Source organism: Oncorhynchus masou, chromosome 5, assembly GCF_036934945.1.
Source record: "Oncorhynchus masou masou isolate Uvic2021 chromosome 5, UVic_Omas_1.1, whole genome shotgun sequence".
Lineage (NCBI taxonomy): Eukaryota > Metazoa > Chordata > Actinopteri > Salmoniformes > Salmonidae > Oncorhynchus > Oncorhynchus masou.
In genome coordinates, this window is record NC_088216.1 from 62,870,876 (window position 1) to 63,154,423 (window position 283,548).

The following is a 283,548-nucleotide window of genomic DNA, read 5'->3' on the forward strand; positions in this document are numbered from 1 at the left end:
ATCCCAAATCTGTGTGCAACCAACCCACAGCCTATCAAGTCGACATCCACTCTCTTCTGTAAACTGGCAAGATTATTCACTCAACAGGATCTCCCTCCTTTCATCCTGCAAACTACAGGCCAATCCGGTCGCTGACAGCCCAGTGATAGGATACAGATGGAAATGAAATGGTGGAGTGGAGGGGTTCTGTTTGTCAGAAACAGCAGGGCTGGCTGACTGGTTGGCTGGCTGGCTGACTGGCTGGCTGGCTGACTGGCTGGCTGGCTGGCTGGCTGACTGACTGGCTGCAGCGTCTGAATCCTCGCAGTACTGTACAATGCTGGGAAATGTACAGCCGGCTTGGCTTCTGATAAACTACTGCTCATCACTCAAAACAATGTACACCACACAGCTGCACGTGGCACACACTGTAACACAACTCATTACCTAAACATCCATATAGGCCTACTGTGACCATAAAAGTATCACTCCCACTCCTATACTGTACACCTCACTACACCACATCTCATGGAATGGTGGGGACAGTGAGGGGACAAACACACAAACAAACACAGACACACTCTAACACACACATTATTTTTTGTTGTTGTATTGTTTGTATTATTATATAAAACAAAATGTTTGTATTGTTTGTATATCGTAGTATTTTAAATGTCATGTTTTGTGTTTCTTTGTGGAACCCAGGGAGAATAGCTGCTGCCTCTGCAAAAGCTAATGGGGATATAATAAACAAATAAACACCTCACAGTTTTAAGACAAATAATTGTATAGTTATACATGGGAGCCACTAAAGCAGTACACTCAGGGCTCTAAAGTGCCACCATTTTGATCACATATGCTCCTTAATATTTTGCTGTGCGACCTGGAATTGTTTTATGGGAGCACAAGTGTGTCTTTAAAAACAATCACCCAGATAATTATTAATCTACCTTCCCAATGAAAACTAGTTTGAAAATGTGAACATATATGTTGAAATTGAAATAATTTCTGAACGATACACCATCCTGCCTTGTTAACAACATGAACAAGCGACACAGATGAGGCCTACTGTTCGAGTTGAGAAAGGCACTCCTCCCTCACCTCTTTTGCCTGTTCACATCATGGGCCATAGACCAGTGCACCGTGGTTCATTTTAATCAAACTCCCTCAGCTCTCTTGCACGTCATCATCACACACGTTCTAAAGGACAGTGTACTGTTTTCTATGTAATGCATCTCAATAGAAAAATAGTGCTTTTACATCATGTAGAAACCTAATATTCCACAAATCACATTTTAATTTCAATGACAGGTATTTGTAGAAATATTTTTGCTTTTTCTAATAAACAAATGTATTTACATGGTTCTGTATTACTTTCTAGGGCACATCATGTGCTTCAGAAGTAGCTAGAATTCATATAGGCAATACTGTATCTCAGTGGAAGTTAAAACATCTTATTTTCTGGTGCTCCTACATTTTATGTTGTGCTCCTAACTTTTAAAAATTGTGCTTCAGTAGCACCAGTGCTACCAATTTAACATGTTTATTTAGAGCCCTAAATACACTACATTTTGAAGTGAAAAGTGAAATAGCAGAGATGGAAAACGCAAAAGGGCCAGTTGAGCTTTGATTGACCATAGAATTAGAACACATTTTGAAACCCTCTGTATGTCCTATCTATAGCAACAATCTATGTATTGGTTTTCGTTGAGCACTCCGTATTGTAACATGTTTTCTTATCTGTGTAGTTATCCGTTTTATCAGGAAAGACCTTATTGAGCCATATGAGGAATATCTTCCTTCCATTTATAGTCATTATTATTCCAGTGCCCATCAGATTGCACCATTGGTGAAGCAATCACATTGACCATCACTGAATAATCCCAAAATGATTTAGGTCTATTCGCAAGTTCTCTCCTCCCTCTTATCAGCAAACAGAGTGTTTTTCTCTTTTCTTAGGGGTCGAATGAAAGGCCCCATCTCTTTTCTTGTGAATCAAGGCGGAGGAGAGGCCTGGTCCTGGACTGATTCATGTCCGCACACTGGCAGGATGTTATGCCTGGATAATTGATTGTGGGAGCAGCATGGCCACCGTTGGATCTCGATGGTGCTGCCGAAATGTCACTTTACTGATGTTACAGCGGTGCAGATATTAAAGGCACTGCTCTCAAAGGCTTCCATCCCAGCCTCATCCTCTCCCACTGTGTCTGGGAAGACAGCGCTCTTCTGTTTGTCAGGGTTTCATTTCAGACAGGCACATCTCGCATGCCCAGCCTTATCTGCACAGGACAGCGCACCCCCTTCAAGAAGAGGCATTGAACATTTCCAATCATAGGAATATATCACCTTTCTCTTTTAAGTGGAAATCAAAAGTATGTGAATAGAAAGAGAAAAGCGGACATAATTAAGATACCACTGTATCTGTCCATAGGTAGTTTATATCCAAATGCCAGGAAAATGACAGTCCAAGCTGAAAGTGTCCATTCCAACAACAATAACAACAGCATTCACTTCAGGAAAATATCTTCATGCTAGTTTTGAGAAGTTGTTGAGGGAAAATTGTTTGGAAATGTTTTAGACATTGAAGTCACATTTACTATAAAAAGTGTGGGAATAAATGTGAGGAATCCGGTTAATTTGAGCTGGAGTTAGTGGATAGAATAGCAAAAGCATACCAGGGACAGGTAAACTATGTTAATCTACAAGGTTTATACTGGTAAAAAGAGGATAAACCTGCATGCCTCTTCGCTTGCACAAAGCCCCTGGTTGAGGCCAATTATTTACAAATACAAAGAAAGTAAGAAACAATATTTTACCTCCAAATTTCAGCCCTTATCAATAATAGAACCAGCCATGTCACTGGGCACAGACGTCAGTTCAACATCTCGTTTTAATTTACATTTGGTCGAGTTGTCAACTAATGTGAATTCAACGTTAAATCAACAAAACATTTCAAATCATTGGATTTAGTTGAACATTTGGGTGAAAAAAAGACAACATTCCATTACGTTGATAACTTTTTCAAATCAAATTAGTTTTTTATTTTATGAAATGACGTGGAAACAACGTTGATTCAACCAGTTTTTGCCCAATGGGATGCTACTCAATGAGGTAATAGAGTTATCTCCTAAAGTATTGGGACAGTGGCACATTATTTGTTGTATTGGCTCTGTACTCCAGGACTTTGAATTGTGATTAAATGGCAGACTATCATCTTTAATTTGAGGGTATTTTCATCCAGGTGAACCGTGTAAAATGTGCAGAACTTTTTGAACATAGTCCCAACATTTTTGGAGACCAAAAGTATCAGGAAAAATTTACTTATATGTGTTTTAAAGTAGTACAAAGTTCAGTATTTGGTCCCATATTCCTAGTACGCAATGATCACATCAAGCTTGTGACTCTACAAACTTGTTGGATGCATTTGCTGTTTGTTTTGGTTGTGTTTCAGATTATTTTGTGCCCAATACAAATGAATGGTAAATAATGCATTGTGTCTGTTATGTACTTGAGTGAAGACCCAAAAGCGGTTTTAACAGAAAACAGAGTTCTTTAATGAAAAACAGGAATGGCATAAATCCTCTTCCAACGTTGACAATGGAACAAAAAGAACGTAGTATAGTGCAGGATGCACCTGCCAGGCAGACTCCGACAGGATAGGACAAGGTGGAAGCAAACGAGACGACAGCTTGCTTCTGGCATCAAAAACACAAACAAGAATCAGACCCTGAAAGTAGCAGGAACAGAGAGAGAAATAGAGACCTAATCAGAGGGGGAAGAGAGAACAGGTGTGAAAGAGTGAATGAGCTAGTTAGGGGAGATGTAGAACAGCTGAAGAATGAGAGACAGAGAAGGTAACCTAAAAAGACCAGCAGAGAGACAGAGTGAAGAGAAAGGACAGGAACAGACATAACAAGACATGACAGTACCCCCCCCCACTCACCGAGCGCCTCCTGGCGCACTCGAGGAGGAAACCTGGCGGCAACGGAGGAAATCATCGATCAGCGAACGGTCCAGCACGTCCCGAGAGGGAACCCAACTCCTCTCCTCAGGACCGTACCCCTCCCAATCCACTAGGTACTGATGACCACGGCCCCGAGGGCGCATGTCCAAAATCTTACGAACCCTGTAGATGGGTGCGCCCTCGACAAGGATGGGGGGAGGGACGAGCGGGGGCGCGAAGAACGGGCTTAACACAGGAGACATGGAAGACCGGGTGAACGCGACGAAGATAGCGCGGAGAAGAAGTCGCACTGCGACAGGATTAATGACCTGGGAAATACGGAACGGACCAATGAACCGCGGGGCCAACTTGCGAGAAGCTGTCTTAAGGGGAAGGTTCTGAGTGGAGAGCCATACTCTCTGACCGCAACAATATCTAGGACTCTTGGTCCTACGCTTATTAGCGGCCCTCACAGTCTGCGCCCTATTACGGCAAAGTGCCGACCTGACCCCCTTCCAGGTGCGCTCGCAACGCTGGACAAAAGCCTGAGCGGAGGGGACGCAGGACTCGGCGAGCTGAGATGAGAACAGCGGAGGCTGGTACCCGAGGCTACTCTGAAAAGGAGATAGACCGGTAGCAGACGAGGGAAGCGAGTTGTGGGCGTACTCTGCCCAGGGGAGCTGTTCTGACCAAGACGCAGGGTTACGAAAAGAAAGACTGCGTAAAATGCGACCAACAGTCTGATTGGCCCGTTCGGCTTGACCGTTAGACTGGGGATGAAAGCCGGACGAGAGACTGACGGAAGCCCCAATCAAACGGCAAAACTCCTCCAAAATTGAGACGTGAACTGCGGGCCTCTGTCGGAAACGACGTCAGACGGAAGGCCATGAATTCGGAAAACATTCTCGATAATGATCTGAGCCGTCTCCTTAGCAGAAGGGAGCTTAGCGAGAGGAATGAAATGAGCCGCCTTAGAGAATCTATCGACAACCGTAAGAATAACTGTCTTCCCCGCTGATGAAGGCAGTCCGGTGATGAAATCTAAAGCGATGTGAGACCACGGTCGAGAGGGAATGGGAAGCGGTCTGAGACGGCCGGCAGGAGGAGAGTTCCCAGATTTAGTCTGCGCGCAGACCGAACAAGCGGCGACAAATCGACGCGCGTCACGTTCCCGAGTGGGCCACCAGAAACGCTGGCGAATGGAAGCGAGCGTACCCCGAACGCCGGGGTGGCCGGCTAACTTGGCAGAGTGGGCCCACTGAAGAACGGCCGGACGAGTAGGAACGGGAACGAACAGAAGGTTCCTAGGACAAGCTCGCGGCGACGGAGTGTGAGCGAGTGCTTGCTTTACCTGCCTCTCAATTCCCCAGACAGTCAACCCGACAACACGCCCTTCAGGGAGAATCCCCTCGGGGTCGGTGGAGACCTCAGAAGAACTGAAGAGACGAGATAAAGCATCAGGCTTGGTGTTTTTTGAGCCCGGACGATAAGAAATAACAAACTCGAAACGAGCGAAAAACAGAGCCCAACGAGCCTGACGCGCATTAAGTCGTTTGGCTGAACGGATGTACTCAAGGTTCCTATGGTCAGTCCAAACGACAAAAGGAACGGTCGCCCTCCAACCACTGTCGCCATTCGCCTAGGGCTAAGCGGATGGCGAGCAGTTCGCGATTACCAACATCATAGTTACGTTCTGACGGCGATAAGCGATGAGAGAAAAACGCGCAAGGATGGACCTTGCCGTCAGAGAGAGAGCGCTGAGAAAGAATGGCTCCCACGCCCACCTCTGACGCGTCAACCTCAACAACAAACTGACTAGAGATGTCAGGTGTAACAAGAATAGGTGCGGATGTAAAACGATTCTTAAGAAGATCAAAAGCTCCCTGGGCGGAAACGGACCACTTAAAGCACGTCTTAACAGAAGTAAGGGCTGTGAGGGGAGCTGCCACCTGACCGAAATTACGGATGAAACGACGATAGAAATTAGCGAAGCCCAGAAAGCGCTGCAGCTCGACGCGTGACTTAGGAACGGGCCAATCAATGACAGCCTGGACCTTAGCGGGATCCATCTTAATGCCCTCAGCGGAAATAACGGAACCGAGAAAAGGGACAGAGGCGGCATGAAAAGTGCACTTCTCAGCCTTCACATAAAGACAGTTCTCCAAAAGGCGCTGGAGGACGCGTCGCACGTGCTGAACATGAATCGAGAGAGACGGTGAAAAAATCAGGATATCGTCCATGTAAACGAAAACAAAAATGTTCAGCATGTCTCTCAGGACGTCGTTAACTAGTGCCTGAAAGACAGCTGGAGCGTTAACGAGGCCGAAAGGAAGAACCCGGTATTCAAAGTGCCCTAACGGAGTGTTAAACGCCGTCTTCCACTCGTCCCCTCCCTGATGCGCACGAGATGGTAGGCGTTACGAAGGTCCAATTTGGTGAAAAACCTGGCTCCCTGCAGGATCTCGAAGGCTGAAGACATAAGAGGAAGCGGATAACGATTCTTAACTGTTATGTCATTCAGCCCTCGATAATCCACGCATGGGCGCAGGGACCCGTCCTTCTTCTGAACAAAAAAAAACCCCGCTCCGGCGGGAGAGGAGGAGGAGACTATGGTACCGGCGTCGAGCGAAACCGACAAATAATCCTCGAGAGCCTTACGTTCGGGAGCCGACAGAGAGTATAATCTACCCCGGGGGAGTAGTTCCCGGAAGGAGATCAATACTACAGTCATACGACCGGTGTGGAGGGAGAGAAGTGGCCTTGGAACGACTGAACACCGTGCGCAGATCGTGATACTCCTCCGGCACCCCTGTCAAATCGCCAGGCTCCTCCTGTGAAGAAGAGACAGAGGAAACAGGAGGGATAGCAGACATTAAACAGGTCACATGACAAGAAACATTCCAGGATAGGATAGTATTACTAGACCAATTAATAGAAGGGTTATGGCGCACTAGCCAGGGATGACCCAAAACAACAGGTGTAAAAGGTGAACGAAAAATTAAAAAAGAAATGGTTTCGCTATGATTACCAGAGACAGTGAGGGTTAAAGGCAGCGTCTCACGCTGAATCTTGGGGAGAGAACTACCATCTAAAGCGAACAAGGCCGTGGGCTCCCTAACTGTCTGAGAGGAATGTCATGTTCCCGAGCCCAGGTCTCGTCCATAAAACAGCCCTCCGCCCCAGAGTCTATCAAGGCACTGCAGGAAGCAGATGAACCGGGCCAGCGGAGATGGACCGGAAAGGTAGTGCGTGATCCAGAAGGAGAGGCCTGAGTAGTTGCGCTCACCAGTAGCCCTCCCCTTACTGATGAGCTCTGGCTTTTACTGGACATGAGGTGACAAAATGACCAGTGGAGCCGCAGTAGAGACAGAGGCGATTGGTGATTCTCCGTTCCTTCTCCTTGGCCGAGATGCGGATACCCCCAGCTGCATAGGCTCAGCATCCGAGCCGGCGGAGGAGGGTGGCAGTGATGCGGCAGGTGGCAGTGATGTGGAGAGGGAGCAACGGAGAACGCGAGCTCCTTTCCACGAGCTCGGCGACGAAGATCAAACCGTCGCTCTATGCGAATAGCGAGGGCTATTAAGGAGTCCAGACTGGAAGGAACCTCCCGGGAGAGGATCTCATCCTTAACCTCGACGAGGAGACCCTCCAGAAAACGAGCGAGCAAAGCCGGCTCGTTCCAGTCACTAGAGGCAGCGAGAGTGCGAAACTCAATAGAATAATCCGTTATGGATCGATTCCCCTGACATAGGGAAGACAGGGCCCTGGAAGCCTCCTCCCCAAAAACAGAACGGTCAAAAACCCGTATCATCTCCTCCTTAAAGTCCTGAAACTGGTTAATACACTCAGCCCTCGCCTCCCAGATTGCCGTGCCCCACTCACGCGCCCGTCCGGTAAGGAGAGAAATGACGTAGGCGATGCGGGCTGCGCTCCTGGAGTAAGTGTTGGGCTGGAGAGAGAACACCACATCACACTGAGTGAGGAATGAGCGGCACTCAGTGGGCTCCCCAGAGTAACAGGGCGGGTTGTTGATCCTGGGCTCCGGAGACTCGGAAACCCTGGAAGTGGGCGGTGGATCGAGGTGGAGTTGGTGAACCTGTCTTGTGAGGTCGGAGACTTGGACGGCCAGGGTCTCAACGGCATGTCGAGCAGCAGACAATTCCTCCTCGTGTCTGCCTAGCATCGCTCCCTGGATCTCGACGGCGGAGTGAAAAGGGTCCGGAGCCGCTGGGTCCATTCTTGGTCTGATTCTTCTGTTATGTACTTGAGTGAAGACCCAAAAGCGGTTTTAACAGAAAACAGAGTTCTTTAATGAAAAACAGGAATGGCATAAATCCTCTTCCAACATTGACAATGGAACAAAAAGAACGTAGTATAGTGCAGGATGCACCTGCCAGGCAGACTCCGACAGGATAGGACAAGGTGGAAGCAAACGAGACGACAGCTTGCTTCTGGCATCAAAAACACAAACAAGAATCAGACCCTGAAAGTAGCAGGAACAGAGAGAGAAATAGAGACCTAATCAGAGGGGGAAGAGAGAACAGGTGTGAAAGAGTGAATGAGCTAGTTAGGGGAGATGTAGAACAGCTGAAGAATGAGAGACAGAGAAGGTAACCTAAAAAGACCAGCAGAGAGAGACAGAGTGAAGAGAAAGGACAGGAACAGACATAACAAGACATGACAGTGTCATTTTGGAGTTACATTTATTGTAAATAATTATGGAATTTGTTTCTAAACACTTCTACATTCATGTGGATGCTACCATGATTACGAATAGTCCTGAATGAACTGTGAGTAATGATGAGTCGGAGAGGGGTATGATATTTGTGCCTCTGTAACTTTCTCAATTATCATTACTCACTATTTCATTCAGGATTATTCGTAATTTCTAAACGATTCACCCGATGGATGAAAATACCCTCCAATGAAAGCTGACAGTCTGCACTTTAATCTCACAGTCATTGTATTATGTATTATTTCAAATCCAAAGTGCTGGAGTACAGAGCCAAAACAAACAAAAACTGTGTCATTGTCCCAATACTTTTGGAGTTCCCTGTAAATGATCATACAATCTTTAGTGTAGTTCTTTATGCTCTGTGGATCTGATAAGAAATAAGGAGTGGGAGTGAATTGAGGCCTCTGTTTCTCTGCCTTACCAATATATTTCAATCAACATTTAGAAGCATCGGCTTTCCATATAATCAAGTGTGAATGAACATGTAAGCTTAGCCAAGTATTAACAGAATTTGGCCTTTCCTCCACACACAGTGGGCCTTGCTGGCGTGTGAATCCACACTAGCGTGACTAAGGTAAAAGGCAAAAAGCTTGAGGAGGGGAAAGGACCTGAAACAGACAGGCGGGAGAGACCATAATGGGGTTTTGTATTGAAGAAGGGAGAACATTGATAGTCACCATATGTCTGTAGTGCATAGACTGGGGGTCTACAGTAAATTACATTACCCAACCCACAACGTGAGCCAACCAAGAGATGTGCGTAACGTGGTCTGAGATAGCTATCGTGTGAAAAGTGGGCCGCTGTGTGTGAGAGCCATGCCCTGATCGGTCATGCTGTGTTTTTGGGGAGTGACAGAGGGAGCAGCAGCTGCATGGTTCACCTGTCCAGTCCTGTACACGGCTCTCCATCAACACTGGCTCTTCCCTTTTCATAGGCCGGCAGCTTCCCTTGTGTACAATCAAAGGAATCTCACATGTAACACTTATCTAATGTGACAACATTTACAAGATCCCAGTCCCACTGTTCTGCAGACATGTAAAACGATAGGGTTTTACATTTGTTTAAGTCCACAGTGATTTAAGAATGATACGCATAAACATAGGCCCCATGACCTCCAGTCACCAGGTCACCAGCAAACAGCTATGTACTTCAACTATATGTAAAGCCTAATACAGACATTTTTAAACTGCACATTAATTCAAACATGCTTTCTCATTGCACAGGAAGAATGTTGTCAGAAAACCTGGAAACTCAGTACATTTACTTGGTTGAGGGTAGATACTCACAGTACTTAAGCCACTTAAGACTACTGTCACTCTGTGCTTATCTAATGTGAATATTATGAATGCAGCCACTCAGAGTCTATCAGCAAGCCACAGAGCACCCTGTGAGAGAGGAGAGAGAGCGGACCAGAGGGAAGCACAGGCAGGGGAGACCTCAGCAGAGCAGAGCAGGGTCGGGGAGCAGCCCGTGGGCATGGCCTCTCTCTCTGTCACCACTTCGTTAGGCACGAAACACTAATCCTGCTTGTGTCTTTATTACCCTCTCTGTGGAGGAGCTAGGGGGTGGCTGGGGGGGGTACCGCTGCAGGGACCAGTCATCAGCATTAGTGTTTGAAGATAGGCCATGCTGCATGGCATTAGGGGATCTAATGGAGGCAGAGAGAGAGATATAGACACTAACAGAAAGAGAGACTGCATACAAAATGGGATAGAAAGAGAGGGGGAGGTTGGGAGACAGGCAGTGTCACTTGTACCCCCCTCAAAATAGTTTGGGAGGGGGCATAGTCTGAGGGCAGGGAGATTACTGCAACCATAAATGGCTCTAGGGCAATTGTGTGTTTGAGTCGTTACACACACTCTAATCAAAACAGCACATTCATGAGCTGCTGCTTCAATTTGCAACATTGTCTCTGTTGGATGTAAACAACATGTTCTCAACTGGATTTACATGGATATCTTTGAGCACATGAAAACTTGGAAAATAAGTTATGTGAGTGGTACAATTTTATTCTGTTTGACTTGATGATAAGTATTATGTTGTTTCTAACTTTTGTTAGACCAAGGGAGTGAAATTAGTTTCTTTTATGGTATCCATTGGACTGCACAGACAATATGGAAGTTCGGAAATCTAAGTTCCCTGAAATCGAGGTTCCTTGTTGAAAGTTGAAGTTACTGAGCTGGCGCCACCTTGTGTCTGTTGAATGGCCATCTGCTAATCCAGGTGTTTAACATTCACTCACTGTCACCTTGTTCCCCAGATCCCTCCACACACAGGCCTCCAGCTGTCACCTGAGCACTTGGTAGCATAAGGTAATATCATCGAGATGCAATCAAGATTATATGCTTGCCACTCATCGCCTGCTCTTGGAGGCTCACAATGCGTGAAAAAGACACAAGATAAAGCTTATGCACAGATCGGCAGATAAAATGTCACTAAATATTCATCCCATATTCAACTGTAGTGGTACAGGCTCTACCTGAGTGGGAGGAAAAACCCAACCAAGAGTAGTTACCATAGAGTAGTGGATGTATGATTTGAATCACACCACCACACTATGACTGAAATGTAGCAATTCAATGTATTTTCAAAACTCTCCTCAAATGTTTTAATCTCTCCCCATAGAGCCAATTTGACTGTGACCATATTGAGTAGTGGCACCTCTTTCCTGAGTTTCTGAAGCAGGGTTTGCTGCTGTGTATCTTAACCCAACAGGGCCTTTGCATGTACATTCATGTCGCAAAAACGAGTTTATTTCCATGTTTACACCGTTTCATATTCAGAGCAATGGTAACAGGATTACTTTGTGACAAACGGTAATTGGTGGAATTCCCTCATTTCAGTCAGTGGATTTTTTTTTTTCTTTCTGAAAATGATTCTGTAGTGTAGAATCCCCAGTGGTTGGATTCCAGAAGCCCTTCAGGTTTATGAGTAGACCTCTGTGGTGTGCCAGATAAAGCAGAGCAGAGGAAAGGCCTGGCATGGCCTGGCATGCAGGAGGCAGAACTCGCTGGGGAAAATAATAAGCTAGAGTTCACTGATCAACACTCAGTCTCCTGCTCCTCTAACAGACGGCATGAAGATATCATCTGTGGCCCAATGAGCAGAACACCAGAGAGAGAAATCTCAACAACAACAAGCAAATAAATATGATATATACACGGAACAAAAATATAAATGCTACATGTAAAGTGTTGGTCCTACGTTTCATGATCTGAAAAAAAATATCTCCGAAATGTTCCATATGCATAAAAAGCTTATTTATCTCAAAATTTGTGTACAAATTTGTTTACATCCCTGTTAGTGAGCATTTCTCTTTGGCCAAGACAATCCATCTACCTGACAGGTGTGGCATATCGTCTGAGACCAGCCACCCGGACAACGGATGAAACTGTGAGTTTGCACAACCGAAGAATTTCTGCACAAACGGTCAGAAACCGTCTCAGGGAAGTTCATCTGTGTGCTCGTTGTCCTCACCAGGGTCTTGACCTGACTGCAGTTTGGCTTCGTAACCGACTTCAGTGGGCAAATGCTCATCTTTGTTGGTCACTAGCATGCTGAAGAGATGGCAGACAACATGTATGGCGTCATTTGGGTGAGCAGTTTGCTGATGTCAACTTTGTGAACAGAGTGCCCCATGGTGGAGGATGGGTTATGGTATGGGCAGGCATAAGCTATGGACAATGAACACAATTGCATTTTATAGATGGTCATTTTAATGCACAGAGTTACGAGATCCTGAGGCCCATTGTTGTGACATTCATCCACTGCCATCACCTCATGATTCAGCATGATAATGCACAGCCCCATTTTGCAAGGATCTGTATGCAATTCCTGGAAGCTGAAAATGGCCCAGGGCCTGCATACTCACCAGACGTCACCCATTGAGTATGTTTAGAATTCTCTGGATCGACAGGTACGACAGCGTGTTCCAGTTTCTGCCAATATCCAGCAACTTCGCACAGCCATTGAAGAGGAGTGGGACAACATTCCACAGGCCACAATCAACAGCCTGATGAACTCTATGCGAAGGAGACGTGTCTCATTGCAAGTGGCAAATGGTCACACCAGACACTGACTGGTTTTCTGATCCACACCCCTACCTTTTTTAAAGGTATCTGTGACCAACATATGCATATCTGTATTCCCAGTCATGTGAAATCAATAGATTAGGGGCTAATGCATTTATTTTGGTTGACTGATTTCCTTCTATGAACTGTAACTCAGTAAAATCTTTGAAATTGTTGCATGTTGCATTTAGATTTTTGTTTAGTGTACAGTCGTGGCCAAAAGTTTTGAGAATAACACAAATATAAATTTTCACAAAGTCTGCCTCAGTTTGTATGATGGCAATTTGCATATACTCCAGAATGCTATGAAGAGTGATCAGATGAATTGCAATTAATTGCAAAGTCCCTCTTTGCCATGCAAATGAACGGAATCCCCCCAAAACATTTCCACTGCATAACAGCCCTGTCACAAAAGGACATCATGTCAGTGATTCTCTTATTAACACAGGTGTGAGTGTTGACGAGGACAAGGCTGGAGATCACTCTGTCAAGCTGATTGAGTTCGAGTAACAGACTGGAAGCTTCAAAAAAGGGTGGTGCTTGGAATCATTGTTCTTCCTCTGTCAGCCATGGTTACCTGCAAGGAAACACGTGCCATCATCATTGCTTTGCACAAAAAGGGCTTCACAGGCAAGGATAATGCTGTCAGTAAGATTGAACCTAAATCAACCATTTATCGGATCATCAAGAACTTCAAGGAGAGCGGTTCAATTGTTGTGAAGAAGGCTTCGGGACGCCCAAGAAAGTCCAGCAAGCACCAGGACCGTATCCTACAGTTGATTCAGCTGCGGGATCGGGGCACCACCAGTACAGAGCTTGCTGAGGAACGGCAGCAGGCAGGTGTGAGTGCATCTGCATGCACAATGAGGCAAAGACTTTTGGAGGATGGCCTGGTGTCAAGAAGGGCAGAAAAGAAGCCACTTCTCTCCAGGAAAAACATCAGGGACAGACTGATATTCTGCAAAAAGTACAGGGATTGTACTGCTGAGGACTGGGGTAAAGTCAGTTTCCCTGATGAATCCCCTTTCCGATTGTTTGGGGCATCCGGAAAAAAGCTTGTCTGGAGAAGACAAGGTGAGCGCTACCATCAGTCCTGTGTCATGCCAACAGTAAAGCATCATGAGACCATTCATGTGTGGGGTTGCTTCTCAGCCAAGGGAGTGGGCTCACTCACAATTTTGCCTAAGAACACAGCCATGAATAAAGAATGGTACCAACACATCCTCCGAGAGCAACTTCTCCCAACCATCCAGGAACAGTTTTGTGACAAACAATGCCTTTTCCAGCATGATGGAGCACCTTGCCATAAGGCAAAAGTGATAACTAAGTGGCTCGGGGAACAAAACATTGATATTTTGGGTCCATGGCCAGGAAACTCCCTAGACCTTAATCCCATTGAGAACTTGTCTTCCATCCTCAAGAGGCGGGTGGACAAACAAAAACCCACAAATTCTGATAAACTCCAAGCATTGATTATGCAAGAATGGGCTGCCATCAGTCAGGATGTGGCCCAGAAGTTAATTGACAGTATGCCAGGGCAGATTGCAGAGGTCTTGAAAAAGAAGGGTCAACCCTGCAAATATTGACTCTTTGCATCAACTTCATGTAATTGTCAATAAAAGCCTTTGACACTTATGAAATGCTTGTAATTATACTTCAGTATTCCATAGTAACATCTGACAAAAATATCTAGAGACACTGAAGCAGCAAACTTTGTGAAAATTAATATTTGTGTCATTCTCAAAACTTTTGGCCACGACTGTATATACACTACCGTTCAAAAGTTTGGCGTCACTTAGAAATGAAAGAAAATAACATGTTTTGTCCAATGAAATAACGTAAATTTCATCAGAAATACAGTGTAGACATTGTTAATGTAAGTGACTCTTGTAGCTGGAAGCAGATGATTTTTAATGGAATATCTACATAGGCATACAGAAGCCCATTATCAGCAACCATCACTCCTGTGTTCCAATGGCACGTTCTTTAGACTAATTGAGTATCTGGAGTATCAGCATTTGTGGGTTTGAATTCAGGCTCAAAATGGCTAGAAACAAAGACATTTCTTCTGAAATTCATCAGTCTATTCTTGTTCTGAGAAATGAAGGCTATTCCATGCGAGAAATTGGCAAGTAACTGAAGATCTGGTACAACGCTGTTTACTACTCCCTTCACAGAACAGCGCAAACTGGCGCTAACCAGAATAGAAAGAAGAGTGGGAAGCCCCGGTGCACAACTGAGCAAGAGGACAAGTACATTAGAGTGTCTAGTTTGAGAAACAGACTCCTCACTTCCTCATCTGGCAGCTTCATTAAATAGTACTCGCAAAACACCAGTCTCAACGTCAACAGTGAAGAGATTGACCCCCGGAATGCTGGCCTTCTTATATTTGGCAAAATATCTCTCTATTAAACAACAAAGGATTACTTCATAAAGTTATAAAATTCAGGAAAGATGTGTCTGCTCTGCAATATTTGAGTAGTTGTGGCCTTGCACAGATGGCTCAGAGACTGAATTTGCATTGTCAGTGTATCAGCCTAATCCACTTTCTTACCAGGTTACCTGGTTTGCAAATCACTAACAGGCGTTTCCTGAGTTTGATCATAAACATACCATGAGCTCCTTCTGTAAAGAAATGAGTAAATGGATAAATAAATCCATGTTTTAGGCAAATGAGCTGGTGTACCACTGTGGGTCTGGCTCTGTTGATCCCAGCTGCATTTGTCGGTAATCACCGGTGCCTTTTGGATTGGCTCAAAGGCACGCAACAAAAAAAATCAGCCAGCACCCCCTACACTTTGCCTAATCTGCTGTTTCACTGGGATCTTGTTCTTCGCACAAATGTGAAAGTGAATCTCTGCGGCAGAATACACAGTTGCACATTAAACTGGGAAGAGTGTCGGCACACTAAAACCCCAGACATTAAATCTGGGATTTACACTGGAATATAATTCCCTGAGGTGCCTTAAGAGATGTCTTCTTCAATTGAGAGGGATTTGATGCAGAAGTTCTTAGACAGAGCTTCAAGTTTTTAGTTACCTTCATTTCCTCATTTCAGAAAATCTTGAGAAAATCACATATTAGTTTGAACTAGTTTTCTTTCAGATCTTTTAACCACTGTATAATAAACATTAGAGTTTTAAATAATGTATTGAATAATATAAACCTCAATCGTATTTATGTTTGGGCAAACAAATGCTCGAAATCGAAGGCTTGTTTTATAAACACCTATATTTACAGTAGTTTTATTGACAATTTATGGGTGAATGCCTCCCCCTGGTGGATGTACTTGAACCTACCAGTGCAGATATGTTGCATTTTAAAGTGAATTATGTTGCATCATATCTAAATGAAAATGTATTATCGTACACTCCGCATAATAAATTACGTAGGACTACAAATATGCTACGGTGTAGAGAAATGGTGTAATAAATTATGTGATATTCTTTGATAAATTCATCCAAGCGTATTGTTTGTCACCTCAGCGAATCCGTAGCTGTAACTTACGTGTATGAGTGTTCCTGCCAAGATAAAAGTCCTCTCACAAACAGTTGCTTTCCTGTTGCTGACAGTCACACACCCACTCTCTCAAGAATGGCAGGGAAAAAGGCATTAGTAATCCTCTCTGAAGGTGCAGAAGAGATGGAAACAGTTATACCTGTGGACGTAATGCGTAGAGCTGGGGTTAGTAAACTTATCAAGTTAGCTAAAAGGGTTGCGCACACTAAACACATATAGTTAAGTTGAGATTGTGCTAACGTTAGCTGACTGGCTCAATTTAGCTTGCTAAAAGCTGCATTTGAGTTAGCTAGTATTTTAGCAGATATTTAATTTACCTAGCCACAGTCAAGTTGAAGCTGCAGTCCAAATTCGACACACATACAGATATCCTTTTTTGTTGCACTAAGTAGCTAACGTTACCTACCTTGATAGAACACAGCTATAACAAGTCTAGCAAGCTAACTTTATGCTGTACTACTTAACTATTATCTACCTTCGCTGGCCAAATATAACAGACATGATGAACAACGGCAGTTGTATCCATGGTTAGTTCGCTAATGTGTTGTCATTGTGTTAGCTAGCTAGCTAGTGTGTTGGCACATTCAAAACATGTAAGGTGAGTAAAAGGCCACTGCAAATGTGAACGGTGACTGCACTGTAACTACTGTAGGATAGGAAAAGTCCCATACTCCTTTGATTATTGGGAATTTATGGTTAAGGGGCAATGTCTGCTGATGGTCATTGAAGTAGTTGTGCTTTTGTTTGTGCCCACATCCTGCAGATTGCTGTGATGTTGGCAGGGTTGACGGGCAAAGAGCCTGTGCAGTGCAGCAGAGATGTCTACCTTGTTCCTGATGCCAGCCTGGAGGATGCACGCAAGCAGGTCAGGTCCTGCCTCCAGACCCTGCAATCATATTAGTCTACACAGCATGCTGTTCTCTGACTGCATAACGTTTCCAATGCATTCTGAATCAAATGTTTTCCTACTTTAAAACGTTATTCATTGATTTAATGTACAAGGTTGATGCATCGGAAATTGGTACTATAAATGTGTTATCCGTGACCTTGTATCTTTTGATGCAGGGTCCGTATGATGTGGTTTTTCTGCCAGGGGGAGCTCTCGGTGCCCAGCACCTGTCAGAGGTAGGGATGCCGTTAATGTTTGGCATTCATTGCAAAAACTTTTAGCTGCAGATTAATCTCGCCTGTGTGTCCCTGGCATTGGCAATATGATGTTGCAGGTAGATACTGTAACATTTGTCTCTTGTTCATGTTTTGGTTGAAAAACAAATATATTTTTATGAACTATTTTTCCTACAGTTTAAATATAATTTAATTGGTATGCTCTTGAGATATTCTTGTTTATAAAAACAAGCAAATATACAGTGACTATATGATGCATAATTAATGTTATGGTTTTAGCCCTTACAACTACAAGCTCTGAAAGTTGTTTCACAATAACTTTAAATTGATTTTCAGTCTTGCTGGAAACATTGACTCCTCTATTGCACTCAATATTTATCAGACTGTCCATTTACTGAAAAGTCAGTGTTATAACACACATTCTGTATGAGAGTGTAGAGTTACTCAACTCTCTGTGTGGCTTCCATGTTCTCTTATAGTCGCCTGCTGTGAAAGAGGTGTTGAAGGACCAGGAGGACAGGAAAGGGCTGATCGCTGCCATCTGTGCAGGTACTGTTCCTTATGCGAGAATGTACAAATCCACCTCTAGATTATGGCTCACACACTCCAGGATGTATCTGTGCCAATGACCACAGCTGGGGCAAGATTGCTTAGAATTAATCTTGAGTTAAATATGTAACCAGTTATTTCTGTCAGACAGGGAGTGTAGTATAAGGCTGTCACCTTTCCATTATTAGTAAGCAGGAAATCAATACACGATGAGATTATGATAGAACGAGATATTAGTGCCACTGACGAAGCCCACTACCTCTGAGATTTTCTGCCTGCCTGTGCTGATGAAGGGCACTGAAAGGATGTTGTCAGAGCAGAGTAAAAGGGCATCCTAGAAAACATCTGTTCCCACAGGAATATATAATGAACCTGCCAAATGGATGACCAGCAGCAGTGTCACATTGTGCTCTGCTTAAGTGAAAATAATGCTTTCTATTTCTAGTGTGAAAAGTGCTTGACTCAATTACTCCATGTATAGCAGGTAATGTCATAGACCCTCGGGTCTCCCATTTCATACTCCGCTTTCTAAAAGTGGAAAGACTATAAGTGGAAAGACTATAAGACTATAAGTTTGTGCATAATAATCTTCGTCATCTGAGAGAGGGATGCACTGCCTCCTGCTGTACCAGCCCTGTCCAGGCACTCTCTCTGGAGACGGCCGTTTGTCCAGCCTGGAGTCCTCAGGACGGAGCGGAGGCAGGCATGTAACGGGAGGAGCTGGGCTCTACTTAACTGGCAGGCACCTGCTCTGCCTGCCAGAGAGGAGTCTAATCTTTATACTGCATGGGAAGGCAGCCAAGGACCATGATCAATAGCTTTCTATTTATTAAGTCGGAGGATGAGCTTACTGCAGTGCTAGGACATTTCCAATGTTACTGCAGCAGACACAAACTCCATTATTTTTAGTCTCTGTTTTCTCCCTTCCTCTAAATATGGTGTGCAGAGGTGGATTGAAACCGTATACGCTATGTGGTTAATTTTAGATCCTATTTTATGGTAGTGTGATGTCTATTAATGAGTCTGGCTTTTAGTTGGGATGTCACCTCAATGTAACATGCAAACAAAAGTTAAGGTGTATTGATTGTGACACCTCTGGGTTTTTGAGAAGGAATAATTTGACACCTTTTGTTGTCCAGTGAGTGCCATGTCTGTTTTGAACAGTTTGAATTGAATACAGAGAAGGATATTGGTGTAACTCCTGTTCCCTCCTCACCTCAGGTCCCACGGCGCTCCTGGCACACGGTATTGCCTACGGCAGCACAGTCACCACCCACCCTGGTGCCAAGGACAAAATGATGACTGGTGGTAAAGCTACACAAACTACCTGGCTGCCACAGGGCTAAGGTTCAGGTTAGGGTTGCAAAGGGCCAGAACCTTTCTGGGAAATTTCTCGAAAATTTTCCATGGGTAGTTAAGCCTAGGAATTTGGAAATTTGCTTAAATTCATAAAAAAAGTTATCTTATAACAGTGAACCTTGTGTATCGCACAAAAAAGGCAATTCTAGATCTTGTGGCATATTTTGGTGAAACTATCCTCCGTCACATGTGCAGTGCACTCTTCCGTCACATGTGCAGTGCACTCTTCCGTCACATGTGCAGTGCACTCTTCCGTCACATGTGCAGTGCACTCTTCCGTCACATGTGCAGTGCACTCTTCCGTCACATGTGCAGTGCACTCTTCCGTCACATGTGCAGTGCACACTAATGAGATGCTTTTGAGCCCAAACAACTACACTGCCTTAGCCAAGGACTACATGCTTTCTGGTAAGTTTTGATCACAATACTAGATGGGGTGAAAATATTTTATGACATTATTTTTTGTTAACTAGTAAATAGTAGACTACAGCAACGTGTGTTTAAATCCTTTCTAACTTGTTAACAATTCCTGCTAGTTAGTTTTTGCTACAATGTGGGTTTTAGCTTGCAATTCATAAACATTTATCTTACAAAGGAGCTGTTTAATCTAACTGCTTAACTATTTATCTGTACATGGAATTGTATTTGTTTTTTTTACAAAAAAAAATCTCAATCTTTACAGGAAAGTTCCACGGGCACTATCTGTGTGGAGACATTTCACTGCAGCTAATGGAGAAGGAAAATCTGTGTACATTTTGCAAATACTGTGCCAAATCATATGTGAATGCAACAAAGATGCAGAATCATCTGGCAAAGTGCATAAAGTTCCCTCCGCGCTCACAACAAGCAAACTCTGACAAAAGTCCCTTTACTTCTCGTCGAGGTGAAAATGATGAATCAGACACCTTATCGACAGCAACGACTCATGGTCCTCCTGGAATCAGATTATTATTATTTTTTTACACAATGGAGGAACGTTGTGAGATGAATGCTGATGAATGTCTTGCTCGACCAGTATGTCACCCCTCAACCAGTATTCTACAAGCGCACAGACACAAGGGACAACATTCTCTACATTGCAGATGAGCTGAAGGCAGTCATCAATGACCTTGGACCACAGAAGGTATTAACACTGGTGACAGACAATGCAGCGAGCATGAAGGCTGCTTGGTCTAAAGTGGGGAGTCCTACCCTCACATCACACCCATTGGCTGTGCTGCTCATGCATTGAATCTGCTCCTCAAGGATATGGCACTGAAAACAATGGATGCACTCTACAAGAGCCAAGGAAATGGTTAGGTATGTGAAGGGTCATTAAGTTGTAGCAACAATCTACATCACCAAGCAAAGTGAGAAGAATAAGAGCACCACTGAAGCTGCCCAGCAACACCCGTTGGGGTGTTGATGTCATCATGTTTGACTACTGCAGGGGAAGGAGTCTCTCCAATAAATGGCCACATCAGTCTACCGATATGGACAGCCCCATCAAGAGGATCCTCCTGGATGATGTATTTTGGGAGAGAGTGGTAAGCCCGAAACTCCTGAAACCTATAGCAGTAGCCATTGCATGGATTGAGGGAGACATTGCCATCCTGCCTGATGTTCAGACTCTGCTTGCAGATATAAGAGAAGAAATCCATACTGCCCTGCCCACTTCACTGTTGCTCCAAACAGAGGAAACTGCAGTTCTGAAATGCATCAAAAGCGTGAAAAGTTCTGCCTGAAAGCCCATACACGCTGCAGCATACATGTTGGACCCCATGTGTGCTGGCAAGAGCATCCTGTCTGGTGCAATGATCAACAAGGCATATGGTGTCATCACTACTGTGTCTCGCCACTGACCTGGATGAGGGCAAGGTTCTTGGCAGTCTGACGAAGTACACTTCCAAGCCATGGCTTTGGGATGGAGATGCTTTATGTCAGTCGTGCCAGCGTATCATCATCCACCTGGTGGATCTGAGGCTCTTTCCCCTGTTGCCTCCATCATCCTCCAAATACCACCAACATCCGCTGCCTCAGAGCACAACTGGTCCTTGTTTGGGAACTCACACATCAAAGCATGCAACAGGCTGACCAATACAAGGGTTGAAAAATTGGTGGCCATCTGGGCAAATCTGAAGCTTTTTGAGCTTGACAACAAATCAAATCAAATGTATTTATATAGCCCTTCGTACATCAGCTGATATCTCAAAGTGTTCATTCATAAATTACCAGCATGGTCGAATAATAATAAGGCAGAACAGTTGAAACTGGAGCAGCAGCACGGCCAGGTGGACTGGGGACAGCAAGGAGTCATCATGTCAGGTAGTCCTGGGGCATGGTCCTAGGGCTCAGGTCCTCCGAGAGAGAGAAGGAGAGAATTAGAGAACGCACACTTAGATTCACACAGGACACCGAATTGGACAGGAGAAGTACTCCAGATATAACAAACTGACCCCAGCCCCCCGACACATAAACTACTGCAGCATAAATACTGGAGTCTGAGACAGGAGGGGTCAGGAGACACTGTGGCCCCATCCGAGGACACCCACGGACAGGGCCAAACAGGAAGGATATAACCCCACCCACTTTTCCAAAGCACAGCCCCCCACACCACTAGAGGGATATCTTCAACCACCAACTTACCATCCTGAGACAAAGCTGAGTATAGCCCGCAAAGATCTCCGCCATGGCACAACCCAAGGGGGGGCGCCAACCCAGACAGGATGACCACATCAGTGAATCAACCCACTCAGGTGACGCACCCCTTCCAGGGACGGCATGAGAGAGCCCCAGTAAGCCAGTGACTCAGCCCCTGTAATAGGGTTAGAGGCAGAGAATCCCAGTGGAAAGAGGGGAACCGGCCAGGCAGAGACAGCAAGGGCGGTTTGTTGCTCCAGAGCCTTTCCGTTCACCTTCCCACTCCTGGGCCAGACTACACTCAATCATATGACCCACTGAAGAGATGAGTCTTCAGTAAAGACTTAAAGGTTGAGACCGAGTTTGCGTCTCTGACATGGGTAGGCAGACCGTTCCATAAAAATGGAGCTCTATAGGAGAAAGCCCTGCCTCCAGCTGTTTGCTTAGAAATTCTAGGGACAATTAGGAGGCCTGCGTCTTGTGACCGTAGCGTACGTGTAGGTATGTACGGCAGGACCAAATCAGAGAGATAGGTAGGAGCAAGCCCATGTAATGCTTTGTAGGTTAGCAGTAAAACCTTGAAATCAGCCCTTGCTTTGACAGGAAGCCAGTGTAGGGAGGCAAGCACTGGAGTAATATGATCAAATATTTTGGTTCTAGTCAGGATTCTAGCAGCCGTATTTAGCACTAACTACATTTACATTTACATTTAAGTCATTTGGCAGACGCTCTTATCCACTGAAGTTTATTTAGTGCTTTATCCGGGTAGCCGGAAAGTAGAGCATTGCAGTAGTCTAACCTAGAAGTGACAAAAGCATGGATTAATTTTTCTGCATAATTTTTGGACAGAAAGTTTCTGATTTTTGCAATGATACGTAGATGGAAAAAAGCTGTCCTTGAAATGGTTTTGATATGTTCTTCAAAAGAGAGATCAGGGTCCAGAGTAACGCCGAGGTCCTTCAGTTTTATTTGAGACGACTGTACAACCATTAAGATTAATTGTCAGATTCAACAGAAGATCTCTTTGTTTCTTGGGACCTAGAACAAGCATCTATGTTTTGTCCGAGTTTAAAAGTAGAAAGTTTGCAGCCATCCACTTATGTCTGAAACGCATGCTTCTAGCAAGGGCAATTTTGGGGCTTCACCATGTTTCATTGAAATGTACAGCTGTGTGTCATCCGCATAGCAGTGAAAGTTAACATTATGTTTTCGAATAACATCCCCAAGAGGTAAAATATATAGTGAAAACAATAGTGGTCCTAAAACGGAACCTTGAGGAACACCGAAATTTACAGTTGATTTGTCAGAGGACAAACCATTCACAGAGACAAACTAATATCTTTCCGACAGATAAGATCTAAACCAGGCCAGAACTTGTCTGTGTAGACCAATTTGGGTTTCCAATCTCTCCAAAAGAATGTGGTGATCGATGGTATCAAAAGCAGCACTAAGGTCGAGGACAGATGCAGAGCCTCGGTCCGATGCCATTAAAATGTAATTTGCCACCTTCACAAGTGCCGTCTCAGTGCTATGATGGGGTCTAAAACCAGACTGAAGCATTTCGTATACATTGTTTGTCTTCAGGAAGGCAGTGAGTTGCTGCGCAACAGCCTTTTCTAAGATTTTTGAGAGGGATGGAAGATTCGATATAGGCCGATTTTTAGTTTTTTAAAATATTTTCTGGGTCAAGGTTTGGCTTTTTCAAGAGGCTTTATTACTGCCACTTTTAGTGAGTTTGGTACACATCCGGTGGATAGAGAGCCGTTTATTATGTTCAACATAGGAGGGCCAAGCACAGGAAGCAGCTCTTTCAGTAGTTTAGTTGGAATAGGGTCCAGTATGCAGCTTGAAGGTTTAGAGGCCATGATTATTTTCATCATTGTGTCAAGAGATATAGTACTAAACCACTTGAGCGTCTCTCTTGATCCTAGGTCCTGGCAGAGTTGTGCAGACTCAGAACAACTGAGCTTTGAAGGAATACGCAGATTTAAAGAGGAGTCTGTAATTTGCTTTCTAATAATCATAATTTTTTCCTCAAAGAAGTTCATGAATTTATCACTGCTAAAGTGAAAGTCATCCTCTCTTGGGGAATGCTGCTTTTTAGTTAGCTTTGCGACAGTATCAAAAAGGAATTTCGGATTGTTCTTATTTTCCTCAATTAAGTTAGAAAAATAGGATGATCGAGCAGCAGTAAGGGCTCTTCGGTACTGCACGGTACTGTCTTTCCAAGCTCGACATCTAGGGTATTGCGCAAGGTTAAATTGAGTTCCTCAGTTAGGTGGTTAACTGATTTTTGTCCTCTGGCGTCATTGGGTAGACAGAGGGAATCTGGAAGGACATCAAGGAATCTTTGTGTTGTCTGTGAATTTATAGCACGACTTTTGATGTTCCTTGGTTGGGGTCTGAGCAGATTATTTGTTGCAATTGCGAACGTAATAAAATGGTGGTCCGATAGTCCAGGATTATGAGGAAAAACATTAAGATCCACAACATTTATTCCATGGGACAAAACTAGGTCCAGCGTATGACTGTGACAGTGAGTGGGTCCAGAGACATGTTGGACAAAACCCACTGAGTCGATGATGGCTCCGAAAGCCTTTTGGAGTGGGTCTGTGGACTTTTCCATGTGAATATTAAAGTCACCGAAGATTAGTCACCCGGGATGCACGGGGGATATGGTCACTAGTGTAGCCAGGAGGTGAGGCCTCATTTAACACAGTAAATTCATCAGGCTTAAGCCATGTTTCAGTCAGGCCAATCACATCAAGATTATGATCAGTGATTAGTTCATTGACTATAATTGCCTTTGAAGTAAGGGATCTAACATTAAGTAGCCCTATTTTGAGATGTGAGGTATCATGATCTCTTTCAATAATGACAGGAATGGAGGTGGTCTTTATCCTAGTGAGATTGTTAAGGGGAACACCGCCATGTTTAGTTTTGCCCAACCTAGGTCGAGGCACAGACACGGTCTCAATGGTGATAGCTGAGCTGACTACACTGACTGTGCTAGTGGCAGACTCCACTATGCTGGCAGGCTGGCTAACAGCCTGCTGCCTGGCCTGCACCCTATTTCATTGTGGAGCTAGAGGAGTTAGAGCCCTGTCTATGTTGGTAGATAAGATGAGAGCACCCCTCCAGCTTGGATGGAGTCCGTCACTTCTCAGCAGGTCAGGCTTGGTCCTGTTTGTGGGTGAGTCCCAGAAAGAGGGCCAATTATCTACAAATTCTAACTTTTGGGAGGGGCAGAAAACAGTTTTCAACCAGCGATTTTGTTGTGAGACTCTGCTGTAGAGCTTATCACTCCCCCTAACTGGGAGGGGGCCAGAGACAATTACTCGATGCCGACACATCTTTCTAGCTGATTTACACGCAGAAGCTATGTTGCGCTTGGTGATCTCTGACTGTTTCATCCTAACACCGTTGGTGCCGACGTGGATAACAATATCTCTATACTCTCTACACTCGCCAGTTTTAGCTTTAGCCAGCACCATCTTCAGATTGGCCTTAACGTCGGTAGCCCTGACCCCCGGTAAACAGTGTATGATTGCTGGATGATTCGTTTTAAGTCTAATACTGCGGGTAATGGAGTCACCAATGACTAGAGTTTTCAATTTGTCAGAGCTAATGGTGGGAAGCTTCGGAGTCTCAGACCCCGTAACGGGAGGAGTAGAGACCAGAGAAGGCTCGGCCTCTGACTCCGACTCGCTGCTTAATGGGGAAAACCGGTTGAAAGTTTCTGCCGGCTGAATGAGCGACACCGGTTGAGCGTTCCTACAGCATTTCCTTACAGAAACCGTGAGAAAGTTGTCCGGCTGCGGGGACTGTGCCAGGGGATTTATACTACTATCTGTACTTACTGGTGGCACAGACACTGTTTCATCCTTTCCTACACTGAAATTACCCTTGCCTAACGATTGCGTCTGAAGCTGGGCTTGTAGCACAGCTATCCTCGCCGTAAGGCAAGTACAGCGACTGCAATTAGAAGGCATCATGTTAATGTTACTACTTAGCTTCGGCTGTTGGAGGTCCTGACGAATCGTGTCCAGATAAAGCGTCCGGAGTGAAAAAGTTGGGGGGAAAAAAATAAATATATATAACAGTAATTAAAAAGTAAAAACCGTAAAGTTGTCAGGTAGCAAAATAGGTTGGCAACAAAACGCACAGCACAGCAACTCGAAAACAAGTCTGCAAGTTGTGACAAGCCATCAAGGTTCGAAAGTGACCGTGAAGATGAGGCCTCAGATTCTGATGTTCAAGAGGTGGACATTGAGGTCCAGGGAGAATAGATTGAAACCTCAGAGGAAGACAACCAAAGCTTTAGTTTCTAGATTATCATTATACAGATGTATGTTGAAAACATATTTGGGAGATGCGATAGATCATTGGGGATCATTCAATATTCCCTTTTTTGTTCTGTGAAATCATCCCATGTGAAGAGTCAACTCATTTAAAGTTAAATTTAACTAAAATGGTTTTCTTCTTTTATGTTGGAAATAATTAATTTGCAATTGTCTACTTAGAAACAAACCTTTTACCTTATGTCTCCATATGATATTGTAAATATATCCAATTGCAAAAAACATCTACATTTAAATGGTATTAATATTAAATTGCGTATATTTCTACAAAGTTTCCACCTCTGAATATTCCATAACATGTGCAACCCTAGTTCAGGTTGATTAATCTCTGCACTCTATAGCTAGTTGATAGCCACTGTGGTACTTGTTTGTTAGTTGGATGTTACACAAAATACATGCACATGTAGGAAATCTTCCTGTATGATGACTCAGCAGGCTGTGTGGCAGGAAATGCAGCACAATGAGCAGATCCCAAGTACTACTGAACAGTGGTGACAAATGATTGTGGTCCTTTGTGTCCAGCAGAGGGTGCTGTAACAAGTTTCTTACTTTATGATAGTCATCAATACAAGGTCATTATGCACCAGCATTTGATCCAATTCAATCAGTAAACACTAACATAAATAATTCAAAGAAAGACTGCATATACACGAGAGCTGCATATATAAATGCAAGAAGGTTAAACCAATGAATAACTTGATTTGAACAAGTGGTACTAAATAATCCCCATTTGCAGAGTATTACACAATGGTGTTTCTCTCTCTTCACCACTGTTCCTCTCCACTCCCTAGGCCACTACAAGTATTCTGAGGCTCGAGTCCAGAAGGATGGCCATCTCATTACCAGCCGCGGGCCAGGAACCAGCTTTGAGTTTGCCCTGGCCATTGTAGAGGAGCTCATGGGGGCTGAAGTTGCTGCTACTGTCAAAGCACCCCTGGTTCTGAAAGACTGAGTGGTGTTGAGCCTTTCAAACTAAACCCTAAGTACTCTGCACTGTTCATCATGGTACAAATGCCAATTATTGTGAACAAAGAATCATTATTTTCAGGATAATGTGCAATAGTAAGAATATGCATTTTTATTATTCTCTTCTATCCTTCCCTGGGACATGTTGCCCCTGCACTTTAAGCATCAGTGATTTGGGATTGTTAATGCTTTTGTATAGGAAAATCACCAATGTTAAATTGTATTGATTTAAATATCAAATATATTGCTGTCTTTACTGTCCAAAAGCACTGATGTAGCTTCATCATTAAAGTCAACTGAGCCCCCTTCAGACTCTCGGTACAGTGACGGTATGTGTATATTTATAACAATGACACTGGAGGTAATATGAGAGTATGCATTCAACACGAGTCAGAAATAACAAGAGCAGTAGTTACTGCCCTACGCTTTCGTTAGAATTTTCATCAAGCCATCAACAATGTAGCCGCAGCATGAAATCAAAGTTATATTTGTGTTTCATCACACAAATAAATGGCTACCGATCAGGTTATGGCTGAATAATCTTACTGAATCGACAGTGCTGCAGGCTAAACAACAGATTTGAGAGCTTCACATATGATTTGACTGATTGCAGTAAAATGGATTACGAAAACACAGGGCGTGGGAAGCCTAGCTGCTAAATTGATTGACAACGAGTATAGCCAATGAAAAGCTTTGCATGGTGGTGTCGTGTAAATAGCCAATGAAAGCATTGCCCCAAATAAACCGGAGTGGGTCTGCAGCAGCGCATGGTGAGTGTCAACGCGGTAAAAACAAAGGGCTGGTGGTTCAGCTTGATGAGCAGAGGATTTTTGACAAAATACAAAGGTAAACGCACTACTGTATACGGTACCAAATCACGTTGTCGCTGTGCAATGTCACGAATGTGGTAATGTAGTATTGTTCACTCAGCCATTTGAACTAGCTAACCTAAAGAATACAAGTTCTCAAGCAAATTAGTGGGTTAGTTAGCTCGCCAGCCAGCCAACTCGATGCTGGATAAACTAGTAGTTGTCTACAATGTAATATTGTATTAATTAACAGTAATTTAACATTGTAAATTGGTATACAAAACATTACTTGTGCTTTGACTCAGGGTGTTTCGCTCGTCAGCTACAGTACAGTGACGTTATGTGCCACCACGACACACTTTCCAAAAAATAACAGTGCACGAGAGACCTGCATAAGGTTACACAACATCTCTGTTAATGGATGCCTTTTTGATTTTGGGTCCGTATGGTAATCGCAGTCAACTAGTGATTGATTCTTCAAAGCAAACGTGACCGCTCATGAAGCAGAGCCTTGTATGCCGTTATGTGTTGTCTTGAGTCGGAACCAAGTCTTCAGATTCACTTTGTAGAATCAATTTTTTTTTTCACCGAGATAATATTAGTTTTATATTGGATATTCGGTTTTCCCTCGTCGATAGTTATTAAATTAAGTATGCCATGACTGAATAATGTATATTCTGAACCGGGAATGGATGGAGAGCCACACACCTTAAAACAAAATCATAGGCATTAATATGGAATAGGTCCCCCTTCTACAACAGCCTCCACTAATAGAATGGCTGTCCACTCGATGTTGGAACATTGCCATGTGGCTGAATGGAAGCAAGTCCCCAAGAATTTGTGAGGTCGGGCACTGCTTTATTTTATTTATATATTTAACTAGGCAAGTCAGTTAAGACATTCTTATTTACAATGATGGCCAAACCCGGACGATGCTGGGCCAATGGTGTGCCGACCTATGGGACTCACAATCAGGGTCGGATGTGATACAGCTGATGTTGGGCGATTTAGGCCTGACTCGCAGTTGCCGTACCAATTCATCCCAAATGTGTTCAATTGAGTTAAGTTCAGGGCTCTGTGCAGGCCAGTCAAGTTCTTCCACACCGATCTCAACAAACCATTTCTGTATGGACCTCGCTTTGTGCACGGGGGCATTGTCATGCTGAAACAGGAAAGGGCTTCCCACAAACTGTTGCCACAAAGTTGGAAGCACAGAATTGTCTAGAATGTCATTGCATGAATTAGCGTTAGGATTTCCCTATACTGAAACTAATGGGCCTAGCACGAACCATGAAAAACGTCCACAGACCATTATCCACCAAACTTTACATTTGGCACTATGCATTGGGACAGTTAGCGTTCTCCTGGCATCCGTCAAACCTAGATCCAGTAGGCTGTCTTTGTAAATAAGAATTTGTTCTTAACTGACTTAGTTAAATAAAGGTTAAATGTAAAAAAAAAAATTGGTAAATTGTGATTCATCACTCCAGAGAACGCTTTTCCAATTGCAGTGAGCTTTACACCACTCCAGCATACGCTTGGCATTGCGCGTGGTGGTCTTAGGTTTGTGTGTGGCTGTTCGACCATGTGCTGACGTTGCTTCCAGTGGCAGTTTGGAGTGTTGCAACTGACGGACTATTTCTACGTGCTTCAGCTCTCGCCGGTCCCATTCTGTGAGCTTGTTTGGCCTACCACTCCGCAGCTGAGCTGTTGTTTCTCCTATATGTTTCCACTTCACAATAACAGAACTTACAGTTGACCTGAAAAGCTCTAGCAGGGCAGAAACTTGAGGAACTAACTTGTTGGAAAGGTGCCACCCTATGATGGCGCCACATTGAATGTCACTGAGCTCTTCAGTAAGGCTATTCTACTGCGAATGTTTGTCTATGGAGATTACATGGCTTTGTACTTGATTTTATACACATATCAGCGAAAGGTGTGGCAGAAGTAGCTGAATCCACCAATTTGAAGAGGTGTCCACATTTGTGTATAATGTATAGAGGTCGACCGATTTCAAGCCTTTTTGGACACCGATTATGGCCGATTACTTTGCAATCCACAAGGAAACTGCGTTGCAGGCTGACCCTGTTACGTGATTGCAGCGTCAAAAGGACCTTGTGGCTGCAAGGAGCTAAGATAAGTTACTAGCTAGCATTAAACTTTGTATAATTTTTTTTTTTTACAATCACTAGTTAACTACACATGGTTGATATTACTAGGTTAACGAGCTTTTCCTGCGTTGCATTTAACCAATGCAGTGCCTTTTAATTTATCATTGAATCACAGCCTACTTCAACTTTGCAAATGGGTGATTTAACAAAAAAAGCACAATGTTTGCCTAAACATCAATGCCTTTCTTCAATGCCTTTCTTAATATGGGGCGGCAGTGTAGCCTAGTGGTTAGAGCGGTTGGACTAGTAACCGGAAGGTTGAGAGTTCAAACCCCAGCGCTGACAAGGTACAAAATCTGTCGTTCTGCCCCTGAACAGGCAGTTAACCCACTGTTCCCAGGCCGTCATTGAAAATAAGAATTTATTCTTAACTGACTTGCCTGGTTAAATAAAGGTAAAAAAATATATAAAAAAAATATCAATACATACAGACATATTTTTTTAAACCTGCATATTTAGTTAAAAGAAATGCATGTTAGAAGGCAATATTAACTAGGGAAATTATCACTTCTCTTGAGTTCAGTGCAAGCAGAGTCAGGGTATTTGCAACAGTTTGGGCCGCCTGGCTCGTTGCAAACTGGGAACCAATTTGCCAGAATTTTACATAATTATGACATTGAAGGTTGTGCAATGTAACAGCACTATTTAGATTTAGGGTTGCCACCCATTTGCTAAAATGCGGAATGGTTCTCTATTTCACTGAAAGAATACACGTCTTGTTTTTGAAATGATAGTTTCTGGATTTGACCATATTAATGACGTAAGGCTTGTGTTTCTGTGTGTTTATTATAATTAAGTCTATGATTTCATAGAGCAGTCTGACTGAGCGGTGGTAGGCAGCAGCAGGCTCATAAGCATTAATTCAAACAGCCCTTTCCTGCATTTGCAAGCAGCTCTTAGCAATGCTTGAAGCACAGCGCTGTTTATGACTTCAAGCCTATCAACACCCGAGATTAGGCTGACAATACTATAGTGCCTATAAAAACATACAATAGTCAAAGGTATATGAAGTACAAATGGTATAGAGAGAAATAGTCGTCGCATCATTATTCCAATAAAAACTACAACCTAAAACTTAACGGGGAATATTGAACCACCAGCTTTCATATGTTCTCATGTTCTGAGCAAGGAATTTAAACGTTGCATGGCACATATTGCACTTTTACTTCTCCAACACGGTTATTTAAACCAAATTGAACATGTTGCATTATTTATTTGAGACTAAATAGTTTTTATTCATGCATTATATTAAGTTAGAGTAAGTGTTCATTCAGTATTGTTATAGTTAAAAATCATAATTGGTCGACCTCTAAATTTCCAGTCAAACGTTTGGACACCTACACACCTTCCAAGGTTTATTTTTACTATTTTCTACATTGTAAAATAATAGTGAAGACATCAAAACTACAAACTAACACATGGAATCATGTAGTAACCAAAAAAAAATCAAATATATAATTGAGATTCTTCAATGTAGCCACCCGTTGCCTTGATGATAGCTTTGCACACTTTTGGCATTCTCTCTAACGGCTTCATCAGGTAGTCAGCTGGGATGGTTTCAGTTAACAGGTGTGCCTTGTTAAAAGTTCATTTGTAGAATGTATGTAGTTCTTAATGCCTTTGAGCCTATCAGTTGTGTTGTGACAAGGTATGGGTGGTATACAGAAGAGAGCCCTATTTGGTAAAAGACCAAGTCCATATTATGGCAAGAACAGTTAAAATAAGCAAAGACAAACAACAGTCCAACATTACTTTAAGACATGAAGGTTAGTTCTTTAAATTTTCCAGATTGACTTTCAAAGTTTCTCTAAGTGCAGTTGCAAAAACCATCAAGCTCTAATGAAACTGACTCTCATGAGGACCACCACAGGAAAGGAAGACCCAGTGTTCATTAGTTAACTGCACCTCAGATTGCATCCCAAATAAATGCTTCAGAGTTCAAGTAACAGACACATTTCAACTGTTCAGAATGAATCAGGCCTTCGCGGTTGATTTGCTGCAAAGAAACCACTACTAAAGGATACCAGTAATAAGAGACTTGCTTGGGCCAAGAAACACATGCAATGGACATTAGACCGGTGGACATCTGTCCTCTTGGTCTGATTATTCCAAATCTGAGTTGTTTTGTTCCAACTGCTGTCTTTGCAAGACGCCGAGTAGGTGAACGGATGATCTCTGCGTGTGGTTCCCACTGTGAACCATCGACAAGGAGTTCTGTTGTAACCAGCATGGCTACAACAACATTCTGCAGCATTACGCCATCTCATCTGGTTTGCACTTAGTGGGACTATCATTTGTTTTCCCACAGGACAATGACTCAAAAAAACACCTTCAGCCTATGTTAGGGCTATTTGACCAAGAAGGAGGGTGATGGCGTTCTGCATCAGATGACCTAGTTGCCACAATCAGCCGACCTCAACCCAATTGAGATGGCTTGGGATGTGTTGGACTGCAGAGTGAAGGAAAAGCAGCCAACAAGTGCTCAGCATATGCGGGAACTCCAAGACTGGAAAAGCATTTCAGGTGAAGCTGGTTGAGAGAATCCAGAGTGTGCAAAGGTTGTCTACTTTGAAAAATCTAACATTTATTGTGATTTAACCCTTTTGGTTACCACATGATTCCAAATGTTATTTCATAGTTTTGATGTCTTCTATTATTCTACAATGTAGAAAATAAAGAAAAAACAGTGTGTGTGAAACATCCCTTTTTCAGGACTGTCTTTCAAAGATAATTTGTAAAAATCCAAAGAACTATACATGTCTTCATTGTAAAGGGTTTAAACACTGTTTCCCATGCTTGTTCAGTGAACCACAAACAATTCATGAACATGCACCTGTGGAACGGTCGTTAAGAAACTAACAGCTTACAGACGGTAGGCAATTAAGGTCACAGTTATGAAAACTTAGGACACTAAAGAGGCCTTTCTACTGACTCTGTAAAACACCAGAAGAAAGATGCCCAGGGTTCCTGCTCATCTGCGTGAACGTGCCTTAGGCATGCTGCAAGAAGGCATGAGAACTGCAGACGTTGCCAGGGCAATAAATTGCAATGTCCGTACTGTGAGATGCCTAAGACAACGCGACGGACATCTGATTGTCCTCGCAGTGACAGACCACGTGTAACACCTGCACAGGATTGGTACATGAGGAACATTACACCAGGACAGGTACAGGATGGCAACAACTGCCCGAGTTACACCAGGAACGCACAATCCCTCCATCAGTGCTCACACTGTCCGCGAGAGGCTGGAATGAGGGCTTGTAAGGAATGAGTGTTACACCGAGGCCTGTACTCCATCATGGTCTTGGGCGGTGTGTCACAGCATCAACGGACTGAGCTTGTCACTGCAGGCAATCTCAACGCTGTGGGTTACAGGGAAGACATCATCCTCCCTCATGTGGTACCCTTCCTGCAGGCTCATCCTGACATGACCCTCCAGCATAACAATGCCACCATGCACAGAACGAGCAGTATAGCTGATTTCTGCAAGACAGGAATGTCAGTGTTCTGCTTGCGACGAGCCCGGATCTCACGCCTGCTTTCTGTGGTGGGGCAAGCCAGCGGAAAATACAGTGACTGGCTCCATGTTCTGTCACTCATGGGGACACTACGTCACCGCCAAGTTTAAGGGTAGATATCTAAAATTCTAGCCCCTTGGGTGCTGCCATAGTTACATTAGAAGTGCCCATCCAAGAAGGGCTCAAGGTCATTGACCACAGATAAAATTACCTCAAATCACATTATACCTACAGTAGCTTTGATTTAACATCATACTTTCTAAATCTTAGCTAGCAGTAATCATACACACAAACTGTTGCGCGTGGAAAAACACAGCAGCATTGCGGTTCTTGACACACTCAAATTGGTGCGCCAGGCACCTACTACCATACCCCGTTCACAGGCACTTAAATATTTTGTTTTGCCAATTCACCCTCTGAATGGCACACATACACACTCCATGTTTCAATTGTATTAAGGTTTAAACATCCAGACCTGGTCAGTCTGTCATGGTAAGAGCTGGTGTTCCTGTTTTGTGCACTCAGTGTACATCTATACTATAGCATTACAAAATCATATTGTGTGCTATAAGCCTATACATAAATGCATAAGATGCTGTATGTTATTCAAGCTTAGCCTACTGTCGTATTCATGTCACGCAGTCATCCTCTTTGATAGCTTATTTCTGTCATGTTAACATTTAGCGCTGTACAGTAGAGCAATGGAGGCCTGTATGCCTTCCCTTTTCTGGATGGGTTGTTGGGGGCCAGGGTGAAGTCACACTGACTCATTGGTTAAATGATGCAATTATAGAAGTCCTCTATTTTAAGTAAAGCTACATGAACATTGTGTGCAGGCTAACTCAAATGATCTGCCAAGGTAATATTAGCATAACAGCTAAACTGGGAATTGATCAGACTTACAAGTGATGAAATTATTGGAGCAGACCCTAGGTCATCCTCCAGATTCTGATGGGCAAAACCATTTTCCCTCCCTTCTCTTGTCTGACAGGTCTTGAGTCATATCTCCTTGGTGTTTCAGCCTTGTTAGAACAGCCAAATACTGCACAGAAATTGACTGGCAATGGCTCAACTAGTTTTAGGCATTTTTATCATGCAGCTTGGGTTAATCACTGTGTCAAATTGATGCAGTGGTCTTCCAACATATCCGCCAGGAGGTGTCGTACGTCAACTGGCAACCCTCTGTTTGTCAATACAGATATAAGAGCCGATTGGTTCCAGGTGAAGACTGTCTTCGTACAAAATTGCAACTGTCACTGGGTAGTGAGTGAGCGGTTAAAATGAATCGGTGGGTTTATTTATATACAGTTGAAGTCAGAAGTTTACATACACCTTAGCCAAATGCATTTAAACTCAGCTTTTCACAATTCCTGACATTTAATCTGAGTAAAAATTCCCTGAATTAGGTCTGTTAGGATCACTGATTATTCTGACATTTCACATTCTTAAAATAAAGTGTAGAGAATTATTTCTTTCTTTCATCACATTCCCAGTAGGTCAGACGTTTACATGCACTCCATTAGTGTTTGGTAGCATTGCCTTTAAATTGTTTAACTTAGCTCAAATGTTTTGGGTAGCCTTCCACAAGCTTCTCACAATAAGTTGGGTGCATTTTGGCCCACTCCTCTTGACAGAGCTGGTGTAACTGAGTCAGGTTTGTAGACCTCCTTGCTTTTTCAGATCTCCCCACAAATTTTCTATAGGATTGAGGTCAGGGCTTTGTGATGGCCACTCCAATACCTTGACTTTGTTGTCCTTAAGCCATTTTTCCACAACTTTGGAAGTGTGCTTGGGGTCATTGTCCATTTGGAAGACCCATTTGCAACCAAGCTTTAACTTCCTGACTGATGTCTTGAGATGTAGCTTCAAAATAGATGGCATCATGTGGATATATTGAAGTGCACTAAGCCCTCCTGCAGCAAAGCACCCCCACAACATGATGCTGCCACCCCCTTGCTTCACGGTTGGGATGGTGTTCTTCGGCTTGCGAGCCTCCCCCTTTTCCCTCCAAACACAACGATGGTCATTATGGCCAAACAGTTCTATTTTTGATTCATCAGACCAGAGGATATTTCTCCAAAAAGTACAATCTTTGTCCCCATGTGTAGTTGCAAACCGTAGTCTGGATTTTTTTATGGCTGTTTTGGAGCAGTGGCTGCTTCCTTGCTGAGCGGCCTTTCAGCTTATGTCTATGTAGGACTCGTTTTGCTGTGGTTATAGATGCTTTTGTACCTGTTTCCTCCAGCATCTTCACAAAGTCCTTTGCTGTAGTCCTGGGATTGATTTACACTTTTCGCACCTAAGTACGTTCATCTCTAGGGGACAACGTGTCTCCTTCCTGAGTGGTATGACTGCTGCGTGGTCCCATGGTGTTTATACTTGCGTACTACTGTTTGTACAGATGAACATGGTACCTTCAGGCATTTGGAAATTGCTCCCAAGGATGAAGCAGACTTGTGGAGGTCTACAATTGTTTTTTTTTCTGAGGTCTTGGCTGATTTTCTTTTTTTTTCCCATGATGTCAAGCGAAGAGGCACTGAGTTTGAAGGAGGCCTTGAAATACATCCACAGGTACAACTGCAATTGAATCAAATGTTGTATGTAAATTAGCCTATCAGAAGCTTCTGAAGCCATGACATAATTTTCTGAAATGTTCCAAGCTTTTTAAAAGCACAGCCAACTTCGTGTATGTAAACTACTGACACACTGGAATTGTGATACAGTGAATTGATCTCTGTAAACAATTGTTGGAAGAATGACTTGTCATGCACAAAGTATATGTCCTAACTGACTTGCCAAAACTATAGTTTAAAACCTCTTATGGCTGCGATCCCTGTACAGGGATCAACATCAGGGGAAATTTCAGAGTGACTAAAACTAAAAATACAACATCGACACATTCAACATTCTTGACAATGCAAGAGTCTTACATCCTTAAAAATATTAGTCTTGGTAATCAAACTACGTTTTCCGATTTAAAATAGCTATTACAGAGAACAAATACCATGCTTTTGTTTGAGAAGAGCAATCAACAACAAACATTTTCCGCCATGACAGTTTTTACACATTCACATCTGACAGTAAAATTATGACTTACATTCTGATATCTTGCTCTTATCTCTTCCTGAGGGTGCCAGTGATCAAATAAAGTGATGTGTTCTTGATAAAATCCATTTTTATAGCCTAAATTGAAACATTTTGTTCACCATTTGTGCCGTGAATTCAATCTCTATAGATATTTTTTTTACGGAGCATTCGACGCAATTACACACCGTAAACAATCGTTTATATCGTCATGGTTGTTTTCAGTGCATTACTCTGGATGTTTGCAACAGCCAAACGTCATTTTCTTTTTGCGGGGAGTATTGACCGACGTGAACTGATTTGAAGACAACGAGCAATTACTTCCTTGCGCACCAATAATTTTAGCAAAGCTTCATTGATTGACTATTTCTGCCCAATGACCACAGTTCGTCTTGAAATCTAGCTGGGTATATAGCCAATGAGCTGAGGTAAACGCCAGTATGTAATGGTTTTGGGTTGGACCACCATTCCTTGTTTATAAATGCACGCGTAAGGAAATCCATTCTCGCCTTGACTATCAGAGGACTTGCTGTGACTCTTGTTACGCGCAGCAGTATTTCGGAAAGTTGTATTTTCAACGATTTCATTGAAGATATCATGGCGAATAAATCAGGAAAAGCGAAGTCAGTCTAAAGTGATGAAAGTGAGACAGATTTTTTTTGTTTGAGGAATCTTTGTGTTATGATTCAAACAGGAACAGCGGAGCTGTTTCTGCAAGGACAGGGTAAGTGCTAATGCCGTTTTATGAAGTGTGTGTGTATATATGTATATTGCAATGAAGTGTGTGTGTGTTGGTTTGTTTAAGTATTTTATATATATATATATTCCATGTCAGATATACACTGCTCAAAAAAATAAAGGGAACACTTAAACAACACAATGTAACTCCAAGTCAATCACACTTCTGCGAAATCAAAATGTCCACTTAGGAAGCAACACTGATTGACAATAAATTTCACATGCTGTTGTGCAAATGGAATAGACAACAGGTGGAAATTATAGGCAATTAGCAAGACACCCCCAATAAAGGAGTGTTTCTGCAGGTGATGACAACAGACCACTTCTCAGTTCCTATGCTTCCTGGCTGATGTTTTGGTCACTTTTGAATGCTGGCGGTGCTCTCACTCTAGTGGTAGCATGAGACGGAGTCTACAACCCACACAAGTGGCTCAGGTAGTGCAGCTCATCCAGGATGGCACATCAATGCGAGATGTGGCAAGAAGGTTTGCTGTGTCTGTAAGCGTAGTGTCCAGAGAATGAAGGCGCTACCAGGAGACAGACCAGTACATCAGGAGATGTGGAGGAGGCCGTAGAAGGGCAACAACCCAGCAGCAGGACCGCTACCTCCGCCTTTGTGCAAGGAGGAGCAGGAGGAGCACTGCCAGAGCCCTGCAAAATGACCTCCAGCAGGCCACAAATGTGCATGTGTCTGCTCAAACGGTCAGAAACAGTCTACAAGGGCCCGACGTCCACAGGTGGGGGTTGTGCTTACAGCCCGACACCGTGCAGGATGTTTGGCATTTGCCAGAGAACATCAAGATTGGCAAATTTGCCACTGGCGCCCTGTGCTCTTCACAGATGAAAGCAGGTTCACACTGAGCACATGTGACAGGCTGGAGACGCCGTGGAGAACATTCTGCTGCCTGCAACATCCTCCAGCATGACTGGTTTGGTGGTGGGTCAGTCATGGTGTGGGGCCGCACAGCCCTCCATGTGCTCGCCTGAGGTAGCCTGACTGCCATTAGGTACCGAGATGAGATCCTCAGACCCCTTGTGAGAACATATGCTGGTGTGGTTGGCCCTGGGTTCCTCCCTAATGCTAGACCTCATGTGGCTGGAGTGTGTCAGCAGTTCCTGCAAGAGGAAGGCATTAATGCTATGGACTGGCCCGCCCGTTCCCCAGACCTGAATCCAATTGAGCACATCTGGCACATCGTGTCTTGCTCCATCCACTAACGCCACGTTGCACCACACTATCCAGGATTTGGCAGATGCTTTAGTCCAGGTCTGGGAGGAGATCCCTCAGGAGACCATCCGCCACCTCATCAGGAGCATGCCCAGGCGTTGTAGGGAGGTCATACAGGCACGTGGAGGCCACACACACTACTGAGCCTCATTTTGACTTGTTTTAAGGACATTACATCAAAGTTGGATCAGCCTGTAGTGTGGTTTTCCACTTTAATTTTGAGTGTGACTCCAAATCCAGACCTCCATGGGTTGATAAATTATCAATGGAAATCAAATTTTTGTGTGATTTCTTTTTGTTTTGTTGTCAGCACATTCAACTATGTAAATAAAAAAGTATTTAATACGAATATTTCATTCATTCAGATCTAGGATGTTATTTTAGTGTTCCCTTTATTTATTTTTTGAGCAGTGGGTGTATATATATTTTCAATTTTTTTTATTCAAATGGAATGGAGTAGAACAGAAAACACACATGGCCGCTGCTGCGCCTGCTGCGCCTGCTACTCCTCTCCATTTCCATATGAAATAGCCATTGGGTGCTGTTCAGGGGAGGGCAGGCCCACAACAATGGCCGGAGTTGAATGGAACAACACTTCATCTGAATGACTGTTCCCTCTGCTCTATACAATACATATGTTTATTTTATGTGATGATAAAAGCTCATACAATACATTTTTTTTAAATGTTTTCTTTCACAGTGATAGTGACTGACTGGGAGCCCCCGGTGCCAAGCTGCCCACTCTACCTCCAGTGGTGTTCATTAAAATTATCTCCAGCATCCTATCTGACTGTGTGGCTATTCTAGTACATGTGAAAGATGATGCTACAACAATAAAAAAACAGAAAACGAATGTTCTTTCTCTTTTCTAACACCAGATCTACTGTTATATTCAATTAACATTTCCACAAACTTCAAGAATGTTTCCATTCAAATGATACCAAGAATATGCATATCCTTGCCTCTGAGGCTGAGCTACAGGCAGTTAGATTAGGGTATTCTTCAGATGGAAATTGTGAACAATGGATGCAGCCATAAGGTTAATTAAGGATGCTGCTTTTTGTTAAAAATCGCGCAACATTTCAACGTCCTGCTTGTCATGCCAGGAATATAGTATATGCATATGATTAGTATGTGTGGATAGAAAACACAAGTTTCTAAAACTGGTTAAATGACGTCTGTGACTATAACAGAACGTGTGTCGGAGTCAAAATCTCAAGGAAACCTGTTCATTTTCGAAGAAAAAAATATCAATCCTCCAGTCTCTGTGTTGTCTATGGCAAGGTAAAATAAATAGCGACCGGTTTACAGTTCCTACAGCTTCCACACAATGTCGCCAGTGTTGTGAATTGTATTGAAGTTAATCCTTGGTCAGATGAGTAATAGGCACATTCTGTCGTCGAGTACACAGCAGGAAGTTATGAAAGGAAGAAAATGGACGACGATTTCCAAACTTGCAGCTATTGAATACAGATCGCCCCGTGATCAATTTGATCGCTTATTAACGTTTACTAATACCTAAAGTTGGATTACAAAAGTAGTTTGAAGTGTTTTGTCAAAGTTTATAGGCAACTTTTGTAATTTAAAAAAAGTGACGTTGCGTTTTGAAACAGTGTTTTTCCTGGATTTGACTGTGTTCATAAATGGACATTTTGGGCATACATGGACCGATTTTAATCGAAAAAAAGACCCAATTGTGATGTTTATGGGACATATAGGAGTGCCAACAAAGAAGCTCGTCAAAGGTAATGAATGTTTTATTTTATTTCTGCGTTTTGTGTAGCGCCGGCTACGATATTTTTTTTGTTTACGTCCCCTTCGTGTGTTTCTGGGGGCTGCATGCTATCAGATAATAGCTTCTCATGCTTTCGCCGAAAAGCATTTTACAAATCTGACATGTTGGCTAGATTCACAACGAGTGTAGCTTTAATTGAGTACCCGGCATGTGTGTTTTAATGAAAGTTTGAGTTGTATGGAGCACTATTAGTTGGCGCTCTGGAATTTTGCTGATTTTCATCCCTGTACAGGGACAGCAGCCATAAAAGAGATTTGTGGAGTGGTTGAAAAATAAGTTTTAATGACTCCAGCCCTTCCAACTTCAACTGTGTGTGTGTGTATATGTGCCCAGTTGGTAGTGAGGAGGGCAAACACTTAAATGCCTGTCACGGACAGGAGCACAGATGGTGCCCAGATCTCCCTTATGTCATTGCATGGCTCCGATCCAGAGGAGATCATCCTAATACAATTTAGACACCCACTCTGGGCATACAGCACATACGCCTGGGAACTGTGATCATGCTAATAATGAAAAAGGGTTCGAAGAAGCCCAAGCTGCATTCTCCTATCCAGCGGTCCTTCAACTTCCAATGGAGAGACATGGCATTTATGCCCCCTAGTCTTCTGTCGGTGGGACCCTGCAGGGACATGCGACAAGGGTTGATACGAGGTGGTTCAGCTGGCACAGAAGCTGGAGAAATGTTACCCCTAGCTCGATACCGCCACACAGCTCCCCTGGGACTGCTGCGCAGAACAAGGAAATATCAGTCCACTGAGAGAAACGCGCAATTTAACTTCACTACACTTTCTAGAGCAGCGGTCACCAACCGGTCGATCTCCAAAGCATGCCTAGTCGATCAACAAATATTTCTGCAAAAAACCCAATGATAAAGCTTTATTTTTTTTAGTGGTAGGTGCACCCAATTTCAGGTGCCCTGCACGCGGGGTAGGCAAACTGTTGCCATTTTTAACCATTTCATGTGGCTGAAGGCACAAACTCTGCCTCCTCGGCGGGCTCGGAGAGCATATCAAGTGCACTATTATGCCTTCCACTGGCCAATTGGATCGCTCAGATTAGAGGTCGACCGATTTTATGATTTTCAACACCGATATTATTGGAGGACCTAAAAAAGATGATACCAATTTAATTGGCTGATATTTATTTTATTTTTTATATATAATGACCATTACACCAATACTGAATGAACACCTTTATAATAACATAACATAATACATCAATAAAATCAATTTAGTCTCAAATAAATAATGTTCATTTTGGTTTAAATAATGCAAAAACAAAGTGTTGGAGAAGGAAGTAAAAGTGCAATGTGTACTATGTAAAAAAGCTAACGTTTCAGTTCCTTGCTCAGAACATGAGAACATATGAAATCTGGTGTTTCGTTTTAACATGAGTCTTCAATATTCCCAGGTAAGTTTTGGGTTGTAGTTATTATAGGACTATTTCTCTCTATACCATTTGTATTTCATATACCTTTGACTAATGGAAATTCTTATAGGAACTATAGTATTGCCAGCCTAATCTCGGGAGTTGATAGGCTAGTCATAAACAGCACAATGCTTGAAGCACAGCGAAGTGCTGCTGGCAAATGTAGGAGTGCTGTTTGAATGAATGCTATCAAATCATAGACTTAATTATAATATAACACAGATATACGAGCCTTACGTAGTTAATATGGTCAAAACCGGAAACACTCATTTAGAAAACAAAACGTTTATTCTTTCAATGAAATACGGAACCATTCCGTATTTTATCTAACAGGTGGCATCCCTGAGTCTAAATATTGCTGTTACATTGCACAACCTTCAATGTTATGTCCATAATTATGTACAATTCTGGCAAATTAATTACGGTCTTTGTTAGGAATAAATGGTCTTCACACAGTTCGAACCGAGCCAGGCAGCCCAAACTGCTGCATATACCCTGACTCTGCTTGCACAGAACGCAAGAAGTGACACAATTTCCCTAGTTAAAAAAAATTAATTTTAGCAGGCAATATTAACTAAATATGCAGGTTTAAAAATGTGTATTGATTTTAGGAAAGGCATTCATGTTTATAGTTAGGTACACACATTGTGCAACGACAGGGATTTTTTTTCGCGAATGCGCTTGTTAAATCATCACCTATTTGGCGAAGTAGGCTATGATTTGATGATAAATTAACAGGCATCGATTATATGCAACGCAGGACAAGCTGGATAAACTAGTAATCTCATCAACCATGTGTAGTTAACTAGTGATTATGTGAAGATTGATTGTGTTTTATAAAGACAAGTTTAATTCTAGCTAGCTACTTACCTTGGCTCCTTGCAGCACTCGCATAACAGGTGGTCAGCCTGCCACGCAGTCTCCTCGGGGAGTGCAATGTAATCGGCCATAATCGGTGTCCATAAATGCTGATTACCGATTGCTATGAAAACTTGAAATCGGCCCTAATTAATTGGCCATTCCGATTTAATCGGTCAACCTCAAGCTCAGATTACCATGTCTGCAGTAACGTAGCAGGTATAATGGAAAGCTACAGCAAAGTTGATACTGTAAGGTTTTAAAACTGATGAGAGACTTTCAACGAATACAACAAAGCACTTCTGTTTGAGTGAGTTCATGTTTAGTGCTGAGTAAGAACTTGTCAATACTTTGTATTATACAATTTTATAAGCCATAAATGCACGTTCCTATTTCTACTCAGAGCTAGAACAAGCACTGCAGCCTTAATGAATGAGAAGGAAAGTGTATGGATAGGCTTGAGTTGGTTTTATTAGCGGCTTGGGTATTAATATCTAGGAATATTTCACTTTCTCTGTTCATAGGAGTAAGAACTTTAATTTATGCATGACGCAGAAGTAATGCGGTGCGACTCGAGTTTTGTCATCAGTGTCCTTTTTTAATCCGTGGAGGAAAGGGAGAGCAGAGGGATGTTCAGTCTGCTGCTCTCTCCCACACCTGAGACTGACCATCAGATGCAGGCACCATCAGCCCAGGAAAATAAAAAGCTAATGATTTTAATGTATGCTCACTCAGCTGTGCTTCACAAGCAATACAACGGATCTTTTAGCGGTGCGATCATATAGCCTACATAAAAAATAAATTACAAAAATGAACAATCCATTGGCAGAGCAATTCAAGCAAATCCAATATGCAGTGATAATGTATTGGGCCAATAGGTTACTTCACAAACCTCATTGCTATAGTACTGTTTTTAATTGGTTAATGTTTCATAGACTTATTTTTTTAAGTCATGTAAAGAAAAATATCTGAGTGGTAGATCTCGGCTTGATCTTGACTCAAAGAGTTTTCCCTGTTAACACTATCAACGTTTCCCTTTACTCTGGCAATTGTGTTTGAATCAACGCAATATTAGACAATTTCAATGCGACATACTGAAACAAAACCAACTATGCAAGAGATTGTGTTGTAGGCAGAACGCATAGGAGTAGAATTCTATTGCATTGACAGACACACTACTCCACCCATATTCTACACAGACTGGTGCAGCATAACCAATCAGAGCTGCAGTAGGCCTATATACAAATGGATCATTGTCATATGGATCTGTGCCATTTACTTTGAACTGGACTGTTACAGCATGAGCAATAGTGAGTAGATGCACTTGTTTTGAGATCAAAGCCAGAGCTAAATTTAACCATGTGTGCACATTTTGTTCATATCCTTTGCTAGTTAAGTTATTAGCCCAGTTATAGATAGTTTGTAGTCAGCAATAAGGGAGTGATTACAAAAGTGTACATTTCTAGACCTGAAAATCAAGTCAGGTAAGAGCTTTTTATGTCTTAAAAGCCCAGTCTTTTATTTTGAGAAGGGCTTAAATAAACTAAGTAGCCAATAGGGAGAGGGTAGCATAATTTGTAATAATGGTATGGGAAGTGGTTTCTTGCATCAAACACAACACCTCCTTGTCTGAAGGACAAGTGGATAAACAGGGTTATGTCAAGCCCTGTAGGTTCCCCCCCCCAAAAAAAACGTATTATGGAATGTAGGCCTACATTTAACACCAAATATTGTGTTACTGTAGGCTGAATGATGGAACAGATATATCCATGTTAAAATGTTATGGGATGCATTTTCTCCATTGTTGTTGATGGTAGGCCACCCTGGTAGGCCTACATTATGATCAAATAACCACAGAAGCCTACTTGGCCACTGTCAAAACTGTAACTTAAAGTGGGTACAGCCTCAGTGATCACAGTAAACGTGTGCTGGAAGTTGCACAGAATTTTCACATTGTTCAAGTTTGTGCTCAGCAGACCTGTAATTTGCTCAGTGCTGAAAACAATGAGGGAAAATTGGGGACTGTGCTTTAGCTCGCAGAAAGAGTCCAAGGACAGTGGTGCACGACACTGAAGCCACAGTAAAAAAAATAATAATAACACCGGAGAGGTGCAGTGAAATGTTGTTTTACAGGTTCAGCCATAGTAGTACGGTGCCCCAGGATCAAATTAGGGTGAAGTGCCTTGCTCAAGGGCTCATCAACAGATTTTTACATTGTCGGCTCAGGTATTGGAACCAGCGACCTTTTGGCAACTGGCACAATGCTCTAACCCCTAGGCTAGCTGCCGCCCTCCGGGAATCTGGGCTACACACAAACTGAGGCGTACTCGAACAAAATCAACAAACTGAGCTGAACACCATAGACCCACAAACATACACAGAGGAATAAGAGGAAGAGCAAAGCAATTGAGACGTGTTGCCAAGTTCCAAATGTAGGCTAACTGCCCTGCTGATATTAATTTTGAATGTCTTGTTTTGCTACTGTTGGAACTTGGACTGCTATAGAGCGTCATTGGCCAAGGCTTTCCTATAGCCCAGATAATGTTTTGTAAACAACTATGTCGTCCAGGCACCATGAATACGTTTGATCAGATTTGCCCCAACTGGAATCAACACAAAGGTACAGTTCACTACAGTGTGAACTGTACAATTTATTGAGTGACTCATTAGGCCTAGGTTGAAATATGAGTTTATCAAAGTTTATTGGTCGCGTACACAGACTTGCAGACGTTAGTGTAGTGAAGTGCTTGTGTTTATAGCTCCAACAGTGCGGTAATAATAACTAGCAATATAAAACGATAGGCACATAATCCAAAAAGGAAAAATGTAAGAAATATCAGAACGAGCACGTTTGAATCCGGAGATCGTCTGAGACCAGCCATAATAAAGCCCTTTTGTCTGGAAACTCATTCTGATTGGCTGGGCCTGGCTCCCCACCTGCCCTGTTATGTGAAATCCATCGATTAGGGCTGAATTTATTTCAATTGACTGATTTCCTTCATATGAACTGCAACTCAGTAAAGTTGTTAATTGTTGCGTTTTTATATTTCTAAATTCCATTAGGCCCTAATCTATGGATTTCACATGACTGGCTGGACCTGGCTGCCCAATCGGAATGAGTTTTTCCCCACAAGGGCTTTTATTACAGACAGAAATTCTCTGGTTTCAGACGATCCTGCAGGTGAAGAAGCGGGATGTGGAGGTCCTGGAAGGGTAGGGTTACAAGTGGTCTGCAGCTGTGAGGCCGGTTAGACGTATTGCCAAATTCTCTAAAATGACGTTTGAGGCTGCTTATGGTAGAGAAATTAACATTCCATTTTCTGGCAACCGCTCTGGTGGACATTTCTGCAGTCAGCATGCCAATTGCACGCTCCCTCAACTTGAGACATTTGTGGAATTGTGTTTGACAAAACTGCACATTTTAGTGGCCTTTAATTGTCCCCTGCACAAAGTGCACCTGTGTAATGATCATGCTGTTTAATCAGCTCCTTGATATGCCACACCTGTCATGTGGATGTATTATCTTGGCAAAGGAGAAATGTTCAGTAATGGGGACGTAAACATGTTTGTGCGTAAAATTTGAGAATATTTTTATGCTTATGGAAAAATTCTGGAATCTTTTATTGTGACACCTTACATGTTGCATTTGTATATTTTTTTGTTAAGTGTAAAATATACAGTTAATTCGGAAAGTATTCAGACCCCATGACTTTTTCCACATTTTGTTACTTTACAGCCTTATTCTAAAATGGATTAAATAAATGTTTTTCCTCATCAATCTACACCCAATACCCATAATGATAAAGTGAAAACAGGTTTTTAGAAATTTGTCTAAATGTATAAAAAATGTACAACTCCTTTTAAGTATTTAGACCCTTTGCGATGAGACTTGAAATTGAGCTTGGGTGCATCCTGTGTCCGTTAATCATCCTTGATGTTTCTACAACTTGATTTGGAGTCCACCTGTGGTAAATTCAATTGATTAGACGTGATTTGTGAAGGCACAACCTGTCTATATAAAAAGGACCCTCAGATAGATAACCGTGCATGTCAGAGCAAAAACCATGCCATGAGGTTGAAGAAATTGTCCATAGAGCTCCGAAACAGGATTGTATTGGCACAGATCTGTGGAAGGTACCAAAACATTTCTGCAGCGTTTGAAAGTCCCCAAGAAAGTCACAAGCCTCCATCATTCTTAAATGGAAGAAGTTTGGAACCACTAAGACTCTTCCTGGAGCTGGCCGCCTGGCCAAACTGAGCAATCGTGGAAGGGCCTTAACTTCTTGAAACTCCCCATCCCGGATCCGGGATCGTGACTAAGCCTCAGGCTCATTAGCATAACGCAACGTTAACGATTTCTGAAAATCGCAAATAAAATTAAAATGCGTTTGCTCTCAAGCTTAGCCTTTTCTTAACAACACTGTCATCTCAGATTTTCAAAATATGCTTTTGAACCATAGAAATTGACTAATTTGTGTAAGAGTATGCAAAGCTAGCAATGCATTTTGTGTAGCATGTAGCACGCAACATTTTCACAAAAGCCAGATAACCAAATAAATAAAATCATTTACCTTTGAAGAGCTTCTGATGTTTTCAATGAGGAGACTCCCAGCCACATACCAGATGCGCAGTGTTTCCTGAAAGCGTCTGTGTGTAGGAGAAATCGTTCCGTTTTCTACATTGCGCCTGGCTACCGAAACGAACCGAAAATGCAGTCACCTACAACGTGAAACTTTTTCCGTTGTAGGTGTCCGTTTTTCCGTTGTTTGGAATCAATCCTCAAGGTGTTTTTTCACATCTCTTCATTGACATGCAGTTCGTGGAAGCTTGCTTCCCTCTCTGTGTCCCATGGAAAAATACTGGCAGGTGACTTTTGCGCACCAATTTCGGCGCAGGACACCGGGCGGACACGTGGTAAATGTGGTCTCTTATGGTCAATCTTCCAATGATCTGCCTACAAATACGTCACAATGCTGCAGACACCTTGGGGAAACGACAGAAAGGGCAGACTCATTCCTCTTGCGTTCACAGCCATATAAGGAGATCATGACAAACAGAGCCTCAAAAATCCTTGTCATTTCCTGGATGCCATCTCATCTTGGTTTTGCCTGAAGCTCACGTTAAAGGGCACGCACAGAGAAGATATTTGTATTTCTGGACACGTCAGAGTGTTTTCTTTCGAACAGTAGCAATTATATGCATAGTCGAGCATCTTTTTGTGACAAAATATCTTGTTTAAAACGGGAACGTTTTTCATCCAAAAATGAAATAGCGCCACCATAGATGTAAGAGGTTAATCAGGGAGGTGACCAAGAACTCTATGGTCAATGACAGAGCTCCCGAGGTCCTCTGTGGAGATAGTTGTCCTTCTGGAAGGTTAACTATCCCATCTCCGCAGGACTCCACCAATCAGGCCTTTATGGTAATGGCCAGATAAAAACACTCCTTAGTAAAAAGCACATGACAGCCCGAGTTTAACAAAAAGCACCTAAAGAAACAAGATGATCTAGTCTGATGAAACCAAGATGTAACTATTTTGTCTGAATGCCAAGCCTCACGTCTGGATGAAACTTGGCACCATCCCTACGGTGGATCATAATGGTGGCAGCGTCATGGGGTGGGGTTGTTTTTCAGCTGCATGGACTGGGAGACTTGTCAGGATCGAGGGAAAGATGACCGAAGTACAGAGCCTTCATGAACACCACAGTCTGAGGTCCTGAGTAGGTTACGGTTCACCTTCCAACAGGACAACGACCCTAAGCACACAGCCAAGACAATGCAGGAGTGGCTTAGGGACAAGTCTCTCTGAACTTTGTTGACTGGCCCAGCCAGAGCCCGGACTTGAACCCGATCTAACATCTCTGGAGAAACCTGAAAATAGCTGTGCAGCGATGCTCCCCATCCAACCTGAGAAGAATGGGAGAAACTCCCCAAAAACAGGGGTGTCAAGCTTGTAGCGTCATACCCAAGAAGACTCGATGCTGTAATCGCTGCCAAAGGTGCTTCAACAAATTACTGAATACTTATGTAAATGTGATATTTAAGTTTGAAAAAAAAATATTTAAAAAAATTCTTAACACCTTTTTTGCATTGTCATTATGGGGTATTGTTTGTAGACTGAGAAACTCAATATTAGGAAGGTGTTCTTAATGTTTGGTATACTCTGAATATACACTGAGGGTAGAAAACATGAACACCTGCTCCGAAAAATGAATACCTAGTCCGATGAATTCCTGTTGCGTTTAGCTGATGGCATAGTCAGGATTTGGTGTAACAGCATGAGTCCATGGACCTATCCTACCTGTGGAACATTTCCGACTTGTAGAATCCATGCCCCAAATAATCCAGGCCGTTCTGAAGGCAAAGGAGGGTCCTACACAGTACTAGATGGGTGTACCCAATGAACAGTTGTGTTTTGTGTGTGTATATACACTACATTACCAAAAGTATGAGGACACCTGCTTGTCAAACATCTCATTCCAAAATCATGGGCAATAATATGAAGTTGGTCCCCCCCCCCCGTTTTGCTGCTATAACAGCCTCCACTTTTCCCGGAAGGCTTTCCACCAAATTGTCAGACACAATGGCAGGTGGCGGGACACAATACAGATAGCCCGGTTAGCCAATGTGCGGGAGCACTGGTTGGTCGGGCCAATTGAGGTAGTATGTATATGAATGTATAGTTATAGTGACTATGCATATACAGTGGGGCAAAAACTATTTAGTCAGCCACCAATTGTGCAAGTTCTCCCACTTAAAAAGATGAGAGGCCTGTAATTTTCATCACATGTACACTTCATGAGAAAAGAAATTCCAGAAAATCACATTGTAGGATTTTTCATGAATTTTTCATGAACAAGCAAGATTTCTGGCTCACCAAATCTCACCAAAACATATCTGACCCACCAAATCTCAGGCTTTCCCAGGATTTAACTTAAAAACCAAGGATCCTCAGGACAGGATGGGATGGGTGTAGTAGATATTTAGTCAGCCACCAATTGTGCAAGTTCTCCCACTTAAAAAGATGAGAGGCCTGTAATTTTCATCATAGGTACACTTCAACTATGACAGACAAAAATCCAGAAAATCACATTGTAGGATTTTTTATGAATTTATTTGCAAATTATGGTGGAAAATTAAGTATTTTGTCACCTACAAACAAGCAAGATTTCTGGCTCTCAACGACCTGTAACTTCTTCTTTAAGAGGCTCCTCTGTCCTCCACTCGTTACCGATATTAATGGCACCTGTTTGAACTTGTTATCAGTATAAAAGACACGTGTCCACAACCTCAAACAGTCACACTCCAAACTCCACTATGGCCAAGACCAAAGAGCTGTCAAAGGACACCAGAAACAAAATTGTAGACCTGTACCAGGCTGGGAAGACTGAATCTGCAATAGGTAAGCAGCTTGGTTTGAAGAAATCAACTGTGGGAGCAATTATTAGGAAATGGAAGACGTACAAGACCACTGATAATCTCCCTCGATCTGGTGCTCCACACAAGATCTCACCCCGTGGGGTCAAAATGATCACAAGAACGGTGAGCAAAAATCCCAGAACTACACGGGGGGACCTAGTGAATGACCTGCAGAGAGCTGGGACCAAAGTAACAAAGCCTACCATCAGTAACACACTACGCCGCCATGGACTCAAATCCTGCAGTGCCAGACGTGTCCCCCTGCTTAAGCCAGTACATGTCCAGGCCCGTCTGAAGTTTGCTAGAGAGCATTTGGATGATCCAGAAGAAGATTGGGAGAATGTCATATGGTCAGATGAAACCAATATAGAACTTTTTGGTAAAAACTCAACTCGTCGTGTTTGGAGGACAAAGAATGCTGAGTTGCATCCAAAGAACACTATACCTACTGTGAAGCATGGGGGTGGAAACATCATGCTTTGGGGCTGTTTTTCTGCAAAGGGACCAGGACAACTGACCCGTGTAAAGGAAAGAATGAATGGGGCCATGTATCGTGAGATTTTGAGTGAAAACCTCCTTCCATCAGCAAGGGCATTGAAGATGAAACATGGCTGGGTCTTTGATCATGACAATGAACCCCAAACACACTGTCCAGGCAACGAAGAAGTGGCTTCGTAAGAAGCATTTCAAGATCCTGGAGTGGCCTTGCCAGTCTCCAGATCTCAACCCCATAGAAAATCTTTGGAGGGAGTTGAAAGTCTGTGTTGCCCAGCAACAGCCCCAAAACATCACTGCTCTAGAGGAGATCTGCATGGAGGAATGGGCCAAAATACCAGCAACAGTGTGTGAAAACCTTGTGAAGACTTACAGAAAACGTTTGACCTCTGCCATTGCCAACAAAGAGTATATAACAAAGTATTGAGAAACTTTTGTTATTGACCAAATACTTATTTTCCACCATAATTTGCAAATACATTAAAAATCCTACAATGTGATTTTCTGGATTCTTTTTCTTCTCATTTTGTCTGTCATAGTTGAAGTGTACCTATGATGAAAATTACAGGCCTCTCATCTTTTTAAGTGGGAGAATTTGCACAATTGGTGGCTGACTAAATACTTTTTTGCCCCACTGTATGATAAGCAGAGAGTAGCAGCAGTGTAAGAGGGGTTGGGGGGGTACACAATGCAAATAGTCTGGGTAGCCATTTGATTACCTACATTTACATTTAAGTCATTTAGCAGACACTCTTATCCAGAGCGACTTACAAATTGGTGAATTCACCTTCTGACATCCAGTGGAACAGCCACTTTACAATAGTGCATCTAAATCATTTAAGGGGGGGTGAGAAGGATTACTTTATCCTATCCTAGGTATTCCTTGAAGAGGTGGGGTTTCAGGTGTCTCCGGAAGGTGGTGATTGACTCCGCTGTCCTGGCGTCGTGAGGGAGTTTGTTCCACCATTGGGGGGCCAGAGCAGCGAACAGTTTTGACTGGGCTGAGCGGGAACTGTACTTCCTCAGTGGTAGGGAGGCGAGCAGGCCAGAGGTGGATGAACGCAGTGCCCTTGTTTGGGTGTAGGGCCTGATCAGAGCCTGGAGGTACTGGGGTGCCGTTCCCCTCACAGCTCCGTAGGCAAGCACCATGGTCTTGTAGCGGATGCGAGCTTCAACTGGAAGCCAGTGGAGAGAGCGGAGGAGTGGGGTGACGTGAGAGAACTTGGGAAGGTTGAACACCAGACGGGCTGCGGCGTTCTGGATGAGTTGTAGGGGTTTAATGGCACAGGCAGGGAGCCCAGCCAACAGCGAGTTGCAGTAATCCAGACGGGAGATGACAAGTGCCTGGATTAGGACCTGCGCCGCTTCCTGTGTGAGGCAGGGTCGTACTCTGCGGATGTTGTAGAGCATGAACCTACAGGAACGGGCCACCGCCTTGATGTTAGTTGAGAACGACAGGGTGTTGTCCAGGATCACGCCAAGGTTCTTAGCGCTCTGGGAGGAGGACACAATGGAGTTGTCAACCGTGATGGCGAGATCATGGAACGGGCAGTCCTTCCCCGGGAGGAGGAGCAGCTCCGTCTTGTCGAGGTTCAGCTTGAGGTGGTGATCCGTCATCCACACTGATATGTCTGCCAGACATGCAGAGATGCGATTCGCCACCTGGTCATCAGAAGGGGGAAAGGAGAAGATTAATTGTGTGTCGTCTGCATAGCAATGATAGGAGAGACTGTGAGGTGATGACAGAGCCAAGTGACTTGGTGTATAGCGAGAATAGGAGAGGGCCTAGAACAGAGCCCTGGGGGACCCCAGTGGTGAGAGCGCGTGGCAAGGAGACAGATTCTCGCCACGCCACCTGGTAGGAGCGACCTGTCAGGTAGGACGCAATCCAAGCGTGGGCCGCGCCGGAGATGCCCAACTCGGAGAGGGTGGAGAGGAGGATCTGATGGTTCACAGTATCGAAGGCAGCCGATAGGTCTAGAAGGATGAGAGCAGAGGAGAGAGAGTTAGCTTTAGCAGTGCGGAGCGCCTCCGTGATACAGAGAAGAGCAGTCTCAGTTGAATGACTAGTCTTGAAACCTGACTGATTTGGATCAAGAAGGTCATTCTGAGAGAGATAGCGGGAGAGCTGGCCAAGGACGGCACGTTCAAGAGTTTTGGAGAGAAAAGAAAGAAGGGATACTGGTCTGTAGTTGTTGACATCGGAGGGATCGAGTGTAGGTTTTTTCAGAAGGGGTGCAACTCTCGCTCTCTTGAAGAATGAAGGGACGTAGCCAGCGGTCAGGGATGAGTTGATGAGCGAGGTGAGGGAGAAGGTCTCCGGAAATGGTCTGGAGAAGAGAGGGGATAGGGTCAAGCGGGCAGGTTGTTGGGCGGCCGGCCGTCACAAGAAGCGAGATTTCATCTGGAGAGAGAGGGGAGAAAGAGGTCAGAGCACAGGGTAGGGCAGTGTGAGCAGAACCAGCGGTGTCGTTTGACTTAGCAAACGAGGATCGGATGTCGTCGACCTTCTTTTCAAAATGGTTGACGAAGTCATCTGCAGAGAGGGAGGAGGGGGGGGAGTAGGATTCAGGAGGGAGGAGAAGGTGGCAAAGAGCTTCCTAGGGTTAGAGGCAGATGCTTGGAATTTAGAGTGGAAGAAAGTGGCTTTAGCAGCAGAGACAGAGGAGGAAAATGTAGAGAGGAGGGAGTGAAAGGATGCCAGGTCCGCAGGGAGGCGAGTTTTCCTGCCCAGAGCACTGTTCTGTGAGCTCGCAATGAGTCGTCGAGCCACGGAGCGGGAGGGGAGGACCGAGCCGGCCTGGAGGATAGGGGACATAGAGAGTCAAAGGATGCAGAAAGGGAAGAGAGGAGGGTTGAGGAGGCAGAATCAGGAGATAGGTTGGAGAAGGTATGAGCAGAGGGAAGAGATGATAGGATGGAAGAGGAGAGAGTAGCGGGGGAGAGAGAGCGAAGGTTGGGACGGCGCGATACCATCCGAGTAGGGGCAGTGTGGGAAGTGTTGGATGAGAGCGAGAGTGAAAAGGATACAAGGTAGTGGTCGGAGACTTGGAGGGGAGTCTAGTAAAGATGAGGTCGAGCGTATTGCCTGCCTTGTGAGTAGGGGGGGAAGGTGAGAGGGTGAGGTCAAAAGAGGAGAGGAGTGGAAAGAAGGAGGCAGAGAGGAATGAGTCAAAGGTAGACGAGGGGAGGTTAAAGTCGCCCAGGACTGTGAGAGGTGAGCCGTCCTCAGGAAAGGAGCTTATCAAGGCATCAAGCTCATTGATGAACTCTCCGAGGGAACCTGGAGGGCGATAAATGATAAGGATGTTAAGCTTGAAAGGGCTGGTAACTGTGACAGCATGGAATTCAAAGGAGGCGATAGACAGATGGGTAAGGGGAGAAAGAGAGAATGACCACTTGGGAGAGATGAGGATCCCGGTGCCACCACCCCGCTGACCAGAAGCTCTCGGGGTGTGCGAGAACACGTGGGCGGACGAAGAGAGAGCAGTAGGAGTAGCAGTGTTATCTGTGGTGATCCATGTTTCCGTCAGTGCCAAGAAGTCGAGGGACTGGAGGGAGGCATAGGCTGAGATGAAGTCTGCCTTGTTGGCCGCAGATCGGCAGTTCCAGAGGCTACCGCAGACCTGGAACTCCACTTGGGTCGTGCGCGCTGGGACCACCAGATTAGGGTGGCCGCGGCCACGCGGTGTGGAGCGTTTGTATGGTCTGTGCAGAGAGGAGAGAACAGGGATAGATAGACACATAGTTGACAGGCTACAGAAGAGGCTACGCTAATGCAAAGGAGATTGGAATGACAAGTGGACTACACGTCTCGAATGTTCAGAAAGTTAAGCTTACGTAGCAAGAATCTATTGACTAAAATGATTGAAATGATACAGTACTTCTGGAGTAGGCTAGCTGGCAGTGGCTGCGTTGTTGACTTTGTAGGCTAGCTGGCAGTGGCTGCGTTGTTGACGCTACACTAATCAAGTCGTTCCGTCGAGTGTAATAGTTTCTACAGTGCTGCTATTCGGGGGCTAGTTGGCTAGCTGGCTAGCTAGCAGTGTTGATTACGTTACGTTACAAGAACGACAATAGCTGGCTAGCTAACCTAGAAAATCGCTCTAGACTACACAATTGTCTTAGATACAAAGACAGCTATGTAGCTAGCTAGCTACGATCAAACAAATCAAGCCGTTGTACTGTAATGAAGTGAAATGAAAATGTGATACTACCTGTGGAGCGAAGCAGAATGTTGACCGGGTTGTTGAAGTTCTATTCAGTAGACGTTGGCTAGCTGTTGGCTAGCTAGCAGTATCTCCTACGTTAAGGACGACAAATGGCTGGCTAGCTAACCTCGGTAAATTAAGATAATCACTCTAAGTCTACACACTCTAAACTACACAATTATCTTGGATACGAAGACAGCAAAGACAACTATGTAGCTAGCTAACACTACACTAATCGAGTCGTTCAGTTGAGTGTAATAGTTTCTACAGTGCTAGTAGACGGTGGGCGTTAGCTAGCTGCTGGGCAGATAGCGGTGTAGACTACGTTAGGACGACGAAATACGATAATTACGCAATTATCTTTGATACAAAGACGGCTATGTAGCTAGCTAAGAAGAAATTGCTAAGATTAGACAAATCAAACCGTTGTACTATAATGAAATGTAATGAAAATGTAATGAAAAGTTATACTACATGCGGACCGAAGTGTAGATGCGACCGCTCGCTCCAACCCGGAACCGGTTTATATATGATGACTAGATTAGTGTATACAAATGGGTAAAGCCGTATGTCAACATTTTAAGTTGTTCAATGACTATGTACTGTACATAGATGCGAAGCAGTCTGTAAGGTGCAGGGTTAGTGTACAGGGTCTTAGCTGGCTCGTAACAGTGTCTGGTTCAGTGCAGGCTACTGGGTGGATTCCAGCTAGTGTCAATGAGGGCTTTGGTGGACACAATTTCGTCAGCTGGTGATTGTCAAGCAATTAACTGTCGGTTTCACGGTAATTGATCGTTGATTAACAGGCACATTGAGAGTCTCATGGCTTCCACACATGTAGCCTACAAGCCACTGATGCAGACCTTTTTGTAACATCTACATTTAAAAAAAGTCTAAATCCATGTAATATAGCCTACACCTTCACAATGAATCCATTATTTATTTTAGACAGGTCTAAAGAATCATGATATGAAGAAAATATTATAGTAGATTTCAGAAGAACAGAATGGCATACTCAGTTGTCCTGGTCTGGCAATGCGAAATGGCTGTGGGCTACACTAGTTCATTTAACAGACAAGATTTGCAGACAATTCTGTGGCATTATTTCATATTATGAAGAATACAATTGAACAAAGCTGAATAAAATAAAGGATCATTTCTCCAAACGATTTGAGGGAGTGCGTCTTGCGGCTTTGAGTGGTTAACAAAGAAGTAGGTACTCCTACATGCTTAATGTAGTTATTAATGTAACTTTAATTGTTCTACAAACATTGTGCTATATGTTTTTATTGGTAATACACTAAGCCTGCACAAATGATTTGAAAAATACACTTAGCTTGCACGAATGATTTGAAAAATACACTAAGCTTGCATGAATGATTTGAAAAATACACTAAGCTTGCACGAATGATTTGAAAAATACACTAAGCTTGCACGAATGATTTGAAAAATACACTAAGCTTGCACGAATGATTTGAAAAATACACTAAGCTTGCACGAATTATTTGAAAAATACACTAAGCTTGCACAAATTATTTGAAAAATACACTGTCTGCATTAAGGATTTGAAAAAAGTTGCTTGAAATGCATAAGCTGACGCAGCAGATGAGAATGTTTAGCTTGAAATGTTGATAAACTGAGGCTATTTCTTCACATTATAAGCTCAGCAAAGCGCACACAGCTGTAGGCCATAAGCACAAATGTTGGCAGGAAAACACCCTTCTCGAAAGTGACCACATAATGCTTTTATTATAAAGGTGCATTTTTATGGTAACCCCCCCCCCCCCCCTGTGTACAGGTACAGTAATTGATAAGCTGCTCTGACAGCTGATTCTTAAAGTTAGAGAGGGAGATAAGACTCAAGCTTCAGAGATTTTTGCAATTCGTTCCAGTCATTTGCAGCAGAGAATTGGAAGGAAAGGTGGCCAAACGAAGTGTTGGCTTTGGGGATGACCAGTGCAATATACCTGCTGGAGTGTGTGCTATGGGTGGGTGTTGCTATGGTGACCAATGAGCTAATGTTGGGGCTTTACCTAGCAAAGACTTATAGATGACCTGGCGCCAGTGGGTTTGGCAACGAATATGTAGTGAGGGCCAGCCAACGAGCGCATACAGGTCGCAGTGGTGGGTAGTATATGGGGCTTTGGTGATAAAACGGATGGCACTGTGATAGACTACATACAGTGGAGTGTTGGGGCTATTTTGTAGATGACATCGCTGAAGTCAAGGATCGGTAGGATAGTCAGTTTTACGAGGGTATGTTTGGCAGCATGAGTGAAGGAGGCTTTGTTGCGAAATAGGAAGCCGACTCTAGATTTAATTTTGGATTGGAGATGCTTAATCTGAGTCTGGAAGAAGAGTTTCCCGTCTAACCAGACACCTAGGTATTTGTAGTTGTCCACATATTCTAAGTCAGAACCGTCCAGAGTAGTGATGCTCGTCGGGTGGGAGGGTGCAGGCATCAATTGGTTGAAGAGCATGCACTTAGTTTTACTAGTATTTAAAAGCAGTTGAAGGCCACGGAAGGAGTGTTGTATGGCGTTGAAGCTCGTTTGGAGGTTTGTTAGCAGTGTCCAAAGAAGGGCCAGAAGTATACAGAATGTTGTCGTTTGCATAGAGGTGGATCAGCGAATCACCAGCAGCAAGAGCGACATTATTGACGTGTACAGAGAAAAGAGTCGGCCCAAGAATTGAACCTTGTGGCACCCCCATAGACTGCCAGTGGTCCAGACAACAGGCCCTTCGATTTGACAAACTGAACTCTGTCTGAGAAGTAGTTGGTGAACTAGGCGAGAAGGTCGATGAAGACAGCTGCACAGTACTGTCCTTTTATCGATGGCAGTTATATCATTTAGGACCTTGATTGTGGCTGAGGTGCACTCATGACCAGCTCAAAAACCAGATTACATATTGGAGAAGGTACGGTGGGATTCGAAATCGTCAGTGATCTGTTTAACTTGGCTTTCGTAGATTTTTAGAAAGGCAGGGCAGGATGGATATACACTTGAAGACAGAAGTTTACATACAGTTACGTTGGAGTCATTTTAAATCTTGTTTTTCAACCACTCCACAAATTTATTGTTAACAGACTATAGTTTTGGCAAGTCCGTTGTGTCATGCACAAAGTAGATGTCATTTTCTACTGAAATCTTAAGATTTCATACACTAAGTTGACTGTGCCTTTAAACAGCTTGGAACATTCCAGAACATTATGTCATGGCTTTAGAAGCTTCTGATAGGCTAATTGACATCATTTGAGTCAATTGGAGGTCTACCTGTGGATGTATTTCAAGGCCTCCCTTCAAACTCAGTGCCTCTTTGCTTGACATCATGCGGCAATCAAAAGAAATCAGCCAAGACCTCAGGAAATACAATTGTGGACCTCTACAAGTCTGGTTCATCTTTGGGAGCAATTTCCAAACGCCTGAACGTACCACGTTCGTCTGAGCAAACAATAGTGTGCAAGTATAAACACCATGGGACCACGCAGCCGCCATACCGTTCAGGAAGGAGACACCTTCTGTCTCCTAGAGATGAACGTACTTTGGTGCGAAAAGTGTAACTCAATCCCAGAACAACAGCAAAGGACCTTGTGAAGATGCTGGAGGAAACGGGTACAAAAGTATCTATATCCACAATAAAAATAGTTCTATATCGACATAACCTGAGCATATAAGTAGTTTAGCTCATCTGATAGGCTTGTGTCACTGGGCAGTTCTCGGCTGTGCTTCCCTTTGTAGACTAATGGTTGGCAAGCCCTGCCACATCCGACGAGCGTCAGAGCCGGTGTAGTACGATCCAGTCTTAGTCCTGTATTGACGCTTTGCCTATTTGATGGTTCGTCGGAGAGCACAGCAGGATTTATTATAAGCTTCCGGGTTAGAGTCCCGCTCCTTGAAGCGGCAGCTCTAGCCTTTAGCTCAGTGTGGATGCTGCCTGTAATCCAGGTGGGATACAGCTTCTGGTTGGGGTATGTGCGTACGGTCCCCGTGGGGACGACGTCATCGATGCACTTATTGATGAAGCCAATGACAGATATGGTTTTCTCCTCAATGCCATTGGATGAATCCCAGAACATATTCCAGTCTGTGCTAGCAGAACAGTCCTGTAGCTTAGCATCTGCTTCATCTGACCACTTTTTATTGATCTAGTCACTGGTGCTTCCTGCTTTCATTTTTTGCTTGTAATTAGGAATCAGGATAGAATTGTGGTTTGATATGCCACATAGAGGGAGAGCTTTGTATGCGTCTCTATGTGTGGAGTAAAGGTGGTCCAGAGGTCTTTTTCCTCTGGTTTCACATTAACATGCTGATATAAATTTGGTAAAACGGATTTATGTTTTCCTGCATTAAAGTCACTGGCTACTAGGAGCGCCGCCTCTGTGTGAGCGTTTTCTTGTTTGCTTATGGTGGAATACAGCTCATTCAATGCTGTCTTAGTGCCACCCTCTGACTGTGGTGTTATGTAAACAGATACGAAGAACACAGATGATAATATTTATACAGATTATTGGAGGACCAAAAAAAGCCGATACCGATTAATCGGACGATTTGTTTTAATTTTTACATTTTATTTCAACAACAGCCACATTTGAAGCAGCGTTACCTATCTCTCCACAAAAGACGTGGCCCTTGCAGAGCAAGGGGAATAACTACTCCAAGTCTCAGAGCGAGTGACATTTGAAACGCTATGAGCGCACAACCCGCTAACTAGCTAGCCATTTCACATCGGTTACACTAGCCATTAGGCTGATAGGCTTGAAGTCATAAACAGCGCTGTGCTTGCGAAGAGCTGCTGACAAAACGCACAAAAGTGCTGTTTGAATGAATGCTTACGAGCCTGCTGCTGCCTACCATCGCTCAGCCAGACTGCTCTATCAATCATAGAGTTAGTTATAACACACAGAAATACGAGCCTTTGGTCATTAATATGGTTGAATCCAGAAACTATCATTTCGAAAACAAAACATTTATTATTTCGGTGAAATACAGAACCGTTCGGTATTTTATCTAACTGGTGGCATCCCTAAGTCTAAATCTTCTTGTTACATTTCACAACCTTCAATGTTATGTCAAATTAGTTCGCAATGAGCCAGGCTGCCCAAACTGTTGCATATACCCTGACTCGGCATTCGCGTAACAGGCAGTCTCCTTGTGGAGAGCAACAAGAGGCAGATGGTTGTAGCGTTGGACTAGTTAACTGTAAGGTTGCAAGATTGGATCCCCCTAGCTGACAAGGTGAAAATCTGTCGTTCTGCCCCTGAACAAGACTGTTAACCCACCGTCATTGAAAATAAGAATGTGTTCTTAACTGACTTGCCTAGTTAAATAAAGGTATATAAAAAAAAATCACCGCCCAAAAATACCAATTTCCGATTCTTATGAAAACATGAAATCGGCCCTAATTAATCAGCCATTCCGATTAATCTGTCGACCTCTGGTTTATATTGTCGTTCAGCCACGACTCCTTGGCGCATTAGATGTTCCTTTTTAATATTCCGTTGGTTGTTTTATCTTCCGCTTAACTTGTCAATTTTATTCTCCAAGGATTGTATGTTTGATGGCAGAATGGAGGGAAGTGGGTTTTTTTTCCGATCGCCTACGAATTCTCAGAAGGCAGCCCGCTCTTCGGCCCCTCTTTCTCTGCCTCCTCTTCATGCTGATCACGGGGACCTGTTCCCGAGGAAGCAGTATATCCTTTGCGTCAGAGTCGTGAAATGGAAAAAAAGGATTCTGCTAGTCCGTGGTGAGTACTTGCAGTCCTGATGTCGAAGTTATTTTCGGGCATAAGAGACGGTAGCGGCAACGTTATGTACAAAATAAGTAAACTTATAAACAATGCAAATGAACAAACAAAAAACGCAATCGGCTGGGGGCACGTAAAATGCCTGGCGCCTTGTCCAGCAACAGTTTACATATCTTACATAATAATTAATAATAATAATAATAAATGTATTGAGTAAGAACAAACTTATCTAGCTAACACAATTAGTTATACAGCCTGATAATATCAGTGATGGTGTAGACCTAAATCAGCATGTTTGTGCAACAGTATTTTCTAAATCAAAGAGGAATATGCAAAGCAAGAATAGCTACATGAAGTAGCTAAGAGAACATGCAATGCAGCCAAAGCTTATAGGGTCCCCTAAGGAAACACTTAGCAACACTTTAGTTCCGACCCTGTCAATAACTCCTCACTGGCATTTTAATTCGTTGTCATCTCAAACAACACTGTATTCAAAGTGCCCACTGTTGTATTCTAACTATAGAATTAGATTAGTCATATTTCCATTCCAACAGTTTTGCTTTAATTCGCAAGTCAAATTGCAACTGCAGCATTTGGTTAAAAAAAGTCCTAGATTATTTGCCCATATCATGCAGCCCTATGTGGCAGTGTGGAAATTCTCAATTGTGCAGTGGTACAAATACCAAAAAAAACGACTTTAGTACTTTTAAAGTATCTGTACTTTACTGTTTTTATTTTTGACAACTTTTACTTCACTACGTTCCTAAAGAAAATACTGTACATTTTACTCAATACATTTTCCCTGACACCAAAAAGTTCTAGTTACATTTTGAATGCTTAGCAGGACAGGAAAATGGTCCAATTCATGCACTTGACCCGGGATGTTCACTTGACATGTAATGCTTCTGATCTGGAGGACTCACTAAACACAAATGCTTTGTCTGTAAATTACAGTGCCTTGTGAAAGTATTCGGCCCCCTTGAACTTTGCTACCTTTTGCCACATTTCAGGCTTCAAACATAAAGTTATAAAACTGTATTTTTTTGTGAAGAATCAACAACAAGAGGGACACAATCATGAAGTGGAACGACATTTATTGGATATTTCAAACTTTTTTAACAAATCAAAAACTGAAATTTGGGCGTGCAAAATTATTCAGCCCCCTTAAGTTAATACTTTGTAGCGCCACCTTTTGCTGCGATTACAGCTGTAAGTCACTTGGGGTATGTCTCTATCAGTTTTGCACATCGAGAGACTGACATTTTTTCCCATTCCTCCTTGCAAAACAGCTCGAGCTCAGTGAGGTTGGATGGAGAGCATTTGTGAACAGCAGTTTTCAGTTCTTTCCACAGATTCTCGATTGGATTCAGGTCTGGACTTTGACTTGGCCATTCTAACACCTGGATATGTTTATTTTTGAACCATTCCATTGTAGATTTTGCTTTATGTTTTGGATCATTGTCTTGTTGGAAGACAAATCTCCGTCCCAGTCTCAGGTATTTTGCAGACTCATCAGGTTTTCTTCCAGAATGGTCCTGTATTTGGCTCCATCCATCTTCCCATCAATTTTAACCATCTTCCCTGTCCCTGCTGAAGAAAAGCAGGCCCAAACCATGATGCTGCCACCACCATGTTTGACAGTGGGGATGGTGTGTTGTGGTTGATGAGCTGTGTTGCTTTTACGCCAAGCATAACGTTTTGCATTGTTGCCAAAAAGTTCAATTTTGGTTTCATCTGACCAGAGCACCTTCTTCCACATGTTTGGTGTGTCTCCCAGGTGGCTTGTGGCAAACTTTAAACAACACTTTTTATGGATATCTTTAAGAAATGGCTTTCTTCTTGCCACTTCCATAAAGGCCAGATTTGTGCAAAATACGACTGATTGTTGTCCTATGGACAGAGTCTCCCACCTCAGCTGTAGATCTCTGCAGTTCATCCAGAGTGATCATGGGCCTCTTGGCTGCATCTCTGATCAGTCTTCTCCTTGTATGAGCTGAAAGTTTAGAGGGACGGCCAGGTCTTGGTAGATTTGCAGTGGTGTGATACTCCTTCCATTTCAATATTATCGCTTGCACAGTGCTCCTTGGGATGTTTAAAGCTTGGGAAATCTTTTTGTATCCAAATCCGGCTTTAAACTTCTTCACAACAGTATCTCGGACCTGCCTGGTGTGTTCCTTGTTCTTCATGATGCTCTCTGCGCTTTTAACGGACCTCTGAGACTATCACAGTGCAGGTGCATTTATACGGAGACTTGATTACACACAGGTGGATTGTATTTATCATCATTAGTCATTTAGGTCAACATTGGATCATTCAGAGATCCTCACTGAACTTCTGGAGAGAGTTTGCTGCACTGAAAGTAAAGGGGCTGAATAATTTTGCACGCCCAATTTTTCAGTTTTTGATTTGTTAAAATTATTTGAAATATCCAATAAATGTCGTTCCACTTCATGATTGTGTCCCACTTGTTGTTGATTCTTCACAAAAAAATACAGTTTTATATCTTTGTTTGAACCCTGAAATGTGGCAAAAGGTCGCAAAGTTCAAGGGGGCCGAATACTTTCGCGAGGCACTGTATGTCTGCGTGTTGGAGTGTGCCCCTGGCGATCTGTAAATTAAAAAAACAAGAAAATGGTGCCATCTGGTTTGCTTAATATAAGGAATTTAAATGTACTTTTACTTTTGATACTTAAGTAACAAAAAGTAGATGTTATTGATGTACTTAAGTATATTTAAAAACCAAATACTTTGATTTTTATTCAAGTAGTATTTTACTGGGTGACTTTTATTTGTGTAATGTTCTATCAATATATCTTTTACTCAAGTATGACAATTGGGTACTTTTTCCAACACTGCAATTGAGTGCAGGAAATGCAGAAATTATGAAAGTTCATACATTTTGTTTTGGTTAAATTGAACAGTATAAAATAATCAGAATGGAGACACTTAGAATGTATGTGTTGCCACACAAGGGTCACTCACTACTCAAAGCAAATGTAGAACTTTTTATTATTGAAAGACCAAATTATGATAGCGTTTGTCGCCCAGCCCTACCTGTTGTCCATGATCAGCTCCTTCGTTTTGTTGAGGAAGTGGTTATTTTTGTGGCATCACTCCGCCGGGGCTCTCACCTCTTCCCTGTAGGCTGTCTCGTCATGGTTGGTAATCATGCCTACTAGAGGTCGACCGATTTAATCGGAAGGGCCGATTTCAAGTTTTCATAACAATCGGAAATCGGTATTTTTGGACGCCGAATAAAAATGATTTATACACTGCTCAAAAAAATAAAGGGAACACTAAAATAACACATCCAAGATCTGAATGAATGAAATATTCCTATTAAATACTTTTTTCTTTTCATAGTTGAATGTTCTGAGTGTCCAGAGCATGGAGGCGCTACCAGGAGACAGGCCAGTACATCAGGAGACGTGGAGGAGGCCATAGGAGGGCAACAACCCAGCAGCAGGACCGCTACCTCCGCCTTTGTGCTAGGAGGAGCAGGAGGAGCACTGCAAGAGCCCTGCAAAATGACCTCCAGCAGGCCACAAATGTGCATGTGTCTGCTCAAACGGGCAGAAACAGACTCCATGAGACTCCATGAGGTGGGGGTTGTGCTTACAGCCCAACACCGTGCAGGACGTTTGACATTTGCCAGAGAACACCAAGATTGGCAAATTCGCCACTGGCGCCCTGTGCTCTTCACAGATGAAAGCAGGTTCACACTGAGCACATGTGACAGACGTGACAGAGTCTGGAGACGCCGTGGAGAACGTTCTGCTGCCTGCAACATCCTCCAGCATGGCTGGTTTGGCGGTGGGTCAGTCATGGTGGCATTTCTTTGGGTGGTCGCACAGCCCTCCATGTGCTCGCCAGAGGTAGTCTGACTGCCATTAGGTACCGAGATGAGATTCCCAGACCCCTTGTGAGACCATATGCTGGTGCGGTTGGCCCTTGGTTCCTCCTAATGTAAGACAATGCTGGACCTCATGTGGCTGGAGTGTGTCAGGAGTTCCTGCAAGAGGAAGGCATTGATGCTATGGACTGGCCCGCCCGTTCCCCAGACCTGAATCCAATTGAGCACATCTGGGACATCGTGTCTCGCTCCATCCACCAACGCCACGTTGCACCACAGACTGTCCAGGAGTTGGCGGATGCTTTAGTCCAGGTCTGGGAGGAGATCCCTCAGGAAACCATCTGCCACCTCATCAGGAGCATGCCCAGGTGTTGTAGGAGGGTCATACAGGCACGTGGATGCCACACACACTACTGAGCCTCATTTTGACTTGTTTTAAGGACATTACATCAAAGTTGGATCAGCCTGTAGTGTGGTTTTCCACTTTAATTTTGAGTGTGACTCCAAATCCAGACCTCAATGGGTTGATAAATTTGATTTCCATTGATCATTTTTGTGTGATTGTGTTGTCAGCACATTCACCTATGTAAAGAAAAAAGTATTTAATAAGAATATATATATATATATATATATATATAAATATGTTTTTTTTACCTTTATTTTACTAGGCAAGTCAGTTAAGAACAAATTCTTATTTTCAATGACGGCCTAGGAACAGTGGGTTAACTGCCTGTTCAGGGGCAGAATGACAGATTTGTACCTTGTCAGCTCGGGGATTTGAACTTGCAACCTTTCGGTTACTAGTCCAACGCTCTAACCACTAGGCTTCCCTGACGCCCCATTTCATTCATTCAGATCTAGGATGTGTTATTTTAGTGTTCCCTTAATTTTTTTGAGCAGTGTATTTTTAAACCTGCATATTTAGCTTAAAGAAAGGTTAGCAGGCAATATTAACCAGGTGAAATTGTGTCACTTCTCTTGGGTTCATTGCGCGCAAAGTCAGGGTATATGCAACAGTTTGAGCTTCCTGGCTCATTGTGAACTAATTTGCCAGAATATTACGTAATTATGACATAACATTGAAGGTTGTGCAATGTAACAGCAATATTTAGACTTAGGGATGCCATCCGTTAGATAAAATACGGAACAGTTCCGTATTTCACTGAAAGAATAAACCGTTTGTTTTCGAAATGATAGTTTCCAGATTCTACTATATTAATGACCTAATGCTCGTATTGCTGTGTGTAATCAAGTCTATGATTTGACAGAGCAGTCTGACTGAGCGATGATAGGCAGCAGCAGGCTCGTAAGCGTTCATTCAAACAGCACTTTCCTGCGTTTTGCCAGCAGCTCTTCGCAATGCTTCAAGCATTGCACTGTTTATGACTTCAAGCCTATCAACTCTCGAGATTACGCTGGTGTAACCGATGTCAAATGGCTAGCGAGTTAGCGGGGTGCGTGCTAATAGCGTTTCAAACATCACTCGCTCTGAGACTTGGAGTAGTTCTTCCCCTTGCTCTGCAAGGGTAACGCTGCTTCGAGGGTGGCTGTTGTCGATGTGTTCCTGGTTCGAGCCCAGGTAGCGGCGAGGAGGACGGAAGCTATACTGTTACACCGGCAATACTAAAGTGCCTATAAGAACATCCGATAGTCAACGGTGTATGAAATACAAATCGTATAGAGAGAAATAGTCCTATAATAACTACAACCTAAAACTTCTTACCTGGGAAAATTAAAGACTCATGTTAAAAGGAACCAACAGCTTTCATATGTTTTCATGTTCTGAGCAAGGAACTTAAATGTTAGCTTTCTTACATGGCACATGGCACTTGGCACTTTTACTTTCTTCTCCAACACTTTCTTTTTGCATTATTTAAACCAAATTGAACAGGTTTCATTATTTATTTGAGGCTAAATTGATTTTATTGATGTATTATATTAAGTTAAAATAAGTGTTCATTCAGTATTGTAATTGTCATTATTACAAATAAAAAGAAATCGGCCGATTAATCGGTATCCGTTTTTTTTTTGGTCCTCCAATAATCGGTATCGGTAAATCATAATCGGTCGACCTCTAATGCCTACCACTGTTGTCACAAACATGCATGGCCACGCAGTCATGAGAGAACAGGGAGTGCAGGAGGCGGCTGAGCACACAACCCTGTGGGGCCCCTGTGTTGAGGATCAGTGTGGCGGAGGTGTTGTTGCCTACCTTCACCGCTTGGGGTCGGCCTGTCAGGAAGTCCAGGACCCAGTTGCACAGTGATGGGTTCAGACCCAGGGCCCTGAGCTTAGTGATGAGCTTGGAGGGTAATATGGTGTTGAAGGCTGAGCTGTAGTTGATGAACAGCATTCTTACATTAGGTATATCTCTTGTCAGGGTGGGATAGGGCAGTGTACGGTGTGATTGTGATTGCTTAAGTCCTTGGATCTGTTGGTGATATGCAAATTGTAGTAGGTCTAGGGTGTCGTGTAAGTTGGAGCTAATATGGTCCTTAACAAGCCTCTCAAAGTATTTCATGATGAGACGTGAGTGCTATGGGGGGATAGGCTTTTTAGTTCAGTTTCCTTCGCTTTCTTGGTTATCAGAACAATGGTGGACATCTTGAAGCAAGTGGGACCAACAGACTGGGAAATGGAGAAATTGAATATGTCCGTAAACACTCCAGCCAGCTGGGCTGCACATGCTCTGATGATGCGGCTTGGGATGCCCTCTGGGCCGGCAGCCTTGCGAGGGTTAAAACACTTAAATGACTTTCTCATGTCGGCCACTGAGAACAAAGGCACACAGTGCTTGTGGGGGGGTCCGCATTAGTGGCCCGACATTGTTTTCCTCGAAGCGGGTGAAGGAGGTGTTCAGCTTATCTGGAATCGAGGCATCGGTGGCTGGCTTGCCCTTTTTTATAATCCATGACTATCTGGAGTCAAATCAAATCAAATTTTATTTGTCACATACACATGGTTAGCAGATGTTAATGTGAGTGTAGCAAAATGCCTGTGCTTCTAGTTCCGACAATGCAGTAATAACCAACAAGTAATCTAACAATTCCAAAACTACTGTCTTATACACACAAGTGTAAAGGGATAAAGAATATGTACATAAAGATATATGAATGAGTGACGGTACAGAGCAGCATAGGCAAGATGCAGTAGATGGTATCGAGTACAGTATATACATATGAGATGAGTATGTAAACAAAGTGGCATAGTTAAAGTGGCTAGTGATACAAGTATTACATAAAGATGCGGTAGATGATATAGAGTACAGTATATACGTATACATATGAGATGAATAATGTAGGGTATGTAAACATTATATTAGGTAGCATTGTTTAAAGTGGCTAGTGATATATTTTACATCATTTCCCATCAATTCCCATTATTAAAGTGGCTAGAGTTGAGTCAGTGTGTTGGCAGCAGCCACTCAATGTTAGTGGTGGCTGTTTAACAGTCTGATGGCCTTGAGATAGAAGCTGTTTTTCAGTCTCTCGGTCCCAGCTTTGATGCACCTGTACTGACCTCGCCTTCTGGATGATAGCGGGGTGAACAGGCAGTGGCTCGGGTGGTTGTTGTCCTTGATGATCTTTATGGCCTTCCTATAACATCGGGTGGTGTAGGTGTCCTGGAGGGCAGGTAGTTTGCCCCCGGTGATGCGTTGTGCAGACCTCACTACCCTCTGGAGAGCCTTACGGTTGTGGGCGGAGCAGTTGCCGTACCAGGCGGTGATACAGCCCGCCAGGATGCTCTCGATTGTGCATCTGTAGAAGTTTGTGTGTTTTTGGTGACAAGCCGAATTTCTTCAGCCTCCTGAGGTTGAAGAGGCGCTGCTGCGCCTTCTTAACGATGCTGTCTGTGTGGGTGGACCAATTCAGTTTGTCTGTGATGTGTATGCCGAGGAACTTAACTTACTACCCTCTCCACTACTGTTCCATCGATGTGGATAGGGAGTGTTCCCTCTGCTGTTTCCTGAAGTCCACAATCATCTCCTTAGGTTTGTTGACGTTGAGTGTGAGGTTATTTTCCTGACACCACACTCCGAGGGCCCTCACCTCCTCCCTGTATGCCGTCTCGTCGTTGTTGGTAATCAAGCCTACCACTGTTGTGTCGTCCGCAAACTTGATGATTGAGTTGGAGGCGTGCATGGCCACGCAGTCGTGGGTGAACAGGGAGTACAGGAGAGGGCTCAGAACGCACCCTTGTGGGGCCCCAGTGTTGAGGATCAGCGGGGTGGAGATGTTGTTGCCTACCCTCACCACCTGGGGGCGGCCCGTCAGGAAGTCCAGTACCCAGTTGCACAGGGCGGTGTCGAGACCCAGGGTCTTGAGCTTGATGACGAGCTTGGAGGGTGCTATGGTGTTAAATGCCGAGCTGTAGTCGATGAACAGCATTCTCACATAGATATTCCTCTTGTCCAGATGGGTTAGGGCAGTGTGCAGTGTGGTTGAGATTGCATCGTCTGTGGGCCTATTTGGGCGGTAAGCAAATTGTAGTGGGTCTTGGGTGTCAGGTAGGGTGGAGGTGATATGGTCCTTGACTAGTCTCTCAAAGCACTTCATGATGACGGAAGTGAGTGCTACGGGGCGGTAGTCGTTTAGCTCAGTTACCTTAGCTTTCTTGGGAACAGGAACAATGGTGGCCCTCTTGAAGCATGTGGGAACAGCAGACTGGAATAGGGATTGATTGAATATGTCCGTAAACACACCAGCCAGCTGGTCTGCGCATGCTCTGAGGGCGCGGCTGGGGATGCCGTCTGGGCCTGCAGCCTTGCGAGGTTTAACACGTTTAAATGATTTACTCACCTCAGCTGCAGTGAAGGAGAGTCCGCATGTTTTCGTTGCAGGCCGTGTCAGTGGCACTGTATTGTCCTCAAAGCGGGCAAAAAAGTTATTTAGTCTGCCTGGGAGCAAGACATCCTGGTCCGTGACGGGGCTGGTTTTCTTTTTGTAATCTGTGATTGACCCTGCCACATACCTCTTGTGTCTGAGCCGTTGAATTGAGATTCTACTTTGTCTCTATACTTACGCTTAGCTTGTTTGATTGCCTTGCGGAGGGATTTGGGTTTGGAGGAGGGTTTGTATTCGGTCATGTTTCCGGTCACCTTGCCCTGATTAAAAGCAGTGGTTCGCGCTTTCAGTTTCACGCGAATGCTGCCATTAATCCACGGTTTCTGGTTTGGGAATGTTTTAATCGTTGCTATGGGAACAACATCTTCAACGCACATTCTAATGAACCTCGCACACCGAATCAGCGTTTTCGTCAATGTTGTTGTCTGTCGCAATTCGAAACATATCCCAGTCCACGTGATGGAAGCAGTCTTGGAGTGTGGAATCAGATTGGTCGGACCAGCGTTGGACAGACCTCAGCGTGGGAGCTTCTTGTTTTAGTTAGAATAGCAATGATCCAAGATTTTGCCAGCCCTGGTTGCGCAATCGATATGCTGATACAATTTAGGGAGTCTTGTTTTCAGATTAGCCTTGTTAAAATCCCCAGCTACAATGAATGCAGCCTCAGGATGTATGGATTCCAGTTTGCAAAGAGTCAAATAAAGTTTGTTCAGAGCCATCGATGTGTCTGCTTGGGGGGGAATATATACGGCTGTGATTATAATCGAAGAGAATTCCCTTGGTAGATAATGCGGTCGACACTTCGACACTTGATTGTGAGGAATTCTAAATCAGGTGAACAGAAGGATTTGAGTTCCTGTATGTTTTTGTGATCACACCACATCTCGTTAGCCATAAGGCATACGCCCCCGCCCCGCTTCTTACCAGAAAAATGTTTGTTTCTGTCGGCGCGATGCGTGGAGAAACCAGCTGGCTGCACCGACTCCGATAGCGTCTCTCCAGTGAGCCATGTTTCCGTGAAGCAAAGAACGTTAGTCTCTGATGTCCCTCTGGAATGCTACCCTTGCTCGGATTTCATCAACCTTGTTGTCAAGAGACTGGACATTGGCGAGAAGTATACTAGGGAGTGGTGCACGATGTGCCCGTCTCCGGAGTCTGACCAGAAGACCGCCTCGTTTCCCTCTTTTACGAAGTCGTTTTTTGGGTTCGCCGGCTGGGATCCATTCCGTTGTCCTGGGTGAAAGGCAGGACACAGGATCCGCTTCGCGAAAGTCATATTCTTGGTCGTACTGATGGTGAGTTGACGCTGCTCTTATATTCAGTAGTTCTTCTCGACTGTATGTAATGAAACCTAAGATGACCTGGGGTACTAATGTAAGAAATAACATGTAAAAAAATAAAAAAAACTGCATAGTTTCCTAGGAACGCGAAGCGAGGTGGCCATCTCTGTCGGCGCCAGAAGTATCAACATCGAGTCCCTGCCACATACACATCGGTGTCTGCGATGTGGCTGGCTTGCCCTTTTTATAATCCATGACTATCTGGAGTCCCTGCCACATACACATCGGTGTCTGAGCAGTTGAGTTGCGGCGACTCCTCTTTCTCCCTGTACTGTCGTTTCGCCTCTGATTGCCTTTCTGATGTCATAGTCGGTCTGTTTTGTACACATCCATGCATATTCCCAGTCACCATGCCATGGTTAAATGTGGTGTTTTTGGTTTGGATGAGTTCTAATCATCACAGTAGGAACAACATTGTCTATGCACTTCCTGATGAACGCAGTCATCGAGTCAGTGTATACCGCTACTACTATACCCCTCAAACCAGATGCCAAAAATTAGTTTGCAGCCCTTGTACTCCGTCTAATACAAGATTTCATGTAATGCTTTGAGATGAAAGGCAGTCAGATTGTGTAGCCAAATTGCTGTGTTTTCTCTCTGGAAAAAGGGAAAAAATAATGCAGTGTCAGCCAGGCTTTGAACCCGCTCAAGGCTTTTTTGTGCTTCAGTGATGAGCTGCAAGCCTTGCCCTTGTCTCTGAGAAAATGGTTCCCAGCCATTATCTCCGTTCTCTCCAATCATCGCTTTAATTAATTAATATTGGATGAAGCCGATTCCCGCTTCCTTTTTTTATTTTTATCACACTCGATCCGTTTCTTGCTCTCTCCCCCTGTCCCCCCGCATGCTTACTCCAGTGCTGCTGACAGTGCAAAAGGAGGTGTGAGGGAGGTAGGGGGGTGCCTTTTAATGCATCTGTTCTCAGTGACTCTCACTGACTCGCAAGGTTCACTCATCACACACACATTCATTCTCTCTCCCTCTCTCTATCTCTCCCGGTCTCTTTCTAGCTGTCTCATGCTCATTCTCTCTGTCACTCAGTAACATAACCACTGACACAGGAACGCATACTAGAGGGGAGCCATCCACCAGTCCTGTCTCATTCATCCACTCTCCTCTTGTCTCTCTCTCCTTCTTCTTGGAATCTTGCTGTACCGTTCCTGCTCTGCTCTACCTCCATCCCATCCCTACGTCAGGAGGATCAGATCGCTGCCTGAGCAGTAGCCAGCACCACTGAGCAGAGGTAGGTGTTAGACTACAGAATCGTGGCTGAGGCACTGCTCTCCTTCATCTCTTTCCCTTTCTCTTATCTCATTCCCTCAGTGTGTGTGCTTGTAGCACAGCAGATGACATACAATTTGTCAGTAATTAGCATCGTATGGATCTAGTCTTTGGTTTGTTGCTCTTGCTTCACTGAGAGGCGTCTGTGCATACCATATGACACTGGGTGTATTTCTGCTCTGTCTCCCCACTCTCTCTCTCTCGGTCTGTCTCATGTTTTATGCATGACCTGTCCTCTTAAATTAATCCCGGGGACTGGCCATGCTGTGGGATTTATAGAGAACCACCTCAAAATAGCTTTGCTGTGAGGATACACGCACGACACAAATGCACACAGTCTGTACTGAGTGGTGAGTTTTGAGCCGGAACCCTTACCTGCTCCTGTCAATGCTGCAGTGCCCGTCTGTTGCAGACAATGTCGTCTTTATTCAACACACCCCAGCAAGACATGTAAATAACCTGATTTTCTAATGTTGTGATGTTTGTAGTCCAGCGGTTGTGACATTTGGCTGTGGCAGGCTGGCTGGCTTTGGGTTATTCCATCACCTTCTCATGCTGGGGCTGTAGCAGCTGACAGTGGCGTTGAGGCTTCCTCTGGGCTCTTGTCCAAGGCTGTGGTGAGCAGCGCAGGAGAGGCTGGCTGCAGGGGTTTGGTGCAGTAAGTTGTTGCATGTAGCCAGCAGCAGCAGAGAACGGAGAGCAAGGCAGATCTCTGTTTTGATACTGAATATTCTTAGGTGAGTTTTTACACCAGCCTTGCAGAAAGTGGTTGTCAGCTATACAGTTAGTATGACAGCAATGTTATGACAATTTCGTTAATGTTTTGTGTGCGGTTATAAATCTATTGAGATGACAGACTATGTGATGCATTTAGCCAACATTAACACTGTAAAGCTGTGATGTTCGGTCGGCCTTGACGAGGCATTCTATAGGACATTGGAGAGGAACACTGGGTGTAATTGGAAGTAGATGTGTTATAGGTGATCTTTGTAGTCTTCAGAGACCGACGTACTGTGCAGCAGCAGAAGACTGCTGAGGGATGACCAGGCTGATGTACAGTACTCCCACAGAGGAGAACTTCCTGGATGCACATGAGGGAGACTTCCCTAAACAGAGCTCTGTAATAATCCTCTAGTTGAGAGGTAGTGGCCTGTCTCACATCATTAGCGCTCTTCATGGGCCATACATACATACATACATACACACACACACACACACACACACACACACACACACACACACACACACACACACACACACACACACACACACACACACACACACACACACACACACACACCATGATACATACCTTGACAGTTATACAGCCAACTTAATGCATATCAATGACCCTCTTGCCGTGTCAGTGCTACGTACTGCCTTTTCTGCATCTTAACCAGTACATCTTAACAACACCACTCTGTATTACCTCATATTGGTCACCTAAATTCTAGTTGATTTGGTGAGAGTGGGTAAAATACCAATGACCTGCAGTTGACTTTTCTCTGTCCTCACTAAGGATTCCGCTACCTAGCCTCAGCTCGGTTCCAGCTCTGTTGGATTAGTGTGATGTGATTACTGTGTTCTTTCAGAGGGCGACAGACAGCCTCACACTGGTTTGGCTCTGTGACGATACTATTTGTTGTTTCCCAGGAAACGGAGTCCACACGGCCAGAAAAGAACGGCTTCCCCAGAGGAAGCTTCCTCCTGGCGTTCTTCTGAGGATGCCTATAGCTAGGCTGTGTTATGCCTTCTATGAATTTTCACTGACTAAAAAGTACCATGATACTAGGCCTATTGAGTACATTGATTCGTCCAGTTTCTACAGAATGCGTCTTCCAGTGCTGGATTCGCTGTAGGGTTTGGTCCCCGAGTGGCCTAGAGGGCCCTTACTGCTGTTGTCATAATGCTGTGCCAGCGCCTCACACTCCATGCTGTGTGGCAGGACTCTGTCTTCATAGGTTTTAAAATCACCCTGATGACAGTGAGCCAAGCACTAAAATATAGCCGTTCAGTGGAAGCAGGAGGATGTCGTGGCTAATAAAAGGCTTAATTGATTCCCAGTGATAAAGTGCTTAGTGTAGACGTAGCTGCTGGATGGGCTCAGCTCCACTCAACATTTTTGGCACCTTGTCCTGATTGGACTGGGTCCTGACTGAAACAAGTAATGCAAGGTAAGGCCAAAATAACCTTGAGCAAAATGGTACATATTTTCTCAGTTCAGATGCATTACTAACACACTTTTCTGAATTGAATTGTCTGACTCAACTCTTAATGAGAATGTAGAAGCTCTGCATGGCCAATTGCCATATGAATGACCTCTGTGGTAAAGTCATTCTGATGTTTTCTGGGGTGGTGTAGTCATCTCAACCTCCCACTCAGACACTGACGGAGCTGATCAGAATAGGAAGTGTTCACACCTCACAGGGGGCCTAGCTGAATATCGCACTGCAGCAGACCCTGGCCCAGCCCTGCACACAGCAGTCATCTCTCCACACTTCCACTTTCACAAGTCACAGAAATGACATTCATTCTCAGAATTTCCTACCCAGCTTCTTCACATGTGATAATGACTAACTTGTCTGTTCCAATGCAGAAAGTGCAATGTTTGACTTGGGATCCAATAGTAGGTACTTTCTGAATAGTAGCCTATATGAATAAATTCACATATCACTTAGGCTATTGACTACAGTGTATATAAAAGCCATGTGAATTCTGACGTGTGTACAGTATACTTTGAACACAGTGGTACTTCTTTATACAGGGTGTGCTCGTCCTGCCTGGTGAAGTACAGCTGCTAGGCAATATTTTGTGACGCTGAATGATGATCTAGCGTGGTTTAGACACGTCACTTATGTGACAATGGCATTTTGTGATGTGAGTTATAAGGGAAATGTCTGCTCCTGACACGGTGGCTTCAGATTGATTAGAACAGCTCAGTGTGGGCTGTGGATTCTACGTCTCTACTGTACGTGTGCTCTCTGGGTCTGTTCTAGGATCAGGTCCGTCCATGTAATCATTGATCTAAAAGACAAAACTGTTCCTAAATCAGCCCTACTACTCTGAGATGCTTGAAATATATGGGCCCCTACTGTCAGTCTTTTCTGTGCTGGCCCTGGGTAGTGTAGTGCAGGGCTCTAACCTCCAAATAGACATTGGCGGAGTCTGAAATTTGGCTTGCCTACTACTTATTTAAACTGCATACTGTGTACTAATCGTACTATTTAGCACATAATGTTTAGTATAAAGTATGCCACGGCCGAAATATACTACTTTTGGTGCATTCAAGTCCACTGGGAATTCGGAAATTAAATGAGCTCCGACTGGGAAAAATTGTGACATTGGTGATCTTCAGGTCGGCGAAGTCGGAGCTCTAGAATGATTGCCGAGTTTCTTACTTGCAATTCCGATGTGTTTTTTTTCAGTCAGAAACACTTTTTTTTTTGTCTTCAGAATCAGTTGAGGTTTCATATGAATCGGAAAGGATCACCTATGTCCCACCCAGTGACCTTTTTGTGTTGTTTTGGGCTAGCATTAGCTAAGTAGCTAGCATTTAGAACGTCTTTAGAGTAAACTTGAGTAGGTCTACACCTACGTAGGCCTATAAACTGAAGAGTCACCTGAAGCTTGAGAGCAATGGGAGATACAGTAGTGGAATGCAGTGATGAGCCAGAGGGCTCGTAATGAAGACGACTGGCTATTACTCTGAACTGTGTGTGGTGAGCTTTCTGGCGCCTATAGCTGCTGAGGCATCACCCAAGTGGGTGCCATACATTGACATTTTTTGACACATTTTTACGGTGTTACTTTGGTGCCTTGTTGCAAACAAGGTTTGAACATTTTTATTCTGTACAGGCTTCCTTTTTACTCTGTCAACTAGGTTAGTATTGTGAAGTAACTAAAATGTTGATCCATGTTCAGTTTTCTCCTATCACAGCCATTAAACTGTAACTGTTTTAATGTCACCATTAGCCTCACGGGGATATCCCTGAGCGGTTTCCTTCCTCTCCGGCAACTGAGTTAGGAAGGACGCCTGTATATTTGTAGTAAATGGGTTTATGGATACACCATTCAAAGTGTAATTAATAACTTCACCATGCGCAAAGTGATATTCAATGTTGGCTTTTCAATGTTGACATATAAACCCCTTTGCGAGGCATTGGAAAACCCCTCTGGTTGTGATTCTGTTTTTTGAAGTGGACTGTTTGACTGAGGGAACTATCTATATGTGTGGGGTACAGAGAGAGTCACTCAAAGATCATGTTAACCACTATTACACACAGTGAGTCCATGCAATTTATTATGTGACATGTTAAGCAAATGTTTACTCTTGAACTTCATTAGGCTTTCCATAAGAGGTTGAATACTTATTGACTTGTTATTTCAGCTTTCCATTTTTAATTCATTTGTAAACATATCTAAAAGCATAATTCCACTTTGACATTCTGGGGTATGTAGGCCAGTGACACAAAATCTCTTATTTAATCAACTTTAAATTCAGGCTATAACACAGCAAAATTTGGGAAAAGTCAAGGGGTTTGAATACTTTCTGAAGGCACTATAGCAAGCTAAAGGCACGGCAGGCAGTAGATCTGTTTTCAAAGATGTAACGTTATGATGAAATAGTCAATTTTAAGGAGAACAAAAATGACTTACATTTGAACACCACTGCCGACACTTTGCTTTTCACCGTCTTTACTTGATCTAGCTATCAAAAACTCACAGCCCCCCTCTTCTAATGCGTTGTGGCTGTGAAATTCTACCTGATGAAAAGACGAAATTGGTTTAACATCCTGGCATTTAACACACGATTTTCGAAAATTCATACTATAAAACGTTCTTTTTTCCTCATACTGAGAATGTCATGCGCAATTGCGTTGTTTCCTGCCATTTGTTGATTTCGGTAGCGCATCGTATCTAATTGATCAGCTGTTGTCATAGCTGAAATGACTACTGTATGACATCTGGTCATTTAAATCTTGATTTGTGAAATGTCACATACATACTATTAAACGCCTTACAATTTACGACGCAAGTATGTGAATTTGGACACGGCCACTGTCCCAGTATACAGGAAAGGCTGTTGGACATTGACAGCCTGAAGTGTGAAGGAGAATTCCACGATGGAGGGCTCACAGATCTACTGTCTGCTCTTCTGCAGTGTGAGCTGTGCATAGGGTTACAACACCAGAGCTGGCAGAACACAGGGAGGGAGAAATGAGAGACAACACTTCAAGTTAAAAGGAAAGCAAGCGTATGAGAGAGAGATATAAACAAAGGGAGGCTTTGTGGAGAAGGGCGGGGCAGCGTTACTTTATTGCTGAGTAAAGCTATAGTTTACTGCTCTGCGGCTGGTCTCTGACCAATCATTGCAGAGCTGCATGACAACTCACCAATGGGCTGGGCCTGCCTGTTTGTTCTGTTACGTGGAGGACAGCGTGTGTGTTTGATGTGTGACCCACACCACCTTGGCTCTGTGCTGTCTCATTGATTTGGGGACTGCCAGCCAGGTCCAGTAAGGGGGAGAGATAGAGGACACATTGAAACTGTAGCTCAGTGGCACTGGCAGCCTCAGACTGCGGACTCAGACTCTCAGCAGGACATGTGGAACACAGCCTGACAGCACAGAGGATGTCTCACTGATGTTCACACTGATAGTCATACACTGATGGATACACACAGATACTGTCTTTATACAAACAGAAATATACAGAGTGGCTTACTTTCTGTACACAGATGCAATTCACTATCACGCAATAGCCTGTTTTGTGTCCTTTGTAAAACTGACACTCACCAATTCACTTTGACTTACACATTTTTTCACATTAGAAAATATCTGAGAACAGTGCGGCATTCACATTGATCAGAAAGATGTTCCATTCATATTGATGCACCTCAACTCTTTGTCCAACATTGGGTACATTTGAAGTCTTTGACGTCTAGTCCTGTCACACTACCCTATACTGTTTCACTGTAACACAGAACAGTGGTCTATTCTCTTATTGTGAAACACAGACTTGCACTCTAGCAGTAGTCATGTTCTAACACTACAGCCCAGAAATAGACTGGGAAACAAGCACTTGCCAGGCCCCACACATTGATTGTCTGTGACACAGGTTACAGCCAGGCCTCAGGCATGTGGCCACAAACACGATGATGATGTTAACCCCCAAGGAAGAATTCCATTTCCTCTCCTCTCGTCATGGACCATGACACACACGCTGTGCTGCTAGGGGTACCTGCTTGGCTTTCAGTCGGCAACATGCACTTGCAGCATACATCAAAGCGCTCTTTGTATATGTTATTTTTATACAGCAGGCTGAAAGATGAACCTGTTCACTTCCTATGCTAAATGTATTATGTTGGACGTAGTGAGTCAGAGGGGTGTCTTATTAAAAAGAGCAGTGGGAGCCTGGCCTGTCCTGCGGTGGTGGTGCGCTTATGGAAAGTGACCCTGCGATGGCATCTGTTAGCGCGTGAGTCAGATGTGTGGACATGTATCAAATCAGACAGATGGAACCCAACACAGTGTTTTTATTGTGTGTGCACTTGAGGATTTTGTTAAGTGTGTGTGTGTTTCTGGGACATGGCTGCCTGTGCTGTACCGTCCCACAGCTGATCCAGGAACAACTTCTCTCTGAGCTGCCTGCCTGCCATGGAGAGACCATTTGAATCAGATGGTCTGCGTCAGAGGCAGATTGTCAGTGCACTCAGGAATAGCCCGTGTATACTGAAAAAAATATAATCTGAACATGAAACAATTTCAAACATTTTACTGAGTTACAGTTCATATAAGGAAATCAGTCAATTTAAATCAATTCATGAGGCCCTAATCTGTCGATTTAACATGACTGGGAATACAGATATGCATCTGTTGGTCAGATGGCCTTAAAAAAAGGAGGGGTGTGGATCTGAAACCCAGTCAGTATCTGGTGTGACCACCATTTGCCTCATGCAGCACGACGTCTCCTTTACATAGAGTTGATCAGGATGTTGATTGTGGAATGTTGTCCCTTTAATGGCTGTGTGAAGTTGCTGGATGTTGGCAGGGACTGGAATGCGCTTTAGTACACAATCCCAGAGGATCCCAAACATACTCAATGGGTGACATGTCTGGTGAGTATGCAGGCTATGGAAAAACTGGGACATTTTCAGCTTTTAGGAATTGTGTACAGATCCTTGCAACATGGGGCCGTGCATTATCATGCTGAAACATGAGGTGATGGTGGGGACTGAATGGCACGACAATGGGCCTCAGGATCTCGTCATGGTATCGCTGTGCATTCAAATTGCAATATGTAAAAAGCAATTGTGTTCGTTGTCTGTAGTTTATGCCTGCCCATACCATAACCCCCCCCTGCCACCATGGGGCACTCTGTTCACAAAGTTGACATCAGCACACCACTCGCCCACACGATGCCATACATGTGGTCTGCGGTTCTGAGGCCGGTTGGACGTACTAGCTCTAAAATGACTTGAGACAGCTTATTGTAGAGAAATTAACATTCCATTCTCTGGCAACAGCTCTGTTGGACTTTCTTGCAGTCAGCATGCAAATTGCACGCTTCCTCAAATTGAGACATCTGTGGCATTGTGTTGTGATGACAAAATTGCGCATTTTCCAATGGCCTTTTATTGTCCCCAGCATAAGGTGCACCTTTGTAATCATGCTGTTTGATCAGCTTCTTGATTTGCCTCACCTGTCAGGTGGATGGATTATCTTGGCAAAGGAGAAATGGTCACCAACAGGGATGTAAACAAATTTGTGCTAAACATTTGAGAGAGAAATAGATTTTTTGCTTTATTGAACATTTCTGGGTTCTTTTATTTCAGCTTATGAAACATGGGACTAACACTTGTGTTTTTATTCCGTGTACATATTATAATTTAGATAGGGCTGAGAATTTCCAGTGACCTCACGATACGATATCATAATACTTAGGTGCCGATACGATATGTATTGCGACTCACAATTTGTATATGTATTGAGATTTAATACTGTGATTTTATTGCCATTCTGTTCCAAACATATTGCTCAGTGTATGTCTGCTGCAGAGGGACAAGAGAAACATTTCTGATCAGTCATGGAAATAAGTGCTGAAAACAAATCGGCTCCCTATTTGAAAAGATTGAGAACAAGCAATGGAAAAAATACATACTGGACTTTTGGTGCTAGTACAGCCAACCAGTGCAAAATTAATATTGTGACATTTTACATTTATAATGCCGTCAAATAGAATATCCCAACATGCATAACCCCCCCCCCCCCCGAACTATGGATCTCTTGCCACTGGGAGACTGAGTGGGACTGTATTGACGCATGGAGCCCAGAGGGAGTAGAGTGAGGTGAGGTGTGCCCAGGAGACACACAGGGGGGAGAGATGCATGGCCCTCGCTTGCCTGTGTGTGTTTGTAAAGCCATGCTGCAGCAGCACAGGGCTTCCCTCCAGATCACGCTGCTCTCTCATCCCTACTCAGAACAGCTGACTGGGCAGGCAAGCTCCCTTCAACTGCAGTTAAAAATAAAAATAAAAACATTATTCTCTCTCCCATTCATTTTTGTATCTTTCTCCTCCTGTTTTCCCCCTGGACTGTTCCCTTCACTAGGTGTGTGTTGGCCAGTCACCGCAGGCTGAAAATATCTTCTGGGGGAGCTTGGTTCAGTTGGTCTGAACTTCCCGGGCACCGGCTACGTTGGCTGCAGATTTCATTCAGAATTCTGGACCATTCTGCTTTCCCCCACCTCAGTTAACAATGGCATCCATCAGAGTGGTTGTGGCGAAGTACTAGCAACCTGAGGGAAGAATATTCCATCCCTCCCTCCTCACTGGCAGCGCCAGTGGCATATGCCGAGTTGAGGAAAGCAACAGGACGAAGATGTATAAAGAGCTGCTGCTGTGTGAATAATTTAGGAGGGCTGTGTTTCTAAGACGACGGTGTAGAACAGAAGATGTTTCTTTTCAGTGCCTCGTTATCTGCTGCAGTGACTCTCTCTCTGCTCTCACAGGATCCTTCGCTCACTTCACAAAAGCTAAAACCAACCAGCAGGCAAGTTAAACAATAACACTGTCCTGAATGTCAGAACCACTCTCCACCTCTCCCAAGTTTGTTTGGCCTGGCCTGAGGCACTCAGATTTTTATATAACAGGGCAGTGGCAATGTTTACAGGCTGTGTGTGCCCAGCCCAGAATGGACCAGCCCAGAAACCACAGCTCTCTGGCACTAAACAAGGGCTCTTACAATCACCTTCTCCCCTTGACATCACCCCCCCCCCCCCCCTCTCTGGTTGTCAGTGTTCCATTTCATTCGTCATTGTTTGTTCAGCTCAAATCTCTGTGCCCTCTGGCTAGAATAAAAATGAGGTATGTAATGTCAGGGGTCTGATTTGCAGAAGTGTGTGTAATATAGTCTGATACAGGTTTAATCTTGGGAATATAGTCAGTGTTTTGTTGTTGTTGAGGAGATGGACCATGTATGCTCGTATTCACTGCTATATCACTGTCCTCTCCACTGGGCTCTTCTGATTTCCATCTGATCGATCTGCTCCGCTCCACCATATCTGTTTGCAGCAGATATTTTTATGTCACCTCTGACTGTGCATTTTGCGCACGTATGCAGAGATCTTATATCTCCAGTCTGTCTCCTCTGCTCTGCCCTCTCTCCCTTGCTGCAGTATGTGGTAGTTGGCGGTACTGTAAGGTGTGTGTGTGTGTGTGTGTGTGTGTGTGTGTGTGCGAGAAATAAGAATGAAGTCAAAAGCAGTTTGGAATGGAAGACACCATGTTGCCAACCTATGGACTTAAATGAGTGGAGTAGGAGTATGGCGGCTAGGTAGGTGGATGCCTCAGTGAGGGAAACAAGGTTAGTCTCTTAAAAACATTACTTCCCTCTGTCCCCTGTACAGTGACCGATCACACACCATGTGTGAAGCTGGACTGACACTATGGAACACTATCTAATATCGTACTTTTGGTTTGGTGAGAGGGAGAACGGTTGGTCTGAGGTTAGCCATACATTTTAGTACCGGTCCATAATCAATGGAGAAAGCAGCTCTCACCAGCCACTGATGGCCACTAGGGCTGGGAATTGCCAGGGACCTCCCAATATGATATCTATTGCGATTCTCATGCTTCTATATTTGTTGCGATTCGATACTGTGATTTTATTACAATTTGATGTTCCAAACATATTGCTCAGCGTATGTCTGCTGCAGAGGGACAAGAGACATGAGAAAATGAGTGTGACTCGCTATTTAAAAAGAGCTATAATGGATAAATACTGGCATTTTGGTGCATGTCCAGCCAATTAGTGGGAAAACAATATTGCGATATTGTCAAAAGAATATGATATATTGTAAATAATATCCCGATTATGTAACTGTTTTTAAAAAGGGAGCCAATTTGTGTTAAGCACTTAAAAAAATAAATCCATCACTAATAAAACTTTTCATGGCTGTCTCTTGTCCTTCTGAACCAGACCTATAGTGATCAATGTTTGCAACATCAAATCGCAGTATCGAATCGCAATACATATAGAATCGCGATATGATATATGTATTTTGAGGTCCCAGCCCCAAGAACATAGTGTGTGGGCTGTCTTGCACATAGTACACATGGCATGTGGTGGTTTGTGTGTTGTAACTAACACGTTACATGTGAGCGATTTGCCACTAGCCCATCACAGAAGCAGAATGAGGTGCTGAGGATTGGTGAGTTGTCATCTTTGGCCTGTGACTGTTCATCACTCAGGCAGCACATAGGCTTTACCACTGGAGATGGTTTACTGGACATTATGATCGTTCTTCAGACTTCTGTGCTGTACACCCTACACTGCTGGTCTGTAGCATGGTGGTTATGAAGCCAAACCATTATGGAGTTTATGCTAAGCAGCAAAGCTGAAGTAGATGCTAACAACATGAAGTGTTCCCTTCGATCCATTCATGATGCAATATTGAAGATCATTTTCCAAACTCTTTGTTTTGTATGGTTTAATTGATCTACAAAGTTGCTATCCTGAATGTAGGCCTCCATTAATGGTGCCTGACAGTGAGGCTCATGGATGTGCTTTTAACTCCAAACAGGGAGCAGATGATTGGTGTCAGATGTTTTCTGCAAAAAATAGGCTACTTATGCAAATTATTTTCATGAGCATTTTTTTTCCTCTGGCAGCGACTGACCTGTACTGATCAAGTGCTCTCTGCAATGGATGAAAAAGGAGGCCATTTTCACACTGCCGTGCCTGTTACAGCTCATCCGTCTGTCTGTTGATGGTGATGAGACTAGGATGCAGTGACAAAGACAACTTTTCATAATTTATCAAATAATTATGAGAACCGTGACATGAATATAGCCGTTTTTTGAATCCTCTGATTCCCCCTCTGGACTTTATTTAGATCCATATTGATCTCTTCAGTATTATTATTTACCTGTCTGTCGTCTGTCCTCTCTTCCAGTGCCATCTGTTGGCATCCATGTGTGTTTCCTGCTACTAACACTACTGTACATTCCAGGCCAGGACTGCTTATATAAGCCCCGTCTCAAGAGGAATCTCTCTCAGGCTGGGTGTAGGTGTGGTTGGCTGGAGCCTATGGAAAAGCATAATCGGTTGCCTTTGACTCCATGTTGCCTTTTGTTGGACAGGAATGAAGGTAGCATTATGTAGGTTCCAGTATTTAAGACTGGCTAAACACTAAACAGGCAATACTAAGGCATTTGTTCTATTTCTAAATCCATCTCCACCCTGTCTCGTTGGGCCATCCTCCTCCTTCACACGACTTCTGTCATTTAGTCTGCCTGTCCTGATGTGTTTGGATCAGCATATGGTGGTGTTGGGCCAGAGGGTGGTTCTGATCCGATAAGGATCTGTCGAGCACCTCTGTCTCCCTGCCTGCAGTTTTAATCTGCAGAGTGCACCTTGGCCCATTAGAGCAGTAAATCTGAGCACAACTCTCCAACTGTGATGTGCTGCCAGGACGAGTCTGTACCGCAGTGCTGCAGTAAGTAGCTCGCTCTTTCCTACTGCAGCACAGCCATCTAGTGTATATGCTTCTACCACACACAGAGGACTTTGATGCACCAATAGTAAACTGTCAAGGCAAAGGGAAAAACACTCAGCCTAGCCTAACTTTTCTGGGGTGTGCTGAGGGCATAACACTTGACTGAGACTGTAGGTCTCCTGAACAGGATAGGCTGAACAGGAGGTGCTAAATACCATTTACTAACACTTTTCTCCAGCCATTCAAGAATACAGTGTTGAGGTCTGGTACCACGAAACCATGCAGCCTCTTAAAGGAAGGGCCCCCAAATCCAACATGACAGCTCCTGCGTCCTCTGTTAGTGATCAGGGAGTCGGTAGCATTAGATAGATATAGAATTGGTTGTTTTTAATAAATGACTCTCGAGCCAGGTGGAGTCCTCTAGAATCCCCTCAGTCCGTTTAGATCTACAACACAGCCCAGCTTCATGATGCCATCATCACCTTGTAGGAGAAGGGACCAGGCATGGGCGTTTGTTCCGTCCTGCCTGGCATGATTGAAGTGGTGGGGCCAGCGAGCGTTAAATTAGTTTTTGAAAAGGGGACACCTTATTTTCTGTGACTGGTGTGAGGAGAAAGTCACCTTCACGTCATTATCAGCAGACCAGCGACTGCTTACGGCTGGCTCGCTCACATGATTTCAGTGTGTAGTGAAATAGAGGCGGGTCAGGCTGAGATGCCTGTCAGGCAGCCGGTAAAAGACCTCGGTCTCTACCCCTGCACATACACACAGGGGTAGTTACTGTAGCAATGCTGTCCTATGTGAACTATAATGTAAAGGGAAATGGAACACAGAGTACAGTACAGCTTAATGCAGTTGTGATTTTTTTTGTTCACCAGGCCCTCTGTAGTCCTGATGGGGTCAAATTGCAGTCATGATAGGGGCTGCACCAAATGTTTAATGTATTATAATAATTGATTATGCTTATGTTGTATTAATAGAAGGAGAGGGGCTATTGGACTCTACATTTATTGGGTCCGAGACTATAGATTAACTCATATATATATATATATGAAATTATGATAAGGTTTTAAAATTGTTCCACAGTCTTTTCTAAGTCTTTGCCTCTTATGAAGAAATGGTCTGAGAAATGTGTGAATTATTGCATGGGGTCTGTGAGAAAGCACTTCAAAGTTAAGCTTAGAGCCCTGCAGAGGAGTAAAATAGATGAGGCTAGTCCGACATACCTAAAATCAACTTGGGGGGTGGACATTTACTGCTGAGGCTTTAGAAAACACTGGAACTATTGTATCTCTCTTGCAGGTTTGTATAGCTGTGTATGCATGGGCTTGGTCTGACTGGTAGCAGGTAATGATGTATGCAGTGACTTCACTGGGGCTGGACTTCGAGCTTAATAAAATAACTTGGGACTTTTCCTATGGGGCAGAACTCATGAGAGACATCAGTTGTATGTGTGATGTTTGATCTTTGACTTTTGTCTACAGCTGTATTTTGATTAAAATGATAGATTTACAAGTGCACATTTTGAGTGTTCCTAATTTAAGTAAATAAAACGAAGCACAGAAAAACAGAACCCTCCCCTCCTCCCCTTGCCTCCCAGCTCTCCTCTCTCTTGTTCTAGCCCCTTACTTCAGCAGTGCTCTTCTTGGGTGAAAACTGTTGAATTATTCATCAAAACTAGTCGCTCTGAGCGCACACACAGCAAGGGCAGGATGGGGAGGTATGAGGACGTCCATGACTTTGTAAATGTGTGTGGTAGGTCTGTGCGTGTGGTGTATATAAGGATGTTGTTGTAGTACAGGGCTTTGACATCATGTGGCTGCAGAGACCATAGCTCTGACTGGGCAACATTTTTTCCCGTAGTTTGCAAAATGAAAGAGTTAACATTCCCAGTTACAGGCCACTGAGCCCAGAGAAGGCAGTCTTATTGGTTTGATATGCATTGAAGCTGCTGCCTGTGGTAACTGTGGAAATGGTGCCATCTAGTGACTGGTGAATAGTAGTGACATTCTATGATTTCTGAAATGACTATTTGGCAAAAACAATTGAATTAGTAATGTATATAAGTTGTCTTCCTCCTGATCACTATAACCATCCAGACAGTATACAGACTGACTGTGTTTGCTCTGTCCCCTCCAGAAGCCCAATTTGGTGAGAAACAGTCCCCTGTTGTCCCGGTGAGAGAGAGACACCTTCTGCAGGCTGGCCACATCCCCACCCTCCCGCCTCCATGTATCCTGAATCTACCACAGACTCACCTGCCCGCCTCTCCCGACAAACTGGCTCGCCAGGCATGATCTACAAGTAAGTCCACAAATACTTACAGACTGTGTCCGAATACCCATACTTGCATTCTAAATGGTAGGCTTTTTAGGTATGCAAAATTAGAATGTTTTATACTTTGTGAAATTTCAAGAATTTTGTATGCTTTAAATGCAAGGATGTTATACTCATTTCTACTTTTCATCTTGTTGAATTTGCTGCATGCTATTCAGGAAGAGAATAGTCTTTTCACACCCACATGTTTGAACACCATTGATAATCAGAATAGGGGAGGCACTCAACACATTTGAGAATGGCGGGAAACAAGCACGATAAATCCTCAGTATGTTGCTATTTATTGTTACTGCATACGTTTTTACTAAACATTACGTTCTAAATATTAGTTTAGTATGTAGTAGGCAGGACAGATTTCGGACATGGCCAAACACACACACACACTCGGGGTGGTCTGATGTTGCATACAGTTAATTTGTCAAGCCTGATTAATAAAAAATAAATCATCCATACTTCATGCCACTTCCATTCTATTCAGGATTCTCACAGCAAGCAGTCGTGTGCCATCCAGTCCTTCTGTTCTAGCACATCTCATTTCCTGCTTTTCCACATTCTACCAGCATGTGGTGCCAGAGAACCATTTTTCTTAGTGTTACGTGTCCCATTTCTGGTCTTTCTATGTGCAGCATTTTTAGTTTATTTACTTTCCAAAACAATTGTCCACCTCACAGTTCAGCTGTCGTAGATTAAAGTGTTAAATGCGTCAGGGCATTGCGTGCATAAAGGCCTATAAGCCTTGACGATAATACATGACAATAATACAAAATATAGAAATATAAATAAAGAGAAACTTACGTTGAAAGAATGAGGGGCAGCATGTTCCAACACCGAAATGCATTTTTTGCTCTTGTCAGATAGGCTACTGCTATACAGATACATTGAATGTACAAACCTTTAGGAACACCTTCCTAATAATGAGTTGCACCTGCTTTTGCCCTCAGAACAGCCTCAAATTAGTCAGAGCATGGATTCTGCAATGTGTCGCTAGCGTTCCACAGGGACGCAGTGTAGTTCTTGACACTCAAACTGGTACCTACTACCATACCCTCTTCAAAGGTACTTAAATCTTTAAAATCCTTCTTTAACCTGTTACCTCCCCTTCATCTACACTGACTTGAAGTGGATTTAATAAGTGACATCAATAAGGATCATAGCTTTCACCTTGTCAGTCTGTCATGGAAACAGCAGGTGTTCCTATTGTTTTGTACACTTAGTGTATAGGCGTAGCCTACAGAAGGAGGCTAATTTGAAAATTTTCACTCAGAAAATTTTTGATAAAGATGAGCATTATAATGTTAGAGGTAAAGGAGCTGGCCTTACTCTGGTAGGCATTATAATGTTAGAGGTAAAGGAGCTGGCCTTACTCTAGTAGGCATTATAATGTTAGAGGTAAAGGAGCTGGCCTTACTCTGGTAGGCATTATAATGTTAGAGGTAAAGGAGCTGGCCTTACTCTGGTAGGCATTATAATGTTAGAGGTAAAGGAGCTGGCCTTACTCTGGTAGGCATTATAATGTTAGAGGTAAAGGAGCTGGCCTTACTCTGGTAGGCATTATACTGTTAGAGGTAAAGGAGCTGGCCTTACTCTGGTAGGCCTAAAACATTCTTCCTCAACTTCAAGCTATTGTTTATAGAGAATATACGAACAGCTTATAATATTGCGGTATATTTTAAGGTTATTTTTGCATCTCTGCCTACTTGGTTGAACCTTTTTCATGGTTATTTTACTTCAATTTCTTAACTTTTATTTGACTTCTCACGTGTTCTCTCGGTCTCCTCACCAGCAGGCACACGAGAGGTGAGCGGTCGGAACAAGTTTCAGCTGTCCCTAATTGATACGTTTTATTGAGTGTCAATTGGCTGACACTGATAACAAGCTTACCTCTAGTGTGGTGTCTGAGTGTCAGTGAATGACATTCAGGGTCCAGTTATTCACAAGGAATAGTAAAACGTAGTGTAACTAGGCTTTCCTCTCACATGCTGCATGTGTTCTACGTTGTTCCCCTTTCTCTCTTGTAGCTTGCTGTTCCCTCCTCCCTTCTGCTACATGTTAATCTAAGCTGTACTCTCTCCTCCTCCTCTTCCCTCTTCGCTCTCTCTCAATCTCTTCCGCTGGCCTCAGCGCACGCTATGGGAGCCCCAAACGACAGCTGCAGTTCTACAGGTACCTCTCTCTGTCTCTCTCTGTGTGTGTTTACAGTGGAACATGGCTCGGACTGCTGCCTCATACTTCTGTCAGTCTGAATCATCCTCTGCACTGATGGAATTTTTTAGAGTCACCGTTTGGCTAATTAGCAGTCAGATTTAGTCTCTGCTGGACACCCAATTGTGCTGTTTGCAATGTTGTTCAAATGCTATGTTGTAGTCTGCATTGCACTCTGCCAAATACTTTCAAATAGTTATCAAAGTGTTGCATGTAAAAATGACCTCATACTTCAGTTTAAAGTCTGTACTGTACTCGGCCCTGCCCAGTAGTGTGGTATCCGGGTTGTCGGTCTTGCTGTTTCAGAGAGGCATCATGTTTTATGGGCTGAGAGATGAAGCCTTATTCTGCTGATCTGGTTATAAAAAATCCTGACGCTGTGTATGCAGGGTAATGAGTTCTGTATCGGATTTTGATCTCCGAGCCTTCTCTTGCACATTTCTGTCCTTTTTTTAAGTGCAATGAGTCCCGCTGCTACCCTGGCACAGAGAGAGGATCGATCACTGCTTCACTCTCTGTCAGTCTCACACAGACTGGCTAGAAGTGTGATGGGAAGGGCAGTTTACCACTTTTCAATCATTTCATCATTGTACACTAAATGGACATGGCAGTTATTTTTCCGGGAATGTGTTGACCCGATGTAATGTGTATGTTGCATGGCACATTTGTGTGTGTGTGTGTGTGTGTGTGTGAAGCTCCCAACGAACAGTTCTTCTGGTGTCGTTGCTTCCAGAAAAAAAATGTCCCTTTTTCAGAACCCTGTCTTTCAAAGATAACAGATCTTCATTGTAAAGGGTTTAAACACTGTTTCCCATGCTTGTTCAATGAACCGTAAACAATGATCATGCACCTGTGGAACGGTTAAGACACTAACAGCTTACAGAGGGTAGGCAATTAAGGGCACAGTTATGAAAACTTAGGACACTAAAAAGGCCTTTATACTGTCTCTGGAATAACACCAAAAGAAAGGTGCCCAGGGTCCCTGCTCATCTGCGTGAACGTGCCTTAGGCATGCTGCAAGGAGGCATGAGGACTGCAGATGCAATAAATTGCAACATCCGTACTGTGAGACGCCTAAGACAGCGCTACAGGACGGACAGCTGATCGTCCCCGCAGTGGCAGACCATGTGTAACAACACCTGCACAGGATCGGTACATCCGAACATTACAACTGCGGTACAGGATGGCAACAACAATTGCCCGAGTTACACCAGGAACGCACAATCCCTCCATCAGTGCTCAGACTGTCTGCAATAGGCTGAGTGAGGCGGAACTGAGGGCTTGTAGGCCTGTTGTAAGGCAGATCCTCACCAGACATCACCGGCAACAACGTCGCCTTTGGGCACTAACCCACCGTTGCTGGACCAGACAGGTTATCGTCGAAGGAATGCGCGTCACACTGAAGCCTGTACTCTGGAGCGGGATCAATTTGAAGGTGGAGAGTCCGTCATGGTCTGGGCGGTGTGTCACAGCATCATCGGATTGAGCTTGTCATTGCAGGCAATCGCAACACTGTGCGTTACAGGGAAGACATCTTCCTCCCTCATGTGGTACCCTTACTGCAGGCTCATCCTGGCATGACAATGTCACCAGCCATACTGCTTGTTCTGTGAGTGATTTCCTGCAAGACCGGAATGTCAGTGTTCTGCCATGGCCAGCGATGAGCCCGGATCTCAATCCCATTGGGCACATCTGGGACCTGTTGGATCGGTGGGCGAGGGCTAGGGCCATTCCCTCCAGACATGTCCGGGAACTTGCAAGTGCCTTGGAAGAGTGTGATAACATCTCACAGCAAGAACTGGCAAATCTGGTCCAGTCCATGAGGAGGAGATGCACAGCAGTACTTAATGCAGCTGGTGGCCACACCAGATGCTGACTGTTACTTTTGATGTTGACCCCCCCCCCCCTTTGTTCAGGGACACATTATTACATTTCTGTTAGTCACATGTCTGTGGAACTTGTTCAGTTTGTCCCGGTTGTTGAATCTTATGTTCATACAAATATTTACACATGCTAAGTTTGCTGAAAATAAACACAGTTGACAGTGAGAGGGTGTGTGTGTGTGTGTGTGTGTGTGTGTGTGTGTGTGTGTGTGTGTGTGTGTGTGTGTGTGCGTGTGTGCGTGCGTCAAAATTGGTCAAGCTCAGTAAATTTGGTTGGAATTCATTATTGACTGCAATACTGTCTCTATTCAGGAGTGAGACTGGACCCCCTCAGGAACACTCAACACATTTTGTAAAGCCATTCTGGTGTGTCTTTGGCAATACAATTTGTGTACATGTCCCACTATACTAGGGTTAGGTTTTCAGAAGACAGATGCAGGTTTTCCTCTAACCAGTAAAAAGCATACCCTTAACATGATGCTGCAAAGACATTACTTGATAATACATTGTGTATCACTTTGATGTGTTGTATTGGCTTTTACCAAAACCTGAAGTTTTTTTGTTTTAAGCCAAAAAGTTTATATCGTTGTCTTGCAGTATTATTTCAGGACCTTGTTTTGAACAGATAATTCAAAAATAGTTTTTTTTAACAAAGGCTTCCTTTTCACTTTGTCATACAGACAAAATGTAATGTTAAGGGAATGCAATTTTATGAAACCCTCTGTATTTTCCAGTATTGTGTTGATCATGTTATGGAATGCTTGTTACCGGCAGGGACTGGGAGGTTTGTCAGGATCAAAATAAATATCAGAGGAGCAAAGCCTAGGTAAAAAGTTTGAGGAAAACCTGCCTCAGTCTTCTCAATACGTAACCCAGAATGGCTGACTTTAAATTTGCTTAAATCATGGCTTTCCATCAATGATTCCCAACTAAATGTACTGAGTTGAGCAATTTTCACAAAAACAATGGATATGTTGACCTAAGCTGTGCAGAGTTGGTAGAATCTAATTCACAATCCAAATCCAATGTAATCACTTTTTAGATTTTAATTTTAAGGCAGCAAAATTTGACAGCTGTGCAAGGGGTGTATAGACTTTCCCTAGGCACTGTATCTCAGTCTGTGATGTAGTCTGGTCGGTGGTATTGCAGTCAAGAGATGGCCATTTAATGTTTACAATTTTACACAACGAGGCTTTTAGTATTTCCGGCTCTGACCCTCCTTAACCCTTTTACTATGTCCAGGGGAATGAGGGTGTTCCTGTCAAGGGTAGTCCCTCAACCCCAAACTTCTCATGTTGGCTACTCTGTCTGTCACTCTGGTATTTAGTGAGAAAAATACATTTTTCAAATGTAGGCTCTTTGAATTTGATACTTCATTGTACTGTTTGCACAAGGCTCATGGTTTTCCTCTACATATTTTTTTATTTGACCTTTTATTTCACTAGGAAAGTCAGTTAAGAACAAATTCTTATTTTCAATGATGGCCTAGTGGGTTAACTGCCTTGTTCATGGGGGGGATTCGATCTTGCAACCTTTCGGTTACAAGTCCAACGCTCTAACCACTAGGCTACCTGCCACTCAAACATGTATGGACTAGGTACTGTGTAGTGATCTTGACCTGACCAGGTATTATCTTTTCAATATGTATTGCAGAAGATTTCTGACGGGGTGTTTTTGTGTGCGTATTTGTGAATAACTTATTTTCCTGTTTTTACACGTCAGTTATAGGCTGACATGTAGCCCAGCAGATGTATGATGACTGCTAGACGTGCACGTACTTGACTGTACACACAATCATTATGTTCTGACTGGCTCTTTGTAGTCTTTCCTGTGGAACAACAGAGGCTTTTAGCGCAAAAGCTTTTGTGAATAATTCAGGCCTGATATTGTTTGCTGATGTTAGCAGAAGCAAGACGAGGCACTAAATGACATAAATGGATTTCCTCCATGAGATCTAACAGGATAGGGGGGTATTGTTGCTGATGGTATAGGGCAGAGTGGTGGGAGGGCACTTTCTCATCCACTAATTGGTTTAGACACTTAAGACACTCCCAGTTTGGGTGGACACGCTGCAACGCTGCAGGCAGTGTGTGTTTATAAGAGCCGGCTGGCACTTTACCACCCTCTCATGAGCCGGCCTCCTAGAAATCATCAGGTGAGTTTGAGCAAAGACCATTGACCACTGCTTGTATATGTTTGAGTGCACTGTGTGTGAGGTTGTGGCTGGATGTGTATGTGTAGTTTGGAGCAGATGCATGCTGCCTGGCTTGGAACCCCTCTCCCTCTTTCTCTATGGGCGGTGGAGCCCACTGGCCTGGAAGGACAGGGGAAGCTGGAGAACTGGAAGACACCTACGCCCTTGATGGCAAACATGGAAAGACTTCAGGATTTTATCTAGCTTTTTTGTCAGTTGATTCTAAGCTGAGCAGGACATTAGATGAAGGCTGTGCTTTGTGGCAGGGTTAATACCACAGCTTTCCTTCAGCAGACTGGGAGAGAAACAAAGTGCTGTTCAAGTGTCTGCATCAGTCAATATACTTTAGGGATCAATAGCAGTTTATTGTCTTCGGACTTCCGTTGTAGATCTACAGGGTAAAATGTCCTGAGTCCCAGGTGCTGTAAAGCTAAATGTTATTTTTTTCACTACAAAGGCAACTCCCAGCCTGAAAAGTGCTAATTTGTCCAAAATGGGCATGAGAACACTTTTGTAAGGTTCTTGTTCAGTGTTTCACCAGAGCGAGGATGGACGTTTTAAAATCGTAATTTGAAACATTTCAGGTGCTTTACTAGCACTTTTTGTTTAGCTATAGGCTACTGATAAAGTATTCAATCTGAGCTGAATTGTCACACCAGCAAAGACCATGTCAGAATCCGACATACTACTGAACATCGGCTTTTGAAAATGGCCATGGTATTTCTCTATTTTTCTACTGTGTTTTAGCTAAGCTATTTGTTGGACTAATTGTAATAGTTTATGTGAAATATGTTGCTTGATATAACAATTCAAGTTATGCTGTAATCCGTGTCAGATCATGCAATAATCTGTAGGCTAGCAAATTTTAAGATCTGTTTATTCTTTTGTCTCATTACTGAGGACATACAACGAGTGTACAAAACATGATGCTCTTTCCATGAGACTGACCAGGTGAAAGCTATGATCCGCTATTGATGTCACTTCAATCAGTGTAGGTGACGTTGTGACCGGTTAAAGGATTTTTAAGCCTTTAGACAATTGAGACATGGATTGTGTGTGTGCCATTCAGAGGGTGAATGTGCAAGACCAAAGATGTGCGCCTTTTTGAACGGGGTACAACTGCTGCTGGGTTTTTCAAGCTCAACAGTTTCTTGTGTTTATCAAGAATGGACCGACATTCAGCCAACTTGACACAACTGTAGGAAGCATTGGAGTCAACATAGGCCAGCATCCCTGTGGAATGCTTTTGACAAAGCTTTTGAGTTCATGCCCTGACGAATTGAGGCTGTTCTGGGGGCAAGGGGGGGAGCGGAGCAACTCAATGTTAGGAATGTGTTCTTAATGTTTTGTACATTCAGTGTATATTCTGCATAGCATTATCAAAGGGAAATAAGCTGTGCAGAAGTATTGTCTATTACAATACCTTTAACACTGCTGCCCACTAGTGACAGGATTTTGCACAGCGCTTTCCCTACAGCATTGCTGATTGTAAAAGAACGGTCTCATGGCTCTTTCGTGGTGCACGGGTCAACTATTTGTGCATCCGTCCACAATTGCTAATAACCCATCTGCAACCGCCTGAGTATGTGATAAAGTGTCAATCTGAGGCCCACTCCCGACCTAAACCCGCTAGTATAGAAAATGCACTGTAGGCTACAGACACTTTAAAAAATGTATTATTATTTTTTTAAATATTTTTTTTACAAGGGGTGCAGGCTATTTATTTGTCAATAATAATTATTTGTCTATAATTAGTTACATAAAGCTTTCTTCTGTCATATGCTGCCCTAGAAGACTAAATAAACACTTGCTCAACAGAATGTCATAAATCAATACACTGAATGCTTCAATCTAGTTGACATCAGTAAAGCTTTCTGTCATCTCTGCTTCTTTTGCAGAACAATGCCGTTTAGGGACCAGGGAGAAAATGCAATTACTAAAAAAAAACTGGAAAGATTTTCTGTGCGTTATGTCCAAATGGCATCAGCTTGACAAAGGAAATAGCAAGCCATGCAAACATGACACATGTTTCTGATAAGAGTTCAGTTTGCCTTGGATGCATATTTTATTTGGTTGAAATACTTACAGCTTTTATGATGCTGATAAAGATAGCACTCTATACAGACAGTCCCTGACTGCATATTCGCATTCTCTCAAGATGCTTAAAGAAATAATTAATGTTTCTGCACTCCTGTTCCCGCTTCATTTATTTTTTTGCCTACATTTGGTGTATTATTTTTAGTGGAAGAAATGCTCAATTCTGCAGGAGTTAATATTAAGGCTACGTGCGAGGTTATAGACCAACAGTCAGTGTCCAGATTTCAGTTTCACCCATCTGAACAGTAGGCAACAGTTCCCTTGACATGTCATAGGCCTATTTGAAGTCCCCATCTTGTGAATGTATAGTATAGTGCTTCACAATCATCACACACATTATCACTACTATCATTCTCTTTTAGCGCTTCACCAAATCTTTTCCAAACATGACTTTTCTGGCCCTCCCTTTCAGCTCTCCATTTAGCAGCTTTTCTCTTATTGAATTAAACTTGGACATTTTTCCTTTTTGCTTCCATGGATCAATATTGTTTTTGCCCTTTTCCCAAATGGGTTTGGAGATTGTCATGGAGGCTATTTGGCATGTGTATAGTTAAGCCCTAAAGCTTAGGCATACGCACTAATGCCAGACAGCCTAAAATAATGATAGAAATGTAGCCTATAGATTATAAATTGCGCTAGAATTATTAATGTATGGATTTAACTTATTTTCTATTTATTCAACCCTTTGTTTATCAACAAGAGGAGTGGATTTGATAGCAAATAGACAAGTGGTTAAATATGTAATTACTGAAGTACTGTGCATTCGGAAATTCTTTTTCCACATTTTGTTACGTTACAGGCTTATTCTAAAATTGATGAGTAAAGTGTTTATTTAATCCATCTACACACAATACCCCATAATGACAAAGCGAAACAAGAGCCCTTATTTACATAAGTATTCAGACACTTTGCTACGAGACTAAAAATTGAGATCAGGTGCATCCTGTTTCCATTGATCCTCCTTGAGATGTTTTGACAACTTGATTGAAGTCCACTTAGTAAATTCAATTGATTGGAGATGATGGAGAAGTACACGTGTATATAAGGTCCCACAGTTGACGTTGCATGTCAGAGAGAAAAAAAACAAGCCATGAGATCAAAGGAATTGTCCGTAGAGCTCCGAGACAGGATTGGGTTGAGACACAGATCTGTGGAAGGGTACCAAAACTATTCTGCAGTATTGAAGGTCCCCAAGAACACCTTGGCCCCATCATTCTTGAATGGAAGACGTTTGGACCCACCAAGATCTCTCTTTCTAGATCTGGCAGCCATGCCAAACTGAGCAATTGGGGTAGAAGGGCATTGGTCAGGGAGGTGACCAAGAACCCAATGGTCACTGACAGAGCTCCAGACTTCCTCTGTGGAGATGCTTCCAGAAGGACAACCATCTTTGCAGCACTCCACCAATCAGGCCTTTATGGTAGAATGGCCAGATGGAAGCCACTCCTCAATAAAAGGCAAATGATAGCCCACTCGGAGTTTGCCTAAAGGACTCTGACCATGAGAAACCAGACACTGGTCTGATGAAACCAAGATTGAACTGCCTGACCTGAATGCCAAGCATCATGTCTGGAGGAAAACTGGCACCATCCCTACGTTGATGCATGGTGATGGGAGGGTCATGCTGTGGTGATGTCTTTTAGCTGCACGGACTTGGAGACTAGTCAGGATCGAGGGAAAGATGAACTGTGCAAAGTACAGCGAGATCCTTGATGAAAACCTGTTCAGGACCTCAGACTGGGGCGAAGGTTCACTTTCCAACAGGACAATGACCCTAAGTACACAGCCAAGAGTGGCCCAGCCAGAGCCCAGACTTGAACCTGATCTCACATCTTTGGAGAGACCTGAAAATATCTGTGCAGCGACGCTCCCCATCCAACCTGACAGTGTTTGTGTAGAATGGGAGAAACTCCCCCAAATACATGTGTGCCAAGCTTGTAGCGTCATAGCCAAGAAGCCTCGAGGCTGTAATCGCTGCCAACGGTGCTTCAACAAATATCTGAGTAAAGGGATGCTGAATTACTTATGTAAATGTGATATTTCCTTTTTCTCCCCTAATTTCGTCACATCAAATTACGATCTTGTCTCATTGCTGCAACTTCCAAACAGGCTCGGAAGAGGCAAAGGTCGAGTCACGCGTTCAACAAAACTTGACCTGCCAAACTGCACTTGTTAACACCCACCCTCATAACCCGGAAGCCAGCCGCACCAATGTGTCGGAGGAAACACTGTTCAACTGATGACCGAAGTCAGTCTGCATGCACCCGGCCCACCACAAGGAGTTGTTAAAGCGCGATGAGCCAACTAATGGTCCCCAGCCAAACCCTCACCTGGACGCTGGGCGAAACGGGAGGCCTCTTATTTATTTCTAAACCTGTTTTGTCTTTGACGTTATTGGGTATTGAGTGCAGATTGATGAGGGGGGGGGAAACTATTTTATCCATTTTAGAATAAGGCTGTAACGTAACAAAATGTGGAAAAGGTCAAGTGGTCTAAATACGTTCCTGTGGCAAGAAAAAGTATGTGAACCCCTTGACTTCTGCATAAATTGGTCATAAAATTTGATCTGATTTTCAAGTCAGTTAAGAACAAATTCTTATTTACAATGACGGCCTACCCTGGCCAAACCCGAACGACGCTGGGCCAATTGTGTGCAGCCCTATGGGACTCCCAATCACGGCCGGATGTGATGCAGCCTGGATTCGAACCAGGTACTGCAGGGATGCCTCTTGCACTGGGATGCAGTGTCTTAGACAACTGCACCACTCAGGAGCCCATTTAAGTCATGACAATAGAAAAACATTATAAACTATAAACTAATAACAATAAACTAATAACACACAAACAATACGTTTCCATGTCTTTATTCAACACACCGTGTAAACATTCACAGTGCAGGGTGGGAAAAGTATGTGAATCCTTGTATTTAATAACTGGTTGAACCTCCTTTGGCAGCAATAACCTCAACCAAATGTTGAGGATCAGACCTGCACAAGGTCAAGAGGAATTTTGGACCTTTCCTCTTTACAAAACTGTTTCAGTTCAACAATATTCTTGGGATGTCTGGTGTGAACTGCGCTCTTGAGGTCATGTCGCAGCATCTCAATCGGCTTGAGTTTTGAGTCGTTGTCCTGTTGCATCACCCAACTTATGTTGAGCCTCAATTCGCGGATATGTCTTGATTAACTTGGGAATTCATTTTTCCGTTGACGATAGCAAGCTGTCCAGGCCCTGAGGCAGCAAAGCAGCCCCAAACCATCATGCTCCCTCCACCATACTTTACAGAGGGGATGAGGTTTTGATGTTGGTGTGCTGTGCATTTTTTCCTCCACACATAGTGCTGTGTGTTCCTTCCAAGCAACTCAACTATAGTTTCATCTGTCCACAGAATATGTTGCCTGCAGCGCTGTGGAACATCCAGGTGCTCTTTTGCAAACTTCAGACGTGCAGCAATGTTTTTTTTGGACAGCAGTGGCTTCTTCTGTGGTGTCCTCCCATGAACACCATTCTTGTTTATTGTTTTACGTATCTTAGACTTGTCAACAGAGATGTTAGCGTGTTCCAGCGATTCCTGTAAGTCTTTAGCTGACACTCTAGGATTCCTCTTAACGTCACTAAGCTTTCTGCACTGTGCTCTTGCTCTTATAGTCATCTTTGCAGGACGGCCACTCCTAGGGAGCGCAGCAACAGTGCTGAGCTTTCTCCCTTTATAGACAATTTGTCTTTCCTTGGACTGATGAACATCAAGGCTTTTAGAGATACTTTTGTAACCCGTTCCAGTTTTATGCAGGTCAACAATTCTTAATCTTGGGTCTTCTGAGATCTCTTTTGTTTGAGGCATGGTTCACATCGGACAATGCTTCTTGTGAATAGCAAACTCATTGTGTGATTTTTATTTTTTATAAGGCAGGGCAGCCCTAACCAACATCTCCAATCTCATCTCAATGATTGTACTCCAGGTTAGCAATTAGCTTTTAGCTAATTAGCCTTGGGGTTCACATACCTTCCCCAACCTACACTGTAAATATTTAAATTATGTATTCAATATAGACTAGAAAAATACAATAATGTGTGTTAGTAGTTTAAGCAGACTGTGTTTGTCTTGTGACTTAAAATTAGATCTGATCTTCATCTAAGACCAATTTATGCAGAATTCCAGAGAATTCCTACGGGTTCACATACTTTTTCTTGCCACTCTACACTACTGGTCAAACGTTTTAGAACACCTACTCATTCAAGGGTTTCTCTTTATTTTTTACTATTTTCTACATTGTAGAATAATAGTGAAGACATCCAAACTATGAAATAACGCATATGGAATCATGTGGTAACCAAAAGTGTGAAACAAATCTAAATAGATTTTAGATTATTCAAATAGCCACCCTTTGCCTTGACAGCTTTGCACACTCTTGGCATTCTCTCAACCAGCTTCATGAGGTAGTCGACAGGAATGCATTTCAATTAACAGGTGTGCCTTATTAAAAGTTAATTTGTGGAATTTATTTTCTTAATGTGTTTGAGCCAATCAGTTGTTGTGACATGTTGGGGGGTAATACAGAAGAGAGCCCTATTTGGTAAAATACCAAGTCCATATTATGGCAAGAATAGCTTAAATAAGCAAAGAGAAACGACAGTCCATTACTTTAAGACATGAAGGTCAGTCATTACAGAACATTTCATGAACTTAAAGTTTTATTCAAGTACAGTCACAAAAACTATCAAGCGCTATGATGAAACTGACTCTCATGAGGACTGCCACAGGAAAGGAAGACCAGAATTACCTCTGCAGCAGAGGATGAGTTACCAGACTCAGAAATTGCAGTCCAAATAGACTGCGTGAATCAGGCCTTCGTGGTCGAATTGCTGCAAAGAAACCACTACTAAAGGACACCAATAAGAAGTAACATACTTGGGCCAAGAAACATGAATAATGGACATTCGACCGGTGAAAATGTGTCCTTTGGTCTGGAGTCCAAATTGGAGATTGTTGGTTCCAACCGCTGTGACTTTGTGAGACCACATACTGAAGGAAAAGCAGCCAACAAGTGCTCAACAAATGTGGGAACTCCTTTAAGACTGTTGGAAAAGCATTCCAGGTGAAACTGGTTGAGACAATGCCAAGAGTGTGCAAAGCTGTCATCAAGGCATAGGGTGTCATTTTGAAGAATCTCAAATATAAACAGATCAAAATATATTTGAACACTTTTCTGGTTGCTACATGAGTTTTGATGTCTTCACTATTATTCTACAATGTAGAAAATGGTCATAGAAAAATAAAAAACTTTGAGTTGGTGTTCTAAAACTTTTGACATGTAGTGTATTTTTTTAATCTATTTTTTTTTATGGCACATGAGACAACTGTCATGCTAAATCCATTGTGGGGGCTGAGACTAATCCTTTGCTGAGAAAGTAGAGAAAATCGAATTAGCTCAACCTTTGGTCAGATCCACTCACAGTACAACTTGTGTTCACTGATGCCTTTTGGTGCATGTATTTAAAAAAACGAAACATTTTTACCATAACTTGAAGCTTTAACAGGGTTTTGGGTGCTGGCTAGTTGTCAGAAGTTTTGTCTCTTGGCTCTCCCCCTACATCCAAGTAGAAAACCTAGAACGGTGTCTGCCTGCCCTGGCCCATGTCTGAATGTCTCCTCCTCCTGCTGTCCCCAATGCACCTATGCCTCTTGCATGGTCCTGCTCCGTAGTTAACCACAAGGTGATCAGCTGAATGCACCCTATCAGTTTAACCCTGCCATTGTGTGTCTTTCCTGGGGGGTGGTGCCGTGACTCTGATTACACGATGCATGGCTGTGTGATGCTCTGCTCGGGGGCAGCAGTAAGAGAGCTCTTATGGGAGTAGTCCAGCGCTATTTAAGGAGGTGGCTGTGTCCTGCTGGCTCCTAGCTCCTGTCTCAGACCCACTTTTCGCTCTCACTGAGTGGTGGGTCGCTGCGGCGACAGCAAGAGTAGGGGGGATGTTTGCGGGAGGGTTGTCAGGGGGTCATCCTCCCTGGGTGGCAGTGAGGCGTCAATCCATGTACGCTCATTCCGAAAACCTACAGATCCCCAAACCAGGCGGGCCGGGCAGTGTTATACGGAAAAGCAGCAGCAGCGGCAGTGGCAAGATGCTGTCCATGTCATACAGCGAGAGCATGCGGAGTGGCATTAGCCGCTACCACTCGGACCAGGGCCTGAACCAGCCACGGCCCACCGACCCAGGGGAGCTGCAGCGCCTCAGGGAGCAGAGGCATGCCGCTCAGGTCAAGAACATGGAGGACTTCCTGAAGATGAACGGCCTGGCCCTGGAGGAGTGTGTCTCCTACCAGACTGGCATGAAGTACAGGTAAGGTTGGGCATACCTGGGGCTTGGTAGGTGAGACCTAATGATTGGCTGAATGGGCAGGTGAGACTTGAAGACAGGCTGCTGCTGACCAGGTAGAGTATACTGTATGGGTACAGGCAAGAGGAGTGGGTGTGAGGAAGGTTCTGTAGACCACCTGAGGCTCAGGCAGATTATAATTGTCTACTTTGTGCTACGTGTACCGCCCACCTTGCTCTGTCATTTTTTTATCCATGCTAAGGAGCTGCTTATTTACCTGTTCTGGGGGAAGTCTTTGACGTAATGAATCACAGTGCTGATCAAATGTATGGGTTAATGCCAATGTATAAGTATGAATAGAGCTGTTTCACTAGTGGTATAAAGCTGTGCAGTGTTGGACTCTCCTCTGGCCAGACTGCTCTTTATGGTACTGGCTCTCGTTTTATTTTAATCATCTAGGTCGCTGGCAAATTTGCCCAACAAGATGGGAAGGACACACTGTTCCATAAGGATTTACCTGACCCTGTTTCCCCCCCTCCTTTTTCCCCCTGATCAGCCAGAGTGAAGATTCTCCATGTCACTCTGGCCCCACATCACCACTCTGTCTGAGTAGTCAAATGGTAGACATGTTGTCGTGTTCTGATAGGTTAGGTAACATACTGTACATTAACTATGTGATAACATGCGACTCTTGCAGTGTGGTTTGCGCATGGCTAACCCTAATCTGTTAACCTTAAATTAAAGTTTTGCGTAAATGGTCAGATGCTCGAGTGAGTTCTGGGTCCGTACTTGTTAAGCGAAGCAATAGAACGAGGATCTGAACCAGAATGAAGAGCTCTACCCTCTCTTTGCGGGAAAGTCTATGGGCCAAATGTCCCATTCCTTTCCGAAATTCAAAAGATGCTAACACCTGTGAAATCGTTATTTGTCCAATTTAACCAGTGATGAAAAACCCAAACACTGGAACTAATGCTGCTCGATCTCGCACATCCTGTTGTATCATGACGGATCTATGGTACCATGTATGTTTACGTAGTCTATCAACGAAAGATTCATCTAACCCTTAACTTTCACCCCCAACCTAAACCAGAGTGATGCAGTTCAATAAGGCTTCAAACTCAGTACTGTCTGGTATAATGTGTGCAGTTTGGCATTAACTGTAGTGTGGTCCACAACCTCACATCCTTGGGGCGGCAGGGTAGCCTAATGGTTAGAGTGTTGGACCGAAAGGTTGCAAGTTCTAATCCCAGAGCTGACAAGGTACAAATCTGTCATTCTGCCCCTGACCAGACAGTTAACCCACTGTTCCTAGGCTGTCATTGAAAATACAAATTTGTTCTTAACTGACTTAACTAGTTAAATAAAGGTAAAAAATCAATAAAAATGTGTGTAGTACAGCCATTATGTGAATCAGGCCCCACTGCATCGTCACTAATGACAAGGTCTGTAAAGCAGGGGTAGCCTACCTGCTGCTGTTTTAACCCAGTGCAGGGAAGTTGCTTTGTCTGAAGACGGGTGTAGCAGCTGTTTGGATGATGGGCAGGGAGTCCGGGAATACTGTTGTTGTTTTGACTAAGGCCAGTGATGTCTGTTATTGTTTTGGCTATAGTAAGGGATGATTGCTGTCTGTTCCCAGGGGTCAGAGGGAGTTGGGTGGCTACCAGGCAGAGTTGCTTGCCATTGATATTGGTTGACTGCAGGCCCAATTGCTCATGTGCTGTAAATCTCACTCATTGTTCCATGGCAGGATGACTGATATAGAGCATTGTGATGAGGCAGGTAAGAGGGAGTTATATTAGCTTACAAGGACCTCTATGGTGCCTCTCCTATATTCAAACCAGAGTCCCTCTGAGTGCTGACTTCATCCCTTTGTCTTCTGCAGTCTGTCATTTTCCCCCAGTTGTCCATGATGGGTTTTACTCATTCTATTCCATGTGTATACACAAAGGTCTTAGTCTGGCTTATGGTACAGTATGTAGCTACTGGTGTTTGTTGCCAAATATATTGAAGGATAACCCAGCAAGCTCTTGTATCCTGATCAGTGTACAATGATGTAATTAGGGCTGCAATTAGGTCAGCACAACAGATACAACGCCACTCATCATTATTGTTTTGTGGTCAGAGCCAGAGGAACAATACTATTGAGCTGTTTTACCTGACAGGCTGCTACACTACATTACACCTCTGACATGAGTCCATGAGACATGGACAGATATCGATACCGTACTGTAAAACAGACTTAGCCCTTCATATAAAGTGAGTGTACATTAAGAACACCTGCTCTTTCCATGAGACTGAGCAGGTGAATGCAAGTGAAAGATATGATTGCTTATTGATGTCAATTGGTAAATCGTTGTAGATGAATGGGGGGGATGGGTTGAAGGTTTTTTAAGCTTTGAGACAATTGAAACATGGATTGTTTGTGTGCCCTTCAGAGGGTGAATGGGCGAAACAAAAGTTAAGTGCTTTTGAAAGGGTTATGGTAGTAGGTGCCAGACGCACCGGATTGTGTCAAAAATGGCAAAGCTGCTGGGTAATTCACACTCCAGTTTTCCGTACGCATCAAGAATGTTCCGCCACCCAAAGGACATCCAGCCAACTTGACACAATTGTAGGAGGCGTTGTAGTCAACATGGGCTAGCATCCCTGTGGAATGCTTTCGACACCGACACCTTGTGGAGTTCATGACCCGACGAATTGAGGATTTAAGTTATTTTCTCTTTATTCAACCCTTTGTTTATCAACAAGGGAGTGGATTTGATAGCAAATAGACAAGTGGTTAAATATGTAATTACTGAAGTACTGTGCATTTGGAAATACTTTTTCCACATTTTGTTACGTGACAGCCTTATTCTAAAATTGATGAGTAAAGCGTTTATTTAATCCATCTACACACAATACCCCATAATGACAAAGCGAAACAGGTTTGTAGAAATGTTTGCAAATTTCTACATAAAAAAAGATCCCTTATTTACATAAGTATTCAGACACTTTGCTATGAGACTCAAAATTGAGATCAGGTGCATCCTGTTTCCATTGATCCTCCTTGATGTTTCAACAACTTGATTGGAGTCCACGTGGTAAATTCAATTGATTGGTACACACGTCTATATAAGGTCCCACAGTTGCATGTCTGAGTAAAAATCAGGCCAGGAGGTTGAAGTAATTGTCCGTAGAGCTCCGAGACAGGATTGGATTGAGAGATCTGGGGAAGGGTACCAAAACAATTCTGCAGTATTGAAGGTCCCCAAGAACACTGTGGCCCCATCATTCTTGAATAGAAGAAGTTTGGAACAACCAAGACTCTTTCTAGAGCTGCATGCCCTGCCAAACTGAGCAATCTGGGTAGAAGGGCATTGGATGGGGAGGTGACCAAGAACCCGATGGTCACTCTGACAGAGCTCCAGACTTCCTCTGGAGTTAGGAGAACCTTCCAGAAGGACCATCTCTACAGCACTCCACAAATCAGGCCTTTATGGTAGAATGGCCAGATGGGAGCCACTCTTCAGTAAAAGGCACACGATGGCCCTCTTGGAGTTTGCCTAAAGGACTCTCAGACCATGAGAAACAAGTTTTTCTGCTCTGATGAACCCAAGAATGAACTCTTTGGCCTGAATGCCAAGCGGCACGTCTGGAGGAAACCTAGAACCATCCCTACAGTGCTGTGGGGATGTTTTTCAGCGGCAGGGACTGGGAGACTAGTCAGGATTGAGGAGAAAGGTGAACTGAGCAAAGTACAGAGATCCTTGATGATAACCTGTTCCAGAGCGCTCAGGTCCTCGGACTGGGGCAAAGGTTCGCCTTCCAACAGGACAACGACTCTAAGCACACAGCCAAGACGACGCCGGAGTGGCTTCGGGACAAGTGTCTGAATGTCCTTGAGTGGCCCAGCCAGAGCCCGGACTTTAACCCGATTGAACATCTCTGGAGAGACCTGAAAATAGCTGTGCAACAACGCTCCCCATCCATCCTGAGATGATCTGCAGAGTAGAAAAATGGGAGAAACTCTCCAAATACAGGTGTTCCAAGCTTGTAGCATCATACCCAAGAAGACCCAGTGCTGTAATCGCTGCCAAAGGTGCTTCAACAAATTACTGGCACACTCAGACGAGAGAGCTCTGAAATCCAAGTTGATAGCCAGAGTGAATTTACGAACACACCCTTGATGACTGTTAGCTTGAATAACACAAGGCAGTCTTTAAAAATAAACTTATTTTCAGTGGTTGTGTCACAGGTCTCAAATGTTTCATATAAAAGGTTAATAATTGCCTCGTAGTCCTAGTCTATGGTTGACACGAAATACTGACATGTATAGGCCTAAGCTTACTTGGATCTTGAGTGGTGGAGAAGGGAAAGTTGTCCAGTGCAGAGGGATAGGCGTAAGGGGATGAGGTAAAGGAGCCATCCCTGATAGAATAGATTTGGTGCTAGTCAGTCTGTCTACGTACATATTACCTCAACTAACCGGTGCCCCCGCACATTGACTCTGTACCAGTACCCCCTGTATATAGTCTCACTATTGTTATTTTACTGCTGCTCTTTAATTACTTGTTACTTTTATTTCTTATCCGTATTTTTTTCAACTGCCTTGTTGGTTAGGGGCTCGTAGGTAAGCATTTTACAATACATTTACAACAGATTTCACAACATATTAAGTGTGTGCCCTCAGGCCCCTACTCTACTACCTCGTACAGTATCTTCCAACACAAAATCCATGTATTTGTATGCGTGTCTGTCTGTGCCTATGTTTGTTGCTTCACAGTCCCTGCTGTTGTGTGTATTTCTATCTGTTTTTTAAATCTAAGTTTACTGCTTGCATGAGTTACTTGATGTGGAACAGATTTCTATGTAGTACTGTGCGCCTCCCATAGTCTGTTCTGGACTTGGGGACTGTGAAGAAACCTCTGGTGACATGTCTTGTGGGGTATGCATGGGTGTCTGAGCTGTGTGCTAGTAGTTCAACCGACAGCTTGATTCATTCAACATGTCATTGACTTCATCAATACTTGTATATGTAAGCGGTAATCTCTCCCACTTTGAGCCTGGAGAGATTGACATGAATATTATTCATGTTAGTGCTCCGTTTTACATCCAAGGGCAAACCGTGCTGCCCTGTTCTGAGCCAATTGCAACTTTCCTAAATCCCTCTGTGGCGACTGAACAGTAGTCCAGGTGCGACGAAACTCGGGCCTGTCCTACCTGCCTTGTTGATAATGCTGTTAAGAATGCAGAATAGTGCTTTATTATGGCCAGACTTCTCCCCATCCCAGCTACTGTTGTATCAATATGTTTTGACCTTGACAGTTTACAATCCAGGGTTACTCCAAGCAGTTTAGTCTCAACTTGCTAAATTACATTACATTTAAGTCATTTAGCAGACGCTCTTATCCAGAGCGACTTACAAATTGGTGAATTCACCTTCATTTATTTGTTACAAGATTTAGTTTAGGGTTTAGTGAATGATTTGTCCCAAATACAATGCTTTTAGTTTTTGAAATATTTAGGACTATCTTATTCCTTGCCACCCATTCTGAAACTGACTGCAGCGCCATAAGTGTTGCGGTCATTTCAGTCGCTGTGGTAGCTGACGTGTATAGTGTTGAGTCAGCCGCATATATAGACACACTAGTTTTACACAGAGCAAGTGGCATGTTGTTAGTAAAGATTGAAAAAAGCAAGGGGCGTAGACAGCTGCCCTGGGGAATTCCTGATTCTACCTGGATTTTGTCGGAGAGGCTTCCATCAAAGAACATTCTCTGTGTTATGTTAGACAGGTAACTATTTACCCACAATATATAGCAGGGGTTGTAGGCCATAACACACGTTTTTCAAGCAACTGACTATAATCGATAATGTAGCCGCACTGAAGTCAAAAATATTGTGGGGGCTGTTTCGTTAATCATCAATTTCTCTCAGCCAATCGTCAGTCATTTGTGTGTGTGCTGTGCTTGTTGAATGTCCTTCCCTATAAGCGTGCTGAAAGTCTTACAATGCTATTTTACAGTAAAACAAATTGATATCTACTCAAACACCATTTTTTCTAAAAGTTTATGAAGGGTTGTCAACAGGCTGATTGGTCGGCTATTTGAGCCTGTAAAGGGGGCTTTACTATCTTTTATGTAGGGGAATAACTTTTGCTTTCCTCCAGGCCTGAGGGCACACACTTGCTTGTAGGCTTAAATTGAAGATTTGGCAAATAGGAGTGGCAATATCGTCCGCTATTATCCTCCAGTAATTTTGCATCCAAGTTGTGACATGTAGGCCTATATTTGCTGCAGCATAGCCTATGCTACAGTAATATAAAGACCGAATGCGCGTCTACTTTACCCATCTCCCATCTGGCTTTCGGGGCTCACCTTGATCTTTTAATTGTTAAGGCTATACTTTTTTTAAAATTGAAGCTGCAGAGTTTTTTAAAAACAGTCTTACTCAATATAATTGCTTTAAATCTGTCCACGTGTGAGCACTCTCTCGCAGTCTTTTACTTTCTCCAACTCCATTGAAATTCCATCCAAAATGAATAATCCTGTTCTAAATTGTTATATAGCCCTATATATAGATAGATATCTATCAATATTTGTATGTGTCCTAGCCTGCCACTTTCCAATTTATAATGGGTTATGCGTGATAAGCTTCTAATTTATAGCCTCTTTCTCATGTGCAATACACAAGCAGCTGTGCTCCGCAAGCAGTTTTTAGAGTCCCATGCAGGAAAAAGCTAGACAAGAATAACTCTCTGAAAATGATTTTTTTCGTCTTAATGGTGATTCACCTTCCAGAATTGAATGTTCTCTTCTGCTTTATCATAGTTTGAATGATGTGTGTAATTCCAGTCCGTATAATGCAGTACAGTAATACAGTTTCACACTCAAAGATTAGCCTGCATGAGCTAGTTTCATTTATTTACTTGAGCATATAGCTAGCTACATCTGTGGGCTTATGTTTTTCTGTCGCACGTAATGTGCAGTAGCCTATATGTATTGGATAATGGCACAATCATTTGGGCTTTTGCTCATTAAATGTTAATGTAGGGATCCTAAAATGTATTTAATATGTGGCTCATCAGGCTCCGGTAGCATCAGGTTTGAATTTTCATGCTAATCAAAGCGCTAATCAAAACCAGACACATTTATATGCTCTATAATGCTTTTGAATGGGAAATACCGGGTTACCCGAGAGAAGTGATTTATTCTCAGGATGGAACATTTGTAAAATACTGGGAAAATATTCAGACCTACTAGGGATATGGTTAGTACATAGTTAAAATGTTAATGATAGTCCATCTGTAGATGCTCTACAGACTATCCAAATAGTGTTACTATGGGAATTACTGAATTGGCCTCTTTTTCAACTGTATTTTTCATTCATTTCATGTTTCTTGTTTCTTGAAATGACAATGATTGACAATTATGCCTATTTGTAAAAAGTGAATTCTCAAATTTGAGTATGTCGCCACCTAATGGATGTAGTTGTTACAGCCTCCCAGACTGTAGAGTGCAGACTGGATTCTCTCGAGGCTCATGTCTCAGCAAACGAGGTCTGAGCATGATATTGATCTCTTAATAATACTTGTTTTACTAAATGCAGATGCAAATCATGGGTAGTGCATAGGCCTAACCAGAGTGCCACTTACACCCTGGCTTTCGGGGGATCTTTTGTATTTTTTTTGTAATGGTCCTAATAATGACGTAATTTAAACAGTAAAAATATATTACATTTTAATGTGGCATGAACACAACCAGTAATGATATTTTAATCTGATTTGTCAAGCAAATCACTTACAGTAACCGTTCTTCCACTCAAAAATAATTCCAGCATTCAAACTGCATGTATAGACTACTAGATCCATTTGATGAATGGAAATAGACTTCTGCTGCAAACCACCAAAAGGTGTGAGTCATGACTAAGCGATTGCCATTGATTAGGTCTACATTAATTGACGTGTCTTGCTGACAAATTGACCTTTTTTGTAGCCTGAAAACTCGGGACACCTGCGATGGGGCTGAAACTGTCGTAGGAAAAACAGGATGGTCACCCTAACACACAAGATACGTTAATGAGACTAGGCTACAGTGTGTATTCCCATGAACTTCAAATAGACCTACCTGGGATGTAGTGTTTTTAAAAAAATAGGTGCATGGGTAAACTGATTGCTGGTCACTGTGAAAAAAGTAATGCTCCCTATACTTTAAGTGCATTTTTTTTTAAGGTGGGTAAATCGCATTTACTTACATTTACCCTTCACTGAGCCTAACCACTGCTGGTAGCCTACCCTCTCAGCCAAGGCAATTTTAAACACATGAACACACAGAATAGGTAGCCTACATTCAATTTAATACATGAGTTGATTCAGAGTTGAATTTTACACTAGTTCCTGAGTTGGCCATAATTCAATAGTGCTTGGAGTCTACACAGATTGTGTCATGTTGCCAATATTTTTCTGGATTTGTAATGAGAGTTGTTGACCACTAGGTGGTAGAGATGTTCCACCTCAGATTTGGTCTGCTGTATTCTATCCTGCACCCTCTGCATTACTTAGGGCTGTCATCTCATTTCAGGGCTAATGGTTTGTAAGTAGCCATCTGTGATAATGGCTTACTGCAGAGTGCGAATTATACCGTGACATAGTAAAAACATGTATTTTAACTGTAAAAATGTATTGCCTTATGTGGCATGAACACAACCATATCAAACAAATCACTTAAAAGCTACCAAATAATTCCAGTATCTAGCTGTGCACCTGCCATTTTGACGAATGGAAAGAGAGCTGTTAGAAAACAGTGTAATGGCATTAGGTCATTGTTATTAAATATACAGTCGTGGCCAAAAGTTTTGAGAATGACACATTAATTTTCGCAAAGTTTGCTGCTTCAGTGTCTCAAGATATTTTTGTCAGATGTTATTATGGAATACTGAAGTATAATTACAAGTGTTTCATTAGTGTCAAAGGCTTTTATTGACAATTACATGAAGTTGATGCAAAGAGTCAATATTTGCAGGGTTGACCCTTCTTTTTCAAGACTTCTGCAATCTGCCCTGGCATACTGTCAATCCACTTCTAGGCCACCTGACTGATGGCAGCCCATTCTTGCATAATCATGCTTGGAGTTTGTGGGTTTTTGTTTGTCCACCCGCCACTTGAGGATTGACCACAAGTTCTCAATGGGATGAAGGTCTGGGGAGTTTCCTGGCCATGGACCTGAAATATTAATGTTTTGTTCCCCGAGCCACTTAGTTATCACTTTTGCCTTATTGCAAGGTGCTCCATCATACTGGAAAAGGCATTGTTCGTCACCAAACTGTACCTGGATGGTTGGGAGAAGTTGCTCTCGGAGGATGTGTTGGCACCATTCTTTATTCATGGCTGTGTTCTTAGGCAAAATTGTGAGTGAGCCCACTCCCTTGGCTGAGAAGCAACCCCACACATGAATGGTATCAGGATGCTTTACTGTTGGCATGACACAGGACCGATGACCACGTGCTCACAGTGTTTTCTCCGGACAAGTCCTCAGTGGTCCAACCCCTGTACCCTTTGCAGAATGTCTGTCCCTGATGTTTTTCCTGGAGAGAAGTGGCTTCTTTGCTGCCCTTCTTGACACCAGGCCGTCTTCCAAAAGTCTTCGCCTCACTGAGCGTACAGATGCACTCACACCTGCCTGCTGCCATTCCTGAGCAAACTCTGTACTGGTGGTGTCCCGATCCCACAGCTTGAATCAATTTTAGGAGACGGTCCTGGAACTTGATGGACTTTCTTGGGCACCCTGAAGCCTTCTTCACAACAATTGAACCGCTCTCGAAGTTCTTGATGATTAATTTAGGTGCAATCTTACTGGCAGCAATATCCTTGCCTGTGAAGCCCTTTTTGTGCAAAGCAATGATGACGGCACATGTTTCCTTGCAGGTAACCATGTTTAACAGAGGAAGAACAATGATTCCAAGCACCACCCTCCTTTTGAAGCTTCCAGTCTGTTATTCGAACTCAATCAGCATGACAGAGTGATCTCCAGCCTTGTCTTCGTCAACACTCACACCTGTGTTAACAAGATAATCACTGACATGATGTCAGCTGGTCCTTTTGTGGCAGGGCTGAAATGCAGTGGAAATGTTTTTTGGGGATTCTGTTCATTTGCATGGCAAAGAGGGTATTTGCAAATTGCCTTCATACAAACTGAGGCAGTATACTTTGTGAAAATTAATATTTGTGTCATTCTCAACTTTTGGCCACGACTGTACGCTCCTGTAGCCTGTACTCCTGTAGTTTGAGTATGATCCTACAACTTGGCACACCTGTATTTGGCGTTTCTCCCATTTTTCTTCTCTGCAGATCCTCTCAAGTTCTGTCTGGTTGGATGGGAAGCGTCACTGCACAGCTATTTTCAGGTCTCTCCAGAGATGTTCGATCGGTTCAAGTCCGGGCTCTGGCTGTGCCACTCAAGGACATTCAGAGACTTGTCCCGAAGCCACTCCCGCATTGCCTTGTCTGTGTGCTTAGGGTCATTGTCCTGTTGGAAGGTGAACCTTCACCCCAGTCTGAGGTACTGAGCACCCTGGAGCAGGTTTTCATCAAGGATCTCTGTACTTTGCTCCATGCATCTTTGCCTCAATCCTGACTAGTCTCCAGTCCCTGCTGTTGAAAAACATCCTCACAGCATGATGCTGCCACCACCATGCTTCACCGTAGGAATGGTATTGACCAGCTGATGAGTTGTTCCTCGTTTCCTCCCGACGTGATCGCTTTGTATTCAGACCAAAGTGTTCAATATTGGTTTTATCACACCAGAGAATCTGAGTCCTTTAGGTGCCTTTTGGCAAACTCCAAGCTTTTTGAGTCTCAAATCATAGTGTCTGAATACTTATGTAAATAAGGTATTTCTGTTTTTCTTTTTAAATTTTTAATACATTTGAAAAAATATTATGGGGTATTGAGTGTAGATTGAAGATATATTTTTTTAAATTTCATCCAGTCTAGAATACGGCTTTAACGTAACAAAATGTGGGAAAAGTGAAGGGGTCTGTTTGAGTACTTTTCAAACGCAGTATATTCCAGTCCTCTCATGAATGTACATTTTGCCTACATGAGCAATACTAAATGCAGAGTAAGTTAACATTGGTCCAAATTGTTTCTTTCAGTTCTGCAAGTTTTGGGCTACAATATAGGTCTAAAAGGGGCCTAAAATGGCCACATTCATCATGATGTTCTCAAATGGTTTGTGATACAAATGTAAAAAAAACATGTTAAATATCATTGCTCCCTATAGACTGGTTGTTTTTTTAGCAAAACCAACTCGTGCACAACTATGAGGCAAGACAGACTGTTGGCTTAGATTGTTGACAGCATGTTAACTATATTTTGTCTGCAAATGTTTATTGAAAACAAATACATTTGCACAATTAGCACTTGTTGTCTCTCAAATTCGTCGTTACAGTTGTTGATTATCTAGCTAGCAAGTTTTTTGCCATAGTAGCATAGACATGACATGAGTCAAAACACCTCAAAAGAAAACATGGTATCAAAACACCTACGATTCCCCAGGTGGCAGCTTCATGTCATTGTTGCTAGCTATCTGACCATTCAGAATCATAACACATGGCCTTCTGCCTCATCGACATGTGCGCTACAATTTCGTGACGTTATCAGCCAACCTGTCTATGAAGTTTTTTTGAGAATTTCCAGAATAATTTGTAAAAGTTCTCAGGCCACTCTTTTTCCCCCTTTGTCCTCTCTCAATCCCAACACCCCCACTCTGTTGGGCTTATGACCATAGAGACCTTTTTTTCTGCTCTACTTGCCCCTTTTGCCCATGTATTATTAAGGTCTCCCAAACCATCCAGGGAGAATACAATGGATCCTGTCTAGCAGAAGCCACTTCTCCAGGCCTTGCGTAACTTGACAAATGTTTTAAAATAAAAAATCCTCAATGCAGCGCCCACTCCTCCTACCTCGTATTGTGTGGGCCCAAACTCATCCTCTCTCTCCCTCACAGCCCCCCCTCAGATCCAGCTAACAAGGCTGTTGCCGTACAGTCCTTTGCAGTGCTTTGCTTTTTTCCCTCCGTCGGCCCCAGAGTTATTTAAAGGCCTCGTGTCAGTGTCATTAAGCCTTGGGACCCTTAGCAGTACCACCAAAGTAGACCAAGCCACACTGAGACGCTGAGGAAGGTCAATGATTTACTGGGTAACTATATAGCTGAGTGGGTAACAGTATAGCTGGGTATCACTCCAGCAGCACCCTCATCATGTGAGCAGAGTATATATTCCATTGCTGGACTTGTGACATCGGGTACCTGATGTCACAAGTCCACCCTAGAGATGTCAGAGGGTTACCCTATCAACAGCTGGGTATGGGAGAGCCAGCTGTCTCAACTTCAACTCTAATCTGTGTGTCGACACTCTCCAAGACCAGAGATTTGTCAACATAAGCTACACATCGCCCTACATTGGTTAGAGAGAGGAACTGGTGGTCACACCCGCCTGAGTGTGACACTCCAGATGGTTTCTCTTTTACGAGAGTAGCTTACCTTCAAGAGTTCAACACAAACTTTTCACTGTTGTGGTCTTGCGTAGGACACTGACATTGTTAGGCACTTTGTAAGTAAAAGTGAATTATAACTCGCTGCACTGTGATTATAAAACTCTTTAAGTGACTTAAAAAACATAGGGTCTTACCTTGGGTTGAAGGGCGGGAACCTGGTTACCAGGATTTACCGCCCAAATCTTTTCCCTGGATAAATAACTGTGAGAAACCGGAAAATTATAATAAATGATATATATGAACAGCATGGCGTAAAATGGAACTTTTTTAAATGATATGCTATGTCTAAATCTGGCTTCTCTACCTTCTGATGAATCAATGCTCAGGGTGGTGCCGACAGCCTGTCTCAGTATGGACTGCAGTTCACAATGCATGTAGTTTTCTTGTGACATGTAGGCCTATGTTTGCTGCAGCATAGCCTATGCCAGTATGCCAGACGCTTTCTGTCTCCTAGAGATGAACGTACTTTGGTGCTAAAAGTGCAAATCAATCCCAGAACAACAGCAAAGGACCTTGTGATGCTTGAAGATGCTGGAGGAAACGGTTACAAAGTATCTATATCCACAGTAAAACGAGTCCTCTATCGACATAACCTGAAAGGCCGCTCAGCAAGGAAGAAGCCACTGCTCCAAAACCGCCATCAAAAAGCCAGCCTATGGTTTGCAACTTCACATGGGGACAAAGATCATACTTTTTGGAGAAATGTCCTCTGGTCTGATGAAACAAAAATAGAACTGTTTGGCCATAATGACCATCGTTATGTTTGAAGGAATAAGAGGGAGGCTTGCAAGCCGAAGAACACCATCCCAACAGTGAAGCACGGAGGTGGCAGCATCATGTTGTGGGGGGACTTTGCTGCAGGAGGGACTAGTGCACTTCACAAAATAGATGGCATCATGAGGAAAGGAAAACTGTGGATATTTTGAAGCAACATCTTAAGATGTCAGTCAGGAAGTTAAAGCTTGGTCTCAAATGGGTCTTCCAAATGGACAATGACCCCAAGCATACTTCCAAAGTTGTGGCAAAATGGCTTAAGGACAACAAAGTCAAAGTATTGGAGTGGCCATCACAACGACCTGAACTCAATCCTATAGAACATTTGTGGGCAGAACTGAAAAAGCATGTGCAAGCAAGGAGGCCTACAAACCTGACTCAGTTACACCAGCTCTGTCAAGAGGAACGGGCCATATATTCACCCAACTTATTGTGGTGGGAAGCTTGTGGAAGGCTACCTGAAACGTTTGACCCAAGTGAAACAATTTTAAAGGCAATGCTACCAAATACTAATAGTGTATGTAAACTTCTGACCCACTGGGAATGTGATGAAAGAAATTTAAAGCTGAACCAGATAATTTTCTCTATTATTCTGACATTTCATATTCTTAAATAAAGTGGTGATCCTAACTGACCTAAGGCAAGGAATTTTTACTAGGATTAAATGTCAGGAATTGTGAAACTGAGTTTACATACACCTTAAACTTAATACATTTAAACTTCCGACTTCAACTATAGATGTCCTAGCCTACCTCTATCAGGTAATGCATTCAATGCAGTATTAGCCTTTTATATTTAGTTAATTAATGATGGGTAATGCGTTAAGTTGAACTTATAGCCTCTCTCTCTTATGTAATTGACACGCATCTGTGCTCCTTAAACACTCCTTATCTCGTGTAGTCCTATGCAGGAAAAGCTAGACTAGAATGGCATGCTAGACTTTTTTCTGTGCATTTCTTATACCAATAGACTATTGGAAGAGGGCTCTTTTTTTCCCTGAATGTTAAATACAGCATCCAATTGAACCCACAGGTAATTTGAAAGAAACGTGAACGCGCAATGGCAGTAGGCTATAGCAGTTATGTATTCAGACCCATAACCATTCAGTCTTTGATGAGAAGTGAAGTCCTTGTTATTAGAATGATGACGATAAGGACAACGAAACATATCTAATTTAACTGTTGAAAGGATGGAATGAAGCAACAATAGAGAAAGAGGTAGGCTAATAACATTAGGGGAAATATTATGAACTGTGTGTGTGTATATCCGTCAGCCTCGCCTAGTTATACAAATAGGCCCTAATTTATTTATATTCCGAAATTAAAATCAAATTCGCTAGCCTATAATTTGTAGACCGCACGTGCTGCACCAGAATCACATGTTCTCTTCTTTATCATGGTTTGAGCGATGTGCAAAATTCCAGTCCATAATAGTAATAGTCATGTATTCAGCTTGCGCTGCACGCATATGGCACGCATGCCAGTAGCAACCTGGCAATGTACTGGTCTTGTAGTTTTAAACCATTTTACATGCCAGTAGCAACCTGGCAATGTACTGGTCTTGTAGTTTTAAACCATTTTACATGCCAGTAGCAACCTGGCAATGTACTGGTCTTGTAGTTTTAAACCATTTTACATGCCAGTAGCAACCTGGCAATGTACTGGTCTTGTAGTTTTAAACCATTTTACATGCCAGTAGCAACCTGGCAATGTACTGGTCTTGTAGTTTTAAACCATTTTACATGCCAGTAGCAACCTGGCAATGTACTGGTCTTGTAGTTTTAAACCATTTTACATGCCTGTAGCAACCTGGCAATGTACTGGTCTTGTAGTTTTAAAACATTTTACATGCCAGTAGCAACCTTGCAATGTACTGGTCTTGTAGTTTTAAAACATTTGTCAGCTGTGTAGCCACCGCTTCATGCTGTCTGGCCTCAATGGTCAATTATTCAGGGTACAGCAAAGACCACTTTCCACACCGGCAGCCCGTAAATTGAGTCCTTTTTTAAGCACTCTGGTCAAAGGGCGCATTCCATCACGCCGGCATAATGTCTGTGCTCACGTGGGTGTGGTTACTGACTGGATAAAACTTTATATGAAATACAATTTCTCATTTAGAAGGCTAAAATCACATTGCTTTTCACAAATAGTTTAATATTTAATCATTATGTTTTACAATATTTAGATGAAACTCTAACGGAAACATGGCAACTTTAAGAGCTTTCACAATGTAGATGTCTGTGTCTTTATGATATCACCAAACAATAAATGATCTGACATGATTGTTCTTTAAGTCCCCCCTGACCATTTCCCACATTTTTTGTGTTAGGAATATTGTTTCATTCTCCACTTTTGGATGTTGTAGTTTTGGCAGGAAGAATCTTCTTGTAACAAAAGGGTTCTTTCCCCTCAATACTGCATGGCCATGGAGAGACAGTTCCTGCCAGGTATTTACGACCGTCATTAAACTTGCCAACCCCCAGGAGAGGAGGGTTTTGAAACCAAACCTTTGGTTAGCCGGCACCTTTGATCTCCATCCAAGACGGCAAGTCATGACATGCCTAAAGAACTCTGTCCTTACGGTGCCTTTTGGCAAACTCCAAGGAGTGGCTTTCGTCTGGCCACTCTACCGTAAAGGCCAGATTGGTGGAGTGCTGCAGAGGAAGTCTTGTACAACGCTGTGCACTACTCCCTTCACAGAACAGTGCAAACTGGCTCTAACCAGAATGGACAGAGTGGTAGGCTCCTGTGCACAACTGAGCAAGAGGACAAGTACATTAGAGTGTCTAGTTTGAGAAACAGATGCCTCACATGTCCTCAACTGGCAGCTCAATTAAATAGTACCAGCAAAACACCAGTCTTAACGTCAACAGTGAAGAGGCGACTCTGGGATGCTGGCCTTCTAGGTGGAGTTGCAAAGAAAAGCCATATTTCAGACTGGCCAATAAAAATAAAAGATTATGATGGGCAAGAGTACACACACTGGACAGAGGAACTCTGCCTAGAAGGCCAGCATCCCGGGGTCAAAGGATCTGAATTCTTTTCGAATGCACTGTATGTATGCTACATCTCGACAAAAAAATCTTGTCGACCAGACAATCAACTAAATTGACTAATTGGGTTCAGCACTAACTCCTAAGCCTACCGCATGGTGATGTCACCATGGAAAGCCGAAACTCCCGCCTATGCAAACCTGCTGATAAGGTTGAATGTAGATTGTATTTTCAGCCAGCAACTATCAGGAAATAATACTGATTTAATTTTTCTCCACTTTTACAGTTAGTTTCATCAGCTGGTGTACAATATGATATAAAACACAGGGCAAACAATTTTTACTGCATTTGGCATTTGAGTCGACAGTGCAATTGATCTGTCAGACAATTGCAGTGTTCAGTGGGAGTTGAGGAGCTTGGCTTAATATAATAATAGTGGAAGGTCACAGTCAACACTGTGTTAATAGGAGTCCACACACTATTGGTTGAAGGAGTGAGGAGATCATAGACACACGCATTACAAGGAATCTAATACTGAATCTTGTCTAACCAGGCCCATGCAGCTAGTTGGTTCTGCTGGAAGAGAATTCAAAAGATGTTGTGATGAACAAACAGGCAGTAATGCAGTGTGGAGAAACAACTTCCAGCAAAATAATCCAGCAAACAAGCTGCAACAAACTCACAGGTCTATTCTTAGAACCCTGAACTGTTGTTCACCATGGCTTAAATAGAATCTGGGGGAGAAAAAGTGCACAATTTTGGATTTCACTGTACTGCTCCTTCTACAAAACACTCATCATACAAACTGTAACTCCCAGCAACAGCTGTAGACACATCACATGGAGACCATTGAGTCCCTAATTTAAACCCTCAGTCATGCTCTGTGCAACAGGGTCGTATGGTTGTTCTCAAGGTTCTTTTCAGGGTGCCTGACTGGAGGGCAGGGTGCTGGGGGAGCTGTCTCCTCTCATGGTAGACCAGCAAAGTGTGCGAATGGGGAGCACACACACACGCTCCTCTTCTCCACCAAAAGCTGTGGAAACTTGAATGCACGCGGAGCTGTGCTCCAGGAGAATCAAGGAAGAGGCTGGGACCAGGGGACAGTGGCGCAGGGTGCCCACATAGTGTCAACATGTAATCCACTCCAGCACTTTAATGTGTTTTTGCCCCATTAAACTAGACCAGTGTTTCTCCATTCCTGGTTCTAGGGACGCAAAGGGGTGCACATTTTTTTGTTTTTGTCTTAGCACCAACGCACCTGTTTCAAATCATTTGTTGAATAAATTGTAGTAGTGCTGGGGCAATACTATGGGTCCCCAGGACCAGTATTAAGAAACACTGGACGAGGCTATTGCAGACATGTGGAGGAGGAAGGAAAGAAAGTGGGGGAGAGCCGCAGCAGAGACTGGGTGACAGGAACCATAACATAATGAGCAGGGTGACTCTCCGCTTATGGTGTCTCACATTTAGCACGCTTGTCTCTGAGAGTTTAGAGGGTTGAATGGAAAAACAAGTCTGTTGGAATAAATATGTATGCCCACACAGGGGGTGAGCTCATCTCAATAGTCCAAATTGGCTTCTTCTTCTTCTTGTCTCCACATTCTGGACGGAACACCCACAGCAGAGATCAGACCCGGGCAACCGCCACAAAGAAGCAACCGTCCATCACCACTTCCTAGTCTGCTGATCCAACACATAGGCCTAATGACAATGCCTCTTCTCTCCACTCCTGGACCTCATATTACCTGGGCCTTGTAAGCAGCGAACGAAATCAACAATATGGGACTTAAAATAAATAAGTTTGTCATTTACAGTAATACTCTTATCCAGAGTTACTTACAGTAGTGAGTGTATACTTTTTCGTACTGGTCCCTCATGGGAATCAAACCCTACAACCCTGGCATTGCAAGCGCCATGCTCTACCAACTGAGCCACACGGGATAAATGGATAGGCAGGAGGATGTGCTTTGGGCTTCATTTAAAAAACATTAATTTAGGTGTTGCTGTATTACACAATAATGATTAGAATAATGATTAGAATGGTTATATCATACTCTAGCCATGCATACCCCATAAGACATGCCACCAGAGGTCAGTCCCCAGATCCAGAAAAGACTGGGAGGCCCACAGTACTATAAAGAGACATGACTACTTGGAACTATATTCCGCATCAAGTAACTCATTCAACCAATAACATTTGATAAAAATACAGCTTATGGAACAACGGGGACTGTGAAGCAACAAACAGACACATGCATACAAACACATGATAACATACTCCCTATACACACGTACACATCAAATCAAATTTTATTTGTCACATACACATGGTTAGCATATGTTAATGTGACTGTAGCGAAATGCTTGTGCTTCTAGTTCCGACAATGCAGTAATAACCAACAAGTAATCTAACTAACAATTCCTAAACTACTGTCTTATACACAGTGTAAGGGGATAAAGAATATGTACATAAGGATATATGGATGAGTGATGGTACAGAGCAGCATAGGCAAGATACAGTAGATGGTATCGAGTACAGTATATACATATGAGATGAGTATGTAAACAAAGTGGCATAGTTAAAGTGGCTAGTGATACATGTATTACATAAGGATGCAGTCGATGATATAGAGTACAGTATATACGTATGCATATGAGATGAATAATGTAGGGTAAGTAACATTATATAAGGTAGCATTGTTTAAAGTGGCTAGTGATATATTTACATAATTTCCCATCAATTCCCATTATTAAAGTGGCTGGAGTTGAGTCAGTGTCAGTGTGTTGGCAGCAGCCACTCAATGTTAGTGGTGGCTGTAACCTCTTGGAACTCCCCATCCCGGATCCGGGATCGTGACTAAAGCCTCAGGCTCATTAGCATAACGCAACGTTAACGATTTCTGAAAATCGCAAATAAAATGAAAATAATGCGTCTGCTCTCAAGCTTAGCCTTTTCTTAACAACACTGTCATCTCAGATTTTCAAAATATGCTTTTGAACCATAGAAATTGACTAATTTGTGTAAGAGTATGCAAAGCTAGCATAGCATTTTGAGTAGCATTTAGCACGCAACATTTTCACAAAAACCAGATAACCAAATAAATAAAATCATTTACCTTTGAAGAGCTTCTGATGTTTTCAATGAGGAGACTCTCAGTTACATACCAAATGCGCAGTTTTTCCTGAAAGCGTCTGTGTGTAGGAGAAATCGTTCCGTTTTCGACATTGCGTCTGGCTACCGAAACGAACCGAAAATTCAGTCACCTACAACGTCAAACTTTTTCCGAATTAACTACATAATATCGACCGAAACATGGCAAACGTTGTTTGGAATCAATCCTCAAGGTGTTTTTTCACATATCTCTTCATTGATATATCGTTCGTGGAAGCTTGCTTTCCTCTCTGAATCCCATGGAAAAATACTGGCAGCTGACTTTTGCGCACCAATTTCGGCGCAGGACACCGGGCGGACACCTGGTAAATGTGGTCTCTTATGGTCAATCTTCCAATGATCTGCCTACAAATACGTCACAATGCTGCAGACACCTTGGGGAAACAACAGAAAGGGTTGACTCACTCCTCTCGCATTCACAGCCATATAAGGAGACAATGGAAAACAGAGCCTCAAAAATCCTGCTCATTTCCTGGATGCCGTCTCATCTTGGTTTTGCCTGAAGCTCACGTTCTAGGGCACGCACAGAAAATATCTTGGTAGTTCTGGACACGTCAGAGTGTTTTCTTTCGAAAGCTATCAATTATATGCATAGTCGAGCATCTTTTTGTGACAAAATATCTTGTTTAAAACGGGAACGTTTTTCATCCAAAAATGAAATAGCGCCCCCATAGCATCAAGAGGTTAACAGTCTGATGGCCTTGAGATAGAAGCTGTTTTTCAGTCTCTCGGTCCCAGCTTTGATGCACCTGTACTGACCTCGCCTTCTGGATGATAGCGGGGTGAACAGGCAGTGGCTCGGGTGGTTGATGTCCTTGATGATCTTTATGGCCTTCCTGTAACATCGGGTGGTGTAGGTGTCCTGGAGGGCAGGTAGTTTGCCCCCGGTGATGCGTTGTGCAGACCTCACTACCCTCTGGAGAGCCTTACGGTTGAGGGCGGAGCAGTTGCCGTACCAGGCGGTGATACAGCCCGCCAGGATGCTCTCGATTGTGCATCTGTAGAAGTTTGTGAGTGCTTTTGGTGACAAGCCGAATTTCTTCAGCCTCCTGAGGTTGAAGAGGCGCTGCTGCGCCTTCTTCACGATGCTGTCTGTGTGAGTGGACCAATTCAGTTTGTCTGTGATGTGTATGCCGAGGAACTTTAAAACTTGCTACCCTCTCCACTACTGTTCCATCGATGTGGATAGGGGGGTGTTCCCTCTGCTGTTTCCTGAAGTCCACAATCATCTCCTTAGTTTTGTTGACGTTGAGTGTGAGGTTATTTTCCTGACACCACACTCCGGGGGCTCTCACCTCCTCCCTGTAGGCCGTCATGGATTTAGTGTTGTAGATATGTGGTAGTAGAGTAGGGGCCTGACGGGGCACACAATCTGTTGTGAATGTAATGTTTTTAAAATTGTTAAACTGCCTTAATTGCGCTGGATCCGAGTAAGGCAGCAGCTAATGAGGATACATAAGAAATAAAAATACAATCTCCAGAGTACTGGCACTGCAGGCCTGTAGATTTAACAATCAAATATTTATTTTATTTTTTGTCCTACCAAGAGTTGCTGAACATCTTTTCAACTGCAGGCCAGTGCTCAACTATTTGATGGGCTTGCTTAGGAATACATGTCTTCCCTAGATATTTTAATCTTAGGATAAAGCACACCGTTGTGGTGGGAGATATAGACCTATCATCCTTACCATAAATAATGAATCAACGATTTATGTCTATTGTTGGTAGAGGTGAAGGGAAGGTCTTTATGTCATTTGATTTTCTATGCCTATCAGCAATTCAACAAAGCCCCTAACTAAAGAAAGAAATACATTATCTCCATTCCCACATCCCCATTCTCCCTTATGTTGTGCTCTCTGCGTTCTCTCTTTGATTAAGAGCCCAACCAGAATTTATCCCAAATCTATTACGCTGCTACAATCCCTCCTGGACACTCAATCAGTCTGAAGGGGTGTGGTGTGCTGATAGGGCCCACTCACTGAGAGTGGGAGGAAGAGGAGAGCGAGAGAGAGGAGCTTGAGAGGCAGTGACTAGGACAACGGTGCACACACATTTCACTGATCACGACTACAGCACAGCGGCTAGGCTATAGTCCATATGTTCTTAGCGGTACAGCGATGAAGAGCTCTACAACCGAACTGGGCAAGTAATGCCACATTTCACAGCTAAAAATATACAATAGTAATGATAGTGTAGAATCTCGCTCTTTGACCAACTACAGCCACTCAACATGGACATGCGCAAACCCACCCAGCTGACAAATAAGTGTCTCTGGCCTGTCCTCCTTCACACTCCTGTCCTGGGCAGCAGGGAGCTTAGCCAATCGATGATACAGCCATATCATAATGACGCCTCTGGGAAGTCACTCCGTAACAACAACCTGTGCTGCTGACACGGACCCTGTAGAGCTGGAAATAGACCTGGCTAGTAGCCCGCCAAGATTGCATGATTATTATACAGCAAAATCTATGCTACAGTACATAACATTGTCTAACTGCCTAGCCTAGTCTCAAGCATGCACTTCTTATAAACACAGGAGGAATAAAATAATAGGCACCACAAAACTACTGTGAGAACAATGTACTGAAAGGGACATTATCATTAAAAGTTGATAGACAAGTTTTTCTGGCACTTAATTTGTTCTCTGGGGTTGTAGCTAGCTCCAACACTGACAGCTACCACTGCAGGGGGCCAGCAAGACCTGTGTGTGCACAGTAGCTCTGCCTGCCTGCCAGGCAGTCTGTGATGACTACTGACTACTGCACCGATCATCATACACAGATAAGAGGGATGCCTTTGAAGCCTGTAATCAAATTGGGGTATCATTGTCTTAAAATAACTTCTACTGAGTTTGGTATAACACTAAACATAGAACTCCCTCCCACCGTCTCATTCTGTCTCTTTCTTTCCATCCAAAATTCTTAGCTCATTGAGACAGTGTGAGGTATGGCTAGTCCGTGTTTGTTACTGCAGTGTGGAGCATAGTAGCGAGACATTGTTGCCATGTTAATGTTGGTCAGCTGGCCGAGAGTTTAATTGAAAAACATTAGAGAGGATTGCAATAATTGAGTGAGAGGGCGTGATAGCAAGGAGGCTGTCTGAGATAGACATAACAGGGGAGGGGACATTGAGGCAGGGAATAGGGATATATTAGGTTAAGGTCCACCACTGCAAACCATGCGAGCATAGAGTGAAGCCAGCCAGATCAACTAGGGGTCAATTTTTCCAAAACCAAAATAAGAGTAATGCTACAACTGTCTTAGCCTGGCAACTTAGTCCTTGGGACCCAGTTACTGCTTCCCTAACCACAGGAAATACCATTGCCCCTCTTCTCAAGGGAGATCAGGGATGTAATCATTAGCATAGCTTACTGTTGTCAATTACAACCCTGAATACCCCATCCATTATAATAATCAAGTCAGTAAATCAGGATTTCTTCATTAGGAAAAATATCACCAGGAAAAAGTATAGGTCAGTTGTGTTCAATGACCCCAAATGCCACTGATCCTCATGAGACTGCACCATACACAGCCCCTCAACTGGCCCTGCAGCCAAGTGGAGCAGAACAGAGAGAAGACCGTAGGAGGGGAGAGGGAGGCCTGCTTACGTAACGTGGCTGTATTGGTGCTGTGTCAGGGCACTGGTCCCAAGGGCTGGATAGGAGTGTATGAGAGAGACAGGCCACTACAGCTTCATCCCAGCAGAGAGGACATGAGAGTTGACAGACCTGCGGAGCATTCAGCGTGAAGCCTCACGTAACAAGGTGTGCAGCACTGAACTTAACTGAACTACACAGGCCGGGGAATATGCCTGGTGCTAATCCAAGGGTAGAAAAGAAAGGGAACGGAATAATCTGTCCCTTCCCCGCAGAACATACCCTCTTCTGCCTGCTTGTGTTTAGCATCACTGAGGCTCCTCCAGGGTAAGACTAGGGTTGAATATTTTCCTGGTATTTTACAAATGTTCCATCCGAGAATAAATCACTTTTCCACCAGGTAACCCGGGTATTTCCCACCAAAACCGGAAGTGTCATTCAAAAGCATTATAAAGCATATACAGTGCATTCGAAAAGTATTCAGCCCCCTTGACTTTTTCCATATTTTATTACATTACAGCCTTATTCTAAAATGTAATAAAACAATTTCCTCATCAATCTACACACAATATCCCATATTGACAAAGTGAAAACATGTTTTTAGAAATACCTTACTTACATACACTACCGTCCAAAAGTTTGGGGTCACTTAGAAATGTCCTTGTTATCCATGAATATATTAATTGCAAAATTAATAGGAAATATAGTCAAGATGTTGACAGGGTTATAAATAATGAGTTAAAAAAATTTGAAACAATTGTGTCCTCCAAACTTTACTTTCATCAAAGAATCCTCCATTTGCAGCAATTACAGCCTTGCAGACCTTTGGCATTCTAGTTGTCAATTTGTTGAAGTAATCTGAAGATATTTCAACCAATGCTTCCGGAAGCAACTCCCACAAGTTGGACTGGCTTGATGGGCACTTCTTACGTACCATACGGTCAAGCTGCTCCACAACAGCTCATTAGGGTTGAGATCCTGTGACTGTGCTGGCCACTCCATTATAGACAGAATACCAGCTGACTGCTTCTTCCCTAAATAGTTCTTGCATAGTTTGGAGCTGTGCTTTGGGTCATTGCCTTGTTGAGGAGGAAATTGGCTCCAATAATTAAGCGCCGTCCACAGGATATGGCATGGTGTTGCAAAATGGAGTGCTAGCCTTCCTTCTTCAAGATCCCTTTTACCCTGTACAAATCGCCCACTTTACCACCACCAAAGCACCCCCAGATCATCACATTGCCTCCACCATGCTTGACAGATGTCGTCAAGCACTCCTCCAGCATATTTTCATGTTTTTCTCCGTCTCACAAATGTTCTTCTTTGTGATCCAAACACCTCAAACTTAGATTTGCCTGTCCATAACACTTTTCTCCAATCTTCCTCTGTCCAGTGTCTGTGTTCTTTTGCCAATCTTAATATTTTATTTTTATTGGCCAGTCTGAGATATGGCTTTTTCTTTGCAACTCCACCTAGAAGGCCATCATCCTGGAGTCGTCTCTTCACTGTTGACGTTGAGACTGGTGTTTTGCTGGTACTATTTAATGAAGCTGCCAGTTGAGGATTTGTGAGGTGTCTGTTTCTCAAACTAGACACTCTAATGTACTTGTCCTCTTGCTCAATTGTACACAGGGGCCTCCCACTCTTTCTATTCTGGCCAGTTTGCACTGTTCTTTGAAGGGAGTAGTACAGTGTTGTATGAGATCTTCAGGTTCTTGGCAATTTCTCACGGGGAATAGCCTTCATTTCTCAGAACAAGAATAGACATACATACATACATACATACATACACACACACACACACACACACACAGTTGAAGTTGGAAGTTTACATACACCTTAGCCAAATACATTTAAACTCCACACAAATAGTGTGTGTGTGTGAAAATACACTTAAAAATGTCTACCAATCGATTGGTCGAAAGAACAGACTACTTTCGGGTCAACCATTTTTTGGGGGGGAGTTATACTCATTTTCATGCCATCATACCGTTCTTCTGCCAACTCGGGATTTACGGTATTAACTGCATAGCACACAAGGGAGCGCTAAGACAACAAAAAAATGCTCCTATTGTCTTATTACCAGAATGCTCAACATGGAGAGACTCACCGATAAATGTCGAACTCTATGGACTTTACAATGAACACATGATGGGCTGCTGTTCTGGGGAACTACGGTGAGCTTCATAGTGAAAAATAATGTGACAGACTAAATGAAAAGCAGATAGCGGTTTATCTCCTAACGTATTGCAAAGGTCGTCTGCAGATATTTAATTAAAAAGTAGCTCAAAATTTTCCAATGTATTCACAAACGTCAAATGGTTTCAGCGGTATTGACGGTATATGAAAACCATCCCGTAGGTATTTCAAAATACCCCGGTTATAGATCAATAAGAGTTCCAAACCACTCTGCCAATAACGGCTAGTTTCCCCCTCCCCACTCAGACCACTCCCAGACAGTCCCAGTCAAAGTCTTGCTTGGGATAGTTTTTTTTGTTACATTTCTTGCCCATTTTAATGGCAGTCTATTGCAGTAAGGTACTTAATTGTTACCCATAAATGATTTAATATAGGTATAAAAACAACTGCATTGGCTCTGTAACATCTGATGTAGGCAGTAATTGAATACAGGCTATGTTCTATCTCTGTATTGTTATTCATTCTTACTGATGTAATGAAATGATTCAAATGAATAAATATGCCCAGAATAATTTATTTTCAGTTAATGGTGGTTGCCATGTTTGAGTGGGATCTGGGGAGAGACAACAATGCAGCGAACTCAGCTGTAATTCGCCTGTGACACTCCTGGCTTAGACATGCATCAGGGCAGATAAAGTTACATAATAAATATTTCATGCCCCGTTGCCCAACCCATGTGAGAGCAGTCCCCTGGTCTGGGGCCAGTAGCCATTCTGCAGCACTGAGCATTCAGCCTACTCCTGAGCCTCGCTCATCTGACTCGACCAAGTTTAACTACTTGCCACTCACTGAACTACCGGACTTGACTGGATCACACTGGACCTGAGCTGGACAACCCTAAACCTGACTGGACCTGAGCTGGACAACCCTAAACCTGACTGGACCTGACTGAGTCACACTGAACCTGACTGGACCACGCTGGATCACCATGAAGTAGGCCTACACTCTGCCATAGTGACTTAGCCATGCTGGAGCAGGGAAGTAGATAAGAAGTGGATTAACAATACACTAGCCAGCCTCTCTTATGACAGCAGCTGTAGACACTGAGAGTCTCCCTCTCTTGGCCCCCTCATCTCTTCACCTCCCCCTCTATCTCTCCTGCACTCGCTACTGTAGCTCTCTCAATATTCCTCTCGATAGCATCTCTCCATATCCCTCCCTCCCTTTCTCTTTCTCCTCTTCTCCTCCCTGTGCTCACTCTGCCTCTTTGCCATGCGCGAGGCATACACATGTAAATTTAATCCGGGAGGGATGGGAGTCTGAATGAGAGGTTGCCCTCTGATTGACACACAGATCTGCTGAGTATTCACACAACCAGGACAGCTGTTGCTGGGAACTTATTGTAAAGGAACAGAATTTTACCTCCTGGAATAGTTCATATCCTCCTGTCTCTGTCTCTTTGTGCTGATGTCTCCAGTCTCAGATCTTTGCAGCGCGAGGTGTTATCTGTAGCACTGAGCTCCAGATTAAAAGGAAATTGCAGGACGACTAAATCTGGCTGTCAGCCTCTGATTCCTACAGAAAGCGTAAGTGATACAGGCGGATGAGTCGAGGATAAGCCAGTCGGGACTGCAAAGGAAGATTCATTAAACTGCTTCACTCTTCATGGGACGCTGTACTTTTTCTTTTGGAAGGCGCATCTTCGTCTGTTTTTGTGTCTGTGCCCGGGACGGTGTTCATGTGCCTGCAGTCTACAGCGGTCGGGTGTTGTTTTCTGAAGAAGACAGAGCACACAGGCTGAAGCAGTGTTGAAGCAGGACACCCTCTGTAGGAGACAACTCTCCTCGCTCCTCTCCTTTTCTCTGCAGACATAGCTGCCCACCCTGACACTGACAGCTGGGGGTGTTGGTGTGCTCTGTGCACAGATAGCTTGACCTGACCAAGAGACTGTCCAGACGTCTTGTCGAGGCATCTTGTCGTACAGACTGACCCACCACAAGCTCTAACCAGAGCACCTTAAGCCATTCCAGGTGGCTCCCAGTCCCAGCCAGGATGCAGGTGTCGTTAGTGTGTACGGATCACAATCGTGGAGGGGTGAGCCGCAGTACAGAGGAACGGCTCAACCACCGCCAGAATGCCAACAGCCCCAACACAGGCACCCGCAGCAAGTTCAGGGCTGTGGCCATGGTGGCCCGTAGCCTTGGACAGGTCACTGTCCAGAGCCAGCCCACGTCCAGCGACCAGAGCATACGCACCGGCATGAAGTATAGGTAGGACAGACTGCATGACTTATAGGTAGGACAGACTGAATGACTTATAGGTAGGACAGACTGAATGACGTATAGGTAGGACAGACTGAATGACGTATAGGTAGGACAGACTGAATGACGTATAGGTAGGACAGGCTGCATGACGTATAGGTAGGACAGACTGAATGACGTATAGGTAGGACAGACTGAATGACGTATAGGTAGGACAGACTGAATGACGTATAGGTAGGACAGACTGAATGACGTATAGGTAGGACAGACTGAATGACTTATAGGTAGGACAGACTGAATGACGTATAGGTAGGACAGACTGAATGACGTATAGGTAGGACAGGCTGAATGACGTATAGGTAGGACAGGCTGCATGACTTATAGGTAGGACAGACTGAATGACGTATAGGTAGGACAGACTGCATGACTTATAGGTAGGACAGACTGAATGACGTATAGGTAGGACAGACTGAATGACGTATAGGTAGGACAGACTGAATGACTTATAGGTAGGACAGACTGAATGACGTATAGGTAGGACAGACTGAATGACTTATAGGTAGGACAGACTGAATGACGTATAGGTAGGACAGATTGAATGACGTATAGGTAGGACAGGCTGAATGACGTATAGGTAGGACAGACTGAATGACGTATAGGTAGGACAGACTGCATGACTTATAGGTAGGACAGACTGCATGACTTATAGGTAGGACAGACTGCATGACGTATAGGTAGGACAGACTGCATGACTTATAGGTAGGACAGACTGCATGACTTATAGGTAGGACAGACTGAATGACTTATAGGTAGGACAGACTGCATGACTTATAGGTAGGACAGACTGCATGACTTATAGGTAGGACAGACTGCATGACTTATAGGTAGGACAGACTGCATGACTTATAGGTAGGACAGACTGCATGACTTATAGGTAGGACAGACTGCATGACTTATAGGTAGGACAGACTGAATGACGTATACTGCAGGTAGGAAAGACTGTATGAAGTATACTGCAGTAGGAAAGACTGTATGAAGTATAGGTAGGACTAGGGTTGCAAAGGGAGGGTATATTATTTTAAACTTTAAGTTTACCAGTAAACTACAAGAATTTTGTTATCACCTCTAGTGGCCCTTTTGGGTACTTCAGATTATCACAAGTGTCTAATTATCTCTGGCCCTCAGTGTGGCCTTATCACATGTAAAATATGAAATAATTAAATAAGATGATTTTAAAATAAACAAATAGAATGACAAAGCTGTAAAACATTATCCTAAATATAAACCACAAACTTTGTGAATATCTTTGGTGTTCCATATGAGGGTTTTATTTATTATACCTGAAAACTTCAATTAAATGCAGTCTCAAATAGCCGCCTGTCCCTTTTTAATAGCCCGGCAATGGCATACACTTCTGAAAATAAACGCGGGTTTCAAATAATCGTCTGGTCTAAATGAATTATTTACGAGATTACCATGAATTGTTTACGAGGTTTAATGTTTAATTTGTTACATTAAATAATTCAGTAATGAATAAGAAAAAATTAGGTCAATCATTTTTATCGCCAGTAAGAGTGCTCGCCACTGGCTGTTAACAGCTGAGAACTGCTAGCTAATTGGCAAGCACATAAACAGTTCGGACAACTTCGGGAGAACAGGGCCTGATGCATAAAAGTGAATTTTCCCCTTAAAGTTTCCTTAACTTTAAGTCAGTAGCACAAAACATTTTAATGCACATTTCCTTCTTAAATTAAGTGAAAGTTAAGGGTGCCCATGAGGTCCCTTAAAGCTTTTTGGGCAACCCGACCAAATGCACATAGATATGCCATTCTCATTGAAAGCAAGTCTAAGAAGCGGTAGTTCTGTTCTATGTGCACTGTTGCTATGCTCCCTGTTCTTCATTTTCGTTTTTGCGTCTTACTTTCGGTTTTGTACACCAGCTTCAAACAGCTGAAAATACTATATTTTTCGTTATGGAAAATATATTTCACAGCGGTTTAGATGGTACAATGATTCTCTACACCAGGCCTTGGCAATTCCAGTCCTCGGAGGCCTGCTTGGTGTCACACTTTTCTCCCATCCCTAGCAAACACACCTGATATAAACTAATTGCATTTTTAACTGAAGATCATGATTAGTTGATTATTGGAGTCAGGTGTGTTAGCTGGGGCTGGGTAAGCTTGTTTTGTCACATAGATACTGAAATTAGGCATACTATTAGAATTTTTACAACCAGGAAATGGCAGAACAATTTCTGCATGGTGCATCTAAATTCAGTATGGATATAAATCTAAACTGTATTTGTGGAGGTGAATGTTGCTTTCCTCTGGTTTTGGTTTAAAAGGACAACAGCCAGCTACTTAGCTGAACAATGGAAGGTGCACAATCCATGTCTATAAAGCTAGCTAACTACCTACTCTAAGTTAGCATGATGTGCTATAGAAAGTAATAGAAACAAGTTGAGTAAAAAATTACTCAAATAAATGCAATTTATTATCTTCTGAATCAATCAGTTTCTCCTGTTTTTAATGTAAAAGTTATATCTTGTGTTCTACCAAAATAAATGCAATCTCTGACAAATGTTCAGTCTGAATCAGGTCATCTCCATGGTAACCAGAGATTCTTTCTGCAGTATATACTTTCAAACTACAGCAAAACCCTTAAATTATTCCATTACCTAAAGAAATGTTAAAGGGGCTCTATGCAACACCCTTAAACAATTCCCTTAGGTAAGGGAAAAGTATTCCTTAAAGTAAACCCTTAAGGGAAACATTTAAGATGTTTTATGAAACCGGGCCCAGACCCCTAGAAATCGGCAGTGGCGAAATTAGCTGGCGAAAGTAAGATTGCTGAAAATACACAGTCAAAGAGGAGAATAATTATTCTGTCAAGGAAAAGTTTAACATGAAACATTTTTATAGAGCCATACTATGACAACATAACCATGACACATTGTTTAAATGATACACAGTGTGGGAAATGAAGAAATGTATTAAACAATTAACTATACAAATGAGCAAAAGCTATGTGCATTAAGGAAATAAATGCCTGGCTAAAATAGAAGCCTGTCTTTAATAAGCGCCTGTTGTGTTGAGTGAATTAAGAAAATGAATTGAAGTTTTACATTATGTCAATATGGATTTTTTGTCATTGTTTTGGCGTCAAACTGGTGCCAGTTGTGGAAAAAGTTAATAGTTTGGAGAGTTACACAGTTAGTTGGGGTGGCAGGGTAGTCTAGTGTAGCCTAGTGGGTAGAGCGTTGGACTAGCAACTTAAAGGTTGCAACTTAAAGGTTCCCCCGAGCTGACAAGGTACAAATCGGTCGTTCTGCCCCTGAACAGGCAGTTAACCCCCCCCCCCCCCCAGGCCGTCATTGAAAATAAGAATTTGTTCTTAACTGACTTGCCTTGTTAAATAAAGGTACAGTGGGAAAAAAGTATTTAGTCAGCCACCAATTGTGCATGTTCTCCCACTTAAAAAGATGAGCAAGGCCTGTAATTTTCATCATAGGTACACTTCAACTATGACAGACAAAATGAGGGGAAAAAATCCATAAAATCACATTGTAGGATTTTTAATGATTTTTTTTTGCAAATTATGGTGGAAAATAAGTATTTGGTCACCTACAAACAAGCAAGATTTCTGGCTCTCTTAAGTGTGCTTTGAATTCTATATAAATCACAGACAGTATCACCAGCAAAGCACCATCACACCACCCCCTCCATGCTTCACGGTCACCTACTCTTCGTCTCACAAAGACGGTTGGAACCAAAAATCTCTAATTTTGACTCATCAGACCACAGGACAGATTTCCACTGGTCTAATGTCCATTGCTCGTGTTTCTTGGCCCAAGCAGGTCTCTTCTTATTATTGGTGTCCTTTAGTAGTGGTTTCTTTGCATAAATTCAACCATTATGGTCTGATTCACGCAGTCTCCTCAGTTGATGTCTGTTACTTGAACTCTGAAGCATTTATTTGGGTTGCAATCTGAGGTGCAGTTAATTGCCTGAGGTTGGTAACTCTAATGGACTTATCCTCAGCAGCAGAGGTAACTCTGGGTCTTCCTTACCTCTGGCGGTCCTCATGAGAGCCAGTTTTATCATTGCGCTTGATGGTTTTTGCGACAGTTTTTGCGACAGCATTTGAAGAAACTTTCGAAGTTCTTGAAATGTTCCAGATTGACTGACCTTTATGCCTTAAAGTGATGATGGACTGTCATTTCTCTTTGCTTATTTGAACTGTTCTTACCATAATATGGACTTGGTCTTTTACGAAGTAGGGCTATCTTCTGTATACCTGTATACCACCCCTACCTTGTCACAACACAACTGATTGGCTCAAATGCATTAAGAAGGAAAGAAATTCCACAAATTAACTTTTAATAAGGCACACCTGTTAATTGAAATGCATTCCAGGTGACTACCTCATGAAGCTGGTTGAGAGAATGCCAAACGTGCACAAAACTGTCATCAAGGCAAAGGGTGGCTACGTTGAAGAATCTTAAATATAAAATATATTTTGATTTGTTTAACAACTTTTTTGGTTATTACATGATTCCATATGTGTTATTTCATAGTTTTGATGTCTTAACTATTATTCTACAATATAGAAAATAGTAAAAAATGAAGACAAACCTTTGAATGAGTAGGTGTGTCCAAATGTTTGACTGGTACTGTATATGAATACATTTTTACAAGTTATTTAAGTATAAATTACCAAGTTACGATAGATTGACAGATTTTCTGTTAATTACCAAACTTACTAAAGGTTCCGGTAACTTTGGGAAATTACCGGTAACTTTGCAACCCTAGGAAGGACAGACCAAAGGTGTCCAACTAATTCCATGGAGGGCCAAGTGTCTGCAGATTTTCTCTCATCCCTACTTGATTTATGAATTAGTCACTAATTAGACTAATTGTCTACAGCTTAATTTAAATGAAAAAACAAAAACCTGCAAACACTATGCCCTCCATGGAATGAGTCTGACAACCCTGACATAGGCACAGACCATAGTCACTGGAGACCTGATACAGAGAATGTGGGTAATGACATTAGGATAGACTTAATTACTGGGTGAAAGCACAGTATGGAAGATCGAAACCTGGATATCTGACGGTGATTTAACGAAAATGGGACTATGGTATATAGATAATATATGTTTACTGGTATCAGATTGCATACAGGAAGAAGGGTTTCATGCTGAGTTTGTTCCCCCCTTTACTGCTCCTTTTGCATAATTATAAATAGATTACATGCCATCCTCTAAATGTTGTATGTATATGATTGATGTGAATTGGAATGGCTCAGACATATTTGAATTAATAGATATGCATAACACAGGACAAATCATTCATATAGTTATGTTTCTGGTCTGTTCTGTATTTGGCAGTAAGCAGTATATGAAAATCAGGCTTGTCGGTACAATTATTCTTCAAACAGCTCCTTACTCTAAAATGTCATGTGCTGCCTTCTAAAGCTTTAATAGTTTGGGATTGATGGTAGTTGTTCTCTTAAATGATTATAACCTAATTTTCCCACGGCAACCTATATTAATAATTATTCTGTGCAATGTGGACTGCAGCCTGAACCTCTCAGTAAAGATCAGTCCATCATCAGCAACTCTCTGTTCTAGTGGTTTGAATAAGATGTAAAAATATTTTCAACTTATCAACTGACACCTACACTCCATTAGTTCTGTTCTATGTTAGGCTCTATTTAAGACTCAAAAAGGAAGCTGAGCTGTGTTTCTATTATAACAGAACAGAGCCACGAATGGACCTATTTAGTACAAATGTCACATGTGTTCTTTAAAAAATAAAAAATAAATAGATGGCTAACTATTCACATTTTAAAGGTGGTATTTACTTGCATAAACACATGGCAAATGGTTTGTGTGAGGTGAATAATTAGTCATTACAGCTTCTTCATATAAGCTGACAGTACTTGGAAAGCTAGGGGGGGGGGGGGTGGTTGTCAAATGAAATGCCTTAAACCCACAGTCTAGGCTAAATGTCTATGGCTTCCTTATGTTAAATTGATCTGGGATTGATCTGCATTGCCAGTGAAAGAGCATCCCTTTTGCATTGCTGCAGCACTCAGATAAACTGAGGATGTTTGCAGGAACAGGAGTCTTTGTTAAGCTCAGTGTTTCAGGATATTCTTATTTAAAATCCTCAACTTCCACTCTAGCTGCTTCTGAATATCAGTCCGCTGTTTAGCAATTGCTTTCACTGCAATGAAGATGGGAGGGTGCACTGAAAACTTATATGAATGGGCCAGATGTTGAATGGACTCGATTTTCAAAGTCTGAATGTGCAGAAGCAGCGCTCTTATCTGATATGCTGGCGGCTGCTTAGTCATGTTGACCGACACCATGATAATCGGGTTGAAAGGACAAGTCAAAAACGTGATTTTCCTGTGTTTTATAAATATATCCACGCTGAGGTTGGAATAATAATGTGCAGTTGTGAAAATTATGCTAATTCCCTTTTAGTGTAAGAGCTATTTTGGTGGAATGGAATTTTGGCCTTCCATGGTGACATCACCATGCAGTAAATTAGTTAATAGACCAATAAGAAAGAGTTCCTAACCTCTGCCAATAACAGCTAATTTTCAGTTTTCCCCTCCCTACTTAAACCACTCCCAGACAGTCCTAGCTAAATTATTGCTTGCCCTTATCTTCTAAGAATATTTTGTTTGTTTGTTTCAAATTAAATGGTCAAAAATAATAACAGTAAAGTAATTGTTATCCAGAAATGATTTGATATTGAGATTTCCCTTTTAAATGGCTGCATTGGACCTTTTGATGATATTGAATGAGTGGACATGGGCTCCAGCTCAAGGCAATTTGTTGTGTGTGTGTGTGCGCACGTGTTGAGCATTTCCTGGCTGTGAACATGTTTTTGATTTTGTGTGTACGTGTGTGTAGCGTAGCGTAGTGTTAGCCCTGTGCCCAGGAGGGTGCAGGCTGGGCTACTCTGTGCTCTTGTCAGTGTGCATTTCCCTGACGTGCCCCTTGACATAAACTCTCCAGTGCTACAGAGCAGAGAACTGGGCCACTACACTCTCCAATTTCACATTTCAGCACAGGGCCCAATGTACATGGGAGACCCCTCGCTCTGTGTTACAACATAGAATAGCAGGCGTATGGGTCACACTGCAGCTAATTCCAATTCAATTTAATTTGTATTTTCCTTCTGCAAAATCATCTCACAGTGGTTCAAACAGAGCCTCACTACTCAAACTCCTAAAAGAAACACAAGCTTTCCAAGCATAATGAAATTCTGTTTCTACTCATTAAGAGCAGAACCCATGGAGTCAGTCTGTAGTCCTCTCTAGTGGGTATTTCTCTAGAGTTGAATTTTTTTTAATTTTACCTTTATTTAACCAGGCAAGTCAGTTAAGAACAAATTCTTATTTTCAATGACGGCCTGGGAACAGTGGGTTAACTGCCTGTTCAGGGGCAGAACAGAATGTGTAATGTGGGGGGACAGACAGGTGTGCTGATGGAGACCCAGGCCAGGTGAAATTAAACCATAAAGATGGAGGAAGAACAGCTTTATACCATTGTCCGGCTAACCTGTGCTTGACCTTGACCAGGAAGTCCCCAGGAGAGATTTCGGAAAAACCTTGTAGATATTGCTGCCTGCTCATTATGACGGGAGAAGGATGTTCGACTTGGCCACATGCCTATAGACCTCCTAGCTATGGCAGTGTACCTGGCCGTAGGCTTTTCTTCTTTTTTTGTCTGCCTGCACATGATAGAACAATCCATGTTCAGTTGAGGGTAGAGGATATCATGTCCATGACTTCATATTGAATTCAACCTTGTTTGCATGGGTCCATTCTTTCCCACTTCAATGTTCAACTGTTATAGACCTATATCCATCCTGCCATGCCTCTAAAATCTTCGAAAGCCAAGTTAATAAACAGATTACTGACCATTTCGAATCCCACTGTACCTTCTCTGCTGTGCAATCCGGTTTCCAAGCTGGTCACAGGTGCACCTCAGCCACGCTCAAGGTACTAAACGATATCTTAACCGCCATCAATAAAAGACAGTACTGTGCAGCCATCTTCATCGACCTGGCCAAGGCTTTCGACTCTGTCAATCACTGTATTCTTACCTGCAAATTCAATAGCCCTGGTTTCTCAAATGACTGCCTCGCCTGGTTCACCAACTACCTCACAGACAAGAGTTCAGTGTGTCAAATCGGAGGGCCTGTTTTCCGGAACTCTGGCAGTCTCTATGGGGGTGCCACAGGGTTCAATTCTCGAGCTGTATATATCAATGATGTCTCTCTTGCTGCGGGTGATTCCCTGATCCACCTCTATGCAGACGACACCATTCTGTATACATCTGGCCCTTTGGTCACTGTGTTAACTAACCTCCAAACAAGCTTCAATGTCATACAACACTCCTTCCGTGGTCTCCAACTGCTCTTAAACGCTAGTAAAACCAAATGCATGCTTTTTAACCGTTCGCTGCCCGCACCCGCCCGACTAGCATCACTACCCTGGACGGTTCTGACCTAGAATATGTAGACAACAACAAAGGTGTCTGGCTAGACTGTAAACTCTCCTTCCAGATTAATATTAAACATCTCCAATGCAAAATCAAATCTAGAATTGGCTTTCTATTTCGCAACAAAGCCTCCTTCACACACAAACTTACCCTAGTAAAACTGACTGTCCTACGGACCCTCAACTTCGGCGACGTCATCTACAAAATAGCTTCCAATACTCTACTCAGCAAACTGGATGCAGTCTATCACAGTGCCATCCGTTTTGTTACCAAAGCCCCTTATACCACCCACCACTGCGACCTGTATGCTCTAGTCGGCTGGCCCTCGCTACATATTCTTCGCCAGACCCACTGGCTCCAGGTCGTCTACAAGTTTATGCTAGGTAAAGCTCTGCCTTATCTCAGCTCACTGGTCACGATAACAGCACCCACCCGTAGCACGCGCTCCAGCAGGTATATCTCACTGGTCATCCCCAAAGCCAACACCTCGTTTGGCCGCCTTTCCTTCCAGTTCTGTTGCCAGTGACTGGAACGAATTGCATAAATCGCTGAAGCTGGAGACTTATATTTCCCTCACTAACTTTAAACATCAGCTATCTGAGCAGCTAACCGATCGCTGCAGCTGTACATAGTCCATCTGTAAATAGTCCACCCAATCTACCTACCTCATCCTCATGTTTTATTTACTTTTCTGCTCTTTTGCACACCTGTATCTCTACTTGCACATCATCATCTGCTCATTTTTCACTCCAGTGTTAATCTGCTAAATTGTAATTACTTCACTACTATGGCCTTTTTATTTCCTACCTCCTTACGCCATTTGCACACACTGTATATATACTTTTTCTATTATGTTATTGACTGTACGCTTGTTTATTCCATGTGTAACTCCGTGTTGTTGTTTGCTTCGCACTGCTTTGCTTTATTTTGGCCAGATCGCAGTTGTAAATGAGAACTTGTTCTCAACTAGCCTACCGGGTTAAATAAAGGTGAAATAAAAATAAAATTTAAATTAAAAAATGCTGTGATCTGAAGATAACAGATCCATCCCTGGGGGCAGCAGGCTGTTCACTTGAGGTTGACCTCCCCATAGAAATGGAATTAATAAGTCAATGATGGCATAATGGGTGAACTAGCAGCTATTTTGAGTGTACCCATGTCAGGGAGTAAAATAATCAAATCAAATTTATTTATATAGCCCTTCGTACATCAGCTGATATCTCAAAGTGCTGTACAGAAACCCAGCCTAAAACCCCAAACAGCAAGCAATGCAGGTGTAGAAGCACGGTGGCTAGGAAAAACTCCCTAGAAAGGCCAAAACCTAGGAAGAAACCTAGAGAGGAACCAGGCTATGTGGGGTGGCCAGTCCTCTTCTGGCTGTGCCGGGTGGAGATTATAACAGAACATGGCCAAGATGTTCAAATGTTCATAAATGACCAGCATGGTCGAATAATAATAAGGCAGAACAGTTGAAACTGGAGCAGCAGCACGGTCAGGTGGACTGGGGACAGCAAGGAGTCATCATGTCAGGTAGTCCTGGGGCATGGTCCTAGGGCTCAGGTCCTCCGAGAGAGAGAAAGAAAGAGAGAAGGAGAGAATTAGAGAACGCACACTTAGATTCACACAGGACACCGAATAGGACAGGAGAAGTACTCCAGATATAACAAACTGACCCTAGCCCCCCGACACGTAAACTACTGCAGCATAAATACTGGAGGCTGAGACAGGAGGGGTCAAGAGACACTGTGGCCCCATCCGAGGACACCCCCAGACAGGGCCAAACAGGAAGGATATAACCCCACCCACTTTACCAAAGCACAGCCCCCACACCACTAGAGGGATATCTTCAACCACCAACTTACCATCCTGAGACAAGGCTGAGTATAGCCCACAAAGATCTCTGCCACGGCACAACCCAAGGGGGGGCGCCAACCCAGACAGGATGACCACATCAGTGAATCAACCCACTCAGGTGACGCACCCCTTCCAGGGACGGCATGAGAGAGCCCCATTAAGCCAGTGACTCAGCCCCTGTAATAGGGTTAGAGGCAGAGAATCCCAGTGGAAAGAGGGGAACCGGCCAGGCAGAGACAGCAAGGGCGGTTCGTTGCTCCAGAGCCTTTCCATTCACCTTCCCACTCCTGGGCCAGACTACACTCAATCATATGACCCACTGAAGAGATGAGTCTTCAGTAAAGACTTAAAGGTTGAGACCGAGTTTGCGTCTCTGACATGGGTAGGCAGACCGTTCCATAAAAATGGAGCTCTATAGGAGAAAGCCCTGCCTCCAGCTGTTTGCTTAGAAATTCTAGGGACAATTAGGAGGCCTGCGTCTTGTGACCGTAGCGTACGTGTAGGTATGTACGGCAGGACCAAATCAGAGAGATAGGTAGGAGCAAGCCCATGTAATGCTTTGTAGGTTAGCAGTAAAACCTTGAAATCAGCCCTTGCTTTGACAGGAAGCCAGTGTAGAGAGGCTAGCACTGGAGTAATATGATCAAATTTTTTGGTTCTAGTCAGGATTCTAGCAGCCGTATTTAGCACTAACTGAAGTTTATTTAGTGCTTTATCCGGGTAGCCGGAAAGTAGAACATTGCAGTAGTCTAACCTAGAAGTGACAAAAGCATGGATTAATTTTTCTGCATCATTTTTGGACAGAAAGTTTCTGATTTTTGCAATGTTACGTAGATGGAAAAAAGCTGTCCTTGAAATGGAAGGAATTGTACCCTTCAATCTGTTCTGTGATTTGATGAGTCAACTCAAGACATTTCCAAAAATTAATTCCAATTGCATGAGCCACTTGAGTTAGTCATTTTAATTAACATAACAAAATACCATGGACGTTATTGTGTCACAATACCAGGTGAGGATGATGTCTGCGATGTAACGCACAGCGTTGAGATTGCCTGGAATGACAACAAACTCAGTCCGATGATGCTGTGACACACCGCCCCAGATCATGACGGACCCTCCACCTCCAAATTGATCCTGCTCCAGACCTCAGTGTTATGCTCATTCCTCCGAAGATAAACGCGAATCCGACCAACTCCCCTGGTGAGACAAAACCGCGACTCGTCAGCAAAGAGCACTTTTTGCCAGTCCTGTCTGGTCCAGCGACGGTGGGTTTGTGTCCATAGGCAACGGTGTTGCCGGTGATGTCTGGTGAGGATCTGCCTTACAACAGGCTTACAAGCCCTAAGTCCAGTCTCTCTCAGCCTATTGCGGACAGTCTGAGCACTGATGGAGGGATTGTGCGTTCCTGGTGTAACTCGGGCAGTTGTTGTTGCCGCCATCCTGTACCTGTCCCGCAGGTGTGATGTTCGGATGTACCGATCCTGTGCAGGTGTTGTTACACGTGGTCTGCCACTGCGAGGACAATCAGCTGTCTGTCCTGTCTCCCTGTAGAGCTGTCTTAGATGTCTCACAGTACGGACATTGCACTTTATTGCCCTGGCCACATCTGCAGTCCTCATGCCTCCTTGCAGCATGCCTAAGGCACGTTCACACAAATGAGCAGGGACCCTGGGCATCTTTCTTTTGGTGTTTTTCAGAGTCAGTAGAAAGGCCTCTTTAGTGTCCTGAGTTTTCATAACCGTGACCTTAATTGCCTACCGTCTGTAAGCTGTTAGTGTCTAAACGACCGTTCCACAGGTGCATGTTAATTTTTTATGGTTCATTGAACAAGCATGGGAAACATTATTTAAACCCTTTACAATTAATATCTGTGAATGTATTTGGATTTTTATGAATTATCTTTGAAAGACATGGTCCTGAAAAGGGGACGTTTCTTTTTTTGATGAGTTTATGTTACCTAGTTGCTAGAGGGAGTATACAGCATTGAGTGTGTGAACTGGTGTTGTTAGCATCTCTGCCTTTTAGTTTCATATGGATTGATTTCAGACGGGTACAGCCAGCAAGCAGACGCTACCTAGCTAACTTTCATGCACATTTCGAACTTCATAAATGCAGATTCTACCGGCACAGAACACCTTAGCTAGCTAGTGAAGACTTGCTCATGGGAAAAAGTCAATATTAGCTACAGGTTTAAGGTTTTGGTAAGATTAACTCAGACTCTTTTGATGATGAATGGTGGTTCAGTGGATGTCACCTCTGGTAACATTTTCAAATGTTAAGACCGCATATTGTTGCCAAACTTTATTTTTAGCTATCCCATGAGTGTTACAGTGGGCCTGTGGGCCTGTATGACATGACTGGTTAATATCTCCACCTCCCCTCACTACTCCCCAGCCTGTGTTTCATCCTCCTCCTCCCAATGGCTTTGGTCAGGACTGAATTAACACAAAATGGCTTATGATTATGTAAAGCAGCCCGTCTCCACTTCTCAGGGAAATGGTAGAATATCCGACTGGCTGGCAGAGCAGGTAGGTAGTCCGTCCTATAAGATCTAGAGGCCCTCTTTTCTCAGCCCAGCTTCATCTGTTTCTCTCATATCTCAGCTCAGCTTCATCTGTTTCTCTCTTTTCTCAGCCCAGCTTCATCTGTTTCTCTCTCTTTTCTCAGCCCAGCTTCATTTGTTTCTCTCTTATCTCAGCCCAGCTTCATCTGTTTCTCTCTTTTACTCAGCCCAGCTTAAATCTGTTTCTCTCTTTTCTCAGCCCAGCTTCATTTGTTTCTCTCGCTTTTCTCAGCCCAGCATCATTTGTTTCTCTCTTTCTCTGCCCAGCTTCATCTGTTTCTCTCTTTTCTCAGCCCAGCTTCATTTGTTTCTCTCTTTCTCTGCCCAGCTTCATCTGTTTCTCTACTCTCTACTCTGGCCACCATTCCCTGGAGGCTGGGCTTAGAACAGCCCAATGAACAGCAAAGAGGCTGGGACTGAATATCCACAGCCAGACAATGGACCGTTCATTATGTGTTTAAACTCTTGAGTTGACTTTAAGTGGAAGCTGGATTCTGAAATACAATAAGGTATTTGTGACTTGGGTTTGGATAGGCAAGCAGTAGAGGCTTGTACCTATTTTGACATATTTTACTGCAGTGGCCATGTAAATGTGAGGAGGAGCTGACTTGCTTTTCCCTGCAGGATACACAGTGGGGAGAACAAGTATTTAATACACTGCCGATTTTGCAGGTTTTCCTACTTACAAAGCATGTAAAGTCTGTAATTTTTATCATAGGTACACTTCAACTGTGAGAGATGGAATCTAAAACTAAAATCCAGAAAATCACATTGTATGATTTTTAAGTAATTAATTTGCATTTTATTGCATGACAAGTATTTGATACATCAGAAAAGCAGAACTTAATATTTGGTTCAGAAACCTTTGTTTGCAATTACAGAGATCATACGTTTTCTCTAGTTCTTGACCAGGTTTGCACACACTGCACTTTCAGCTCCCTCCAAAGATTTTCTATTGGGTTCAGGTCTGGAGACTGGCTAAGCCACTCCAGGACCTTGAGATGCTTCTTACGGAGTCACTCTTTAGTTGCCCTGGCTGTGTTTTGGGTCGTTGTCATGCTGGAAGACCCAGCCACGACCCATCTCCAATGCTCTTACTGAGGGAAGGAGGTTGTTGGCCAAGATCTCGCGATACATGGCCCCATCCATCCTCCCCTCAATACGGTGCAGTCATCCTGTCCCCTTTGCAGAAAAGCATCCCCAAAGAATGATGTTTCCACCTCCATGCTTCACGGTTGGGATGGTGTTCTTGCGGTTGTACTCATCCTTCTTCTTCCTCCAAACACGGCGAGTGGAGTTTAGACCAAAAAGCTCTATTTTTGTCTCATCAGACCACATCAGACCTCCTCTGGATCATCCAGATGGTCATTGGCAAACTTCAGACGGGCCTGGACATGCGCTGGCTTGAGCAGGGGGGCCTTGCGTGCGCTGCAGGATTTTAATCCATGACGGCGTAGTGTGTTACTAATGGTTTTCTTTGAGACTGTGGTCCCAGCTCTCTTCAGGTCATTGACCAGGTCCTGCCGTGTAGTTCTGAGTTGATCCCTCACCTTCCTCATGATCATTGATGCCCCACGAGGTGAGATCTTGCATGGAGCCCCAGACCCAGGGTTATTGACCGTCATCTTGAACTTCTTCCATTTTCTAATAATTGCGCCAACAGTTGTTGCCTTCTCACCAAGCTGCTTGCCTATTGTCCTGTAGCCCATCTGAGCCTTGTGCAGGTCTACAATTTTATCCCAGATGTCCTTACACAGCTTTCTGTTTTTTCCATTATGGAGAGGTTGGAGTCTGTTTCATTGAGGGTTCAAACAGGTGCAGTTAATACAGGTAATGAGTGGAGAACAGGGAGGCTTATTAAAGAAAAACTAATAGGTCTGTGAGAGTCAGAATTCTTACTGGTTGGTAGGTGATCATATACTTATGTCATGCAATAAAATGCAAATTAATTACTTAAAAATCATACATGTGATTTTCTGGATTTTTGTTTTAGATTCCGTCTCTCACAGTTGAAGTGTACCTATGATAAAAATGACAGACCTCTACATGCTTTGTAAGTAGGAATACCTGCAAAATCGGCAGTGTATCAAATACGTGTTCTCCCCACTGTAGTTAAAGATTAATTGGCTGCCAGGAACTGCTGACGGGCTCTGGACACCCAGTGTTATAGTTGTAAAGTTGAAACTGAATCAGTGCCCAGTATAACTAACAGGCAGAGTCTGTGTGTGAATTAAGCAGATGGTGTTTAAATCAAACTGCTGTGTTCAGGTGTGAGCTAGCTATCAGAGATGGAGACGCAACACCACCCTGCTCCCACCTACCTATACAACTGATTCAGCAGTCCATCTGCATTGTCTGTTTTACTTTAAAGTCGTCGTTTTTAGACTGTACCTGAGCAGATGGCAGTGTGGTATTTGTGACAAAAGGAGTGGGTGTGTGTGATTTGGGTGTCCTAACATAAGGACTTCATATTGCACTCCGAGAGGCTCTGCATGGGCTTTACTCCTACTTCAAATCTGTCTCTTTAGAGAGGAACACAGAGCAGGATACTTAGGCCTGTTGTTCTGTAGCCACTCTACTCCAGTACCAACACTGATAGGACTGTATACTGCAGCAGCCTCAGCCGCATACATAGCCACTTACTGTAAACACCAGCCTGTCTTTAATGCACAAGAAAATAACACTTGGCGTCTGTTTGCTAGGGGCATGTTAGGGTGAATTGCCAAACCGTAGAGTAGTCAATTTATTGATGTGTTTGTGTGTGTCTCTCTATATGCATAGAGTTTCTGTCTGAGTAAGTGCACTGTGTGGATGTGTGTGAGAGATGTGCACTGATGGGAGCATGTTTAGGTGAATGGGGAGAGAGCTGTTTTCTCCTTGCCTGACTGTTTAATTAGAGCCTGTGCTGCTCTGAGCTGAGCTGCGTGTTTCTGCGTTAGCAGCACTCTGTTCTCATTTCATCCTCTCTCTAAGCGTGTTATTGTATTTCTTAAACATACTGGAAATAGATGTATTAATCCATCCTGCTATGTGCTGCAAGGAATAGACATTTAGCTTTCATATCCGTCAGCAAATAGTGTCTTTCACATGCCAATTGCCTTTTCGCTTTCAAATATGTTTGGAGACATTTATGTTGACTATTTTCATCCTGTTTCTTAGGCTACATCCCACTAAAGCACATCTGTATATGTGTCAATATGTGTCAAGCTGATGAAGGAAACAAAGATAGAAGTATGTCATGTTTTCCACATTGTGTGACTAAACTGTTTAGAAAGACCATCTATGTTGGATGATGTTATATACAGTGCAGGGGCTTACATTTGTAAATTATTAGTGACATTTTTATATTTTTTGAGGATAGTGTGTCAGTTATGTTGACAATCACTTTGTGTTACTCTCTGTAACATGCCTTTAAACCATCCATGTGACATGATTAGTGTGAAATGAATTGGTGCAGAATGGTTTAATAATATAGCATACCATGGGGAGATACTTAGAGGCTTTATCTAATCACAGGAAACGGAATGTAAAGGACAATGGACTGTAAATAGCACATTAAAGGCCCAGTGCAGTAAACATTATGGTAATACATCTGATTTCACTTGCACTGTAAAAGTGTGCAACATGTTTGTTATTTCCTGATAGTTGAAAATACTTAGGGGTGTACTCACTTTTGTTGCCAGCGGTTTAGACATTAATGCCTGTGTGTTAAGTTATTTTGAGGGGACAGTAAATTTACACTGTTATACAAGTTGTACACTCACTACTTTACATTGTAGCAAAGTATCATTTCGTCAGTGTTGTCACATGAAAAGATATACTCAAATATTTACAAAAATGTGAGGGGTGTACTCACTTTTGTAACATGCTGTATATATCCAAGAAAGGAGAGTGATGGAGTGCTACATCAGATGACCTGGCCTCCACATACACCCAACCTCAACCCAATTGAAATGGTTTGGGATGAGTGGGACCGCAGAGTGAAGGAAATACAGCCAACAAGTTCTCAGCATATGTGAGAACTCCTTCAAAACTGTTGGAAAAGCATTCCTGCTGTAGCTGGTTGAGAGAATGCCAAGAGTGTGCAAAGCTGTCATCAAGGCAAAGGGTGGCTACTTTGAAGAATCTCAAATATAAAATATATTTTGATGTAACACTTTTTAGGTTACTACATGATTCCATATGTGTTATTTCATAGTTTAGATGTCTTCACTATTATCCTACAATGTAGAAAATAGTAAAAAAATATGGAAAAACCCTTGAATAAGTAGGCGTGTCCACTTTTGACTGGGTGTGTGTGTGTGTGTGTGTGTGTGTGTGTGTGTGTGTGTGTGTGTGTGTGTGTGTGTGTGTGTGTGTGTGTAAAATTGTATTTTAACTCAGTCGGGGTCTCGACTTACTGTTGAAATTATTTGATATTGAGATAAAAACTGCATTGGGCCTTTAAAGTATACAGTATATAAGATGATGCATTGTTATCCGTGTTATGAATATTTTAGTTCTACTCTACTGTATATAGTGTCATATGGCAAAAAATGATGCAGTGTGGTCATGATCTGTGCTCTAGTGAGTAAGCTTTTCTGCACCAGTTTCCTTTAGCGTATACAGTTAATCCCATGAATGATCCACCCCTCCCCTGTCTAGGGAAACTGATCCATTTCCACCCCTATGGGCACCTTAAATCAGCCTCTTGAAGTGCCCAGCTCCAGGCAAAGGACAGATCCAGCCTCGGGAATGGAAAGCCTTCTGTGCCTGCAATCTGCTCATTTCCATGTACATGTACCCATCACTACTACATCAGGATGATAGAGACGGGGCGTAGAGGTTTGCATTCAGACCCAGGGTGCATTCTCAGGTAGGATGCTGCTGTTTTTACGCTTGATGTAGGTGGTATACTCGATGCTCATACAGGCTGAATTGATATTACATAAACACACATACAGTACAAGTCAAAAGTTTGGACACACCTACTCATTCCAGGGTTTTTCTTTATTTTACTATTTTCTACATTGTAGAATACTATTGAAGACATCACAACTATGAAATAACACATATGGAAACATGTAGTAACCAAAAACGTCACACACACAAAAAAAGTAAACAAATCAAAATATATCTTATATTTGAGATTCTTCAAAGTAGCCGCCCTTTGCACACTGATGACATTCTCTCAACCCCCTTCACCTGGAATGCTTTTAAATTAACAGGTGTGCCTTATTAAAAGTTAATTTGTGGAATTTCTTTCCTAAATGCGTTTGAGCCAGGCAGTTGTGGTATACAGAAGATGGTCCTATTTGGTAAAAGACCAAGTCCATATTATGGCAAGAATGATTGATTCCAAATTTGCAATTTTTGATTCCAACCGCCGTGTCTTTGTGAGACACTGAATAGGTGAACGGATGATCTCCGCATGTGTGGTTCCCACCATTAAGCATGGAGGAGGAGGTGTGGGGGTGCTGTGCTGTTGACACTGTCGGTGATTTATTTAGAATTCAAGGCACATTTAACCAGCATGGCTGCCACAGCATTCTGCAGCGATACACCCTCCCATCTGATGTGCGCTGAGTGGGACTATCATTTGTTTTTCAATAGGACAATGACCCAACACACCTCCAGGCTGTGTAAAGGCTATTTGACCAAGAAGGAGAATGGAGTGCTGGATCAGATAACCTGGCCTCCACAATCACCCGACCTCAACCCAATTGAGACAGTTTGGGATGAGTTGGACCGCAGAGTGAAGGAAAAGCAGCCAACAAGTGCTGAGCATATGTGGGAACTCCTTTAAGACTGTTGGAGAAGCTGGTTGAGAGAATGCCAAGCGTGTGCAAAGCTATATCAAGGTGGTTACATTGAATAATCTAAAATATCTTTTGATTTGTTAAACTTTTTTTTTGTTTGCTACATAATTCCGTATGTGTTATTTCATAGTGTTGATGTCTTCACTATTATTATACAATGTAGAAAATAGTAAAAATAAAAACCCTTGAATGAGTAGGTGTGTCAATTTTTTTCCTATTTTGTTGCCTTACAAACCCTCACAAAATCTATTTTAATTCCAGGTTGTATCGTTTGATTTACACAACATGCCTACCACTTTGAAGATGCAAAATATTTATTGTTTTTTTCACAATAAAAAATAAGACAAAAAAACTGAACTTGAGTGTGCATAACTTTTGCATCAATTACAGCTGCAAGTCTCTTGGGATATGTTTCTATAGGCTTGGCACATCTAGCCACTGGAAATTCTGCCCATTCTTCAAGGCAAAACTTCTCCAGCTCCTTCAAGTTGGATGGGTTCCTGCTGGTGTACAGCAATCTTTAAATCATACCACATATTCTCAATTGGATTGAGGTCTGGGCTTTGACTAGGCCATTCCAAGACATTTAAATGTTTCCCCTTAAACCACTCGAGTGTTGCTTTAGCAGTATGCTTAGGGTCATTGTCCTGCTCTCAAGAATTTCCCTGTATTTAGTGCCATCCATCGTTCCTTCAATTCTAACCAGTTTCCCAGTCCCTGCCAATGAAAAACATCCCCACAGCAGGATGCTGCCACTACCATGCTTCACTGTGGGATGGTGTTCTCGGGGTTTGTGCCAGACATAGCTTTTTCCTTGATAGCCAAAACGCTAAATTGTAGTCTCATCTGACCAGAGTACCTTCTTCCTTATGTTTGGGGAGTCTCGCATATGCCTTTTGGCGAACACCAAACATGTTGCTAATTTTTTTCTTGAAGCAATGGCACTTTTTCTGGCCACTCTTCTTTAAAGCCTAACTCTGTGGATTGTATGGCTTAAAGTGGTCCTATGGACAGATACTCCAATCTCCGCTGTGGAGCTTTGCAGCTCCTTCAGAGTTATCTTTGGTCTCTTTGTTGTCTCTCTGATTAATGCCCTCCTTGCCAGGTCTGTGAGTTTCGGTGGGCGGCCCTCTATTGGCAGGCTTGTTATGGTGCCATATTCTTTCCATTTTTTTAAATAATGGATTTAATGGTGCTCCGTGAGATGTTTCGGATATTTTTTAATAACCCAACCCTGATCTGTACTTCTCCACAACTTTGTTCCTGACCTGTTTGGAGAGCTCCTTGGTCTTCATAGTTCCGCTTGCTTAGTGGTGTTGCAGACTCTGAGGCCTTTCAGAACAGGTGTGTGTGTACTGAGATCATGTGACAGATCATGTGACACTTAGATTGCACACAGGTGGACTTTATTTAATCAATTATGTGACTTCTGAGGTAATTGGTTGCCCCAGATCCTATTACGGGGCTTCATAGCAAAGGGGGTGTATACATATGCACGCACCACTTTTCCATTTTTTATTTTTTTTTTGAAACAAGTTATTAATTTCACTTCACCAATGTGGACTGTTTATTGTGTCCATTACATGAAATCCAATCAAAATCAATATAAATTACAGATTGTAATGCAACAAAATAGGAAAAACACCGAAGGGGTGAATACTTTGCAAGGCTCTGTTTCTCCTCCTAATATTGTACAATCTGTGTGTCGCTTCATTGGCCTGGGCTATTTGTTTGAATTCAAGACTTGATTGATCTCAGTTTGTCAGTGTCAGAGTAGCCACTCATTTCATTCATTTGTGTGGTATTACAAAAGATTCAGCTAATGTCTTCTTTCATGTAAATTACATAGAATTGCATGAAATGCAGTTTTTTAAAAGGCTGATTCTTGAGGGGGATGCCCTGATTGAATTTTTTTTTTTTAAATCTGTAGAAATCCTAAAAACGCTTTTGCTCAACTTTTCTTTTATTTAACAATGCACCGGGGCCTATGATTTCTTAATCCGGCCCTGCATGAGGCCACTAGTACAAATGGCCCGGAGGCTCTGACTCTCATTCACAGCCAGTTAAATAACTTTCACACAGTCATTGAGTCCACTCACAATGTGTTGAGGCTACTCCTGCTCCTGACTGTAGTGTAATGCAGTGTGCATCGGTAGTCCATAATTGAACAGGGTAAGAGATGTAGGTGACCTTACTCTTCCAGTCTGTGTCCAGGGAGGCGTAGCAGCAAACTGACCCCAGATCAAACCAGCCTGCTACAGTACTGCTACCAGATTCCTGCAGGGGAGGGCATAGAGGTGAATGATAGCCCAGAGCCAACATGCAGTATCAACAGCCAGCCTGATAAAATATTTTGCACTACACAGAAATGATAAAGGGCTGTATCGTCTCTAGGTGAACAATGACATAGACCAGACTGGGTGTGTGAACTGTCGGTTACTTTTTGTGAAGAACCTAACTCAAATTAACACCTGTCCTGCACTTGTAGTTGAACAGTACTGTGATTCTGGAAAAACAATTTATGGCGATTTGTTGTGACTGTAGTCCAGAAGCATGCTTCCCCATTTATCTGGGCTAACAGGTTGCACGGAGTGTGTGTGAAGGCCATGTGCACCGTTCTTTTAATCTTATTAAGCATTTGCGTTTTAATGTATAATACCTCAAGCCATGACAACAGTCCTCACCCAATCGTTTCATCGACCACCTGATTCAGTGTCTACAGATGAAAAACAACAAATTGGCTACTGTACATACAGTAGAGAATATATATATATATATATATATATATATATATATATATAAAAAAAAAATATATATATAATAATATATAAATAAATAATATATAATATATATAAAATAAATAAATAATAATAACAATTATATTTAAAGATTCAAAAAAGTTCTTCCACACTAATCTTGACAAACCATTTCTGTAAATACATTTCATTTTGGACCAAATTCGATACTCTCATTGACCTCCGTACAACAAATCCCCACGTCCATGCTTTATTTTCACTCGGCCTTCTCGCTTCGCCTCTTCCTCTCTTAGTGCGCTGGACTTGCATATAACACATGGTAAGATATCACGAGAGACTCTAAAGGACCCGACATTTGAAGAGAGAATCACTATTAACAAGTGCATATGCTTGTTAATGGTGCTGGTTTATTTTGAATCTCAGTCCGCATGTAAAGTGGGCTTTTTGGATCCCCTTGCTTTTTCAGAGCAACATAAATGGATTGTTTTGTTCTTAGTCACCACAGTAATGTAGAAAACCTCCATGGCTTCACAAGACACCCACACACTCATAATCCTACAGACACACACACACACACACACACACACACACAGCCATGGCTACACTCTCATACATAAACACAGTAAGTGCGAAAATGTATATTCCAATAATAACCACATGCACACAATCATACTCCTACAAAATTAGGCAGACCCCCCACATATACCTACACACTCTTCCTCCCACAACAGCCATTACATCATTCCATATCCCACACATCTTACTTACCTCCAGCAGAAGGCAACTGGAGGTTCTCTACTCACGGTTTTTAGTTGGTATGGTTCATTGTGTTTTGAGATAAGGTCACCGGCTTTAATGATCTCCTATTTGGATTGGATTCTTTGTATTGAGAGCTTAGGAAGGAAGGAACAAGGTACATTGTGTAACCCATAGAAATACATGAAATGGTTCTACTTATTTCTGTGGTGTACCCGTTATGACAAGTGCAGCATTTAAGGTTGTAGCCTAGCGCCGCCTCAAATCGTCCCCTGTGGTTCGCTGTTCTGTGTTGCCTTGACAATGTTTTTTAAGTTATTGGCCATGACAAAGCTGCCCTGGTGAAATTATATTAGCCTGTTAAATGCAGCGCACAGAAAGCTATGCAACCTTGAGGCTTTCGATCTTTTGAATACTGCCCAAATTAATAATTGAATGTGCTTGAAATGTTGATGGAGAAAAGAAATATGCTTTTTGTGCCCCTGAATTTCTAACACTAGAATAAGCCTGTTACCTGCTGCAGGTTTTCCCAGTGTATTATTTATTTTACCTGTGACTTTTTAGACTGAAAGGTAAAAGAGAACTTAACCAAACCTGTGTATGTCTGTCAGCAGTGGAGTCTGTGTCTGAGCTGCGATTTTTCTAGGGACTGGGATTTGCTATAGGGGTTTGAGCTGGAGTCGAAGCTTGTGATTGGCTATAGGGGATTGAAGCGTGGGCCTAGGCTTCCTGGTGTGAACTGAGATATTCCACAGGATGTCATGCTGGGCCAGATTACGCACACTTCTTTTGTCAGCCCTCCTGTGGAATCACACATGGCCAGGCACATGCACACACAAAGTCACATAATCCTACTGTCAGCATCCGTGTTCCTGGTGGGCATCTGTGAGCCTGCTCCCCTCCATCTGCATCCAGAGTACAGAGAGACAAAATGTTTTTTCGTGAGCTGTCATGGTTGTCAACTGCCATAGTTGTTGCATCCTCCCAGTAGTCTGTGTCAGTGGAGACACAGATACATTAATTGTCATGAAGCATGGAACTACTTTAAACAAAGCTTGACTATATAAAAAACCTACAGCACTAAAAAGCACAGCGCAAGTATCAACACCATATTAAGGATAATGTTTTCTCTGTATTCTGACAGAAACCTTGGGAAGTCTGGCCTGAGGGTGTCCTGCCTTGGACTAGGTGAGTGTGGGGGGGCGGAAGGGCTAGGAGACAAAAAATGTGTTAGAGGTGACCCAGACTGCTGTTGTTTTCACTAGAAATACACAAAGTGAACCACAGAGGGAATTTATTTCACACCAAATAATTTTCCTAGCAGATATCTTGGAGAGTGAAGATATGCCAGAGATGCAAGCTGAGACCTCCATCTGTTGACTAACACTATTATGGCAAACTCTGCCAAAGCCTCATCTCTTCCAACTATAATTAAAAAGCTACAGTAGTCGGTGTGTGGCATCACTGCCTCTTCAACACTGCTCTCTCTATGTATCTCTCGTCTGATAGACTACTAACACAGTCTCCCTGTCGTCTCTCTGTAGGAACATGGGTGACGTTCGGAGGGCAGATAACGGATGAGGTGAGAGCAGATGGATTGTGTTTTTTCTATCAGTCAGTCAACACTCCAATTTCACAACTATCTACATGCTTCTGCAGTCCACTGCTTACACTCTAAACATATTGACACATAGAGAGCCAGAGAAGCAACACGCGTGCCATAGCACGGAAGGTTACAACCCCATGCAGACCGGGTTTTAATAGATGAAAACACTTAAGTGCCGATCAGTGATCTCTCGACCACCTCCCTTCCTCTTTCTTTCCTCTCCCTCGCTCCACTCTCCGGCCAACAGATGGCGGAGCAGCTGTTGTGTCTGGCCTACGAGAACGGCATCAATCTGTTTGACACAGCAGAGGTCTACGCCGCAGGGAAGTGAGTATCATCCAGACTGTCCACATCACATCTTCATGCAGACATCACTTAGATATCAATGACTGCTGAATCACAGGATCCTACCACACAAAGCCACAAAGCCAAACAAAGCATAGGCTAACACATGTACTGTAGTGTGTTTGAATGAGCGCTGACCTAACAGGTGGCAATGAATGTATGAGTGTGTTAATTAATGAGATGGGGGACTCATCTAAATGATATGGTGTAGACTCACATTTAGTACCAATGAAGCTGGTGCTGGTCTCCAGTCCTTCCAGTGTGGTCGTGATGATTTAGCCGACAGCACGTTGAGGGAGTCTCCCAGGCCATCACACATCTTTAGAGAACTCATTCAATTTGATTAAACCTCTGGTTTAGTGGATCTGAGGCCCAGAGGCTCAGATGAAACGCTCACTGATGCACTGACCATGAGTCTGTGCGCCTCTGCGGCCTCCCGCGTAGGTAGTTGGCAGGCATGTTTGCAAATACAAGGCCTTACAATTTTATCCACACGTGCCTTGGACAAGCCTGCAAAACTGTTTACATAAACATGAGTGATTAATTGCTCTGTAGCCTTGAGCTCCAGTCCTGGGGGGAGAAACACCTAATTTATAACATTCATCATACTGAGTTCTAGTGGTATTTTTGATGAGAGGTCAAGGGTCAATCATTCATGATGGCTTGAATACCAGTAGAACCCAAACAGTGATATTTTGCCAACTCTAACCTTTGTAGGGCTTCATAACATCTCCCCAGACAGTTGTATACACCATCCTGGATTAATGGATCTTTGTTGTGAGGAAGGATGAACTCCTTTCCAACAGTACCTCAGATTAACAGACTCAAACTCTTCTCTAAATCCTCCCCAAGGACATACTGGTCTCTCATTGTGGCGATATGGTCAGGCATATTTCCCGAGGTGTTAGAGTATTATGTAAAAGACTGAAGAAAGAAAATAACAAATGGTTGATGCCTTTATCATTTTGAATTAGTGCTGAGTGTTCAACTGAAATGTCGGCTATTTTATGTTCATTGACCAACGTCGGATCAATTATTTTAATTCCATTGTTTGTTTGTTTTTAGCTCAATGCGCACATTGCGCTGCAGTTTCTCTAGAGATAAATCAGATCGCACCCGAACTGTATTTGGGAGTTGTAGTTTCCAGCAGGCCAGTGTTCTACATAGTTTAGAGCAGAAAATGTGATAATTAACTACCATCATCTATTGCGCGCCTACTTATCCATTCTGTGTTTCTTTGACTCCTGCTACATAAGAAACAGAAGAATGCGCAACCAATAGGGATACATAGAGAGAGGTTGCTTCGCAAGGAATTTTTACCAGAAAATACATTATCTAAGTTATTGATAGTTGGTATTCAGCAGTTGTAAATGTATGCCTTATTTACTTTGAAGAACTACTAAAATAGTGTATTTTGTCAGACACCATAGGCAGTAGCTCTATAGAGATGAGATGGTGACTTGGAATGAAGTAATAGTCATCAAATGAAACAAATGGAATACACACAACAACTGACATATTGTATTAAGTAGCAATGTGAATAAATAATGGTTAATAAGTGATAAGCAGTAATGGGCAGTCACTACCATCATAAGACGTTTATTCATTGTTTTATTCTGTGTTATTACAGCGTTCAACCCACATAATGCATAGTGCATTTCATTTCATGTTTTTTATTATCAAAACCGAAATTGAAAATTGTGAATACTTTTTAATAATCTATCCGAAACAGACCCAACCTCAAAAAGCGCTAATCACTCAGCACTATTTTGAATATTTACCAACATCTGGCTTCTGTAGCTGAGCTTTGGAAAGGAGACGACATAGCAAACTGCAACATAAGGTAGTGGTGGCAGACTTGAAGGACAAGGGAAATAAAGTTGACCTTTACCATCATCATTCCACACAATGGTGACATTAGAACTGGCAGATCAACAGAGTGACAGATCTGTGTGCCATGCAAATGGACCTGACAGTCTGTCAGAACCCTGAATGTCTTCTTTGGGTGCTAATTCTGACAGCCTATAGCCTACTGCAAACTGCAGCACTGAGAGGCTTTACACGAGGTGCAGCACACACACCAGAAGAGAGGGACATCAATGCAGACAGAGGAACACATATCTACCACGTTTCACACGGTCTCTGTGAAGCACCAGCTCTAGTAATATGAGGACCTCGTCAGTCAAACAGTAAAGTGGACTGAGTCTAGATAGGGGTATAATTATGTGTTAGTGGCCTCACCGTTGATTTTGCCACAAAGTCAACATTTTGGTTTTGTAGAGTGGATAGAGAGCGGGAGAGAGGCTCCCAACTGCAGCCCCGCTACAGCTAAGGGCCTGGTTCTGTGGGTTAGTACGTGTGTGTTTGTTCCCTGGCACTATGACCAAGTCACTGAAACATATTGACAGGCAAACACTGTACAGTACATCGACTGACAGCTAGCGTATTGACCAACGCACGCTTACAAACACACTGTAGTGTAGGTGTAGACCCATTTAGGTTTGACAATCCACTTCTTTACACCAATGTTCCCTCAAAAAAAAAATCAGGACTGAGCTAATTTCAGGTCTGCTAAATTCTGTGCAACTTCTAGCGCATTTACTGTGATCACTGAGGCTGTACCTGCTTTATGTTAGTTTTAACAGTGGCCAAGTAGGCTACTGTGGTTATTTGATCATAATGTAGGCCTACCAGAGTGGCCTACCATCAACAACAATGGAGAAAATGCATCTCATTTTAACATGGACATATCTGTTCCATCATTCAGCCTACAGTAACAATATGTGGTGTTAAATGTAGGTCTACATTCCATGAGACGTTTGGGGGGGGAAAAACATGCAGGGCTGGACATTAACCTGTTTATCCACGTTTCCTTCAGACAAGGAGGTGACTGGAAATGTTGTGGTGGTGTTTGATGTTTTGATGCAAGAAATCACTTCACAAAATAAAATGCATTATTATTCCCATACCATTATTACAGAGAATCAGACAGATTATGCTCCCCTCTGCCTATTGGCTACTTGGCTTATTCAAGCCCGTCTCAAAATACAGCACTACCCCTTTACCTGACTCGCTTTTCAAAAATATCTAGAAATGTACATGTTTTGTGCTCTTGTAGGAAGTAATCACTCCCTTATTGCTGACTACAAATGAGCTATTGTCACGAATCCGACCGAGGGTGGTTCCCTTTCCCGGGCGGGTGGCGCTCGGCGGTCGTCGTCACCAGCCTATTAGCTGCCACTGATTGTCTTTCCTCCCCCTCCTTGTATGTTTAGTGGTAGCACCTGTTTATGTTTAATTAGTTTGTCTTTATTAGACAGCCGGCCCGCCTGGTTGTTGTGCGGGATTATTTCAGTGTAACCTTCGGCTCTGTTGTAGAGGTACGTGTTAGTGCCTGGTCGTGATTTTTTCCGTTGTACATTTTGATTCCCTGTGTTTGGGAATGTAACTATTGTGAGCACCCTGTGGTGCGTTGGTGCTATTAAAGACGCACAGCATTGAACTCTCTGTCTCCTGCATTTGACTCCACACCCACGACACCCGGAGCATTACAGCTATAACTGGGCTAATAACTCACTAACTAGCAAAGGATATGAACAAAATGTGCACACGTGGTTAAATGCAGCTCTGGCTTTGATCTCAAAACAAGTGCATCTACTCACTATTGCTCATGCTGTAACAGTCCAGTTCAAAGTAAATGGCACAGATCCATATATGGCAATGGTCTATTTGCATATAAGCCTACTGCAGCTCTGATTGGTTATGCTGCACCAGTCTGTGTAGAGTACGAGCTGAGTAGTGCATGTCAATGCAAAAGAATCCTACTCCGATGTATTCTGCCGACAAAATCTCTTGTGTCGTTTGTTTTGTTTCGGTATGTTGCTTTGAAAGTGCTTTGAATTCAAAATTCAAGCTGAGATCTACCACTCAGATTTTTTTTTTTAACATGACTTAAAAAACATAAGCCTCACGACCATTAACCAATTAAAAACAGTACTGTAGCAATAAAGTTTGTGCAGTAAACTTTAGGCCTACTGTACATTATCGCAGCATATTGGCTTTGCTTGAATTGCCCTGTCAATGAATTGTTGTTCAGTCCATTTAAAAATATATATTTATGATCACACCGGTAATAGATCCGTTGTTGTATTACTTGTGAAGCACAGCTGAGTGAGCATACATTTACATACTTTTTTTGGGGGGGGGGGGGTTTCTTGTGCCTGCATCTGATGGTCAGTCTCAGATGTGGGAAAGAGCATTAGACTGAGGGACCGCATCTCAACATCCCTCCACTCTCCCTTTCCTCCACTGACATTGACCAAAAAGTGGCACAGTCTTCCAGATGATGGCAAAACTCAAGTTACACCGCATCGTGCACAAATTCATGTTACTCCTATGAACAGAGAAAGTTAAATATTCCTCGACATTAAAAAAGACCCAAGCCGCTAATAATAACAACTCAAGCCTATAGATACACTTTCCTACTCATTCATTACTGATGCACTGCTTGTTGTAGCTCTGAGTAGAAATAGGAAGAACTCACATTTTATGGCTTGTAAAAGTGTTGAATACAAAGTGTTGACAGTGCTGAGTAAGATCTTAAACATGAACTCACTCATAAAGTTGACAGTTTCTCTCTCTAATCATGGTTTTAAACATTTTGAAATCAACTTTTCTATAGCTTTCTGTTATGCCTGCTACATTACTGCAGAAACGGTCATCTGAGCCATCTGATTGGCCAGCGGTAGGGCTATAGTGCACTTGATTTGCTCTCTGGGCCCGCCGGGAAGTTAGTTTGTACCTTCAGACACATGAAATAGTTGAAAATGGCAACAGATGGCCTACCCAGCACGCAGGGCAGCTGAATCGGGTGCACCTACAGCCAACAGCCTGAGACGAATAATAATTATTTCTTTAAAGTAGGAACACAGTGCTATGTCGTTGGGGTTTTTACAGAAATGTTTGGCGATCGACTAGGAATGACTTGGACATCGACCAGTCGATCGTGATTGACCCGTTGGTGACCACTGCTCTATAATGTATTTTTATGTATATCCTTTTTTTACCCCGTACCTCATTACCCCGTTCTCCCCAATTTTGTGGTATCCATTTGGTAGTTAGTCTTGTCTCATCACTGCAAAATCCTGTACAGTCTTGGGAGAGGCGAAGGTCCATAGCCGTGCGTCCTCCGAAACACAACCTAACCAAGCCACACTGCTTCTTGACACAATGCCCACTTAACCCAGAAGCCAGCCGCACCAATGTGTCGGAGGAAACACTGTGCACCTGGCGACTGTGTCAGCGTGTACTGCACCACAGGAGTCGCTAGTGCGCGATGGGACAAGGACATCCCTGCCGGCCAAACCCTCCCTTAACCCGGACGACGCTGAGCCAATTGTGCGCCACCCCATGGGTCTCCTGGTCACGGCCGGCTGAGAAAGAGCCTGGACTCAAACCCAGAATCTCTAGTGGCACAACAAGCACTGCGATGCAGTGCCTTAGACCACTGAGCCACTAGGGAAGCCTGCTCTAGAAAGTTGAGTGAAGTTCAATCTCTTTCTTCTCTCTGTGGGCTGATATTTTTGCACGGCAGACCCAGGGAGCAGCATGGCAGTCTCGGTGCTACTGAGCATGCGCACAGCTTAAAGGGAACATTGATGGCATTAGCCTTCCAGAAATTACCCTTCCTCTCCCTCTCCTCTTCCTCTGCTCAAACCAGCAGGTAGCGCACACAGGCAGAGAGAGATCTGATGGGGAGAGGGTTAAGGGAAAGAGAAGCAGAGAGAGGGGAGAGGGGGTACAGAGAGGGGGAGTTCAGCCACTTTGTGCTTGCCGTACACAGAATTCACATTATAGGAAAACATGGCATTTGTTAGCCTTGTAGACCGGCGCTCCCTTCCTCCCTCGCAGTGACAGGAGTCATCCCAGTCCTAATGGAGGCCACATTGGGCCTAATTGGCACCCCCACTGCTGCTAATGACTGATTGACATGGAGCCTGTTACACACTAGCCATACCAGCCAGTTCACTGAGTTTAACTCCACACACTGCAGGAGGGCTTTGAGACACTGGGAAGGGTTGTAAGAGTTACCACCACACTTTGTGATATATTCTTTTTCAAGGGCTGATCTGTTTTCTTTTGCATCATGGTATGTGTAGTTGTTAGTTGACCATGCCCATTATCTGATCTCTCTCTCCCGCTCTCTCTCAGGGCTGAGGTTGTGCTGGGGAACGTCATAAAGAAGAAAGGATGGAGGTATGTTCGTACGGAGGTTACTCTCATAATGAGCCATGTTTCATTTCTGCACCGTCACTCTCCCTCACCTGATAACTGCTCTGCCTTATTGGAAGGGAAGTGAGCAGTATGGTGTACTCCACTGTGCACCGGCAGGCAGGCAGCGAGAGATAAAAGATAAGTCAGGCAGGCAGAGAGAGAGAGATAAAAGATCAGTCCGGCAGGCAGAGAGAGAGAGATAAAAGATCAGGCAGGCAGGCAGCAGAGCCATGGCCGTGCTCCTGCTCTTGTGTCCCTCAAAGCGACTGAATAATGGAATGAAGGTGTCTCCTTTACCCACTCTTTTACCTCATCAACCCGTGTGTGTGTGCACGCTGTACTGTACTGGTTTGACAGTGATGTTGTGATGTCAACCAGAGAACCTTGGAACACCCTCTCTGTGATGTCAACCAGAGATTCTTGGAACACCCTCGCTGTGATGTCAACCAGAGAACCTTGGAACACCCTCGCTGTGATGTCAACCAGAGAACCTTGGAACACCCTCGCTGTAATGTCAACCAGAGAACCTTGGAACACCCTCGCTGTAATGTCAACCAGAGAACCTTGGAACACCCTCTCTGTGATGTCAACCAGAGATTCTTGGAACACCCTCGCTGTGATGTCAACCAGAGAACCTTGGAACACCCTCGCTGTAATGTCAACCAGAGAACCTTGGAACACCTTCGCTGTAATGTCAACCAGAGAACCTTGGAACACCCTCGCTGTAATGTCAACCAGAGAACCTTGGAACACCCTCGCTGTAATGTCAACCAGAGAACCTTGGAACACTCTCTCTGTGCTTCATTGTCTATATATGTTCTGTGTGGTCTCACATGTAATGGGTTTTCTCCCCCTTCTCATGTAGACGTTCCAGTCTGGTGATCACAACAAAGATCTTCTGGGGTGGAAAGTATGTTGTCTCTTCTCTGGTTGTGTGTCTGAATGAGAAATATGCTGCTCTTTGTAATGTGTCTGGGGCTGTGAGTGATTGGCAGTGTCATAGAGTATATATGTAATGCCATGCAGAGAATTCCTCCCTCCCAGTGGCCCTCTGGTTAATGTGATTATGTGTAGTCCATGCTGATGTTATTATCAAGCAATAAGGCCCAACGGGGTGTGTTATATTGGTCATATACCACAAAACCATGAGGTGCCTTATTGCTATTATAAACTGGTTACCAAAGTAATTAGAGCAGTAAAAAGACATGGTTTGTCATATCCGTGATATACGGTCTGATATATCACAGCTGTCGGCCAATCAGCATTTAGGGCTCGAACCACCCAGTTTATAATGGGCTTTTAGTCAAGCTGAAATGTATATATTGGGATGTTACTGTGATGGACTGAATGATATGATGAAAAGAAAATAAAGCCTTGCTGTGGCTCTGCTGTAATTCAACTGATTCTGGAATATGTTTTTCATCCATAGAGCAGAGACTGAAAGAGGGTTGTCCCGAAAACACATTATAGAAGGTAAGCTCATCCTGTCCTTGATCACGCAGAGCAAGGGCAGAATGAGAAATTAAATGCAGACATTGCATCCATCAGACAACATTCTGATTAGTAATTTTGGCTCCAGGGAGAAGAGACTCCAATTTGATAATTGTGGACTCTCTTGGGGGATAGTAGTCTTGCTGAGAAAGATCCTAGTTCCTATTTTCTCTGAAAAATAACACCTTATTAGAATCACATTATTTGAAAATTCTACCTGCAATATTGAGCACTACTTCACAATTAGAACCCAGGGGGGCAAAAGGGAATGTCATGTTTATCTGAACACTTGCAGCCATTCTGATGATGCCATTCATGTCACAATGTAATAAAGCAACATTTAAGGCATACTTCTTTGACAATTGCTCTTTTGATTGGATATTGTTAGGTTTTGTCCCCCCAAAAATGTTAATTGGCATCAGACCCCAAAAAACATCAGTTGGGCTGTACTCGCAATAGTACACTCAATAAGATATGACTGCAACCATGTCCCTGAACAATCATAGTGTGTGTAACTGGGGCTGTGATGCATGTCGTTGTAGGTTTAAAGGCCTCACTGGGGAGACTGCAGCTAGAGTATGTGGACGTGGTGTTTGCAAACAGACCGGACCCCAACACTCCCATGGAAGGTAAGGAGGAACATCTTGGTCCGCCTCTATCACTGGCTTCTGCTGTCTGCCTCTTCTCTATTCTCCTGCTGGGTTCTCTCCATCCCATGAGCTTCTCTGACATGCCTATGTCCATTCTAACTCACTAGACTACATGTTTCTGTGGAGTGAATGAAACTATGTCCTCATTTCACCCCATCCTTCCCTACTGGCTTGTTTCCCAATGCCCTGGGGAATGTTAAATATGAGTGAAAACTGCTGGAGCAAAACATAACACAATTAAAAAATATATATAATAATAATAATATATGTTTTATTGTCACATGCTGTACACCGGATAGGTGCAGTGAAATGTGTTGTTTTACAACACATTGTTTTAAAACCGGAACTGCACGATCCTATAGAATGTTGGAGACAAGTCTGCAGAAGAGCTTTAAATGACAGAGTACTCTGTGTGTTCTCCCATTGTCATACAGTATTCATCTGTCCTCTATGGGCCATGCTACAGTAGGAAGGTTACAACACCCTCAGACTGTCCCTGTTACTGTTACTCTGCCCTGACACAGGCCATCTCCGCTGTTGTTGTACCTAACATTACTCCTGTCATTCTATTTCTGCCTCTCTTGAACCAGGGATAGCTGGTATGTAAAAAAAAAATGCATGAGCTTTGGATTTATCCATTTCTTATGTTTTACCCATCTGCCCTTTTAGGAGTTCAACAGTTGATAAACTGCAGTAGTTCACAGGGAAAGGTTTGAACCTGTACCTGAAGAAGTACTTTGGCCATCTGGTGCACCTCTCTGTCACTAGCCTGAGGACAGAACAGAGAGAGGGAGAGAGTGGTGCTGTTGCTGTGTTAATGTTACAGGCTCTCCTAATCACTCTTTTACTCTCTCTCTTTCTCTCTTTCTCTCTCATCCTCATTGTGTTTGCGCTTTCTGTTTTTGTTGCACACAAGCTCAAACATGGCCATCGGGCAAACTGTAAATCACTTGCTCATGTCTGACTGACTTGCTCTACTTTGGATCAGAACAGTTTGCTACACAGCATTTGTCTCTCTGCTCATTGTAGTGTGTGCGTGTGTATTGTTTTATTTTTGATTGACAGAGACGGTGCGGGCGATGACCCACGTGATCAACCAGGGCATGGCCATGTACTGGGGCACGTCCCGCTGGAGCCCCATGGAGATCATGGTGAGACAAACACACACAAACAGCCTCCTCTCCTTCCGGTCATCATTCTACCCAGACCCAGTCTCAGCACCGGCAATGACATGACACCACTATAACATCCTCTCACTGACTGTGACATATTCTGACCATGACTTCCATAATATTGATTGATTGGCGTCACAACCATGGGACCAACATGTAAAGTGTTGGTCTCATGTTTCTTGAGCTGAAATAAAATATCCCTGAAATTGTTAATGTTTTGATTAGCCAGTGCCTACTGTATAGTACTCTTCAGGCTAACCGCTGCTGTTCCCTGTGTGTCCTGTAGGAGGCGTACTCTGTGGCGCGGCAGTTCAACCAGATCCCTCCCATCTGTGAGCAGGCAGAGTATCACATGTTCCAGAGGGAGAAGGTGGAGGTGCAGCTGCCAGAGCTCTTCCATAAGATAGGTGAGTGGAGCTGGTCTGGACACTGAGATAGCTATTAAAGGTAGACCCAGCAATATGACGTAGATGAACAAAGTAAACAGCATAGTGGGTCAATTTCTGCAACAACTAGGAGCCTTAAAACGCAAAGTTAAAAATGAAGCAAGCTCCTGCACATGCGCAGATACTGTGTGTGACTTTGTCTTGCATCTTGTGCATCACAATATCCGCGGTGCTGCTCGTAGCAAATGTCATTTAGCTGAGTCTACCTTTTTAAATGATTACGAACAAAAATATAAACACAACATGTAAAGTGTTGGTCCCATGTTTCATGAGCTGAAATAAAAAATACCTGAAATTGTTCAAATGCACAAAAAGCTTATTTCTCTAAAACGTTGTGCACAAATTTGTTTTCAGCCCTGTTAGTGAGCAATTCTCCTTTGCCAAGATAATACATCCACATGACAGGTGTGGTATATGAAGAAGCTGATTAAACAGCATGATCATTCCATGGGTGCACCTCGTGCTGGGGACAATAAAAGGCCACTTTTAAAATGTGCAGTTTTGTCACACAACACAATGCCACAGATGTTTCAAGTTGTGAGGCAGCGTGCAATTGACATGCCGACTGCAGGAATGTCCACCAGAGCTGTTGCCAGAGAATTGCATGATAATTTCTCTACCATAAGGTGCCTACAACGTTGTTTTATAGAATTTGGCTGAATTTGGCGGTACGTTCCACATATGGGCCTATGCCATCCCAGGCCCACCCATGGCTGCACCCCTACCCAGTCATGGGAAATCCATAGATTAGGGCCTAATGAATTTAATTTGACTGATTTCCTTATACGAACTGTAACTCTTATACGAACTGTAACTCTTATACGAACTGTAACTCTTATACGAACTGTAACTCTTATACGAACTGTAACTTGAAATTGTTTCATGTTGCTTTTATAATTCTGTTCAGTATAGATAGTATCATTATTATACAGTTATCGGAAGCTTACATACACTTAGGTTGGAGTCATTAAAACTCGTTTTTCAACCACTCCACAAATTTCTTGTTAACAACTATAGTTTTGACATGTCCGTAAGGACATCTACTTTGTGCATGACACAAGTAATTTTTCCAACATTTGTTGACAGATAGATTATTTCACTTATAATTCACTGTATCACAAATCAGCCACACCTCCACAAGTTTGGTTCACCCTTGGGAGCAATTTCCAAACGCCTGAAGGTACCACGTTCATCTGTACAAACAATAGTACGCAAGTATAAACACCATGGGACCACGTAGCCGTCATACCACTCAGGAAGGAGATGCTTTCTGTCCCATAGAAGTGAACGTACTTTGGTGCGAAAAGAGCAAATCATTTCCAGAACAACAACAAAGGACCTTGTGAAGATGCTGGAGGAAACCGGTACAAAAGTATCAGTATCCACAGTAAAACTGCCAGCAGCATACCACCCTGCATACCACTGCTGGATTGCTTCTGAAGCTAAGCAGGGTTGGTCCTGGTCAGTTCCTGGATGGTGGACCAGATGCTGCTGGAAGTGGTGTTGGAGGGCCAGTAGGAGGCACTCTTTCCTCTGGTCTAAAAAAATATCCCAATACCCCAGGGCAGTGAATGGGGACGCTGTCTTTCGGATGGGATGTTAAACGGGTGTCCTGACTCTCTGAGGTCATTAACGATCCCATGGCACTTATCGTAAGAGTAGGGGTGTTAACCCTGGTGTCCTGGATAAATTCCCAATCTGACCCTCAAATCATCACGGTCACCTAATAATCCCCAGTTTACAATTGGCTCATTAATCCCCCTCCTCTCCCCTGTAACTATTCCCCAGGTTGATGCTGCAAATGAGAACGTGTTCTCAGTCAACTTACCTGGTAAAATAACGGATACATAAAAAAAACAGTTCTATATATAACCTGAAAAGTCGCTCAGCAAGGAAGAAGCCACAAAACCGCCATAAAAAAGCCAGACTACGGTTTGCAACTGCAATTGGGGACAAAGATCGTACAAAAATGGAACTGTTTGGCCATAATGACCATTGTTATATTTGGAGGAAAAAGGGGGAGGCTTGCAAGCCAAAGAACATCATCCCAAACGTGAAGCACGTGGGTGGCAGCATCATGTTGTGGGGGTGCTTTGCTGCACGAGGAACTGGTGCACGTCACAAAATAGATGGCATCATGAGGAATTAAAATGACGTGGATATATTGAAGCATCATCTCAAGACATCAGTCAGGAAGTTAAAGCTTGGTCGCAAATGGGTCTTCCAAATGGACAATGACCCAAAGCATACATCACAAAGCCTTGACCTCAATCCCATAGAAAATTTGTGGTCAGAACTGAAAAAGCTTGTGCAAGCAAGGAGGCCTACAAACCTGAATCAGTTGCACCAGCTCTGTCAGGGGGAATGGGCCAAAATAGTTATTATTGTGGGAAGCTTGTGGAAGGCTAGCCGAAACGTTTGACCTAAGTTAAACTATTTGAAGGCAATGCTACCAAATACTAATTGAGTGTATGTAAATTTCTGACCCACTGGGAATGTGATGAAAGCAATAAAAGTTTAAATAAATCATTCTCTCTACTATTATTCTGACATTTCACATTCTTAAAATAAAGTGGTGATCCTAACTGAGCTAAGACAGCGAATTTTTGCTAGGATTAAATGTCAGGAATTGTGAAACTGAGTTTAATTGTGTTTGGCTAAGGTGTATGTAAACTTCCGACTTCAACTGTAACTCTAATATGTAATTATGTGATTGCGTAGATAAAAGTATGCTGCCTCTACCAAAGGTTTCTTTGTCAATTTTGTGTTTTTCTTGGTAAATACCAGATGCTGTCCTGTCTCCTATTTTTGGACGACTTAGTATAGACGGAACAGCATATTTGGACTGAGTGGTGATGGTGACGGCGCTGACCCAATGTTCCCATGTTTTCAGGTGTGGGGGCGATGACATGGTCACCGCTGGCCTGTGGGATCATTTCAGGGAAATACGACAGTGGGGTACCACCTTACTCCCGCGCCTCTCTTAAGGTAGCGTTACCCGCACCCCTCTCCTGCCCCCCTGTTCACCTCTTTTGTTTCTCCTTTGGTCTCATGTCAACCCCTCTTATCCCTCAGCCCTCTTCTTATCCTGGCTGGTTCCTGTCTTAATGGCTGTTTTCTGTGTCTTTCAGGTTCTAGAACTTGATGTCTCCTAGATGCGTTTGTTTTTGAGTCCCCTGTGACGGCATACTCTCTGTACCAACTCTGTGTATCCATTCTGTTTACCAGCTCTGTAGCAACTCTACCACCAGCAGTTATTTGGTGGTGTCAACACAAGCATCTTATCTCACATTTCACACACACACAGAGGCATGTGCATGCACACTCACTCACACGCGCGCACACACACACACACACACACACACACACACACACAGAGGCACGTGCATGCACACTCACACGCGCGCACACACAGGTCAAATGACAACAACATGCATATACTGCATCACCAATTCAGAAACTAGGGCTTACTCTGTGCGTGTGTTGTTGCAGAAGTATGCAGGGTTGCTATGGTCTTTTAACCCTGTACAGTTAAGGAAACCATTTCTCCATCTGACTACGTGGATAATGTTCTCCTGAGTAGAGCTTTGCATACGGATCATTAATTCGTATGTTGTGGTGTTGGCACCTGATCAACGACAGTGTAGGTGGCTGATCCAATCACTGATGGGTTGCTTGTTCCTGATTTTGTCATTGGATTACATAGGCTATTACACAGGAAATTAAATCCCTTTGTCAAGGTTGCTTCTAGCCTGTTGAAATATGTTGACTGTACATTCATATTTAGGAGGAATTATACACAATCGCAACAATAATTATACATTTATTAAGATCCTGGAACAAATGTGTGTTTGCACTGTATGTGTGTGAAACATGAGAGATGAGCCAGAGAGGGTCCTCCTTCTCTCTGCCTGCTGGGGGCTGTACAATAGAAGAGGGTTGACAACCAGACCCTGGTCTACCAAACAGTCACGTGTTTAAAAGCAGGCCCTGGTCTACCAAACAGAGTCACGTGTTTAAAAGCAGGCCCTGGTCTACCAAACAGAGTCACGTGTTTAAAAGCATGCCCTGGTCTACCAAACAGAGTCCCGTGTTTAAAAGCAGGCCCTGCTCGACACAGGTGGCGCAGTGCCTCAGTGTTGGGCAGGGCTGTGATTTTGAACAGGCTGTTTCAACAGGGCTACCAGTGGTTGAAGGACAAGATCTTGAGCGAAGAGGGCCGGCGTCAGCAGGCGAAGTTGAAAGAGCTGCAGGCAATCGCAGAGCGGCTGGGCTGCACTCTGCCCCAGCTCGCCATCGGTACGCCGACACACACTGCCGCTCTCTCTCTCTCTGTCTGTCTGTCCGTTCCTCGTCCCTCTGGTGGTTATCAACTGTTGGTTTGTGTGTGAGAATGTTTGTCTGTATTATGTTGTATGTCTGTTTGTGGTAATCTAGTTCTTAGACGCTAGAGCAGCCAGGATTCTTTTCCTAAACCCAAGTCAGCCTTATCAAGGCAGTGGTAATAACTTGCTACTGATTCTGTTGGTGAGTTTACTGTCGCGTGCACAGGTGTATGTGTATATACGATGAGCAAGTGTCCCTATTCCCCACGTCAGCAGTAACATGGAATGACAGACATAAATCTGAGCCGACTGGGGCGAGGGGGAAGGAGCCTGTTGACAGATTCCCAGCTCTGTGGAGGGCTATTAAAGCGTGGCAGATGAGAGAGGGAGACTGTCCCGGGACCACAATTCTATGTCATCCAAGAGTCGCTACATTGGAAAAAAATGTATCCGTTAGTTACCTAGAGCCTGTTATTTTACACACTTGATAGCCTAGCTTTAGGGCTGTTGTATGTTTAAAGTAGCTGTGTGACGTCATAGATGGCATTGGCCTAAGGTGCGTTTGCTACATTGCGGAACAGTTTGTACTAAACGACACCTTTCCCCAAAACGTTCTGGTATGATCTTGAACAGACTTTGAGTTACATTTCTCCTGTTTGGTGGGTGTGGCGAGATGTGGCCTGAAGTAATGAGGGACATATTTAAAGGGGGCAGTGGCTATGCTGACAACCCACAACGCAACCCCTCCTCATTTTTCAACTGGTCGTTCAGTACAGAATTGTTTTCGTTGAATTTAACGTTCCAGAACATAAAAACGCAGCCTTGGCCAGTAAGTGAATAATCCCTGTCATCTGTTTGACATATATACAGTGGGGCAAAAAAAGTATTTAGTCAGCCACCAATTGTGCAAGTTCTCCCACTTAAAAAGATGAGAGGCCTGTAATTTTCATCATAGGTACACTATGACAGACAAAATGAGAAAAAAAATCCAGCAAATCACATTGAAGGATTTTTTATGAATTTATTTGCAAATTATGGTGGAAAATAAGTATTTGGTCAATAACAAAATTTTATCTCAATACTTTGTTATATACCCTTTGTTGGCAATGACAGAGGTCAAACGTTTTCTGTAAGTCTTCACAAGGTTTTCACACACTGTTGCTGGTATTTTGGCCCATTCCTCCATGCAGATCTCCTCTAGAGCAGTGATGTTTTGGGGCTGTTGCTGGGCAACACGGACTTACAACTCCCTCCAAAGAATTTCTATGGGGTTGAGATCTGGAGACTGGCTAGGCCACTCCAGGACCTTGAAATGCTTCTTACGAAGCCACTCCTTCGTTGCCCGGGCAGTGTGTTTGGGATCATTGTCATGCGGAAAGACCCAGCCACATTTCATCTTTAATGCCCTTGCTGATGGAAGGAGGTTTTCACTCAAAATCTCACGATACATGGACCCATTCATTCTTTCCTTTACACGGATCAGTCGTCCTGGTCCCTTTGCAGAAAAACAGCCCCAAAGCATGATTGTTCCACCCCCATGCTTCACAGTAGGTATGGTATTCTTTGGATGCAACTCAGCATTCTTTGTCCTCCAAACATGACGAGTTGGGTTTTTACCAAAAAGTTCTATATTGGTTTCATCTGACCATATTCTCCCAATCATCTTCTGGATCATCCAAATGCTCTCTAGCAAGCTTCAGACGGGCCTGGACATGTACTGGCTTAAGCAGGGGGACACGTCTGGCACTGCAGGATTTCAGTCCCTGGCGGCGTAGTGTGTTACTGATGGTAGGCTTTGTTACTTTGGTCCCAGCTCTCTGCAGGTCATTCACTAGGTCCCCCCGTGTAGTTCTGGGATTTTTGCTCACCGTTCTTGTGATCATTTTGACCCCACGGGGTGAGATCTTGTGTGGAGCCCCAGATCGAGGGAGATTATCAGTGGTCTTGTATGTCTTCCATTTCCTAATAATTTCTCCCACAGTTGATTTTTTCAAACCAAGCTGCTTACCTATTGCAGATTCAGTCTTCCCAGCCTGGTGCAGGTCTACAATTTTGTTTCTGGTGTCCTTTGACAGCTCTTTGGTCTTAGCCATAGTGGAGTTTGGAGTGTGACTATTTGAGGTTGTGGACAGGTGTCTTTTATATTGATAAAAGTTCAAACAGGTGCCATTAATACAGGTAACGAGTGGAGGACAGAGGAGCCTCTCAAAGAAGAAGTTACAGGTCTGTGAGAGCCAGAAATCTGCTTGTTTGTAGGTGACAAAATACTTATTTTCCACCATAATTTGCAAATAAATTCATAAAAAATCCTACAATGTGATTTTCTGGATTTTTGTCTGTCATAGTTGAAGTGTACCTATGATGAAAATTACAGGCCTCTCTCGTCTTTTTAAGTGGGAGAACTTGCACAATTGGTGGCTGACAAAATACTTTTTTGCCCCACTGTATGTAATCTACTAAACCCATCCCATCCTGTCCTGAGGATCCTTGGTTTTTAAGGTAAATCCTGGGAAAGCCTGAGATTTGGTGGGTCAGATCTGTTCCTGGAAGTGGACTCTGTCTCATCATCACCAGTGTGCCTGGAGGTTCTAATCCCACACTGTGTTTGAACACAGTGGCATAAGGTCTCCATACAGAAGTACACTAATCCTTTTAGACAATATCACATCTCCAGATCAAGATTAGTGAATACAGGTGGGGCTGTGTTCTGGGTGTGTATGTTCAGGAAGGGTAGGTTGTGTTTATTTTGTGTGGTGTTGTATCTGGGGTGCATGTCTAGTAGTTATATTTTGTGGAGAGACATGATTAGGTGTTTGTGACACGTATGAGGCAGTGTTATACAGTATATGTGTCTAGCATGTTTGTGTTAGGAGGTCTGTATGTGTTTAGTATGTTTGAGGCACTGGTGGGGAGGGACAGGGTTATGTGGGAGAGAAAGACTTGTGTAGTATATTGCTGTTTACCTGTCCCCTACAGCGTGGTGCCTACGAAACGAAGGGGTGAGCTCCGTCTTATTGGGGGCATCCAGCACCGACCAGCTGATGGAGAATATAGGAGCAATACAGGTGAGACCACACAGTGAGGGTCCAAGTGAGACCACACAGTGAGGGTCCAGGTGGGTGTGTCTGAGCAAGCGAAAGTGTGTAGATTTGCATAATTGGTCAATTAGTTTTGATAATCAATCAACATGTTGGTTCAAAATGCCACCCCCTTCGAGTCCATAACAATGATGTCACATTCCTAAAATGGCTCTCCCTTATGGCCCTTTTTATAAAGCAAAACATTTCAAATTTCAGTCGAAGTGGGATTTGTGAATCAGAACCTTCTGTGTTCTTATTTATTATGTACTACATTCAGTGTGGCATTGTGTTCAAGAGCTGCAACGGCTGTACTTGGTGTGTGTGGGCGTGGGCTTTTGCATGTGTGTGTTCAGCATATGTGTGGTCTCCCTCAGTGCATTTGATATTTAGTTTCCAAATGTTATGTCCACATTACCAGGGGCAACATACAGTACTATATATACAAATGGTACAAAGTATGTGTAATCTTTACAAGTGAACCACTACCTCTTGCTTTCTCTGTTTCCTTCAATGCATCTGTAATTTCTCCTGCAGGTTCTTCCCAAACTATCCTCCTCCATTACGCACGAGGTAGATAGCATCCTGGGGAACAAGCCGTACAGTAAAAAGGACTACCGTTCCTAACGCTTCGCCACCGCGCCAGTCAGCCAGGACTGCTCCAGGACTGCTCCAGGGCTGCTCCAGGACTGCTCCAGGGCTGCTCCAGGACTGCTCCAGGACTGCAGCGCAGGTCCATGCCCCACCTTTGCCTGATCCTCTGTTTGCTTGAGCTTTACTGAATGAGACCCCGGCGCATGAGTCTGGCCCCACCTCGGCCACCCTGGGGAGCATCATTTAGACTTACAGGGAAAAGAAAAGGATGATAAATAGATACGTGACCTCCGCAATGGAAGGAAGGATAGGTAGAAAAAATACAGGGAACAGGGGGTTAACTAGATGAATCTGTTATACATACAATTCAGCCGAAGCTGCAGTTTAAAAACCGAAGAAAATATTATTTCTAAAAAATAAAATAAAAAGCACACGCTTGCTTGGCAGACAGATATAATTGTATTTTTGGTGGAATAAAATCTAAATACTGAATGCTTACCAATGGAATTTAAGTTTATACAAATATACAACAAATACTCTGTTGCACATGTATAGCAACACATTTGTTTTTTGGAGTTCTGTTTCCAATTGCCTGTACATGTCCATAACAGTTTCTCTTAAACATCTGTTTTATTTGTGTGGTCTACATAATCTGTGTACTAGCCTTCTTGCAGGCAGAACAATCAGCACTTTAATATTGTACAGTTCAGTCATTGAGATGTTGTTGAACATTGTGAGAGGATGAAATAATTAACACCATCTCACACATGGTCAGTCATTTCAGTGTAGAATCAGAATCTCCTCTCCTGTTTCAGTTTCCTATCTGTTCCCCTCAGTCAATCTGGTCTCCACAGTGCTGGTTCTGCCAGGCAGACTAACCCCTAGTCTGAGTCCCACCTCTGAGCTGCACGAACTGCACCAGCCAGGTGGAGCAGGGTGTAGGACTGCCCCCTAGTGGAAGGATTTAGCTCTGCTCTGAGCGCTGCTTCTCTCGTGCGCCAGGCCTGTCATCTGTCAATAAGAACCTTGAGCAGGCTAGTTGATTGCCATAGAAAGGGTTAATTATTGGCCATGTAAAATGATGGCTGTATCTGTATTTACCTTTGTGTGGCAGTGTTACTTTCTGAAGTTTTACTGTAACTGCATCAGACGTAATGGTCTTAATTGTGCTACTCAGTCAGTTTTACAGACCTCTTTATTAGTCATTTTAGAGCAAATTCTCATGAAAATGGCACATTACCTAAATTGTGCTCAATGTGTGTGTGTGTGTGTTGCCTTATTTAGGCTCATTTTGAGCTGTGCTGGGCTGAGACAGCAGGCCCATAGCTGCCATTGGCCGTCAGGGCACAGACTGGTCTTGAGCCCCGTTTATGCCTCGTTCGGATATAAATCCTTTGTCCTGATCTTGTCCACATTCTTATTGTGCCTACATTTTCAGACCGGTGTAGATGACTAAAAGACGCATTGTGATCTTCCTGATCTACTCAATACTCACGCATTGTGTCTGGATATCTTACAAGACAGATCTGAAAAGAGAAACCATTTAAATTATCATTATTCTGCTTTTTAACATCATTGACTGGTGACATTGACCTACGGCATCAATATGTGTTTTAAAATGAATACATATTATTTTGAAAGAATAACTGTCAAATAATTTGCATGCAGGGAGGGACCAGGAAATCTGCGGACACAGTAGACGGATATGAGACACATTTTAATACCATGTTTAGATCCATTTCAGAAAATGTGGACACAATCAGATCATGGACAAGATCAGCACAACGGGCGCAAGTTATGAACAAGGCTTGAGACAGTAGTCCCTGGTATATGGAAAGACTCTGACTAACTGGTTTTAGTGGCAGCTGTTCCTGCCCAATCAGAGTGAAGACTGTCGTGTGACATATGCGTGCGAGGCTTGCTAGGAAGAAAGGGCTGGTTTGTGTTAGCAGCTCAGGGATTTGGAACAGGGAATGTGTGTACTTGTTTGTATACCTGGTTAGTAAGATATATTTCATGTGTACGTCTTTCTTTCATGTGTGGATGGGGACCTGTCCAATGTCCAATCAAGACATTTTCACGTGGCTTGAGCCAAAGATATTCCAACATCTCTTTCAGCGACACATCTAAGTGTCTTGTCGCTTGTTGGAAGAGTATAGCGACCGACTTAAAATGCGTACTATCTAGCTTATTATCTATGGACTCTTCATGTATACAGCATAATCACTTGACCATGCTGTTCTATGCTTATACCCACATATACAGTACACATGCATTGTACACTACTTATGGAATGATCCGTTTATTTTCAGATGGCAGATGATAATCAATACATTTTCAATAATCGTATACATTGCACACTGAAGACATCTGGCGCTGCCCTGGATCAGTATTCACTCTCTAGCTGTTGGGTCCTCTTACTGTGAGACAAAGTGAAGAGCATGTGATGCATACATCCTCCAGCATGAGCCCTCGTCCCCCAGCCTATGGGGATTATTCTGACAAGCAAGGGCATGCTTACAAGTGGAAATATAAGGAATGCTCGCTAACATCTCATTCTCAGATTCAATGATTACAGTTGTATAGTACTGTAGTGTCAGTGAGTATGACAAAATGTAATGGTGGGTGAGGTTTGGATGCTTCTCGGGCAAAGTGAAGAGGTGTGTATGCTCTGCTAGACCCTCTGGTCGAACAAATACTTGGCATCGTGGAAACAAATGCTCCTTTTGTTTTTAGCATCTATGAGTTAAATATAAACTGCACATTTGATTTACTGTGTCTGGCAATGTATGTCTGAGTGAATTAGTAGAAAAGGCCAATGTATGTCTGAGTGAATTAGTAGAAAAGGCCAATATATGTCTGAGTGAATTAGTAGAAAAGGCCAATGTATGTCTGAGTGAAAAAGAAAAGCCAATTATGTCTGTTAGAAAAAGGCCAATGTGTGTCTGAGTGAATTAGTAGAAAAGGCCAATGTATGTCTGAGTGAATTAGTAGAAAAGGCCAATGTATGTCTGAGTGAATTAGTAGAAAAGGCCAATGTGTGTCTGAGTGAATTAGTAGAAAAGGCCAATGTGTGTCTGAGTGAATTAGTAGAAAAGGCCAATGTATGTCTGAGTGAATTAGTAGAAATGGCCAATGTGGTTTTCTCAAAAAAATAGAACTCTATTTAATATTTGTTCATGATTATCTGTCTTATTGTCTTCAGCAGGGAAATTACTGAAAAATATTCAGCACAAATGTTTAATAAATAAAATAGCTCAAAGGCATTGCCACAACGATGAGTGTTTTCCATGGACGTATTTTGGTGGTCTTTGTCACAATATCAATTGAATTTGACATGTACATGCACAGAGCTGTGCACTGATTTGCCTGGTAATAATTGTAATGGTGTTGAGTGCACCTCTAGGCTGCCCTGTAGAGGTTGATGAGAACCACAGAGCTCATCAATTTTCTGGCTTGCTCCTTACTGGCATATTGGGCTAGGAAAGCAGTATGAGTACTAGTAAAGCACTATGTATTTTTATTGCACTTTGATCTGAATATAGTAGTGTGTTTGACTTTAAACAGCTTTGATAGACCACACAGGATGAACTACTGTCCGTATAGGTTTGCTGCATTGTGTCCACAGTAGAACTGGCATTCCTTGGGCTGCTCCTACCATCTCCTGGTCCATTCAAGCCTATCAGGAGTACCTGCTTGTCACCCTTGGTGGTCAAGGACCTGTGTGTGTGTGAGTCAGGCTATTTAGTGAGTAGACTCATCATTGCAGGGTTAGGGTCTCTGTGTTCCAGTGTGTTTTGATCCCCTGTCCAGTGCCCCCTCCACACAGCCACTGTAACATATTTTAGTATTGATGTTACTATCAGCTCCGACCGCTATGACATCAGACCTGCAGATTAATGACGCTCATCTCACAGAATGCTGTGTGTTAGCGATCATTTGTTTATGTTCTGGCCTTTCTTTCACCGTGCTGCATTTTCCTCTGTTAATATTGCATCAATGTAAAGATTGACAAAAATAAGCAATTTATTTGTATTGCGTATGCATTGTCTATCTCTTGTATGTACATATTTTGACCTTTTTGTATATAGTTATGGTTGTGATCACCTCTGCCTTTTCATTCTTTTCATTTGCGTGCATTGCTAACTGCACTGTGCTTGAATCTGAATTTAGACAAAATGTACAGGTTCGGTCTTTAATAAAAATGACAATGAAAAAAATATGAATTTGAAAAACAACACTTCAATGTGTTTGTTTCATTCATTGATTGTTTTTATCTTATGGGTTATTAACTGGGTGTCCTGATTAAAAAATCCTGTCCATTGTCTTGACCTGTATACAATATATACTACAGAAATATAAATATATGTAAGAGCACTTTATACATGTAAAAACAAAGTACTGTATAATATTACCGGGATGAGCCAACTATCTGCTCAGGTCATATGGTTCCTGATTCACTGCAATCCAAAGGGGTGAACTAAACGTTGAGGATATGGATCAAAATTGCCCAATCAAACACTGTAGTAAACAAATGTACTGAACAGAATGTAGTTAATCTACTGGTCAACATACAGTAGATTAAAGCACAATAGCACCAACGTGTATAACAAGTCAATTCATATACTGTACATCAAACATAACTACTGCATTTACTGAAAATGTATCTCTGGTGGACAGACTACGAACATCTGAGCGGATTAAACAAGATTAACTTGCAATAGACATATTATACGGGACTGGATTTATAAAGCACTTTTTCAGGTGCTCAAAGTGCTTTACATTGTATGATATGGATTCATCATCTTCTCCTACACTATATAGATACATGGATTGGTTTTGATGGGTGATGTATTGCCTTTGATGGCTTTGTAAGAGCAGATCACATACAAATGTATAAATGACTATATGATGTAAAACTAAACACATTTGTATAGTGATTGCTCTGACAAAAATGCCAAATTTCTACAGTGCCTTTCAATAGTATTCATCCCCCTTGGCGTTTTTCCTATTTTGTTGCATTACAACCTGTAATTTAAATTGATTTTAATTTGGATTTCATGTAATGGACAAAATTGGTGAAGTGAAATGACTTCTTTTTTTTGTGGTGCGTGCATATGTATTTCGCCCCTAAATAAGATCTGGTGCAACCAATTACCTTCAGAAGTCACATAATTAGTTCAAGTCCACCTGTGTGCAATCTAAGTGTCACATGATCTCAGTATATATACAGTTGAAGTCGGAAGTTTACATACACTTAGGTTGGAGTCATTAAAACTCATTTTTCAACCACCACAAATTTCTTGTTAACAAACTATAGTTTTGGCAAGTGGGTTAGGACATCTACTTTGTGCACGACACAAGTAATTTTTCCAACAATTGTTTGCAGAAAGATTATTTCACTTATATTTCACTGTATCACAATTCCAGTGGGTCAGAAGTTTACATACACTAAGTTGACTGTGCCTTTAAACAGCTTAGAAAATTCCAGAAAATGTTATGGATTTAGAAGCTTCTGATTGACATCATTTCAGGCAATTGGAGGTGTACCTGTGGATGTTTTTCAAGGCCTACCTTCAAACTCAGTGCCCTCTTTGCTTGATATCATGGGTAACTCAAAAGAAATGAGCCAAGACCACATAAAACATATTGTAGACCTCCACGTCTGGTTCATCCTTGAGAGCAATTTACAAACGCCTGAAGGTACCACGTTCATCAGTACAAACAATAGTACGCAAGTATAAAAACCATGGGACCAAGCAGCCGTCATACCGCTCAGGAAGGAGACGCCTTCTGTCTCCTAGAGATGAACGTACTTTGGTTTGAAAAGTGCAAATCAATCCCAGAACAACAGCAAAGGACCTTGTGAAGATGCTGGAGGAAACAGGTACAAAAGTATCTATATCAACAGTAAAATGAGTCCTATATCGACATAACCTAAAAGGCCGCTCAGCAAGGAAGAAGACACTGCTCCAAAACTGCCATAAAAAAGCCAGACTACAGTTTGGGGACAAAAATCATACTCTTTGTAGAAATGTCCTCTGGTCTGATGAAACAAAAATAGAACTGTTTGACCATAATGACCATCATTATGTTTGGAGGGAAAATGGTGAAGCTCGCAAGCCGAAGAATACCATCCCAACCATGAAGCATAGGGGTGGCAGCATCATGTTGAGGGGCTGCTTTGCTGCACGAGGGACTGGTGCACGTCAAAATAGATGGCATCATGAGGAATTAAAATGACGTGGATATATTGAAGCAACGTCTCAAAACATCACTCAGGAAGTTAAAGCTTGGTCGCAAATGGGTCTTCCAAATGGACAATGACCCCAAGCATACTTCCAAAGTTGTGGCATAATTGCTTACGGGCAACAAAGTCAAGGTATTGGATTGGCCATCACAAATCCCTGACCTCAATCCTATAGAAAATGTGTGGGTTGAACTGAAAAGGTGTGTGCGAGCAAGGAGGCCTACAAACCTGACTCAGTTACACCAGCTTTGTCAAGAGGAATGGACCAAAATGAGCCCAAATTATTGTGGGAAGCTTATGGAAGGCTACCCGAAATGTTTGACCCAAGTTAAACAATTTGAAGGCAATGCTACCAAATACTAATTGAGTGTATGTAAACTTCTGACCCACTGGGAATGTGATGAAATAAATAAAAGCTGAAATAAATAATTATCTTTAGCATAATGCTAAAGCAACACTCGAGGGGTTTCAGGGAAAACATTTACATGTCTTGGAATGGCCTCGTCAAAGCCCAGACATCAATCCAATTGAGAATCTGTGGTATGACTTAAAGATTGCTGTATACCAGCGAAATCCATCCAACTTGAAGGAGCTGGAGCAGTTTTGCCTTGAAGAATGGGCAAAAATCCCAGTGTCTAGATGTGCCAAGCTTATAGAGACATACCCCAAGAGACTTGCAGCTGTAATTGCTGCAAAAGGTGACTCTACAGAGTATTGACTTTGCAGGGGTGAATAGTTATGCACGCTCAAGTCTTCTGTTTTTTTGTGTTATTTCATGTTCTACAATAAAAAAGGTTGTATAAATCAAATGATACAACCCCCCCCCCCCCCCCCCAAAAAAATATATTTTAATTCCAGGTTGTAAGGCAACAAAATAGGAAAAATTCCAAGGGGTGAATACCTTCACAAGCCACTGTATATGGTGTATGCACAAATTCCATCAAAATTCCACGGGGAAATTACAAAAAAAAGAAACATTAACTATTTTAACATTGTCAAGTATACAAAACAAATATCTCAAGAACAGCAGAGTGAGTCAGTGGATCTCTGAAATCAAGAATGTGTTAGTGTTGGACATTTAGCCCATCTCCACACACATCTCCTATATACCGTAGGTTCTTTGTCCAGGATAGGAGTGTGCAGAGGAGGGTAGTCCTGGTAACACCTGACCTCCCTCTAACTACCAGAAGGAGGTCACAACATCCAGGACCTCATCACTGATGAGTGGGCAACGCACATATATACTACACACACACATATACTTCACTGTTCAAAACACAGATACACACGCACACCAAAGCATTATCCACCCCAGTGCAAACTTCCCCAGAGAGTCTTTTTCTCCATGTCTGTCATCCAGCTACTGTGGGTGCAGCAATATCCTCTCCTGTTGGGGTGTGTATGTCTGAAATAATAATATCCACACTTTTAATCCACTTCAGTTCGGCTTCAGTGAAGCTTGTTCTGCTGCCTCAGTCTCGTTGAGGGGATTGGAGCCTTCAAACAAAAGGGGGAGCTATACTGCGTTATTGTCCAGATGTGAGTTATCCTCCCTCCTGCTTCTGTAGGGGAGGCGTGGAGGCCCACCTGAGGACAGGACAAACACAGAGGAGCTGTCAGTTTACTCTTTATCTCAGCACACATTCATTATAGACAAACAGCACCACGGAGGAGGAATGCAACCTCAACAATTCTGTGCAATTTCACTACAGACAAAACACCTTGTCAGCACTATAATAAGTTGTTCATTATAGACATGTCAGTTCCAGTCAACTTTTCTCTCCAGTCCACCTTCATTATGCCCAGTCCTGTACTGTGAGGGAAGTGTGGTGTGTGTGTGTTGGGGAGTCACTATTACCTTCCTGACAGGTGAGTCCGATCCAGCTGTTGAGACAGGTGCAGCGTCCGTTCCGATGGTCACAATAAGCCCCGTTGTCACACTCACACCTCTCTGTGCAGTCTGGCCCATAGCGGTTTGCTTTGCAGTCTGACAATAAACACACATGCAGGTAAGACAGACACAAGAATATCATTAGAAATAGGCTCAGATGGGGAATATTGGGTTGGCACTTGCTGCACTACCATCACACCGAAATGACTGAATGCTTCCAATTAAACATACAGTATTACTGGCTCTTACCAATGTCACATCTGGGTCCAGTCTTCCCTGAGGTGCACAGACACCTGCCACTCACAGGGTCACAGGGTGTGCCCTCCACACAGTCACATGATTTGGCACAGTTCACACCAAACCTGCCCTGGTGACACTCTGAATGTTGACATGGTGGAGAACGATGGAGAGCAACAACAAATTTAGTCTTTCTTCTATAGATCCTGCAATTGGTGGTTCATCGTAGATAGTATGAGGTCAGTTATGTGGCAGATGTCTCACCTCTGTGACAGCGGGAGCTGTGGTACCCAGGGGGACACACACAGAGGCCTGTGGAGGGGTGGCAGGACGCCCCATTCAGACAGTCACACTGGAGCTGGCACAGAGGGCCATGGAGACCAGGGGGGCATGCTGAGGACAGGCACAGGACACTTTGATAGAGGATGCAATGCCAGTGGCTTTCACTGTTCTGACTGAGTGCTGACGTGTGTGTCACTCACCATTTTCACACTGACGTCCGTAGTATCCTGGGATACACAGGCAGGTTCCTGTCAATCTGTCACAGGTTCCATTGTTCCGGCAGTCACACTTCAGCTGGCAGTTAGCTCCAAACGTCCCTGGAGGACATTCTATCACACAAGCAGACAGACACAGTGAGACAGCAGTTAAACCCATCTCATCTCCTGGATGAGCCATTTCTTATGATTTTGCATAGGTGTACTTATTGTACAGTATCGCTCACCTGTATCACAGTGAGGCCCGGTCCAGCCCAGACCACAGGTACAGCTTCCAGAGACAGAGTCACACAGTCCTCCGTTACTGCAGTTACAGCGCTGAGCACAGTCCCCTCCAAACCACCCAGGAGCACAGCCTGCCAATATACAGAAACTACACATTACAAACACACACATATTACAAAAATCTCTTTACCTTATAGACAGACAGAGACGCAAATAATCATATTGGTGTTGTGAAAATAATTCCGCACTGTGATCTGTTCAACTCGATTCAGTAGGAACCGTACCTTGTCCACAGTCCTCTCCTCTTTGTCCAGAGCTGCAGTGACATATACCAGTGACAGGATCATTCTGTGCCCCCTCTCCACACAGCACCACGCGGGCACAATCATGCCCATAACGTCCCGCTAGGCATGCTGTAAAAGGAGTACAGGGCATTAGGGACCATAGTGTTAATGCAGATACTATGCTATTACTGCATATGCATTAAGTGATTTAAAAAGCTGAGTATGAACTCACTGATGTTGCAGTGTGCTCCGATGAACCCTGCTGTACATTCACAGGTGCCAGTGGTGGAGCTGCACTTCCCCCCGTTTTGACACCGACACTCTCGCTCGCAGTTGGGACCATACCGACCTTCCACACACCCTAGGAGCCAAAACAAAGCATTTGACCAGAAATCTTTTAACACACTAAAAGAGAGAAAAAAAAACAAAAATAATCCCTAGACCAATGACATCCCCTATGGAAGGTTATGAAGGTGTCATTACCAACAGAGGGTAAAGTAAGTAAGTGCACGAGCCTTGGCGTGTGTGAGCCGGAACCACTCAAAGGAGCAGGAGCCTATCTCCTGTGTGAGGTAGCTTGCTGTACAAGTACACCATTGGAGGCTCCTCAGAGGAGGAAGGGGAGGACCATCCTCCTCAGTGAGTTTCATAAAAATGTAAATTGTAGAACATTTAAGTTATCCCTTTTAGATAAAATTATACTAAATATAATCACTTCACCAAATAACTGATTAAAACACAATATTTTGCAAAGGTCTACAGTAGCCCCAGCAGCACTCTGTAGGGTAGCACCATGGTGTAGCCAGAGGACAGCTAGCTTCTGTCCTCCTCTGGGTACATTAACTTCAATACAAAACCTAGGAGGCTCTTGGTTCTCACCCCCTTCCATAGACTTACACAGTAATTATGACAACTTCCGGAGGACGTCTTCCAACCTATCAGAGCTCTTGCAGCATGACATGTCATGTTGTCCACCCAGTCAAAATGAATCATAAACTACAGCTAGCTAGCACTGCAGTGTATAAAATGTGTTGAGTAGTTGAATCAAAGAAAGAAAGACAATAGTTGAACAGTATTGAACAAATTAATTTCTTCCAAAATGAAGAAAGCAAGAGAGAAATAGAGAGACAGAGATCTTTTTTTTTTTTCAATTTCGGTTTCACTTACTCAGCTAGCAAATGCATCTAGCTAGTTTAGCCTACTTACAAGACCCTGCTCAAAGAGAGGGATGCTATGTTAGCCAGCCGGCCCTGGCTTTCCAACACAACACTGGAACTCTTCCAAGTCAAGGTAAGCTTTTGGTATCACAAATGTATTGCCACCGGGGCCCGCCGGTGTAAATGCTTACTGACTGTACACTCTAACGCTACCGCATGATTGTAGCGGGTTTACTAACGTGTTAGTTCTATTAATTATGCTGACTATGACGTTACTTTAGCTAATATGGTGACAACGATGTAGGCTGTTTGTAGAGGTTTGGCTTGGAAAGGTTTTTTCGCCTGGTCACATACAGCTGATGTGTTGTGCGTTGAAGTCCACAAGCGAAGGGAAGAGCAGGAATACAACGTGGCTGTTTAGAGAGTGAACTCAACCCGTGATCAGGGGTGTATTCATTCCGACGATTCTGTTTCTTAAATGGAAGCAAACGGAGCAAAAACGGGCATAAACATACCTGAATTTGTCCAATAGAAACTATTGTTTGCAAATGTTGGACTAATGATTACACCCTATATCAGCTAGATGCAGGCAGGATTGTGCAGGGCGGTATTGAATGTCACTGTCTGGCACCTCAAATTTGTCTCTCAACCTGTGTGCACCTTAATTCTCTTTGATTGGGTGGACAACATGACAGTTCATGCTGCAAGAGGGGGCTGTAGTTTCTGGAGGCTCCCGGGTGGTGCAGCAGTCTAAGACACTGCATCTCAGTGCTAGAGGCGTCACTACAGACCCTGGTTCGATTCCAGTCTGTATCACAACCGGCCATGATTGGGAGTCCCATAGGGTGGCGCACAATTGGTATGACTTGACCAGGGATCGAACTCCCAACCTTCCAATCTCAGGGTGGATACTCTAACAACAAGGCCTCTGAGTTGGTACCAGCAGAGGGTGGTAGTGTATAATACATACCCTGGTTACATTTTGGACCCTGGAAGCCTGGGGCGCAGTAACAAAACCCAGTCACTGGGTGGCAGAGCTGGTTGGTCTCAGAACACTGGCACACCTGGTTACAGTTGAGCCCATATGTCCCTGATAGACAGGCTGGTGGGACAGACAGACAGACAGACAGAGGTAAGCAACATGAAAAAGGAGACATGACAGCTGAATGTCCAGATTGACAGAGAGGAGAAGAGCTGAGAGGGTAGTACAGTCCTCACTTTGTTCACAGCCATTGCCAGTGAATCCAGGGGGACAGCCACACTCCCCAGAGACATGGTGACAGGAAGTACCCTGGGGACAGGTGCAGCGTTGCACACAGCCCTTGCCATGGGTACCAGGAAGACAGGCTGGAGGTGAAGAGGAGTGACAGTAAAGACCCTGAACATGTACGGCTGAAGCTCCATTCAGCGATAACCAGTGTGCAACAGGCTATGACAATATAAAAAGTTGTTGTCATTAAAACTGGGCTACCTTTGTCACAAAGTGGTCCCCTCCAACCCGGTGAACACAGGCAGTGCCCGGTGACGTGGTGACAGGGGGCTTCATTTTCACACTGACAGCTCTCTTCACAGCTAGCTCCAAACAGGCCTGACCCACAGGCTGAGGGGGAGGAAAAGGAGAGAGGAGGAACTCAGAGACTGGATGTGATAAGAACATTCACTCACAAGAGGGTGCTGTGTTCACTGCTGTGTTCACTGCACCCAACATTGATGATCACAAAGACAGTAAATGTCCGCTTCTCTGTCTCTCTCTCACCTTTTTCACAGCGCTTTCCGACCCAGCCAGGACTACAGGTGCACTTGCCCGTCTGTCTGTCACACTGTCCCCCGTTCTCACACTGACACTGCTGCTGGCAGTTGGCCCCAAACTGCTCCGCTCCACACTCTGTAACGTCAACACACCATCATGACATCACATCAGAGCAGTGAAACCAACCACAGGCTAACAGGGAAACCTATAGTGTTTCTGCTGAGGACAGCAATACCTTCTCCAAACCCGGTGGTTTGACCTAGCAGAAAGTTGGCTCAAGGGAGTGATAACTAGCCACAGAGTGGAGTTGCTAGGTAACACAGCAGCAGCATTAGAGGTGTCCTGTGCCTGGAGTGGAATAAGGGGCCTGGGGCTGAGTTTGGCATGGACGACCCATGGAAAGGTTTATATGGGTGCTATGGGAAGATAGTGTGTGATGTAGAGTAGAGTAGGGTGGTGAAATAGAGCCTCTGCATTGGGTCTAGAGTGAGATGTTTACAGGGCAGACAGGAGACTGTGGGGTCTAGCAGACTGTCTGCGGTCTGAGGAGCAGCTCTGTGGCACACACACTGCCAGGGAACAGCACCAGGCAAAAACAAATGAGCTAAACCAGGGCAAATTAGGATGGAGACTCATTTGTTTCCAGAATACAGTAAAACAAACCACAGGGCCAATGTTCTAAATGGTTTCTACCATTTCAGGTAATGCTATTCTTAGGTATGTCTGTCCAGACGACTCCAGACAGAGCCTTGATGCTTTTCCATAGCCTGCATTTCTAGTAACTGACTGGTACTGAATAGGGAACAATTATCCTGACTGGATAAATGCTTTAGGTCAACAGTCACAGAACATGATATTATATGGTAGTAAGGCATGAGTATGGTGACTTGGGGTCATGGTGACTCTATGGCTGTTTCAGTACCACTCACCTAGCTCACAGGCTGCGCCCATCCACCCGCTGGCACACATACACTGCCCACTGATTCGGTCACACGTGGCTCCATTCTGGCACAGGCAACGCTGGCAGCAGTCTGTTCCATAGAAGCCTACTGGGCATTCTAGGGGGGGAAATGGTAGACCCATGTTCATTACTTTATAGCCCTGCAAATATTTTCTATACAGGACACATGCAATGTATTGTGGATAGTAAGATAGGAGTAGTGATCTGCTCCTATTCTCCCTGTCCACACTCACCCTGTAAGCAGCTTGGCCCTGTCCAGCCTGGTGTACACACACACTGCCCGCTCGCAGGGTGGCAGCTACCATTGTTATGGCAACCGCAGGTTTGGCTGCAGCTCTCCCCATAGAAACCAGCCTGGCATGCTGCAAGAAAAAGATAAGAAACTGTTTACTTCTAAAGAACAAATCATATCAATGTTAAACACACATTGGTAATACATATCTGATATGACATGTTTTATATTGTAGGCTGTCTGAAGTGTGGGAAGTCCAATACTAACTCAGGTTGCAGGTAGGACCAATCCACCCTGCAGGACACACACACACCCCAGTGACATGGCTGCAGTGACCTCCGTTCACACACACACACTTCTCCTGGCAGTCCAACCCATAGAAGCCCTGGGGACAGGCTAAAACACACGCACGCACGCACGCACGCACGCACGCACACACACACACACACACACACACACACACACACACACACACACACACACACACACACACACACACACACACACACACACACACACACACACACACACACACACACACACACACACACACACACACACACACACACACACAGAGCCTTTACTTCTCAGCAAGCAATAAAGGATATCAATCCACAATGTTAATAACTCAATGATTCCTATAGGCTAATTGAACATAATTACAGATACAGTCCAGTCTATGGATACTATTTATATTTTGGGTTCTGGATAAGGTTTAGAGAGATTTTGGGAGGTTCTCTTACGTTTCTCACAGAAGGTTCCAGTCCAGCCCACCAGACAGGTGCAGGCTCCGCTCACATGGTCACATGTCCCCTTGTTGTCACACTGACAGTGATGCAGACAGCCTAGCCCAAAATAGCCCGCTGGACACTCTGAGACACAGATTAACACAAGTACAGTAGGGAGTGATAGGTGTGTGCTCTGAGATAGTCTGCTATTGTTCTGTCTCAGTACTAAGACTAGACTGAAAGGAAACAACCCACAAACACCTGATTTCAGATATTTTGTTTGAGGACTCTCACACACATACTGTCATAGCATTGTGTCCCGGTGTAGCCGGCCTCACAGTTACACTGGCCCGTCGCCGCATCGCAGCTCCCATCACCATCCTTACAGTCACATTTCTCAGCACAGTCCACCCCCCAGTGCCTGGCGTCACAGGCTGCCATGGAAACAAACAAACAGTTTACATTCAGTGAGCGTAAGCTATATTTATTTATTTTATATTCCTTCGAGACTGTGTTCAATGCCACACCCACTCTACCTTTCCTGCAGTTGTGTCCAGCCCAGCCAGGGGCACAGGTGCAACGGCCCGTGACAGGGTGGCAGCGCCCACTGTTCTCACACAGGCAGCGCAGCTGGCATCCAACACCAAACCGTCCCGTCGGACATGCTACAGCACACAAACATACTGTATGATAGCACTGTGAGCCAAAGAGTCACGCATACTCTACATACTGTGAACACACATATTGGAATACCGTACGGTAAGTTCCCATGACACTGGTCGAAATGACATGCAAGCATCTGACGGCATTTAACAAGAAAACCGCTGGTTCCACAAGAATAACATTTTCCTTCTCTGTGAAAACACGCCTGATGAAACAGTGTTTATGACCTGTCTGTGCGTCAGACGGAGGGGAATGTGGTGTGGTTGATGTTTTAATGACCCACAACAAGCTCATCAATCTTTTAACGTCTCTTTCTAAAAATTAAACCACAACTACCACAAGAATCTTTGATCACAGTTCTTCCATTGACTCACTCATACTCACAGTTCTGACAGAGCCTGCCCATGTACCCAGGTGGGCAGGAACAAGTCCCGTTGTGTTTGTCACACACTCCTCCATTCTCACAGGCTGGACAGGCCTCACGGCATCCCGCACCCCAGAAGCCCTTCACACACACTATAGCACAAATAAAGAGTATGAGTTAGCGTCATCATCAATATATCACAATGTTTTGACTTAGTTGTCAGGTGACATGGTAAAATAAACTCAACTTAATGATCTGATTGTTCTCTTACCATTCTCACAGCGTTTTCCTGATATTCCTGCAGGACACTGGCACTGGCCACTCACTCTGTCACATGGAGCCCCTGAGCAGTCACAGGCCTGAGTGCAACTTATCCCAAACCTCCCCTCTGGACAGTCTAAAGGAGAGGACGGAGAGACAATGCTAGTCTTACTAAGAGAGGCTGCATACGATATTCCTACATAGTGACCCCTTGACGTCAGAGAATTATGCCCCTCCCATATGACCAACAGGACAACCTACCTTGATCACAGTTGTCTCCACGGCGACCAGCCGGGCACAGGCGTTGGCACTGCCCGGTCACATGATCACAAGACACTCTAAGCGGGCACTCACATTTGTTCTCACAGCCTGGGCCAAACGTGCCTGGGTCACACTCTGAGGAGGGGGCGGAGGAGAGGAAAGTTAGACTCATAAATCCCTACAAAAGGGCTGCATCCACAGCTACAGAACAGTGTGTTATGTAAAGGGCTGCATCCACAGCTACAGAACAGTGTGTGGTGTAAAGGGCTGCATCCACAGCTACAGAACAGTGTGTGATGTAAAGGGCTGCATCCACAGCTACAGAACAGTGTGATGTAAAGGGCTGCATCCACAGCTACAGAACAGTGTGTGATGTAAAGGGCTGCATCCACAGCTACAGAACAGTGTGATGTAAAGGGCTGCATCCACAGCTACAGAACAGTGTGTGATGTAAAGGGCTGCATCCACAGCTACAGAACAGTGTGTTCCACATGCTAAGAACTGCATCCACAGCTACAGAACAGTGTGTGCATCCACAGCTACAGAACAGTGTGTGATGTAAAGGGCTGCATCCACAGCTACAGAACAGTGTGTGATGTAAAGGGCTGCATCCACAGCTACAGAACAGTGTGTGATGTAAAGGGCTGCATCCACAGCTACAGAACAGTGTGTGATGTAAAGGGCTGCATCCACAGCTACAGAACAGTGTGTGATGTAAAGGGCTGCATCCACAGCTACAGAACAGTGTGTGATGTAAAGGGCTGCATCCACAGCTACAGAACAGTGTGTGATGTAAAGGGCTGCATCCACAGCTACAGAACAGTGTGTGATGTAAAGGGCTGCATCCACAGCTACAGAACAGTGTGTGATGTAAAGGGCTGCATCCACAGCTACAGAACAGTGTGTGATGTAAAGGGCTGCATCCACAGCTACAGAACAGTGTGTGATGTAAAGGGCTGCATCCACAGCTACAGAACAGTGTGTGATGTAAAGGGCTGCATCCACAGCTACAGAACAGTGTGTGATGTAAAGGGCTGCATCCACAGCTACAGAACAGTGTGTGATGTAATCCACAGCTACAGAACAGTGCTGCATCCACAGCTACAGAACAGTGTGTGATGTAAAGGGCTGCATCCACAGCAACAGAACAGTGTGTGATGTAAAGGGCTGCATCCACAGCAACAGAACAGTGTGTGATGTAGGAAGATGATCATAACTTTTTCCTGCCACTAACCTTCCCTGCACGCGTTGCCTTGCCAACCGGGCTTGCAGACGCAGGTGCCGTGGCGACGGTGACACTCCAGAGTGTTCTGCTGGACACACTCACACTCCTCTGAACAGCCCGGTCCAAAGGCCCACTTGGGACACACTGGATAAGGAAGGAGATAACATGAAAAATAGTGAATAAGACCTGAATGTTATCAATATACACTGAGTATACAAAACATGCTCTTTCCATGACATTTACTGACCAGGTTAATCCAGGTGAAAGCTATGATCCATTATTGATGTCACCTGTTAAATCCACTTCAAGCAATCAATCAAATGTATTTATCAGCTGATGTCACAAAGTGCTGTAGAGAAACCCAGCCTAAAACCCCAAACAGCAAGCAATGCAGATGTAGAAGCATGGTGGCTAGGAAATCAAATCAAATCAAATTTATTTATATAGCCCTTCGTACATCAGCTGATATCTCAAAGTGCTGTACAGAAACCCAGCCTAAAACCCCAAACAGCAAGCAATGCAGGTGTAGAAGCACGGTGGCTAGGAAAAACTCCCTAGAAAAGCCGGGAAGAAACCTAGAGAGGAACCAGGCTGGGGGTGGCCAGTCCTCTTCTTGCTGTGCCAGGTGAAGATTATAACAGAACATGGCCAAGATGTTCAAATGTTCATAAATGACCAGCATGGTCGAATGTAATAAGGCAGAACAGTTGAAACTGGAGCAGCAGCACGGCCAGGTGGACTGGGGACAATTGAGTCATCATGTCAAGTGTCCTGGGGCATGGTCCTAGGGCTCAGGTCAGTTGAAACTGGAGCAGCAGCACGGCCAGGTGGACTGGGGACAGCAAGGAGTCATCATGTCAGGTAGTCCTGGGGCATGGTCCTAGGGCTCAGGTCCTCCAGAGAGAGAAGGAGAGAATTAGAGAACGCAACACTTAGATTCACACAGGACACAGCATCCCTGGACAGGAGAAGTACTCCAGATATAACAAACTGACCCCAGCCCCCCGACACATAAACTACTGCAGCATAAATACTGAGGCTGAGACAGGAGGGGTCAGGAGGACTGTGGCCCCACCCGAGGACACCCCGGACAGGGCCAAACAGGAAGGATTAACCCCACCCACTTTGCCAAAGCACAGCCCCCACACCACTGGAGGGATATCTTCAACCACCAACTTACCATCCTGAGACAAAGCTGAGTATAGCCCGCAAAGATCTCCGCCACGGCACAACCCAATTGGTAGCTTTGGACAGGATGACCACATCAGTGAATCAACCCACTCAGGTGACGCACCCTCCAGGGACGGCATGAGAGAGCCCCAGCAAGCCAGTGACTCAGCCCCTGTAATAGGGTTAGAGGCAGAGAATCCCAGTGGAAAGAGGGGAACCGGCCAGGCAGAGACAGCAAGGGTGGTTTTGCTCCAGAGCCTTTCCGTTCACCTTCCCACTCCTGGGCCAGACTACACTCAATCATATGACCCACTGAAGAGATGAGTCTTCAGTAAAGACTTAAAGGTCTGACACCGATTTACATTCTGACATGGGTAGGCAGACCGTTCCATAAAAATGGAGCTCTATAGGAGAAAGCCCTGCCTCCAGCTGTTTGCTTAGAAATTCTAGGGACAATTAGAGGCCAGTGGAACAGCCACTTGTGACCGTGCATCGTAGGTATGTACGGGGACCAAATCAGAGAGATAGGTAGGAAAAACTCACTAGAAGGGCCGGAACCTAGGAAGAAACCTAGAGGGGAACTATGACTGGTGGCCAGTCCTCTTCTTGCTGTGCCAGGTGAATATTATAACAGAACATGGCCAAGATGTTCAAATCTTCATAGATGACCAGCAGGATGTAGGGGTGGAGACAGGTTAAAGAAGGATTTTTAAGCCTTGAAACAATTGAGACATGGATTGTGTATGTGTGCCATTCAGAGGGTGAATGGGCTCGACAAAAGATTTAAGTGCCTATGAACGAGGTATGGCAGTAGGTGCCAGGTGCATCGGTTTGTGTCAAGAACTTCAACACTGCCGGGTTTTTCACGCTCAACACTTGCATTGGAGTCAACATGGGCCAGCATCCCTGTGGAACGCTTTCAACACTTTGCAGAGTTCATGCTCAGATGAAATGATGCTATTCAGAGGGCAAAAGGAGGTGTGCAACTCAATATTAGGAAGGTGTTGTTAACCTGTTGAAACTCTGGGGGCGCTATATCATTTTTGGATAAAAAGACGTGCCCGTTTTAAGCGCAATATTTTGTCACACAAAGATGCTCGACTATGCATATAATTGGTAGCTTTGGAAAGGAAACACTCTGATGTTTCCAGAACTGCAAAGATATTTTCTGTGCGTGCCCTAGAACGTGAGCTACAGGCAAAACCAAGATGAAACGGCATCCAGGAAATGAGCAGGATTTTTGAGGCTCAGTTTTCCATTGTCTCCTTATATGGCTGTGAATGCGAGAGGAGTGAGTCAGCCCTTTCTGTCGTTTCCCCAAGGTGTCTGCAGCATTGTGACGTATTTGTAGGCATATCATTGGAAGATTGACCATAAGAGACCACATTTACCAGGTGTCCGCCTGGTGTCCTGCGCCGAAATTGGTGCGCAAAAGTCAGCTGCAAGTATTTTTCCACAGAATTCAGAGAAGAATGCAGGCTTCCACGAACGATATATCAATGAAGAGATATGTGAAAAAACACCTTGAGGATTGATTCCAAACAACGTTTGCCATGTTTCGGTCGATATTATGGAGTTAATTCGGAAAAAGTTTGATGTTGTAGGTGACTGAATTTTCGGTTCGTTTTGGTAGCCAAATGTGATGTACAAAACGGAGCGATTTCTCCTACACAAAGACGCTTTCAGGAAAAACTGCACATTTGGTATGTAACTGAGAGTCTCCTCATTGAAAACATCTGAAGCTCTTCAAAGGTAAATGATTTTATTTATTTGGTTATCTGGTTTTTGTGAAAATGTTGTGTGCTAAATGCTACTCAAAATGCTAAGCTAGCTTAGCATACTCTTACACAAATTAGTGAATTGCTATGGTTCAAAAGCATATTTTGAAAATCTGAGATGACAGTGTTGTTAAGAAAAGGCTAAGCTTGAGAGTAGGCGCATTATTTTCATTTTATTTGCGATTTTCAGAAATCGTTAACGTTACATTATGCTAATGAGCTTCAGGCTATAACTGTATACAGGTTTTTTTCATAGCCAAACGTGAACAAAACGGAGCGATTTGTCCTACACAAATAATATTTTTTTGAAAAACTGCACATTTGCTATGTAACTGAGAGTCTCCTCATTGAAAACATCCGAAGCTCTTCAAAGGTAAATTATTTTATTTATTTGGTTATCTGGTTTTTGTGAAAATGTTGCGTGCTAAATGCTACTCAAAATGCTAAGCTAGCTTAGCATACTCTTACACAAATTAGTGAATTGCTATGGTTCAAAAGCATATTTTGAAAATCTGAGATGACAGTGTTGTTAAGAAAAGGCTAAGCTTGAGAGTAGGCGCATTATTTTCATTTTATTTGCGATTTTCAGAAATCGTTAACGTTGCGTTATGCTAATGAGCCTGAGGCTTTAGTCACGATCCCGGATCCGGGATGGGGAGTTTCAAGAAGTTAATGTTTTGTACACTCAGTGTAGGTAGAGATTAGAGGTGAGGGGTCAGCAGTGTGAGTGACTCACGTAGATGGCAGAACCTCCCGTAGAGTCCAGGGTCACACAGACAGGCTCCGTAGGTGCGGTGGCAGCACCCATTATTGGCACAGTTACACTTCCTATTGCACTGTTTCCCATAGAAGCCCTTAGGACAGCCTACAGACAACAATATATTGTAATCAGGCAACTGAACGTTTCAATAGCGGGTGAATAACTGAGAATGTTTTTTGTATGTACAGTATCTGTTAACCAGTAGTGACTCACCATCCTGGCACATGTCTCCACTGACCCCAGGTGGGCAGCGACAGTTCCCATTGACAGGGTCACAGGTGGCTCCGTTCTTACACTTACAGGGGAATGAGCAGTTCTTGCCGAAGGATCCCTCGGAACAAGCTGTTCCGAGTAGAATAAAACGTTATATATTTATCCATTATACAGAGAGAGACGTGTTATTCCACAGAGAAACACAGACATAAGATTGATCAGATTACTGATGTACTGTGTTGAGAGTGCAGTGTCTGTGTACACTGTGTGTATATACTGACTCTGGTTGCAGATGAGGCCTGTCCATCCATCGGGACAGTGACATCCATCTCTCCCTGGGCCACACAGCCCTCCGTTAGAGCAGTCCTCACAGGTCAGGCTGCAGTCATGGCCAAACGTGTTGTTCAGACACACTGCACACAGGACAGAGGAGATTACCGACTATAACGTTCTAGAAACATTCTGCTTGTGGTTAGGGATTTGCAAATCTTCAACTAAATTCTTCCTAGCAACCCCTGGTGAGATTACCTTAAATAATACAATATTGATTACTGTTTTCACATTAATAAATCAAGGAACAACACAAAACACATCCTATGGCTCTCTGCCATAGCCCCCTGCCACAGTCTATAAGCTTCGCCATTACCACAGAGGTATACAAAAAACAGCCTCAGAAAATGAGGCTCACCAATTTGCCACCTGCTGTGGGGTATTTCATTGCCCAGTATCTAGTAAGTAAATAAGGAGGTCTGGCAGTCTACCTCCTGTTGCTCAGACACAGAGGCAATAAGATACAGGCCCAAAGTGTCTGTGTTTGGGTTCAGTGGCTCACCAAATTTCTCTGCTAGCGTGCTCTCAGCCAGCAGCTCTCGAGCATCATCATCCTCATAGTCATCATAGCGCTCTAGGGGCTGGTTGTAGTCCTGCAGCAGGGCGAGCTGGGGCTGAGCCAGGGTCTCCACAATATCCTGGCCCCCACTAGACAGGGTCTCAACTGTGTTCCCCAGCACTGCAGAGTAAGAGAGTAAGAGAGAGAGAGAGAGAGAGAGTAACAGGTTACCAGGATGTCCACATGGAGTGTGATGGTGCTGTGGCCCTAGGCAACAACATTTCATTTGATTGGTGTAACTCACGTTCACAGGAGCGTCGGTCCTCGCCCAGACGGAAGCCCTGGCGGCAGAAACACTGGAAGGAGCCGGCGGTGTTCTGGCATGTGTGATCACAGCCACCGTTGGCCGCCAGACACTCATCCACATCTACACAATACACAGGCACAGAGTCCAGTCACTTTACAAAAACACTGCTCCTCAGTCATGTTAATTGATATAAATGGCAAATTTAGAGTTGAATAAATGTTGTTATGTAATAAACAATGAACAGAAAACCAAAGAATACACTTCCTTTTCAACAAACAAGCATTTCACTGTAACCTGTAACCTGTTGTATTTGGTGCACGTGACAAATAAACTTTGATTTGATTTGAAACATGACTAAAATGTTACAGCATCATGCACATATTGTAAGTTCAACTGGAAGCATTCAAGGTTCAACAGTTCTATTGTATAATGAGTGCCCCACTCGATCACTATTCTAAGGTTATAGAGGGTGAACATACCATCACAGCTACATCCATCTGAGTTGAGGCGGTAGCCCGCTGTGCAGTAACACTCATAGCCCCCAGGGTAGTTGGTACAGTCCTGCTCGCAGCATGAACTTCCCTCTCCACACTCGTCCAGGTCTGCCAAACAAAACACACACAATGAAAAGCATTACTCGGATGACCATGATGTTGTGATATGTTACAAACCAGGCACATGTTAAACTGACCTGAGTTAAAGGGTAAAGATTCATCTCTAGACTGACCAACACCAATCTGAGCTGAATGGTCTCTAGACCGAATGGTAAAGGTTAGTCTCTAGATTGAATGGTAAAGGTTAGTCTCTAGACCGAATGGTAAAGGTTAGTCTCTAGACTGAACTGTAAAGGTTAGTCTCTAGACTGAATGATCAAGGTTAGTCTCTAGACTGAACTGAAAAGAGATCAATGATAAAGGTTAGTCTCTAGACTGAATGATAAAGGTTAGTCTCTAGATTGATCTTAGCTGAGCTGAATGTGGAAGGTTAATCTCTGAATGTTAAAGGTTAGTCTCTAGATTTAATGGTAAAGGTTAGTCTCTAGACTGAATGATAGTTTGTCTCTGGACTGAATGATAAGGGTTAGTCTCTAGACTGTTCTTAGCTGAGCTGAATGGTAAAGGTTCATCTCTGAATGGTAAAGGTTAGTCTCTGAATGGTAAAGGTTAGTCTCTAGATTTAATGGTGAAGGTTAGTCTCTAGACTGAATGATAAAGGTTTGTCTCTAGACTGAATGATAAAGTTTAGTCTCTGGACTCAATGATAAAGGTTAGTCTCTAGACTGAATGATAAAGGTTAGTCTCTGGACTCAATGATAAAGGTTAGTCTCTAGACTGATCTTAGCTGAGCTGAATGTGGAAGGTTCATATCTGAATGGTAAAGGCTAGTCTAGATTGAATGGTAAAGGTCAGTCTCTAGACTGAACTGTAAAGGTTAGTCTCTAGACTGAATGATAAAGGTTTGTCTCTAGACTGAATGATAAAGGTTAGTCTCTAGACTGATCTTAGCTGAGCTGAATGGTAAAGGTTCATCTCTGAATGGTAAAGGTTAGTCTCTAGATTTAATGGTAAAGGTTAGTCTCTAGACTGAATGATAAAGGTTAGTTTCTAGACTGAATGATAAAGTTTAGTTTCTAGACTGAATGATAAAGGACTGATCTGAGCGGTAAAGGTTCAGCTCTGAATGATAAAGGTTAGTCTCTAGACTGACCGACACAGGTCTTGAGGTCATCCTCCAGTCGGTAACCCTGGTTACAGCTGCAGACAGGGCCACCAGTGGAGTGCTGGCAGTGATGGGAGCAGCCTCCGTTGTTGCTCTCACAGCTGTTGACGATCTCCATCTCAATCCCTGTCACAGAAACACGAGATGACTCTCCCATTACTTCTGATTGAAACATTTTGTACATTTCAGATAATTTCAAACAGGCAAAAGAGATGATGATGATTATAGGAGCCAAACTCACGGTAGCACTGGCGTCCGTCTGCTCCCAGCTCGTAGGCAGTGTCACACACACAGGCGAAGGAGCCCGGGATGTTGTGGCAGCCATGAGCACATCCCGTCTGTTCAGACTCACACTCATCAATATCTGCGACAGATAAACAAAGAGTATATACGGATCTATTCTAGAACTTAAATACAGAGACATGATTGACCCTGTATGAACAGTAGTGCAGTAGTCAACAGGTGGACATCTTACCCTCACAGGTCTTCCTGTCCTCTGCCAGCTTGTACCCATTTCTACAGTCACAGTTGGTCTTGTCACCATCAACAAGACAGTCTTGCTGGCAGCCGCCATTCTTATCATGACATGGATTCACCACTTTAACATAGGAGACGCACAATGTTTAATGTTGACAGCACTTTCTCTTGAAAAATATTTTACATTTCTAACAAATATAATTGAAAGGCGGCGCACAATTGGCCCAGTGTCGTCCGGGCTGGGCCGAAGTAGGCTGTCATTGTAAATAAGAATTTGTTCTTAACTGACTTGCCTAGTTACATAAAGGTTCAATTTAAAAAATCAGTGGGAAGGGGGAGGACATGTACAGTGCCTTGCGAAAGTATTCGGCCCCCTTGAACTTTGCGACCTTTTGCCACATTTCAGGCTTCAAACATAAAGATATAAAACTGTATTTTTTTGTGAAGAATCAACAACAAGTGGGACACAATCATGAAGTGGAACGACATTTATTGGATATTTCAAACTTTTTTAACAAATCAAAAACTGAAAAATTGGGCGTGCAAAATTATTCAGCCCCTTTACTTTCAGTGCAGCAAACTCTCTCCAGAAGTTCAGTGAGGATCTCTGAATGATCCAATGTTGACCTAAATGACTAATGATGATAAATACAATCCACCTGTGTGTAATCAAGTCTCCGTATAAATGCACCTGCACTGTGATAGTCTCAGAGGTCTGTTAAAAGCGCAGAGAGCATCATGAAGAACAAGGAACACACCAGGCAGGTCCGAGATACTGTTGTGAAGAAGTTTAAAGCCGGATTTGGATACAAAAAGATTTCCCAAGCTTTAAACATCCCAAGGAACACTGTGCAGGCGATAATATTGAAATGGAAGGAGTATCAGACCACTGCAAATCTACCAAGACCTGGCCGTCCCTCTAAACTTTCAGCTCATACAAGGAGAAGACTGATCAGAGATGCAGCCAAGAGGCCCATGATCACTCTGGATGAGCTGCAGAGATCTACAGCTGAGGTGGGAGACTCTGTCCATAGGACAACAATCAGTCGTATATTGCACAAATCTGGCCTTTATGGAAGAGTGGCAAGAAGAAAGCCATTTCTTAAAGATATCCATAAAAAGTGTTGTTTAAAGTTTGCCACAAGCCACCTGGGATACACACCAAGAATGTGGAAGAAGGTGCTCTGGTCAGATGAAACCAAAATTGAACTTTTTGGCAACAATGCAAAACGTTATGTTTGGCGTAAAAGCAACACAGCTCATCACCCTGAACACACTATCCCCACTGTCAAACATGGTGGTGGCAGCATCATGGTTTGGGCCTGCTTTTCTTCAGCAGGGACAGGGAAGATGGTTAAAATTGATGGGAAGATGGATGGAGCCAAATACAGGACCATTCTGGAAGAAAACCTGATGGAGTCTGCAAAAGACCTGAGACTGGGACGGAGATTTGTCTTCCAACAAGACAATGATCCAAAACATAAAGCAAAATCTACAATGGAATGGTTCAAAACTAAACATATCCAGGTGTTAGAATGGCCAAGTCAAAGTCCAGACCTGAATCCAATCGAGAATCTGTGGAAAGAACTGAAAACTGCTGTTCACAAATGCTCTCCATCCAACCTCACTGAGCTCGAGCTGTTTTGCAAGGAGGAATGGGAAAAAATTTCAGTCTCTCGATGTGCAAAACTGATAGAGACATACCCCAAGCGACTTACAGCTGTAATCGCAGCAAAAGGTGGCGCTACAAAGTATTAACTTAAGGGGGCTGAATCATTTTGCACTCCCAATTTTTCAGTTTTTGATTTGTTAAAAAAGTTTTAAATATCCAATAAATGTTGTTCCACTTCATGATTGTGTCCCACTTGTTGTTGATTCTTCACACAAAAATACAGTTTTATATCTTTATGTTTGAAGCCTGAAATGTGGCAAAAGGTCGCAAAGTTCAAAGGGGCCGAATACTTTCGCAAGGCACTGTATCTAAAATGCAGTTTACTTTGAATACACACTGACACAACTACTCAAGACAAAGGTCCCAACTCTACACTGGGCTGAGTATTTTTCTGCACATTTAAGTGCGTTTAACTTGTGTCTGCCTGTCCTAGTACACTACAGCAGCTGGAGTGAGAAGCTTCAGCACTGCAGAAATTAGAGGAAGCTGGTCCTGGCCAACCATTACAACATAAAAGCATCTAAAAGACAGTAATTATTCTAAAATTATGATCTTCCTTCCCTCAGAGAAAACTAGTCCACCTCAGTGCTGAGATAGAGTGAAATTCCACAGTGTGCCATCACAGCAGCAAGATTTGTGACCTGTTGCCACGAGAAAAGGGCAACCAGTGAAGAACCAACACTATTGTAAATACAACCCATATTTATGCTTATTTATATTATCTTGTGTCCTTTAACCATTTGTACATTGTTAAAACACGTATATGTATATCATATGACATTTGTAATGTCTTTATTGTTTTGAAACTTCTGTATGTGTAATGTTTACTGTTCATTTTTATTGTTTTTCACTTTATATATTCACTTTATATATTATCTACCTCACTTGCTTTGGCAATGTTAACACATGTTTCCCATGCCAATAAAGCCCTTGAATTGAATTGAATTGAATTGAGAGAGAGAGAGAGAGAGAGAGAGAGAGAGAGAGAGAGAGAGAGAGAGAGAGAGAGAGGGGGCCTTGGGCTGTCAGAGCATTATGATAAACAACATCATAATGTTGAGAAAACATGAAAGATGAGTGAACACTTCAAATCAGGGTCGTATTCACACTAATTTAACGTCTCATCAAGTCCAACTTACCCTTCCTCCGACATTTTGTTGGACATGAACTATTGGCAGCTATGAATCTATAGTGTTATGACAAACTCTTCAAAAGGACACCTTGGATTCACAAATACCCTTCCCTCAACTCTCTAGATGCTGTCGTGCTTGTATCATGCCTACACTCTCCCCTCTCCATCTATCCATTACTTGGACATGTTGCAATTGTATAGTTACAGCTTAAAGCTCCTGCAAGCATGGTTATCCACAGTTAGTTTCATGTCTGTATCAGGCTGCTTTCTCTCTTAGCTGCCCGTCACTCAACATGCACAGAAAGCTGCTCTCTCTCTCTGCACTAGTGGTTACTTCAGCCAAAGACAGTATGCATTCATGATCAGTAATGTAGCCTATATTTGTGTTGAAAAAGAGAACCATATGTTTACAATAAAATGTGACATCACACTCTGTCAACTTGCCCGCTATGCAGTCTTTCTAATAAACATACTTCATCTGCAGTTTCCCATGTCAGACCTGAGATCCAACGATACACTGGGAGAGTGAAAGGAAACGCCATTAAATGTGACGTGGGAGCTTATTTCTAATTTGTATTTAATTGGTTGAAATGTTATTTTCACATGGAGGGAATTTCAGTAATTGGCAAGTGCTCGGATAGATTATTAATCTGTGAGTTAGTATGTGAGTGCTGTTGGGTGCATAGTAGTGTAGAGACCAGAGGATGGGTACACTCACATTTGCAGTGCTTTCCATCGTCAGCAAGCACGTAGTTGTCTCTACAGCGGCAGCGGAAAGCAGCAGGGGACTGCTGTACACAGAAATGCTCACATCCTCCATTACTGATGCCACATGATTGGACAGCTGGACGCAGGCAGACAGATACAATACATTTTTGTTAATTTTGTTTGGAGGAGAACCATTCCATTTTCACAGTAACCCTTCTTCCCTTTACTCTGCATCCTTTGCTCTTTCTGAAAGGCTGCAAGCTCAGAAGTGCTACTAACACAAACACTGTGCTAAACACCTCAGTGGTTTGTTCTACTTTGACCCAGTAAAGAGCCATCAACAGGCCTGAAGGGCCAATAATCACACAGACAGCGGAAGGAAGGTCCTCAGTGGTGAAGGAAACTCAGATGATGAGTTGAAGCCAGAGCCAGCTCACTGACTGATCTCTGCTTTCTACATCGCTTTGTCTCTCCCATGCAGCCATAGCATGTCTCTGCTTGACCTGGTTCTCTGGGAGAACATTAAGTAGAGGTTCTAACAGCAGGTGTAGTTTAATGGTGTTTTGATAAAGTGAGGGACAGACCAGAGCCTATCCACCATCTGAAACTCTTAGATCCCTCCATCAACTACACTGGCTGGACACATTATGCATCCATCTGCTTGATTAGGTGGACCTCTCCTGGAAAGCCATGAACTGGATATAAAAAAATGACTGATATGTTGAATTGATATGGGAAGACATCTGGGGTTCCTTTCCTCTCCTGCATATGTGGCTATTGGTATGCATCTCTCTCTCTCTCTCTCTCTCTCTCGCAAGAGAGGGAAGTACAGTATCCATCCCATCCAGTGGTAGAGCACAGCTCCCAGACCTCTGTCAGGAGAAAGTTATGCAGACTCACAGATAAGCATCACCCCTGAGACAGTCCACATGTGCATTGTGATTATTAGTGCAATCAGTCATCATCCCCTGTGCTCCACACTGCAGCCATCACATAACTCAGTGACACTAGGGTTCCCCTATCTATCCTGTTTCATTCCTATACTCATATCATATCCATTCTGCCAAAGCCAAGAAAAGCAGCATACATTTCCATTCTCAATGTCAGAGAAGGCGCCCTGTGTACATTCCTTGCTGTGTGCATTGAGATTGAGTTTATACTCATGTGCTAACAGCTGTTTTTAAAAGCCTTGGGGCTGTACACTGAGTCGTGCATCTCAGCGATGATAGAGACAAGTTACAGGTACAACGTAAACACACAGGCGGGAGAGCTGGAGAGTAAGTGGATCTCACACAGAGTTAGGCCAGAGGCCTCTATGAGATTGCCTAAGACTTTAAATACCACACTGACAGAATGAAATGTAGAGAAGTATTGGCTTTTCAACTAAACTGAGACCTTTCTATACTGTAGTTCCTCAGGCCTATACTAACTCCTACCTGGCTCTGGGTTTTCCAAAAGCTTCCACTGACTAGAATGACACAATATGTTTGTGGTTTGTATATCATGATGATGTTGTATAACATAGGGTTATCAGGTTAATTGTCCACTGGGTGCTGTTGTTACTCACCGATGCAGGTGCGTCCATCCACATGGAGTCGAGAGCCTGGGTTGCATTCACAGTGATAGGAGCCCCTGGTGTTCACGCATCTGTGCTGGCAGCCCCCATTATAGACCTGGCACTCATCAATATCTGCAGGGCCGTGCACCACACACACACACAGAGCGAGGAAGGGAATTTATAGCAATTGTCCTAAAGGTTGTCTCATTATCAGAAAGGTACCACTGAAGAATCAGCTCCAGAAAGCTTCCATGTGCTGAGACAGGCATTTAGACTCAGCTTTAGGAGAAAGATACGCTCCTACATTTTTAATTTGGCATTTTATAGACTCTCTTATCCAGAGCGACTTACACGAGCATTTAGTGTAGGGCAGGAACGATACCAGTATCGCGATACTCGTTAGTATCATGGCCAGGAAATAAAACACAAAACGGATTTAACTTCTTCAGGAAAACAGCCTGTGTTCATGTTTTAATTTTGACATGGAAACATTTTTGCAATACTGGTATCGTCCCAGCCCTAGTTAAGTGCCTTGCTCAAGGGCACATTGACAGATTCTTTCCCCTAGTCAGCTCAGGGATTCAAACCAGGAACCTTTCGGTTACTGGCCCAATGCATTTAACCGCAAGGTTACCTGCCACCCTCCAAGAGGAAGGAGTAAGATGGATGAGGGTACAAGTACTATGCCAGTGCACCAGTGCCCAAACAAACAAATCCTTCATGTGGTAACAACTACTGAACAGTTAAATCCAAATTAAAATTCCTGTGCTCTCTCTATCAGTCTCAGGGACATGTCACAGGAGCATTTGAAAACCCAAATCGAAGTACACAAAACATTGACATTCCACCAAACCAAACGCTGAGATTATAAACAAATTAAGACAGATGTTCTTTATTAGGGAGACTTAACAGGGGAATAAAATACTACTTGTCCTTTCTGCAATGTCATTTCAAAATGTTAAAAACTAATTTCCAGTTTATAGCTCATGCAAGGGGTTAGCAAATAATCGTAGGCCAGCCATAACTGACCCCCAGTGAGATCAGAGGTGAACCTTTCTGTTTTGACTGGTAACATTTAATATGTCGGAAGTTTCATACAGTCCTTATATTAGGCTTGTGAATCACTATGATGTGAACAGTTTCCGGCCAATCTGACTGTCTGTACAATAAGTAACACACCATTAAATGACTGATGGTTGGGGCCAGTTTAAATAACTAAGGCAGAGTGAGTTATGTGCCGCTCAGAAGAGTTCAGTAAGTCCACTCACAGAGAATTTATCTTCAAGAAGAAACTATTTGAAGAATTCAGCTTAAAAAATGTGTTTTTTAAACAAGAGGAAAGATAGGGAAGACTTAGTAGACAAGTTTCTATAATATCATCCTCTTCCCATTGTTTAGTTCTTATTATACAATGGGTCTAATCCTGGATGCTGATTGGTTAAAACTGCACTGGGGTTGCTGGATCGAATTCCCGAGCTGACAAGGTAAAAATCTGTCATTCTGCCCCTGAACAAGGCAGTTAACCCACTGTTCCCCGGTAGGCCGTCATTGTAGTTATGACGTTGAAATGCCAGCGCAATCCACTGTCTCATCAGCCCAGCCAGACAATTTATAAACTTTATCTCCACTATAAAAAGCATCTAGACATTATATTCCATTTCTTTTAGACTTGCAATTGGTTTTAAATAGCGAAGATTTGTATAAACCTTGCAGTCTGTCTCTCTGACATTTGCAACATTGTTGGCTCCTGAGTGGCGCTGCAGTCTAAGGCACTGCTTCTAAGTGCTTGAGGCGTCACTACAGACACCATGGTTCGAATCCAGGCTGTATCACAACTGGCTGTGATTGGGAGTCCCATAGGGAGGTGCACAATTGGCCCAGCATCATTCAGGTTTGGCTGGTGTAGGCTGTTATTGTAAATAAGAATTTGTTATTAACTGGCTTGCCTAGTTAAATAAAGGCAAAAAAATTAAATAAAAATGGTTTCAGAATTGAAATTTGATTTCCAGCTGTCCCAAAGAAATGAAGGTGTCGGGATGAAACAGACAGGTAGGCAGCTTTTCTCAGCCAGTCGAAAACATGAGTCAACATAATTGTTATGGATATACACAAAGATATGTCAAATGAAACGAAGTGCAGCTAGTTTGCAGTCTTCCCAGCTTCAGTTTGAGGTGATTGTGTTAGCTGTAATGTAGGCTAGCTCCTCTGAACAACAGAGGACATTTTCTATGCCAGGTGTATTCTATTGATGTATCCAAATAAATGTCACCAGAAAACAGCTCAAACAAATGCAAATGCAGCTACTTTGTTGTTATTCTGGCTGCACTGTTTGACGTGACTATAAGTTAGCCGTAGTTGGCTAGCTAACAAGAAATGGACAAGAACGTTGCCAGCCAGTATGGGAATAGAACCTTTAGAACAAACAACTGGGTACCATCCATAGACACAGAAAAAAAAGACTGAACGAACAACCAGCCAGCGTGGGTAGCAACCCTAGATTTCTGTCAGGACTATATCTTGTGGAAGGATGAATAAATTAACTAAATAAAAATAATATGAATGAATTCATCAAAATATTTTTTTCTATGAAAATATAGAAATCATTATTTGAATATGTTGGTAACCCGTTGTATAAAAGTGATAATGCCCTCGAAGCCGGTGTTTGGAGGATATATCAGCACAGTTTGCCGGGCTTCGACTTTGTCTTGGGCCTAAAAACACCCGTGCCAATATATCCTCCAAACACTGTCTTCGAGGGCATTATCACTTAATTATGTCATTGTGTTGTGCTTTGCATTGTGAACAATATGCAATTATGCAATATGAAGTCATGTGTTAAGCACTACTCGAGTTATTGAAGGCAAATCCCACATTTTTCATGATCTATTTCTCCTTTGTAATATTCAGCAATAATAAACATTCATCACACATAAAAACCCTCATAACAATAATAAACTCCTCAATTGGAACAATAATAATGTAGTCATTGTGTGCAATGTCATTACACTGTCATGCTGGCACATCCCCTTTTTTCAGTGGTGACTTAACTGTGCCGAACATGATCAATCTTTCTCTTTTCATGCACTTGGAGCCATGGAGGGGGAAATGAGTTCCAGAGGCACAGTACCAGTAGGAGAGAGCCCAGAGAACCCCCTCCCCTTCCAGAGCCCTGGTGGCTGGTGGCACGCTATGTGGGATCTGGACTGGCACAGCTGAGCTCCATTGCCGTCATTACACGGCACCCCAACGATATCTATCTGACATGAAAGCAGCCTGATAGACACAAACAACCTGTGACCACATCCAGAACAAAATGTATCACAGTGGATTCTGGGAGGGAACAGAAGCCCTACCCTGGGGGTTACAATACCTACACAATGGAGGGGGAGATTTTATGAATATTTATTTTTGGCCTTGCTGCTTGTAACCCCAACAGAACAGATTTAAATACTGTATAATCAGAAACACTTAGCCAAGCCATAGTGTGCACTGTGCAGTGGGTTAGAGAAGCATGCAACCATTTCAATCCTTACTGTACTGTACATCCTACACCACCAGTATTCCTCATCTCTAGTTCTGTCTATAGATGAACCCATTCACTCGCATTGGAGGCATCTTTTAAGATGGTGTTTTGGGACAGAGTACATCCTCTACACATTATACCAATTTAGCTCCAAACTGCTGCCAAACTTCAGCTCAGTTCCATTCAGGAAAGCTGGCAGGCAGATGGGTTCTCTCTTTTCTGTCCATGCAGCATGTTTGTGTTTGGTTTTTAATGAAATCACTCCAAAGATGTGGCGCTGTTTCCCTGTGGACCATGGCATACTGTAAAAGCCCTCTAGGCTGGTTTCCATGTGGACCATGGCATACTGTAAAAGCCCTCTAGGCTGGTTTCCATGTGGACCAACGGCATACTGTAAAAGCCCTCTAGGCTGGTTTCCCTGTGGACCATGGCATACTGTAAAAGCCCTCTAGGCTGGTTTTCCTGTGGACCATGGCATACTGTAAAAGCCCTCTAGGCTGGTTTCCCTGTGGACCATGGCATACTGTAAAAGCCCTCTAGGCTGGTTTCCCTGTGGACCATGGCATACTGTAAAAGCCCTCTAGGCTGGTTTCCTTGTGGACCATGGCATACTGTAAAAGCCCTCTAGGCTGGTTTCCCTGTGGACCATGGCATACTGTAAAAGCCCTCTGGGCTGGTTTCCCTGTGGACCATGGCATACTGTAAAAGCCCTCTAGGCTGGTTTCCCTGTGGACCATGGCATACTGTAAAAGCCCTCTAGGCTGGTTTCCCTGTGGACCATGGCATACTGTAAAAGCCCTCTAGGCTGGTTTCCATGTGGACCATGGCATACTATAAAAGCCCTCTAGGCTGGTTTCCCTGTGGACCATGGCATACTGTAAAAGCCCTCTAGGCTGGTTTCCATGTGGACCATGGCATACTGTAAAAGCCCTCTAGGCTGGTTTCCATGTCTAGAACATGATTCCACAGAGCATGGTCCCAAAGCCTCAGCAGCCACAGGCTTACAGCAGCCATAAGGCCAGGAGCCATTAGGCCAGTTTTCACTATTCATGGAAAAATAGTTCAGCTTTGGTATTTATGGCTGCTGCAAGCATGACATCTACATGGATTTCTAGCTGATTCTCAGTTGTGTGGTTTGAATACAAATTAGGATGCACCTGACTCATGCAGCCAGATATAGGACGGTGTACTGCATGTAAGATTTTGGAACCCATTCACATTTACCAGAGTTTGACTATCTTCCAGAGCTGCACTGAAGTAACTCTCAAACTTAGTAACTCTCAAACTGAAAGTGTTTAGTCATTTTTTATAGTGACAAGACCTGTTAAGTTTACAACTGGAGTCATGTCATATTTATGTTAGCATTACTAAACGTGGGTTTCTACATGCATATTTCATGTAAAGACTTCTTATTTCTCCACTGATAAGTGGAAGCCTCCACTTCTACTGGAGTTATGTGGGCAGTGCCGGGCTACACACAAGGGCACCAGTCCATCTCCATAGTAGGAGTAGACTGATAACACTGAGACTTCCTCTGCATTGCTGACATAACATAAAACACGATCCTACTAGAGTGCACAATAGTACACCTGTCATCCAACTGAAAGTGATGGGAAGAGTTGTTCAGGCTTGGTCTAATGATCTGGATGAAAATATTACATAGGGGAAAGCTTGACCCAGATGACCTCTTAATCATAAGGTATATTTTCATTCAGTTAAAATTACTCAAAACCAACAATAGTGTAACAGGCTTTTCCATATATGACATAAACCCACTGACATTTCATTTATAGGCAATATTGCCCATGTAAGGGTAAACATAACAACAGAGGTGTGGAGTGTACTGTAGCACTCACCTGGCCCATGATATCCCATGTTGTACCCATTGTAGCCATTATATCCATGGAAGCAGTCAGGCATATAGCAAATCCTTCTATGATAGCGGTGGTACAGATTGTTAGCACCCAAGACTGGATATATATGAGCCCCAAAACACCCCACGAGGAGCATCAACCATCCTGACAATGCCATGTCCAAGAACTAGCCTACTATATATTCTCAGAGATAGAAAAAATGTATTTATGGCCAAAACGACAACTACAATACTGTTTGAGATATGTTAAAACAAGACATGAATATACAAAAGATCTAAACCCTGTTTTGATTTTTCCTTTCAGTCACATCTTGTGTAAAGGCAGAACAACTTCTTGCTCCCTCTGATTTCTCCCCACTCTATATCTCTCTCTTTTTAGTCTCTCCCTCTCTCAGTCTGCCTGCCTCCTCCACCATGTCTGTCTCCCATGTCCTGGACATTTTAGGCCCTCCCCCTCCTCCTCCTCCTCTCCTCCACACTCTCCTCCAAGTAGCCCATATGCTCAAGACTATGATCACACATGCTACTATAATGTACCATTGGAATAATGATATCGTATTTGACAGAAATTACATTATTGTGAGTGTTAAAAAGCCAATATTTAAAATGATAGTGATTTAGGACAATAGTTGGCAATGCTTTTCCTGCCACTTCAAAGGCTGATGTATGTATATAAAAAAATGTGATTGATTTATAGGATATGGCATGCAGGTACGAGAAGGAATGTGAAAAGAAGATTTATTATAAAATAGCTCAACTTTTCTTTTGATATAGAAATGTAAGAAATAACTGCCAAAGTACAATATAGCCAGATCTGATAAGTGCCAAGGGTACAATTGTATATTTCGAAAACCAAACATTGGAGAAACGAATGAATCTTGCAGTGACCCCATCTACTCAGGAGCTCAGTGCAGAGAGTCTCTCATCCCTTGCCAACACATACATTTAAACAGTGGAGGCTGAACCATGACAGGTCTTCATTGGGTTGAAAAATAATGCATGAACGTGGTCAAAAACGATTGTCATGATTTGTACAAAAATGGCTCATATAAAGAACTCTGAAGCTGGTATGGGGTTATTTTCTACTTAAACGTTCTCATTTAGACCCCAATCCCACCACTGGTCTGCGTGGCCAAAGAGCTCTATTTTCATGTCATCTGACCATAGCACCCGTTCCAATCAAAGTGCAAATGCCGTTTAGCAAATCCAGGCGTTTACATTTGTTGGATAACATGACAATAGAGCTCTTTGTCCACGCACACCAGCGATGGGATTGGGGCCTAAATGAGAAAGTAGAAGTAGAAGAGAAAAAAAGACTTACAGTAAAACATGGTGGTGGATCTTTGATGTTATTGGGCTACATTTTTGCTTCCACTAGTCCTGGGGTCCTTGTTAAAGTCAACGGCGTCATGAACTTTACTCAGTACCAGGACATTTTTGCCAAAAACCTGGTTGCCTCTGCCAAGAGGCTGGAACTTGGCCACAAGTGGATCTTCCATCAAGGCAATATCCCCAAGCACACGTAAAATCCACAAAGAAATGGTTTGCCAAAATCATAATTTGCCAATTACCATCTCAGTCTCCAAACTTGAACCCCATTGAAAACCTGTGGTTTGTTTGTTTGTTTTGAAGAGAGCAGTCCATAAGTGGAAGGATATCAAGGATCTGGAAAGACTCCGTATGAGGAATGGTCTTAGATCCTTCCTAATGTGTTCTCCAATCTCATAAAACATTTTAGAAAAAGTCTTAGTGCTGTTATCCTCACAAGTTGAGGTATTACGTCTGGGTTTTGAGTTGAGATGGACAGGCCTGTAGGCCTGCCACATCTCAGACAGCTCAGCACTGTCTACAGAGACTGTCAGTCATACAGTAGGAATGCACTCACCATCCCTATGCTGTTCGACATACCATACACATACTGTATCTTCATACATCCATTACAGTGCTGTCCACACAGGCACTGAAAGCAGGCTTTTTAGGTTAAGTTCAGTAAATATTATGAACTTATTAATGAGCTTATACGTTTTTGTCCATTAGACATCAGAGCAGATGTCCATAGAGCGTGGTATTACCCACAGCTGTGAAAACATGCCTATTAGCAGTCTTAATAACCACAACCTAAAGTCTTTAAAAAACATTTCAAAAATGGTTATTCAGCAGTCCCCATTGATTAACTGTTTTTGGTTCCATGTAGAACCCTCTGTGGAAAGGGTCCTACGTGAAACCCAAAAGGGTTCTACCTGGAACCAAAAATGGTTCTTCAAAGGATTATCCTATGGCGACAGCCAAATAACCCTTTTAGGTTCTAGATAGCACAAGTTTTTTCAAAAAGTGTATCATTATTGGCTCCTTCAGTTAGCATTCATGCTGCACATCATTCCAAACAGGCTTCTCCTCAGGGCTGGGTATAGCTACATATTGAACTTATCACTGCCATGTATTCAACGAATTACAGACATTCTCCAATGGAAAACATCAAGCTGAGCAAAAACAAAAATCCTTGAGTAAGTGGAATTTTAGATCTGTGTGGCTTATTTGTCTATTAGACTTGGGTTCAAGCAGTATTCACTTTATTTCTTTCCTTTGGAGGCAGTGGTGTTGATGGTGGTAGTGGTAGTGGTGGTGTTGTGGTAGTGGTGGTAATGGTGGTGGTAGTGATGGTGGTAGTGGTGATGGTAGTGGTTATGGTAGTGGTAGTGATGGTGGAGGGAGTGGTGGTGATAGTAGTAGTGGTGATGGTGGTGGTAGTGGTGGTAGTGGTGGTGATGGGGTAGTGGTGCTGATGGTGGTAGTGGTGGTGATGGTGGTAGTGGTGGTGATGGTGGTAGTGGTGGTGATGGTGTTGGTAGTGATGGTGGTGGTAGTAGTGGTGGTGATGATGTTAGTGGTTATGGTAGTGGTAGTGATGGCAGTGGTAGTGATGGTGGAGGTAGTGGTGGTGATAGCAGTAGTGGTGATGGTGGTGATGGTGGTGGTAGTGGTGGTGATGGGGGTAGTGGTGCTGATGGTGGTAGTGGTGGTGATGGTGGTAGTGGTGGTGATGGTGGTAGTGGTGGTGATGGTGGTAGTGGTGGTGATGGTGGTGGTAGTAGTGGTGGTGATGATGGTAGTGGTTATGGTAGTGGTAGTGATGGTAGTGGTAGTGATGGTGGAGGTAGTGGTGGTGATAGCAGTAGTGGTGATGGTGGTGGTAGTGTCGATGGTATTGATTATAGTAGTGACGATGGTGGTAGTAGCAGTGATGGTGGTAGTGGTGGTGTTAGTATTGATGATAGTAGTATTGGTAGTGGTGATGGTGGTACTGGAGGTGATGGTGGTAGTGGTGGCGATGATGGTAGTAGTGGTGATGGTGATACTGGAGGTGATGGTGGTAGTGGTGATGATGGTAGTAGCAGTGATGGTGGTAGTGGTGGTGATGGTGGTAGTGGTGGTGTTAGTATTGATGATAGTAGTAGTGGTAGTGGTGATGATGGTAGTAGTGGTGATGGTCGTACTGGAGGTGGTGGTGGTAGTGATAGTGATGGTGGTAGTGGTGGTATTAATAGTGCTGGTAGTGATGGTGGTGGTATTAATAGTATTGGTAGTGGTGGTGTGGTAGTGGTAGTGATGGTGGTAGTGGGGGTGTTAGTATTGATGGTAGTAGTATTGGTAGTGGTGATGATGGTAGTAGTGGTGATGGTGGTAGTGGTGGTGATGGTGGTGATGGTGGTACTGGAGGTGATGGTGGTAGTGGTGGTGATGATGGTGATGGTGGTAGTGGTGGTGATGGTGGTAGTGGTGGTGATGGTGGTACTGGAGGTGATGGTGGTAGTGGTGGTGATGATGGTAGTAGTGGTGATGGTGGTACTGGAGGTGATGGTGATAGTGGTGGTGATGGTGGTAGTAGCAGTGATGGTGGTAGTGGTGGTGATGGTGGTAGTGGTGGTGTTAGTATTGATGATAGTAGTAGTGGTAGTGGTGATGATGGTAGTAGTGGTGATGGTCGTACTGGTGGTGGTGTGGTAGTGGTGGTGATGGTGGTAGTGGTGGTGTTAGTATTGATGGTAGTAGTATTGGTAGTGGTGATGATGGCAGTAGTGGTGATGGTGGTACTGGAGGTGATGGTGGCAGTGTTGGTGATGGTGGTAGTAGCGGTGATGGTGGTAGTGGTGGTAATGGTGGTAGTAGTGGTGATGGTGGTGGTGTTAGTATTGATGATAGTAGTATTGGTAGTGGTGATGATGGTAGGAGTGGTGATGGTGGTACTGAAGGTGGTGGTGGTGGTGGTAGTAGTGGTATTAATAGTGCTGATGGTGATGGTGGTAGTGGTGGTATTAGTAGTATTGGTAGTGGTGATGTGGTAGTAGCAGTGATTGTGGTAGTGGTGGTGTTAGTATTGATGATAGTAGTATTGGTAGTGGTGATGGTGGTACTGGAAGTGATGGTGGTAGTGGTGGTGATGGTGGCGATGGTGGTACTGGAGGTGATGGTGGTAGTGGTGGTGATGATGGTAGTAGTGGTGATGGTGGTACTGGAGGTGATGGTGGTAGTGGTGGTGTTAGTATTGATGATAGTAGTAGTGGTAGTGGTGATGATGGTAGCAGTGGTGATGGTCGTACTGGTGGTGGTGTGGTAGTGGTGGTGATGGTGGTAGTGGGGGTGTTAGTATTGATGGTAGTAGTATTGGTAGTGGTGATGATGGTAGTAGTGGTGATGGTGGTACTGGAAGTGATGGTGGCAGTGGTGGTGATGGTGGTAGTAGCGGTGATGGTGGTAGTGGTGGTGTTAGTATTGATGATAGTAGTATTGGTAGTGGTGATGATGGTAGGAGTGGTGATGGTGGTACTGAAGGTGGTGGTGGTGGTGGTAGTGGTGGTATTAGTAGTGCTGATGGTGGTAGTGGTGGTATTAGTAGTATTGGTAGTGGTGATGTGGTAGTGGTGGTGATGGTGGTAGTAGCAGTGATGGTGGTAGTGGTGGTGTTAGTATTGATGATAGTAGTACTGGTAGTGGTGATGGAGTACTGGAGGTGATGGTGGTAGTGGTGGTGGTGGTAGTGGTACTGATGGTGGTAGTGGTGGTATTAGTAGTGCTGGTAGTGGTGGGGGTAGAGGAGGTGAGGAGGACTTACCTTGGCAGGTCTTGCCGTCGTCCTTCAGCTGCTGACCAGAGGGACAACTGCAGTAGAAGCTGCCGATGGTGTTGCAGCACAGAGCCTCACAGCCTCCGTTAGTCTCCTCACACTCATTAACATCTGACAGGGACAGACAGACGGATCAGTCTCACAGTAGCATACTTAATGGTACCAATGTTACAGAAACATCAATAGAGTACAATACTGTAGGAGACAGTGCTTCTAAATGACAGAGCCACAGTCATGACAAATAACCATGAATTCATTAGCATCATGATTGCTGAGTAAATAAGATTGAAGAGTGAGAAATAACCTACAAGAAATGAAAGCAGTGTTTGTTGTTATCCTTGAAATTAGAAAATATCTGATGGGTTAAGTGTTTCCTTTTGTTTAACTAAATTGGAAAATTACACACAACATCCATCATTATGTTCTCCCCCTAACGGGACATGCAAGAACTGACAGAACACCAGATAGTCACTTGGTAGAGCCAGTGATTAACTAACTTCCCTCAACCACAAAAGTAGAAAAAAAGCTTTCTCTTTCATTTCATGTCAGATAGAGTTTAACTCCAATGTCTTCCAGGGATGAGTTTGGGTCTGGTTTGTGAGGTTTGGAAGAGCTGCTTCAAAGCTTACAGAAAGTCATGACAACACTTATCAGGCCAGTTTCCATCTTTAGGCAACATATTCAATCTCCAATGTAAGAAAACTGACTCTCTCTGTAATCCAATGTGGCACATCAGATTCGTTTAAACAATTATTTATGATATAAGCCTAATATGACTAGTTTGACTTACCAACCTTACTGTGAGTTTTCATGTAACTCAACTCGCTGAGATGTGTTTCAAATACATGTCATAGTTTGAATGTAACCACAAGCTTTTAAGACACCATCTTGGTAACCATAAAACCCCTGCCAGCGCCTTCATCAGCACATGAATAAAGCACACTGGTCAGATGAGAGAAACTCAGAATTTCAGCCAATAGAAACCAGACAACCAGATAGTCTGCCAATCACATAATGGCAATGCAATGCGCCCTTAAAAAGCAACCATGTTTCCATCTCATCTATATCCCTTACACAGCCTGTCAGAGCTGTCATTCAACTGACCACATGTATTCTCTCTCCACTTCACTGTATACACACACTGACTCAGATCCGGATCAGGTACTAACAGAAAGCCAATCTATCTTTAGCTGGAAAAGTGAACCTCCAAAGGTCATACAAATACAGTACAATCAGGGTATTGATGACTGTAAAGTAATATAACTGTCTTCAACAGGACTGCTTTTCTTTCTTCATTCCATTGAAAGAATGCTACAGTGCTGTGAAAGAACGGATGAGTGGGTGATGAGAGAGAAAGGGGGAGGAGGAGGGTACTTGCTTGGCACTACTAATAATTTTATAGCCCACTCTATGTCCATAAACAGAGGAGAGTCATGGAGTGATTCTGGGTCTGCCAGAGGAAATGGTGGTGAGTTGTTTTCCTGTTTCAATGTATTTTTAGTGCATTCAGCCACCGCCAGCACTAACCAGCCAATTACAGACCTGGTATTTCTCTCCTAGTTTACAACGTCTGGACATGTAAATGCCAAAACACTGGGCTTTATATTCCCCATTCACCAAATATCAAAACAAATGCCTCTTCTGTAGTTCTACTAAGCATATACGGTGAGGATGATTTTCCACTCAGAGTAAAATTCCAGGGGAATAACACATTCCTGTCTCCTGCCTGTGAACAGAATGTGACCTGAACGTGACCTGCAGATCAAGGACCTGACTCCGGGGACCTAGGGAAGTCCTGGCTGTTTTCATGTCCGTTTCTACGGGGTCAGGAAGAGTGGGGCTGGGGGGCTGCATCCTCCCTCTGAGGACACACACCTGAGTGGCTCCCAGGTTTCAAGCTGGGTCAGAGTCCCGCTCATGTGTCATTCTGCTCAATGGGAAGGAATGCTGAATTGCCATGGATCAAGTCCCACAAGGTCACAAGCTTTCCTGTCCTCACAGTGAAGACAGAATGGAGAGGGGAAATGCTACCAATACTGGATAGAAATAAACAGCCAGGCCCGTAATAGATACTAACTAGAGTATGCTAAACAAAAATGAAAGATATATCCTAATTGTGAAAGAAAAATGAGAGAAGGGAGAAGCCAAGATGTGTCTATGGGAGAGTTTGTAACCCTACGCTGAGACATGTATTATTACTATTCATCACCAAGAACAATGATAAAGACTCCCTCTGTGTCAAAACAGGTTCCCACGATGATTAACCCAGTGACCTCTGAAATCATGAGTGGGTCGCCTGGTGATTGGTGCACAGGCTACACCCTCACCTGGCTCCAAACAACAGCAGTGGGATGCTCTTGTCTCCAGTGCTGGTACAGGTAACCTTAATCCACATTGAACCCACATTACATCTACATTGTCCCCCAACCCCTTCATCCGTATCTGGTACAAGAAAACTCAAACGCAATAGACTACTGTCCTGCACATTTTCTGACCTTTTAATATCAAGAGTTAAGTTGAAGACTCAAACTACTTTTTCTATACCCCTGATATCTGTCATGGGGGTAAAGTATTTATCATTTCTCCAGATGAGTTACTCTGATGTTGGTGTGAGTTGCAGTAAACTCTGTTCCTCAAGTAAAATGTCAATATCCTTCCATCCAGTCCCTGCCACTGTGTGGACCTCCAGTCAGAGCCACCAGTCACAGATAGCCTCACTCTATTGTATTACTGTAGGACAAGCTGCCAATGTAAAGGAAAGGGCTGCATTTGCTTTATTACTCTTTTCTCTCAGGAGGTAATTGGAACGGTTCATTGTACATATCATGAACACCGAGCCAACATAATTTGACCCTGAATCTGCTCCTATAACCACTACTCCTAGTTGTATTACTGATGAACCACAGCTACTTCTACTACAATCACAGTATCTCTACATTCTGTAAGACAAAGCAGGCCCAAAGGCCTAGCCAAGCTTGCCCAAGCTCCAGGTCAGGGTTAGAGGCTGGAGGCCTACAGGGCTGGAGCTCAGGGTCAAACTGACTCACCAAGCAGGCAGGCAGGCAGGGAAGAATGCACAGCTATAATTACACGTGATGGATATCTGTGTATAGGGGTAGCTTGTAGCATAATGACAGAGTGACATGAAATCTGGACACCAATACCCAATAGTTACCCCAGTCTCAAAACATCCAGTTTGTTTAGTCAGAGGATTCTGAATGCTCAGAAGACCAGCCTACTGTCCAGAAGGGTATCAATAAACCTGTTTCTGATGCACAGGAGCACATGAATGTGTGTATGTCCACACGTACACACACACACACAAACATACACATACACAAAGGCCTGTGTTCTCTGCTCTAGCTGTCTATTTAGCTGGTTCTGATCAGAGCTATCCCTACACAGTGAGAAGGCCTCACTGAACTGTCCATCCTATGGTCCATACCATATAACATTTTAACAGGCCACCAACTGGACCTTCAGTGAGTCTGTCCTCCATATATTCATGGCCCATTTATTCTTACTGCCAGTTAACGACTGCTGGCACTCACCCAGACACACACAGCAGCCCCCAGAAAAATATCATATCACTGAACATCTGCCCTTTCACTGTGTTCAACTCAGCAGGATATCTATACATTATACATATATACAATCACAAGCCAGGACTCACATTATGTGCTGCTTTGTCAATTACTACTAAAGTGAAAACACACCAGACAAATATAAATTGTGCATTTCCCAGGAGTGGACATTCTGTTCCTAAACAAATAGTAAAAAAGAACAGAAAACAAACACTCTTTAACTAATAGCTACATTCAAAAGTGATTTGTTACAAACTCTGCCACATGTAAGAACTGGGTTACATTTGTGGGCTGTATTGTGTGACGTCCTGTGATAAGGATTACCGCCACTGTTCCCGTGGGGCCTGGGTTAATGTCTGAGTAGGACTGTAGGGGTCTAACACTAACACTGCACCGTACTGCAGCCTGATCATATCTTGGTCACTGCCCGGAACATTAGAACATTGATCAAGAGGAAGCCACAGATAGCCCTGGTCTGTTTCCTCTTATGGTCCAGATCTAAAAACATGCTGCTTTCATCTGCCTGACTGGGGTCCCCTCCTTGTTTGCCAGAGCTGCATTCACCAGGGGACAAGCTAAGGTGAAGCCTGGGACACCAGCTCATAGGCCTCAAAAAGGAAAGTTCTGAGAGGCAGGATATTAAAACTGATGATGACTTGAGGATATTGGAGAGTTATCCCTGGACTAGGTCAAGTATTTGAACAAGGTGGATTAGAAATACATGTTGTTAGATCATATTAGATATGACCATAACTAGACCCTCAGACGAACCATCGAACAGGGAAAGCGTCAATACAAGACTAAGATTGAATCCTACTACACAGTCTCTGATGCTCGTTGGATGTGGCAAGGCTTGAAAACTATTACGGACTACAATGGGAATCCCAGCCGCGAGCTGTCCAGTGACGCAAAACTACCAGATGAGATAAATGTATTTAATGCTCGCTTTGAGGCAAGCAATAATGATGCATGCATGAGTGCACCAGCTGTTCTGGACGACTGTGTGATCACGCTCTCTGTAGCCGATGTGAGCAAGACCTTTAAACAGGTCAACATTCACAAAGCCACGGGGCCAGACGGATTACCAGGACGTGTACTCAAAGAATGCGCGGACCTACTGGCAGGAGTCTTCACTGACATGTTCAACCTCTCCCTGGCCAAGTCTGTAATATCTACATGTTTCAAACAGACCACCATAGTCTCTGTGCCCAAGATAGCGAAGGTAACCTGCCTAAATTATTACTGTCCCGTAGCACTCACGTCGGTAGCCATGAAGCGCTTTGAAAGGCTGGTCATGGCTCACATCAACACCATCATGCCAGAAACCCTAGACCCATTCCAATTTGCATACCTCTGATGCAATCTCAATCGCACTCCACACTGCCCTTTCCCACCTGAACAAAAGGAACACTGATCTGAGAATGCTGTTCATTGACTACAGCTCAGCGTTCAACACCATTGTGCCCACAAAGCTCATCACTAGGGTTGCACATTTTGGTGAATATTCAGAGGGGGAAACTTTCCGTGGGAATTAATGGGAATATATGGGAATTAACGGATATATATGAGAAATAATAGCACTACCATTTAAATGTAGATGTTTCTTGCATTGGATATATTTACCATATCATATGGAGACAGAAACATAAACCTTTTACCTTATCATAAGTAGACATAATCCTTCCAACAGAAATAACATTGAACTTGAATTAAATGAGTTGACTCTTCACATGGGATGATTTCACTGAACAAAAAAAGGGAATATTGAATGATCCCCAATGATCCATCGCATCTCCCAAAAACATTTTCAACATACATCTGTAAAATGATAGTCTAGAAACTAAAGCTTTAGTCTAGAAACTAAATATTTGGTTGTCTTCCTCTCAGGCTTCCATGTCTTCTCCCTGGACCTCCTCAATGTCCACCTATTGAACATCAACCTCTGAGGCCTCATCTTCACTGTCACTTTCCAACCTTTTTGAGGATGGCTCATTGGCATACGTTGGCACGACTGCCATATTGCATCTCCATCCCAAAGCCCTTGCTTGGAAGTGTATTTCGCCAGACTGCCAAGAATCTTGCACTCATCCAGGCCAAGGTGGCGAGGCACAGTAGTGATAACCCCATAGGCCTTATTTATCTCTGCACCAGACAGGATGCTCTTGCCAGTATACTTGGGGTCCAACATGTATGCTGCAGCGTGTATGGGCTTCAGGCAGAACTCTTCACGCTTTTGATGTATTTCAGAACTGCAGTTTACTCTGCTTGGAGCAACAGTGAACTGGGAAGGGTAGTACGGATTTCTTCTCTTACATCTGCAAGCAGAGTCTGAACATCAGACAAGATGGCATTGTCTCCTTCAATCAGTGCATTGACTACTGCTATAGGTTTCAGGAGTTTCAGGCTTACCACTCTCTCCCAAAATACATCATCCAGGAGGATCCTCTTGATCGGCAGACTGTGATATGGCCATTTCTTGGAGAGACTCCTTCCCCTGCAGGAGACTGTCAAACATGATGACCTCGCCACCCCAACAGGTGTTGCTGGGCAGCTTCAATGTGGTGCTCTTATTCTTCTCACTTTGCTTGGTTAGGTAGATTGCTGCTATAACTTGATTACCCTTCACATACCTAACCAATTCCTTGGCTCTCTTGTAGGGTGTATCCATTGTTTTCAGTGCCATGATGTCCTTGAGGAGCAGATTCTATGCATGAGCAGCACAGCCAATGGGTGTGATGTGAGGGTAGGACTCCTCCACTTTAGACCAAGCAGCCTTCATGTTCACAGCATTGTCTGTCACCAGTGCAAATACCTTCTGTGGTCCAAGGTCATTGATGACTGCCTTCAGCTCATCTGCAATATAGAGAATGGTGTGCCTGTTGTCCCTTGTATCTGTGCTCTTGTAGAATACTTGTTGAGGGGTGGAGATGATGTAGTTAATTATTCCTTGCCCATGAACATTCGACCACCCATCAGAAATGATTGCAATACAGTCTGCTTTCTCTATGATTTGCTTGACCTTCACTTGAACTTTGCATCGAGCAAATTAGTAGATAAAGCATGTCTGGTTGTAGCGGTGTATGCTGGGCGAAGAACATTCAGAAATCTCTTCCAATACACATTGAATGTGAGCATCAGAGGTGAACCAGTTGTATACACAGCTCGAGCAAGACATTCATCAGCATTCATCTGACTACGTTCCTCCATTGAGTCAAAAAAACTTCTGATTCCAGGAGGACCATGAGCTGTTGCTATCGATAAGGTGTCTGATTCATCATTTTCAACTCGAATAGAAGTAAAGGGACTTTTGTCAGAGGTTGCTTGTTGTGAGCGCTGAGGGAACTTTATGCACTTGGCCAGATGATTCTGCATCTTTGTTGCATTCTTCACATATGATTTGGCACAGTATTTGGAAATGTATACAGCTTTTCCTTCTCCATTAGCTGCATTGAAATGTCTCCACACATCAGATAGTGCTTGTGGCATTTTCCTGTAAAGATTAGACAAAAATGAGTAAAATAACCCAAATATACAATTCCATGTACAGATAAATAGTTAAACAGTTAGATTAAACAACTCCTTTGTAAGATAAATGTTTTAAAATGAAACATGTATGGAAACAGGTGAATAACACTCCTCAGTTAGCAGGCTCAAGCAAGCTAAAACCAACATGGTAGAAAATACTAACAAGCAGAAATTGTTAACAAGTTATAAATTACACACTTTTCTGTAGTCTACTATTTACTAGTTAACAAAAAATAATGTATGTCCTATAAAATATATTCACCCAACCCAGTATTGTCATCAAAACTTACCAGAAAACATGTAGTCCTTGGTTCAGACAGTGTAGTAGTGTGGACTCAATAGCATCTCATTAGTGTGCAAGATCTTGAGAATCAGCTGTACATGTGATGGAAGAGTGCACTGCACATGTGATGGAAGAATGCACTGTGCTTGCAGAGTGGCTGCAATTCCATTGAATTGGGGATACTTTAACCAAAATATACCACAAGACCTAGAATTGCCTTATGTGTATCCCACAAAAAAGGTGCACTGTTATAAATGAACCTTTTTGATGAATTGATGCAAAATTTCCAGGCCCCCCCTTTGTTTTTACACTGCTGCTACTCGCTGTTTATTAACTATGCATAGTCACTTTACACATTACCTCGATTAACCTGTACCCCCGCACATTGACTCTGTACCAGTACCCCTGTATATAGCCTCGTTTTTGTTATGTGCATTTATTGTGTTACTTTTTGATTGATTCAATTTTTGTTATACTTTAGTTTATTTAGTAAATATTTTCTGAACTCTATTTATTGAACTGCACTGTTGGTTAAGGGCTTGTAAGTAAGCATTTCACTGAAAGGTCTACACCGGTTGTATTCGGCGCATGTGACAAATAACATTTGATTTGATATGAAACATTTTTTTACAAGCGAGTACTTAGATATGGTCATTTTCACCTGTTCATAAATTCTTAGAATGTTTGGGAATTACGTATATTAAGACATTTGTGAAACGTCTATAGCAATATAGTCTGGGAAAGCGGCAAATGCATTTGGAAAATGAATAGACTCTGCAATTAAAAAATGAATAAAACCTTATAAAAGCATCTGTCTCGTCCAGGACTGGAGTCTACGCACACCGGTGCACCATAGCCAATCAGAGGTACAGCAGGCCTATATGCAAACAAGCCATTTGCCACAAGTTCCTGCAATTGTTCACTTTCAACTGGACTGTGTGTTTACAGGCAGTTGCATCAGCGTGACTTTAGACCATTAGAATGCATTCACCAAAAGCCACAAAATACTGTTGAATGGATTTTTCTGCAAATATGTAACTAAATACCACAGGCGTTCTCTTACATTTGGGAACTTTACACTCCTATTGATCAAACAACCATAAAAAGGTAGGCTATCTTTCCCTGTATGCACATCAACAAGTTCAACAACTAATGCTAGCCAGAGCAAGATGAGCTAAAATCTAAGGAAGGAACATTAGATAAACACTCTGAGACCTTTTCAGCTAGTTTTTAATAATTTCACGTATAAACGGTGGGGAGTAGCCAGCCTATCCTTCTGCAGCTTGCTTGCCAGTGCATTGTCCTAACCAAGCACCCAATCTACATCTTGCAGGGCTTAAAGAAAAAAATAAGCAACACGTTTGGTGTTTGCCAAAAGGCATGTGGGAGACTCCCCAAACATATGGAAGAAGGTACTCTGGTCAGATGAGACTAAAATGTAGCTTTTTGGCCATCAAGGAAAACACTATGTGTGGCGCAAACCCAACACCTCTCATCACCCCGAGAACACAATGGTGGTGGGAGCATCATGCTGTGGGGATGTTTTTCATCATCAGGGACCGGGAAACTGGTCAGAATTGAAGGAATGATGAATGGCGCTAAATACAGAGAAATTCTTGAGAGAAACCTGTTTCTGTCTTCCAGATATTTGAGACTGGGATGGAGGTTCACATTCCAGCAGGACAATGACCCTAAACATACTGCTGAAGTAACACTCGAGTGGTTTCAGGGAAAACATTTACATGTCTTGGAATGGCCTCGTCAAAGCCCAGACCTCAATCCAATTGAGAATATGTGGTATGACTTAAAGATTGCTGTATACCAGCAGAACCCATCCAACTTGAAGGAGCTGGAGCAGTTTTGCCTTGAAGAATGGGCAAAAATCCCAGTGGCTAGATGTGCCAAGCCTATAGAGACATACCCCAAGAGACTTGCAGCTGTAATTGCTGCAAAAGGTGACTCTACAGAGTATTGGCTTTGGGGTGGGTGAATAGTTAGAGTTGAAGTCGTAAGTTTACATACACTTATGTTGGAGTCATTAAAACTTGTTTTTCAACCACTCCACAAATGTCTTGTTAACATACTATAGTTTTGGCAAGTCGGTTAGGACATCTACTTTGTGCATGACACAAGTAATTTCCTAACAATTGTTTTAATTTTCAATTAAAATTCACTATCACAATTCCAGTGGGTCAGAAGTTTACATACACTAAGTTGACTGTGCCTTTAAACAGCTTGGAAAATTCCAGAAAATTATGTCATGGCTTTAGAAGCTTCTGATAGGCTAATTGACACCATTTGAGTCAATTGGAGGTGTACCTGTGGATGTATTTCAAGGCCTACCTTCAAACTCAGTGGCTCTTTGCTCGACATCATGGGAAACTCAAAAGAAATCAGCCAAGACCTCAGAAATACAATTGTAGACCTCCACAAGTCTGGTTCGTACTTGGGAGCAATTTCCAAACGGCTGTAGGTACCACGTTCATTTGTACAAACAATAGTACACAAGTATATACACCATGGGTCCACTCAGCCGTCATACCGCTCAGGAAAGAGACACGTTCTGTCTCCTAGAGATGAATGTTCTTTGGGTCAAAAAGTGCAAATCAATCCCATAACAACAGCAAAGGACCTTGTGAAGATACTGGAGGAAACAGGTACAAAAGTATCTATATCCACAGTAAAACGAGTCCTATATCGACATAAGCTAAAAGGTCGCTCAGCAAGGAAGAAGCCAACTGCTCCAAAACCGCCATAAAAAAGCCAGACTAAGGTTTGCAACTGCACATGGGGACAAAGATTGTACTTTTTGGAGAAATGTCCTCTGGTCTGATTAAACATAAATAGAACTGTTTGGCCATAATGATCATCATTATGTTTGGAGGAAAAAAGGGGGATGCTTGCAAGCCGAAGAACACCATCCCAACCGTGGGGGTGGCAGCATCATGTTGTGGGGGTGCTTTGCTACAGGAGGGATTTGTGCACTTCACAAAATAGATGACGTCATAAGGATGGAAATTTATGTGGATATATTTATGTGGATATATTGAAGCAACATCTCAAGACATCAGTCAGGAAGTTACTTCCGGCGCCGACAGAGATGGCCGCCTCGCTTCGCGTTCCTAGGAAACTATGCAGTTTTTTGTTTATTTACGTGTTATTTCTTACATTAGTACCCCAGGTCATCTTAGGTTTCATTACATACAGCCGAGAAGAACTACTGTATATAAGATCAGCGTCAACTCACCATCAGTACGACCAAGAATATGTTTTTCACGACGCAGATCCTGTGTTCTGCCTTACAAACAGGACAACGGAATGGATCGCATGCAGCGACCCCAAAAAACGACTCCGAAAAAGAGGGAAACGTAGCGGTCTTCTGGTCAGACTACGGAGACGGGCACATCGTGCCCCACTTCCTAGCATTCTTCTTGCCAATGTCCAGTCTCTTGACAACAAGGTTGATGAAATCCGAGCAAGAGTAGCATTCCAGAGGGACATCAGAGACTGTAACGTTCTGTGCTTCACGGAAACATGGCTCACTGGAGAGACGCTATCCGAAGCGGTGCAGCCAACGGGTTTCTCCACGCATCGCGCCGACAGGAACAAACACCTTTCTGGTAAGAAGAGGGGTGGGGGTGTATGCCTTATGGCTAACGAGGCATGGTGCGATGAAAGAAACATACGGGAACTCAAATCCTTCTGTTTACCTGATTTAGAATTCCTCACAATCAAATGTAGACCGCATTACCTACCAAGAGAATTCTCTTCGATTATAATCACAGCCGTATATATCCCCCCCCAAGCAGACACATCGATGGCTCTGAACGAACTTTATTTAACTCTTTGCAAACTGGAAACCATTTATCCGGAGGCTGCATTCATCGTTGTTGGGGATTTTAAGGCTAATCTGAAAACAAGACTCCCTAAATTTTATCAGCATATCGATTGCGCAACCAGGGGCGGAAAAACCTTGGATCACTGTTACTCTAACTTCCGCGATGCATATAAGGCCCTGCCCCGCCCCCCTTTCGGAAAAACTGACCACGACTCCATTTTGCTGATACCTGCCTACAGACAAAAGCTAAAAAAAGAAGCTCCCACACTGAGGTCTGTCCAACGCTGGTCTGACCAAGCTGACTCAACACTCCAAGACTGCTTCCATCACGTGGACTGGGACATGTTTCGTATTGCGTCAAATAACAACATTGACGAATACGCTGATTCGGTGTGCGAGTTCATTAAAACGTGCGTTGAAGATGTCGTTCCCATAGCAACGAATAAAACATTCCCTAACCAGAAACCTTGGATTGATGGCAGCATTCATGTGAAACTGAAAGCGCGAACCACTGCTTTCAATCAGGGCAAGGTGTCTGGTAACATGACTGAATACAAACAATGCAGCTATTCCCTCCGTAAGGCTATCAAACAAGCTAAGCGTCAGTACCGAGACAAAGTAGAATCCCAATTCAACGGCTCAGACACAAGAGGCATGTGGCAGGGTCTACAGTCAATCACGGACTACAGGAAGAAATCCAGCCCAGTCATGGACCAGGATGTCTTGCTCCCAGGCAGACTAAATAACTTTTTTGCCCGCTTTGAGGACAATACAGTGTCACTGACACTGCCTGCAACGGAAAAATGCGGTCTCTCCTTCACTGCAGCCGAGGTGAGTAAAACATTTAAACGTGTTAACCCTCGCAAGGCTGCAGGCCCAGACGGCATCCCCAGCCGCACCCTCAGAGAATGCGCAGACCAGCTGGCTGGTGTGTTTACGGACATATTCAATCAATCCTTAAACCAGTCTGCTGTTCCCACATGCTTCAAGAGGGCCACCATCGTTCCTGTTCCCAAGAAAGCTAAGGTAACTGAGCTAAACGACTACCGCCCCGTAGCACTCACTTCCGTCATCATGAAGTGCTTTGAGAGACTAGTCAAGGACCATATCACCTCCATCCTACCTGACACCCTAGACCCACTCCAATTTGCTTATCCGCTCAAATAGGTCCACAGACGATGCAATCTCAACCACAATGCACACTGCCCTTACCCATCTGGACAAGAGGAATACCTATGTGAAAATGCTGTTCATCGACTACAGCTCGGCATTCAACACCATAGTACCCTCCAAGCTCGTCATCAAGCTCGAGACCCTGGGTCTCGACCCCGCCCTGTGCAACTGGGTACTGGACTTCCTGACGGGCCGCCCCCAGGTGGTGAGGGTAGGTAACAACATCTCCTCCCCGCTGATCCCCAACACTGGGGCCCCACAAGGGTGCGTTCTGAGCCCTCTCCTGTACTCCCTGTTCACCCACAACTGAGTGGCCACGCACGCCTCCAACTCAATCATCAAGTTTGCGGACGACACAACAGTGGTAGGCTTGATTACCAACAACGACGAGACGGCCTACAGGGAGGAGGTGAGGGCCCTCGGAGTGTGGTGTCAGGAAAATAACCTCACACTCAACGTCAACAAAACTAAGGAGATGATTGTGGACTTCAGGAAACAGCAGAGGGAACACCCCCCTATCCACATCGATGGAACAGTAGTGGAGAGAGTAGCAAGTTTTAAGTTCCTCGGCATACACATCACAGACAAACTGAATTGGTCCACTCACACAGACAGCAACGTGTAGAAGGCGCAGCAGCGCCTCTTCTACCTCAGGAGGCTGAAGAAATTCGGCTTGTCACCAAAAGCACTCACAAACTTCTACAGATGCACAACCGAGAGCATCCTGGCGGGCTGTATCACCGCCTGGTACGGCAACTGCTCCGCCCTCAACCGTAAGGCTCTCCAGAGGGTAGTGAGGTCTGCACAACGCATCATCGGGGGCAAACTACCTGCCCTCCAGGACACCTACACCACCCGATGTTACAGGAAGGCCATAAAGATCATCAAGGACATCTACCACCCGAGCCACTGCCTGTTCACCCCGCTATCATCCAGAAGGCGAGGTCAGTACAGGTGCATCAAAGCTGGGACCGAGAGACTGAAAAACAGCTTCTATCTCAAGGCCATCAGACTGTTAAACAGCCACCACTAACATTGAGTGGCTGCTGCCAACACACTGACACTGACTCAACTCCAGCCACTTTAATAATGGGAATTGATGGGAAATGATGTAAATATATCACTAGCCACTTTAAACAATGCTACCTTATATAATGCAAGCATCCCCCTTTTTTCCTCCAAACATACATTATTCATCTCATATGCATTCGTATATACTGTACTCTATATCATCGACTGCATCCTTATGTAATACATGTATCACTAGCCACTTTAAACTATGCCACTTTGTTTACATACTCATCTCATATGTATATACTGTACTCGATACCATCTACTGTATCTTGCCTATGCTGCTCTGTACCATCACTCATTCATATATCCTTATATACATATTCTTTATCCCCTTACACTGTGTATAAAACAGTAGATTAGGAATTGTTAGTTAGATTACTTGTTGGTTATTACTGCATTGTCGGAACTAGAAGCACAAGCATTTCGCTACACTCGCATTAACATCTGCTAACCATGTGTATGTGACAAATAAAAGTTGATTTGATTTGATTTGATTTTGATTTCAAGTTTGGTCGCAAATGGGTCTTCCAAATGGACAATGACCCCAAGCATACTTCTGAAGTTGTGGCAAAATGGCTTAAGAACAACAAAGTCAAGGTATTGGAGTGGCCATCACAAAGCCCTGACCTCAATCCTATAAAACATTTGTGGGCAAAACTGAAAAAGCGCGTGCGAGCAAGTAGGCCTACAAACCTGACTCAGTTACACCAGCTCTGTCAGGAGGAATGGGCCAAAATTCACCCAACTTATTGTGGGAAGCTTGTGGAAGGCTACCCAAAACCTTTTACCCAAGTTAAATAATTTAAAGGCAATGCTACCAAATACTAATTGAGTGTATGTAAATTTCTGACCCACTGGGAATGTTATGAAAGAAATAAAAGCTGAAATAAATAATTCTCTCTTCTATTATTCTACATTTTACATTCTTAAAATAAAGTGGAGATCCTAAGACAGAGAATTTTTACTAGGATTAAATGTCAGGAATTGTGGAAAACTGAGTTTAAATATTTTTGGCTAAGGTGGATGTAAACGTCCGACTTCAACTGGACGTGTGCTCAAGTTTTAAGTTGTTTGTTTAACAATAACAAATATTTTGCAACTTCAAAGTGGTAGGCATGTTTTGTAAATCAAATTATATAAACCCCCCAAAAATACATTTTAATTCCAGGTTGTAAGGCAACAAAATAGGGAAAATGCCAAGAGTGGAGAATACTTTCGCCAGCCACTGTTTACTCTACTTTAACTACAGTTACACTTCAGTTATACTGTTATACTGCACTCTGTCTGCAATCTTTTTTTGTAAGGGAGTGTGACGGAGCGCAGAGTAACTGATGAATTTATGAATGCGCAAGACCTGCTGAATATGACCTTGTCAGTAAACGTAGGCAAAAAAGTAATAGTTAGTCATGAACAAGGTTCCCTCTAAGCTGCAGCCAAGACTGCCGTGCAGCTCCCCCAGGACTGAGTCTTAACAGTTAATTAACACAATCAACATTTCCCTTTACTGTGGCAATTGTGATCAAATCAGCACAATATTGGCCACGTTCAATGCCACATACCGAAACAAAACAAACTATGCAAGATATTTTTTTGTAAGCCCAACCCATTTGAGTAGGATTTTATTGAGCAAGACTTAGCCAGAACTCTACACAGACCGTTGTGGCATCACCAATCAGAGCTGTAGTAGGCCTATACACAAATAGACCATGGCCACATATGGATCTGTGCCATTTACTTGGAACTGGACTGTGTTTATAGCTGTGGTCTTAAGTAGATGCATTTGTTTTGAGATCAAAGCAAGAGCTGCATGTAGCAATGTGTGAACATTTTGTTCATATCCTTTTCTAGTTAGTGAGTTATTGGCCCAGTTATAGATCATTTGTAGTCAACAATAGGGCAGTGATTGCTTCCTATAAGAGCACTAAATGTGTACATTTCTAGATATTATGAAAAACAAGTCATGTGAAGAGCTTTTTTTGTCTTAAAGGGGCAGTGCTGTATTTTGAGATGGGCTTGAATAAGCCAAGAAGGCAATCGGCAGAGTGTAGCATAATTGATCTGATTCTCTGTGATAATGGTACGGGAATAATAATGCATTTTATTTTGTAAAGTGGTTTCTTGCATCAAAGAACACAACAACATGTTCATTCACCTCTGTGTCTGAAGGACAAGTGGTTCATGTTAACAGGTTCATGTTAAGCAATGGCATTTTTCTGCACACTCTTTCGTAAAGCCCTGCTCTGTGGATTGTATGGCTTAAAGTGGTCCTATGGACAGATACTCCAATCTCCGCTGTGGAGCTTTGCAGCTCCTTCAGGGTTATCTTTGGTCTATTTGTTGCCTCTCTGATTAATGCCCTCCTTGCCTGGTCTGAGTTTTGGTGGGCGGCCCTCTGTCGGCAGGTTTGCTGTGGTGACTTATTCTTTCAATTTTTGAATAATGGATTTGATGGTGCTCCGTGGGATGTTCAAAGTTTCAGATATTGTTTTATAACCCAACCCTGATCTGTACTTCTCCACAACTTCGTCCCTGAACTGTTTGGAGAGCTCCTTGGTCTTCATGGTGCCGCTTGCTTGGTGGTGCCCCTTGCTTAGTGATGTTGCAGACTCTTGGACCTTTCAGAACAGGTGTATATATACTGAGATCATGTGACCGATCATGTGACACTTAGATTGAACACAGGTGGACTTTATTTAACTAATTATGTGACTTCTGAAGGTAATTGGTTGCACCAGATCTTATTTAGGGGCTTCATAGCAAAGGGGGTGAATACTATGGACGGACCACTTTTCTGTTTCCTGTTTTTATTTTTTATTTTAAACAAGTATTTTTTATTTCACTTCACCAATTTGGACTATTTTTTGTATGTCCATTACATGAAATCCAAATAAAAATATATTTAAATTACAGGTTGTAATGCAACAAAATAGGAAAAAAGCCCCAGGGGGATGAATACTTTTGCAAGGCACTGTAACTGCAGTATGCTGCAAATAACCGTTTTTTACTGCAGTAAATTTGCAGTACAGTGCAGTTATTCTGCAATTATTGCCTCCAAAATACCACAGTTGACTGCCATTACTGCACTTTTACTGCAGTTTCAAAACTGCAATCTTTTTTGTTAGGGTTCAGACAAGAGTGCTCTGAAATCTGTGTAGATAGCTAGCCTGAGTGAATTTGTGAACGGAAGAGATATTTTAACAAGATAACAGTCTTTCAGCATAGTTAGCTAGCTAGCAAAGCGATTCACATTTCTTGCTAGCTAACCAAATTAAACGTACATCTCTAGCTGTGTAGCCACCAAAAAATGATACTGGGGGAAAAAGTCACTCACCCACTCCTGCAATGACATGACATCCTCCTAGCAGCTAGCTAACTATCTAGCTAACATTATGCTTTGTGTTTTTAGCTAGCTACATAAATAGATACTTTAGCATATTAGCCACATTATGACTGACTTGTGATCATTACCCTTGCTAGTGTGGTTGTATTGACATTCCCAGCCTTAGTTTCATTCGTCCGTTTTTGTACAAAATACTGAGTCATTGAAACTGAAACAGTGCCTCCCGAATGGAGGCAGCAAACAATGTACCAGGCCAGCTGTGATTTACAACCTGATAGCAATATGTTTTGGAATACCAAGAAATGTATTAGTGAATGATATTAATCATGCACTGAACTGCATCCATATATCCTGCCAACAATGTATATCATGGAATATTGAGTCAAATATAACCTCCCTTACAAAAAAAGATTGCAGTTTTGAAACTGCAGTAAAAGTGCAGTAACTGCAGTCGACTGTAGTCTTTTGGATGAAGTAATGGCAGAATAACTGACAGAGGGCCGCCCACCAAAACTCATGGACCAGGCAAGAAGGGCATTAATCAGAGAGGCAACAAATAGACAAAAGATAACCCTGAACTAGAGGTCGACCAATTAATCGGCATGGATTTAATTAGGGCCGATTTCAAGTTTTCATAACAATTGGTAATCAGCCTTTTTGGGTGGCGCTTATGGCCGATTACAATGCAATCCACGAGGAGACTGCTTGGCAGGCTGACAAACTGTCACGCGAGCACAGCATCAAAAGAACCTTGGGGCTGCAAGGAGCTAAGGTAAGTTGCTAGCTAGCATTAAACTTATCTTATAAAAAACAATCAATCTTCACATAAACACTAGTTAACTAAACATGGTTGATGATATTACTAGGTTGTTCTGCGTTGCATATAATCAATGTGGTGCTTGTTAATTTATCATCGAATCACAGCCTGATGATTTAACAAAAGCACATTTGCGAAAAAAGGCACAATCGTTGCACAAATGTACCTAACCGTAAACATCAATGCCTTTCTTAAAACCAATACACAAGTATATATTTTTTTAACTGCATATTTTGTTAAAATAAATTCATGTTAACAGGCAATATTAACTAGGGAAACTGGGCTCCGGGCAGCCGATTTAACGGAAATGGAGGAAAACTCGCCTCCCTGCGGACCTGGCATCCTTTCACTCCCTCCTCTCTACATTTTCCTCCTCTGTCTCTGCTGCCAAAGCCACTTTCTACCACTCTAAATTCCAAGCATCTGCCTCTAACCCTAGGAAGCTCTTTGCCACCTTCTCCTCCCTCCTGAATCCTCCTCCCCTCCCCCTCCTCCCTCTCTGCAGATGACTTCGTCAACCATTTTGAAAAGAAGGTCGACGACATCCGATCCTCGTTTGCTAAGTCAAACGACACCGCTGGTTCTGCTCACACTGCCCTACCCTGTGCTCTGACCTCTTTCTCCCCTCTCTCTCCAGATGAAATCTCGCTTCTTGTGACGGCCGGCCGCCCAACAACCTGCCCGCTTGACCCTATCCCCTCCTCTCTTCTCCAGACCATTTCCGGAGACCTTCTCCCTTACCTCACCTCGCTCATCAACTCATCCCTGACCGCTGGCTACGTCCCTTCCGTCTTCAAGAGGGCGAGAGTTGCACCCCTTCTGAAAAAACCTACACTCGATCCCTCCGATGTCAACAACTACAGACCAGTATCCCTTCTTTCTTTTCTCTCCAAAACTCTTGAACGTGCCGTCCTTGGCCAGCTCTCCCGCTATCTCTCTCAGAATGACCTTCTTGATCCAAATCAGTCAGGTTTCAAGACTAGTCATTCAACTGAGACTGCTCTTCTCTGTATCACGGAGGCGCTCCGCACTGCTTAAGCTAACTCTCTCTCCTCTGCTCTCATCCTTCTAGACCTATCGAATCGCATCTCTGCATGTCTGGCAGGCATATCAGTGTGGATGACGGATCACCACCTCAAGCTGAACCTCGGCAAGACGGAGCTGCTCTTCCTCCCGGGGAAGGACTGCCCGTTCCATGATCTCGCCATCACGGTTGACAACTCCATTGTGTCCTCCTCCCAGAGCGCTAAGAACCTTGGCGTGATCCTGGACAACACCCTGTCGTTCTCAACTAACATCAAGGCGGTGGCCCATTCCTGTAGGTTCATGCTCTACAACATCCGCAGAGTACGACCCTGCCTCACACAGGAAGTGGCGCAGGTCCTAATCCAGGCACTTGTCATCTCCCGTCTGGATTACTGCAACTCGCTGTTGGCTGGGCTCCCTGCCTGTGCCATTAAACCCCTACAACTCATCCAGAACGCCGCAGCCCGTCTGGTGTTCAACCTTCCCAAGTTCTCTCACGTCACCCCGCTCCTCCGCTCTCTCCACTGGCTTCCAGTTGAAGCTCGCATCCGCTACAAAACCATGGTGCTTGCCTACGGAGCTGTGAGGGGAACGGCACCGCAGTACCTCCAGGCTCTGATCAGGCCCTACACCCAAACAAGGGCACTGCGTTCATCCACCTCTGGCCTGCTCGCCTCCCTACCACTGAGGAAGTACAGTTCCCGCTCAGCCCAGTCAAAACTGTTCGCTGCTCTGGCCCCCCAATGGTGGAACAAACTCCCTCACGACGCCAGGACAGCGGATTCAATCACCACCTTCCGGAGACACCTGAAACCCCCACCTCTTTAAGGAATACCTAGGATAGGATAAAGTAATCCTTCTCACCCCCCTTAAATGATTTAGATGCACTATTGTAAAGTGGCTGTTCCACTGGATGTCATAAGGTGAATTCACCAATTTGTAAGTCGCTCTGGATAAGAGCGTCTGCCAAATGACTTAAATGTAATGTAAATGTAACTGGGACACTTTTTTACTTAACCTTTATTTAACTAGGCAAGTCAGTTAAGAACACAATCTTATTTACAATGAAGGCCAAGGGACAGTGGTTTAACTGCCTTGTTCAGGCGCAGAATGACAGATTTTTACCTTGTCAGCTCAGGGATTCGATATAGCAACCTTTCGGTTACTAGCCAGACGCAAGGCTACCTGCCACCACGCTTCTCTTGCATTCAGTGCAAGCAGAGTCAGGGTATATGCAGCAGTTTGGGCCGCCTGGCTCGTTGCGAACTGTGTGAAGACCATTTCTTCCTAACAAAGGCTGTGATTAGTTTGCCTGAATTTTACATAATTATGACATAACATTGAAGGTTGTGCAATGTAACAGCAATATTTAGACTTAGGGTTGCCGATAAAATACGGAACGGTTCCGTATTTCACTGAAAGAATAAACGTTTTGTTTTTCAAAATGATGGTTTCTGGATTTGACCATATTAATGACCAAAGGCTCGTATTTCTGTGTGTTTATTTAATTACAATTTAATTATAATTAAGTCTGTGATTTGATATTTGATAGAGCAGTCTGACTGAGCAGTGGTGGCAGCAGCAGGCTCATAAGCATTCCTTCAAACAGCACTTCACTGCGTTTGCCAGCAGCTCTTAACAATGCTTGTTGCACAGTGCTGGCAATACTAAAGTGCCTATAAGAACATCCAATAGTCAAAGGTATATAAAATACAAATGGTATAGAGAGAAATAATCAATGCATCATAATTCTTATAATAACTACAACCTAAAACTTCTTACCTGGGAATATTGAAGACTCATGTTAAAAGGAACCACCAGCTTTCATATGTTCTCATGTTCTGAGCAAGGAACATGAACGTTAGCTTTTTTACATGGCACATTTGCACTATTACTTTCTACACAAAAACAGTGTTTTTGCATTATTTAAACCAAATTGAACATGTATCATTATTTATTTGAGACTACATATATTTTATTTATGTATTATATTAAGTTCAAATAAAAGTGTTTGTTCATTCATTATTCATTCAGTATTGTTGTAATTGTCAATATTACAAATATATATATATATATATATATATATATATATATATATATATATATATATATAAATCGTCCGATTTATCAGTATCAGCTTTTTTGGTCATCCAATAATCGGCATCGGCATAGAAAAATCATAATCGGTTGACCTCTGAACTGTACTGCAGTTGACCTGCAGTTATTCTGCACTGTAACTGCAGTTACACTGCATAATTACTGCAGTAAAAAAAATATTAGATTTTGGACACAGTATTTTCAGCATACTGCAGTTATACTGCACTCTCACTGCAATCTTTTTTTGTAGATGCTATTTTTAAAACCTTGTATAATGTTTGTTTTTTTGGCATAAACTGGAAATTTGATAATTTTTACTGATATTATGATTATCTTTTTGCTTCATATCTGCAGAGTAGTCAGTTCCACTTTAACACTCCATGGACTTGTAGGCCATACATGCACCAAAGAGATAATAAAACTCAACCAAAACAATCGAAACGCCATGGAAACGCCACAAACGCTTATGTGAACAGGAGGTAGCATTTAGCAGAATTTTGTTCTAAATTCTAAAAGAATCACATCTAAATATTATGCAGAAAAAACAGTCAGATATATCCAAATCAGGTTTTATTAACCACAGCATGGGCCTGCGTAAAAGTACTCTTCTTGAGACTGCAAACTAGCTGCACTTCGTTTAATTTTCCCTTTTTTAAATTGACACTTCTTTGTATACATCCATAAAAATGATGCCAGCTGATTCCTGATTTAGACTGGCTGAGAAACGCTACCTGTTTATCTGCCTCGTTCCGACTCCCGACACCTTTTAAAAATAAATACAAATATTTAACCTTTATTTAACCAGGTAGGCCAGTTGAGAACAAGTTCAAATCAAATCAAAAAATCAAATCAAATGTTATTTGTCACATACACATGGTTAGCAGATGTTAATGCGAGTGTAGCGAAATGCTTGTGCTTCCAGTTCCGACAATGCAGTAATAACCAACAAGTAATCTAACTAACAATTCCAAAACGAATTTCTTATACACAGTGTAAGGGGATAAAGAATATGTACATACAGATATATGAATGAGTGATGGCATAGGCAAGATGCAGTAGATGGTATCGAGTACAGTATATACATATGAGATGAGTATGTAAACAAAGTGGCATAGTTTAAAGTGGCTAGTGATACATGTATTACATAAAGATGCAGTAGATGATATAGAGTACAGTATATACGTATACATATGAGATGAATAATGTAGGGTATGTAAACATTATATTAGGTAGCATTGTTTAAAGTGGCTAGTGATATATTTTACATCCTTCCCATCAATTCCCATTATTGAAGGGGCTGGAGTTGAGTCAGTGTGTTGGCAGCAGCCACTCAATGTTAGTGGTTGCTGTTTAACAGTCTGATGGCCTTGAGATAGAAGCTGTTTTTCAGTCTCTCGGTCCCAGCTTTGATGCACCTGGACTGACCTCGCCTTCTGGATGATAGCGGGGTGAACAGGCAGTGGCTCGGGTGGGTGTTGTCCTTGATGATCTTTATGGCCTTCCTGTAACATCGGGTGGTGTAGGTGTCCTGGAGGGCAGGTAGTTTGCGCCCGGTGATACGTTGTGCAGACCTCACTACACTCTGGAGAGCCTTACGGTTGTGGGCGGAGCAGTTGCCGTACCAGGCGGTGATACAGCCTGCCAGGATGCTCTCGATTGTGCATCTGTAGAAGTTTGTGAGTGCTTTTGGTGACAAGCCGAATTTCTTCAGCCTCCTGAGGTTGAAGAGGCGCTGCTGCGTTTTTGCATGTGTGTGGGGTGGGACGAAAGAGCTATCTAGGGCATTTTGAGCGGGACTGAGGGCTCTACAGTGAAATAAAACAAAAACTAGCCAAGACAGCAGTAGACAAGGAATATTGACATTAGAGAGAGGCATAAAGCAATCACAGGTGTTGATCAGGAGAGCTAAGACAACAACGGGTAAATGGTGATGAATGGGCAGAGCGGGTCAGTTAGGTACATACAGGACCTGAGTTCGAGGCTAGAGCCGACAGGTAAACAAAATGAGGTACCGTGTTATTGAAACAGTCCAGGGGGTATCAGCTGTGGAGCCGAGTGATCATAGGGTCAAAAGAGCAGCAATAGGTGAGTCAGGGTGCTGTTCGGTAGACACTACTACGCTAGGCGAACAGGGGATACAGCATTCAGAAAACTAGCGGGCTGGGGCTAGTAGATGGTTCTTTGGCGATATCGTAACAGAATAGCCAGTTGAGACCACATCGGGCGATCACATCGGCAGTCCAGTCATGATGGATCGGTGGGACTCCATGACGACGATAAAGGGTCCAGGTCAATTGGCAAAGGAGGTATTATAGCCCTAGAATTAGCTGTTATATGGGCCTAGCTCGAGGTTAGCTCAGGCTAGCTGGTGCTTGCTTCGGGACAGAGGCGTTAGCTAACAGTAGCCACTCGTTTGCAGCTAGCTAGCTGCGATGATTCTGAGGAAATATCTGGTGTAATGATCCAGAGCGGCAGGAATCCGGTGATATGGTAAAGAGAAGCAGTCCGATATGCTTTGGGTTGATATCGCGCTGTGCAGACTGGCAGGTGATTGTCCGAGCTAAGGCAGGCTGATGCTGGGGAAAAAAGGCAGGACCGCTAGCCGTGGCTAACAAAGACTAGTGGCTAGTTAGCTGGCAAACTCCTGATGAAAGTTCCAGTTATAAGGAATAAAAATACCAAATCCGTACCACATTGGGTGAGGCCGGTTGCAGGAATCCGGTGTTATGGTAGAGGGAAGCAGTAAGATATGCTCTGGCTTGATATCGCACTGTGCAGACTGGCAGGTGTTGTCCGAGCTAAGGCTGGCTGATGCCGGGGGAAGAAAGGTGAAGACCGCTAGCTGTGGCTAACAAAGACTAGTAGCTAGTTAGATGGCTAGCTGGCTAGTTCTTGATGGAAGTTCCAGTTATTACTATGGGACAGCTGGAGATCTAATTTGAATATTGAAACAATGTTGCAAATGTTGGAGACAGACAGCAAGGTTTATACAAATCTCCACAGTTGAAAACAAAATGCTAGTCTAAAAGAAATGTGAGATAATGTCTAGATGCTTTTTATAGTGGAGATCCACTTTATAAATTGAAGCTGGGCTAATGACAGTGGATTGTGCAGTCAGATGGAACAGAGTAAATAGGCATTTTAACGTCATAGACTTAGCCAGTGGTAATTTGTGGAATAGACACAGGCTGGAATGCGGTTTCAACCAATCAGCATTCAGGATTAGAACCACCCGTTGTATAATATCTGATACAGAAAAGCACATCATGCAATGCAGCCACCACAGAACATTCTACTCTCTGCACGAGCTCCCTGGTTTGGCACTTGTTGACTGGGGTAACATAGTTACCAAAAATAATCAAATTTTACCACAACAGGAATACATGAAAATTACAATGCACAATATACTAATCATTTCACAAATGTATCTGATAGAGAAATATCACGTCATGCAAGAGATCACAGATCATTCTACTCTCTGCACGCACGCTGTACAAAATACATAAAACACCCCCAGACACAGTGAATAACCAGCTAGTATTTGCTGAAATTATATTTGCCAAAATGTACCACAAATATTCAAAGGAAACACCACATCTCATGTACAATATTCCACCAATGTTTAAAGACAAATTGATATAACTTGTATATTCTGCCTTTTGGAGTATAAAAATAACTTTTAATGTATAGCTAGTTTGGCACTTGTTGACGGGGATGATTCTAACTCAAACAAGCAAGCCACGCAAACCAGCCAGTAAGATTCCATGTTGAGGTGGTGAAGTTAAGACAAAACTAATTGGCTTACAATAGAGTGACAAAGAGAATCACCAATAATAACTGTTACACCTACAGTATGTGGACACCTGCTCGTCGAACATCTCATTCCAAAATCAAGGACATTAATATGGAGTTGGTCCCCTCTTTGCTGCTATAACTGCCTCCACTCGTCTTGGAAGGCTTTCCACTAGATGTTGGAACACTGCTGTGGGGACTTGCTTCCATTCAGCCACAAGACCATTAGTGAGATCGGTCACGGATGTTGGGCGATTAGGCCTGGCTAGCAGTCGGCATTCCATATCATCTCAAAGGTGTTCGAAGGGATTGAGGTCAGGGCTCTGTGCAGGCCTGTCAAGTTCTTCCACACCGATCTTGACAGACCATTTCTGTATGGACCTCGCTTTGTGCACAGGGGGGCATTGTCATGCTGAAACAGGAAAGGGCCTTCCCCAAACTGTTGCCACAAAGTTGAAAGCACAGAATCTTCTAGAATGTCACTGTACACTGTAGCGTTAAGATTTCCCTTCACTGGAACTAAGGGGCCTAGCTCTAACCATGAACAGCCCCAGACCATTATTCCTCCTCCACCAAACTTTACAGTTTGCACTATGCATTGGGGCAGGGTGCGTTATTCTGGCATCCGCAAACTCAGATTTGTCCATCGGACTGCAAGATGGTGAAGCGTGACTCCTCACTCATCGTGACTTCCACTGCTCCAGAGTCTAATGGCAGGGCGGTTTACATGACTGCAACCGACACATGGCATTGCGCATGGTGATCTTAGGCTTGTATGCGGCTGCTCAGCCATGGAAACACATTTCATGAAGCTACCGACCATCAGTTCTTGTGTTGACCTTGCTTCCAGAGGCAGTTTGGAACTCGGTAGTGAGGGTTTGCCTCCGAGGACAGACCGTCCGGTTCTGCGAGCTTGTGCGGCCTAATACTTCACGGTTGAGCCTTTGTTGCTTCTAGACATTTCAATTTCACAATAACAGCACTTACAGTTGACCGGGGCAGCTCTAGCAGGGCAGACATTTTACGAACTGACTTATTGGAATTGTGCCATCCTATGAAGGTGCCACTTTGAAAGTCACTGAGCTTTTCTGTAAGGCCATTCTACCGCCAATGGTTCCATTGATCTCTTTACCGCATGTATTCCACGAAGTCCACAGGAACTGAGTGACAACTAACCTAAATGGTTTAGCAGGACACCCATTATGACCGTTGACCTCCGTTATAAGTGACCCCTGAACTGTTTATTGTAGAAGACACGTTTCCTTTTCCTATCCAACAGTGTCAAAAGGTAGTTAACAGAAATTCAGATAAATATTATGAACTTCTTAGAACTTCACGGTCATCAAACAAGCTCAACCTTCATAAACTCAGCAGATGTCAATATATAGAAGTTGCCTACAATAGGACCTCATCATGAACCAATTCAAAACATATATCCTAGTCCCTTAGTTTACCCAGTACAGGCGAGCCTATATCAGTACTATTCCATGTTTCAATAGTGTCTTTGTTGGACGAGTTATGACAATACATTTTGTTTTAATGCTTCCTTGTAACACCGCCCTGCCAGACTGCTGTCTCGCTGCTGTCGAAATATTTCGAGAGAAAGCTCATCCAAAGCAAACAGACAACATACCAGAAGAGCTAAAGGGCGCAGGAAGACCCTCTCACCTTCCGTTTCCATGGACACTCATATGCAGGTGAGTCCAGAGCTGATACCATGGCCAAGGATGGATGACAGTGTTTTGATACTGATCATCACGTTCACACCAGCTAAACCAAACTGACACTCTAACCCACTGTTACTAACCGGTGTAGACGAGATGATTCATGAATGTCTGTAATAAAGTAAGAATGGAAAGAGAAGTAATCCACTGGGCAAAGATGTCAATTCAACATTCTTCCACGTTGGCACAATGTTATTGCATTGAAATGACGTGGAAACAACATTGAATCAACCAGTGTGTGCCCTGTGGGAAGAGATCGAGAAAATAGTCTGCTCTGCATTTCTGATCAGCATAGATGTATGGATACCAATTCCATGTAATAAGATAGAATAAACTATGAATAAACTATGCATAGCATTGTACAATTCAGAAGAGGTGAAACACTGCCCCCTGCTGCTGGTCTCGCCACATGTCTGTGGGTGAAAATGTCTTCCGAGCCTTGCAAGCCGCCGGATCTCGCAAGCTTACATGATGTTCACTACACGGATATCAGCGGTAATCAGTCTGATAATTACGAGGCTAGTGTCTTCCTGCAGTGGTGTTCAACTGGAAAATCCACAGTCAGCATAGTCATTTGGAGGTGGCCTATCCTGGTACTAATCTTAATTGCCATCTTTGCTATTCTATTCGCATGCTTTGATAAGGCATACACTGCAGAGAAACTACTGTTTGTTTGGGTGTGTGTACTCCAAAATTATTTTCCATAACTCATTCAGGATGGAAAAATTATAAATTAACTACATAAGTTTGGCAAGTTTAGAATAGATACTTAATTTTGTTAACTCCTCATTCCTCTTTACAGAACAATACAGCTATTGACTAGATGGCTGCATATCATTCTCTTAAAACTAAACACATAGAATGATGTCATGGGCCCCATACCTGTCAAAGAACCAAACAATTGAATCTTTCGCTAAATGTTCCTGTAATTGATTATATACATTTATGTTTTCAGCACTGTCAGAAGACAGAATCACATTTCATGCATTTGATTTAATTGAACATAATTGGAACACAGCTGCCACAACACAATTTATCTTCAAAGTAGACCACACTCCCTATTCAAAGAGATAAGTGAAGTAAATGTCTTTCACTTAGGTTAACCATGTTGGCTTTGACTGACATGTATAAAACATATGATCACACAGGACAGCTAGAAAGCTCCCATCTAATGGTATGTGATGACTTCCGAGTGGCACTTCTGGCTGTGTGTTCCCACTGAGGGCCTTCTAATTGTGGCTGGTTCCGCAGCTGAGCTGTTGCTGGGTAGCACTGCCACTTGGATGTGGTGTAGCAAGCCTCTGATCCTTTGCCTTTTTCCCCAACGGAGCAGTTTAAAAATGGCCCGTTTACAGTAGGGAACTCACCACACACAGCAAACAGTCCTATGTGATACACATCTGAATCTACACTCAAGGACCACTTCATTTTTTGCCACAAGGGGTGGCAGGGTAGCCTAGTGGTTAGAGCATTGGACTAGTAACCGAAAGGTTGCAAGTTCAAACCCCCGAGCTGACAAGGTACAAATCTGTCGTTCTGCCCCTGAACAGGCAGTTAACCCACTGTTCCTAGGCCGTCATTGAAAATAAGAATTTGTTCTTAACTGACTTGCCTAGTAAAATAAAGGAAAAAAAAAATTCCACGAAGCCATCAAAGCTCTTGATGATGTTTGGTTTTGGGTGTAATTCAATGCTGGTTGACATATGCTTGGTGGTAGTTTGACAGACAAGACCCACTGGCTCCAGGTCGTCTACAAGGCCATGCTAGGTAAAGCTCCGCCTTATCTCAGTTCACTGGTCACGATGGCAACACCCATCCGTAGCACGCGCTCCAGCAGGTGTATCTCACTGATCATCCCTAAAGCCAACACCTCATTCGGCCGCCTTTCGTTCCAGTACTCTGCTGCCTGTGACTGGAACGAATTGCAAAAATCGCTGAAGTTGGAGACCTTTATCTCCCTCACCAACTTCAAACATCAGCTATCTGAGCAGCTAACCGATCACTGCAGCTGTACACAATCTATTGGTAAATAGCCCACCCATTTTCACCTACCTCATCCCCACAGTTTTTATTTATTTACTTTTCTGCTCTTTTGCACACCAATATCTCTACCTGTACATGATCATTTATCAATCCAGTGTTAATCTGCAATATTGTAATTATTCGCCTACCTCCTCATGCCTTTTGCACACATTGTATATAGACTCCCCTTTTTTTTCTACTGTGTTATTGACTTGTTAATTGTTTACTCCATGTGTAACTCTGTGTTGTCTGTTCACACTGCTATGCTTTATCTTGGCCAGGTCGCAGTTGTAAATGAGAACTTGTTCTCAACTAGCCTACCTGGTTAAATAAAGGTGAAATAAATAAATAAAATAAAATAAAACATCAATAAAATGGAGATACTCTTATGAAAAAAGATTGCAGTTAGTGTGCAGTATAACTGCAGTTCGAGTGCAGTATAACTGCAGTTATTCTGCAATAACTGCATCCAAAATACTACAGTCGACTGCAGTTACTACACTTTTACTGCAGTTTCAAAACTGAAATATTTTCTTGTAAGCGTATAAGCAGAGAAAGTAGAAACATTGAGTTTCCATTACCTTTACCTGTGCTTTAAAAAATCTAAAATCACTGATTGTGTTATAGCTCACATTGATGTCCTTGTCAAACATGCAACAAGCATATTGATCAACATCTGATGGATCAAATATTACTGTGATTATAGTGATATTAGCTCTGATGGATTGTTGGGTCATATATTTCTCATGTGAAAGTTCAGATGGACAGAATGCACTTAGATTCTCCACATACAGTTGAAGTCAGAAGTTTACATACACCTCAGCCAAATACATTTAAACTCAGTTTTTCACAATTCCTGACATTTAATCCTAGTAAAAATTCCCTGTCATGGGTCAGTTAGGATCCCCACTTTATTTTAAGAATGTGAAATCTCAGAATAATAGTAGAGAAAGAATGATTTATTTCAGCTTTTATTTCTATCATCACATTCCCAGTGTGTCAGTTTACATACACTCAATTAGTATTTGGTAGCATTGTCTTTAAATTGTTAAACTTGGGTCAAACGTTTCAGGTAGCCTTCCACAAGCTTCCCACAATAAGTTGGGTGAATTTCGGCCCATTCCTCCTGACAGAGCTGGTGTAACTGAGTCAGGTTTGTAGGCCTCCTTGCTCGCACACGCTTCTTCAGTTCTGCCCACAAATATTCTATAGGATTGAGGTTATGGCTTTGTGATGGCCACTCCAATACCTTGACTTTGTTGTCCTTAAGCCATTTTGCCACAACTTTGGAAGTATGCTTGGGGTCATTGTCCACTTGAAGACCCATTTGCAATCAAGCTTTAACTTCCTGACAGATGTCTTGAGATGTTGTTTCAATATATCCACATAATTTGTATTCCTCATGATGCAATCTATTTTGTGAAGTGCACCAGTACCTTCTGCAGAAAAAAAGTACAATCTTTGTCCCCATGTGCAGTTGTAAACCGTAGTCTGGCTTTTTTATGGCGGTTTTGGAGCAGTGGCTTCTTCCTTGCAGTAAAACGAGTCCAATATCGACATAACCTGAAATGTGAGCGGCCTTTACGGTTATGTCGATATAGGACTCGTTTTACTGTGGATATAGATACTTTTGAACCTGTTTCCTCCAACATCTTCACAAGGTCCTTTTCTGTTGTTTTGGGATTGGTTTGCACTTTTCACACCAAAGTACGTTCATCTCTAGGAGACAGAACGCGTCTCCTTCCTGAGCGGTATGACGGCTGAGTGGACCCATTGTGTTTATACTTGCGTACTATCATTTGTACAGATGAACGTGGTACCTTCAGGCATTTGGAAATTGCTCCCAAGAATGAACCAGACTACAATTTGTAGCTTATTTCTTTAGACTTTCCCATGATGTCAAGCAAAGAGGCACTGAGTTTGAAGGTAGGCCTTGAAATACATCCACAGGTGCACCTCCAATTTACTCAAATTATGTCAATTAGCCTATCAGAAGCTTCTAAAGCCATGACATCATAATTTTCTGGAATTTTCCAAGCTGTTTAAAGGCACAGTCAACTTAGTGAACGTAAATGTCTGACCCACTGGAACTGTGATACAATGAATATAAGTGAATTAAGTGAAATAATCTGTCTGTAAACAATAGTTGGAAAAATTACTTGTGTCATGCACAATGTAGATGTCCTAACTGACTTGCTTAAACTATAGAAATGTGTGGAATGGTTGAAAAACAAGTTTTAATGACTCCAACCTAAGTGTATGTAAACTTCAGACTCCCAACTGTATCTGCCTTTTCAAACAGCTGTATTTTGTTTGGATACAATCTTCTTACAAGGTGTTGACAAGACACTGCAGACAAATAAGTGAGCCTCATCCAAGGGCTGAGAAGGACTCCCAACAGTTGTGACTGCTGCTGCACAGAGGGAATCTGAGAAACTGATTGTTCTTCTTTCAGAGGATATCAATCAACAGTCTTGGCAGCCAGCATTTGTCTCTATCCTATTACTGGAGCCATGTTTGAAGTAGCCTACTCATATTTACATACACCAGTAACTACTTTGGGTTTATGTGACATGATGTAAGACATGACATGCAAATATTTTAGTTTGATTTCTGAACAATCTGAATCCTGCATAGAATCCTAGATGTTTCCTCGAGCCACAGCCACTCACCCGTCTTAGCAGCTCCACAAGCCAGTGCCTACGCCCCAGTCACAGTGGGGTGCTCCTCTCGCCCCTTCCTCCCCTGAGACAGAGCTGGACTAAGCAGCACTAGGTTGCCGGTCACAGGGCTACGCCCCTGGGAACCAGAGGGGGAGATCTCCAGGAGATCCACAGCACCAAGCCCGGTGTTTTAGCTGAGACAATACTGAGATTCTTCCAGGGCATTGAAGCCTGGCGAAGGGCGGTCTGACTCCACAGTGGTAACATAATGGAGGAGGTCTGACGGAGTTAGGCTAAGCCTTAGAGTCATCAGACATAACCCCCTGGCTTCTGTATGTATAATATTTAAGCCTTCGCTCTTATCCAGAGTGACTTACAGTAGTGAGTGAATACATTTTCATACTGGGCACCGTGGGAATCAAACCCACAATTCGGGCATCGCAAGCGCCATGCTCTACTAACTGAGCCACACGGGACCATATGTCACTCAGTCTCCCATCCACGTCCTATTCTCTAGCCCCTCTTCTCAGTCACAGGGCCTAGGCTATAGACAAAAGTAGGCCACCTTTATGACTGCAGATGTTTGGCTCTCTCATTAACATGTGTTTTATGGTCTATATGGAGTAAATGTAGACAAAATATGCCCCCAGAGGGTAATGCCCTTTAGCGTGTGCTGTGTCTGTATGCTACCCCTTTGGGCCTGACGGTTTGACCCCTGACCTGGAAAGGGTTCGACCGGGAGCTCTGGGAAAACACGGAGTTGCCACAAGGAAATGACTGTTATGGTTGTCAATGTGCCTCCCTCTTAGTACGTGTGCAATGTGCAGCGGCATGTGTCCAAGTCCACAGAAGTTGAAAAATGCCATGAACCATTGCCCTATAGAGGGAAAGACACAGCTCTATGTAGGTATAGAATGGCACGTCAGTGAATATTCCAGAGTATATTCTAATAATTAGAATCGACTGTAACTTAAGGGTGAGGACACAATGTCTCCCAACAATCACTGGCAAGATGACCCTGTTAAATTATGTTTCAATCCAATTTACTTCACTCCTTCACACCTCAGCACACATCAGCAAAACATGGGCTCAGAGCTAATCTGGTTGAGTAAATTCCACACGAAGACACAGGGCAGATATACTACAGGTGAACAGACAGGCCTACAGGAATCAGTGAGGCAATGATATATAAAACAGAAGATAAGGACAAACAGTGTCAGATAAGATGAATCTGGGGAAACTAAAGTCAATAAACTGTGGTTAAAGTGAGGTAAGGAGAGGTAAGGAGAGAATAAGTAAGGAGAAGTAGGGAGAGGAGAGGTGAGGTGAGGTAAGTAGAGGTAAGGTAAGGAGAGGAGAGGTGAGGTAAGGAAAGGAGAAGTAAGGAGAGGTAGGGAGAGCAGAGGTGAGGTATGGAGAGTTGAGGTAAGGAGAGGAGAGGTGAGGTAAGGAGAGGAGAAGTAAGGAGAGGTAGGGAGAGGAGTGGTGAGGTAAGGAGAGGAGAGGTAAGGGGAGGAAAGGTAAGGAGAGATAAGGAGAGGAGAAGTAAGGGGAGTAAAGGTGAGGAGCGATAAGGAGGGGCAGACAAGGAGAGGAGAGGAGATGAAGATTGAAAGTGTAGATGAATCCCTGTAATTGTATTTTTTTTACCCACAGCACAACCGTTCATCAGGGCAGTGGTAAAGAGTCTAATGAGCAAGGCTATGAGTCAATACCCAGCCAAGACTTTTCATTAGTACCCCTCTCATTAGAGATGGCACTCCTGATTGGACAAACGTAAGGGATGCTCACCATTGCCTGGGTGACACTCTGGACTTGACACCTCCTCCAGGATGTGCAGACATAGAGGAAGGAAGAGGAAAGCCAGTTCCTGAGGGGAACAGGGATTCCCAGTTTGTCCCGAAATCGGGGGTAAAACAACATGCCAGTCAGAGGCACAACACAAACATGAGAGTCAGCGTCTCTTCCCTTCCCATCCTGACTGACTGCTGGTTTCTTCCTGGACAGATTTAAGAGGGATTAGATCCCTTATCACAATGAAACAGACCCTGCTGGTTAGCTACAGTCAGGAATGTACAGAACAAGAGAGAGGGAGGGAGAGAGTGATGGAGTGAAGGAAGAGAGAGAGAGAGAAAATAGGGATTGGAGAAAGGCCACAGAGGCATTCAGGGAGATGTCGGAGCATTGAATGCAGGGAGGCGGGTAAGGGAGAAGGAGGAGAGGGGAAAAGTGTGAGAAATCTCTAAATAGGAACTCCTGAGACTGTTTCATTCTCTCCATGTACTCCTCTGCAGTCAATGTGCTTAAGATCACGGTACACTGAATGCTGCTCACAAAAAGGGATTAAATCTCCACATCATACAATGGGAAACATGTTATTACAAAGTAAATGGGCCATCTATTGAAATTCTGTGAAAGAAAATGTGGTATGCAACAAAAGCCAACAAGACAAGGGATAATATTAGAACATGATATTGGGGTGTGTTGCCTGCCTTAAAGTGCTGGAGAGCCCACGCTTCTTTCCTCAGACAGAGACAGACGTGTGGACAAAAACCATATACTAAGGCCATGCACACATGTGATGCGTATTGTGCTTTTTACAGTAGAAGCAAATAGAAATGTATGCCTGTGTCATTCATCCATGTGGCCATTATGCCATGGTGTGAGATTCAGTTATTTCAGATTTGAAGCTTAATCAAAATTGTCCTAATGCAGTATGGAATTGTCAAAGCCAAAGTGCTATGTCTGTCACTGTGTGTAGAATGCTGTTTCTCATTCTCATGTGGTTCTCAAAAGCCCAGCCGGGCAGCTAGGGACTGAGAGGCCTCACACCTGCAGCCCCTGCTGGCTCTCATTGCTCCACAGTACATCCATGGGAGAGAAGAATAACACTATCCACTATACTACCTGACTGGAGCAGCACTGGTGCTTCACTTAATACTAGAGTAATTAGCCTACTGTACTAATACTAAAGCAATACAGAGGCAATCTTGGTATCAACAAACAGAATGACAAGCACTGAAATGTTTGACAGACAACCACATTGGGAAACAAATCATTAAACAGGCGCACAAATCATTGCGGGGAGTTTTTAAGTGCTCCATTTTTTGAAAGATTTTTCCAACTCTTCCTCTGTTCTTCTTCTCTCAAAGTTAAAGCTCATCAACAGGACTCAGTACTCAAGCATTTATTTTTTACAGTGCCAAAGGTCCTGAGGCCAGAACACTCAGAAAACCTCTTTCCTTGTTTTACATTCCTCAGTGCAGCGAAATACGGAGAGGGCAGTTATATATATATATATATAGCAGAGGGAACAAAAAACATCAAAGGCTTTTCATGTCAGTCACAGTCAAAGTCCTACCTGTCAGGGCTAGAGCATGGGATGGTTTATCCTCACAGTCAAAGTCCTACCTGTCAGGGCTAAAGCATGGAATAGTTTATCCTCACAGTCAAAGTCCTACCTGTCAGGACTAGAGCATGGAATGGTTTATCCTCACAGTCAAAGTCCTACCTGTCAGGGCTAGAGCATGGAATGGTTTATCCTCACAGTCAAAGTCCTACCTGCCAGGGCTAGAGCATGGAATGGTTTATCCTCACAGTCAAAGTCCTACCTGTCAGGGCTAGAGCATGGAATTGTTTATCCTCACAGTCAAAGTCCTACCTGTCAGGGCTAGAGCATGGAATGGTTTATCCTCACAGTCAAAGTCATACCTGTCAGGGCTAGAGCATGGAATGGTTTATCCTCACAGTCAAAGTCCTACCTGCCAGGACTAGAGCATGGAATGGTTTATCCTCACAGTCAAAGTCCTACCTGTCAGGGCTAGAGCATGGAATTGTTTATCCTCACAGTCAAAGTCCTACCTGTCAGGACTAGAGCATGGAATGGTTTATCCTCACAGTCAAAGTCCTACCTGTCAGGACTAGAGCATGGAATTGTTTATCCTCACAGTCAAAGTCCTACCTGTCAGGACTAGAGCATGGAATGGTTTATCCTCACAGTCAAAGTCCTACCTGTCAGGACTAGAGCATGGAATGGTTTATCCTCACAGTCAAAGTCCTACCTGTCAGGACTAGAGCATGGAATTGTTTATCCTCACAGTCAAAGTCCTACCTGTCAGGACTAGAGCATGGAATGGTTTATCGTCACAGTCAAAGTCCTACCTGTCAGGGCTAGAGCATGGAATTGTTTATCCTCACAGTCAAAGTCCTACCTGTCAGGGCTAGAGCATGGAATTGTTTATCCTCACAGTCAAAGTCCTACCTGTCAGGGCTAGAGCATGGAATTGTTTATCCTCACAGTCAAAGTCCTACCTGTCAGGGCTAGAGCATGGAATTGTTTATCCTCACAGTCAAAGTCCTACCTGTCAGGGCTAGAGCATGGAATTGTTTATCCTCACAGTCAAAGTCCTACCTGTCAGGACTAGAGCATGGAATGGTTTATCCTCACAGTCAAAGTCCTACCTGTCAGGGCTAGAGCATGGAATGGTTTATCCTCACAGTCAAAGTCCTACCTGTCAGGGCTAGAGCATGGAATGGTTTATCCTCACAGTCAAAGTCCTACCTGTCAGGACTAGAGCATGGAATGGTTTATCCTCACAGTCAAAGTCCTACCTGTCAGGGCTAGAGCATGGAATGGTTTATCCTCACAGTCAAAGTCCTACCTGTCAGGGCTAGAGCATGGAATGGTTTATCCTCACAGTCAAAGTCCTACCTGCCAGGGCTAGAGCATGGAATGGTTTATCCTCACAGTCAAAGTCCTACCTGTCAGGGCTAGAGCATGGAATTGTTTATCCTCACAGTCAAAGTCCTACCTGTCAGGGCTAGAGCATGGAATGGTTTATCCTCACAGTCAAAGTCCTACCTGTCAGGGCTAGAGCATGGAATGGTTTATCCTCACAGTCAAAGTCCTACCTGCCAGGACTAGAGCATGGAATGGTTTATCCTCACAGTCAAAGTCCTACCTGTCAGGGCTAGAGCATGGAATTGTTTATCCTCACAGTCAAAGTCCTACCTGTCAGGACTAGAGCATGGAATGGTTTATCCTCACAGTCAAAGTCCTACCTGTCAGGACTAGAGCATGGAATTGTTTATCCTCACAGTCAAAGTCCTACCTGTCAGGACTAGAGCATGGAATTGTTTATCCTCACAGTCAAAGTCCTACCTGTCAGGGCTAGAGCATGGAATTGTTTATCCTCACAGTCAAAGTCCTACCTGTCAGGGCTAGAGCATGGAATTGTTTATCCTCACAGTCAAAGTCCTACCTGTCAGGGCTAGAGCATGGAATTGTTTATCCTCACAGTCAAAGTCCTACCTGTCAGGGCTAGAGCATGGAATTGTTTATCCTCACAGTCAAAGTCCTACCTGTCAGGACTAGAGCATGGAATGGTTTATCCTCACAGTCAAAGTCCTACCTGTCAGGGCTAGAGCATGGAATGGTTTATCCTCACAGTCAAAGTCCTACCTGTCACGGCTAGAGCATGGAATGGTTTATCCTCACAGTCAAAGTCCTACCTGTCAGGACTAGAGCATGGAATGGTTTATCCTCACAGTCAAAGTCCTACCTGTCAGGGCTAGAGCATGGAATGGTTTATCTTCACAGTCAAAGTCCTACCTGTCAGGACTAGAGCATGGAATGGTTTATCCTCACAGTCAAAGTCCTACCTGTCAGGACTAGAGCATGGAATGGTTTATCCTCACAGTCAAAGTCCTACCTGTCAGGACTAGAGCATGGAATTGTTTATCCTCACAGTCAAAGTCCTACCTGTCAGGACTAGAGCATGGAATGGTTTATCCTCACAGTCAAAGTCCTACCTGTCAGGACTAGAGCATACAATGGTTTATCCTCACAGTCAAAGTCCTACCTGTCAGGACTAGAGCATGGAATGGTTTATCCTCACAGTCAAAGTCCTACCTGTCAGGACTAGAGCATGGAATTGTTTATCCTCACAGTCAAAGTCCTACCTGTCAGGACTAGAGCATGGAATGGTTTATCCTCACAGTCAAAGTCCTACCTGTCAGGACTAGAGCATGGAATGGTTTATCCTCACAGTCAAAGTCCTACCTGTCAGGACTAGAGCATGGAATGGTTTATCCTCACAGTCAAAGTCCTACCTGTCAGGACTAGAGCATGGAATGGTTTATCCTCACAGTCAAAGTCCTACCTGTCAGGACTAGAGCATGGAATGGTTTATCCTCACAGTCAAAGTCCTACCTGTCAGGGCTAGAGCATGGAATTGTTTATCCTCACAGTCAAAGTCCTACCTGTCAGGACTAGAGCATGGAATGGTTTATCCTCACAGTCAAAGTCCTACCTGTCAGGACTAGAGCATGGAATGGTTTATCCTCACAGTCAAAGTCCTACCTGTCAGGACTAGAGCATGGAATGGTTTATCCTCACAGTCAGTCAGATTCTTTTTTTATCTCTCCGTCTCCACAACATGAGCCAAGACCTTGACAGAATAGCAACATGTTTGTTACTGCTGCTCTCTCACATCACTTCTCAATGGCACAATGAACATGGCAATAATAGCTAACCTATGTCCCTATACAGGGTGACAGGGCATGTAACAAACATTCCTGCCTTTATTACATGTGAGGTCAGCCATGGTAAACTGCAGCTCGCCCTCAGACCTATAGGTTGGGTCCGCATGCCAGGTTCACCTCTGACCTCTCCGCTCCCCTGCCATCCTCACAGACAGCAGGGGGCCACACAAATATTTAATGGTATTTCATTTTACATTTTTATTTAACGAGGCAAGTCAGTTAAGAACAAATTCTTATTTACAATGACAGCCTACTGTCATTGTAGCTGTCATCAAGGCAAAGGGTGGCTTCTTTGAAGAATCTCATATAAATTATATTTTGATTTGTTTAACACTTTTTTGGTTTCTACATGATTCCATGTGTTATTTCATAGTTTTGATGTCTTCACTATGATTCTACGATGTAGAAAACAGTCAAAATAAATAAAAATCATGCAATGACTAGGTGTGTCCAAACTTTTGACTGGTACTGTACTGTATGCGTACTGCCAGCATCATCTAGACAAAGTCACATCATTCCTTTGAGAGGTAGGACAGAGGTCAATCGTTCAGGACGGGTACATTTATAGGAGCAATTGCACTTGATTCAGTCAAGGGGGGCTTTCCTGTGACACATGCATGTGATCTGGATGTGGTACACAGTCACCCTGACTAAGTGTTAAACACTGCTCACTTATGGCCTGTTCATGTTCACATTGACATTATTGTCAGAAGCTATGCCCCAGAGGGAGCAACCCTCTGTAATGAAGCTCATTAAAGACTCTTATCCCACTGCAGTGGAACTCCCTGACAGTATTGGGTTCTGTTTACCAGAGACTCCCTAAGCACTATCCCAGAACCGCCTCAAAGACCCAGAACGATTTATACAGTATGTTGATCAAAACAGAACTTTGACTGCTTGTTTTCAATAAGTGCAGGTTGTATCAAAGATAAACAAATAAATGCATGAAAACATGCTTGCTTAGAAGTGTGATTTATTGAACTGAAGGACCATCATTTATAACATCATTTACATACCAGATAATGTAAATATGTGGTATTTTCACAGAGAATATTCAAATCATATTGTAGTAATATTGTAGTAATATAGACCAGCCTAAAGACAACATCAAGGTTCTCAAAGAAGTCATGTTCGGTCAGTCAGTGTGTCTGCAGTGACAGAAGGTGCTTCGGCCACATGACAGGTGAGAGACAGGTTCTGAAAAGCTCCTTTGAGGAGAGGCCTCTATCAACTGGAGGTAATGGTAGAGTTCACCCACAGCTAATGGTTGGCAAACAGAGGAGATGGTACACTTATTAACCTAGTAACATCTGGAATAACTCTGACTGACAACAGTTCTGCTATCCAGGCAACCACTCCTGCAACACACTGCAACAGCGTGTAATATAATGCTTTTTCTTGAAGAGCGTCGCTCTCAACAGACAATAACAGTTAGAAATGGAAAGGCCATTATCCCAGCTGCAGAAAGACATATCTGAGAGGTACCAGAATTCACAAAGAAATCTAAATCAAATCTGGATAATTGTAAAACAAATATGTTGTGCAGCATTATGATAGTGTGTGTGTGTGTGTGTGTGTGTGTGTGTGTGTGTGTGTGTGTGTGTGTGTGTGTGTGTGTGTGTGTGTGTGTGTGTGTGTGTGTGTGTGTGTGTGTGTGTGTGTGTGTGTGTGTGTGTGTGTGTGTGTGTGTGTGTGTGTGTGTGTGTGTGTGCGTGCGTGTGTGTGGTCTGTACCTAGTATCTGTGTGGCTGTGTGTGGTTTGTGCAACAGTAGTCCAAGACTGATGTACTGTTAGAGGGGCTCCAGGCGATGACCCAGATAACCTGCAGTAAAACTGAACCGACAACAGGGCAGAGACCACTCCGTTGGTCCCCATCTCTACAGCTAAACCGCTCCCCCACCACTACCTCCACCACCTCCCTCTACTTCACACATCCACTAGACCATGCTATAGGCTTATACACCTCTATTGAAACCCATTGTCCTCTGAAAGTGTGACCCTGCTAGATTCTGAGTCTGTCTAACCACTCTGTGCTGCTTGTGGAGCATCTGATGGAGCGTGGTGTCCTCTCTGTCTTGCACATCTCAGTGAGCTGCCACTGTGACTGTCTGTTCCATCCCACAGGAGCCTGGCCACTGGACTGTGGAGGCCAGCCTCAGCCTAACACTCTGTGCACTTATTCTCTGAGTCTGAGCAGGGCCATAGGCATAATTGACCCAACTGTTCCAAAGCAATGATCCGTTGTTTATGAGCCTACTGTAATGTTGAATACTTAAGCGTTACGGTTTTGTCACAGACCTGCTCAATATTGCATTACAAAGAACAGCATGTACTCATTGATTCCTTATTTCTAAGTAATGATATATATCCTATCTACTCTCTCAAACTGAACATCCTCTATCATTGTCATTACTGACCACTCCAATCAGTCCCTTTCGTCCGGTTATAAGTGTAGTGGTCCGGCCTCATGTTATAAGTGTAGTTTTCTGGCATCCTGTTATAAGTGTAGTGGTCCGACCTCCTGTTATAAGTGTAGTAGTCCAGCCTCCTGTTATAAGTGGAGTGGTCCGGCCTCCTGTTATAAGTGTAGTGGTCTGGCATCCTGTTATAAGTGTAGTGGTCTGGCATCCTGTTATAAGTGGAGTGGTCTGGCATCCTGATATAAGTGTAGTGGTCTGGCATCCTGATATAAGTGGAGTGGTCTGGCATCCTGATTTAAGTGTAGTGGTCTGGCATCCTGTTATAAGTGGAGTGGTCTGGCATCCTGTTATAAGTGGAGTGGTCTGGCATCCTGTTATAAGTGGAGTGGTCTGGCATCCTGATTTAAGTGGAGTGGTCTGACATCCTGTTATAAGTGGAGTGGTCTGACATCCTGTTATAAGTGTAGTGGTCCGGCCTCATGTTATAAGTGTAGTTTTCTGGCATCCTGTTATAAGTGTAGTGGTCCGACCTCCTGTTATAAGTGTAGTAGTCCAGCCTCCTGTTATAAGTGTAGTGGTCCGGCCTCCTGTTATAAGTGTAGTAGTCCAGCCTCCTGTTATAAGTGTAGTGGTCCGGCCTCCTGTTATAAGTGTAGTGGTCTGGCATCCTGTTATAAGTGTAGTGGTCTGACATCCTGATATAAGTGTAGTGGTCTGGCATCCTGATATAAGTGTAGTGGTCTGGCATCCTGATATAAGTGTAGTGGTCTGGCATCCTGTTATAAGTGGAGTGGTCTGGCATCCTGTTATAAGTGGAGTGGTCTGGCATCCTGTTATAAGTGTAGTGGTCCGACCTCCTGTTATAAGTGTAGTAGTCCAGCCTCCTGTTATAAGTGTAGTGGTCCGACCTCCTGTTATAAGTGTAGTAGTCCAGCCTCCTGTTATAAGTGTAGTGGTCCGGCCTCCTGTTATAAGTGTAGTGGTCTGGCATCCTGTTATAAGTGTAGTGGTCTGACATCCTGATATAAGTGTAGTGGTCTGGCATCCTGATATAAGTGTAGTGGTCTGGCATCCTGATATAAGTGTAGTGGTCTGGCATCCTGTTATAAGTGGAGTGGTCTGGCATCCTGTTATAAGTGGAGTGGTCTGGCATCCTGTTATAAGTGGAGTGGTCTGGCATCCTGTTATAAGTGGAGTGGTCTGGCATCCTGTTATAAGTGTAGTGGTCTGGCATCCTGTTATAAGTGGAGTGGTCTGACATCCTGTTATAAGTGTAGTGGTCTGGCATCCTGATATAAGTGTAGTGGTCTGGCATCCTGATATAAGTGGAGTGGTCTGGCATCCTGATTTAAGTGTAGTGGTCTGGCATCCTGTTATAAGTGGAGTGGTCTGGCATCCTGTTATAAGTGGAGTGGTCTGGCATCCTGTTATAAGTGGAGTGGTCTGGCATCCTGTTATAAGTGTAGTGGTCTGGCATCCTGTTATAAGTGGAGTGGTCTGACATCCTGTTATAAGTGTAGTGGTCCGGCCTCATGTTATAAGTGTAGTTTTCTGGCATCCTGTTATAAGTGTAGTGGTCCGACCTCCTGTTATAAGTGTAGTAGTCCAGCCTCCTGTTATAAGTGTAGTGGTCCGGCCTCCTGTTATAAGTGTAGTGGTCTGGCATCCTGTTATAAGTGTAGTGGTCTGGCATCCTGTTATAAGTGTAGTGGTCTGGCATCCTGATATAAATGTAGTGGTCTGGCATCCTGATTTAAGTGTAGTGGTCTGGCATCCTGTTATAAGTGGAGTGGTCTGACATCCTGTTATAAGTGTAGTGGTCTGGCATCCTGTTATAAGTGTAGTGGTCTGGCATCCTGATATAAATGTAGTGGTCTGGCATCCTGATTTAAGTGGAGTGGTCTGGCATCCTGTTATAAGTGGAGTGGTCTGACATCCTGTTATAAGTGTAGTGGTCTGGCATCCTGATATAAGTGTAGTGGTCTGGCATCCTGTTATAAGTGTAGTGGTCTGGCATCCTGATTTAAGTGGAGTGGTCTGGCATCCTGTTATAAGTGGAGTGGTCTGACATCCTGTTATAAGTGTAGTGGTCTGGCATCCTGATATAAGTGTAGTGGTCTGGCATCCTGATTTAAGTGTAGTGGTCTGGCATCCTGTTATAAGTGGAGTGGTCTGGCATCCTGTTATAAGTGGAGTGGTCTGGCATCCTGATTTAAGTGTAGTGGTCTGGCATCCTGTTATAAGTGGAGTGGTCTGGCATCCTGTTATAAGTGGAGTGGTCTGGCATCCTGTTATAAGTGGAGTGGTCTGGCATCCTGATTTAAGTGGAGTGGTCTGGCATCCTGTTATAAGTGGAGTGGTCCGGCCTCATGTTATAAGTGGAGTGGTCTGGCATCCTGTTATAAGTGGAGTGGTCTGGCATCCTGTTATAAGTGGAGTGGTCTGGCCTGGTCATCAAGTTCCACTTCTAATGACATCATGCCAGTCCTGTGCCCTTAAATCTATGACCAGTCAATAACAGGAGTGCAATGCATGCCTGGCATGCTTTGAAGCATAGCTATGTTACAGAAAGATGATAATGATGATCGCCATCCCCAGAGAGACTGTCTTGAGTGATGTTTGGAACTGACTGGCACGCTTGGCATTACAATGACCCCAAGCTCAGCCAAGACATGAGATCATGGTCCAGAAATAATTTACACACAAAGGCAAAAAACATAATTATTGATCAATGAAAGAAGGATTTCACTGGGGCATTTGACAGTTAGGGGCTATAACATAATCTACAGACAGAGAGAAAACAAACATTTAGCTGGCTTTTAACAGCCGTGTGATATGGATCTCTAGATAGTATGTTGGCTCCTATTGGTTGTTCCTTTGGGCCAATCTCCTCGTCACCACTATGTGTCGATCCTCTTTGAAATCCTCCTACAGTGGCATCACAGTATACACTTCCCCTATTAACAACACTAATATATTTTGTGAGTTTTCTATATGACTAATGTTACCTTTCACCCCAGAGAATGGCAGCTCAAGTAGCACTTAAAAGGCTGTTAAAGTATGATGGTGTTTTTATAGGACATAGAGCATTACTGTGTGTTCAGAGGCCAGATGTTGGCCTTTGATTAAGTTGTCTGCCAGGAGTCTAAAAGACCTGGAAGCTCTATATGTTTCCCAAAGGACACCACTTGCCTGGCGTTGACAGGCTTGGCAGAGTGTATACACAAATCAAAATGTATTTCCCACATGCGCCGATGTAGACTTTGCTGTGAAATGCTTGCTTATGAGCCCTTTCCAATGATGCAGAGTTAAACAAATAAGAAAAATAACAATAGTAATACAAGAATAGAATACACAAGGATGAAGTTATATACAGGGAGTACTAGTATTATATCGCTGTGCAGGAGTATGAGGTATTTGAGGTAGATACAGTATGTACAGTGGGGCAAAAAAGTATTTAGTCAGCCACCAATTGTGCAAGTTCTCCCACTTAAAAAGATGAGAAAGGCCTGTAATTTTCATCATAGGTACACTTCAACTATGACAGACAAAATTAGAAAAAAAAATCCAGAAAAATCACATTGTAGGATTTTTTAATAATTTATTTGCAAATTATGGTGGAAAATAAGTATTTGGTCACCTACAAACAAGCAAGATTTCTGGCTCTCACAGACCTGTAACTTCTTCTTTAAGAGGCTCCTCTGTCCTCCACTCGTTACCTGTATTAATGGCACCTGTTTGAACTTGTTAGCAGTATAAAAGACACCTGTCCACAACCTCAAACAGTCACACTCCAAACTCCACTATGGCCAAGACCAAAGAGCTGTCAAAGGACACCAGAAACAAAATTGTAGACCTGCACCAGGCTGGGAAGACTGAATCTGCAATAGGTAAGCAGCTTGGTTTGAAGAAATCAACTGTGGGAGCAATTATTAGGAAATGGAAGACGTACAAGACCACTGATAATCTCCCTCGATCTGGGGCTCCACACAAGATCTCACCCCGTGTGGTCAAAATGATCACAAGAACGGTGAGCAAAAATCCCAGAACCACATGGGGGGACCTAGTGAATGACCTGCAGAGAGCTGGGACCAAAGTAACAAAGCCTACCATCAGTAACACACTACGCCGCCAGGGACTCAAATCCTGCAGTGCCAGACGTGTCCCCCTGCTTAAGCCAGTACATGTCCAGGCCCGTCTGAACTTTGCTAGAGAGCTGATGATCCAGAAGAAGATTGGGAGAATGTCATATGGTCAGATGAAACCAAAATATAACTTTTTTGGTAAAAACTCAACTCGTCGTGTTTGGAGGACCAAGAATGCTGAGTTGCATCCAAAGAACACCATACCATGTGAAGCATGGGGGTGGAAACATCATGCTTTGGGGCTGTTTTGGGGCTGTTTTTCTGCAAAGGGACCAGGACGACTGATCCGTGTAAAGGAAAGAATGAATGGGGCCATGTATCGTTAGATTTTGAGTGAAAACCTCCTTCCATCAGCAAGGGCATTGAAGATTAAACGTGGCTGGTTCTTTCAGCATGACAATGATCCCAAACACACCGCCCAGGCAACGAAGGAGTGGCTTCGTAAGAAGCATTTCAAGGTCCTGGAGTGGCCTAGCCAGTCTCAACCCCATAGAAAATCTTTGGAGGGAATTGAAAGTCCATGTTGCCCAGCAACAGCCCCAAAACATCACTGCTCTAGAGGAGATCTGCATGGAGGAATGGGCCAATATACCAGCAACAGTGTGTGAAAACCTTGTGAAGACTTACAGAAAACGTTTGACCTCTGTCATTGCCAACAAAGGGTATATAACAAAGTATTGAGATAAACTTTTGTTATTGACCAAATACTTATTTTCCACCATAATTTGCAGATAAATTCATTAAAAATCCTACAATGTGATTTTCTGGATTTTTTTCTCATTTTGTCTGTCATAGTTGAAGTGTACCTATGATGATAATTACAGGCCTCTCTCATCTTTTTAAGTGGGAGAACTTGCACAATTTGTGGCTGACTAAATACTTTTTGCCCCACTGTACATACAGGCAAGGTAAAGTGGCTTGGCATCAGAATAGATCATAAAAGTAAAATAAAGAACAGATGAGCAGCAGCATATGATGAGTGTGTGTCTGTGCATGTGTGCGCATGCTCCAGAGTGGCACAAGAGTCTAAGGCCCTGCATCTCGGTGCTGGAGGTGACATTACAGACCCTGGTTTGATTCCAGGCTGTATCACAACCGGATGTGATTGGGAGTCCCATAGGGCGGTGCACAATTGGCCCAGCTTGTCCGAGTTAGGGTTTAGTTGGGCTAGGCTGTCATTGTAAATAAGAATTTGTTCTTAACTGACTTGGTAAAATAAGGTAAAAAGAGTAAGGGAAAGGTAAAATAAACCGTGTGTGTGTGGCATCGGTATGTGTGTGTGCTTATAGTATGTATGTGTTTGTGTGAGAGTAAGCATATTGTATGTGTGAGTTAGTGTATATATAGTCTTGTGGTACAGTGGGCACACATACTGCACCAACTGACACAATCCCACAGGGGATATAGGGTTTAGGGCAGGGCATAATCTGACTGACTGAAGAGTTATATAGCACTCCTATCTCTAAATATTTTCAGCTGAGAACTTTTAATGTCTGTACATGGCCAATGGTCTAAGTATGACAAAACAAGGTCAATTCTTGATTAAAGAGACAAATGGTGGTTTCACTACAAGACTTAAGTCCATATAGCTGGCAGGTCAACAAGTGATGTAAACTACCATAAATGGTTATGACAGGAAATGTTTATGTTAGCTTTATGTGGTATGTATAAATAAAGATATGTGCTTAATGTACATGTTTAGTGTGAAAATTACTATGATGAATGCCACTGCCAAATGGCAATTTATTATGTGCTTAAATGTCTTATATTAAAAAATAATCCCTGAGGCAAAGTTACACTGAAGGACAATAGAAGTGAATAAAAAAAACACACATCTGTTACAGCACACTTGTACTGAGTGGAACATTACTAATTATGAACACAACACTGATATTTATCCACAAACACAGCAGAATCACATCCCACCGCACACCATCGCATGCCAAAGGAAGGAATGCACAGAGAGACAGCTGAGAGGAACAGACAAGAGTAATTAAACAATGAGGGGTATGCATGAGGAAGCACAGCACTCGTATCCAGCTACACAGTCTCCTCAGCTTATTTGTGAACATGTGACGACATGACAGAGAGCGCACCAGTCTGACTGTTCTGAGAAGGCATGATGACCACAAAAGAAACTGGAATCATAATAACAGTCTACAAACACGACACAGGACAGGATCCACACAAGCGCTATGGCGCCTCTTTCTGTTTTGTAGTGTATGCCCGTCCTGGAATGTGCCAGAGTTACTTTAAAAAAACAAGTTCCTGAACTGTAGGTGGTGGACTCTTCATGAGGGAAGTACAAAGAGAGATCAGCCATTATTAAACAGAGGCATCTGCTCAAGAATGGATCACACTGTCTTTGTCCTCTAGGCCTGTAGCTGTCATTAGGACCTGTAAAAAAACAGTGGTGAACTACAAAGGCCAGCTCAAAGGTTATCAGTGTCCATGTGTAACTCCCGGCACTGGAGGGGTTGCTTCAGGTCAGCCAGAACCAATACCTGCCCACACCCTAGACCAGTGGCCAATCAGTGCCAATCACATGACACTATAACTGCCACACCATTCATAGGATAATAGCCTGACAATGGGGAGAAGGTGCCGGGTCTTTATGTGTGAAGGGGAGGAGGGATAGCTAGCTGCTGGGGTCTTCTCTGACATTAAACAGACAGGCTAACAGACACAAAGACAGAGAGCAGCAGGGGACCCCAGTGAGTCTCTGTGAATGGCAGAAGTTGATCATTTCCTGACGGTTAACCTCACTCTGTCCTTCAAAATATGGCTCAGCATGGGCAAGGTGAGCAACATGCTGCTTTCCATCAGGATAGACATTTACTCATACATCCAACACACAAAGTACACACTCTCTGGTCTTCTGAGGGCCCCTGACAGTTTGCAAGCTTGTTCTCAGAGCTGAAGAGTAAAGAAAGGTCTGGCCACCACAGGAGAGACACGAAACAATGGGTGTATTCCAGTGAGATCACAGAACATGGCTTAGCTCAGAGTAGCTTGATCAAACAAAGATACTGAGTTGGTTGAAAGATGGGATTTGGATTGCCTTATCCAGGGTCATTTTCTTCAGCAGCAGGCTCCCCTTTCTCTGTCAGGTGGCTGTGGAGTGAGAGCCCTGGGATGAAGGGAGCAGGGCCGGAGGAGGGCTAGGTCCTCGAATCCACACTCCATCCCATCTTCATCCAGAATCAAAATAACACACTGACTTCTGCCCCATGGAGGCGTGCACATCGTTTTTGTGCCGTTGTTAGTTAACCCATCTCTATCAGTAATGGACCTGCCCCTACAGAGGAAAGCCCTGTGTTTAACATCTTGTGAAAAAGCTGGGAGATCAGACAGACTGAGCTGGGTCTTGTAACTTCATAAAGGGGACACCTATTGTTCCTGTACCTTTTAACTTAATGGAGTGCCGATGTCGTTTACCAGTCTATGCTGTCTGAGAAGACCTTGACTGTATGAGAGACAGGCGACTCTGGTGAAAGGCAAACACTTGGAGGAATTTCCTGTCGTGTGTAGTTATCAAAAAAACAACGACATCTTCCACTCTAACGCACTGCTTCACCCGGCTTGACTTCCCAACGACTGCTGATAACATTCTTGGGCTCATGGCAACTGTTGATGTGAGGAGATTCACATTCATTCGTAGGGAAATGTGATCACTAAAGTTGAGTTCAGTGAGAATGCGAAGAGATTGGGTTGATATAATAGAGACATTATCTGAGGTAAAATAGCCAGAAATGTGTTTTTAATCAACTGACAAACTGCTATCCGTTTCAATTTATTCATCAACATTGAAGTGTTTTTTGTTTCCCTGTTCATAAGCTGTCTACTCTACTGCCTATTCATTCACAGTATGAGGTAGTGTTATTATAGCACAATGTGATACTGTACATGATGTCTGCAAGTGATAAGGTAGAAGAAGTTTAACAGGGCTTGTACAATGTAAGTACATGGAGGGGGCCAGAGATACATGGATTGTTCCACAAAATGAGTGCCTTTTGAATCCATTGGATATTTTGAGAAGAAATTGTGCACAAATATAGAATGTTAATGGGTGGAGGAAACCAACAACAGCGGTGTCAACTGCATATTAATGGAAAATGTGTGGGCTGCGTCAGAGGCTTGACAATCGTTTGTGTACCGCGTGTACAGTATCGGTGAATGTACGCAACATTTAAGGGCTTCCGTATTCACCATTCTACTGTAGATGTAGAGATAGTGGAGTTAAACTTCACTTTTGAGTACGGTCGACCAAACCATTCCAACGTTTCTGCAACTACCTGTCATGACGTTGCCCTCTTTGGGTATAGCAAGCCCCATCCCCCTCTCCCTGCCTCCCCCTTTCCTCCTTTAACTAGGCTATTGTGGTCAGAGAGACGTCATAAATTCCTGAGGATAGAGAGAGTAAATTTTGATAGAGAACAAAGGAATTTCTCCCACCTCACAGAACTCGAGGTCCGAACAAATTTCATGTCACGGAGAAAGTATAAAAGATTGGTGAAGAATCCAGCTACGAGCTGGTCCATTTGTTACAACTTGGGGAAGCTCATGGGAGACGGTGTGGCCACCTTACCATAACGCTGTTTATATAATAGCCTCAGATATGAGGTTTACATCTAATTGCTGTATAAGATGAATGAGTGAGCATGACACTGTTTGTAAAATTGTGTAATATGATTTTGGACTGTTTAATGAAGGAAAATACAATTCCCTTTTGATTTGAACTAAATCAGAGGACCGCCCCTGAGCCCAGTTAGGGTCAGACATCCTGGGACAGCCCCTTTTCTGCAATTCCGAATAAAACCAAACTTTGAGAAATTATCACCAGACCATGTTTTTCTCCATTAGGAGAGGACAGAGGTTGTAGACCATTACTGAATCTTTTAACCATACCACATGTTTAAATCTTAGACTATCGATACCAACAGAATAAGAACAAGTCTTTGATATTAATTACTAGTCTGCAGCTAGGAATTCGGTATCATTGAACGTGAAGAACGACAACCGCCGAAACATCCATTCTATAGCAAATGAATGAATGTCACTCTGAACTATCCCCTCTAACCAAGACAGAGAGAGAGAGAGAGAGAGAGAGAGAGAGAGAGAGAGAGAGAGGACTAAACTCTCCAACAGAAACTTTTCACCAGCGATCAAGACGACACACTGAGAGTAAATATATATATATATTGATTGCAATTGTTCCTGAATGAGTGAGCGTTCATGTGCAAAGGATTAGCATTTCAATTGTTATAATTATCACTCTGTAGTGACTTCTTAGTCGACCCCCACATCCCCTTTTGTCTAACATGCCGCCATGCAGGTTTAGCTCACTAGGGCACAGGTTTAGCTCCTTGAAAGAGGCAGCTCTAGCCTTTAGCTCAGTGCAGATGCTGCCTGTAATCCATGGCTTCTGGTTGGGGTATGTATGTATGGTCACTGTGGGGACGACATCATCGACGCACTTATTGATGAAGCCAATGACAGATGTGGTGTACTCCGCAATGCCATTGGAGGAATCCCGGAACATATTCCAGTCTGTGCTAGCAAAACAGTCCTGCTTCGTCTGACCACTTTTTTATCGATCGAGTCACTGGTGCTTCTTGCTTTAATTTTTGCTTGTAAGCAAGAATCCGGAGGATTGAATTATGGTCAGATTTGCCAAATGGAGGGCGAGGGAGAGCTTTGTATGGGTCTCTGTTTATGTAGTATAGGTGGTCCAGAGTTATTTTCCCTCTGGACCACATTTAACATGCTGATAGAAAATTGGTCAAATGTATTTACGTTTCCCTGCATTACAGGTCCCGGTTACTAGGAGCGCTAGTTGTCTTTGCTGTCTTCGTATCCAAGATAATTGTGTAGTTTAGAGTGTGTAGACTTAGAGTGATTATCTTAATTTACCGAGGTTAGCTAGCCAGCTATTTGTCGTCCTTAACGTAGGAGATACTGCTAGCTAGCTAGCCAACAGCTAGCCAACGTCTACCGAATTGAACTTCAACTACCCGGTCAACATTCCGCTTTGCTCCACAGGTAGTATCACATTTTCATTTCACTTCATTACAGTACAACGGTTTGATTTGTTTGATCGTAGCTAGCTAGCTACATAGCTGTCTTTGTATCTAAGACAATTGTGTAGTCTAGAGCGATTTTCTAGGTTAGCTAGCCAGCTATTGTCGTTCTTTTAACGTAACGTAACGTAATCAACACTGCTAGCTAGCCAGCTAGCCCCCGAATAGCAGCACTGTAGAAACTATTACACTCGACGGAACGACTTGATTAGTGTAGTGTCAACAACGCAGCCACTGCCAGCTAGCCTACAAAGTCAACAAAGCAGCCACTGCCAGCTAGCCTACTCCAGCAGTACTGTATCATTTCAATCATTTTAGTCAATAAGATTCTTGCTACGTAAGCTTAACTTTCTGAACATTCGAGACGTGTAGTCCACTTGTCATTCCAATCTCCTTTGCATTAGCGTAGCCTCTTCTGTAGCCTGTCAACTATGTGTCTATCTATCCCTGTTCTCTCCTCTCTGCACAGACCATACAAACGCTCCACACCGCGTGGCCACGGCCACCCTAATCTGGTAGCCTCTGGAACTGCCGATCTGCGGCCAACAAGGCAGAGTTCATCTCAGCCTATGCCTCCCTCCAGTCCCTCGACTTCTTGGCACTGACGGAAACATGGATCACCACAGATAACACTGCTACTCCTACTGCTCTCTCTTCGTCCGCCCACGTGTTCTCGCACACCCCGAGAGCTTCTGGTCAGCGGGGTGGTGGCACCGGGATCCTCATCTCTCCCAAGTGGTCATTCTCTCTTTCTCCCCTTACCCATCTGTCTATCGCCTCCTTTGAATTCCATGCTGTCACAGTTACCAGCCCTTTCAGGCTTAACATCCTTATCATTTATCGCCCTCCAGGTTCCCTCGGAGAGTTCATCAATGAGCTTGATGCCTTGATAAGCTCCTTTCCTGAGGACGGCTCACCTCTCACAGTCCTGGGCGACTTTAACCTCCCCACGTCTACCTTTGACTCATTCCTCTCTGCCTCCTTCTTTCCACTCCTCTCCTCTTTTGACCTCACCCTCTCACCTTCACCCCCTACTCACAAAGCAGGCAATACGCTCGACCTCATCTTTACTAGATGCTGTTCTTCCACTAACCTCATTGCAACTCCCCTCCAAGTCTCCGACCACTACCTTGTATCCTTTTCCCTCTCGCTCTCATCCAACACTTCCCACACTGCCCCTACTCGGATGGTATCGCGCCGTCCCAACCTTCGCTCTCTCTCCCCCGCTACTCTCTCCTCTTCCATCCTATCATCTCTTCCCTCTGCTCATACCTTCTCCAACCTATCTCCTGATTCTGCCTCCTCAACCCTCCTCTCTTCCCTTTCTGCATCCTTTGACTCTCTATGTCCCCTATCCTCCAGGCCGGCTCGGTCCTCCCCTCCCGCTCCGTGGCTCGACGACTCATTGCGAGCTCACAGAACAGTGCTCCGGGCAGCCGAGCGGAAATGGAGGAAAACTCGCCTCCCTGCGGACCTGGCATCCTTTCACTCCCTCCTCTCTACATTTTCCTCCTCTGTCTCTGCTGCTAAAGCCACTTTCTTCCACTCTAAATTCCAAGCATCTGCCTCTAACCCTAGGAAGCTCTTTGCCACCTTCTCCTCCCTCCTGAATCCTCCCCCCCCCCCCTCCCCTCTCTGCAGATGACTTCGTCAACCATTTTGAAAAGAAGGTCGACGACATCCGATCCTCGTTTGCTAAGTCAAACGACACCGCTGGTTCTGCTCACACTGCCCTACCCTGTGCTCTGACCTCTTTCTCCCTCTCTCTCCAGATGAAATCTCGCTTCTTGTGACGGCCGGCCGCCCAACAACCTGCCCGCTTGACCCTATCCCCTCCTCTCTTCTCCAGACCATTTCCGGAGACCTTCTCCCTTACCTCACCTCGCTCATCAACTCATCCCTGACCGCTGGCTACGTCCCTTCCGTCTTCAAGAGAGCGAGAGTTGCACCCCTTCTGAAAAAACCTACACTCGATCCCTCCGATGTCAACAACTACAGACCAGTATCCCTTCTTTCTTTTCTCTCCAAAACTCTTGAACGTGCCGTCCTTGGCCAGCTCTCCCGCTATCTCTCTCAGAATGACCTTCTTGATCCAAATCAGTCAGGTTTCAAGGCTAGTCATTCAACTGAGACTGCTCTTCTCTGTATCACGGAGGCGCTCCGCACTGCTAAAGCTAACTCTCTCTCCTCTGCTCTCATCCTTCTAGACCTATCGGCTGCCTTCGATACTGTGAACCATCAGATCCTCCTCTCCACCCTCTCTGAGTTGGGCATCTCCGGCGCGGCCCACGCTTGGATTGCGTCCTACCTGACAGGTCGCTCCTACCAGGTGGCGTGGCGCTCTCACCACTGGTGTCCCCCAGGGCTCTGTTCTAGGCCCTCTCCTATTCTCGCTATACACCAAGTCACTTGGCTCTGTCATAACCTCACATGGTCTCTCCTATCATTGCTATGCAGACGACACACAATTAATCTTCTCCTTTCCCCCTTCTGATGACCAGGTGGCGAATCGCATCTCTGCATGTCTGGCAGACATATCAGTGTGGATGACGGATCACCACCTCAAGCTGAACCTCGGCAAGACGGAGCTGCTCTTCCTCCCGGGGAAGGACTGCCCGTTCCATGACCTCGCCATCACGGTTGACAACTCCATTGTGTCCTCCTCCCAGAGCGCTAAGAACCTTGGCGTGATCCTGGGCAACACCCTGTCGTTCTCAACTAACATCAAGGCGGTGGCCCGTTCCTGTAGGTTCATGCTCTACAACATCTGCAGAGTACGACCCTGCCTCACACAGGAAGCGGCGCAGGTCCTAATCCAGGCACTTGTCATCTCCCGTCTGGATTACTGCAACTCGCTGTTGGCTGGGCTCCCTGCCTGTGCCATTAAACCCCTACAACTCATCCAGAACGCCGCAGCCCGTCTGGTGTTCAACCTTCCCAAGTTCTCTCACGTCACCCCGCTCCTCCGCTCTCTCCACTGGCTTCCAGTTGAAGCTCGCATCCGCTACAAGACCATGGTGCTTGCCTACGGAGCTGTGAGGGGAACGGCACCGCAGTACCTCCAGGCTCTGATCAGGCCCTACACCCAAACAAGGGCACTGCGTTCATCCACCTCTGGCCTGCTCGCCTCCCTACCACTGAGGAAGTACAGTTCCCGCTCAGCCCAGTCAAAACTGTTCGCTGCTCTGGCCCCCCAATGGTGGAACAAACTCCCTCACGACGCCAGGACAGCTGAGTCAATCACCACCTTCCGGAGACACCTGAAACCCCACCTCTTTAAGGAATACCTAGGATAGGATAAAGTAATCCTTCTCACCCCCCTGAAATGATTTAGATGCACTATTGTAAAGTGGCTGTTCCACTGGATGTCATAAGATGAATTCACCAATTTGTAAGTCGCTCTGGATAAGAGCGTCTGCTAAATGACTTAAATGTAATGTAATGTAAATGCCTCTGGATGAGCATTTTCTTGTTTGCTTATGGTGGAATACAGCTCATTCAATGCTGTCTTAGTGTCAACCTCTGACTGAGGTGGTATGTAAAACAGCTACGAAGAATAGAGATGAGAACTCTCTTGGAAGGTAGTGTGGTCTACAGCTTATCATGATATACTCAACCTCAGGCGAGCAATAGCTCAAGACTTCCTTAGATATAGTGCACCAGCTGTTATTTACAAAAATACATAGTCCGTCATACCAGGCGCCGCTGTTCTATCCTGCCGGACATCATATAACCAGCCAGCTGTATGTTGATATTGCCGTCGTTCAGCCACGACTCCGTGAAGCATAAGATGTTACAGTTTTTAATGTCCCATTGGTAGTTTAATCTTCCCTGTAACTCGTCGATTTTATTGTCCAAAGATTGCATGTTTGCTAGCAGAATTGAGGAAAGTGGGGGTTTATTTTATCGTCTCCGAATTCTCAGAAGGCAGCCCGCTCTCCAGCCTCCCTTTCTTCACCTCCTCTTCACGCAGATCACTGGGGTCAGAGGGCCTGTTCCCGAGGGAGCTGTATATATCCTCCGCCTCGGGCTCGTCAGAGTCGTGAAAGAACAAAAAGGATTCTGCTAGTCCGTGGTGAGTAATCTCAGTCCTGATGTCTAGAAGTTATTTTCGGTCATAAGAGACAGTAGTGGCAACATTATGTACTAAATTAGTTTTTAAAAAACAAGTTACAAACAACACAGATAAACAAACAAACAAAAAACAATTGGTTGGGGGCACGTAAATCGTCTGCCTTCTGCTCCGGCGCCATCGTATTATCAGAATTGTAATTTTAATATCGTAAAACAATTCCTTTTTTTCTCCAATCTTTTTCAAGAAACATTGAGCATCTATAGACAAATTGTAGTGTAAAAGCAGGTGAGCTGTTTGTACTATTCTTGGTAACTTTCTGGTGTTTTGAGGTGGAAAACTGAGTGAGTAAGGCATAACAAGTCAACCCTGTTGTAACTCATAGATAGACAGGCTATTTTTGTGAAGCTTGCATTCAATTGCCCCTCCCTATTGCACACAATAAGATTCCAATTTCTTCTGTCACATAGAGATGTATGGCTGATTTAAGATTAAACTGTCAACCCTGTTATCGTCAACCCTGTTACGGTCAACCCTGTTATGGTCAACCCTGTTGATATATTTGGCACTTATTAGGAACTTCCTATAGCATTTTTTTTAATGGGAAAATTTGTTTTTTATTAAGTTGAACATTTGTTCTTTATGGCAGAATGTTAAATCACCGAGTTACACATCTCAAAAAGGCATCAAATTGGTGGAACGACCCACATACGGACACAGACACAGACAAGAACAGCAGGACATACTGTTGGAACTACAATACATTAAACAGAGAGTGTTGTACTCACCATACTGACAACTGGGCCCATTGAAGCCAGCAGGACAGTCACAAACCTGGGAGCTGGAGCGGGAGCTCTCCCGACACTGGCCCCCGTTGAAGCACACGCCGTAGCTACACACAGCTGGAGGATGGCACCGGGACGGGATGGATGGGGTAGCAGACGGAGAGAAAGAAAGAGGAGAAGAGATAAGAGGAGCAGAAGCACCTGGCTGCTGTCACAGAATGTCAACATCTGCAGTGGGACGGTTTTACCTATCAGGGCCTCTTCAGTTCCCTGTTAACATCTGATTGAGAGGGACCTTGATGTTCCTGCTGTTACATTAACCACGCTAACAGGGCTCCCTCCTCCAGTTGGCTCTCTTCAAGGAGGAGAGTGGCTTTCAGGCACATTACTAGATTTAAAAAAGTAATCAATGTTTTTGGGAGAAAATGAATCAGCTGGGATAGTTTAACGCTGAGTGAAAGAAATAGACTGCATCTCTGCTAAGGACATAGTCAACCCCCCACCCCCATGGTCACATAGCAATCTGCTCTGAAACTGAATTATATGGCCCATGTCTCCACACACACAAAGATCATGCATCCAGTACTATTAGCATGAGGTGAGGCAGAGAGTCACAGGGTGTGGGGCATCAATCTAGGAGAGAGACAGCCCTATCTGGCTAAATCCCCAGAGTCGAACAACTTGTCTTGTTTAGGCGTGTGAAATCCGTGAAATTGGAATAAACAAACACCTCAAACCACTAGGTAGCCTACACCACATGAATCCAGCACATAGGTGTAGGCATCGCATTCTATACACTCATATAACTCACATCCTCTCTCGCCTTCACCTCCAAGCTATTGTGTGTGTGTGTGTGTGTGTAGGATCTCTGTACACTGCACAGCAAGGTACAGGAGAGCAAGCCAAGCCTCATGTTTCGCTCCATTAAGAAGGGTGCAGTCTACAGTGTGACGGCTACAGAGTACCAGCGGATTGACGCTTGTGTTTGCACACACCCATGTTGGCACTAGCAGTACTAAGGCTCAGGGAGAGGAGATGTACGGAACACCTAATCATGGCAGGAATGCCCGCTCTTCTCCAAGGCGATTAGACAGGAACCTCTCAAAAGATGTAGCTTCTGCCAGATCTGCATTTTTCTGCTAATCTAATCCGATCGGCAGCTGCATGACCAATTCCCACTCCCAGTCCTTTTTGGGGCCATATATGGGCCACATATGTGCCTGTTATTATTAATAACGACATGCCAACCAAAGATCTGAGGTGGTGTGCAGTTCAACATGGGCAATAAAAATGAGTGACAAGATATACTACCAACAAATCAGTGTACTTTTTTAAACTACAGCAAAAGGAGAAAATAGTTGGGCAGTCTGTAAATGCCTTCCTCGAAAACGATTAAAAACAAATTATTTTTCCCTTCAACATTCTGCCTAAGGAAATGACCAATATGTCTGTGTTACTCATGATCTCAACAGGTGTTTTTTCTCTAGCTATATGTGTCATCTGTCATGGTAACAGCAGCTCCTCTCAATGCTAGACAGCTTCATAATGAACAGCTATTCATCTCACAGGTGGGTTACATCAGCATGAGAGGAGACAGATGGGAAAATTGGAAAATAGAGCCATTGATATAAAGAAAACTAGAGAAGGACCGATAATGTTCTGTTATAGTCTACGGGTCCTTCTTTATCGGCTTTGCCCATAGTCCCTCTACATAGCAAAACATCTGCTATGCCAGCCGCCACTCACCGGCTGAGCACTGCATAATGTCGAGGAATGTCTACTTGGCAAAATCATCAGCAAGCAGTAAGATACTGGAGCTCATTCTACAACAGAAATGTGCTGTATTGAGAAATGAGTCAACTGACACAGTGACCAAAATCTAACCTACATTGCAAATATGAGTTGAATTCACTAATAATAAGGCTTGTGGCGACGTCAGAGGAGATGATTATCGTAATAGGGAAAGAAGGAAGTGTTACAAATGCCTAAATAAAGGTTGACAATAGGTAAAGCTACCTAAGAATCTTCCTGCATGTTTATGGACCAAGAAAGCTGTAGATCAGTGTGCGCGTGTTCTCACTTCTCAAACTATGGGCAGATTTGAGTCAGACAGAATGTGCATCATTGTTTCAATATTCTTTCCTACCCTCGCTCTCCTTGTTAGATATTATGTACATTTATGGATTGGTAGCAAATGTCATCGCCATTGATATAGTTATCATAGTAGAAGTAAACAGCAACAAATGATATGAGCAATAGAGAGAGATGTGAAAAGGATCAGAGTTACGGCCTCGCTCTATCAAATCATAGCAGTAGGATCAATTTACAACCCGCCCATTTCTTGCCAGATGGCTGAACTAGCCAATTGAGTTGTTTTGATTTTCCACCTGGCAGCTGAGTTGTTTAGAAATGCATCCCGACAGCTGAAAAAAAAATTTTTTTCACAAATCATGACGTTACATTGGACCCATTTGCATTGAACATACGTTCTTTTATATTCTCAAACTAACAGAAGTGCCTATCAGGTGCAGAGGCATGGCCCAGGCCCCTGCCCCTGGGGAGCAGGGCCTCCCCAATCAGACTAAGCATATCCAATGTTTATGCTAGTTACTTATCAGTGTTCCAAAAGGGACATTATTTGTCCTTTTTAACATGCAAACACCATCAAAGACAGTACAAGTCAAAAGTTTGGACACGCCTACTCATTCAAGGGTTTTTCTTTATTTTGACTATTTTCTACATTGTAGAATAATAGTGAAGACATCAAACTATGAAATAACACATATTGAATCATGCAGTAATCAAAAAAGTGTTAAACACATCAAAATATATTTTATATTTGAGATTCTTCAAATAGCCACCCTTTGCCTCGATGACAGCTTTGCACACTCTTGTCATTAGAGGCAGGTTGCTTAGTGGTTAGAGTGTTGGACTAGTATCCGAAAGGTTACAAGATCGAATCCCCAAGCAGACAAGGTACAAATCAGTTGTTATAAAACTGCACATTTAGCTATAAACCCGTCACTGAGAAGAAATTATATGTGTCATTGCCAGGGGGGGGGCAGAATCATTTCAGTCCTCTCTCTCAACAGCTCCAGAAGAATCTCTGGATTGTGAGGCAAAGTCTAAACATCTTGACGTCCTCCTGGCCCTGTGCTCAGACACCTGGTCAGCTCTGTGTCTGGGAGCAGCAGTCCACAAGTCCCCTCAGACCTCACTTAACAATACCCAACACAGTTCCAACACAACCCCCTCCGCCCTCAATCAACTAAGTAGTTTTTTTGGGTATCTGTACTTGACTTTATTTAGATTTTTAACAACTTTTACTTTTACTTCATTACTTTCCTCAAGACAATTATGTTATTTTTACTGCATACATTTTCCCTGACACCCAAAAGTACTCATTACATTTTGAATGCTTAGCAGAACATTAAAATGGTCCATTTCACACTCCACCCTCACTCAACAAATACCTAACATCAGTGCGTTTGGAGGGTATTCATACCCCTTGACTTTTTCCACATTTTGTTACATTATAGCCTTATTCTAAAATTGATTAAATAGTTTTTTGCCCACATCAATCTACACACAATACCCCATTATAACAAAGCAACATTTTTTTGCAAATGTACACTACCGGTCAAAAGTTTCAGAACACCTCCTTATTCAAAGGTTTTTCTTTTTTTTTCACTTTATTCTACATTGTAGAATTATAGTGAAGACATAACTATGAAATAACACATAGAGCTGACCGGGGCGGCAGGGTAGCCTAGTGGTTAGAGCGTTGGACTAGTAACCGGAAGGTTGCAAGTTCAAACCTCCAAGCTGTCGTTCTGCCGCTGAACAGGCAGTTAAACCCACTGTTCCTAGGCCGTCATTGAAAATAAGAATTTGTTCTTAACTGACTTGCCTAGTTAAATAAAGGTAAAATTTAAAAAATGAGGTAACCAAAAAAGTGTTTAAAAAAATCCAAATATATTTGAGATTGTTTAAATAGCCACCCTTTGCCTTGATGACAGCTTTGCACACTCTTGGCATTCTCTCAACCAGCTTCATGACGTAATAACCTGGAATGCATTTCAATGAAAAGGTGTGCCTTCTTAAAAGTTAATTTGTGGAATTTCTTTCCTTCTTAATGCGTTTGAGCCAATCAGTTGTGTTGAGACAAGGCAGGGGGGTAATACCAAGCATATTATGGCAAGAACAGCTCAAATAAGCAAAGAGAAATGACAGTCCATCATTACTTTAAGACATGAAGGTCAGTCAATAAGGAACATTTCAAGAACTTTGAAAGTTTCTTCAAGTGCAGTCGCAAAAACCATCAAGCGCTATGATTAAACTGGCTCTCATGAAGACCGCAACAGGAATGGGAGACCCAGAGTTACCTCTGCTGCAGAAGATAAGTTTATTAGAGTTACCAGCCTCAGAAATTGCAACCCAAATAAATGCTTCACAGAGTTCAAGTAACAGACACATCGCAACATCAACTGTTTAGAGGAGTCAGGCCTTCATGGTCGAATTGATGCAAAGAAACCACAACTAAAGGACACCAATAAGAAGAAGAGACTTGCTTGGGCCAAGAAACACAAGCAATCGACATTAGACCAGTGGAAATTTGTAATTTGGTCTGGAGACCATATTGGAGATTTTTGGTTCTAATCGCCGTGTCTTTGTGAGATGCGGTTTTGGTGAACGGATGATCTCCACATTTGTATTTCCCACCGAAAAGCAGGAAGGCTTTATTTTGCTACATTGTAAATACTTCTCCACCATGGCCTATTTATTGCCTTACCTCCCCTATCCTACCTCATTTGCACATTTGCACTTGTTCTACTGTACGTTTGTTTATTCCATGTGTAACTCTGTGTTGTTGTAAGTGTCGAAATGCTTCGCTTTATCTTGGCCAGGTCGCAGTTGCAAATGAGAACTTGTTTTCAACTAGCCTACCTGGTTAAATAAAGGTGAAATAAAACAAATAAAATAAAAGGAGGAGGTGTATCACAGCATTCTGCAGTGATACAAAACTACATCTGCTTTGGGCTTAGTGGGACTATCATTTGTTTTTCAACAGGATAATGACCCAACACATCTCCAGGCTGTGTAAGGGCTATTAGACCAAGAAGGAGAGTGATGGAGTGCTGCATCAGATGACCTGGCCAGCACAATGATGAGTTGGACCACAGAGTGAAGGGAAAGTAGCCAACAAGTGCACAGCACATTTGGGAACTCCTTCCTGACTGTTGTAAAAACATTCCAGGTGAAGCTGGTTGAGAGAATATCAAGAGTGTGCAAAGCTGTCATCAATGAAAAGGGTGGCTAGTTGAAGAATCTCAAATATAAAATATATTTTGATTTGTTTAAAACTTATTTTTTTACTACATGATTCCATATGTGTTATTTCATAGTTTCGATGTCATCACTATTATTCTACAATGTAGAAAATAGTCAAAATAAAGAAAAGCCCTTGAATGAGTAGGTGTTCTAAAACTCGGTAGTGTAATAAAAGTAAAAACTGAAATATCACATTTTCATAAGTATTCACACTCTTTACTCAGTACTTTGTTGAAGCACCTTTGGCAGTGATTACAGCCTCGAGTCTTCTTGGGTATGACACTACAAACTAGGGCACACCTGTATTTGGTGAGTTTCTTCCATTCTTCTCTGCAGATCCTCTCAAGCCCTGTCAGATTGGATGGGGAGTGTTGCTGCACAGCTATTTTCAGGTCTCTCCAGAGATGTTCAATCGGGTTCAATTCCGGGCTCTGGCTGGGCCACTCAAGGAAATTCAGAGACTTGTCCCGAAGCCACTCCTGCTTTGTCTTGGCTGTGTTCTTAGGGTTGTTGTCCTGTTGGAAGGTGAACCTTTGTTCCAGTCTGAGGTCCTGACCACTCTGGAGCTGGTTTTCATCAAGGATCTCTCTGTACTTTTCTCAGTTCACCTTACCCTCAATCCTGACTAGTCTCCCTGCTGCTGAAAAACATCCCCACAGAATGACAGTATCACCACCATGCTTCACCGTAGGGATGATGCCAGGTTTCCTCCAGACGTGACGCTTGGCATTCAGGCCAAAGAGTCCCATCTTGGTTTTATCAAACCAGACCATGTGCCTTTTTGCAAACTCCAAGTGCCTTTTACTGAGGAGTGGCTTCCGTATGGCCACTCTACCATAAAGGACTGATTGGTGGAACTCTGTCAGAGTGACCATCGGGTTCTTGGTCACCTCCCTGACCAAGGCCCTTCTCCCCCAATTGATCAGTTTGGCCTGATGGCCAGCCCTAAGAAGAATCTTGGTGGTTCCAAACGTCTTCAATTTAAGAATGATGGAGGCCACTGTGTTCTTGGGGACCTTCAATGATGCAGAAATGTTTTGGTACCCTTCCCCAGATCTGTGCCTTGACACAATCCTGTCTCGGCGCTCCATGGACAATTCCTTCGCCTCATGGCTTGGTTTTTGCTCTGACATTCACTTACCACATGTGGACTCCAATCAAGTTGTAGAAACATCTCAAGGATGATCAATGGAAACGGGATGCACCTGAGCTCAATTTCGAGTAGTAAAGGGTCTGAATACTTATGTAAATTAGGTATTTCTGCCTTTTATTTTTAATACATTTGCAAAGAAAATCAAAAAAACCTGTTTTCACTTTGTCATTATGGGGTTGTGCATAGATTGATGAGGATTTTAGAATAAGGCTGTAACCTAACAAAAAAGGTTAAGGGGTCTGAATACTTTGCAAATGCACTGTATACAGCTTTGTGTTCCCAAATACAGCTGATCAACTGATGCAAATTCATCAGAACAACAACATTATTAACAGCTGTGAAAGATCATCAGAAGTAGCCTTTTTCCAATGCAATTAAAAACCACTGGCAAGGAAGCGAGGAGTCAAACCATCCTGAAGTTTTCAATATGTCACAAGTGACAAACAAGACGCTTGTCCCTTTCCCCCCTCCAAGGTGAGAAATTAACTTCTTGCCAGCTAACTATGGAGAGCATTTTCCCGCTGCCCGCTCTCCACCCTTACACTGCTTAATCTCCCTTGAAATAATTCCTTAACTTGCCGTGCAGCACGGCAAATGGCGTAACACTCACTCTCATCTTTCTCTGTGATTGCCTCCACTCTGTTACAAAGACACCTTGTCTGAGGGGATTAGCTGCTTCCACAGAGAAACAAAGATAGGTCAAAGAGTCGCACTGCCACCGGACGGACACTGGAGTCCAAGGAGCAGGTGTCACCAGCTCAGCCTCTGACATGGCCTCCACATCCTAACAGAAGCAGTGTATCTTTATAGTCAATGATGAGGGTCTGTTTGTTTAGGTTGTGTCCATATGTTTAACCCCAGATTGAGAGACAGAGGGAGCAGATTTACAGTAATTCGTAGGCATTTTAGTTATATATAAAAAAATATTTTATTTATTTAACTAGGCAAATCAGTTAAGAACAAATTCTTATTTACAATGATGGCATACCAGGGAACAGTAGGTTAACTGCCTTGTTCAGGGGCAGAATCACAGATTTTTACCTTGTCAGCTCAGGGATTCGATCCAACAACCTTGCGGTTACTGGCCCAACGCTCTAACCACTAGGCTACCTGCCTCATAAAAGCGCCACCCTGCCATCTCTGTTTGTGTTAGTAATTGGTACACACAGAGAATAGCACTATAGTTTGAGGCAGCAAATCATGTTTTGCTCTGCAGAGGATTGTATAAAATCAAAGGGCAGCACTGTCAGAAGGTCCTCGTCATCAGAACAACGTTAAATACCCCTGAAGAATGGTTTCAGGGACATTCCAAAAATGTATATTTCAAGCCTGTCTCCTAAATCCCGTGTCTTAGTATGTAATGTTGATGGATGTATCTGAATGGGGATATCCCTGAAGGTAGGATACACACATTTCCATGTGCAGTGGGAGGATGTGGGTGGGAACCTGGTGGCTAAACTGAATTACTCAAAATGTCTCCCTGTCTGGCAGTGTTGGGCACAGATAAGATAACAAGTAGTAGATACATGGGTGGAGGACAATAGGAAGAGGATATTTGTGGTACATTTTACACTTTCCTGCTTTTCATACATAGTGTTTATCATGGACATGATACAATTAAATGAAAACATCCCAAGACAATGAGCTTGGCCTCTATGACTCGGAGACACCACGCCATGCCAGTCTGTTTTTGTATGTGCGTGTCTGTGAACAGAGACCTGGCCAGGTGGTGCCAGAATAACAACCTATCCCTCAACGTAACCAAGACAAAGGAGATGATTGTGGACTACAGGAAAAGGAGAACCAAGCATGCCCCCATTCTCATCGACGGGGCTGTAGTGGAGCAGGTTGAGAGCTTCAAGTTCCTTGGTGTCCACATCAACAACAAACTAGAATGGTCCAAACACACCAAGACAGTCGTGAAGAGGGCACGACAAAGCCTATCCCCCCTCAAGAAACTAAAAAGACTTGGCACGGGTCCTGCGATCTTCAAAATGTTCCACAGCTGCAACATCGAGAGCATCCTGACCGGTTACATCACTGCCTGGTACGGCAATTGCTCGGCCTCTGACCGCAAGGCACTACAGAGGGTAGTGCGTACAGCCCAGTAGATCACTGGGGCTAAGTTGCCTGCCATCCAGAACCTCTACACCAGGCGGTGTCAGAGGAAGGCCCTAAAAATTGTCAAAGACCCCAGCCACCCCAGTCATAGACTGTTCTCTTTACTACCGCATGGCAAGCGGTACTGGAGTCCCAAGTCTAGGACAAAAAGGCTTCTCAACAGTTTTTACCCCCCAAGCCATAAGACTCCTGAACAGGTAATCAAATGGCTACCCAGAGTATTTGCATTTCACTGTAAGGTTGTATTTGGTGCATGTGACAAATAAACTTTTTATTTTATTATATTTATCCCTGGGATGCAGTGTTTCTCCACACACACAAAGACCACCCATGGACAGCCACAGTCTCCTCGTCCCTCTGGTCCGGTACACGTGTACATCCGCTAGCCTGGTCCCTCCCGCCACAAAAGGGGGCCAGTTCCCATTCAGCAGTTAACGAGGGCGACAAACTGGTGGAGCCATTGTCCCTGCTCCTCTGCTCCTTACTCCCTGTCACAAAGCTCATTGTTGCCATCAATCAACATAACTGCCCGCTTCCACTCTTGACTGTCCCGGGCCATTCTCCAGCCAACTCGCTGGGGATGAACTCTTAGCTCATTGAATGGACCTTAGAATGGAGGAGAAGTGGAAGGAAGTCTCGAGAAGCACCATCAGCAAGTCAAGGACTCTTACCCTCAGGAAAGTCAGATAGTCATCAAGTCAATTGGTGCTTCTCAAAACACACAAAAATAAATATATTTCAATGGGTCACCTAAGCAACACTTTAGTTTTGAACCAAATGATGCATTTGCATGCACTTCCACATGCACATGAACAGTGGCAAATGGAATTCAGGCCAGTTAGAACACATGTCAGTGTGCACAGATGACCTTGTGGAAAAGGTTCCTATTGCGTGCACTGCCCCAGGATTCTCAGTCAAATCAGGCCTTTGCAACCAAAATGTTGGGTTTTATGGCATGTGCTGGACAAAAAGGATGTCTACTACAGTCTAAGAATCCCAGCAATGCCATGTCACAGGGATGCTTTGCAAGTAAAGCCCCACACTATCTTAAATCAGGATTAGAGGACAGGGAATAGAAAGACTAAGAATGGGGAGGAGGGGGAGGGACAGTGCAGAAGGAGGGAGCCGTGACAATAACCAGACATATTTCAAATGTTTTACCATTCTCAAGCCTTACATATGACCAAATAAGAGTATATCTTAGTAGAGGATGAGGGAGAACTCGACAAGAGGAGCCAGTAAGTCGGAAAATGCCCACAGCGAAAGTGAATAGCTGGACTGTAGATATGGCCGAGAGATGGGGAAACAAGAAGGACGATAGAAGAGAACCAAATGGAGGAGAGCGAGGGAGAGGGATAGAGGGAGAGGGTTGGAAAGGGGGCTGTTAGCATGGCTGCTCATCAATGTACAGGGCTGTTTCTCTACAGCATGATGTGACACTTCATTCCGCTCAACTGCCTCACAATAACAACATTAGCCTAATTAGCTAACACTCACTTTTTATTAGCGCACCACACACCACACACACACCACCTCCACAGAGACCTTACATGCGCCAGACACTAAATCCCTATTTTAATGCACGACATTCTCATTTCAATCTCTGGGGTTTTCAAAGGATTTACTAAAGCTGTACCTTTGCGGTCTCTGCTATAGAGCTGAGCTGTCTTCTTGGATGTCGTATGCACTGTTGAAAACAGTCCTATAGATTGAATTGCATTGAAGAACACCGGAGAAAACATAGGTCTAAGTGTGCAAGAGAGAGTAGGAGAGTGAGAGAGAGTGGATTGTGGTGTGAGGATCCTTTTATCCTGGTTCAATGGCTCAGAGTAAAGGGTGATTAGTTTGTCCCGTCTCAAAGTGCTGCCACGTCTTAAGTTACGGACATAAAAGCCCAGCCGTGTGTCGAAGAGAGCCGACATTGTCATGCAGAAGAAAAACAAAACCCTGCAACTTAGTGAGGGAGACACTGGGCAGCACTGGGGAATGCCTGTTAGGACGTTTCCTTCTGTGGTGTTTTAAAACAAACCAGAGCTCAGGGGTTGAGCAGACAGCCTAATGCTTCCCTGGATAATTTAATACTGTAACCTTTTAACAAGAGACAAAGAGGGCTTTGAGGAAAGCATGAGACCATAAGGAGACCCTGCTGAAAGGCACATCCAGGGGATCATCTCTCACCCCTGTCCCATCCCAGCCTCTTCCCACCACCCCCTGGCACAGACAGTAGCCTTCTCCACAGGCATGAGGGGAGGTGAGGCACACCACACAGGATGGTGCTGGGGCCTGGACACAGGGGATGGGTAGGTGGAGGTGGGAGCGTTCCTCTGGGCGGTGGTGGGGAATGAAAGTGATGTCTGGGCTGTTTACTAGGGGCTTTGTCAGGGGTGATGTCTAAGGTATGCAGGCTATGCGATGCGGATCAACGGCCGTAAAATCCCATCAAAGGGCCCTGCCAGGTCTCACTTGCGTGGGACTAAGCCTGTCCACACAGAGTTGAGCAGTTCAAGGCCCAGTAGCAGACTCAAACCCAGCCTTATGGACCAGTACTGACCCCAGCCTCAGCAGGAGACTCAGCCCCAGCCCACCCCAGTCTCAGTCCCAGTCCTGACTCCAGCCTCAGCCCTAGCTTCAGTCCCAGGCCCAACCTCAGCCCCACCCCAGTGTCAGCCCAGCCTCAGGCCCAGCCTCAGGCCCATCCCCATCTCCAGCCTCAGCCCAGTCCAGAGAAACTGTACTCTCCTGTTACGGTGGCACCTCAGCCCAGCAGATCCCTACAACACGTCTCTCCATTACCAAAGCAGAGGATTAGAGTGGGGGAGATTCTGTTTTGACTCATTGTATAGTTTTCTTCTTGACTCTTTTCTGTTCATTTGCAGGTAGTCTCTCTCCTCTGGGATAGGGTTGGAAGAATCAGTCTTTGCCAAAGTCCATGGTGCAAGCCTCTGACTTGTACCACCAGTTACTACCACTCCTCTGAGTCTGCTGATTGGGAATATGGTAGCATGACTATGAGTGTGAGCTGAGATTTAACTGTGGAGCTCCAACAAAACTGGGAACCAGTCAGCACATTGGAATTGGCCACCCAACTGAACAAAGAGGATTACCTGTCCAGCCAAACCCTCATTTCATTTTTTTGGCAGGTAGACACACCCACCATCTCAGGACACAAGGAGCCCTGCAGTGCCAAGTGTAGCTGAGCCAGAAGCAAAGGTGATTAGGTTTGGTGGTCAGTCAACACTTTAACATGTCTGTAAGTCCACTATCATCTTTGGCAGAATTTAAAACAAGACATTGCAATACAAAGCCGGTTTCAGCAAAAATTTCAACAGTAATTTATGAGCTTTCAAAATGACTTTACATATTGGCGCTTTCACTGGTCGGTTGTGAACGTCACAGTAACTGTTGCACTGATAGTGCTAAGTGATTAGTGCTTTTTATGGTTTTGGTTATTTTAAAAAAAAATCACGTTTTCTATTTATATTATTATTTGTTAACATTAAATGCATTACGAAATATGACCTTGAAATGATTTTAGAGCTTCTTAATTGAAATTACAAAGCCAAATATTGATGATATTCAATTGCCAAAACATTGAAAACATTCCATGGTCTCTAACAACACAGAACAAAGAAATGAATAAGAGCCCCATGATGTTACTGACTGATCATTACTGCTTAACACTTATTAACACTAATATATTCACATTACCTTACTTAAATAAAATATTTGAATTGTGTATATAATTTTTTATGGGGGACAACTTTATTATTTCATTTTTTAAGTCATCATCTCATCGCTGCTCAGGCAGTAGCAGCCAGCCAACCATCTAACATTACCTATGTGCTCCCCAATGAGCCAAGTGCCCCTTGTTAGCGAAAAGGGTACCCCGTGAGCATTAAGTTGCCACAGATGCCCATGCTGCAGAGCTGTCTGACGAAATCACTGTTTTAGTAGTTCTTCAAAAGTAGATAAAGTATACTTCCAAGACTGCTACAACTATTAATCGGGTAGAGATACCTCCAAGTACATCTTGACATTATGACTTCTTCCTGAATGCTCTCCCAACCACCCTCGGCTCCCGACCCAGAGCGATGGGTTTGACGTACCCTTCCTTCCTCTTACTAGCCTATGGAGTATCACCTCCACTCACGTGTAAGCAGGCGTCAATCCCGTAAAGATTGATTTACACTAATAAACATACAGTCGTGTCCAAAAGTTTTGAGAATGACACAAATATTGATTTTCACAAAGTTTGCTGTCTCAGTTTGTATGATGGTAATTTGCAAATACTCTAGAATGTTATGAAGAGTGATGTAAAGTCCCTCTTTGCCATGCAAATGAACTGAATCCCCCAAAAACATTTCCACTGCATTTCGGCCCTGCCACAAAAGGACCAGCTGACATCATGTCAATGATTCTCTCGTTAACATAGGTGTAAGTGTTGACGAGGACAAGGCTGGAGATCACTCTGTCATGCTGATAGAGTTCGAATAACAGACTGGAAGCTTCAAAAGGAGGGTGGTGCTTGGAATCATTTTCTTCCTGTGTTAAACATGGTTACCTGCAAGGAAACATGTGCCGTCGTCATTGCTTTGCACAAAAAGGGCTTCACAGGCAAGGATATTGCTGCCAGTAAGATTGCACCTAAATCAACCATTTATCGGATCATCAAGAACTTCAAGGAGAGCGGTTCAATTGTTGTGAAGAAGGCTTCAGGGCGCCCAAGAAATTCCAGCATGCGCAAGGACCGTCTCCTAAAGTTGATTCAGCTGTGGGATGGGGGCACCACCAGTACAGAGCTTGCTCAGGAATGGCAGCAGGCTGGTGTGAGTGCATCTGCACGCACAGTGAGGCGAAGACGTTTGGAGGATGGCCTGGTGTCAAGAAGGGCAGCAAAGAAGCCACTTCTCTCCAGGAAAAACATCAGGGACAGACTGATATTCTGCAAAAGGTACAGGGATTGGACTGCTGAGGACTGGGGTAAAGTCATTTTCTCTGATGAATCCCCTTTCCGATTGTTTGGGGCATCCGGAAAAAAAGCTTGTCCGGGAAAGACAAGGTGAGAGCTACCATCAGTCCTCTGTCATGCCAACAGTAAAGTATCCTGAGACCATTCATGTGTGGGGTTGCTTCTCAGCCAACGGAGTGGGCTCACTTACAATTTTGCCTAAGAACACAGCCATGCATAAAGAATGGTACCAACACATCCTCCGAGAGCAACTTCTCCCAACCATCCAGCAACAGTTTGGTGATGAACAATGCAAAAGTGATAACTAAGTGGCTTGGGGAACAAAACATCAATATTTTGGGTCCATGGCCAGGAAACTCCCCAGACCTTAATCCCATTGAGAACGTGTGGTCAATCCTCAAGAGGTGGGTGGACAAACAAAAATCCACAAATTCTGACAAACTCCAAGCATTGATTATGCAAGAATGGGCTGCCATCAGTCAGGATGAGGCCCAGAAGTTAATTGGCAGCATGCCAGGGCAGATTGCAGAGGTCTTGAAAAAGAAGGGTCAACACAGCAAATATTGACTCTTTGCATCAACTTTGTCATTGTCAATAAAAGCCTTTGACACTTATGAAATGCTAGGAATTATTCTTCTGTATTCCATAGTAACATCTGACAAAAATATCTAAGAGCGTCTGCTAAATGACTTAAATGTAAATGTAAATGACACTGAAGCAGCAAACTTTGTGGAAATTAATATTTGTGTCATTCTAAACACTTTTGGCCACGACTGTACACTGTCTGTATCCTGATAACGGTAACAATCACTCCCTCCCACATTAACAGAAGATCCCTCTCTGAAACACTAGATGGTTGTGATACTTTAACAACAGAAACCTCAGTAATATGAAGCAATAGAACACAAGGGAAAGACTTACGATACAAGCAGCCAGCCTCTCCGTTGAGTTGAGACCATCCAGGACAGCACTTATACACGGTCTGGAAGTCTTGTCTGTAGATTTGTTTATATGCTGTGTAGTATGCCGTCCTGTCATCAAGGAGACATAACATTATCAAAGGATACAAACTAGATAATATAAGGCTACACTATATAAAACACGTCTATACAATAATTAGAGGTTCAGATGTATGGCACAATGTCATGGTTGTTCTGTCTGTTCTTAGGGAGGGTGGAGAGGGTAGTCTGTTCTTAGGGGTTGGGTTTGCCATCCTGAGAGTGGGAGGGCTAGGTTGCTGATGAGGTTCAATGAGTAAGAAGGGAGAAAAAAAACTTCAGATCCACTACGATAATCACAGAACATTTCCCACTCTTTTAAGTCACATACAGTGTAATAATCAGGAAACATTTCCCAGTCTTTTAAGTCGTCCATTTCAATGTGCAAGACTGGTAGACTATACTTCAGAGTACGGTGTCTATCCCTGTAGTTTAGAAGCCCTCTCACGGCTACTAGTCATTATGCGTCATTTTGTTTACACCGTGTGATTAAGGGTTTGGCGACCTTCAAAGCTGCCTGCGTCTTTGTATTGTGGTAAATATATGGAGAAAGCGAGCCTCAATAGCACATTGAGAAACTCCCGAGAGGGTGAGTCAGGGGTAAGCCGCAGGACTCTTCCTCACAGGTATGTACCTGACCTTTGGAGATGCCTCGGCTAAATAGATAGGTTAGCTAGCCGTCCAGGAGAGCTGTGGCTATACCTTGCACTTAGTGCTATATGAGAGGCCTACAAGACCCTGATTAAAGAACAAAAGAGAGGGAAAAGGATAGGAGACAGAAAAGAGGAGAGAGATGTTGACTGAGATTTAGGGGGATAAGGATGGCACTCTTAAACAGCTTTGACATGATTTGATTACTGTTAAGACTGAGTCAGCAACAACTGCACAACACAGAATTATCCACAGGCAATACATGCAATATAGAACATAATGGCTATCTACAGAATAGCATTCCTGAAAAATTCCTCAGAACAAACATAGGAGTCATGAGTATGTGAAAGGCTGACAGGGATGATGGGTACAGAAGAGAAGGATAGAAAACTGGACAGGTGAATAACTAGTGTTGCTTTCGGAATGGATGGAGGAATACATGGATAAAAGAATGGATTGATTGATTGATGGATGGATGGATGAAGAGATGGCTGAATGAAAAGTAGGACTCACCTTCTCTCGTATCCCATGCACCAGTGCTGTCCTAGGCAGCCTTGCTTCCAGACCTTGACCATACGCGTGAAGGCCTGCACACACGGCTGCCTTTGGGCAACCAGCGTCACATCCCGCTCCACACACACGTTGGGCCTGAAAGAGGCCAGTGGCAAAAAACATTGAACAAATCAATATTCTGTCATATTCTGTCATTTTTTTGGTTTACAGTAAGAGGGTGTTATGAAGGATGAACCAGTAAAGATAAATGGACAAGGATTCCATAGGGGTTAATACTGTGTTGAGCTGCCTGTGCTGTCTGCTAAGACTTAAGGGGAATTCTCCATGCATTACTGTTTGACCCCTAAGACACTGCCTGCAGCAAGACATCAAACAAACATTCACTAAGACTTTACCTGATACTACAGTATATCAAAACATTGACCAAAGGAGAGCAGAATAACAAGATCATACAAACTGATTTGGACCTCTTGTTATTGAGTTTTATAAGCCAGGTGCCATAAGCCAGGTGCCATGAGTGTCATAGATCCCATCGTACCATATTCCCTGCATTGTAGTCTCTAAGACCATCTCAAGCTGCCATACTATCCCTCTAACATTAAGCAGTGTTTTGGTACCTCTCCAGTAGCAGAAACTGCAGTACGTCTGAGAGAAGTCTCATCCTTTACGAGTAGCTCATTCATTCCATGTCCAACTTGTCTCATCTCTGGGATAGTGTGTATGTCTGATAGGTCTGTGATCACCTTCAGTTTGTGATGCTGATACTGTATCTATATTTCCAAGATATATTTCCATGGTCCCTCTGAGAAAATTCCCATTATTTTTCACTATCTGACATTGACACGGCCATTACAACTGAACAGAGACTTATAATGAAGTCAGACTTATCAGAAGCACCTCATCTCGGACCTATCTCACCTGTTACTTTGGAATGCTCTCCATTATATGGAAAACTTAGGAACATCTCAGGAATGCTTCCTGCATCATTAATCCACACCGAGATCATGTGTAATTATGTAATAACATTACAGTGCATTTTGAGAAAGACAGTAGAGTATTCTTATGAATAGCTCCAGGTGCATCATAGCTCCAGGTGCATACCTTTCTGTGAAATGTACAAAATACAGCCTTAAGAGTTAACAGTGATTGTTGTCTGTGTCGTTTTAACTACAGGTTTATACAAGCCCAGGTATAGAACACATTGTTCTTCTTTCAATGCAAACACCTTTTGAGTAAAACATTGAAACATGAAATTAATTAATTGATAAACAAATATCATATTTCAACTTGTGAAGGTTTTAAAATAATCCTATTAACCGGTAGTTTGATATGTCAACAGATATTGGATTCTGGTTATATGGTTTTAAACTCAAATTAATAGCAGTAGCAAGTGACATGACTCTTACCAGAAATGTTTTATCATGTAGGTTACTGTGACTAAAATATGTATTATCAAGTAAAAATGACAGCTTGTAAAAAAGACTTACATGTATGGTAGGAGAATTCCATAGCTGGACAATGCGTATATCCCATCGATAAGTAAGTATTTAAAAACTATTAAAACGAAGATACAATCCATTTCCAATTTGTGTTGAATGTATCAATATGTATGCATTAAAGCGCAGACATGTAGTGGTATTGACACGTTTTAGTGAAAAAAGACAGAATGCACAAAAAAATCCGTAGCCAAATTACTGAAAAAATATTGGAAGGAGGCTTCACTGTTAGACTAAACAAAATCTACCAGAGAGTGAGAAGTGTCAGTACAACACCTTCTAATTCCAAAAGTGATGCAGTCATACATCCCGTACAGAGTGGTGCTTGGAGGTCGTTCCTAACTGGTTTACAACATGCAGATGTTGAACGCACATGCGCGCGCAATGTCTTATAAGAGTAAATCGAAGCAGTCTGGTCTCATAGACTAGACGTAAAATAGTAAAAGTAAACCTACAACAATCAACTTATTATGGTTATGTTTGGTATGGTTACATAGTACAGAAGGTTACTTAAAGCTAAAACGAAAGTATGGTATTTGGTCGGGGTGGGTAGATGGGAGGATATCCTCATGGACAATTTCAGCATTTTAGCTAATTAGCTACTTACTACTTACTAGTAGTAAGTAGCTACCCACTACTTTTCAGCTACTTTGCAACTACAAATTTTAGCTAACCCTTCCCCTAGCCTACCTCCTAACACTAACCTAGCTAAACTATCCTAGCTAGCA

General features: G+C 43.4%; 3 protein-coding genes and 1 long non-coding RNA gene across 8 annotated transcripts; 2 read left to right on the forward strand and 2 right to left on the reverse strand.

The window, feature by feature from the left end:
- Positions 1-16,252: 16,252 nt before the first annotated feature.
- On the forward strand, positions 16,253-27,537 carry LOC135540062 (Parkinson disease protein 7 homolog). Its single transcript, XM_064966396.1, has 6 exons — positions 16,253-16,411; positions 17,010-17,111; positions 17,312-17,371; positions 17,851-17,920; positions 19,142-19,228; positions 27,051-27,537. Exons 1-6 carry the CDS (start codon positions 16,322-16,324, stop codon positions 27,209-27,211), a joined length of 570 nt encoding a protein of 189 aa, XP_064822468.1. The 5' UTR covers positions 16,253-16,321; the 3' UTR covers positions 27,212-27,537.
- A 78-nt stretch (positions 27,538-27,615) lies between these two features.
- Positions 27,616-171,249, forward strand: kcnab2a (potassium voltage-gated channel subfamily A regulatory beta subunit 2a). 5 transcript variants are annotated; one of them, XM_064966392.1, is made up of 17 exons: positions 27,616-28,071; positions 71,955-72,001; positions 86,174-86,338; positions 88,493-88,534; positions 151,923-151,966; positions 152,323-152,360; positions 152,632-152,711; positions 158,940-158,984; positions 159,868-159,912; positions 160,432-160,475; positions 161,036-161,122; positions 162,209-162,294; positions 162,602-162,722; positions 165,655-165,749; positions 166,940-167,060; positions 170,063-170,151; positions 170,701-171,249. In XM_064966392.1, exons 3-17 carry the CDS (start codon positions 86,265-86,267, stop codon positions 170,788-170,790), a joined length of 1,101 nt encoding a protein of 366 aa, XP_064822464.1. In that variant the 5' UTR covers positions 27,616-28,071; positions 71,955-72,001; positions 86,174-86,264; the 3' UTR covers positions 170,791-171,249. The 5 variants fall into 5 exon arrangements, with proteins under 5 accessions (XP_064822464.1, XP_064822465.1, XP_064822463.1 ...); XM_064966393.1 differs by lacking the exon at positions 71,955-72,001; XM_064966391.1 differs by lacking the exon at positions 27,616-28,071 and having other exon boundaries at positions 71,715-72,001.
- A 6,618-nt stretch (positions 171,250-177,867) lies between these two features.
- On the reverse strand, positions 177,868-205,648 carry LOC135540063 (multiple epidermal growth factor-like domains protein 6). The gene is made up of 34 exons (XM_064966397.1): positions 205,446-205,648; positions 200,076-200,198; positions 198,519-198,644; positions 194,995-195,117; positions 194,761-194,883; positions 194,508-194,645; positions 193,280-193,402; positions 192,798-192,920; positions 192,497-192,673; positions 191,946-192,077; positions 191,665-191,793; positions 191,428-191,556; positions 187,753-187,887; positions 186,519-186,653; positions 186,268-186,393; positions 186,017-186,148; positions 185,506-185,634; positions 185,272-185,403; positions 184,985-185,113; positions 184,509-184,637; positions 184,243-184,371; positions 183,978-184,106; positions 183,055-183,183; positions 182,770-182,898; positions 182,517-182,645; positions 182,269-182,400; positions 180,374-180,502; positions 180,142-180,270; positions 179,860-179,988; positions 179,618-179,746; positions 179,400-179,528; positions 179,148-179,276; positions 178,866-178,994; positions 177,868-178,594 (listed from the first exon to the last, which is right to left on the reverse strand). The coding sequence occupies exons 1-34, from the start codon at positions 205,618-205,620 to the stop codon at positions 178,524-178,526; spliced, it is 4,419 nt and encodes a 1,472-aa protein (XP_064822469.1). The 5' UTR covers positions 205,621-205,648; the 3' UTR covers positions 177,868-178,523.
- A 59,975-nt stretch (positions 205,649-265,623) lies between these two features.
- Positions 265,624-281,404, reverse strand: LOC135540064 (uncharacterized). Its single transcript, XR_010455702.1, has 3 exons — positions 281,325-281,404; positions 280,084-280,193; positions 265,624-265,705 (listed from the first exon to the last, which is right to left on the reverse strand). It is a non-coding gene; the product is annotated as an uncharacterized LOC135540064 (long non-coding RNA).
- Between the last annotated feature and the right edge of the window lie 2,144 nt (positions 281,405-283,548).

Excerpts from the sequence above, each read along its gene's own strand:
- LOC135540062 (XM_064966396.1), top strand. The coding sequence starts at position 16,322 with ATGGCAGGGAAAAAGGCATTAGTAATCCTCTCTGAAGGTGCAGAAGAG. Across the intron at positions 17,921-19,141 it reads GATCGCTGCCATCTGTGCAG|GTCCCACGGCGCTCCTGGCA; the intron begins GTACTGTTCCTT and ends TCCTCACCTCAG. Across the intron at positions 19,229-27,050 it reads GGACAAAATGATGACTGGTG|GCCACTACAAGTATTCTGAG; the intron begins GTAAAGCTACAC and ends TCCACTCCCTAG.
- kcnab2a (XM_064966390.1), top strand. The coding sequence starts at position 128,319 with ATGCAGGTGTCGTTAGTGTGTACGGATCACAATCGTGGAGGGGTGAGC. Across the intron at positions 152,361-152,631 it reads GAGGGCAGATAACGGATGAG|ATGGCGGAGCAGCTGTTGTG; the intron begins GTGAGAGCAGAT and ends TCCGGCCAACAG. Across the intron at positions 162,295-162,601 it reads GGAGCCCCATGGAGATCATG|GAGGCGTACTCTGTGGCGCG; the intron begins GTGAGACAAACA and ends TGTGTCCTGTAG.
- LOC135540063 (XM_064966397.1), bottom strand. The coding sequence starts at position 205,620 with ATGGCATTGTCAGGATGGTTGATGCTCCTCGTGGGGTGTTTTGGGGCT. Across the intron at positions 191,557-191,664 it reads TGGAGACATGTGCCAGGATG|GCTGTCCTAAGGGCTTCTAT; the intron begins GTGAGTCACTAC and ends TGTTGTCTGTAG. Across the intron at positions 179,529-179,617 it reads CGGACGTCAGTGTGAAAATG|CATGCCCCCCTGGTCTCCAT; the intron begins GTGAGTGACACA and ends GCCTGTCCTCAG.